The sequence below is a fragment of the Bufo bufo genome, chromosome 6 (genome assembly GCF_905171765.1).
Source record: "Bufo bufo chromosome 6, aBufBuf1.1, whole genome shotgun sequence".
Lineage (NCBI taxonomy): Eukaryota > Metazoa > Chordata > Amphibia > Anura > Bufonidae > Bufo > Bufo bufo.
Window position 1 is genome coordinate 425422494 of NC_053394.1, and position 288358 is coordinate 425710851.

Genomic DNA, 288358 nt, shown 5'->3' on the forward strand with positions numbered 1-288358 from the left:
GAAATTGGGATCAAACTTGACTTCACTCAACACTAACTGTGACCGTGAGAGGCAGCAGAAAGCCAAACCGGCTGCATCTCTCTGTTATCATCTGCCATCTTAAAGGGGTTGTGCAAGATTAGGAAAACATGGCTGCTTTCTTCCAAAAACGGCGCCACACCTGTCCATGGGTTGCATCTGGTGTCAAATAGGACTGAGGTGCAATGCCACACACAACCTGTCGACAAGGTTGGCGCTGTTTTTGAAAGAAACCTGACATTTTTCTAATCTTGGACAACCCCTTTAACATCACACAGACTACAGCAGCGCCTGATGGAGGCTCCGCCCACATGCAGGAGACAAAGGCGCATGATTTCCAAGGTAATACCACGGTTTGAACCGCAAAATCGTTCGGTTGCTGGTCACTGTGTGTGTAGGGGGGGAGGGGCTCACAGGTTCTTACCCTCAGTTTAAGGGTTATGCACAAGAACGTAGTTTCTTTCCGTGTCCGTTCCATGTTTTTTTGGGGGGGTTTTTGCAGCCTGTATGCGAAACCATTCGCCAAAAAACGGAAATTACTCTGTGTGCATTCCGTTTTCCGTATTTACGCATGGCTGTTCCGCAAGAAAGGTAGAACATGTCCTATTCGTGACCATTCGTGGACAAGGATCGGCATTGTTACAATGTATCAGCAAAAAAACGGATGCAATATGGATGGCACACAGACATCATCAGTGTTTTGCAGACTGCAAAATATATATGGTGGCCCTATGGCCTCATGCCCACGACTGTGGTTTGGGTCTGCATGCTATCCGCTTTTTCTGTGGGTTGGATGCGGACCCATTCACATCAATGGGGCGACAAAAGATATAGACAGCACGCGTCCATTCTGCGCCCCGCAAAAAAAATAAAAAAATAGAACATCCTATTCTTGTCCGTATCACGGATAGGACGGCTCTATTGAGGGCTTATCGATCAGTTCCGCAAAATACGGAAAACATGCGGCCAGTATCAGCGTTTTTCGGATCCGCAAAAAACGGACACAGTCGTGTGCATGAGGCCGAAGGGTATATATTCACACATTTATCAAGTTCACCTCTTTTTAGGAGTAATATAAGACTGGCGATTTGATTCGCCTCTCAGTCTTCTGTCAAGTGTTTATTACAAGTCGCACAGCCGTTGATGAATCAGACTAGGCGCAATGGCGCACATTTACTAAGGGACTTGCAACTATTGTAGGCGTAAAATAGTCGGGCCGATTTTACGCCTCATCCGCCAGTTGGACGAGGCGTAAAAATCACTTAGACTGCCCTAATTTATTTGTGAACGAAAAATAGTCGTATCTGTGCGGAGAAAAGCCACACTTCTCCCTGAAAAAAAAAAAAAAGTTGCACTTCACCTCTCAAAACTGTCGAAGAAAAATGAGCTGAGTGGAGTAAAAATTAGACCGTTTTTGCGACTAATTCGGTGGTAAAAAAGACGAAGACGCACCTACATAAATAGACTGAAAAAAAGTCGCAAAAACTCGACAACTAGTAAATGCGACTAATAAAATTAGACTGTTTAAGGCCTCATGCACATGACTGTATGTATTTTGCGGTCCGCAAAACACCAATCCACAAAAAATACGGATGACGTCCATCTGCATTCCGTATTTTGCAGAACGGAACAGCCATCCCTTCATAGAACAGTCCTGTCCTTGTCCGTAATGCAGATAATAGGACATGTTCTATTTTTTTGCGGAACGGACAAAAGGAAACGGAATGCACACGGAGTAGCTTCCGTTTTTTTTTGTGGACCCATTGAAATGAATAGGGAAGAAAATACGTTTATGTGCATGAGCCCTAAAACTGTACTAAAAACAGGCGCAGACACTATAAGGCCTCATGCACACGACCGTTGTGTGCATCCGTGGCCATTGTTCCGTTTTCCGTGATTTTCTGCGGACCCGTTGACTTTCAATGGGTCAGTTGAAAACTCGGAAAATGCACCGTTGTTCATCCGCGGCCATGATCCGTGTTTCCTGTCCGTCCAAAAAATATGACCTGTCCTATTTTTTTGACGGACAACGGTTCACGGACCCATTCAAGTCAATGGGTCCGTGAAAAAACACGGATGCACACAAGATTGGCATCCGCGTCCATGATCCGTGGCCGTAGGCTACTTTCACACAGACGGATCCGCAGATCCGTCTGCATAAAAGCTTTTTCAGAGCTGAGTTTTCACTTCGTGAACTCAGATCAGAGTTCACCAATGAATGTACAGTAATACAGGGGAGGGAGGGGGGCCGCCCTGGCCACCAATGAATTAAATACTGGGGAGGGAGGGAGGGGGGCCGCACTGGCCACCAATGAATTTAAAACTGGGGAGGGAGGGGGATCTGCCCCCTGCTGCCTGGCAGCACCTGATCTCTTACAGGGGGCTATGATACGCACAATTAACCCCTCAGGTCCGGCACCTGAGGGGTTAATTGTGCGGATCACAGCCCCCTGTAAGAGATCGGGTGCTGCTAGGCAGCAGGGGGCAGTCATGTACACAGTTCTTAGTATATTCTAAACTAGAAGCGTCCCCCATCACTATGGGAACGCCTCTGTGTTAGAATATACTGTCGGATCTGAGTTTCACGATCTAACTCAAATCCGATGGTATATTCTAACATAGAGGCGTTCCTGAAGGTATAAAAGGGACTCCTGACTTTACATTGAAAGTCAATGGGGGACGGATCCGTTTGCAATTGCACCATATTGTGTCAACTTCAAACGGATCCGTCCCCATTGACTTGCATTGTAATTCAGGACGGATCCGTTTGGCTCCGCACGGCCAGGCGGACACCAAAACAACTTTTTCTTCATGTTCGTGGATCCTCCAAAAATCAAGGAAGACCCACGGAAGAAAAAACGGATCACGGGACTACGGAACCCGTTTTTGCGGACCTTAAAAAAAAACGGTTGTGTGCATGAGGCCTTATAAAAGGTGCTCCACGGCGGTTTTAATTTATCTGAATCTGCATATGGCGGCACTGTGACGGGATGCACACACCTGGAACCAAATACTATATTACGAAACCATGGGGAAACCAGCACAGTAGGCGGTACCATCTGCAATGCGTGAATGTTCCCGAATCCGATTAACGTCCATGTGTCATCCTGCGTCACTGAGAGTTGACAAGATGGAGTTTCTGCTCCACCCCAAGACCAGACTTCCAGGAATCTCAGGTTATACGTGGCCGACGTTCCCAGGTGAGATCACACATACCATCACCTTGTACTCATCCCAGCGGTATGTGCCACGAGGGCATCACAGAGCCCTGGAGGGAGGAGGAGGTCCGCTGCTGGGAGCGCCATCCGTCCGGCGCTTTATCTTACCCGTTAAATATGGCGGATATCGAATGGCTGGAAAGGTGGTGAATTATCCTATTTTCAGAAACAATGAACGACGCCCATAGACCGGAACATAAGACATACGCGACTCATCTGTTAGGGTCTGTTCACACATCGCCGCTTTAATAAGGCTAGAAGAACATTCAGACCGCTGGGTCTTGTGAAAATCTGCCAAAAACGTCTTTAAGACATTTTACGATGAATTTGGATCAATTAAGGTGTGGTAAAAAAAATCTGTACATGTGCGGCCCTGATGGGGTTAATAACGATATACTGACATGCAGATGGCTACCGTGTATAGATATCATCATATAAGCCAATGGGTCGGAAAATTCTTTTGGATCCGTAGGCTCCAGTGCTATACTTTGCCCACTAGATGGCAGTACAGACCCCACCACAGCATTGTGAATTGCATTCTTAAAGGAGAACGCCGCACAAAAAGTGAAGATTCAGCTGGAGTCGCCTCTGATGGTCACGTCCTGACAAGATCAATAATCTCTCCCCTTATCAAACTGCACACTGACTCTGGATGTCCCTTTTATTTGGAGCCATGATGTCTAGTGTTGGTCCAGCACCAAAGTGCTCGGGTGCTCGAGTAGAACACCTCGGGTGCTCTGGTGCTCTGAGCACAATGGAAGTCAATGGGAGAACCAGAGCATTGAACCAGGCGCCCCCTGCTCTGAAGAGGGAGGGTGTCTGGTTCACAGGAAAAGGTCAGAAATTGATGGAAACACCACTGAAATGGTTCGGGAACATCATGGGGAGGATGTCTGGATGCATCTTGGGCTCCCAGGTCGCTGCTGGGAACGATGTTGTCCGAGTAGTACGCCACTTTTACAGACTGACAATAATACGCACAAAACCGAAGATAAAATCTATTTTAGAGGAAAAATTGTTAGGAAACATTCTTTCCTGTATATTTACTTGTATATAAAGTGCAAGTGCTGCCAAAAATTACAAGGAAGAGGCACTCAGATATAACCTGTATATCACATAAAGGAGGGCCTCATTCACATTGTGGTACAATTGTTCAGGTAGTGGGACTCCTACACTCATAAAGCCTATGCACTAAGGGAAAGGGCTGCCAAAAATTACAAGGAACCAGCACTCCAATACACCCTTTATTACACATAAAGGAGGGCATCATACACAGCCTTGAAAAATTATGATTGATGGCCTGCTGGTGATCCTCTAACACATTAGGGGTGAGAACCCGCTGCTGAGCTGACCCTTTAAAAGATTAGAAGTGAGAGCAGACTAATAAGCATGTTGATATGATGGAGGAGGATGAGAAAAGGAAGATTGAACCATATACCCTTTTTTGAGGTGGAATACAGTGTATTCAGTACATTATAAAAGCCACATTTAGAGTGCCTTTATGTTCAGCTGCTTTCCTCTGATGGAGTGGAGAAGTCAGGGGCAATCCAGGCCTTGTTCATTTTTATAAGAGTCAAACTGTCAGCATTTTCAGTTGACGGTCGGATGCGCTTATCAGATATTATGCCACCAGTAGCACTAAATACCCGATCGGACAAAACACTGACGGCAGGGCAGGCCAGCACCTCCAAGGCGTAGAGCGCCAGTTCGTGCCACGTGTCCAGCTTGGACATCCAGTAGTTGCAAGGCACACAGGGATCACTGAGGACGCTGACACGGTCTGCTATGTACTCCTTCACCATCTTCCAAAATGTTTCCCTCCTTGTGACACTAGGCCGAGCATCAGGTTGAGGGTGCTGGCGGGGTGTCATAAAAATGTCCCAGGCCTTGGAGAGTGTTGCCTTGCCTCTGTTGGAACTGCTGTGTCTTCCCCTCGTCTCCCCTCCTCGGTTGGCCAAGGAACTACGTACTCTGCCGCCAGCGTTGTCAGCTGGAAATTTTTGGAGCAATTTTTCCACAAGGACCTTCTGGTGTTGCACCATTTTGCTCGTCCTCTCCACCACAGGAATGAGAGATAAGAAGTTCTCTTTGTAGCGGGAATCGAGAAGGGTGAACAACCAGTAATCGGTGTTGGCCAAAATGCGTAAAACGCGTGGGTCACGGGAAAGGCAGCAGAACATAAAGTCAGCCATGTGTGCCAGAGTCCCAACAGGCAAGACTTCGCTGTCATCATCAGAAGGATGACTCTCAATCTCCTCATCCTCTTCCTCCTCTTCTGCCCATTCACGCTGAACAGATGGAATAAACCTGCCATAGGTACTACCCTCTGTAGCGGAGGCAACCGTCTCCTGCTCCTCCCCCTCCTCATCATCCAATTCACACTGAGAAGACGAACTGAGGGTGGTCTGGCTATCACCCTGTGTACTGTAAACCCCCATTTCCACCTCTTCCACATGCAAAGCGTCCAAGTAGACACAGAAGTGAGATGGTTACGCTGATAATAGCGTTATTGCCGCTCACCATCTGTGTTGATTCCTTAAAGTTGTGTAAAACCTCACAGAGGTCAGACATCCATGCCCACTCGTTGCTTGTGAAGAGCGGAAGCTGACTGGAAAGGCGACGACCATGTTGCAGCTGGAATTCCACTACTGCCCTCTGCTGCTCACAAAGCCTGGCCAACATGAAGAACGCCGAGTTCCAGCGCGTGCTCACGTCGCACAACAGTCGGTGAGCTGGCAATTGTAAGCGCTGCTGCAGCTTTGCCAGACCGGCGGAAGCTGTCGATGACTTGCGGAAATGGACACACACGTGGCGCACCTTCACCAGTAGCTCAGGAAAATTGGGGTAGGTTTTGAGAAACCGCTGAACCACTAAGTTGAACACGTGGGCAAGGCATGGTATGTGTGTGAGCTTGCCGAGGTCCAAAGCCGCCACCAAGTTACGGCCATTATCAGACACAACCATGCCTGGTTCTAGGTTGAGTGGCGAGAGCCACAGGTCCCTTATCCCCTGCCACAGCTCTGCGGCGGTGTGCTGTTTGTCACCTAAGCAGATCAGTTTAAGCACGGCCTGTTGCCGCTTCCCCACTGCAGTCCTACACTGCTTCCAGCTACCGATTGATGGCTGACTGGTCCTGCAAGATGATAATTCAGAGGTGGAAGTGGAGGCGGAGGCAATCCTTGGCGTCGGTAACACCTGTGCCATCCCAGGACACGACTCGCTCCCGGCCTCCACAACGTTCACCCAGTGTGCCGACAGGGAAATGTAGCGTCCCTGGCCAAAAGCACTTGTCTATGTGTCAGTCGTTAAGTGGACCTTCACAATAACTGCGTTGGTCAGGGCATGGGTGATGTTACGGGACACATGCTGGTGTAAGGCTGGGACTTCACACCATGAAAAATATTGGCAGCTGGGGACAGAGTACCGCGGGACAGCCGAAGCCATCAGGCTGCGGAAAGCCTCAGTGTCCACAAGCCTAAATGGCAACATTTCCAGGGCCAGCAATTTGGAAAGGTGCGCATTTAGTGCTATGATCTGTGGGTGGGTTGCTGGGTATTTGCGCTTTCGTTCAAAGGCCTGGGGTATACATCTGTACACTGCGCTGGGACACAGAAGTGGATGTGCTAGCTGATGGTGTTCGCGAAGGTCCAGGTGCAGGGCGGGAGGCATCCGGGCTGCGTCTTGGACAGGGGATTGGCCAGCACATAACACAGGGGAAGAGGAGGCAGTGGTGTGACCCACAGACATTGGTTGTGGACCCAGGCGTTCGGCCCACCTATTAGGATGCTTTGATTCCATGTGGTGGATCATGCTGGTGGTGAGGTTGCTAGTGTTCATGCCCCTGCTCATTTTGGTAAAAAAAATTTGACTGAATGTCACTGATATTTCGGATACGTAAACGTTCTACAGGAGATGTAGCGCAGGTAATGTAACTGTCCGCAGAGGACACCGTTTACGGAAAAGGTACACTGGATGTCAGATATTTTTAGGCTGCGCACACGTTACACAGGAGATGTAGTCCAGATAATGTCGCTGTCTGCAGCGGCCAAACAATTGCACGCTATTTAGCGCAGGTTGCGCTAAAAATATATATTGCTGCCAGATACAACTATAGTCCTTAAAAGGTCTTTTGGGTCTATTACAAGTATAAAAACTAACATTTTCCTATTTCACTCCCTACACTATCTCCCTTCTGCTCTCCAGCTCTCGCTGACTAAGGGCTCGTTCACATGAACGTATACGGAACCATTTATTTCAATAGTTAAAAAAAAAAACGGAATGTACTCCATATGCATTCCGTATTTCCGTTCAAAGATAGAACATGTCCTATTATTGCCTGCAAATCACGTTCCGTGGCTCCGTTTAAGTCAATGGGTCCACAAAAAAAAAAAAAAACAGTGCTCAGTATGTCTTCCGTATTCGTTCCTTTTTTGCGGAACCATCTATTGAAAATGTTACGCCCAGCCCAATTTTTTTTATGTAATTACTGTATACTGTACATGGCATACGGAAAAACGGAATGGAACCAGAAACACTACTGAAACAAAAAACGGAAAAACAGATCCGTTAAAAACGGCCCGCAAAACACTGGAAAAGCCAGGGAACCTGTCACCGGGATTTTGTGTATAGAGCTGAGGACATGGGTTGCTAGATGGCCGCTAGCACATCCGCAATACCCAGTTCCCATAGCTCTGTGTGCTTTTATTGTGTAAAAAACCGCAAATGTATCAAATTGTTTTTTTTATACACAATAAAAGCACACAGAGCTATGGGGACTGGGTATTGCGGATGTGCTAGCAGCCATCTAGCAACCTATGTCCTCAGCTCTATACACAAATTCCCGGTGCAGGTTCCCTTTAAGGCTTCTTGCACACGACCGTATGGCTTTTTCTGTATTTTGCGGTCCGCAAAAAATGGATCCTAAAAAATACGGATGACGTCCATGTGCATTCAGTTTTTTTTGCGGAACGGAACAGCTGGCCCCTGATAGAACTGTACTATCCTTGTCCGTTATGCGGACAATAATAGGACATGTTCTATCTTTGAACGGAAAAAACGGAAATGCGTAAAAAACGGAAGGCATACGGAGTACCTTCCATTTTTTTTGCAGATCCATTGAAATGAATGGTTCTGTATACGGCCCGTTTACGGAGCGCAAAAAATGGAGCGTAAATGGAAAAAAAATACGTTTGTGTGCAAGAGGCCTAAGGCCTCATGAACACGACCGTTCCATTTTTTGCGGTCCGCAAACCGCGGATCCGCAAAATACGGAAGCAGCCTGTGTGCCTTCCGCAATTTGCGGCCCATTGTAGAAATGCCTATTCTTGTCCGCAAAACGGACAAGAATAGGACATTCTATATGCGGGGCCACGGAACGGAGCAACGGATGTGGACAGCACACAGAGGGCTGTACCCATCTTTTGCGGCCCCATTGAAGTGAATGGGTCCGCACCCGAGCCGCCAAAACTGCGGCTCGGATACAGACCCGAAAAACGGTCATGTGCATGAGGCCTAATACTGAGCCGAACACGTGTCGTCGGTTGCTATATAGCACCTGATGACGCCAGCCAATCACTGTAATGCCAGCCGCCAACATGGCTACGATATTACAGTGAGGGCAGTACTTACCTGCGCGTTTATTGGCTGCGTAGCGGCAATAAACGTGCGCGGAGGAGACCTGATGTGTGAATTTGCACATTTGGGGCACTCCCATAATCGGGGCAGGATTATGACCCTGCGGCCTCCCATCTATGTAGCCCCTCATAAGCCTGTGGTTTAACGTGGCTGCTATATAGCGGTATCGGGCGCCATATTGCGTTACTACACTTTATTCCCCGCTGTGTTCTAAGGCTGTGTTCACATGTGGTGGATTTTTATCTTCAGTGATTTCCACAAATTCGGCCAAAATTAACGATTTTGCAAGACCGTTCTAAAAACACGGCGGCTGAAGACGGTCGCCACCACCGCTATCCTGGTATAGACGGGGCCTTGTAGCTTTGCTTTCCTGTGTAGGAAGTTAAAGGGGGTCATTTACAAAAAAATTTACGCCAGCTTTTGGACACAAATGTCGTTTTTGTGATTTTTTTTAAATGTTTTTGCCCCACACTTTACACATGGGAGTGTCAAGTGTTTGGCGTGGGCGTGCCAGAGGCCTCGCCCCCAACAAATTTACCAACATTTAAAGCCTGGAAGCAGTCAGGGGCTGGTCTAGTTCTCCCGCCAGGCACACAGGCTGCGCCTAATTTATGAGGAGGTGCGTGCATCTCCTGACAGCGCAAAAGGGGAGTAAAAACGCCGTTTTTTGTAAATGACCCCCAAGGAAGAGTTCCATAGAGTTTTGCCCTGCCACTGCTTCTGACTACAGCCTGGCAGTGCAAGAGTTAACCAGCCAAGCAGGATCCTGCTGTGAGGACTCTGCTGTTTCCGCTCCCCTGAGAAGCCATTTCCTGGTGATGTCACTCCGATGATGTCACTCACAATGAGGCTTCACCAGGAGGAAGTATCTGACCTCAGGCTGTACAACAATAGGTGGCAGACCTGAAGAAGGACAAGAATCCTCCTCCTCCTCCATGACCTCTGTACACGATGGGGAGTGTAGTACTGTGTGCGTCTCTGAGGCTGGACCACACATGGTGGGCTTAGGCGCACTAGCTCAGCAGGACTCTTTCCCACTGGACAATATTATATACAATAGTATCACACATCATAGGCTTAGATACATCCACTCAGCAGACGGTATCACACATAATATGCTTAGATACATCCACTCAGCAGACGGTATCACACATCATAGGCTTAGATACATCCACTTAGCAGACGGTATCACACATAATATGCTTAGATACATCTGCTCAGTAGGCGGTATCACAAATGATAGGATTAGATACAACTACTCGGCAGACAGTATCACACATGATAGGATTAGATACAGGGCTCAGCAGGCAGTATCACACATAATAGGCTTAGATACATCTGCTCAGCAGCCAGTATCACACATAATAGGCTTAGATACATCTGCTCAGCAGCCAGTATCACACATTATAGGCTTAGATACATCTGCTCAGCAGCCAGTATCACGCATGATAGGCTTAGATACATCTGCTCAGCAGACAGTATCCCACATGATAGGCTTGTATACAAAGGTTCAGAAGACTATAGCCAACAGGACAGGCTTAGATACACAAGAGCAGCAATCAGTATCTCACATTGTTGTCCCCACCAACTATACAGTACAGTAGCACACAAGATAGGCTTAGATACATTGAACAGTATCACACATGGACAGATTAGATACATTAGACAGTATCACACACGATAAGCTTAGATACATTGTGCAGTATCACACATGATAAGTTTAGATACATTGGACAGTATCACACATTGTAGGCTTAGATAAAACAGCTCAGCAGACAGTGGTAGGATTAGATACACATGATAGGATTAGATACACCAGCTCAGCAGACAGTATCACACATGATAGGATTAGATACACAGCTCAGCAGACAGTATCACACATGATAGGATTAGATACACAGCTCAGCAGACAGTATCACACATGGTAGGATTAGATACACAGCTCAGCAGACAGTATCACACATAGTAGGATTAGATACACAGCTCAGCAGACAGTATCACACATGATAGGATTAGATACACAGCTCAGCAGACAGTATCACACATGGTAGGATTAGATACACAGCTCAGCAGACAGTATCACACATGGTAGGATTAGATACACCGCTCAGCAGACAGTATCACACATGATGGTTTAGATACAATAGACAGTATCACACATGATAGGATTAGATACACAGCTCAGCAGACAGTATCACACATGATAGGATTAGATACACAGCTCAGCAGACAGTATCACACATGATAGGATTAGATACACCAGCTCAGCAGACAGTATCACACATGATAGGATTAGATACACAGCTCAGCAGACAGTATCACACATGATAGGATTAGATACACAGCTCAGCAGACAGTATCACACATGATAGGATTAGATACACAGCTCAGCAGACAGTATCACACAGGATAGGATTAGATACACAGCTTAGCAGACAGTATCACACATGATAGGATTAGATACACAGCTCAGCAGACTGTATCACATGATAGGATTAGATACACAGCTCAGCAGACAGTATCACACAGGATAGGATTAGATACACAGCTCAGCAGACAGTATCACACAGGATAGGATTAGATACAAAGCTCAGCAGACAGTATCACATGATAGGATTAGATACACAGCTCAGCAGACTGTATCACATGATATGATGAGATACAGAAATTAACAGACAATATGATCACACGACAGGCTTAGATACATCAGTTCAGCAGACAGTATCACACATTATAGATTAGATACAATTGCTCAGTGGTGCCACAGTTACAGGCTCATGCACACGAATGTATTTTCTTTCCGTGTCTGTTCCGTTTTTTTGCGGACTGTATGTGGAACCATTCACTTCTTTAGGTCCTCAAAAAATGGAAATGGAAATGCATTCCATTTCTATATGTCCCTTCCGCAAAAAAAATAGAACATGTCCTATTATTGTCCACATTACGGACAATTAGGGGCCAGATGTTCCGTTCCGCAAAATACTGAATGCACACAGACGTCATCCAATTTTTGCGGACCGCAAAATACATACGGTCGTGTGCAGGAGCCCTTATACTTTGCAACATTTTCCCCATGATCCTGCTTTACGGATCTATTAAAGTATTTTTCTTACATGTGCTATACACACCCATACAGGTCTATGGGGCTATTCATACATCCGTTTTTTTCCCACCGATCCGTGTGCCCGATCCGAGAAGCTCAGCGCTTTCCTCCCCTGGTCCGTTTTTTGCCGATCAGAATAGCCCGTTCAAGTCTATGGGAGTGAGAAAAGAAACCAGACTGAAAGCATAATTTTTTCCCCATTTAGGCCTCTTGCACACGACCGTATGTATTTTGCGGTCTGCAAAAAACGGATCCGCGAAAAATATGGAGGACGTCTGTGTGCATTCTGTATTTTACGGAACAGCTGGCCCCTAATAGAACAGTCCTATCCTTGTCTTTAATACGGACAATAATAGGACATGTTCTATTTTTTTGCGGAACGGAAATACGGACATATGGAAACGGAATGCACACGAAGTAACTTCCGTTTTTTTTTTTTGCTGACCCTTTGAAATGAATGGTTCCGTATACGGTCCGCAAAAAAAACGGAACGGAAACAGAAAAAATATACGGTCGTGTGCAAGAGGCATTATTCGTGCAAAATCGGACACGGCGGTTTGAATAAGGCCTTATCCGCACGGTATGCGGGACCCTGGCCTGTGCACAGCTTCACACATGGCACCTCCTGTCCATCAAGCCTTGATCCCTCTTTTGTCCATAGATTATCTGGGAGCTGATTAGGAGGCTCAGGCGACGAATGACACAGCGTGTGCGGAATTTGTCAAGCTGTCTTCTCCAGTAGTCACCAGCAGAGGCTCCCCCCACCCCCTGCACAAACCTGTCTGCCTGCCTCCTACTGCTTCCCTTCTGAAAGTAAAGCCCAGCTAATAATATTCCTAGACTGGAGGTGGAGCAGAGCCCAGGCAGCAGATCCACACAGCAGAGCTGACACCGCTGAGCTCCAGGACAGGATGGTCACACACCTGCCCCGGCCAGGTAGGACGTGTCCACCTCTATGGGGTGACAGGTTTCCCCTTCCCGCAGTCATGGGGAGATTGGATCTGTAATTCAGGCTTGCAGCAATAGCCACATTGAAGTCCTGCTTCCTTCTTCCTGGTCAACCTGTGCACAGCCCTGCAGGTAGAGTAGAGTCTGCAAGACTCCCAGGTGAAGAAGAAGAAGACATGGAGGAGCAACACAAGGAGAGCAAAGACAAGAGCCAGGGCTCCAAGAAGCTCTTCAGGAGCAAGTCCCTCAGGTCTGTGGGAAATTTCATGCAGAGGATCCTGAAAACTTTGAGTAATTTGTCTCACCTGGTGGATGGAGAGCATAACAACTTGAACGTGGAGGATGATGATGGGGGCTTCAAGCAGAAAACCTACCCTGGAGAAGCCAAAGGCTCCGCAAATGAGGATTATAGAGTTGTCCAAGGAGGCGACGGCAACAATAACCTGGGCAAAGCTCATGTGATGCTCAAATCTCAGGAGAGGTCTTCCTTGAGCTCAGAGGACAAGGTTCCTGGCGTCCAGGGGCTGAAGAACCATGGAAACACCTGCTTTATGAATGCTGTGGTCCAGTGCTTGAGTAACACTGACCTCCTGGCGGAGTACCTGGGGATGGAGCAGTTCAGGGCAGAACTCAACAGGACTAAGGGGGATGAGGGTCTTCAGAAGGGGTCTACAGAGGAGAACTCACTGGTTGGAAGAGGGGAGGTCACTGAGAGGTTGGCCACCTTGGTCAGAGGCCTATGGACCTTTGAGTACACCCCTCAACTTTCTGCGGAGTTTAAGGTGAGTGCCAAATTCTCATGACGTTCAACTACTTGGGTTAACCTCTTCACTGCCAGCAAGTTTTCATACCTGTCCTCACGAATAGTCCTATATGGTCCTATAGATGCTGGTTAATCACCGGTTAATCATCTGCAATAAGGATTACTTATTATCTACAGAGCGATGATGTCATCGCTGACCGATTATAACCTTATCATTCACAGACAGACGCTCTCTTGTTCTACCGGGTGATTAACACTTCACAAACACTCATTAGTTTGTTTTAGCTAGTTTTGGTCACGTGACCAGGACCGGAGCTGTTGTCGGATCTTGATTGTGTGATCTACTGACTGATAAGTGTTTTACATGGTTGTGCTGCTCTGCAAAATGCCGCCCCTGTCCCATCCACATTTTTTGCAGACCCAATGACTTCAGTGGGTCCGTGGTCCGCATTTTGTGGCCAAGTATAGGTCGTGTTCTATCTTTTTGCGTAACGGACATAGGAATTCAATGTGAATATGGCAGGCATGGCCAACCTGTGGCTCTCCAGCTGTTGTAAAACTACAATTCCCACCATGCCCTGCTGTAGGCTGATAGCTGTTGGCAGTTCGGGCATGCTGGGAGTTGTAGTTTTGAAACATCTGGAGAGCCTCAGGTTGGCCATCCCTGGAATATGGCCTTACAACATGGTAGATATGGAGCACCCAGTGTGATATGGAGCAGCCATGATGATTTTACTGACCTAAAAGGTCTGTCATCGCCCCCCACCCCCAAACTTACCAGGTGCCAATTATAATCCTGGTTTCTTCTTATAGGGCAGATGGGCCCCTCATGCACCGGGGCCCGGGTGCTACACTCCCTATAGCTATGCCAATGCTCGCCATCGTTAAATAATTAGGCTACTAAGGGTTAATCCCGTGCCCTGACCACTTAATTTCGATGGCCCGTCTGTGCGGCCATCGAACATTGTGGCCAGCTCCTGTACAGTAGGTCAACGATGAGCAATGGCCACCATCCACTAGAAGCCAATTGAGACATAGGACAGTGGACAGTCAGTAAACGTTGCCCGTGGTGACCTACCTACAGAAATGCCTCCATGATGTCCCTATTTACACCCCCAGGATGAGCGTCAAGGTGACCGATCTAAGGTGTTGGCTTAAAGTGGAGGCACGGGAATTATCCAATTGATAAAATGCTGCGTACAATTAAATTAAAAGCCTCTGCGTCCCCGGAGAGGATCCTTTTATCAGCCGCGAGAGGCTTTCCCAGCCTGAGATGTACGTGATGTGTAGAGTGTCCCTCCGTGGACGTGTTTAACCTCCTCGCTGCCAAAGGAAAGCAGATACGGCGATAGGCAGCCCTGAGAACATCTATATGTACTGTGAGGTCCGTTTTTTCTGATACACAGCAACAAATCCCCTGCATAGCTGAATGATAAAGTTCTATCTTCCTGCAGCCACCACTACAGGGAGCCCACTGCATACTGTTCTATTATTGACTTCCATGGCTCTCAGTGGGCTCCACCTAGTGGTGGCCGCTGGCAGGCTGAATGTTGTGATTTACCTATGCTGGTGATTTGGAGCTCTGTGTCAGACAATCTGAGCTCCAACCCCTGTAAAAGTACATTAAGAAATTAATCGGTAAAGAATGTCAGACCTTTAGAAATGAGATGTCATCAGACGTCGCCTTTCCTAAAGGTTAGATCTTCAAATTTCCAAACTGCTGGAGACAGAGTAAGCCGGGCAAACGTTTAGTTTTCTGTATTTGCCCTAACCAGGGCAAAGTGGCTTGTTGGTGCCTACTGGCACTCAACACTTGAGACTCATGCCCCGGTAGCCACCTCCTTGAGCCGAGGAGAGGTGACCATGTAAGATGGGACCACGTAGTTAAGGGTGTAGCAAGTAGATGTGGGGTTCCATGAATGGAGACTCACTCCACCATGACCACCTTCAGCAAGACATTGAATGCTTAAGATATTGAAGTCTACCGTATGCCCTGTGTCTTCCATCATCCATGGGGAGTGGAGGTGAGCCCCACAATAGGTGCTACCCTGGAAGCTATGTCCATGCCCCACATGGCACTCAAAATGGTCTGTCTTATTTTGTAACTACTTGTTACTACGTTTCAATCTGTCTCTAAAAGTTACATCGCTACCAGAAGTCTTCTTCATAATCTCAATGCCAGGCGTCTGCAGGAATAGGGTAAAGCCACCCATATGAACAGTCTTAATCTTCCTTCATGGAGACCACCAGACCTGACAAACCCTTTAAAGATGGTGTGTTTTCTGTTTTGTTCTGTATGATCTATTGTCTTAATGTACTCGTTTGCCCCATAGCAAGGTTGTGACACTGTAACCTGATGTCTCATCGCGCACAGAGCCTCTGTCGCTGGAGGGGGGCATGCGAACTGGGCGCGATGCCAGGCATGTATAGTATATCACTGGCATATCCTATTCTTGAGCTGGCAGCTGCTGAATGGGAGGGGGGTGGGGGGGTCCCTGCAGGTACCAGCTCAGTACTACTACACCGCACCAGTATTTTATACCACCCTTGTACCGCCTTTGTACCACCCCTGGTTTTCTGCACGGTGGATGCATTCCTAAATCTCGGTGCTAATTCTGTATATATGGACATGACGGTAGAACTTCTTCTATTGAACGAGACCTGGGGTCCTTCATTGGTGAGAGACCTCTAATGACCAGATTTATGGAGAAGCCCTCTGTTATTATGGTGGAAAGACAATGTTGCAGGAAGGCACAAACGGTGCACAGGCTGCTGTATAGGCCCGGGCTAGACTTCTGTTGAAGACGTGACCCGGAATGTTGCCTATTTAGTGGTGCCTGTGTACAGTACCAAACTGGGTCGGACTGGGTCTCCTAAGGTCCCATCAGAGAAGATTAGTCTTGAGACCCAAACCCCATATCATCAATGAAATTTTTAATAAGTTTCAAATCACAGAAATAGACCCCATAGATCTTTGGGACCTACTATGGTATTAGAGCTTGGGCCCTCTGGTGGGCCAGTCCGACCCTGGTCCCAACCCCCACACAGTGGAAACGGGTTTGTCAGCATTGTTTGGGGATGTCCATCAGGTCCACCTCTGTCCACCGCTTCCTGTTGTCCAGGGCTCGTCTCCTGTCTGAACAAACACATAGACTGTTCACTGTACACGGCCACATCTACAGGGCGCGGGTGAACTCCCGAACTGGTTTGTCCACATTGCACCTGTGTAATCCCAGTAACGGCTCCTTTCCAGTCGTCGCTGGACTGTCTTGTGGGTGACGCTCACAGTAACATAAACCTTTGAACTGAGTTTCCAGGCTGCAGGGTAATTACTGGGCAATAATATCCTACAGGAAAGTGGTCTGACGTGGACGTACAGCCAGGGGAGGGGGGAAGGGGGGGGGGGCCAATTTTATACAAAGATTTATACTTTGTGCATTTTTAAAAACATCTTGCAACATTTTTGTTTCCAAGAATAGGATGGGGGGGGGGAAGGGGGCGGTGTCCTATCTTGGACATGGGGCTCATATCGCTAGGTGCTGGTCCCACCTCTGTTTATGGAAGTCCTATTGAAATGAATGCGCAGCACAGCACACCGCGGCAACCGCTCCATGCACAACGCTTGGCTATTTTCAGAGCTCCCATACAAATGATCCATGCGCCATAATCCGGGACTTTTTTACGCCACATGCTGCGATATCACGTATTCTGTGACATCACTGTGTACATAATCCTGTACTGTGACATCACTGTGTACATTATCCTGTACTGTGACATCACTGTGTACATTATACCTGTACTGTGACATCACTGTGTACATTATCCTGTACTGTGACATCACTGTGTGTATTATCCTGTACTGTGACATCACTGTGTACATTATACCTGTACTGTGACATCACTGTGTACATTATCCTGTACTGTGACATCACTGTGTGTATTATCCTGTACTGTGACATCACTGTGTACATTATCCTTGTACTGTGACATCACTGTGTACATTATACCTGTACTGTGACGTCACTGTGTACATTATCCTTGTACTGTGACATCACTGTGTACATTATACCTGTTCTGTGAGATCACTGTGTACATTATCCTGTACTGTGACATCACTGTGTACATTATCCTGTACTGTGACATCACTGTGTACATTATCCTGTACTGTGACATCACGGTGTACATTATCCTGTACTGTGACATCACTGTGTACATTATTCCTGTGCTGTGACATCACTGTGTACATTATCCTGTACTGTGACATCACTGAGTACATTATCCCTGTACTGTGACATCACTGTGTGCATTATCCTGTACTGTGACATCACTGTGTACATTATCCTTGTACTGTGACATCACTGTGTGCGCTATCCTTGTGCTGTGACATCACTGTGTATATTATCCTGTGCTGTGACATCACTGTGTACATTATACCTGTACTGTGACATCACTGTGTACATTATCCTGTACTGTGACATCACTGTGTGTATTATCCTGTACTGTGACATCACTGAGTACATTACCCTGTACTGTGACATCACTGTGTACATTATCCTGTACTGTGACATCACTGTGTACATTATCCTGTACTGTGACATCACTGTGTGCATTATCCTTGTACTGTGACATCACTGTGTGCGCTATCCTTGTGCTGTGACATCACTGTGTACATTATTCTGTACTGTGACATCACTGTGTACATTATCCCTGTACTGTGACATCACTGTGTACATTATCCTGTACTGACATCACTGTGTACATTATTCCTGTACTGTGACATCACTGTGTGTATTATCCTGTACTGTGACATCACTGTGTACATTATCCTGTACTGTGACATCACTGTGTACATTATCCTGTACTGTGACATCACTGTGTGCATTATCCTGTACTGTGACATCACTGTGTACATTATCCTGTACTGTGACATCACTGTGTACATTATCCCTGTGCTCTGACATCACTGTGTACATTATCCCAGTACTGACATCACTGTGTGTATTATCCTGTACTGTGACATCACTGTGTGTATTATCCTGTGCTGTGACATCACTGAGTACATTATCCCTGTACTGTGACATCACTGTGTGAATTATCCTGTACTGTGACATCACTGTGTACATTATCCTGTACTGTGACATCACTGTGTGCATTATCCTGTACTGTGACATCACTGTCTGCGCTATCCTTGTGCTGTGACATCACTGTGTGCGCTGTCCCTGTGCTCTGACATCACTGTGTGCATTATCCTGTACTGTGACAGCACTGTGTACATTATCCTGTACTGTGACATCACTGTGTGCCCTATCCTGTACTGTGACATCACTGTGTGCATTATCCTGTACTGTGACATCACTGTGTGCATTATCCTGTACTGTGACATCACTGTGTACATTATCCCTGTGCTCTGACATCACTGTGTACATTATCCCTGTGCTCTGACATCACTGTGTACATTATCCCAGTACTGACATCACTGTGTGTATTATCCTGTACTGTGACATCACTGTGTGTATTATCCTGTACTGTGACATCACTGTGTACATTATCCTGTACTGTGACATCACTGTGTGCATTATCCTGTACTGTGACATCACTGTCTGCGCTATCCTTGTGCTGTGACATCACTGTGTGCGCTGTCCCTGTGCTCTGACATCACTGTGTGCATTATCCTGTACTGTGACAGCACTGTGTACATTATCCTGTACTGTGACATCACTGTGTGCGCTATCCTTGTGCTGTGACATCACTGTGTACATTATCCCTGTACTGTGACATCACTGTGTGCGCTATCCTTGTGCTGTGACATCACTGTGTGCGCTGTCCCTGTGCTCTGACATCACTGTGTACATTATCCCTGTACTGTGACAGCACTGTGTACATTATCCTGTACTGTGACATCACTGTGTGCGCTATCCTTGTGCTGTGACATCACTGTGTGCACTGTCCCTGTGCTCTGACATCACTGTGTACATTATACCTGTACTGTGACATCACTGTGTACATTATCCTGTACTGTGACATCACTGTGTACATTATCCCTGTACTGTGACATCACTGTGTACATTATCCTGTACTGTGACGTCACTGTGTACATTATCCTGTACTGTGACATCACGGTGTACATTATCCTGTACTGTGACATCACTGTGTACATTATCCCTGTACTGTGACATCACTGAGTACATTATCCCTGTACTGTGACATCACTGTGTGCATTATCCTGTACTGTGACATCACTGTGTACATTATCCTTGTACTGTGACATCACTGTGTGTGCTATCCTTGTGCTGTGACATCACTGTGTACATTATCCCTGTACTGTGACATCACTGTGTGCGCTATCCTTGTGCTGTGACATCACTGTGTGCGCTGTCCCTGTGCTCTGACATCACTGTGTACATTATCCCTGTACTGTGACAGCACTGTGTACATTATCCTGTACTGTGACATCACTGTGTACATTATCCCTGTACTGTGACATCACTGTGTACATTATCCTGTACTGTGACATCACTGTGTGCGCTATCCTTGTGCTGTGACATCACTGTGTGCACTGTCCCTCTGACAGTGCTCTTTCCCTCACTACCATACACTTACTTTGTACCTCGCTGCTCGGGTATTCACACTTGGCTCCTGGCTGCACTTGACACACCGGTTTGGAATGTGTGGGACTTGGTAATGGAGGACGGGTATCGTGCCAGGCTCTCTGCTCTTGCGTCATGGGAATGGAGTGCTTTGGCCCCTCGTTCACCCCTGAGGCGATGCAGGGAGACAATGCTCCTTGTTCCTGCGCACATGTTTACATCCTACCTGCTGCACCTGACAATGGCGCCATTTACCACATACAATGCTATAGGAATAAATAAGTGATGAAATTTGACTTGGAAAGTGACAATCCCTTTTATGAGCCAGAAATGTGCACAGAGCAGTTGTCACTTCCCTTCCTCCACTCTTCTTGATAGCCCAGCAGGGGGCGACAATGAGGTCATGGAAAGCTCCCCAAGATTAAGGGGCATGATGGGAGTCATAGTCAATATAAAATGAGGCTACGACTGCACATGCTGATTAGGCCTCATGCACACGACTGTGCTGTGTTTTATGGTCCACAAAACACGGATGCTGCCTGTGTGCGTTCCGCATTTTGCGGATTGGAACAGGCACCCAAAATAGAAATGCCTATTCTTGTACGCAAAACAGACTACAATAGGACATGTTCTATTTTATTTTTTGCGGGGCCACGGAACGGAGCAACTGATGGAGTGCGGACAGCACATGGAGTGCAGTCTGCATCTTTTGCGGCCCCATTGAAGTAAATTGGTCCGCACACGAGCCGCAAAAAAATGCAGCTGGGATGCGGACCAAAACTACGGTCATGTGCATGAGGCCTAATCAGAGGTCTTCTCAAGGGGCTAAATATATCTAGAAATGTCACTTATGTGCGGAATGTAGAGAACAACAGGAGGAGGCAATGTGGGCAGGACGTATCCGTCACCTCATATATCACCTTCCTATACATAGTGATATGGACCATGCTGGTATAACCTGGGCATCTCCTGTATATAATTATATATGTACAGCTGGTATAAGTTATACATCTTCTTGTATATAGTGATATGGACCATGCTGGTATAACCTGGGCATCTCCTGTATATAATTATATATGTACAGCTGGTATAAGTTATACATCTTCTTGTATATAGTGATATGGAGCATGCTGGTATAACCTGGGCATTTCCCTGTATATATTTATATATGTACAGCTGGTATAAGATATACATCTTCTTGTATATAGTGATATGGAGCATGCTGGTATAACCTGGGCATCTCCTGTATATAATTATATATGTACAGCTGGTATAAGTTATACATCTTCTTGTATACAGTGATATGGACCATGCTGGTATAACCTGGGCATCTCCTGTATATAATTATACATGTACAGCTGGTATAAGTTATACATCTTCTTGTATATAGTGATATGGACCATGCTGGTATAACCTGGGTATCTCCTGTATATAATTATATATGTACAGCTGGTATAAGTTATACATCTTCTTGTATACAGTGATATGGAGCATGCTGGTATAACCTGGGTATCTCCTCTATATAATTATATATGTACAGCTGGTATAAGTTATACATCTTCTTGTATATAGTGATATGGACCATGCTGGTATAACCTGGGCATCTCCTGTATATAATTATATATGTACAGCTGGTATAAGTTATACATCTTCTTGTATACAGTGATATGGACCATGCTGGTATAACCTGGGTATCTCCTGTATATAATTATATATGTACAGCTGGTAAAAGTTATACATCTTCTTGTATATAGTGATATGGACCATGCTGGTATAACCTGGGTATCTCCTGTATATAATTATATATGTACAGCTGGTATAAGATATACATCTTCTTGTATATAGTGATATGGACCATGCTGGTATAACCTGGACATCTCCTGTATATAATTATATACGTACACCTGGTATAAGTTATACTTTTTCTTGTATATAGTGATATGGACCATGTTGGTATAACCTGGGTATCTCCTGTATATAATTATATATATACAGCTGGTATAAGTTATACATCTTCTTGTATATAGTGATATGGACCATGCTGGTATAACCTGGGCATCTCCTGTATATAATTATATATGTACAGCTGGTATAAGTTATACATCTTCTTGTATACAGTGATATGGAGCATGCTGATATAACCTGGGTATCTCCTGTATATAATTATATATGTACAGCTGGTATAAGTTATACATCTTCTTGTATATAGTGATATGGACCATGCTGGTATAACCTGAGCATCTCCTGTATATAATTATATATGTACAGCTGGTATAAGTTATACATCTTCTTGTATATAGTGATATGGACCATGCTGGTATAACCTGGGTATCTCCTGTATATAATTATATATGTACAGCTGGTATAAGTTATACATCTTCTTGTATATAGTGATATGGACCTTGCTGGTATAACCTGGGTATCTCCTGTATATAATTATATATGTACAGCTGGTATAAGTTATACATCTTCTTGTATATAGTGATATGGACCATGCTGGTATAACCTGGGCATCTCCTGTATATAATTATATACGTACAGCTGGTATAAGTTATACATCTTCTTGTATATAGTGATATGGACCATGCTGGTATAACCTGGGTATATCCTGTATATAATTATATATGTACAGCTGGTATAAGTTATACATCTTCTTGTATATAGTGATATGGACCATGCTGGTATAACCTGGGTATCTCCTGTATATAATTATATACGTACAGCTGGTATAAGTTATACATCTTCTTGTATATAGTGATATGGAGCCTGCTGGTATAACCTGGGCATCTCCTGTATATAATTATATATGTACAGCTGGTATAAGTTATACATCTTCTTGTATATAGTGATATGGACCATGCTGGTATAACCTGGGTATCTCCTGTATATAATTATATATGTACAGCTGGTATAAGTTATACATCTTCTTGTATATAGTGATATGGACCATGCTGTATAACCTGGGTATCTCCTATATATAATTATATATGTACAGCTAGTATAAGTTATACATCTTCTTGTATATAGTGATATGGACCATGCTGGTATAACCTGGGGATCTCCTGTATATGTTGAGAGCAGTGAACTGGTCTAACCAGGAGGGCAGCCTGCCAGAGGAGGAAACGATGGCGCACAGGGTGTTTACTGCAGCCATGCCATGTGTCACCACCTACTCAGCTCAGCAGACTGTATCACACATGGCAGGATTAGATACACAGCTCCACAGACTGTATCACACATGATAGGATTAGATACAGAGCTCAGCAGACATTATCACACATGGCAGGATTGGATACACAGCACAGTATACTGTATCACACATGATAGGATTAGATACACAAGTCAGCAGACAGTATCGCACATGATAGGATTAGATACACAGTTCAGTCCATAGTATCACACATGATCGACTTAGATACACAATTTAGCAGACAGTATCACACACAATAGGATTTCATACTCAGCTCCGCAGACAGTATCACACATGATAGGCATAGACACGTCGCCTCAGCAGACAGCATCACACATTACTTAGATACACTGTCCCTGGAGCCTGTCATGCATACACATACATGTTCTCTACGAGTGTCTCTAGGTGAGCGGTGACATGTTTGGAGGATGTCAGGGACATGCTGTGTCTATATTTACCTTCCTAGCCGTCCTCTAGTGACCTATCATTGTAGCATCCTGTATACAGGGAAGGGGATTGGGACTATGCTGCAGGGACTATATGTCATGTATACAAGGAAGCGGAGGACTGTACCATGCTGTGGGCGATGTGTCCTGTATAGGAGGACTGTACCATGCTGTGGGGGCTGTGTCCTGTATACAGGGAGGAGGAGGCCTGGGACCATGCTGTGGGGGCTGTGTCCTGTATACAGGGAGGAGGAGGACTGGGACCATGCTGTGGGCGATGTGTCCTGTATACAGGGAGGAGGAGGACTGGGACCATGCTGTGGGGGCTGTGTCCTGTATACAGGGAGGAGGAGGACTGGGACCATGCTGTGGGGGCTGTGTCCTGTATACAGGGAGGAGGAGGACTGGGACCATGCTGTGGGGGCTGTGTCCTGTATACAGGGAGGAGGAGGACTGGGACCATGCTGTGGGGGCTGTGTCCTGTATACAGGGAGGAGGAGGACTGGGACCATGCTGTGGGGGCTGTGTCCTGTATACAGGGAAGGGGATTGGGACTATGCTGCGGGGACTATATGTCATGTATACAGGGAAGAGGAGGACTGGGGCCATGCTGTGGGGGGCGTGTCCTGTATACAGGGAGGAGGAGGACTGGGACCATGCTGTGGGGGCTGTGTCCTGTATACAGGGAGGAGGAGGACTGGGACCATGCTGTGGGGGCTGTGTCCTGTATACAGGGAGGAGGAGGACTGGGACCATGCTGTGGGGGCTGTGTCCTGTATACAGGGAGGAGGAGGACTGGGACCATGCTGTGGGGGGCGTGTCCTGTATACAGGGAGGAGGAGGACTGGGACCATGCTGTGGGGGCTGTGTCCTGTATACAGGGAGGAGGAGGACTGGGACCATGCTGTGGGGGCTGTGTCCTGTATACAGGGAGGAGGAGGACTGGGACCATGCTGTGGGGGGCGTGTCCTGTATACAGGGAGGAGGAGGACTGGGACCATGCTGTGGGGGCTGTGTCCTGTATACAGGGAGGAGGAGGACTGGGACCATGCTCTGGGGGCTGTGTCCTGTATACAGGGAGGAGGAGGACTGGGACCATGCTGTGGGGGCTGTGTCCTGTATACAGGGAGGAGGAGGACTGGGACCATGCTGTGGGGGCTGTGTCCTGTATACAGGGAGGAGGAGGACTGGGACCATGCTGTGGGGGGCGTGTCCTGTATACAGGGAGGAGGACTGGGACCATGCTGTGGGGGGGCGTGTCCTGTATACAGGGAGGAGGAGGACTGGGACCATGCTGTGGGGGGCGTGTCCTGTATACAGGGAGGAGGAGGACTGGGACCATGCTGTGGGGGGTGTGTCCTGTATACAGGGAGGAGGCCTGGGACCATGCTGTGGGGGCTGTGTCCTGTATACAGGGAGGAGGAGGACTGGGACCATGCTGTGGGGGGCGTGTCCTGTATACAGGGAGGAGGAGGACTGGGACCATGCTGTGGGGGCTGTGTCCTGTATACAGGGAGGAGGAGGACTGGGACCATGCTGTGGGGGTTGTGTCCTGTATACAGGGGGAGGCCTGGGACCATGCTGTGGGGAGTATGTCCTGTATACAGGGGGAGGCCTGGGACCATGCTGTGGGGGCTGTGTCCTGTATACAGGGGGAGGCCTGGGACCATGCTGTGGGGAGTATGTCCTGTATACAGGGGGAGGCCTGGGACCATGCTGTGGGGGCATGCTGCCATCGTTTTTTATAAAAGCATGAAGCTATTGTGGGGTTTCGCTCAGGTAGATAGGGTAAGCAGGCGCAGTACAGAGGCAAAATGCAAGTTCTTAACTCAAAACGTCAGTGTTTATTCACACTTGAGGCAATTGCACAAAACAGCACGTAACTTTGCAGTCTTGGTGTTAATTCACACACAATGGAAAGTTCATATAACACAAGTCACCTTGCTGGCAGTTCTGCCTCCAGTAGTCCACAGCAGGCTTTAGGGGGCCTGTTTCCCCAGCGTGCGGCTCTCAGCCCTCCAGCGTGGCACAAAGCCTCAGATCCCAAAAAACAGAGACATCTCTGCTGAGCCCAGCTGCCTATTTAAGGACAGCCAGGTGCTGCCAAAACCTGGACCGACACTTATACTCCGGTCCGATATTTGACCTCACCTGGCTGCAAACCAGCCCAGCCGCACAACCCCCCATGTGTCACACTATATAAAGGAAAGAGGGCCCTGTATGGGACCCCCTCCTCCTACTCATGGTTCACACTGTTAGGCCCTTCCATCTAGGGTATAGGAGTCCTGAGTCCTCCTAACTGTTTCCTAATCTGTTATTTTTGGGACAACCCCGAGACACAGGAATGTAGCTATAGGGAAGCAGAGGTAGTACTCACCCGAGGGTGAGGGTGTGGTACATGGGTTCCCTTTTACAGATTTTTTTTATTGGGGCCCCAAAGCTTCAAGCTGTGTGTTGGGGGCAAGGTAAACTGATAAAGGGGTCAGGAGGCACTCCGGCCTTCCCTCCTAAAATTCATGGGCAGTCCCAAGATGGAATAGCGACGAGAATTTTAATGTTGACCCCCTGCAGTTTTTGCAATTCCTGTCCCCGATCGGTAACCAACTCTCTTCTCTCTTCCAGAATGTCGTGGCCAAGTATGGCTCCCAGTTTCGGGGGAATTCACAACACGATGCCTTGGAGTTTCTTCTGTGGCTACTGGACCGGGTCCATGAAGATCTCAACTCACCATCTCAGAAGTCCAAGATGTCGGTCAAGGTTGGTCTACTGTAGAAAAACTGGTGTGTCCCTCTGCAGAGTCTGACACAGTCCAATCAGTGCTGCCGGAGTTAGACTGTGCAGAGACACAACCCCCAACTGGTAACACCCAGATGGACCTTTAGTCATCTCACTCGAGTAAAGGGGTGGCATAGAAAGTAAGGTAATCTCTCAACATAGAAGTGTTAAACCTAAAGAGCACTTGTCAGCAGGATCAACTCTATTAAGCTAGGCATGCTTCCTGGTAGGGTTGATCCTGTCTTGTGAAAATTTATTGTAATGTTATTGAGAAAAAAAAGACTTTGGTGCACTGACCCCCTCATTGCTCCTCCGTCTTTTTTCTCAGGAACTCCACAACCGATTTTCACAAGATGGGTATCATTTTGATAGTCAGGATCAACCCTACCAAGCTGTATAGGTTTAATAGGATTGATTCTGTTGATAGATGCACCAAATTTAGCAAACTTAGTGCCACATTTGATAAATTTGGTGCTTCAGTACACTTAGGGTGGGGCCTAACCTCTCGGTGCTCCTCAGCTCCCTAGTGTTGGCCCTGCCCCCGCGGTGCACTGAAGTCTTCATTTGTCTGATGAATAAAAGTCTTTTTTCTTTGGAACGCCACAAACCGATTTTCACAAGACATGTATCATTTTAATCGGCAGGATCAACCCTACAAGGCTGTATAGGTTTAATAGGGTTGATCCTGTTCACAGATGCACCAAATTTATCAAACATAGTAGTGCAACATTTGATACATTTAGTGCAAATGACGGCAACACAGACTCCTGCAGAATTGACTTTAATCATTCCCCTCGTGATAAGTCCCCCCCCACCCTGACGGCTCCGTTTTCCTCCTCCCATCGTATGGAATCACCGACTAATCTTCTGTTCATTATAATTTGTGATTTTTTTTTTGAGCCCCTCTTAATTGGCTCCTGCAAATCCTCCCCAGACAAATCTGTTCATCTGCACCAGCGCTGTCAGGAACATGGAGGGGGATTAATTTTACATAGTTGGGCCATTATGTAATATCATTGTGATTTATCCATCTAGGAGATGGTGAAAGTGGAGCAAAAAGGGGGCACCATGAGTGGCCAAGGCTGACTTTACCCTTAAAGCGGTTGTGCAGGCATAGCTTATAGGTGCAATGGGTGGAGCTTAGCAGTGCAACAGGGTGGAGCTTAGCAGTGCAACAGGGTGGAGCTTAGTACGATGGAGTGGGGATTATAGGTGCAATGGGTGGAGCTTAGCAGTGCAGCAGGGTGGAGCTTAGTACGATGGAGTGGGGCTTATAGATGCAATGGAACAAAGCTTATAGTGCAATGGGTGGAGCTTAGTTATATGGGCAAAAAAATATACAATGCAACATTACTCTGCAAACCAAATAAAGTACAATAATGCCAAAATAATTGAAAGTATTCTGGTGCAAATGCTACGCTAATAAATTTGAGATGCTTGGCAAAGCATTTTGTACAATATTATTTGGGCCCGTCTGCCAAACGTCAAGGCGATCTCAGTAAGAGCCCAAATAATTTTGTACAAAATGATTTGCCAAGCATCTCAAATTTATTAGCGTAGCATTTGCACCAGAATACTTTCTATTATTTTGGCATTATTGTACTTTATTTGGTGAGTTGAGATCTTCATGGACCCGGTCCAGTAGCCACAGAAGAAGCTCCAAGGCATCGTGTTGTGAATTCCCCCGAAACTGGGAGCCATACTTGGCCACGACATTCTGGAAGAGAGAAGAGAGTTGGTTACCGATCGGGGACAGGAATTGCAAAAACTGCAGGGGGTCAACATTGAAATTCTCGTCGCTATTCCATCTTGGGACTGCCCATGAATTTTAGGAGTTTATAGGTGCAATGGGGGTGGAGCTTATAGTTGTATTGGGGTGGAGCTTAGCTGTGCAACAGTTCTGAGTTTTTAAGCAAAATAAGGCGGAGCATATAGGTACAATGGGTGGAGCGTAGTGATCTGGATTGGAGCTTATAGGTGCAATGGGGTGGAGCTTATACGTTTAATAGGGTGGGACTTATAGTTGTAATGGGGCGGAGCTTGGCTGTGCAACAGTGCCAAGTAATTAGGTGCAATTAGGCGGAGCTTATAGGTGCCATAGGACATGACTTATAGGTACAGCGAGGGGTGTTTTTTATGTAATTTTTTTTTATTTTGCTTTCCTTTTTATTTTTTTTCAAGAATTATTTTTTTATTTTTTAGAGACCTTTTTTTTCTATTATTTGGAGTGAGGAAATATCCTGTCGTGAAAACATCCCGATTATAACATGACTCGGTTGGGGGAAGGGGGGGGGGGGGGTGTAAAAATTAAATCAAAAAAATCAGCAACTCCATCCATCCATTAGTCCTGGTCCTCAGTGCCTGTCTTGCCTCAGGCATGTAGGAGACGTGTGTCAGTGTAATGTTTGCCTCTGCTGTTCCCATTAGGTACATACGGTAATACCGCCGCGTGCGCTGCATTTCCCTCCGACGTCTGGATAAGACTTTTTAAAAATGTATGTCCCAGTGTGTGAGCTGGAGTTCACTGCAGGGCCGTGCGGCGGTCAGTAAGCTTCTGTGGCGAGCCTCCAAAAAACAAACAAAAAAAACCTGCTTAACCCCTTCCCTGCTGGGCGGGGGTTGGTCTCTGTATACAGTGCCGATGACTGTCCTTGCTGGCGACCTGGGGGTTAAATGATGCATTAGTTAATGCTCCCCTGTGCAGTCTTCCAGGCTCATTGACGTGCGTGCTATCATCTGCACTCGCGTCTCCCGTCACTTTCTGCTACCAGTGTACTGCGGGGGGATCGGCATGACCTATAACTGGAGCACGTTATAATGGGCGTCACTGGTTTAAAAATCTGAAGCGTGTCAATTGAATTTGCGCGTAAAATCTGCATGCTATACTGGAAAAACTGATTTTTCTGCGCGTGTGCTGTGGATCCGCGAGGAAATCTGGGAAACAGACGTTGGAAAAATCCATCCTGTGTGCTGGCGGCGTAATTTTCACCCAATGGGGCGCCCTGACTACCGAGGCTGTATGTATTATATGGGCACGAGTCTCTTCTGATTTTGTCATGGGGCCCCTGACCCTGTAGATATAGCATATACCGTATGTAGATATATTTCTCTAGCCCTTACTGCTTTAGGCCTAGTTCACACGAACGTATGGCTTTTATAGTTTTTTGTGGTCCGTTTTTCACGGATCCGTTGTTCCGTTTTTGAGTTCCGTTTTGGTTCCGTTCCGTTTTTCCGTATGGCGTATACAGTAATTACATAGAAAAAATTGGGCTGAGCATAACATTTTCAATAGATGGTTCAGCAAAAATGGAACGGATACGGAAGACATACGGATGCATTTCCGTTTGTGTTCCGTTTTTTTTTGCGGACCCATTGACTTTAATGGAGCCACGGAACGTGATTTGCGGCCAAATATAGGACATGTTCTATCTTTCAACGGAACGGAAAAACGGAAACGGAATGCATACGGAACACATTCAGTTTTTTTTGCGGAACCATTGAAATGAATGGTTCCGTATACGGAACACCAAAAAACGGGCCGTACACCCGCAAAAAAAAAACGTTCGTGTGAACTAGGCCTTATGCAGACGGATCTGCGGATCAGTCTGTGTGAAAGTAGCCTACGGCAACGGATCACGGAGGCGGATGCCAATCTTGTGTGCATCCGTGTTTTTTCACGGACCCATTGACTTGAATGGGTCCGTGAACCGTTGTCCGACAAAAAAATAGGACAGGTCATATTTTTTTGACGGACAGGAAAAAAGGATCACGGCCTCGGATGAACAACGGTGCATTTTCCGAGTTTTCAATGGACCCATTGAAAGTCAATGGGTCCGCAGAAAATCACGGAAAACGGAACAACGGCCACGGATGCACACAACGGTCGTGTGCATGAGGCCTTACTGGTGACTTACTGACTCAGTGATTCACATGTATTGGGGTCTGCGCGGTTCGGACACTGGGTACATACAGTGCATTGCAGGTGTCTGAGGGGGTTACCCCCTCCCCCCCATTCTCTTCCTGCGTAGACCAGGCTTCCACCATGAGGGGCCTGAGCGGACGGCGTCGTCCCCGGTGTCGCCCGGCGCCCTGCCAGCGAGGCTGAATCCTGGGATTAGGCAGAAGCTCAGTACAATGGAGGCTCCATCAGGCGTGGAATCGCATTGTACCTCTCACCTCCGAGCTCGAGGTCACTTCCTCGCGTGGTAAATGTCGCAGCAGGAAGCGCTGTAGACGCCGGGATCGGGGAGGTGTTAACCGTTTAGTGTCGTCTGTTATCTCTATTATTCAGCTGTCTGAATGGTTTGTGCGGTCTGGTTTTGTGCGGAGCTGTAGGAGGGCCTCCAGGGGGACGAATTTTGGCGAGCAGAATCCAAGATAAATCCGCGCTCTATAGAGATTTTTTAAGGGTACGTGCAAATTTGCAGAAATCCGCTGCGGAATCCAAAGCCTTGGCGGCGCATTAACCACTGCCGCTTCCATGCAGAAAAAAACTCCCGTTGGAAAAAATTTGGCGTGGATATTTGTGCATGAAATACCCTTAAAATCCCATACACTTTGCTACAACTGTAAACAACACAGATTTTCCAGAGGTAAACTCCGCTGAGCGGTATACACTACGTCACCCAGCTTTTCCGGACACATACAGTATATAAATACTTATTTTTTTTTACCTTATACAAACTTATTTATTTTATATTTAATTCTTTCCATATTTTTCTCATCTGGCTCGGTAGTACATGACCCCGGTCCTCATCTTTGTCCGTCACGCTCGGTCATGTGACCCGGCTCCTTCCTGCTTATATATATATATATTATTTACATAGTAAATAAGACATTTTTCCAGGCTGGCGGGAAGGGAGAGGAGCGTCTCTCTGGCCCACGGATGACGTGTTCTCACAGGTGTATGGCAGGCGCTGGTAGCTCTCTTCTGCAGAGCTGACAGTCTAATTCCAGGCAGGCAGTGGTACTGAAGGCCTCGCCTGAAGCAACACTGTTTTACTGCATGGATTATAAATAATATGTGGTGCATGCGTCGGGGAACTTTCCTACAAACTGCATGCGATGGGAAGCTCTGGAAATAATGAGGCTCCAAACTGGGAGGGGTTGGATGGGTAACTGACAGCTCCTTAGCCTCAGACCAAAATCTGTAACTGAGCCTCCACGTAACGTAGCATAGGGCCACTGACTCTGACCAGGCTGAGCTCAAGCCGTTGTCAGCTGGGTCAACCCCATGGAACCTCATTGGTGGGCTTGACCCTGCTGATTAAAATGATACCTGTCTTGTGGAAATTGGTTGCAGCGTTCCTGAGAAAAAAACAAAACAACTTTTACTGAGGGGCGGGGCCTTCTCCTTGGCTCCTCAGCAGCTAGCCCTGCCCCTGCAGTGCATGAAAGCCCCCTCATTTGCATAAAGTGTTAAAGTCTTTTTAGACAGGGAATGCTGCAAACGATTTTCACAAAAAAGGTATCATTTTAATCAGCAGTACAAACCCTACCAGGCAGCATGCCTGATTTAATGGTGTTGAGCCTGCTGACAGGTGCTCTTTAAATAGTAGGCTCCATTTTACAGCCGAAGGATGCAAATAGGTTAGTTTGGGCAGCTTTTCCCCGTAACCTATGGATATACCGCGCACAGAGACCTTACAGTTAAAGGACCCACACCTACCATCAGTCCATTGAGACTCCCTGAATAGTGACACCCTGCCCTGGGTTTAAGGTTTTTAATAACCCACCTTATGCGGCAGGACCCTGTGATCATCAGATGTACTGTAGCATGCTCATCTTGTAGCGGCGGGGTGTCAGCAGTACCCAGCAATAGACAGATGGGCGAGGAGCTTGTATTTTGCAGCTTGTACTTGGCAGAACTCTCATTAACGGATCTACCATGCTTCCTTAACAATCCTCTTACGGCCCCCTCCCCTCCATACAATCACATCCATCAATTCCTTGAATTTCATTCTACCCAACCCCACCTCCTGCTGAACGGCACTGTTAACCCTTGTCATGCCAACACATAAAAATACTCTTATGGTGCCTGATGCCAATTAGCTTTGACCGGCTGCCACCTCGGTTTCCTCGCAGTGCGGGGAGGGGGCGTCTGTTGTAGTGGGTGTCATCCATCTGCTTATCATAGTTGCCCAATTATAAAAAAAAACACACATGAAAAAAAACCATTGTAGGATTTACCGCACATAATCCCTCACAGGAGCTTATCCTCCGTACTACAGCTGACTGCACACAATCTACACATGAAGAAATCCATGTCTACCCATTATTGTCATAAAGTCTTCAGGTTTTGTTTTGTTTTTACCCTCAGCAGGGGAAACTGTGCGGGCATCAGTAATTATCTTACTACCATTATAATATTATGTGGTCATCTGGGCAGCAGTATTATAATAGTTATATTCTTGTACATAGGAGGCAGTATTATAGTAGTTATATTCTTGTACATAGGAGTCAGTATTATAGTAGTTATATTCTTGTACATAGGAGCAGTATTATAGTAGTTATATTCTTGTACATAGGAGCAGTATTATAGTAGTTATATTCTTGTACATAGGAGCAGTATTATAGTAGTTATATTCTTGTACATAGGAGCAGTATTATAGTAGTTATATTCTTGTACATAGGAGCAGTATTATAGTAGTTATATTCTTGCACATAGGAGCAGTAATATAGTAGTTATATTCTTGTACATAGGAGCAGTATTATAGTAGTTATACTCTTGTACATAGGAGCAGTATTATAGTAGTTATATTCCTGTACATAGGAGCAGTATTATAGTAGTTATATTCTTGTACATAGGAGGCAGTATTATAGTAGTTATATTCTTGTACATAGGAGCAGTATTATAGTAGTTATATTCTTGTACATAGGAACAGTATTATAGTAGATATATTCTTGTACATAGGAGCAGTATTATAGTAGTTATATTCTTGTACATAGGAGCAGTATTATAGTAGTTATAATCTTGTACATAGGAGCAGTATTATAGTAGTTATATTCTTGTACATAGGGGCAGTAATTATAGTAGTTATATTCTTGTACATAGAAGGCAGTATTATAGTAGTTATATTCTTGTACATAGGAAGCAGTATTATAGTAGTTATATTATTGTACATAGGAGCAGTATTATAGTAGTTATATTCTTGCACATAGGAGCAGTATTATAGTAGTTATATTCTTGTACATAGGAGGCAGTATTATAGTAGTTATATTCTTGTACATAGGAGGCAGTATTATAGTAGTTATATTCTTGTACATAGGAGGCAGTATTATAGTAGTTATATTCTTATACATAGGAGCACCCTTATAGCAGTTATATTCTTGTACATAGGAGCAGTATTATAGTAGTTATATTCTTGTACATAGGGGCAGTATTATAGTAGTTATATTCTTGTACATAGGGGCAGTATTATAGTAGTTATATTCTTGTACATAGGGGCAGTATTATAGTAGTTATATTCTTGTACATAGGAGCAGTATTATAGTAGTTATCTTCTTGTACATAAGAGCAGTATTATAGTAGTTATATTCCTGTATATAGGAGGCAGTATTATAGTAGTTATATTCTTGTACATAGGAGCCGTATTATAGTAGTTATATTCTTGTACATAGGAGGCAGTATTATAGTAGATATATTCTTGTACATAAGAGCAGTATTATAGTAGTTATATCCTTGTAGATAGGAGCAGTATTATAGTAGTTATATTCTTGCACATAAGAGCAGTATTATAGTAGTTATATTCTTGTACATAGGAGGCAGTATTATAGTAGATGTATTCTTGTACATAGGAGCAGTATTATAGTAGTTATATTCTTGTAGATAGGAGCAGTATTATAGTAGTTATATTCTTGTACATAGGAGCAGTATTATAGTAGTTATATTCTTCTACATAGGAGGCAGTATTATAGTAGTTATATTCTTGTACATAGGAGCAGTATTATAGTAGTATTATTCTTGTACATAGGAGCAGTATTATAGTAGTTATATTCTTGTACATAGGAGCAGTATTATAGTAGTTATATTCTTGTACATAGGAGGCAGTATTATAATAGTTATATTCTTGTACACAGGAGCAGTATTATAGTAGTTATATTCTTGTACATAGGAGCAGTATTATAGTAGTTATATTCTTGTACATAGGAGCAGTATTATAGTAGTTATATTCTTGTACATAGGAGCAGTATTATAGTAGTTATATTCTTGTACATAGGGAGCAGTATTATAGTAGTTATATTCTTCTACATAGGAGGCAGTATTATAGTAGTTATATTCTTGTACATAGGAGCAGTATTATAGTAGTATTATTCTTGTACATAGGAGCAGTATTATAGTAGTTATATTCTTGTACATAGGAGCGCTGTAGTGTACACGTTCCCATGAGAAGTGCTGTCATATACATGGCGGGTCTTAGAAGGTCTTATATTAGTAGTACCTGAGGGTTGACAAATATATCAGAATACGACAACTACTGCTTTATCCTGAACCTGTTCCAAGGACCAAGCTACTGACTTCTCTCCCCTACTCCTTTACTATGGAGTAGGGATGAGCGAACTTGTGTTTTCAGCATACAAGGTTTGGGTTCGGGTTATCTAAAAATTTGGTTATGGATTTTGCTACCACGGACCATAACTTATGGTCCGTGGTAGCGAAATCCATACCTGAACCTTGTACGCTGAACTTGAATGACAAGTTTGCTCAACACTACTAAGGAAGATACTGCTGCTCCCACTTCCTCAACTAAGCCCTGAGCCCTGCCTCCACCTGTTAGACAACTGTTAACCCTTTATGTTCCAGGTCCTTCCAACAAACCAGGTCATGTCCTCTCCTGACCACAGCGGGAAGCATTACTGTAGGATTACATTTTTATATTGTATATTTTATATTATTTATTTTTTACAGTATTGATTCTTTGTATTCTGCAGCCCCCGGGTTCTGATCACGGCTCTGTGACCTCCGTACCCTCCTCACCCACGGAGAGTTTTGTCAAAGAGCATTTTCAAGCTCAGTACAGGTACGTTAGAGAGTAAACATTTCAACTTTTAGTATAATTAAAAAAAATAATATATATATATATATATATATATATATATATATATATATATAGATAGATAGAGATATATATATATATATATATATATATATATTTTTATTTTTTTGTCCATTTGTTTTCAATAATTATATAGATTATGATGTCATTTTGCTGCCCAAAAGAGAGATAATAGCCGTTCCTCCCAGTGGTTAAGGAGCTGACACCACTGTAATTACCTATCCACAGACACCTCGCCTGGCTCCTTATTCTCTATATATAGAATTGACGACTGTCTGTTATATTTTGCATCCAGGTCAGGATTAATCTTTGTCCTTTCAGATCTTCCCTCACTTGTCCGCACTGCCAGAAGCAGAGCGACACTTATGACCCCTTCCTGTGCGTTTCTTTGCCCATTCCCCTGCGACAGACAAGGTAAGGAAATATCATAAGTATATTCTAGGTTTCTTCCATTTTTTTTCACGTTCGCCTTTTTTGTGGTAAAAATGAATTATTCAGTGTTGCAGTTTCCATATTGTCCACTAGATGTCAGTACCACAGGTAGCCCTATAAAGCTAATAAAGACCATCTCTCTTTACAGCCTGTTGTAAAACGTAACATAATCATTGTGTATCAGTTATATTATAGAGCAGAGTCCGGCCAATGGCGGGTTTTTTTCTTAAGTTACTAATATGGGTGACAATATTTGTTTTTTGACCCGTGGAAAAGAAAAATTCAAAAATTAAAGCACCCAACTAATTTTTTACTTTTTAATGACGATTTTCTCAAAGCCTAATTTTTTTAATAAAGATTTATTATCAGAGAATATGGAGTTACAAATGGTACAAAAATTTAGTCTTTGCTCGGAGGATCCACGGCAAGTGGGTAGGCGGTCTGCAATTAGTGCCGTAAGGGTACTTTCACACTAGCGTTATTCTTCTCCGACACTGAGTTCCGTCCTAGGGGCTCAATCAAAAAAATATAATAATTCAGAAAACGTGCCGAAACACTTGCGGGAATGCCGGATCCGGCATTTTTTCACATTGAAATGCATTAATGCCGGATCCAGCCCCGAGTGTTCCAGCAAAACGGATCCGTTTTTGCTGTCTGCGCATGCTCAGACCGAAAAAAATATAAAAATATAAATGCCGGATCCGTTTTTCTGGATGACACCGGAGAGACGGATCTCTCATTTTAATGCATTTGTCAGACAGATCAGGATCCTGATCCGTCGGACAAATGCCATCAGTTTGCATACGTTTTGACGGATCCGGCGACGTAACTGCCTGCCGGAATCCTCTGCCGCAAGTGTGAAAGTACCCTAATATGAAATTATACAGGACGTAGCGAGGGAAGGCATCAAATAATTACAGTTTGTCGCTTCCCATAATATCTCTGACTCCCACTCTCTTGTCTGTGTCTTGATAAGAGCCAGCAATGGAGCGGAAGGGGTTAAGCTGCCTCCGACTATGACCCAGCGGAACTGTGTTATTACGTGGATTACTGGGAATTGTAGTTTACTAATCACAGTAATTAAATGTCATTATTATTATTTACTTTTTTTTTTACACATTACTCATGAAATTACTGAAAATGTTTTTTGGGTATTTTTTTTAATCTGTATTTTCCAGTCTATAATTATGCGTTTCTTAATTCTATGGGGTGCTGGGAAATCAATATGGCCACCATATTGATCCTATGTTCATTTCACCTGCCACTAAATTTAAAACATTTTTTTTTTTTTTTTAGAGCCCTGAAACATTACTTTAGTTTTTCCAAACCAAGCAGCAGCGGTTCCTCCGCATAGGTCTGGGCCGTGCCGTTGTTTGGCACCGTTGCAAGTCTACGTCAGATGGTGGCCGATCTGGGCAAAGTTCCTTCAGATCAGGTAATGTCTTTTGTGATTTAGCAAAAACCAGACATTCCCTTAGCCTGGCATCCGATTGTCCAGTACATTATGGACAAGACACGGATTGTCTTCTCGGGTATGGTTTATCGTTTAACCCTTTCTTGCACATTGACCTGATAGTATGCATGTACGCTCTGCATGGGACTGGCCAAACCCACCCGAGAACACCCACTGATAGATGCGGCTTACATAAGCCCAGCCCATTTATGGCCTGGGACAGCCCGAATTTGCCAGGACTGTCTCTGAAAATTAGGGAAAGTCCCTGCAAATTTGGACTGTTGGCAACTATGGGTATGTCAATGGTCTTAAAGGGGTTATCCAGGATTTTCATAATGGTGGCCTATCCTCAGGATGGGGGCGGGGCACATTAGTTCCAAATTTACCAACTGCAAAGTAGGTAAGTATGCTGTTCGGTGCCACAATCAAACCTGATCCAGACCAGGGGTGCACCTAGCCTTTCTGCTGCCTGAAGCGAAAACTGAAAAGGTGCCCCAACCCCCCAATGCCAATTTATTAACCTTAACCCTTCCCTCCAGCCCTACTGTTAAAGACATTCTTGGAAAACATTACATACAGACTTACAAAACATACAGGGTAATACAGCGCCACATACTGTGCTTCCCAGTACTGCAGAAGCAGATAATCCCCCTTCCGCTGCCACCCTCTTGTCCCTACCTGGTGCCGCCTGAGGCAATCGCCTCACCTCGCCTCATTGGTGGTGCACCCCTGATCCCAACAATGTGCGGCATTGATAGATATTTATTTAAACCTAAATAAATAATTTCCGAAAATGAGGTAACCCTCCTATACCTTGTCTCTGCAGGTGATCCTCGTTGAGTTACACTCCAGCGGCTTCCAAAGATCCTTCTCCGATGATGAAGACCTGAACACCATTGCTGAAGGAGACCCGATCTACGCCATTCAGGTCCCTCTGGCCTTAAACAAACTATCGGCCTCTAGTAGGAGCTCAGGTGGGTTCCAAAGCTGAAGGTCCAGGCTGCTGCCTTAAAGGGCATCTCCACTGAAAATGGAAAACCCTAGTTATGGGTTAAATTGTGAACTATTATGGGCAGAGTTCCACTTTCCTTTCGCTAAGTCATGTTATCTATCTCCCAATCATCCCATTTTCCATTGGATTGTCCCATGGAATGGGTCATAAGGTGGGTGGTGCTTAAATAATTTTGCATAAAGTTGGTGGTCCTGGGCAAATTGTGGGCATGGCTTGAAAGTGCCCTATCAATAGTCAAGCCCATGTTGGGAGGCATGATGCTACTGTCTGGTGAGGTTGCTAACAGTGGCCGTGACAACATGAAGAAGACCCCATAAATCACTTATCTTACAAGATCTGATCAGAACTTCAAATGGTGTTACAAGCGATAAACCCACAGTCTGCTGGGAGGATTCTGTGTCGTTGCTGGAGTTACTGGTAATTGTGGTGAACTGGTCTAATTCTTCCGTCTTGCAGGGTATCCTCACAGCCTTCCCTCCTCCCCCCGCTGCTTCGATCAAGATGTGCCAAAGTTACCTGGAGGAGCCTCCATCTCATCTGAGTTCCTGGCATCAAGTTCTAAACTTCTTCTACTTCTGTGCAATTTGGAAAGTGGGAGTCAGCAGGCAGCAAGGTACATCTGCAGGGCTTAAAGGGAAAGTCCATTTGATCTTGAATTTTATGTAGGCCTGTTGCTCCCTGGCATCAGCCATTCCAGGCTGAGGAAAGTCTAGACCAGGGATGGCCAACCTGCGGCTCTCCAGCTGTTGCAAAACTACAACTCCCAGCATGCCCAGACAGCCTACAGCAGTGCATGGTGGGAATTGTAGTTTTACAACAGCTGGAGAGCCGCAGGTTGGCCATTCCTGGTCTAGAATATAGTTGTAATACAGACCGGACTATAGCTCGGCCTGTTATACCACCTAGCTATTGTGAGAACATTATCACTAATTGGCTGGCTCTATAATGTAATAATATTTAATCCTTTAAAAACCAGTATACATAACATTATATTCCATACATGACTCGCAATAAATCCCTATTTATAAAACACAATTTAAAATGATGCTGTACTAGTATAGGCTTTGTATATAATCACGTTTATCAGAACGCACAGTATATAGTCACCGCGGTCCCGCTAATTGCTATCAGCGCGGAGCTCACGCACTGGCAAAAAATATTCATGTTCCACAGCAACATATAAGCAAGGTGTCTTATTGTTCCCGATTTATTCAAAAATTATCTGGACTTATGGTAGTATTATTATGGTCGTCTTTACAGAGTCATGATATTAATAAATCCCAGAGTTGCCGCTTGGTGGTTGATTCTTATGTGAACCACGCGGTTAAAATGAACATTTTTGACCACTGAGGAGGAAACCTATGAAGGTTTCGAAATGCGTCTGGAGAGAGAGAAAAAACACAGCAAAAGTTAAAGAACGGAAGGTCCTGTTTCAAGGAATAATCCTGAGGCTACGGAGCACGATCGGCTTTTCAGAGACACACAACCCGCATGCGCCAGGGGTTAGGTGCCAGCACCAACGCGCACACCAAGCGCGAATACAAGCGGCCTGATCAGCAGAGCGATCTATGCTAACAAAGTCATCTAAATGGGTTCACTTCAGGGAGATCATGTCAAACTAATCTTATAGATTTTTTTGATTGGGTGACTAAAATAATAGATGGCAGAGGTGCAGTAGACATCGCTTATCTAGACTTTAGTAAGGCTTTTGATACTGTCCCACATAGAAGGCTTATCAATAAAGTGCAGTCATTGGGCTTGGACTCCCATATTGTTGAATGGATTAGGCAGTGGCTGAGGGACAGGCAACAGAGGGTTGTAGTCAATGGAGTATATTCAGGCCATGGTCTTGTTACCAGTGGGGTACCTCAGGGATCTGTTCTGGGACCCATATTGTTTAATATCTTTATCAGCGAAATTGCAGAAGGCCTCGATGGTAAGGTGTGTCTTTTTGCTGATGACACAAAGATTTGTAACAGGGTTGATGTTCCTGGAGGAATACACCAAATGGAAAAGGACTAGAGGAATGGTCAGAACTCTGGCAACTAAAATTTAATGTTGATAAGTGCAAGATAATGCACCTGGGGCGTAAAAACCAAAGAGCAGAATATAAAATCAGTGATACAGTCCTAACCCTTAGTATCTGAGGAAAGGGATTTAGGGATCATTATTTCAGAAGACTTAAAGGTAGACAGACCATGTCATAGAGGCTAGCAGCAGGAAATGCTAGCAGAATGCTTGGGTGTATAGGGAGAGGCATTACCAGTAGAAAGAGGGAGGTGCTCATGCCGCTCTACAGAGCACTAGTGAGACCTCACTTGGAGTATTGTGCGCAGTACTGGAGACCATATCTCCAGAAGGATATTGATACTTTGGAGAGAGTTCAGAGAAGAGCTACTAAACTAGTACATGGATTGCAGGATAAAACTTACCAGGAAAGATTAAAGGACCTTAACATGTATCGCTTGGAAGAAAGACGAGACAGAGGGGATATGATAGAAACTGCTAAATACATAAAGGGAATCAACAAGGTAAAAGAGGAGAGAATATTTAAAAGAAGAAAAACTGCTACAAGAGGACATAGTTTTAAATTAGAGGGGCAAAGGTTTAAAAGTGATATCAGGAAGTATTACTTTACTGAGAGAGTAGTGGATGCATGGAATAGCCTTCCTGCAGAAGTGGTAGCTGCAAATACAGTGAAGGAGTTTAAGCATGCATGGGATAGGCATAAGGCCATCCTTCATATAAGATAGGGCCAGGGGCTATCCATAGTATTCAGTAGGGCTTTTTTTCTGGCAGAACGGCGTTCCGCCACCTTTTGACATCGCAGCCTGCGATGTATCAGCAGGGAGGGACTGGGAGGAGGAGCTGGGGGCTGGTGCGTTCACTGTGCTCCGGCCCCGCCGCTCCAGTACAGTTATAAAATTTGTAATTCAATTAATAATGATTCATGCTGCCCCCTCTGTAGTATAACATTCAATATATCCTACTCACAGGGCTACTGTTATATCGTAATGCAGGCCGGCCGGGCAGACGAGCGGCAGAGTGACTGACTGACGTCACGTGCCTGCGCCGCCTGCTTCATTCATAAAGTAGGCCGGGCAGGCACGTGACGTCAGTCAGTCACGCTGCCGCTCGTCTGCCCGGCCGGCCTGCATTACGATATCAGTAGCCCTGTGAGTACAATATATTGAATGTTATACTACAGAGGGGGCAGCATGAATCATTATTAATTGAATTACACATTTTATAACTGTACTGGAGCACAATGGGGGGTCTGTGGATGGCACTGTTATGGGGTGGGGGGGGATCTGTGGATGGCACTGTTAAGGCGGGGGGGTCTGTGGATGGCACTGTTATGGGGTGGGGGGGGGTCTGTGGATGGCACTGTTATGGGGTGGGGGGGGTCTGTGGATGGCACTGTTAAGGCGGGGGGGTCTGTGGATGGCACTGTTATGGGGTGGGGGGGGGTCTGTGGATGGCACTGTTATGGGGTGGGGGGGGTCTGTGGATGGCACTGTTAAGGGGGGGTGGTCTGTGGATGGCACTGTTATAGGATGGGGGATCTGTGGATGCCATTTACAGATCCCCCATAACAGTGCCATCCACAGATCCTCCACCCCATAACAGTGCCATCCCCAGATCCCCCATTAACAGTGCCATCCCCATCTGGGGGTTTCTTTGCTGGGCTGGACTTTTATAGCCACCCTAATTTTACTTGCATCCCTGTTCTCTAAAGGGGCGGTTTTAGGGGGCGGTCCTAGGGGAGGGTGGGTAGGGGCGTGTCCAGGGGAGGGCGGGTGAGTTCCACCACCTTTTCTCTTGTATTCAGTATATTGGGCAGCCCCTGACGAAGCACGCGAAGGCGAAACCCGGGTCGGGCATGCGATTCTGAACATCATTTTATACTTTTATATGCATGAGACTTTTTATCTATGTGAGTATAATAAAACCAATTGCTTAATGAATTGTTGCGGTCGCTCACTATGTTCAGTCCTCTAATTTAACATCCAGGAGGTGAGAAATCTGAATGTGAAGGGAACCTTAAATCCAGTGATCAAGTGCGTCTAAAGGTACCATCCACCTACCTTTCATCCACGCTCCTATGGAAAGCGTTTGAGCTGCGCAGTCTTTTTTTGTACAAAGGAACAGAAAGTTCCTTGCTTATATGTTGCTGTGGAACATGAATATTTTTTGCCAGTGCGTGAGCTCCGCGCTGATAGCAATTAGCGGGACCGCGGTGACTATATACTGTGCGTTCTGATAAACGTGATTATACAAAGCCTATACTAGTACAGCATCATTTTAAATTGTGTTTTATAAATAGGGATTTATTGCGAGTCATGTATGGAATATAATGTTATGTATACTGGTTTTTAAAGGATTAAATATTGTTACATTATAGAGCCAGCCAATTAGTGATACAGTCTAGAATATCCCTGACCCCATAATCACTGCTGTACATTTCATATCTCCAGTGCTGAGAACCTACGTATTCTTTATTAAAGGAGACCTGTCCGATGGTTCTCATCTCTGAGATGCGATGAATATTTATATGTACTGATCCGGAGTTACAGTCTGTATTATACTCCAGAGCTGCACCCACTATTCTGCTGGTGCAGTCAGTGTGTACATACATTACTTATCCTGTACTGATCCTGAGTTACATCCTGTATTATACTCCAGAGCTGCACTCACTATTCTGCTGGTGGTTTCACTGTGTACATACATTACATTACTTAACCAGTACTGATCCTTAGTTACATCCTGTATTATACTCCAGAGCTGCACTCACTATTCTGCTAGTGCAGTCACTGTGTACATACATTACATTATTATCCTGTACTGATCCTGAGTTACATCCTGTATTATACTCCAGAGCTGCACTCACTATTCTGCTGGTGGTTTCACTGTGTACATACATTACATTACTTATCCTGTACTTATCCTGAGTTACATCCTGTATTGTACTCCAGAGCTGCACTCACTATTCTGCTGGTGGTGTCACTGTGTACATACAGTCGTGGCCAAAAGTTTTGAGAATGACACAAATATTAGTTTTCACAAAGTTTGCTGCTAAACTGCTTTTAGATCTTTGTTTCAGTTGTTTCTGTGATGTAGTGAAATATAATTACACGCACTTCATACGTTTCAAAGGCTTTTATCGACAATTACATGACATTTATGCAAAGAGTCAGTATTTGCAGTGTTGGCCCTTCTTTTTCAGGACCTCTGCAATTCGACTGGACATGCTCTCAATCAACTTCTGGGCCAATTCCTGACTGATAGCAACCCATTCTTTCATAATCACTTCTTGGAGTTTGTCAGAATTAGTGGGTTTTTGTTTGTCCACCCGCCTCTTGAGGATTGACCACAAGTTCTCAATAGGATTGAGATCTGGGGAGTTTCCAGGCCATGGACCCAAAATGTCAACGTTTTGGTCCCCGAGCCACTTAGTTATCACTTTTGCCTTATGGCACGGTGCTCCATCGTGCTGGAAAATGCATTGTTCTTCACCAAACTGTTGTTGGATTGTTGGAAGAAGTTGCTGTTGGAGGGTGTTTTGGTACCATTCTTTATTCATGGCTGTGTTTTTGGGCAAAATTGTGAGTGAGCCCACTCCCTTGGATGAGAAGCAACCCCACACATGAATGGTCTCAGGATGCTTTACTGTTGGCATGACACAGGACTGATGGTAGCGCTCACCTTTTCTTCTCCGGACAAGCCTTTTTCCAGATGCCCCAAACAATCGGAAAGAGGCTTCATCGGAGAATATGACTTTGCCCCAGTCCTCAGCAGTCCATTCACCATACTTTCTGCAGAAGATCAATCTGTCCCTGATGGTTTTTTTGGAGAGAAGTGGCTTCTTTGCTGCCCTTCTTGACACCAGGCCATCTTCCGAAAGTCTTCGCCTCACTGTGCGTGCAGATGCGCTCACACCTGCCTGCTGCCATTCCTGAGCAAGCTCTGCACTGGTGGCACTCCGATCCCGCAGCTGAATCCTCTTTAGGAGACGATCCTGGCGCTTGCTGGACTTTCTTGGAAGCCCTAAAGCTTCTTAACAAGAATTGAACCTCTTTCCTTGAAGTTCTTGATGATCCTATAAATTGTTGATTGAGGTGCAATCTTAGTAGCCACAATATCCTTGCCTGTGAAGCCATTTTTATGCAACGCAATGATGGCTGCACGCGTTTCTTTGCAGGTCACCATGGTTAACAATGGAAGAAAAATGATTTCAAGCATCACCCTCCTTTTAACATGTCAAGTCTGCCATTTTAACCCAATCAGCCTGACATAATGATCTCCAGCCTTGTGCTCGTCAACATTCTCACCTGAGTTAACAAGACGATTACTGAAATGATCTCAGCAGGTCCTTTAATGACAGCAATGGAATGCAGTGGAAATTTTTTTTTGGGGATTAAGTTAATTTTCATGGCAAAGAAGGACTATGCAATTCATCTGATCACTCTTCATAACATTCTGGAGTATATGCAAATTGCTATTATAAAAACTTAAGCAGCAACTTTTCCAATTTCCAATATTTATGTAATTCTCAAAACTTTTGGCCACGACTGTATATTACTTATCCTGTACTGATCCTGAGTTACATCCTGTATTATACTCCAGAGCTGCACTCACTATTCTGCTGGTGCAGTCACTGTGTACATACATTACATTACTTATCTTTTACTGATCCTGAGTTACATCCTGTATTATACTTCAGAGCTGCACTCACTATTCTGCTGGTGGAGTCACTGTGTACATACATTACATTACTTATCCTGTACTGATCCTGAGTTACATCCTGTATTATACGCCAGAGCTGCACTCACTATTCTGCTGGTGCTGTCACTGTGTACATACATTACTTATCCTGTACTGATCCTGAGTTACATCTTGTATTATACTCCAGAGCTGCACTCACTATTCTGCTGGTGCAGTCACTGTGTACATACATTACATTACCTATCCTGTACTGATCCTTAATTACATCCTGTATTATACTCAAGAGCTGCACTCACTATTCTGCTGGTGCAGTCACTGTGTACATACATTACTTATCCTGTACTGATCCTGAGTTACATCCTGTATTATACTCCAGAGCTGCACTCACTATTCTGCTGGTGGAGTCACTGTGTACATACATTACATTACTTATCCTGTACTGATCCTGAGTTACATCCTGTATTATACTCCAGAGCTGCACTCACTATTCTGCTGGTGCAGTCACTGTGTACATATATTACTTATCCTGTACTGATCCTGAGTTACATCCTGTATTATACTCCATAGCTGCACTCACTATTCTGCTCTTGGAGTACAGTCATTTCCCAGAATGGTATATATATATATGGGGCGTTTAATTCTACATGAATTGTGCAGTGGAGGTCTTGGATATGGAGGAGGAACTTATTTTTGTCTTGTTTTGGCCAGGTTCGGACCTCCGCTGGTTTTACGGGAGGACAGGGCAGTATCCTGGGATCAACTGGAGCAAAGCATCTTGGGAAAGATCCGATATTTGATGAGGAGTGACGCTCACCCTTCAGTACGTTCCCTTAAAGAGACTGTGGGACCTAGCAAGTCACCACATGGGGAATAAAGGGGTGTCCAGGATTTGGAAAACAGGACCGCTTTCTTTGGAGAACAGCGCCACACCTGTCCACAGGTTGAGTGTGGTATTGCAGATCAGCCTCCATGTCCTTGGTGGAGATGAGCTGCAGTACTAGCAGTAACCTATGGTCAGGTGTGGCGCTGTATCTAGAAGAAAGCAGCCACGTCTTTCTAATCCCGCTCTACCCCTTTACCTCCACAGGGTTTGCAGTCCTAGTTTATGGCTGCTTTGCTGTTGTATTGTAGAAATTCTTTTTATCTCTGTTCTCTCCCTATAGGGCGGAGGAGTGATCTTCAATGTCCGTGTGGTGGGGGCGCCAGTGAGCAGCTGTTATTTGTCATCCAAGGATGCCCGACCCCTTCAGCACCCATCTGTGAGCAGGTTAGTGGGACATTAGACCACCCTAAAACGTGACTGCACCCCCATATGCCAAGTGAGGTAACAGCGCAAAGCGGAGTTCCTGAAATATCTGCAGCCAGTAGCTTCCAGTATAATATTGGATAGTGCTGGCACTGGAAGGGTTGCTTGTGCCTGTCCTTTCAGTGGCTGCCACCTGCTGGCCATTTTCGGGTACTGCAACCTCTTGTCACACGAAGGACATTTTGCAATGTGAATTATAGAAAAGCTTGTGCTGCTAAGAACTGCGGCGATTCCAGCTCTGACCCAGGGGGTGTAGTAGTCCGAGGAAGTAGTAGTAAAAGTGCACAGGACGAAGCAGCGTAAAGATACCCGCGTGGCATGGCCCGTCACTGACCTCTTATTATTATTATTATGGAAGGGCTCTGCAACTATGCGGGACTGGAGGACCACCTCATGTGAAGCTGGCTATAGAATGGGAGCCCAGGGTCAAAGAGAGGTATGTAAAGGTGTTAATACACATACGACATACATGCACACATACCAGTGGGATAAGCTCTGCCCCCCAGTAGTTGGCTTTTTACCTCTTGACACGGTCCAACATATACATTCATACACACAAACGTATGCAGGACTATACATTAATATGCACGCCTGTACATTCATACACACATACATTTATACACACAGACTCTACTGCACATACACACGCCTGTACATACATATATACACACCTATGCAGGAGTGCCCGTGCATTCTTATATACACACACATGAATGCCTGTACATACATATATACACACCTATGCAGGAGTGCCCGTGCATTCTTATATACACACACATGAATGCCTGTACATTCGTATACACACAGACTTGCTTGTGCATTTATACTCTCACACAGACACCTGTATATTCATACACCGACTCATGCCTCTATATGCAGACACTCACACCTGTACAACCATACATACACAAAAACATGAATATACATTCATTCATTCATATGAAGGCTTGCCCTGTGCATTCATACACACGTGCATACACCTGTACATTCAACCACACTGAAGCCTGTGCTTTCATACATACACACATGTGCCTGTATATTCCTTTACACTCGCACACCTCTAAATTTATACACACAAACAGACGTACACTTGTACATTCATACACGCATGCCGACACCTGTGCAATCATACACAGTCACACACCCCTGTACAGGCATACTCACGTGTACACCTGTACATTTATACACACATACATGCACCCCTGTGCGTTCATACACACAGACGTTCACCTGTACATTCATACACACTCGAGCCTGTGCTTTCATACATACACACGTCTGTACATCCTTTTACACACACCTGCCTCTAAATGTATATACACATGTAAGCTTGCCTGCATATTCATATATACACTCAGACTTATATACACATAGATGCATGCATGCAGTATACACCCCCATACATAATCTGTAGTGTTGCCACAGATTATCTTATCCCATTATATGATTCTCTTGAAGATTATTTGGGAGTATACAGGAGGAAGTGGTTCAGGATGATGAATCTGTAAGAAGCCAACAACTGGAGCACCAGCAGCAGACCTGCACCCTGAACGAGTGCTTCCAGCTGTATACCAAGGAGGAGCAGGTAACGCACAGCGCTGTATACTGAACAGCAGCCAATCTGGTTGCTTTTCACAACCGAAAATACAGACGCATTAAATAACGCTATCATATTTTAGTAACTGGTGTCATATGTTAACCCTTTCTGTCCTAGTTGGCTCCAGACGATGCTTGGAGGTGTCCCCACTGTAAGGTGCTGCAGCAAGGTACAGTCAAACTGAGCCTATGGACCCTCCCGGATATTCTCATCATTCATCTCAAGAGGTTCCGGCAGGTCGGTGGCCGCAGGAACAAGTTGTCTACTCTAGTCAAGTTCCCCTTGAGAGGGCTGGATATGGCACCACATGTCGTTAAGCGAGGCCAGGGAAGCAAACGTCCCTTAGGACAATGGTCATCCTGGAAGCAGCCTCCATACCAACTGGATAATGGGCACCTGGATGTACTGTATGATTTGTACGCAGTGTGTAACCATCATGGAAACTTACAGGGAGGTCACTACACAGGTAGGTCCCAAAACCATCATGATGTCTCAAATCGCCTTTGCGGGGTACACTGAAACTTGGGGTGTGGTTGATATAGAATTGCTTATATATCATGATATGCTCTCGTGCCCTCAGCCTACTGCAGGAACTCTGTGGATGCCCGCTGGTACAGTTACGATGACAGCAATGTGGAACAAGTTATTGAGGATGAGGTCTGCACCCGAGGGGGCTATCTTCTATTCTACCAAAAGAGGAATGCCATTCCAGTCTGGTCTGCCAGCAGCTCTGCTAAAGGTATGGTCTGCTGTATTTTGGTCTCCTCATACTGTATCTCATGGTGCTAAGTGAGACTTGATGAAAGGTCTGGAGGAGGAAGTGGTTTGTCGGTGGCTGGTTGTTCCTAGTCTCTCTATGACCTCAGGAGCTATACTGGGTGAGCTTAGATAGTCTATGTACTCCATATCACAAGCTGGATTATAAATCTCATGAAGGGTAAAACCCCATTCACATCTCCAAGGTGGACATGGTGGTGAACTTCAGGTAAAAAGTGATCTTGAAAAGATTTAAGGAGTAGATTTGGTGAGCCTTGACTATAGAATATTGACCTTACAAGAGATGTACTCATTATTTGATGTAACTGCAGGGTCCACAAGCTCGGCCATGTCTGATCACTGGGTCTTAAGGCTGAACGGAAGCAAAAGAGAGAGCCTTGGGTCTCGAGCAACAACTAACTCCACTCCAGTGCCGAAAATACCAGACTCTCCCATCTTTCTTGAGAAGGAAATGAACATGGAGAAAGGTATGGACATTTCCTTTTATGGATATGTCTAGGAAGATGCCTACTTGTCTTGATAGTTCATGTTATTAAGCTGTTCTCCCATGTATTGTAGGGTCAAAGTCTTTTGCCCGAGGAGTGAAAGGCCGCAGTGCAAGTATGAGAGTGTCTTCAGCTTCTAAACTAAAGTTGAGCATCAGTAAAGCCATGCCTCTCAGGTGGTCATTTGGATCTAAGGACAAGGCGAAGCCTGAAACTCGTGAGCTAGTGGAATACTTGGAATCGGGAAGACGACCGAAGTACACCAATGAGCCCATTGTGCCCATGATGACTAATGCAGAAAAATCTGCCAATGGAGTTCCTCTAAACTTAAGCCAATCAAATAGCAATGGTGCCAATGGGAAAAGCTCTACAAATGAACAGTCCAGACCATTATCCTCGTCTACAAAGATGGACACCTTAAGGGGTAAACCAAAGGAGAAACTGGCCAATCAGGATAGTACTGTGCAAGCTAGAAAGGCATATGGGTCTACACAGTCCCAAAGCAAAGACAGAACCTCAAGTGGTGAAAGCCCAGTTGTTTCACCCCCAAATAATGCTGTGAAAGTCAAAGCTTCTTCAGGTCAAAAGGGAGATATTAACCAAAAACACCATACAAAAGATAACAGAGCAGACAAGACCAAACTCTCTGAAGGCGAATCAGACGGGAAGTCAAACAAGTTGAGGACCAATTTATTGAAGAAAGAGCAAAGGAGACAGAGTAACTCTGAGACCCCAACCCTATCCGAGCTCCATAATGGCATCTCAAGGACTTCACTATCTAATGGGGTTGTAGTGTCTGATGTGAGAACTAGTGGTACGATGCCCTGGAAGCAGAAAGAGGATCTCTCCAACAATAAATCTAAAATGGACATCAGACGATCGCATAGTTCAACCAGTGTCCAGACAAAAGCAGACTGGACCATGAAGAAGTCCACTTCCCTGTACAGAAATGGAAGTGCAACTCATCAGTCATCCAGACAGGTAGTCGCTGAGAAGACATCTTCAAGTCCTCTGCAAAGAATGAAATACCAAACTTCCTCCCTTGGCAGGAAGAAAACTGTGCCTGAGTCCAGCTTCTAATGACTCCTCACATCTAATGGGCCTAATGGCCGATTTGGGATAAAATTGGCACCATACTAAAACTTTCGTATAACCCCATCTGCCATCTGGTATAGGACTATGTGTTACTTGTTCACAAAATTCACTACAGTTACCTTTATCCTTCAAAATTGTTCAAAGTGGATAAGATGGTCCTGATCTTCTAGCAGAAGACTCTCGATGATCGAGCAGGTCTTCCATGGTTCATATCAACCTGCATAGCAGGAGAAACCTCCTTCCTATTCAAATTAGCTCTCCTCCCGAAGGAAGAATAGTGCCACCTATGGGTAAGTAAATGTCTCGCCCTTTTAACCAGCCGTGGAGCATGACTTAGGATTTCATCTAGTCATGTTTCAAGGCTCTTTTATGGGTTGGACATTGGCTTTTAGGATAGCTACCTACAGGTGGCACTAGAGAGAGAGTTTTTTGTGACATTAATTCCCTAGGAATTGGTGATGCCCCCAACATATGAAGAATGATTTCATGTGCAATAATGGCCACCGTTACTACATAAAATGGCCACCGAAATAATTTTTTGTGGATCAAAATGCAAAATTTTTCACATTTTTACGTTCCACATTATTGCAGACCACGTCATAGGACGCACGCTGTATATGGCAGAATATTATACTCATGTAGATATTGTATTATTTTTTTACAGAAAAATCTACTGAGATGAAGACAGTATAAACAGACCAGTAAATATTTGTGAAGGTGTCCTCTGTGTTTTTATAAATAAAGTTATAACAGAGGATCACATGACCTCGCCCAAACATTGTAATTTATATATATATATACACTTTATATTACAATATATGAACTTTTCAAGTACCTTTTAACAACTGAAAAAAACAACTTAAAGGGTGTGTCTACTTTTGCAACCACTGTTTTTTTTTATTGTGCCAATGCATTCGTTGCAAAAAATTAAGCAACTTTGCAAATAGTTTTGCTCAAAAATCTCCAACTCTCTTGTGTCTACAGTTCCTTTGCAGACCAATGTGTCTCCATGGTGACAGACAACAAACCAACCGTGTGTAGTCTGGTCCTGCAGACACGCTCTCCATTTTGCCATTTCCTAACTATAGGGTCAGACTACGCATGGGTTTATTGTAGTCTGTCACCATGGATACACACAGATCTGCAGAAGAGCTGTAGACACAATACTTTTAATCAGGGCTGTTTGCACAGTTGCTTTGTTTTTTAGCCTTAGAGCAATAAAATGTTTGCAAAATTATTCATACCCTTTATAAAATATATATTTGTAATGGCTTAATATTATGCTTAGACATAATACAGCACACACAGTACAATATTTAATCTCAGGTGAGGCTAAAATATACACACATTGTAACCTTCCATTAATCCAGCATCTAATAGTTGGGGATTTTTAATTCCATAGATTACACTACTACCCAGTAACCGGGCAGATTCTGGATTAAAGGAATTCTATGTGTATGTACTTAGCATATATTCATATATGAAGGATGGATCCAAAAATGTAAATTTTTCTTCCGACCCCAGGGAACTTTGTAAATCTGTAGAGTTTCGCACATAATCTGAATGTTAATCCACCTCAGGTTTTCAGATACATTCTTAAAGGGGGAAAAAATTAATCTCAACATTTTTGCACTGAATCAAGTGGGATCGTCCCCTGAAAATGGTTTTATGGAATAAAAAAATAAATAATAATTAAGTTTTCTTTCTATATGTGGAAATGTAATATATTTAATATGATAAAGGTGGCAGCCATTTTAAAGGTTTTATGGGATAATCTGAATGTATGGCTGCCCCCCTGGTCTTGGTACCTGGTATACTTTAAGCACTGTGTCTGTATCTCCTTAGAAGATATATTTTTTAACACATGTCACAACATTTTAAAGACCAGATTTAAACCCATCCCCCGTTATGTTCAGCACTCCCCTTTTATGCAGATATACATAAGCTCTGCCCCTTCATGATCCCGTTTGCTGGATAGTCATGGACAAACGACTGTTGGGAGGTATGAAATTATATAACTTGTTTTTAAAGCAAATTAAGAGGTCATTCACTAATTTTTAACGTTATCAGTCGAAGCAATAACGCCACCTAGAGGCTATAAGAGCACATTGCCCATCATTGTGACAACACAATGTACAAGTCATTTATTTCTAATAAAATGTAGCGCGGGGAGAAATATACTTAAAGGGATTGTTCAGGATTTGAAAACATGGCTATTTTCTTCCAGAAACAGCACCACCACTGTCCTAAGGTTGTATCTGGTATTGCAGTTCAGCACCACTGAAGTGAATCTGATCAGATGTGAAGCGGTTACTGAAAGAAGGTAGCCATGTTTTTCTATTCATGGACAAATCCTTTAAATGTACACAAGAGACTCAAAATGGTGAAAGAAAAACGCCCAACAGCAGCAGCTTAGTTTACAAATGACAGAATAATGGCGTAAATCAATACTATTTCAATTTTATATTTTTTTTAATGGTCCAAACAACGTAAAAAAAAAATAATAATAATAACAAATACAAAATAATAAAATAAAAAAATTACTTGAAATATAAAATAAAAAATAATAGAAAAAAAATAAAAAAAATAAAAATAAAAAATGGCTGCCACCGAGGTAGATTGCACACTGAAGGATTCTGGGTAAGGACAATCTCAGACTGCGGGAGATGAATGTCAAGTCTATTTATTAAAGCTGCATCTTATGGCGGCATATATGATGTCTGTCGCTATACAGGCCTTATGAAGGCAAAACATTTTGGTAAGAGACATGTACAAAAATTTTGTCAGGTGTTTTTACTATGAACTTCTATGCAAAAATTATTTTTCTGGATATTTTTTTTTTTTGTATCTATATTTCTAATTGTGTCTTTTTTTCCGAATTAAAATGTAATTCTCCAAAATGTGTGTGTTGCTTTTATTTAGTTTGTAACCATGGGATAGATAATCTGGGCCCAACCTATGGCTCCCCGGGTCACACCAGATGAGGAGTCCTTGGTATTCTTAAAGGGCTATTCCGACTTTTTTTATGCTGATGACCTCTCCTATGGCTCTGATTGGTGGGGGCTTCTTGTAGCTTACCCTAGGCCAATGACATCACGTTCCTCAGTCACATGGCCTAGGTGCAGCTCAGCCCCATTCAAGTGATTGGGGCTGAGCGTGATACCAAGCACAGCCACTACACAATGTATGGCGCTGTGCTTGGTGAGCTGTAAGGAGGCTGCGGTGCGATCTCCTCAAACAGCTGATTGGAGGGGGTCCTGGGTGTCCTGAGCACAGGTCATCAGTATAAAAAAGTCAGAAAACCCCTTTAAAGGAACATTCCAAGGGCCCAGGGACTGAGAGGGCAGTGCATGACTAATATCATTGGTGTCTTATTCTCCGCCCCTATTAGGTCCTGCACTAGGCATCAGTTTTTCTTGGAGTTCCCCTTTAATAAACGGTCACACGGGAAGTATTTGTCCCAGAACATCCACATCACCCCTCTATTCCCTATACAGCTTGTTACATATAGCGGTTATCCAGGATCAGAAAAACATGGCTGCCTTCTGCCAGAAACAGCGCCACACCTGTCCATGGGTTGTGTCTGGTATTGCAGCTCCTCTCCATTCAAGTTAACAGCAATATCTCACACAACTCATGGACAGGCGTGGCGCTGTTTCTGGCAGAAGGCAGCCATGTTTTTCTGATCCTGGATAACCTCTATATGCTGCGGCCAAAACTCACAGGAAAATGACTGCAACACCAAGCCTTAGGACCCAGAGCACTACATCAGATATGGGAAATATATGCAACTTTTTCATTTTTATTTTTTTTATCCTTTAAAAAGGCGGAAATTTTTTTTTCTAACATTTTTTTTTAATAAAATCTGAAATGCAAATTTAAAAATTAGTCAAAAGCCCCAGGAAGGCAAGTAATTACTGACTATTCACCAGTTACTCGGCAACAGGAGTCTGGCTGGATGGCAACCGAAAATACCAACAAGCCAGACAAAGAGGCAGTAAATCCGAGCAGATCCGCCCTGTTGCCAAGATACCACAAGCGTAAATAACCCGGGTGTTAGAAAACTCCCCGCGCTCTCAAACCTGGAACTTACACACACTTTTTAAAGCATACAGATTTTTTTACTTTTAACTTTTTCTTTTAATGTTGCAATTTTTGTATCTTTTTTAATTGCATACATTTTATTATATATATATTTTTTTTTTATTTTTTTTTTACTGATTGCATAACCCCAAAAAGACACAGATTTGTCTCTTACTTCTTTTTGAGAACCAGGATTTTTTTTTCTTAGCAACTAAACATGGAAGCTGGGAAGACCAGGGCGCCATCATGGAAGCCGGAACCAACTCCAGAAAAAATAGAGACGAGCTTCTTTCATCAGCTGCTCAACAAGCGCATGGTCTTGAACGCCCGGGATGATGTGGTCAGTCTGGTGCTCCCTCTCACATTTTGTATAAGGAAGGAAGGGAAGGGGGGGGGGGGTCCATAAAGTTAATTTAATGCAAAAGCCGACAGACCTTTAGTTTTGACTATGGGCATGTGTTATTTGCTAAAATGTAACCTTTATTGTAAAGATTTTGCCATCTAGTGGTGACAAGAGGAATTGCCATTGTATAGCTGCATCTTTTATTTATTTTTATTATCTTATCTCTTATTATTTTGTAATATATTATTAAATATTATTTTTATATATACTATGCAACTTTTTTAGACGTTGTCTTTGTCTCTTCTACTTGTGTCTCCGCTGTTATCGCCGCAGACACACTGATACCGTTTCCGTCGCTTGGGACCTAGGCATAATTATTTATTCATTAGACAAGGTATTTACAGTACTTTGCAAAAATATTCCACCCCTTTTTTTTTTATGTAATGAAGTAAAAAAATAATTGGACATGTTGAATTTCAGTAACCGATCATAAATACCTGCATGCTAGCAAAGTATGTCAGGAGGAATAGCTGACGAACGCCATTTAAGGTGTATGGTCTCCTCTACCATGTGAGGTGGAGGGGAACAGCTGGAAGGCGCATGCTATAATCCTGCCGAGGACCGGCAGTTATAAGAAGTTACATTGTTGCATTTGCTATTACATTATTATTGTGTCCTTCTCCCATACCCTGTAGATTGTAAGCCCTCACGGGCAGGGCCCTCTCTCCTTCTGTACCAGTCTGTAACTCGTCTTGTTCATGCTCAGTGTAATTGTCTGTATTATGTATGTAAACCCCGTATCATATGTACAGCGCTATGGAATGAATGGCGCTATAATAATTATTATTAAATAATTTATTATTATGTTTCCATCTAGAAATCCCTTCTGCACCGGCTGGTATTCGTCTCTAAGATCTCCCCCGATCTGGCCGATAAGAGAAAACTCGGAGGTAAATGATGAGAATTACATGTGATGTTTTTAAAAAGTCCCCATAAAAATTGTCATTAATCCTTCTTTGTGAATTTTTTGGGGTAAACCCACAACGGTGGTCAATGGCAGATTAGATTATCTACAGCTCTACTTAAATGTCTGCTCTTTCTTGGCGGACCCCTTTTACTGGTCCCAAAACCAGGGCCCACCTAAGGATCTAGTGGACCATCGGCCAGCCTAAAAATTCATAAAAAATTATTAAAGGGCATCTGTCAGCAGTTTTGTACCTATGATACTGGCTGACCTGTTACATGTGCACTTGGCAGCTGAAGACATCTGTGTTGGCCCCATGTTCATATGTGCCCGCATTGCTGAGAAAAAAGGTTTTAATATATGCAAATGAGCCTCTAGGAGCAACGGGGGTGTTACCATTACACCTAGAGGCTCTGCTCTCTCTGCAATTGCCGAGCCCTCTGCACTTTGCAGTTGCAGAGACAGCAGAGCCTCTAGGTGTAATGGTAACGCCCCCGTTGCTCCTAGAGGCTCATTTGCATATAATAAAACATCATTTTTCTCAGCAATGCGGGCACATATGAACACGGGACCAACACAGATGCCTTCAGCTGCCAAGCGCACATGTAACAGGTCAGCCAGTGTCATAGGTACAAAACTGCTGACAGATGCCCTTTAACATACAATAGAAACAATACAGAAGAGATCACAGTCTCAGGGTGGGGATGGGAGATACCACTATGATCCCTGACTCCCCCATACACATACAGACTGCTTGTGTTTTCATTGGGGAATAAGTCGCTGTCAGACTCTTTTAATAGCAGCTTATTTCCCATGGGAACAAAGAATCGGACACATTGAAATCCGACATGTCCGATCCCTCTTTCCCGCTGAGTCTTGACACTCATACACATTAGTCGCTGAGATCAGTAGGTTAGGCTGACTTACCTCTAATGTGTTTATGGGCACCTTAAAGTGGTTGTCCAGGATTTTAGTATTGATGACCTATTCTCAGGATAGGCCATCAACATCTGAATATCAGGGGTCCAACGCCCTGCATCCTCGACAAATCGGCTGTCTCAGAGCAGTGCAGTGGACGGAGCTGGTGACTGCGGCGCTGCTCCCATTCGCCCAATTACAGGGCTGGAGCTAGCTCTGAACAGCTGATTGACAGGTGCGGGTTTCCTGTGGATAGGCCATCAATATTAAAATCCAGGACAATCCCTTTAAGAACGTATTTTCTTTCCATTCCTTTTTTTTTGCGGACCGTATACAGAACCGCTCATTTCAATGGGTCTGCAAAAAAAACAGAAGTTACACTGTGTGCATTTCTTTTCCGCATGTCCGTTCTGCAAAAAAATAGAACATGTCCTATAGTTGTCCGCATTACGGACAACTGGACAAGGATAGGACTGTTCTATTAGGGGCCAGCTGTTCCGTTCCGAAAAATACGGAATGCACAGACGTCATCCGTATTTTTTGTGGATCAGTTTTTTGCGGACCGCAAAATACATACGGTCGTGTGCATGAGGCCTAAGCCTGATGTTATGTGTTGGCTTGTAGCCCCGAACTACACTATCAGCACCAAAGATGGCAGATCAGGGCCTTGCCAGGTTTTTTATGATCTTGACCAAGCCTTGAGCCTCATGGTTTTGCGGTTGATGTTGTGTCTGTTGTAGTAATAGATAATCTATGTCAGGGCTGGCCAACCTGCGGCTCTCCAGCTGTTGTAAAACTACAATTCCCACCATGCCCTGCTGAAGGCTGATAGTTGTAGACAATCTGGGTATGCTGGGAGTTGTAGTTTTGCAACAGCTGGAGAGCCGCAGGTTGGCCATCCCTGATCTATGTTATAATATATGTTATCTCATATCACAGAATACTGGGAACAGCAATTCCAGCGGTATAACTGGGGCGAAAACGTAACCGGTCTTCTGCTCTTGTATCCTGCGTACACCATCCACTGCCTGGAGGTAAAAAACAACCCTATTCAAAGGGCTACACACCACAGAGGTAGACTATGAGGCCAATGGAGAGAGGGTGTCCGGCCATGGTTGATCCCATTCCCTTTGCTATTTGGGGCAAAACCCTGTGCATCACGGGTAGAATTGGCCCAATGGTCATGGAAAGAAATGTAAATCAGGGCCTTCAGACACCATAAAGGAAGTCCCAATTTGTGACACAAACTAACCCATGGCTAATACTGACTCACTGAACCACCCAGTACTATAGAGGTTGCATCAACTGTTTCATTCTCTGCAGTTTTGCCTGTGCATAACCTTCAGCATGACACGCAGATGCACATTAAGGAATTCAATGTATGGCTTGGTGAAAGCTGGCTGAACCAAGGGTTTGGCTTTGTGTCTCATGTTAGCTATTGTTGGAATGGAAAAGAACTGTACAAGAAAGATGGTTTGCATCTTTCTCTCAAGGGAACGAATGTCCTCAGTGAACAGTTCCAAGTATTTGCTAAGGAGCATTTAAACTAGGAAAGGGGGGCAAAAGAGTGATAATCCAGCAGTCCGACTGCCCCTCGGAACAATGCCAGAAGATGCCAGTAGCACAAAGGTTAGGAAATGACAAGCTCAGATTCTTGTCTACAAATGCTCGCAGTTTAGGGAATAAGATCAATGAACTTGAGTCTATAATGGCATCTGAGAATATAGATTGAGTGGCTGTTACTGAGACGTGGTTCAATGGGAGTAATGACTGGGATATAACAATACCAGGGTTCTCTCTATATAGGAAAGACAGAGAAGGCAAGAATCAGGGAGGGGTGGCCCTGTATGTGAAAGATAGCATAAAATCTAATTTAATACAAGTTAGCAAGAACAATTTAGAGTCAGTTTGGGTTACCGTGCAGCTTGATAATCATAAGGTAACTTGTGTAGGTATGATATATAGATATATAGACCACCTAGCCAGGTCAAAGAATTAGATAATCTACTAGTTAAGGAAATAGCTAAAATGACATTGAAGGGGGAAGTTATCATTATGGGAAACTTTAATCTTCCTGATGTAAACTGGAAAACAAAAATAGCTAGTTCTGCCAGGAGTACAGATATTCTAAATTCCCTACTGGGATTATCTCTACAGCAAGTAGTTGAGGAGCCAACCCGGAAGGAGACCATTTTAGATTTAGTATTCACAAATGGGAATTTGGTATCCGATATTACTGTAGGGGAAAGCTTGGGATCTAGTGATCACCAGTCAGTGTGGTTTACTATAAGTACAGTGACTGAGTCACACCACACAAAAACAAAAGTTTTAGATTTTAAAAAAACTGACTTTTCTAAAATTAGATTAGTGGTATACGAGTCCCTATCAGACTGGAACAGTTTCAATGGAGTCCAGGAGAAATGGGACTACTTAAAAGTGGCACTATTGAAGGCAACAGAAAATTGCATTAGGCTTGTCAGTAAAAGCAAAAAAAGGAAGAGACCACTGTGGTACTCAGCAGAAGTGGCCAAAATCATTAAAAACAAAAAGATAGCATTTAGGAATTATATAAAAATAAAAAAAACGAGGATGACAGGCAAATTTATAAGATTAGGCAGAGAGAGGCCAAACAAGTTATAAGAGCTTCTAAAGCACAGGCAGAAGAGAAATTAGCTCAGTCAGGGAAAAAAGGCGATAAGGCATTCTTCAGATACATAAATGAAAAAAGGAAACTAAAACAAGGAATTACCAAATTAAAAACAAAAGAAGGAAGGTATATGGAAGAAGATAAAAAAACTAGCTGACTGCCTCAATTAATACTTCTGTTCAGTTTTTACAAAGGAAAATGAAGGAAAAGGACCTCAGTTAGGAAAGAAGACTAATTAATCTTTTGATGCATGTGTCTTTACAGAGAAAGAGGTTCTAAGTCAGCTGTCTAAAATTAATACAAATAAGTCACTGATGGGATACACCCAAAGCTATTAAAAGAGCTCAGCGGCGAACTAGCAAAACCATTAACAGATTTATTTAACCAATCACTGGCAACAGGAGTCGTCCCAGAAGATTGGAAATTAGCAAATGTTGTGCCGATTCACAAGAAAGGTAGTAGGGAGGAATCGGGCAACTATAGGCCAGTAAGCCTGACATCAATAGTGGGGAAATTAATGGAAACCATACTTAAGGAGAGGATTGTGGAACATCTAAAATCCCATGGATTGAAAGATGAAAAACAGCATGGGTTTACTTCAGGGAGATCATGTCAAACTAATCTTATTGATTTTTTTGATTGGGTGACTAAAATAATAGATGGCAGAGGTGCAGTAGAGATTGCTTATCTAAACTTTAGTAAGGCTTTTGATACTGTCCCACATAAAAGGCATTTATGAAAACTAGAGGAATGGTCAAAAATCTGGCAACTAGAATTTAATGTTGATAAGTGCAAGATAAAGTACCTGGGGCGTAAAAACCCCAGAGCAGAATATACAATCAGTGATACCGTCCTAACCTCAGTATCTGAGGAAAGGGATTTAGGGGTCATTATTTCAGAAGACTTAAAAGGTAGGCAGACAATGTCATAGAGCAGCAGAAAATGCTAGCAGAATGCTTGGGTGTATAGGGAGAGGCATTACCAGTAGAAAGAGGGAGGTGCTCATGCCGCTCTACAGAGCACTAGTGAGACCTCATTTGGAGTATTGTGCTCAGTACTGGAGACCATATCTCCAGAAGGATATTGATACTTTGGAGAGAGTTCAGAGAAGAGCTACTAAACTGGTACATGGATTGCAGGACAAAACTTACCAGGAAAGATTAAAGGACCTTAACATGTATAGCTTGGAAGAAAGACGAGACAGAGGGGAGATGATAGAAACTTTTAAATACATAAAGGGAATTAACAAGGTAAAAGAGGAGAGAATATTTAAAAGAAGAAAAACTGCTACAAGAGGACATAGTTTTAAATTAGAGGGGCAAAGGTTTAAAAGTAATATCAGGAAGTATTAATTTACTGAGAGAGTAGTGGATGCATGGAATAGCCTTCCTGCAGAAGTGGTAGCTGCAAATACAGTGGAGGAGTTTAAGCATGCATGGGATAGGCATAAGGCCATCCTTCATATAAGATTGGGCCGGGGGCTATTCATAGTATTCAGTATATTGGGCAGACTAGATGGGCCAAATGGGTCTTATCTGCCGACACATTCTATGTTTACTACATCCCCCATCATGTTATCAAGTCTCAATAGGTTATGAAAACAAGAGCAATATTTTTAACACAACTTCTTTTATTTCAGTCTAGCGGAGATGTCCTCTACTGCGTTATCAGAGACCTTCAACGAATGAAGACACAAGGGGACAGGTCAGTAGTGTACCGTAAATCAGAATTATGTACCATTGGTTGGGTAATAACAAGATATTTACTCTCATTCTAATAACACCCTTCCCCTTCCAAACCTGAAGGGGTTGACCAGGAGTAGAAAATGAGGGCCGCTTTTCAATACCAGACTTAGACATACTGTAGCCACTAGCCCATGGTCAAGTTTGCAGCTTTTTTCTGGAAGCAGGCAGCCATGTTTTGATAATTCTGAATAATCCTTTTAAGCCTTTAAAGACAAGGACATTTTTGGCCTTAAAGGGAGTCTGTCAGCAGTTTTGACCTTCTATAGTGAGGGATCAAAAAAGTTTTTTTGGTTTTGTTCATTTTTCGGCAACACACTTGTATGAGGACTTGTTGTTCCTTCTTGGTACTGTTTTTGGGTCTATATACAGGGAGTGCAGAATTATTAGGCAAATGAGTATTTTGACCACATCATCCTCTTTATGCATGTTGTCTTACTCTAAGCTGTATAGGCTCGAAAGCCTACTACCAATTAAGCATATTAGGTGATGTGCATCTCTGTAATGAGAAGGGGTGTGGTCTAATGACATCAACACCCTATATCAGGTGTGCATAATTATTAGGCAACTTCCTTTCCTTTGGCAAAATGGGTCAAAAGAAGGACTTGACAGGCTCAGAAAAGTCAAAAATAGTGAGATATCTTGCAGAGGGATGCAGCACTCTTAAAATTGCAAAGCTTCTGAAGCGTGATCATCGAACAATCAAGCGTTTCATTCAAAATAGTCAACAGGGTCGCAAGAAGCGTGTGGAAAAACCAAGGCGCAAAATAACTGCCCATGAACTGAGAAAAGTCAAGTGTGCAGCTGCCAAGTTGCCACTTGCCACCAGTTTGGCCATATTTCAGAGCTGCAACATCACTGGAGTGCCCAAAAGCACAAGGTGTGCAATACTCAGAGACATGGCCAAGGTAAGAAAGGCTGAAAGACGACCACCACTGAACAAGACACACAAGCTGAAACGTCAAGACTGGGCCAAGAAATATCTCAAGACTGATTTTTCTAAGGTTTTATGGACTGATGAAATGAGAGTGAGCCTTGATGGGCCAGATGGATGGGCCCGTGGCTGGATTGGTAAAGGGCAGAGAGCTCCAGTCCGACTCAGACGCCAGCAAGGTGGAGGTGGAGTACTGGTTTGGGCTGGTATCATCAAAGATGAGCTTGTGGGGCCTTTTCGGGTTGAGGATGGAGTCAAGCTCAACTCCCAGTCCTACTGCCAGTTTCTGGAAGACACCTTCTTCAAGCAGTGGTACAGGAAGGAGTCTGCATCCTTCAAGAAAAACATGATTTTCATGCAGGACAATGCTCCATCACACGCGTCCAAGTACTCCACAGCGTGGCTGGCAAGAAAGGGTATAAGAAGAAAATCTAATGACATGGCCTCCTTGTTCACCTGATCTGAACCCCATTGAGAACCTGTGGTCCATCATCAAATGTGAGATTTACAAGGAGGGAAAACAGTACACCTCTCTGAACAGTGTCTGGGAGGCTGTGGTTGCTGCTGCACGCAATGTTGATGGTGAACATATCAAAACACTGACAGAATCCATGGATGGCAGGCTTTTGAGTGTCCTTGCAAAGAAAGGTGGCTATATTGGTCACTGATTTGTTTTTGTTTTGTTTTTGAATGTCAGAAATGTATATTTGTGAATGTTGAGATGTTATATTGGTTTCACTGGTAAAAATAAATAATTGAAATGGGTATATATTTGTTTTTTGTTAAGTTGCCTAATAATTATGCACAGTAATAGTCACCTGCACACACAGATATCCCCCTAAAATAGCTAAAACTAAAAACTACTTCCAAAAATATTCAGCTTTGATATTAATGAGTTTTTTGGGTTCATTGAGAACATTGTCAATAATAAAATAATAAAATTAATCCTCAAAAATACAACTTGCCTAATAATTCTGCACTCCCTGTATATATATATATATATATATATATATATAATATTGGTTTTGGCTCACAATCACTGATGGAAATCACTGACCAAAACATGACGTGTGAACGAGGCTTTAGTGAGGAACTTAGAATAATTTATATTTTGAATGCTAAATAAAATGTTTAGTACTTTTATGTTATTTTTAGCCCCTTCATCAATCACCTCAAATAATGTGCTAGATTAGAATAGGCTGTTATGGTGATGCCCAATAAATGTATAATAAAATGTTTTATATGTAAAAAATAAAAAAATGCATTTGTGTTGCTTTTTATTATTATTTTTTTCTTAAGATTATTTAATTATTTATGATTTTACATAATGATGTATCTGCATATATGAAAATACCTTAGCATGCCCTAATAAGGGCGGGTTCACATCAACATTATAACGGAAAGCAATAACGGAATTCATAACAGGACTTTCTTTTCCGTCCTGCATAACGGAAACCAGATGGATCCGTTATGCTGCCCATAGACTTCAATTATGACTGATCAAAACGGAATGCCTCTAAAGGTTTCCGTTTTGAATTCCATCTTATGAATACCATTATTTTCCGTTATAACGGAAAGCAATAACGGAATTCATAACGTTGTTGTGAACCCGCCCTAACAGGCATCCTTAAGACAGGCCTAAGGTCCTCCAATGGACCCTGAGCTGACTGTGAGGACATCTTGATTGCAGGGTCACAGTGGCAATGCCCCACTATCAGAGTGCAGTAATAATACACGGTGCGGGTCCTCTACTGACAATTGTGCCCGCTGAGGAAGATAACTAGTTATTCCTTGTGTTAATTTTAACTTTGTAGACATGTAAAAAAAATGGACGGATCTGATGGGTACAACTGAAATTTCACACCAACCACCGGTACCAGATATCTGCCCATCTATGGCTACCATTAAGGTGGCAACCATGAGGGATCTGTTTCATTACTGAATGCTATTCCCATCTGTTTGTTTTTACCCCATCAGGGCGCTAGTCTTGGACCCTAAAATCGTGGTGATGTCTCATAACATCCCCAGTCGCCTGTTTAGTCAGTGGAGCTACAAAGTTTTGAATGTTCCTGGTCAGTACTTGGGAGATAAGTTCAATGAGGAGGCCACCGATGGGATCATCAATGAGTGTCTGACCAAGATACTGAAGATCGGGAAGCACCTCACAAAATACCCCAAGGTCAGTGGGGGGAAGGGAGTCAAAAATAGCTTAAAAAAATGTCCCAATGTTAATTAACATAGGAAATAAACCTAAAAACATACGATAAAGCAAACAAAACAGCAACAACAACAAAAAAGTCTCATGGATACTATTCTCCACTTACTTCGAATTATCCATGAGGACGACCAAATATTTTAATTGTTAAAATTATTTTTCCAGGGCTCCAAAAATATTCCAGATTCCGTGTTTGAGAAGATCTCGGATCTGATGATACCTCAGACCTCCATCTTACATCTTCTCCAGTGTAAAGATCTGCTTACGCCAGAACAGTTCCTGAAGATGTATGACACCCCCCTACATATAATGCTGGACTCCGGTAAGTCTCCAACCCTCAGAAGAGTCTTCCTGGAGGCAGGGCTTTCATTACATGACACGTTCCTTTTTGTAGAACACAAAATAGGGACGACCGCACCAAGCTGGGGTCCTAATGGAACTGGTGACAAGCCAGCTGTGTGACGGTCCTTCAAAAAAGTGAAATTTTAGTAGATTGCCAGCAGGTGGCACCATGTAGTAGTAATAGGACATACACATTGAAATTACATTTTTGAGTGTTTGCTTTATTAAAAAGCAGTAATGTGCACAATGAAGCATCCGAAGTCGATTCGCATAAAACTTGAAATAAATCTGGCAGAGCAGTTGGAACAATGAATGAAGATCTCTGGATCCATGTGAGGTACAGGGTTGGTACTAGCTTTGTTAGAGATTGTCATTTACTACAGGATTTAAAAAATAAAATTTTTACATTTATAGGGATGAGCGAATCGACTTCGAATGAAACATTCAAAGTCGATTCACTGTACGGAGCTCCGTACAGTATTAGAATGTATTGGCTCCGATGAGCCGAAGTTATTATGCGAAGTCTCGTGAGACTTCGCGAAGTAATAACTTCAGAAATTGATTTCTACTGTAAAAAAACATTTCCCAAACTCTGGTTCAGTTCCAAGGTACCACTTCATATTAACTTCGGCTGATCGGAGCCAATACATTCTAATACTGTATGGAGCTCCTGCTCCGTACAGTATTAGAACGAAGTTTTATGTGAATCGACTTTGGATGTTTCATTCGAAGTAGATTCGCTCATCCCTACCCGCGATAAATGTAAAAAAAAAATTTTTTAAATCATGTAGTAAATGACAATCTCACATGGATCCAGAGATCTTCATTCATTGTTCCAACTGCTCTGCCAGATTTATTTCAAGTTTGCAGCTCGGGGGTGGATGTCCTGTCTGCTGCAGCTGGTGGCAGTTGAAGGATGGAACTGAGCATGTGCGTCCACCTCAGTGAGCTGGACAGAGAAATTAGAAAAAGAGCAAACAGCAATTGGGTGCTATACAGATAGATTTCATGGATTAGTTCACTGGCTAAACTAAATTTTTTATTACATTGTTTTTTTTTTGAGGGACAACCCGTTTAACATATATAGGTTTAATCTTTTTAAATGGCTGCCTTAAATAGCATTTGTTGAATCCTGTTAGGCTGCATACTAGGTTTTAGTGTTGTGGAGGGGATATTTTGTTATTTTCTAAACCTGTTTATCTGGTTAAAGGACATGTATTTGGGAGTTTAAACCAGACTACGGTGTAGGTTTCTGAAATCCAAGGGGGAGGTAAAGTAATGTCCCTCTGTAGACTGTAACTCCCAGCATGCCGTGCTTCAGTAGATGCCTTGCCATAGCTTTATGCTGCACGTATCTAACAGACTGACATGCTGAAGAGCCTGTATGTTAACCCCAAATACTGCATGTATTAATTGATTTTACACTGATCTCATAATTATGGTCACATAGTTAGAAAAGTCAATGTTTTGGTCTTGTAGGCCCCATTTCAAGCCTACTATTAATCACACCCCTTTTATCTTATTAACCATTCTACCTTTACAACACAGTCGAGTCCCATTATTCTGAGCAGCAGCCAATATCCAGAGTAACAGCCCAGTGCAGCACGGACAGCAGCTAGACGGGACTGTGGGTGACTCCATAAGGTCCTGGTAGGTTATCACAGGTATCTGGAGCCATGCTGACTGCAGTGCATCCCACAGCTGCTGGAGGCGGCGTGGAGGGAGGATCCATAGAGCGAACACAACCATCGATAGGGGTCCCACAGATGCCCAAAGCCATAGTAGTACTGGGAACTCTTGGTCAGGCTCTTCCAACCAATGTCAGACATTTTTAGCCATGTGACATGTCGCATTGTCCTGCTGGAAGGTCCCATCCATCCCAGGGAAGACAGTCAGCATGTATGGGTGTACGTGATCTGCAAGGATGGATTCATACCAAAATCTGTTGAGAATGACTTCCACATGGATAAGTGGCCCAGGGAACGCCACGAAAACCTTCCCCAGACCATAACGCTGCCGCCACCAGCTTGTGTTCTTCCAGTAATGGTTGCAGGGTTTTTGTTCTCTGATGTTTCTTGCCTGACACGCCGACGTCCATCCGTTCCATAAAGCATAAAATGTGGTTCATCGGAGAAGACAACCCTCTGCCAATCAGTGGAGGTCCAATACTGATACAACTGCAAAAATTTAAGCCTTTTCTGCCGATGCAGCTTGGTTATCAGAGATGCAGTGACCATCTGTCTGCTACGCAGTAAGGTTCTCTGTACTGTTGTGCTAGACACACGTCTGGTCGCCTCTGGATCATTTTGGCGATGAGCCGCTCCTCTGTAGGGTGTCAGTCCGCCCTCGTGCACCTTTGTAGCTGATGTTCACCTCTCACATCAATGACACGTGGTGCTCCAAAGTTGCTGAACAAAACACTGTTGCCACAGTAGCGCATGAACAGTTCACACTGCGCAGTTTCAGAAATACCACCACCCTTGGCCTGAGAGCCAATAATCATCCCTTTTTGCAATTCAGATAAATTGCCCCTTTTACCCATAACAACGATGAGGGATGTGTGTGCAGACAGCCTATCAAACACCTTCTATACCCACCGAGCCAGCTCAGCACACCTTATATACCCACCGAGCCAGCTCAGCACACCTCATATACCCACCGATCCAGCTCAGCACACCTCATATACCCACCGAGCCAGCTCAGCACACCTCATATACCCACCGATCCAGCTCAGCACACCTCATATACCCACCGAGCCAGCTCAGCACACCTCATATACCCACCGAGCCAGCTCAGCACACCTTATATACCCACCGAGCCAGTTCAGCACACCTCATATACCCACCGAGCCAGCTCAGCACACCTTATATACCCACCGAGCCAGCTCAGCACACCTTATATACCCACCGAGCCAGTTCAGCACACCTTATATACCCACCGAGCCAGCTCAGCACAGCTTATATACCCACCGAGACAGCTCAGCACACCTTATATACCCACCGAGCCAGCTCAGCACACCTTATATACCCACCGAGCCAGCTCAGCACACAGGACTTCCTTCCTGAGCTACACACTGCTGACGTCGAAAGTAGGAGGTGGTCATAATTAGTGTTGAGCGAAGCGAGCTTCGGATGTTACATCCTAAGTAGCTTCGTTCAAAACTTCGGAATAATACTGTACGGAGATCCGTCTCCGTACAGTATTAGAATGTATGGGCTCCGATGAGCCAAAGTAAGTTATTTGTGAATTCGCGCGTGACTTCGTTAGTTGATTTTTAAAATGGAAAACCACTTTAAAACTTGAAAACTTTAAAAATCAACTACCAAAGTTATTCAACGAAGTCACGCGCGAATTCACAAATGACTTACATTGGCTCATCGGAGCCCATACATTCTAATACTGTACGGAGACGGATCTCCGTACAGTATTATTCCGAAGTTTTGAACGAAGCTACTTCGGATGAAGCAACGTTCAACACTAGTTAGAATAATGGAACTTGACTGTTTATATAAAGGGGAACTTCACCCAATGTAAACAATTCACCAATGACTTATAATACTTACCTAACTTTCCGAAGCCTGTCTAGCAGATAACAAACTTAGTGACTTTATATGTATGACATTTTTTTAAAAATTGCTAAATAAAAAATATTTAATCAAATGGTAAAAAACATTTACCTGAAAAATATATATATTCAAAAAAATGACCAAACAATAATTACAATTTATATGGAATAAAAATAATGCACCAGACATGTCCTAAAACATAAAAACTAATTACATATCCTAATTACATACATTTTTTTTTACAGATCGTGTTTGGCCTGCCGCGGTTCATTTAACACCTGTGAAGACACGAACGCTTCAATGATGAGAACTGTTTTACAGCATAGCTAGGGCAGTATATGGTGGTACACAGAGTGGAAGTGCTACAATTTGTCAGAAGAGAAAAATGAACTTGGAATTATTCATAAAACCAGTTATAAATGTTCTAACTGAAATAAAAAATGTTGGGTTTTTTTACTTTTCACTCATTCATGACCTAAAAATTTACAAACTATTCAAAAAATTCAACTGACAATCCATAAATTCACTGGTACAACAGTATCTTATAGTTCTCATACCAGGACAGCTTTAGAAGGTCTTATAGGTCATGCAGAATCTGTTCTGGGAAAAGGTTCCTAACACAGCTAGAACGAGCCCTGTACCTAACTTGGATCCAGAGATCTCTATTTATTGCTCTGATTGCTCTTCTAGATTTATTTTTAGCTCATGGGTGTGTCCTTTCTGCTGCAGCTTTCTCCCCATTACAGCTCAGAGGACACATCCTTTCTGCTGCAGCTCTCTCCCTATCACAGCTCAGAGGACATGTCCTTTCTGCTGCTGCTTTCTCCCTATCACAGCTCAGAGGACACGTCTATTCTGCTGCAGCTCTCTCCCTATCACAGCTCAGAGGACATGTCCTTTCTGCTGCAGCTTTCTCCCTATCACAGCTCAGAGGGCATGTCCATTCTGCTGCAGCTCTGTCCCTATCACAGCTCAGAGGACATGTCCTTTCTGCTGCAGCTTTCTCCCTATCACAGCTCAGAGGACACGTCTATTCTGCTGCAGCTCTCTCCCTATCACAGCTCAGAGGACATGTCCTTTCTGCTGCAGCTTTCTCCCTATCACAGCTCAGAGGACACGTCCATTCTGCTGCAGCTCTCTCCCTATCACAGCTCAGAGGACACGTCCTTTCTGCTGCAGCTTTCTCCCTATCACAGCTCAGAGGACATGTCCTTTCTGCTGCAGCTTTCTCCCTATCACAGCTCAGAGGGCACGTCCATTCTGCTGCAGCTCTGTCCCTATCACAGCTCAGAGGACATGTCCTTTCTGCTGCAGCTTTCTCCCTATCACAGCTCAGAGGACATGTCCTTTCTGCTGCAGTTTTCTTCCTACCAAAGCTCAGTGAGTATTTTTTCTCAGGTAGCATTTTCTTTCTGCTGCAGTTCTCTCCCTGTCACACCTTCTAACTAAGATACGGCTAGTGCTCAGTTGAAGAATGGAAGTGAGCATGTGTGACCACCTCAGACGGGTGGACAGAAACATAAAAGAAAAGAACAAACAGCAGGTGACACTATATAGATAGATTTTATTGAACTGAATAGGAATGATCCGGCACTAATACATTCCTTTGGGGGAAAAAGCCGGATCCGGCATTCAGGCAAGTCTTCAGATTTTTCGCCGGAGATAAAACCGTAGCATGCTACGGTTTTATATTTTGCCTGATCAGTCAAAACGACTGAACTGAAGACATCCTGATGCAAACTGAACGGATTACTCTCCATTCAGAATGCATGGGGATAAAACCGATCAGTTCTTTTCCGGTATAGAGCCCCTAGGACGGAACTCAGCGCCGGAAAAGAAAAACGCTAGTGTGAAAGTATCCTAAAATATTAAGCACAACTGTACTGGATGTTTCTTCCTGTACTGATAATTAGGAATAGGACCTTGATTTTTTTATTTTATTATGAAAATGTTTAAAGGTCAGCAGTTTTGTCCCTATGACACTGGCTGACCTGTTACATGTGCACTTGGCAGCTGAAGGCGTCTGTGTTGGTCCCATGTTCATATGTGTCCGCATTGCTGGGAAAAATGATGTTTTATTATATACAAATGATCCTCTAGTAGAAAAGAGGGTGTTACCATTACACCTAGAGACTCCGCTCTCTCTGCAACTGCCGAAACCTCTGCCCTTTGATTTACAGAACAAGGTGTGATGACATTTACAGTGCGTGGACCTGTCAATCAAAGTGCAGAGGGCGCGCCAGTTGCAGAGAGCGCAGAGCCTCTAGGTGTAATGGTAACGCCCCCGTTGCTCCTAGAGACTCATTTGCATATATTAAAACATCATTTTTCTCAGCAATGCGGGCACATAGGAACATAGGACCAACACAGATGTCAAGTGCACATGTAACAGGTCAGTCAGCGTCATAGGTACAAATCTGCTGACAGATGCCGTTTAATGCCCCCTAATTCATAAGAATTAACCAACACCACAAAATGTTTGATTTTATAGGTATTTTATTTTTTCTTTTATATATAAAAAAGACAACTTTAGAGCATTCGCTCTCGGAGGAAAGGGGAGGAGCTATGGTTTAGGGCCTGTTGGTGTTACCACAGATGGGTACGCACAGATACAATATAGTAATTGGCAGGATTATCACATGTTCAGACACAACATGGAGGGTATCGCCTTCAGGTGAAATCCATAGACTGTACACGCCGAAATACTAAAAAGGCGACGCCATATTGTATTTTCAGCAGTGCAGTCCTGGGTGTTCCGTTGACGTGTTGCATACATGGTTGGTAGTACTGTACAACAATAAAATTTTACATGGATAACATGGTGCCACTAGGGTGAAAATTGTGCATAAGAACCTCCAACGGTAACACACACACAGGGCAGTAAAATATTTTATTTCAAAAAGGAAAAAAAATAAAAGTTTGTTCGAGCCCTCCAAATTCACCAACATTGTGGAATTTTTTTTTTTAATAGTCTTCATAGATTTCACACGAATATTGAACACACATTTTTGAGGATCGGGGAAAATGTCCACTAGTTTTTGATTCACTCTTCCCATAAGTCCAGGTTTAGGATGGGGCACTTTGGCCGACGAGGGGAAATTCACAACTTGAAATTGTCTGAATTATTTTCTCAGATATTTGTTCAAATAGGCAAATTCACAATTTGTTCGAAGAGACTTCAAAATTTGACCAGGTTTTTGGCAAGTTTGTTGTTCACAAAAAAAAAAAGTAAAATAAAACACATTTGCTTGAGATAAAATGTAAACATTTCAGTGTAACAGGAAAAATAGATAAAAAACTGGAGATGAGAGACAGGACGAGGAATTCTTTTTCTATTATTTACAGATATTTTTTGGAAAATACAGCCCGACGGAGCAGCATTTTACTTTTTTTTTTACAATTATACATTAGGATCTTCTATAGATAACAAATACATATATACATGACTCAATGCCGTATGCTTATTTTCCTCTCTCCTATAGCAGACCATCAACACCTGACCTCATACACTCACGCATACACAAGCAAAAAATAAAATAAAATCATATAGCAATTTCTCCATAGATATCTATAATATAGTATTTTTTTAGAAAATATTTTTTTTCAACTAATCCCATCCACAGGCCATAGAAACCTCCCAATATGACGTAGGTGATTGTATTTATATTAAGTATATATTTTTTTTTAGGTTATCTGTCATTTAAAAAAAAATGTACAGGCAGCATATTTTTTTCACATATAATATAAATGTGGTTCAAAGAGTGAGCCAAAGTTATCCCATTGTGAAAAAAAGAAAAAGAAAAAAAATCTATGAATGCGGTTAGGGATGTTTCTAATCAAGAATAATTAAAACCGTGATTTAACTTTATATTGAATAATAATAAAAAAAAAACTTGTGAGTTAAAAAAATAAAATTAAAATCATATTGCAATTAAAATAAGCAAAACAATTAGTGGTGGTGGTGGGGGGGATATTTACTTAATAAATTCTGATGATATTCAGATTTCCTTCTGATAATTATAGAAACAAAGAAATATTTTGGCACTATGGTTGACTCTCGTAACTAACGGAGAAACTGTTTAAAAAGTGTAGTAATTATAGAGTTTTTAAGTGTCAAATTGAAAAATGAAATTCAATAAACTCCTGAAGTTTTTGGGATTTTTTTCCCCCCCTCAAATGAGAAAAAATGTAAAAAACAAACAAACAAAAAAAAGAAAATAAAAGTTACCTTTGAACTTAGTCCATACTTAAAAATAAAAGACATACACACACTAAAATAAACACAATTATTAAATTAACAAAATTGTACACCCTTATAAAAGTAACAAAACTCCATTGCATCCATAAATCTATATTTCAAAATGTAAAAAATTAACTTACTTTTTAAACTCTGTCCGTATTATTGACTTATATTGGAAATTTAAGGCCAGGGTCGTATATACCCTGCCATGTGTATATACCCTGAGGCCGGAACTGATCCCATCTGGGATCGTTGATCTCATCCGGGGCATCTGTTTTGAAGCTGGACAGAAAAATGCTGCATGCCCGGCGCTATCAGGCTATGGACAACGGGTCAGACACAACTGATATACGTGTGCCCAGCTCAATTCTAGAGGGACAGAAGTTTTCAGTTTGGCTTCTATTTTAGTGTATTATTATATGGGGTTGAAACAAGTGAAATGTTCTCAATTTGAATCTTCTGTAACCATATTTCTAGGAGCTTTAGAATTTTTTTTTGGATACCTCAAGTCCACCAAATGCTATGAAAAGCTGCATAACCAAAAATATCTCGATTACAAAAAGTAAAATCACTCTTCACATGGTACATAATCAACGCAATATAGGATCACAGCTTTACACTGCAGCATTGATAAGGAACATAGCATTCTTAAGGGATTGGGATCGGCCACAATTTATTTTCACCCCTTGCTTAGAGGTCTCAAGGATATCATATGTACTAGGGCTGCAACGGGGGCATTTAAAATAAATGGGCAATTTAAAAAAATATTTTCCTTTTTTTTTTTTTTACTTTTAGAGGGAAAAATTAAAGCCCTATTCTAGTAAGGCCTATGAAAAAAGGAAAAAAATATCCCAAGGCACCCCCTGTTAACTGCACACCGGGCTCATTTACAGATTGGCACAAGTTTGGCTGTAGATCGTGGTGGGCACAGATTGAGCTTAGCGTCAGAGGGCCGTGCTCTCCGAGTCCTCATCCGATTCCGTCCTGCCTTCGGCTGAGCGCCTCTGCTGTTCCTGTTTCATGGCATCACGTTTCAAGGCAGTATCGATTTCAATTAGAATAGATGGAATGTCAAAATGGATGATATCTGGAAAGCAATGGGGGATATTAGTATAGCTTTTTTGGATGCATTGGTTTTTAGTCTGTTATTTAGAACCCACTTGCCTGAAATCCTCTATCCCTAACCGAAATACATATCATTTCCCCAATACTTTGCAAGCTAATCCTTGATTTACTTGTCCAAGGCTAAGGCTGAATTTAGAGATAAGCGAATTTCATATTTTGAAATTCGTTCACGTTTCGTTTGGTGGTAAAAACAGAATTGCGCTATGTATTCCGTTACCACGGACCAAAACGCAATTCTATGACGGAATGCTTTCTGTTATTCATTCCGTCATAATAGAAGTCTATGGGCTGCAAAACGGATCCGTCCCGTTTCCGTTATGCAGGGGAGTCCTCCCCTGCATAACGGAAACGGGACGGATCAGTTTTGCAGCCTACAGACTTCTATTATGACGGAATGAATAATGGAATGCCTCTAAAGGCATTCCGTTATGCATTCCGTCATAGAATTGCGTTATGGTCCGTGGTAACGGAATCCATAGCGCAATTCTGCTTTTACCACCAAACGAAGCGTGAACGAATTTCATAACATGAAATTCGCTCATCTCTAGCTGTATTCACACACTCTATTTTTCATGTAGTTTCTGCAGTAAATTTTGAAGTTTAGGGAAAAAAGTTTTACTGTGATTAAAAAATACAAAAAATACAGCAAAAATAGAATGTGTGAATGCCTCAGGGGTCTATAACATGCCCTGTGCTCAATGATGCATGCAGTTGCCAATCAGTTCATCTATAGGTTTCATAAGTTAATAAAAACGAGTTCCTTGTCTATCCTTACTACCAAAATCATCAAAAAGTCATGGGATTTGGCTACCTATGGTTGTCCTGCCATGTTGCAATAAATCTAGAAGGCATCTGTCCAATCTCATCACCAACCCACCTGTTCGCAGCCTATAATCATCTTAAATCAGGATTTTGAACAAAATTTTGTAGCCAAAAATTTCTATTTGAAAACAATTCAAGGTGATTTTTTTTTTTTACATTCTTAAAGGGGTTGTCCAACTAAAAAAACATCTTTAAAATGGCGCAGCGTGGTGTACATAAATTAATAAAAAAATAAAACTCCACTCACCTGAACGATTCCCCTTCTGCTCCTGTCCAGAGTCCCAGTTCTCCATCATTCTCTACTTCCTGCTGCCCTGACGATCTCCTGACACAGGAAATGTGACCTCTGCAAGCTTCTGGCTGCAGTCCCGTGTCCCTGTCCCCTTGTTTTTATGGTGTATTCTCAGGGCTGTTTTAGATTAAACGATCTAGCAGACGATTGTCGGGAGGGAATCCTGTTCGCTAGCGGAGGAGACCACTGCTATTAGATGCAGCGATCTCCTCCATAGCATGGGTAGGAGCGATCATTATGCCATCACTCGTCACCCCATACTGACTAGTTGTTTGCCGGCACATATTGTGATTAGGCAGCACGATCTGCCGCAGGGAACCAATGATTTTTAAGCTTGCTCGTTCATTGGGTAATCGGCGGCAGTATTAGACTGCCAGATCATTCCTGCGAGTCTAATATAGGCTTAAGGTACGGGAATAAGTAGGCTTACGATGACAAAGTGAATAAAAGGTTTACTAAGCAGTGATAAAGACATAATACACACAAAACATACACAGATCAGCATGAAGTAAAGAAACAATAATTTAACCTGCAGTCAATTCTTGGTAAACTCCTGCCAGTATTTAAGATGGTAGGTACAAAAGACAGGTAGTTCTCACACAGAGGTCTTCTTTGGAGCCTTTTCTCTGTTACATGTAGCTTTATACCCCTAAGAATCTTCCAGTGTGCAGCGAACTCAGCCCATAGAAATGCGGCCTTGTGCCCATCTGTACGAGGAACTACAGAAAAGTACTACATTGAAAAGTAATAACTGAAGGGAAAGAACCACTAAAATGAACCTTAAAGGGACTCTGTCACCACTTTCTAACCCCCCCTTTTAAAAGTATTGTTATCTCCATGGCGCCCCTGTGATTACAAAGGTGTTGTTAGAAGATAAATTCGCCGTCTCCTTTTGATAAAAAGAGCTTTTATCTAACCTGTCAATCTTCTTGATAAGGTGCCCAGGGCGTTTCTGTTGGTCTCAAGCTGCCGCCCGCCGCCGCCGCTGTTGGTGCCCAGCTCCTCCCCTGATGCTTTCAGCGCCGCCTGAATGTAATGAAATACGCCTCCGGCTCTCGCTCAGTGCCCCCTTCTCCTTTTCAAAGATCCCGCGCGTGCGCACAGGCCTGTGCCTGATGCGCCCGTGCGGACATTTACAATCAGCCTCATTGACCGAAGTGCGCATGCGCGCACTTCGCTCAACCTCCTCATCAGACGGCCGGCTGCAGTGCTCGTCTGATGAGGAGGTTGAGCGAAGTGCGCGCATGCGCACTTCGCTCAATGAGGCTGATTGTAAATGTCCGCACGGGCGCATCAGGCACAGGCCTGTGCGCACGCGCGGGATCTTTGAAAAGGAGAAGGGGGCACTGAGCGAGAGCCGGAGGCGTATTTCATTACATTCAGGCGGCGCTGAAAGCATCAGGGGAGGAGCTGGGCACCAACGGTGGCGGCGGCGGGTGGCAGCTTGAGACCAACAGAAACGCCCTGGGCACCTTATCAAGAAGATTGACAGGTTAGATAAAAGCTCTTTTTATCAAAAGGAGACGGCGAATTTATCTTCTAACAACACCTTTGTAATCACAGGGGCGCCATGGAGATAACAATACTTTTAAAAGGGGGGGTTAGAAAGTGGTGACAGAGTCCCTTTAAAGCAGATTTTCTGCATATGTCTTTTATCGCTGCTTAGTAAACCTTTTATTCATTTGGCCATTCTTTAAGCCTCTTTAGTCCTGTACATTTGAATCCACAGAAAAGCACCCACGTGTCCCTGTCTTGTGAGGTCACTGCTGCAGCAGGATGTAGAAAATGGTGGAGGACAGGGCTGCCTCAGTACAGGAGTGATGGGGGATCTGTGCGGTGAGATTTTTAAAGAATTTTTTTTTTTTACCCCAATAACTGCTGTAAGTCTACTGTAATTTGTCTTGCGGGACACAGGGCTTTCTTGCTGGTTCAAATTAGACCTGCTATTTTTTTTTTTTTTTTTTTTTTGTTGATCTTATGTAAAGACAAATGGGCAGAAAAGAAATATTAACTCCAATGGGTGCAGTGCTGCAGTTACCAGCTCTGTCCACTACACAATGGATGGCACTGTGTAGGTCTGATACAAGGTAACAGCTGATCGTCGAGGATGTGGAGTGTCGGATGCTACTAATCTGATATTCATGGCCTATATTGAGGATGGGCCACCCATATAAAAATTTTGGACAACCCCTTTAAGGTTCTGGTGAGCAGGGTTAGGGTTAGATGTCCCCATATACAAATAAAGAGCTTTAGGTCACAGTCACTATGAATCTATATGCAAGAACATGCAGTGAGAAGATAGCTTTGTGTTCTCTCTGCATGCTCTCCAGCCCCTTCTGCCACAGGCCGCCCTGTGATGTCATCAATGACATAATGGGTTTCTTAGACAACTGCCCGAATACAGACGCAGCGCTTGGTTTTCTTAAAGGAAACTATTTCCATAACTAGTTGGGCTCAAAATACAGACCATGTGCCTACCGCATTTTGCAGAACAGAAAATTCTTCTCCATGATAGAAATGCCTGTTCTTGTCCGGAAATAGAGGGAAGAATAGGACGTTCTATCTTTTTTGCGGCCCCATGGAAATCAATGGGTCCGCATCCTATCCGTAAAATTGCAGAACGGTTGCAGACAGAAATAGACGGTCGTGTGAATGGGACCCTAAGTCTGTTCAAACTGTCGGAGTGAGGGTGTTTTTCTAATTCTGTACAGCCCTTTACCAAGCACCTGTCATCAGGATCAACCCTATTAAATTAGACATACCGTCTGGTAGCGTTGATTCTGCCAGTTAAAATAATACTCTTCTTGTGAAATGCGATTGTGGCATTCCCAAGGAAAAAGGCGTTTTATTCTTTAAGCAGGGGATGGCTTCAGTTCACCATGGGGCGTGGCCAGCACTGAAAAGCCGAGGGGCGCCGCACCGCCCCTTGGTGCACCGAAGACCTCAACTACAGAAAGAATAAAAAATCTTTTTTCTCAGGAATGCCGCAACCAATTTGCAAGGCAGACAGGATTGTAGTCAGCAGGATCAACTCTAGCAGGCAGCATGTCTGGCTTAATATCGTTGATCCGGCTTACAGGTGCTCTTTAAATCCATGTCCTCTACATTCAGTACTGTTAATACCACGGACACCACAAAATAATTAAAATTTATAATACAACCAACACAACTCCAAAAAGACCCAGACATCTGTCTCACCGACACTTCTAACTAGACAAAGCCTTCAATAAGCAACGGAACGACCAAAAACATCTGGAAACAAGGGGTAGAACATTACAGATCATCCCAATAGGATCTTGCATTTGTGGACTTTTTTTTTTTTTTGACAAGCGTTAAGAGAGACTGAGCCATGCAGTTTTTGGCTTGCAGACTCATGCGAAGGCTGCTGCCAGTGGGAGAGTTAGTGCCGAGGTTGTACATATAGCCGTCAGGGGTCCGTTACTTCCCACCAACCTGCGTTCCCCTAAGTAAGTTATATGGATATCAAATTTAACACACAGGATCGTCTTTGGCAAGTTCTCTTGAAAATGAACATGACACAGTGTAAAGCGGTGCCACGTATGACCGTGATGTCAGCACATTGCATGTTCATTCTCAAAAAGTCTGAAGGGGAAAAAAAAAAATTTTGGTTTTAGGACTCTCTTTGTGACAGCTATGTGTAGAAGCGTTGACCGAAGGTGGGAAATAGGCAACAGTGCAGCAGTGATGGGCAACCAAATCCAGATGAAGGGCTAGCTAGGATTTTCATGGCTGAAGAATGCCCTCTAACACAAGCACTACAGACCTATTAAACACGTGAGGTCCTGAGAGAGTGACTTTACCAAGATACCATACCTTCTATAAAGCTTGGGACTACTTGCCAATTATTTTATGTTTTCAGGATACTTGTTCTGTTTGGTAACCCTAATGAAGGGTAGTTGTTGAGATTTACAGTATAACAATTTTTCTTTACTGATCTTGAGTCATTTCCTATAGTCAAGTCACATCTGGAGGTGCCTTCAGAATTCTTATGGTTGCCATTGGAGACAGACTACAGTTAATCTGCACTCTGTAGTCAGATGAATGCTTGAGCTGCTGACAGCCATTCCTCCCATACTCATCTAGCACCAGCTTATCTCCTGGGCAAACAACAAAGCTTCAGGGTATTTTCAAATCCATCATGTCTGACGCTTCCTTTCTCCAACACCTGATGTTGGGGAACAGACGGGACACACCAATACACAGGTTTGGCTGACTTTCATCTAAATCTGGCCATTCACATTAATGTAATGTTGTCCAAACCTGACAATTTCGGCAAGACAAGCCAACCATGTAATGTGTATAGGGATGAACCGATTGTCCCCCAACAAGAAGGGTCAGGCTGTTACAGCAGAACTCTCTAGATTCGGCATAGCTGGAAATTACCACAATGCCCGCCGGTACCGTTGACTATAATGGGATCCAGGTATGGATAGTATCACACTAGCGTTACAGGACTCCGGCAGGCTGTTCTGGGAAAGAACAGCCAGCCGGAGCTCTCTAGATTCGGCATAACCAGATGTTACCACAATGCCTTCCAGCAAAATTGTGGTAACATCTGGCTATGCTGGAATGCTGGATCCAGAGAGCTCCGGTTGGCCGTTCTTAGCCGGAACAGTCTGCTAAAGACCTGTGATGCTAGTGTGAAACTAGTCATACCTGATCGATCCTGTTGTTCTTGGGTAGATAAGCCAGTAAGAGAGTAGTCTGGTATTAGCCTACTCCCTTCACCCTATACAGAACACATGCATGCTTGACCAAAACATGGATACAGAGGGAACAGATGTTGCCCAAATATGCATTCAGGTGACTACTCGCTAAAGTGTATGGGCACCTTAGCTGCAAGAATTATCCAGGTGAATATAGCTTTGGATGTGACTGGAGTATAAGACATCATGTTACTCAACGTTATATGGAAATTTAAACTGTGAAATGGTGTAATAAGTTGGAGCTTTCTTGTATATTTGAGGCAGATAAAAAAAATGGAAATATGATAAACTGCGCATGTGCTTAGAGGACACAATGACAAATGGTTACATTTTGGTTGCTCAAGACTACTGGTAGCATATGGTCAAGGTGGGTGTGAAACGGTTGGAGCTCCAGCTTACCAGGAGATTCCCCCTCACACATATCCAACACAGCGCCACTCACGTCAAACGGCTGCGAGGAAACGGGAAGGGAGAACGAGGGGAGACAGAGGGAACACAACATAAAAAGAAAACAAAAAAAAACAAAAACATAACGCTTAGTGCTATTTGTTGGTGGGAGATGGAAAGTGAGAAAAATGGGCAATTTTTATTTTTAGAAAATTATTTCAAAAAGTTGGCATTTTATTTTCTCCCTTAAATATAAAACAATGCTGTGATAAGATGTTTTTTTCTCTTAAATATCTACACATAATTGGGAGACACACATGCCAACGAGGACTACTTACCTGTAGACATGCTATCTCCAGGAGACAGGCCATCTAAGATACTGTTGTCTGAAGACTGAGGACTGGAAGCAGACTGACTCGTGGGAGGCTGTGGAGGGGGAAGTGAGGGTCTCTGTCTTGGTTTAGGAGTAGGACGGGATTTTGTTAAAGTGCTGGTCACTGGAGGCGGAGACGCCAGGCTCGGCGTCAGAGCGAGAGAACCTTGGTAGTTGAGTCCATAGGGTGAAGGTGTGCTAGGAGGGGTTGGGGAAAGACTGACGGGAGAAGGTTGACCCGTTGACTGATCTGACACTGCCCCTGTCTGAGTGTACGTGATTTTGGGTGGAACAGGTGCTAGTTTCTTAGACACTATGGACAGAAAAAAAAGGATGTTATATAAGGTAAGGTCAACATCGTCCAACCACAATGGCATGAGTCTATTGGGTCTATGTAGTTCGGCGTGGAGAGGACCATCTTATGTCATCCTCTGCCGCTACCTACCAAGTTGCATCTCAAATGTACCTTTCCTAAGAGAATGAGGACTTTGCTCTGTTGATAGTTGGTTCAGCCCCATTCCACCTGTGGACACCATATGACCAGTGCTAGGACTTCCCTTTGGCCCAGATACAGGAGAAATCTCCTTCCCTTTCAATGTACTGCAAAATAAAATCGCAAACGTCGTAAAAAGAGATACTCGGAATCAGACTAAAATTATTTTTGGACAAAGTAGACACGATCAAGTGAAATCAGACATCTTAACTACTTACTCTACAGACAGACTTTCCATAAATTTAAGAAAGACTGATTCTAAAGATTACTCCTGTCTCACATGGTTTTCAATCAGAATGGACATTCCTGGAAGATCACTACGACCTCTGCTGACACACAATAAATTTAGAGAAGGTACCTAAAAAGTTTTGTCTACAGCTCCATCAAACTCTTCCTTTTCCACTCAATCAATTATTAGAGCGTTCACTAAGGGAGGGGGATTGGCAGTCTAAGTTTAATAAAGCATATGATGTTCTAACATAAAAAGTAATACATTCCGATTCATGTCCGAAAGGTAAAATATTATTTTCTATTCTAGACAGCAGCTTAAACCAGTGGTTCCCAACATGACCCTAAAAAAAGTAATTCTACTCCTGGGAACGCCCTACTACCAGTCCCACCTCAAAGATACTTGGAATAGGGTGGGGTACTGCATTCTATAATCTGTCTGACCCTGTTAGACTGGGATATCTGTACTAACTTTGGGGCGACAGTTGGATGGATCTTTTTGTTGAATGGTTCTCTCAAAAAGAAGTTGAACACAAGCTGTCCTACTTCAAAGATCCTCATCGATCAGCTGAAATCTGCAGGAGGACCTGGTGACAAGTGCCCGATTCTCCTGCATTGCACTAAATGAAACTAAATGGGATGTCTGAAAAAAGCACTGATGCGTTGGGTCCTCTTAGGAGACACTCTTTGAAGCTGTAATCTTCTCTTAACCACGCAGATTTTTTCATCATCGCTTTCCAAGGGCTATAACTTTTTTGTTTTTCCATCAATCTACCTGTATGAGGGCTTGTTTTTTGCAGGGCAAGTTATAGTTTTAAATGCACCATTTTGGGTGCATATAATCATTGATTAAAGCCAGCGATCTAGTCTAAGGCCCTTTTGCTGCGTCGGTAAAAAGTCGTATTGGTGGTCACTAAGGAGTTAAACTGATGAAGGTGGGGGCCACCTCCGTCAACATATCCTTTTACAAGTAATTAGAACCTATTGGACTTCGAAGCTTTACTGTAATGGAATCCATTCACAGAGTGAAGACTCCACGACTCTTGATCACAGATTCGTGTTGCTCATTTTTGAGACTTTTATTTTATTTTTTTATATGAGGCTGACATTCATTTTTATGGGACTGACTCATGCCGCTGAGTCATTTTGTCCCCTTAGCAAAGACATTCATTTCCTTCATACTTGGTGGATATTTTAAGCTCCACAAGGCCCTTGAGGGGATTTGCTGCAGCTTTAAAATGAAGCCACCGAAAAACTGCTGAAGTCTTCTCGGCTGTTTGGATGATTACCTGGCAAAGCATACATCGTTTCTGTTTTATTTTTTACTAAGCAAGTCTTTCAATGCAACATCTTGTCCCATGGAGGCGCAGTTTTTACAATGACATACATCAAACCTGTATTCAATTACCTAGTCAGCTTGGTTCCCTTGTCTCGAGCGCAGGAACAGCTGAGCCACGGGGGCGAGGCTGACATAGCGGGAAGGTTAGGGGTGCCAGATGGGTCGGGTTTGGTTAGGACGAGTGGGGTTTTGATGTAGAGCGGTGAGACGTTAGGCTCAGAAGCGTGAGGATCAGAGAGGGAGCTTTGCTTAGTGAGGTGTAAAAAGCAAGGTTTGGGGTTCGAGTTTATGTCAAGCTTTGGAGGGGAAGGAGGCAAAGTTTGGCTGTAGCCAGACCACCGAAAGGTAGAGGTGGCATCAGGCTTGGCAGATGGTGGAGCTTTAGGAGGGTGAGGATGGAGGGTAGGGTGCTGTGAGCTTGGGTACGAGAGGGGTCGGTCTTCTTCAGGGGAAGGATAGTTGTAACAGGAATCCGACCACTGGGGCGAAATCTCATCTCCGCTGTACTCGATGGAGGGGGGGAAGAGCGATAAAAGGAACACAGGAACAACAAAACAAAAAAAATAGAAACAGAAGACAAGAGAAAAAATATTTGTACATGGAATAACCCAACAAGAGAGTAAAAAAAGTGGTCAGAAGTGCAAAACGCGTAGGATGGTAGGTGAGGAGGTTCTATCTGCAAGAAAAGCCATTCGCTCTGCAGGTAATGGAGAGGATGAGTGCGGATGAAGTCAAGGTCAGTGGCAGACAGGAGCACAGATGGTCAACGCTCACAAACACAGGTACGAATGGAAGAAAGTCACGAGACATGCAATTCAGTATCCAGACAACACACAAATACGGACACAGCACGTATGCAGGGTTCTTTTTATGTTCAAAACAATTTTTCGCTAATTTTTTGAGCAATGATTGATATTGTAAGTAACTGGTTTTATGGGGTTAATCGATGGATTATTCTAATGAAAAAAATGAGTTATAGAAAAAAAATCCTTACTAAAAACAGCTCCAAACCACACAGTATAAATCTGCATATAATGCTTTGCAAATACTTTTATTTATACATGACCACCAGTCACTTCCAGAGCTGCATTCAAAATTCTGATGGTGTCCTTTTGCTCTCGGGCGTCACAAGGTCACATTTTTTTTACTTCTGTATCTGAACTGAGTAACATTCTGTAACACAGGACCGGGAGGTGCGTCAAAAAGAATTGTGAACGCAGCTCTGCTAGTAAATGGAGTAGAAGACAAGATGAAGCTCAAGGTTAGAAAAGGTGAGTGAAGTATTGTAAAGTCAATCTGATGATGATCAGATAGAGATACTGACTACTGGTGTCTTGTGTTTAACGACTTGATCCAAGGGAATAGGCAGAGTGTTACTATAATTTAGGAGGGCGTTAGCTAGCCCTCAAATCAAAGTAATGACGGATATTGGGATGCCAGACATTTGTAGACTGGTGAACAATTCAGCTTACAACCTGCTCCTAGTTTCAGACTTTTCTCATGTGCACATGTCCCTCCCATTATTACATGACGATTGGTGTGTCTAGGATGCTGCTGTCTTCCTTAGGCCGTAAATAGTTTTTGTGTCCGTCCTATTTTGCAGATAGGGACCCATTCATTTCAATGGGTCGGCAAAAAACGCGGACAGCGTGCCGTGTTGTCAGTATGTCCATTCCGAAGCCCCACAAAAAAGATAGAACATTTCCTATTCTTGTCCGTTTTGCGTCTGTGTTACAATGGATCCGCCAAAAAAAAAAAGATGCAACACTGGCGCCATCCGTATCTTTTGTGGATCCGCAATTTGCGGACTGCCAAACACATACGGTCATGTGAATGTAGCCTTATGCAAAATGCCATGTGTGTGCTTTCCTCCCTATCTACAAATTGTGTGATCTGTCTTCCTTGGATGATTTCCCCCTCCCTACACTCTAATCATGTCCAACCTCCTTCCCCTCCCTGCTGATATCTCTAACACTGAATAAAGGGAGGGGGAGAGAGAGCTGTCACAAAGGACTCATCGATTTCTGTCAGATTCGGCAGCTAGGTGATGGACTTACACACACTTTGCAGAAGCAAAATAGTAGGAAATGTGTAATAAAGACTACAGGTATTTAGAAATTGCTCAAGTTTCGGGATCCCATGTGAGTGTAATATGAGGAAATGGGGTATTGGGGGTGATCTGTTGTCACCCCTGGAGTGAGGGTAGAGTTTATGATCTGTAACATAGTTATACTACTGTATACAACCACCAAACAGCTTCCATAGCGCAAAAAGTCCTAAAAACAGAACCCTTGCTGATTCGGTGGAGTCAAATGATATATCAGATGATCCCTCTCAGGGTGGGGCTTTTTAATGGAAGTAATAACACTCACTATTGAATTATAAGATGTCCCTAATAGTGACAGGTTCTCTTCAAAGTGGATATCCTCAAACTCTATTTCTTAACGTAAACAGGTCTGAAATCTGTAGTAGTTATTGTCTCATTAAAGGACAATAATCGCCAGAGATTTGTTTTTCTGATACAGAGTTCCAAATCCCCTGCATAGTCATAAGTATCTGACTGCCTGTCGTCACCACTAGAGGAGACTCACTGTATACACATATTGTGTATAAAATTTTATATAAATTATTTCTTAATTTTTCTGACATAATGTCCAGTTTCTAGCTGCCTGTCGTCACCACTAGAGGGAGCTTGGTGCATATTGCACCAAGCTCCCTCTAGTGGTGACGACAGGCAGCTAGAAACTGGACATTATGTCAGAAAAATTAAGAAATAATTGATATAAAATTTTGAACCTAAAAAAGTCACATGAGGATAAAAAGGTGGAGCATCACTTTAAGGAAGGGATATATGGCAGGTGTGAGGATTAATTACACTGCATTAACATGTCTCCCCTTACAGATGACATAATATCAGGTGAGTTTTGTTAGAAGGGGACGGGACAGGTATGAGGTGACATGTTAGAGGTAGGGGGCCGAGCTATGTCCAGTGTAAATAAATCAGTGACATAGATATTGATTATTAAAAAGAAGCCGAACAGCAGCGTTAGACCGTGGGTCAGCCATGAAGCAGATGAGTGAGGCGTAAAATTGGGGCCACACGTATGCCAAAGCTGAATGGTATAGCTTAAAGGGGGTTTCTGGGTGTTTTCATATTGATGAACTATCCTCAGGATAGGCCATTAATATCAGATTGGCGGGGGTCCCACCGATCATCTGGTTGAAGAGAAGGCCGCGCACCGTGTCGACGGCGAGCAGGTGTAACTACAAGCTGTCCCATTCATTTCCCGTTCCTATTCAAGTGTATACTACAGAGCCGTCCCATTGAAATGAATGGGACGGCTTGTAGTTACACCTGCGCTGTCAACGAAAAGGAAGGAAAACAAGCAAGGGAAGGCTGCGCTCGCATGGAGCACGGCCTTCTTTTCAACCAGCTGATCAGGTGTTGGACCTCTGCCGATTTGATATTGATGATCTATCTTGAGGATAGGTCATCAATATTAAAATCCCGGAAAACCCCTTTAATGTGCAGGCCGCTTTTAGGTCATAAATAAGGGAGAGAGCTTCCCTTGAGGTCAACTTTTAAAAAAAATATGGCCGCTCTCTATATTTAGTACATTTCAATGACTCCAGCCATATATAAATAAGATTGGGGGGAGATTATTAAAGACTGTGCGCCAGTTTTAAGGCACAAAAAAAAAAACTTTTTGTGCAAAAAATTTCAAAACTAAACTTGTTTTCTTTAAAAGCAGATGTCCCATAACTAATGTAAAAATGAGAATCAGACATCATATGGTACTTATGACAATCTCTTTCTAACAAAGCAAGAACCAGCTCTGTACCTCACATGGATCCAGAGATCCCCCCTCTTTCATTGCACCAGTTGCCACTACAGTGCCACCCTTGGCTGTGTCTGGTATTGCAAGTGAAGCATTTCCATATTTAAGTTTTATGTAATAGTAAATCTGTATCACAGATTTCTCTCACATCTACTTGATGCACAAAAGAGATTTTCTGGTGGAAGGACAATAATACAAAATGGCTTTTTCCCCTCAAGTTACAGACATAGGGGAAATATGGTTAAAATATTACTAAATCTTAACTCAAAATGCATAAAAAAGGGTCCTAAAAAATGAGGGGAAAAAATGAACCTAAAAGCGGTCTTGGGGGAGAAGGTTCGTTACTGAGGGCAGGTTGGCTCAAAGCAAAGCGTGTGGTGATGATCGTTGGTTGAGATCTTACCTTGTCCTCTCGGGACCTGGCTGGGAGCCGCTACTGGGAGGAGTGGGGGAGGGAGACTCTACGGAAAAGTCGGGATTTGGTGATTGAGGTGTGGCTGCGGTATCGAGCGGAGGAGGAGCAGGGGGTTGAATGGCGGGCGGGGTGGAGGGGCCTTTGCGGACTAAGGAAGAACTGCGGCGGGCAACCCAAGAGGTGTCCATCACCCTGACGCCCATGCTATGGGGGGAATACAAAGACATCTGCTTACCATCTCTACAAGGGAGGTTAAAGAAAGAGAGAGACTGAGCCAATATCACGGTACAACGGGCTCCCCAACAGGAGGGGAACAAAGGACAAACAGAAGCATAAAATAAGGTTACAGCAATAAAACATATACATCACAGTGAAGCACATTAACCACCTTGATAAAAAAATAGCAATACATAGATCAGTATTCGAACAGAAACCCATCATTCATAGCACACACTCTCGGTAGGTCGGAAGTATAAAATGGCACCTAAGACCACCTTGAAAATGGGGGCTCTATGTACTTGTTCGTACTCCTCAGCTACAGGGCATTAAAATTCGATGAGAGCAAGTGGTATACCCAATGGTTCCTCTGACAGAAATCCTACCTTCCACACATTTTTTTGTTTGACAGGACGGTGGAAATCGGCAAAAAGATAAAACACACACAAAAAAGACAATTCAATAATAGCAATAGACAACAGTGAGGTAAACGTCTACCTGTCCAAAGCACTGGGTCAATGACAGGGCTGTACTTGGTTGGACTGGATGACCAGCCTTACCAGAACGTATAGGTGGTTAGCCAAACTGTCCAAGGGTGAGCTTTTCAGACCCCGAGTCAACCGGCCACAGGTACAGCACAGTCCACGGCCATCTCAATGTATTGGGTGGCATTAAAGGTATCATTAGCCCCAATATGACATAGCTAGGTCAAAACTGAAACAAATGGAGGTTGTCCTAAGGTCCTCAATGTCTCCTTAGTCATATAGAAGGAACTTCCAATAATTATGTTCCCCCATCTTGCCATCAACAGAGTACAGGCTGCCATTCATGACAGTCCATAGTCCGTCAATGGACTCCAAATTGTTGCAATCTGACCAACGGATGAAGGGCCACCATGAATGGTCATTTCTCTATGGTCTTGGAAGAGCAAAGGTCACACACACAAGAGGACACTGGTGGAGGTGCCACATGAAAGTCACAGTGAGATCTGGTACAATAGACATGCACATAGTGAAGGACTGAGGGAGCTGTGGGACAAGATTACACACTACGCATTTCGGGTGGACATCCCGGAGGTACATCTTACCTCTGAATTTTCCTAAGGCTGCATGGACAAAAACACAAATAATGTTAGAGCGGGGTCAGGGCTGAAAGGACAGGACAGGGCCGTCTTCAGGTGGAGGGAGCCCCTGATAGGGAACTATAGGCGTAAAAGCTTAACGAGACGGTCTAACTCTGAGTCTTTTATAATTGATTTAGTAACCCTGCAAATACTGTACCTACCTTACCTCCTACTGATCCACAGTCATATCATGTCTTATACTCCAGTGACCTCAAGAGCTGCAATCCGAATTCTGATGTCAATTTAGATCCCATCATGCATTTCACTCTGCTGAACTCTATTATGGGATATATTGACTACTAAGCAGTGTCTGGTGCAAATGCTGTATTTTCTACACTGCAGACACTGAACCAGCAGGGAGTGATGTGAGACTTTATCAGGAAATTAGTGGAATTCAGCTCTAGCTGTGAGTGGAGCATAAGATACTTGGAGATGCGCTGTTTCTGAATGCTATAGGTCGGTTTACAAGGTACAATGATGTGCACAACTAGAGCTACACATGTGTAAGAGCTTTATATTAACCTACAGTGTTCTTTGTGTAGGGGCTCGATGCCATACTGAATATACAGATGTAGCATTACCATGGTAACCAACCAAATTACTATGAAATTTCCTGAAAACGTGGGAAGGTTTAAGAGCTGAATACTCTAGCATCATTCAGAGGATAGAAAGTGGCAGGTCCAGATGTTAAAGGGCATCTGTCAGCAGATTTGTACCTATGACACTGGTTGACCTGTTACATGTGCTCTTGGCAGCTGAAGACATCTGTGTTGGTCCCATGTTCCTATGTGCCCTCAATGCTGAGAAAAATGAAGTTTTACTACATGCAAATGAGCCTCTAGGTGCAACGGGGGCGTTACCATTACACCTAGAGGCTCTGCTCTCCCTGCAACTGCCGCAACCTCTGCACTTTGACTAGGTCAGGCAGTGAAAACCTCATCATGCCTGGCCCTGTCAATTAAAGTGCAGAGAGCTCGGCAGTTGCAGAGAGAGCAGAGCCTCTAGGTGTAATGGTAACGCCCCCATTGCTCCTAGAGGCTCATTTGCATATATTGAAACTTAATTTTTCTCAGCAATGCGGACACATATGAACATGGGTCCAACACAGATGCCTTCAGCTGCCAAGTGCACATGTAACAGGTCAGCCAGTGTCATAGGTACAAAACTGCTGACAGATGCTCTTTAGGGGGTTGTCCGACAGGATTAACTTTATATATGGGGCAGAAAGGGTTAAAAATAAATAAAAAATGAATGATTACTCACCTCACTGATCTCCTGCAGCTGATGTGGGCACCACTGTATCCAATGAGTAGCTGAGCAGCCATCTGCTACCATTTCCCAAGTGTCCGGCCAGTGGGGACCAGAGGGGAGCAGGCAGGTGTCAGAATTGGTGGCAGTGGGCTGACCAATTTCTTTTTTTAACCTATTCTAGCCCTCATATTTAAAAATGTAATCCCGATGGACAACCCCTTTAAGTGCATATAGGAACAGTAGTCTCAGGGTTAAAGATAAGCCACATCGAAGAGAGAAAATCTAGCCCCCGAGAAGAGAGAGAGTCGGAGAAGGAAACTTGTAAGAAACACCATATTCTATCGGTAAGTGATGGCCCAAACAGCCTCCGTTACAGCATTTTACTTGTTATAGCAGCAGCTTGTGCTCCGGAGCTGTTCTTCCTACTAACAGCTAAAGGAGGAAAAGTTGCAACTTTTGATATCTGTCATCCAGTCATAGAAGCAGCATACATGCATGGACAGGCCAACGCGCCATACCGACCATCTACCTTCGAAGGAGAAAGTGGGCGCTATTCTGCTATTTAATTAAAGGGCCGTGATAGTCGATACAGGTCACAATTCTATTGGGAAGGCAGATTTATAGTTTAGTTTCTACTATGCAACCGGTGACTGAGCGGCCACCCACCATCATCTCGCTTAAAACACTGCTGCGAATCACTTGCCTCCACGGGGGATCTGGCTAATCTGCAGACGCTTCGCTTTTCATCTTGGTAAATTTTTCTTGGCAGATGAAACACAGTCCTAGCAACGTGGCGACCTAACACAGGCTGCCTACCAAGCCTCGGAGCGGCCGCCTCGAGACGCCCACTGGGTGACCTTAGATCATACGTTTTTCAGCAGAACGCCGCTCGATACTTGCCAAGTGATTGCAGAAAAGAGCAAAGTACCGTCCAGCCTCATCCCGTTAATGCACCTTCATGAGGTTTTATCCCATACGTACAGCTTACTCATAGGCTTTCTCTTTCTCAAATTTTCTAAATCTCTGCTTGCTGTTGGCTGAAAACCCCATCCTGACCTAGTCCTGCTCACGCAGCTGCAGGGATCATTACAAGGTATCACAGCCATGGTCAAAAGGAGTCCAGCTTCTGGATAGTTTTCATTCACTGACTGCAAGGGAAGGGGAATGGAGTGATGGTCACACATGCCGTGCGCTGCCGTTCCATTCATAGCCAAGCGCTGTAATCACCTTCTCTTTTGGAGGTCCCTTAAAGATGTGTGACAGTCACTCCATTCCTTTGAGGGGGACCCAGGGGCCCCCCGGTTTTGTGATATTTAGGGGTCCTGGCAGTCGGACTCCTACTAACCAGATGCTTATCCTGTGGATGTTTGTTAGGGTGGGACAACCCTTTTAAATTCCAACCAGAATTATAATCCGGAGCTGCGTTCACAATTCTGCTGGTCATCATTGGAAACAGTCAACAAGCATGTCGACAGACACACCCCTAGCTTAGCTGAGCTGTAATAATGTGGAGGGGGGGGGGGGGGGAAATTAGATATTATACTCATGTCTTGCAAACAGTGACCCATATTGTGAGCAAAGTGCAAAATACCACAAATTACATAAAAGCCAATAAGAAAAATGCCAATCTCATTGGATAGTAACACATGATAAAATAAAATGCTATACCCATCCTTCTTGTAGAACTCCAGCATCATGTTATCGGTCGCCACGCTGAGCGGTCGCCTGGCCTGGTCATGCTGCTTGCGGTCTGAGTGATCCATATCCGGGGAGGGCATGGAGCTGTAGTTGGCATTGTGGTTGGTGTGTACGGGGCTGCCGTAGTTACCCGTCACATTAAACTCTATATCTGTTGGAAAAAAATACAATTATTAAAGAGAGTCTGACTGTGCTGGGCCAGACCACCCGACACGGAGCGCCAGACAATCTAAAAAATGCCGCTATCTGTAGTCTGTGCACTCACCGCCTGGGAAGAACCAGTCAGCATGTTGGATTATAGGCTCAATGATCCCTACAATCTGTAAGGACACGGTGGTCATCATTTCAGTGATATTGCTACACGAAGGAAAAGATTAAAACGATTATGACAAACATAAAAGATCATAATTACCCTGAGAACGTGTTATAACGGATAAACCTAAAAACAGCCGCAATGCGCAATACAAATTCGCTAGACACTGTGAACGAGCTGCTGTTGACGGATCTGCTTTATTTATTTTGTATAATTGGTTTGTATAATTGGGGCCCTGCTATGAATGGACTGCAGATTTGATCGCCTATACCAGTATTAGACTAAGGGCTCGTTCACACAACCGTGTGAAGCCTGTTGCTATTATGCGGACCGCATTTGCGGATCCGCAATACACGGGCACCGTTCCGTGGCCATTCCGCATCACGGATGCGGACCCATTCATTTCAATGGGTCCGCAAATCCGGAGGTGCGGAACGGAAGAACGGAACAGAACACTACGGAACCACTACGGAGTGCTTTCTGGGGTTCCGTTCCGTGCTCTATCTTTTTGCGGAACAGGAGGATCGCTGACCCATTCAAGTGAATGGGTCTGCGATCCCCATGTGCCTGCCCCACGGATGGTGCCGTCCACAGCACGGGCTTCACACGTTCGTGTGAACGAGCCCTAAGGGCGCCACTCGAACATGCTATCTAACAGCATTAGCACCGTATTATGTCTTTTTTAATACTTTTTATGTTTATGTATCAATCTGTCCTAAGCATTCACTTTATTATTAGGATAAAGTCACTATTAGATCTGTCAAGAGCATTTTGCCTGCACACTGGCAGCTTCCTATCTGCAACCATTCTGCTTACTGATGGTTTCCAGGTAACAACCCTGCACATATTAAAAAACGGAAAGAAAAACCAATACTTTCCTTCACAATAACAGATGGTAGACACATTGTTCATCATCTCACAACTTTAAACTTATCAGAACGTCTGGCTACTTACCCTTCTGCTTGTGGCCAGAGAAGATTAGGCCCCAATACAATGGCCATATTGCTGGGAGTCATCTTGTTAGCGTCCTGATATTCTGTTAACTTGGACAGAAACTTGATCACATACCTGACATGAAAGTAAGAAGAGTTTCATGGGAATTAAAATGTAAGCAAAACTTCTCCAAAGTAAAATTTAAGTAAAAGCTCTCCAAAGTAAAAAAAAAAAACTCCCCAAAGTAAAATTAAGTAAAACCTCCCCAAAGTAACATTTAAGCAAAATCTCTACAAAGTAAAATAAAAGTAAACTTTCTCCAAAATACAATTTAAGTGAAACCTCCTCAAAGTAAAAATTAAGCAAACTTTCCCCAAAGTAAAATTTAAGTAAAACCACTCCAAAGTAGAATTTAAGTGAACCCTCTTCAAAGTAAAATTTAAGTAAAGCCTCCCTAAAGTAAAATTTACGTAAAACCTCCACAAAGTAAAATTTAAGTAAAAAATCTTCAAAATACAATTGAGTTAAATCTTCTCTACACAAAAATTTAAGTAACAGCACTCCAAAGTAAAATTTATGTAAATCCTCTGCAAAGTAAAATTTAAGTAAAACCTACCAAACTAAAATTTAATCAAAACCTTCCCAAAGAAAAATTTAAGTAAAACCTCTCCAAAGTAAAATTTACGTAAAAAACTCCACAAAGCAAAATTTAAGTTAACCCTTACCAAAATAGACCGCCATTTAGCCAGACCAGATATTTTCTGTGACAGATTTTTCACTATATATTATGCACACTGGTCATCTTGATCACATTTGGGTGGTCGTCTTAATCAATGGTTATCTTCGACTTGAATTCAGAGTCATGGCCATTTATTCTCCAGGACAGCCCCCCCCCCCCCCCCCCCCCAATAACAGGAATCCCTTTCACTTACTTGAAGTTGTTGTAATTGGATTTTGGAAGTTTCTCACATGCGTTCCACAAAGCCTGCAGCCTCTTGTCCTGGTCCTGGATGCTGAAGTAGGGAAATACGCAAAGAGAAGGACTATAACTAGGAGGACCCCATCACATATATATTTTTAACATGTAAGGACTATTCCTACTCTGATGATACCAGTGTGGGGCAGTGATGACTATACGTTTTGAACAATGCAGAATCCAAACATTTTAGTGAGGTCCCCCCATGGAAATGACCAAACATCTACTGTAGTCATCTAGAATTAGAAAAACATAGCTTATTTATTCCAAAGAGCGCCATGCCTGTCCACAGGTTGTGTCTGGTATTGCAACTTGGCTCTATGGTAGAGAATTGGGCTGAGCTGGAGTACCACGCACAACTTGTGGTGCTGTTTTTGGAAGAAAAAAAGACATGGACAATGGGGACATTTACTAAGACCCGCGATTTAGAAGCCGGTCTTAGTCCATGTCTGGTGGCGCTTGATGTGCCTAAGTTATGTAGAGGCGCCGGTCTCTACATAACTTAGGCGCTGGCCGTGAGACTTGCTTAAATTTATGCAAGCTTCCTTGTAGGCATAGATTTAAGTCATTTTCCACGCCAAAAACAGGCGTGGAAAATGATAAATGAAACTGGCCGGCCTGCCCCCTTCCCCGCCCACGCCATGCCATCTTTATTCCAGAGCGGAATTCACAGTTCTGCTGGTTTCATAGCTCATATCTTTATCTCATTGCCTGCTTTTTGCTCTGGTGATTTACATACAGGGAAAGGTATTTTTAAAATAAAAATTGGGTCAAAACATGTCAAAGCTTGATGATAGCGTCAAAAAACAACCAGCAGAATATTCGGTACAGCTCTGGAGTATAATAGAATATGTAACTCAGCATCAGTACAGGATAAGTAATATAATGTATGTACACACTATTCTGCTGGTGCAGTCACTGAGTGCAGCTCTGGAGTATAATAGAATATGTAACTCAGGATCAGTACAGGATAAGTAATGTAATGTATATACACAGTGACTCCACCAGCAGAATAGTGAGCGCAGCTCTGGAGTATAATACAGGATGTAACTCAGGATCAGTACAGGATAAGTAATGTAATGTATGTACACAGTGACTCCACCAGCAGAATAGTGAGTGCAGCTCTGGAGTATAATACAGGATGTAACTCAGGATCAGTACAGGATAAGTAATGTAATGTATGTACACAGTGACTCCACCAGCAGAATAGTGAGTGCAGCTCTGGAGTATAATACAGGATGTAACTCAGGATCAGTACAGGATAAGTAATGTATGTACACAGTGACTCCACCAGCAGAATAGTGAGTGCAGCTCTGGAGTATAATACAGGATGTAACTCAGGATCAGTACAGGATAAGTAATGTATGTATACAGTGACCGCACCAGCAGAATAGTGAGTGCAGCTCTGGAGTATAATACAGGATGTAACTCAGGATCAGTACAGGATAAGTAATGTAATGTATGTACACAGTGACTGCACCAGCAGAATAGTGAGTGCAGCTCTGGGGTATAATACAGGATGTAACTCAGGATCAGTACAGGATAAGTAATGTAATGTATGTACACAGTGACTACACCAGCAGAATAGTGAGTGCAGCTCTGGGGTATAATACAGGATGTAACTCAGGATCAGTACAGGATAAGTAATGTAATGTATGTACACAGTGACTCCACCAGCAGGATAGTGAGTGCAGCTCTGGAGTATAATACAGGATGTAACTCAGGATCAGTACAGGATAAGTAATGTAATGTATGTACACAGTGACTCCACCAGCAGAATAGTGAGTGCAGCTCTGGAGTATAATACAGGATGTAACTCAGGATCAGTACAGGATAAGTAATGTAATGTATATACACAGTGACTCCACCAGCAGAATAGTGAGCGCAGCTCTGGAGTATAATACAGGATGTAACTCAGGATCAGTACAGGATAAGTAATGTAATGTATGTACACAGTGACTGCACCAGCAGAATAGTGAGTGCAGCTCTGGAGTATAATACAGGTGTATTCTCGCCCTACATTTCAGTTGCCTACAACATCATGAATTAAAGATGAAATAATCAGAAATTGAATTGTGGTATTGTACAGTATTTCCTGGAGCTTTGAGGAGGCTGAGAAACAGGAACACTAAACTTACTTGGAAGCTTGGATCCATTCCTCATAAAGCTCAAAGGTCATGAGTGGTTCAGGAAGCTCTCGGAGGTAAGACTTCAGTGCTCCTGAAACAAAGGGCACAATCTCAGTAATGCAATGGTTAACGGAGGTTTACCTAAAAATATGGCTGAGCTGTGAGACAAGAGGGAATGGAGGTAATGGGGAGGTTGAGCGCAGTATACATGCACTGGTCTGTTTAAAGGGGTTGTCTCATTTCAGCAAATAGCATTTATTATGTAGAGGAAGTTAAATTGGTAATCCAACCCCTATAATTCCTCCCAAAATGCCCGGGCCCCTCATACTGGTTATACTTGCCCCACTAATGCCTGAACGGCCGCCGCTGCATCTCCCCGTAGCGTGGATCAAAACATCCGTCGACAGGGGGAGGTGTTGTGAGCCAATAGCAGGCCGTGACGGGAACGAGCCTCCCTAGCATGTCCCCATCAGACATGCAGTGGCGGCTGTGCTGGCATCAGAAGCGACACGGGTGCCAGGGAGCGGGGTAAGTATAACCAGTATGAGGGGCTTGGGCATTTTGGGGAGCATTATAGTGGTTGAATAACCCCTTTAATACAAGCCACTTACTAATGTATTGTGATTGTCCGTATTGCTTCCTTTGCTGGCTGGATTCATTTTTCCATCACATTATACACTGCCCGTTTCCATGGTTACGACCACCCTGCAATCCATCAGTGGTGGTCATGCTTACACACTATAGGAAAAAGCACTAGCCTATGTGCTGGCCCACGCTTGCCAACGCTTTTTTTTCTATAGTGTGCATGCACGACCACCACTAATGAATTGCAGGGTGGTCGTAACCATGGAAACCAGCAGTGTATAATGTGATGGAAAAGTGAATCCAGCCAGCAATGGAAGCAATATGGACAATCACAATACATCAGTGAGTGCCGGGTATTAACTTTCTCTAAACGATAAATGCCACTTGCTGAAGTGAGACAACCCCTTTAAAGGGGCCTCATTCAGCACTACAAACAATGGGCAGCATTCACATCTGCCGCGCCACCTGGTGGAGACACAACCGACCTGCAATAGCGTGGGGGTCAGCGGAGTATTCAGCCACGTCCACCACACAGCAATCCAGGGCGGCTTTCAACTTCTTTAACTTGGAGGCTGAGGGGGCAACTCGGAACAAGCCCTAGAGGAGAAGAGAAGGTTGGCGAGAAGAAGCGGCTACACGTAGGTGTTCCGGCCATAGCAAGCAATCAGGTCACCTCGTCCCAAAGGGCCTTGGAAAATGAGTGCTGAAATCTGATTGGTTCCTAAAAGCAACCCCTTCCGTTTTCCATTTCCTACAAATCGCTGAGTCTTGTATCGCCAGCTGCCATCTTTGAATGATCGTGGGGCATCACCTCACCTTTAATTCCATTTGCAGTTCTCGGCCTATGAGTTTGCACATAGGTGAAACTTTGCCAGGAATGCAGGCTACCCCACGGGAAGTGGAAATGAGTCCCAGCTGCTGCATTTCAAAGCTCTGCCATTCCTGTCCTCTCCCTTTTCCTCTGACCTACGATTAACTTGGAAATGTGTTTGACGGAGCGGGAGGCGAGGGGACGGCGTGAGCAGATGTGACATGGGGAGGCTGACAACTCTCCAATGCACCTAGCACTTATCTATATCTTATCTGTACACTATATACTTTTATATAAGATCTCTGCTTGCTGCCAGCTTTAATCCTATCGCTTTTTCTATTCTAATGCCTGCATCTCCCAAAATATACTACAGCAGCAGAGCATGCTTTGCACGATGGGGACTGGTCGGAGATGAAATTCTGTATGCAGCTTTAGCTGTGACTGGAGTAGAAGACATGATCAGACTCGCAGGTGAAATATTGGCAGTGTTAGGGTACTATCACCGGGTGCACCTATGTATGTGCAACCTCACAAGTACAGATACCGCCCTGCAATTAGCGGTAACCACAGTGCGGTATTCATGACTAGGCGGCATACACATATTTATGACGGCTCTTTTACGGTGACATTTCCAGCAAGAAGTACATGCCAAACGGCTTTGGCGCTGCCGATCTGCGTGCAATCAGGAGAGTAACAACAGATGGAGTGGAGTTTATTGTAAACAGGCCGCGCTCCTTCCTACCTCCTCCTGCATTCCACACTCCAGGAGCATGGTGACACAAGCCTCGATGGGGAAGGCGATCTCCCGGCCGCTCACTGTCAAATGTTCATCCAAGGGCTTTCCGAATGATGGCTTTTCAATCCAGGCCTCTGCAAGGGGAAAGACACGGACACTGAGCGGCCTATTCCAACGCCCATGCAGAAAACAAGGGGTTAAACGCGCTTATCAGGATCTCCAGTACGTAGAGACGGGTACAATGTTTTCACATTATATAATGAAGATGGTCTCTGCTAGGTGTTACACTCCCCCCCTCCTGTTCAAAATTTCTGCTTGCTGTCACTGAATGGAGACATTCCTGTGCACACCCCAGAGGCTGTAAAACCAGCCCGGATCACGACCTACTGACAAAGCATGCAGGATGTGTCCCCGAAAAAAGCGACTTCTGATGCACTGTCCTGCCCCGTTCACAGCAAGCAGAGGTCTTGAAACTGACATAAAGTGTATTATAAAGCTGCAGAAATGTGCATTGTAGAATGATTTACTCACCCTGCTGAGCCTTGATCTGCGGCAGGACGGCTTGCAGTAAAGCAAGGGACTTCCTGTGGTACTCGGCCTGCACTTCTATTAGCTGCGGGAGACGCACAAATTATTCTTAATATAACGTATTTTACGCCATTACCACGGTGCCACTGACAGATCAGCTGCACACAACACTCACACCAATGGTACATGGGCTTCTATATGTTCGCAGCCCATGGGGAATGCCCGGGAAACATGGCAGCCCGGCCCATCAACCTACGGTAATGCCATTTACAAGGCTGTTAGTATAGTATCAGTCATGAAAACATAAGACCACTCACCTGCAGGTGACTTTACAGCGTTGGGTAACATTATTTTTGCTGCAACGTCATATGATGTGTTTTAAAGGGGTATTCCGGTTAGAACAAAATCCACGCATGAGGGACAACTGTTTCATCCGACCACCGGGATCTCTACCGAATACAAATAAGGGGACCTCTGACGCCCCCCCCCCTTTGAGGGGTTGACGATGTGCACAGGCGCTCTATTCAACTCTATAGGACTGCTGGAGATAGCCAAGTACTATCTCCAGCAGTCCTAGAGAATGTATGGAGCGGTGGTGTGCATGCATGATGGGTCCCCCGATCTCGTGACTGATGGTGGCCCCAAATAACAGTTATCCTTCGGATAGGGCATAACTTGTTCTAAATGGAATACCCCTTCAAAAGGGTTTTCCGAGATTTGAAAACTGATGACCTATCCTCAGGATCGGCCTACGGTATCTGATTGGTGTGGAGCACAACACTCGGGACCCACATTAGCTGTTTGAGAACGGCGCCGGAGCTCGCAGTAGCGCCGCAGCCTTCTCACAGCTTTCCCTAGGCCAGTGACGTCACATTCATCGGTCACCTAGGCGCAGCACAGTCCCAATGAAGTGAATGGGGTTGAGTTGCGATACCAAGCACAGCTGCTATACAATAGACGGCTGATCGTCGGGTGTCCTAGGTGTCAGACATCCACCGATCAGATATGGGAGATAGCTAATCAGCTCCACAAGCCTGGAAAACCCCTTTAAATATATGCAGTATCTATAATAAAAAAAACAAAAAACTGATCAGTGGGGGTCTGGGGCAGACCACTGAAACGAAGGGGCAGAAGCACTAGCCAGACGCATTGCCCCTTTCTGATTTATCGCTCCTCGGAGAGGTAGGGTGAGCGCCGTTCAGGATGACAAGCAGTTCTTGCTCGCCAAGTCCAAGGCAAAGGCAAGCGGAGCCGATCAGAAATGAAGCGAGTGGAGCACTTCTGCCGCCTTGTTCCATCGATCAATACCCTAACCTCACTGATCAAGACCCCTATGAGACTATATGGGATAATGCCGTCATGTGAACCAGCGGTTCTGCACACGCATACATCGTTATGGCATCAGCTTACCGTCTGAAAGTAGTTTGCATAGTCTATTTCTTTGGCCACAAAGCTGTACATATCCGCCGACAGCTGATCCTAAGGAAAAAGAAACCGTTTATATACTACACATGGACTGGTGCAGCAGAAGAATCAAACTGGGATAAACCATTATACTGTACAATACTAACCCTGAGATATAGTTGAGAGGGAATATTAAGGTCTGAAACAAGATTTAAGGGGGGATTCTGGGCACCTGTGTCTCTATGCTTATGTTCAGTTATTTTTCAGTTTCACTGTCTGGCACAGTTCTGCCTTGCACCTTTGTGTTGATGCTGCTAGGGCTTGCTATGGGTGGGAATAGCAATGTGAAGCACAACAGTTGTCCGCTGTCTGTCAGATGTTACTTTTATTCGCTATTTTGCTATTCTTTTGCTCACTGACTCTGAATGATCTGCTGCCCAGCATGTGAAACACAATTCCTCCTGAGACATCAAGGAGGAAAGCAGGGAGCAGGGGGGGATAAGAGGCATATGATGTGTGAAGTCCTGTACTACAGGGGAGGAAAGAGGAGATAACCAAAATGTAGAGCACTGGAGTAACACAAGTAGGAGATAAACACCGGAAGCGTGGTCAAGTGACTGCATACAGAGGCATCTCCGCTACAGACACTACAATGGTAAGTGACCAGTTTTGCACACAATTATTAAACATCGACAGACAGCGCCACTCTATCCGCAGGTTGTGTGTTGTATTGCAGCTCAGCCTCATTTACATCAATGGAACTGAGCTGCAGACACAACCCATAGACAGATGTGGCGCTGTTTTTGGAAATAAGCATCCATGTTTTTAAAATACTGAACAATTCTTTTAATGGTCTTTTTTTTTTTCACCCGCAGTCTTGAATTCTATCTAACCCCTTTTTTTGACTTTCTTCTCCATGCCTTTCAACCATTGGTTAAAACCCTGTGTCGCATGGTCCGGACGTTATGTCTGCTGTACTGCTTACTGTAAGATTATACATACATCACCCACCCTACAGATCTCCACACGGTTTGCCGCCTCTTCCATCTCTTCCCTGAGTGCATCAGCCTTGGCCCCAGAGGGTTGCAGGTTGCTGGAGATCCCGGACGACTTAGCAGATTGCTGCCACCTGCACACGACAAGGGACACGTCTCCAATAATGTTATAAACTGGGGAGCAATGCTATAGTCCTGCCTATGAGCGTCACACCAATTCCTCCACGTCCCCACTTATTACCAGGCTTTGTCTTCAGCCATTAGGTCTGTATGTTATTCTCCTACCTGCATTATCCGAAAAACTCATGTTCCTTCTGAGCACAGTGACTCATCCCAGGTTTGGAGCGAGGTTGTCTCCAAACAGTGAGTCATTCAGGTCCTGAGCTTCTCATACACACTGCATAATGGGTCATAATAGGCAATTTGGACCTTTTCGAGGTCTTGAAGCTTCTTGCCCCCACTCTCTACCCCTTTCTAAGGAGAGATGAGCCCTAGGCAAGTTAGCACAACCTGGGGCAAACCTGATGTGGGCCCCATACTAGCTGCTTTGGTTACCTCTAGAGCGGGGGGGGGGGGGGGGGGGGGGGGGTGTCAACAACCTTCACATCTCCAGGTGTTGTCAAACTACAATTCCCAGCATTCCCTCCATTCTCTTTTATGGGATTTCTGAGAACAGCTGAGCAAGTGTGCATTCTGGGAGTTGTAGTTTCCACAATGGCTGGAGTGCACCAGGTTGATGCCCCCGGCTCTAAAGTACAATCAGGTGATGACCTTGCATAGTAGACTATAATGCAATGGCATATGCTCTGTACAGATAGAGCCAGCAGGGGGCAACAGAGAGAAAACATTTTTACAGGTTAAAGGGGTATTCCCATCTAATAAAGTAAAGGTATGGGTCCAGCAGGTGATAGCTACTGACCCTGCACATGGACTACTGCAACGGCATGAACAGAATAGGATAAATCATTATACTAGAGCAGGCATCCTCAAACTGCGGCCCTCCAGCTGTTGCAAAACTAACACTCCCAAGAGAGGTCTAAAACAAGATTTAAGGGTTTTTTCAGGGCACATGTATGTGTCCATTCTTATTTTCAGGCAGAGTTATTTTCATTTTCATTGTCTGGCTCAGTTCTGTGCTGCACCTTTTTGATGCTGCTAGGGCTTGCTATGGGTGGGATTAGCAATGTGAAGCACTACAATTCTCAGAAATCTTCTACCGTCTCACAGATGTTACTTTTATTTGCTAGTTTACTATTCTTTCGCTCATTGGCTCTGCATTATCAGCTGCCCAGCATGTGAAACACAATCCTTCCTGAAGCAAGAATCAAGGAGGAATAGTGGTGATAAAAGGCATTTGATGTGTGAAGTCCAAAACAATCTCCAAAAAACTCATGTTCCTTCTGAGAACTGTGACTAATACCAGCTTTGAAGTGCATGAGTCTCCAAATGGGTCTCACATTCAGTGAGTGATTCAAGTGCGCATACACACTGCATAATGGGCCATAATAGGCAGTTTGGACCTTTTGGAGGTCTTGAAGCTTCTTGAACCGAAATCCCCCCAACTCCCTACCCAAGTTTCGATTACCCATGGAGAAATGAGTCCTATGAAATGAACCACAACCCGGGGGCCAACCTGACCTGGGCCCCATACTAGCTACTTTGGCTACCCATAGAGCAGGGATCAGCAAACTTCAACAGTCCAAGCTGTTGTGAAACTATAAATTCCAGCATGCTCCATTCTCATCTATGGGGTTTCTGGGAATCGCTGAGCACAATGACAAAGTTAGGGGTAGGTGGAGAGTCCTTAAAAATGATTTCAGGGATTTAGGGCAAAAGCTTAGGGCAAGGACCTCAAAGGTAGTATTTTCCGAAATACTACCGGTACCACGGGCCACACAAGAAAGGCAGCGGGAGATTAGGGAAATTAACAAGTGGCTCAAGAACTGGTGTAGGATGGAGGAGTTTGGGTTCCTGGAGAACTGGGCCGACTTCTCTGTCGGCTACAGGCTCTATCGTAGGGACGGGCTGCACCTCAATGGGGAAGGGGCAGCTGTGTTGGGGAAGAAGATGGCTAGAAGGTTGGAGGAGTGTTTAAACTAGGGACTGGGGGGGAGGGTAATTACACTTTAGAAGGGGAAGATAGTGCAGATAGAGACCGGGGGCGAGGTAGTGGGACTGGGGGAGAAATGGAAGGAGGGACAAGAACAGTTCAGAAGGAAAGGTGTAGGGTAAAAAATATACATAAACCTCTCATATGTATGTATACTAATGCCAGAAGCCTGACTAATAAAACTGGTGAACTGGAATTAGTGATGTGTGAGGAGGACTATGACATAGTGGGAATAACTGAGACATGGCTGGATGATAGCTATGACTGGGCAGTTAATGTACAAGGTTACAGTCTGTTCAGAAAGGATCGTCAAAACCGGAGAGGTGGAGGGGTCTGCCTTTATGTAAAGTCTTGTCTAAAGCCCACACTCCGTGAAGATATAAGTGAGGGACATGAACATGTGGAGTCACTATGGGTAGAGATACATGGAGCTAAAAACAACAATAAATTACTAATAGGAGTCTACTATAAACCACCTAATATACCAGAGTCCACAGAAAATCTACTACTAAACGAGATAGACAAGGCGGCAAATCATAATGAGGTGGTTATTATGGGGGACTTCAACTACCCAGATATAGACTGGGAAACTGAAACTTGTATATCTCATAAAGGAAACAGATTCTTGGCAATAACCAAAGACAATTATCTCTCCCAACTGGTTCAGGACCCGACTAGAGGGACGGCCATACTGGACTTAATATTAACCAATAGACCTGACAGAACAACAGACGTGCAGGTTGGGGGACACCTGGGAAATAGTGACCATAAAGTAATAACCTTCCAATTATCATTCAAAAGAGCGTTTCTACAGGGAGGAACAAAAATACCAAACTTCAAAAAAGCTAAATTTAGCCAACTAAGAGAGGCCATAGGCCTAACTAACTGGGACAAAGTCCTCAAAAATAAAAATACAGCCAAAAAATGGGATATCTTTAAAAACATCCTAAAATCTCATTGTGAGAGGTACATACCGTATGGGAATAAAAGGTTAAGGAACAAAAAGAAACCAATGTGGATAAACAGAACTGTAAAGAAAGCAATAAATGACAAAAAGAAAGCATATAAAACACTAAAACAGGAGGGTAGCACGGAAGCACTGAAAAACTATAAGGAAAAAAAACAGAACATGTAAAAAACAAATAAAAGCGGCCAAACTAGAGACCGAGAGATTAATTGCCAAAGAGAGTAAAACTAACCCTAAAATGTTCTTCAATTATATAAATGTTAAAAAGTATAAATCTAAAGGTGTCGGTCCTTTAAAGAGTAATGAGGGGGGAGTCGCAGAGAGCGACGAGGAGAAAGCAAAGCTGTTAAATATTTTTTTCTCCAATGTATTCACTGAGGAAAATAAACTGTCAGATGAAATGCTGAATACTGAAATAAATTCGCCATTAAAAGTGTCCTGTCTGACCCAGGAAGAAGTACAACAGCGACTTAAAAAAATCAAAATAGACAAATCGCCAGGACCGGATGGCATACACCCCCGTATCCTAAGGGAATTAAGTAATGTCATAGCCAGACCCTTATTTCTGATATTTGCGGACTCTGTACTGACAGGGAATGTCCCACAGGATTGGCGCATGGCAAATGTGGTGCCAATATTCAAAAAGGGTCCAAAAACAGAGCCTGGAAACTATAGGCCGGTAAGTTTAACATCTGTTGTGGGTAAACTGTTGAAGGTTTTCTGAGAGATGCTATGTTAGAGCATCTTATGGGAAATAAGCAAATAATGCCATATCAGCATGGCTTCGTGAGGGATCGGTCATGTCAAACTAATTTAATCAGTTTCTATGAGGAGGTAAGTACTAGACTTGACAGCGGCGAATCAATGGATGTCGTATATCTGGACTTCTCCAAAGCATTTGACACTGTACCACATAAAAGGTTAGTATAGAAAATGAGAATGCTCGGACTGGAAGAAAACGTCTGTAAGTGGGTAAGTAACTGGCTGAGGGATAGAAAACAGAGGGTGGTTATTAACGGTACACACTCAGATTGGGTCACTGTCACTAGTGGGGTACCTCAGGGGTCAGTATTGGGCCCTATTCTCTTCAATATATTTATTAATGATCTTGTAGAAGGCTTGCATAGTAAAATATAAATTTTCGCAGATGACACTAAACTGTGTAAAGTAATTAACACTGAAGAGGACAGTATACTGCTACAGAGGGATCTGGATAGATTGGAGGCTTGGGCAGATAAGTGGCAGATGAGGTTTAACACTGACAAATGTAAGGTTATGCACATGGGAAGGAATAATGCAAGTCACCCGTACATACTAAATGGTAAAACACTCGGTAACACTGACATGGAAAAGGAGTCAGGCAGCTGCTGCCAAGGCCAATAAGATAATGGGTTGCATCAAAAGGGGCATAGATGCGCGTGATGAGAACATAGTCCTACCACTTTACAAATCACTGGTCAGACCACACATGGATTACTGTGTACAGTTCTGGGCTCCTGTGAACAAGGCAGACATAGCAAAGCTGGAGATGGTCCAGAGGAGGGCAACTAAAGTAATAACTGGAATGGGGCAACTACAGTACCCTGAAAGATTATCAAAATTAGGGTTATTCACGTTAGAAAAAAGACGACTGAGGGGAGATCTAATTACTATGTATAAATATATTAGGGGTCAGTACAGAGATCTCTCCCATCATCTATTTATCCCCAGGACTGTGACTGTGACGAGGGGACATCCTCTGCATCTGGAGGAAAGAAGGTTTGCACACAAACATAGAAGAGGATTCTTTACGGTAAGAGCAGTGAGACTATGGAGCTCTCTGCCTGAGGAGGTGGTGATGGGGAGTACAATAAAGGAATTCAAGAGGGGCCTGGATGTATTTCTGGAGCGTAATAATATTACAGGCTATAGCTACTAGAGAGGGGTCGTTGATCCAGGGAGTTATTCTGATTGCCTGATTGGAGTCGGGAAGGAATTTTTTATTCCCGTAAAGTGGGGAAAATTGTCTTCTACCTCACAGGGTTTTTTTGCCTTCCTCTGGATCAACTTGTAGGATGACAGGCCGAACTGGATGGACAAATGTCTTTTTTCGGCCTTATGTACTATGTTACTATGTTACAAGTGTGTATGCTGGGAGTTGTAGTTTCACAAGGGCTGGAGTGCCGAAGGTTGCTGACCCCTGCTTTAAAGTATAACGGTCCAGCAGGTGATAGCTACTGACATTGCGCAGCAGTCTATAAGGCAATGGAATATGCTTTGTACAGATAGAACCAGTAGGGGGCAGCAGAGAGAAAACATTTTTACAGGTTACAAGGGTATTCCCATCTAATAAAGTAAAGGTATATTCCTAGGATATGATATCATGTTATGATCTGTGGGGGTCCTACCTCTGGGACCCCCGGACCCTGAGAATGAAAAGGGTACAGCCATCATCTTCTAAGATGGAAATACCTCTTTAAATCTCCATAAAACCTAGAATAACTTTGTAAGTACATAACTGTATTTAACCTATACTGATTAAGAGTTACACCAGGTCTTAGATTCCAAAATAATTACGTATGCAGCTTTGGATGCGACTAGAGTATAAGGCTATTTTCACACTGGCGTTTTGGCTTTCCGTTTGTGAGATCCGTTCAGGGCTATCACAAGCGTCCAAACGGATCAGTTTTGCCCTAATGCATTCTGAATGGAAAAAGGATCCGCTCAGAATGCATCAGTTCGCCTCCGTTCCGTCTCCATTCCGCTTGGGAAACAGACACCAAAACGTTGCCTGCAGCGTCTAATGAAACTGAGCCAAACGGATCCGTCCTGACACACAATGTAAGTCAATGGGGACGGATCAGTTTTCGGACACAATATGGCACAATAGAAAACGGATCCGTCCCCCGTTGACTTTCAATGGTGTTTAAGACGGATCCGTCCTGGCTATGTTAAATATAATACAAACAGATCCGTTCTGAACGGATGCGGACGGTTGTATTATCTGAACGGATCAGTCTGTGCAGATCCATGACGAATCCGCACCAAACGCCAGTGTGAAAGTAGCTTAAGATGTGACATAACTAAAGATCATGTACAAGATACATAAAGCAAAGTGTTTGCCAATTTACTTAACATCACATGTAGAATTAACCCCAAAAATGGGGTCCAGAAATGGAGATGCCCTTGAAGGGTGCCCATAATGCAGCCATTTACCTTGCTCTAGAAGAATCCATGTCCAATACTAATTTGGCTAAGTGTTTCCTCTGTTTCTGGATATTGGGGATCTCCACCTGGAATAGTCAAGATGCAAGAATCAATACAACGTATAAGAAATCACAGCACAAGTTACCTTTAAATGGCGGGGCTAATTTAATAAGACCACCCCTTCAAAGGGGAACTCCATTGGAATGGATGAGCTGACCGGACACGCATCGGTCTGTGATCTCAGCCAATAAAAGGCCTCTACAGTGATGAAACCCCTTTAGCACTGCTCAGAGATGTCACCCAGTTCTTTGCTGAGAAAGCTCCGAGTGGTGCCAAAGGGTTTTATATACAATCCTTCCATTCTGGATATCGGTGGTGCTCTGCTATCTCAGAAGTCACCAATGTGATTTACTCACATGGGTCTATGACCTTTTAAAAGATGGCACTGATCTGGAGTTCCCCTTTAAGCATGCACAGAAGAGACACCTATAACCTCGTACCTCTGAGAGTACGAACAGCGGGTCCACCACATCTCTCTCGACCTCCTGCTCGAAATGGATGAGCTCCTGTGCTAGATTGTCCTCTGCTTCCCCGCACAGCTTCAGCATCTTCCTAGAGTGGGAGAAGGAAAAACTATTTAGAAAACCATGAACTCTTGCTGCCAGCACACACATCTGCTTCCTGTAGTGCTACTTCCTCACAGGTATGGGTCATACATAGAAAGCTCCCCCTAGGGAGCATAAAATAATAAGTCACACATGCAAGGATGTTTCCATTCACTGACAGCAAGTAAAATACTAAATGGAGTTAAAAGAATCAAAGAATGGTATCAAGCATTTAGGAGTCTTACCCAAGTAAAGAGTCATCCCCTAAGACGGCTGATCCTTCCATGAGACACTGGGCCAAGGTTATAAGAGGTAACTTTTTCTATGGGAATAAAAGAAGGAAATGAGGATAAATACACTACTGGAAAATGACAAAACAGCACTTAATTAAGATAAAAAGCATATCTTACAGTATGAGGGATGTGTCATGCAGTGATCAAAGTTCAAACATCCTTACTTTATATACAAATGCTCCACAGACTTTTTTGTCTGCCATCACTGTTATTTTTCTTGTCTGGCATCATTGCTGTTTTTGTTTGTCTGGCATCATTGCTGTTTTTGTTTGTCTGGCATCATTGCTGTTTTTGTTTGTCTGGCATCATTGCTGTTTTTGTTTGTCTGGCATCATTGCTGTTTTTGTTTGTCTGGCATCATTGCTGTTTTTGTTTGTCTGGCATCATTGCTGTTTTTGTTTGTCTGGCATCATTGCTGTTTTTGTTTGTCTGGCATCATTGCTGTTTTTGTTTGTCTGGCATCATTGCTGTTTTTGTTTGTCTGGCATCATTGCTGTTTTTGTTTGTCTGGCATCATTGCTGTTTTTGTTTGTCTGGCATCATTGCTGTTTTTGTTTGTCTGGCATCATTGCTGTTTTTGTTTGTCTGGCATCATTGCTGTTTTTGTTTGTCTGGCATCATTGCTGTTTTTGTTTGTCTGGCATCATTGCTGTTTTTGTTTGTCTGGCATCATTGCTGTTTTTGTTTGTCTGGCATCATTGCTGTTTTTGTTTGTCTGGCATCATTGCTGTTTTTGTTTGTCTGGCATCATTGCTGTTTTTGTTTGTCTGGCATCATTGCTGTTTTTGTTTGTCTGGCATCATTGCTGTTTTTGTTTGTCTGGCATCATTGCTGTTTTTGTTTGTCTGGCATCATTGCTGTTTTTGTTTGTCTGGCATCACTGTTGTTTTTTGTCTGGCATCACTGTTGTTTTTTGTCTGGCATCACTGTTGTTTTTTGTCTGGCATCACTGTTGTTTTTTGTCTGGCATCACTGTTGTTTTTTGTCTGGCATCACTGTTGTTTTTTGTCTGGCATCACTGTTGTTTTTTGTCTGGCATCACTGTTGTTTTTTGTCTGGCATCACTGTTGTTTTTTGTCTGGCATCACTGTTGTTTTTTGTCTGGCATCACTGTTGTTTTTTGTCTGGCATCACTGTTGTTTTTTGTCTGGCATCACTGTTGTTTTTTGTCTGGCATCACTGTTGTTTTTTGTCTGGCATCACTGTTGTTTTTTGTCTGGCATCACTGTTGTTTTTTGTCTGGCATCACTGTTGTTTTTTGTCTGGCATCACTGTTGTTTTTTGTCTGGCATCACTGTTGTTTTTTGTCTGGCATCACTGTTGTTTTTTGTCTGGCATCACTGTTGTTTTTGCTTGGCATCACTGTTTTATTTTGTCTGGCATCACTGCTGTTTTTTTTCCGTCTGGCATCAGTTTTTTTTTTTGCCTGGCATCACTGTTTTATTTTGTCTAGCATCACTGTTGTGAATATTGGAGGAGCAGTTCCTGTAGTTCATCAGTGGTGTGGATAGTGGTCACACACGTAGAGTGGGTCCTGGACAGTCCTGTGATGGCTAACCTCCGGCACTCCAGCTGTGGTAAAACTACGACTCCCAAGATGCACACTTGCTTGGCAGTTCTTAGAACTCCATAGAAATGAATGGAGCATGCTGGGAGTCGTAGTTTCACCACAGCTGGGGTGCAGGAGTTTAGCCATCACTGGTCTAGACAGACAGATGCACTGCAAGATTGCCATACAAGAAGAGCTTCTGTATCTCAAAGTACAGCCACGGCATGACATACTGGTTGTGCAGTAGCCTCTGCAGTGACTGCCCAGACCATAGGATTGCATTCACACACTCCACTAGCCAATGACCTCTCATCAGAGCGCCTGCACTGGTGCCGCAAGAAAGCCCACTGTTGGCATGAATGGAAACCAGTAGGGTTCAGTGATGAGAGCAGGTTCTGCCTTGGTACTAATGATGGCCCCATCAGAGTTTTCAGGAGGACTTATGCATAGTGCAGAGACTGGACCAGCACCAGGTGCCGTGGTGTAGGGTGCCATGACCTACCTTGCCCGTTCCCATCTAGTATTTGTGAAGGAAACACTAAGCAGCCTTCGGTATGTCCACGACATTGTGGAACCAGTCCTACTGCCTTTTTGACTCCATTAGACGAGGTGTTTCTGTATTTTGTGGCTGGACCCTAACAGAACAGTCCTATCCTTGTCCGTAATGCGGACAATAATATGACATGTTCTATTTTTGTAAGGAACTGACATGCAGACACAAAACGCACACAGAGTCATTTCCGTTTTTTTTGCGCCCTCCACATACCGGCTGCAAAAAAATAATAAAAAAAAACACGGGACGGACACGGACACAAAAATACGTTTGCGTGCATGAGCCCTTAATGTGACCCTGTCTCTTTAAAAAAGAGCATCACAATGACTGAGTATTAGGGCTCATGAACAAGAACGTATTTTCTTTCAGTGTCTGTTTCGTTTTTTTGTGGACCGCATGCGGAACCATTCATTTCAATGGGTCCACAAAAAAAAGTCCATTCCGCATAAAAATAGAACATGTCCTATTATTGTCTGCATAATGGACAAGGATAGTCCTGTTCTATTAGGGGCGAGCTGTTCCACAAAATACGGAATGCACATGGACGTCATCTGTATTTTTTGCGGATTCATGTTTTGCGGACCGCAAAATACATACGGTTGTGTGCATGGGGCCTTAACCGTACTCTCTGCGGGATCTGCTTAATAATACCAGACAATGAAGGCTACATAAAACAGCGAACCAAAAAATGTAGCATTAGTTAGGAGCTTACTTTACACCAAATATTGGGACATTTTAACTGCATGGTAACTGTTAAGTTACAGCCCTTTAGAAAATGTCTCCACTGCGCTCTGCATTAAGGGAAAACTATGGCTGACACTGTTATGGGGGAGCTACATGGCCAGCAGGGTTATGGGGGCAATGTGTGTCCTGCAGCATTATGGCGGCACTGTGTGGCTTGCAGTATTATGGGGCAACTGTGCGGCCTGCAGCATTATGGGGGCACTGTGCGGCCTGCAGCATTATGGGGGCACTGTGAGGCCTGCAGCATTATGGGGGCACTGTGCGGCCTGCAGCATTATGGGAACAATGTGTGTCATGCAGCATTATGGGGCACTGTGAGGCCTGCAGCATTATGGGGCACTGTGAGGCCTGCAGCATTATGGGGGCACTGTGTGGCCTGCAGCATTATGGGGGCAATGTGTGTCCTGCAGCATTATGGCGGCACTGTGTGGCTTGCAGTATTATGGGGCAACTGTGCGGCCTGCAGCATTATGGGGGCACTGTGCGGCCTGCAGCATTATGGGGCACTGTGAGGCCTGCAGCATTATGGGGCACTGTGAGGCCTGCAGCATTATGGGGGCACTGTGAGGCCTGCAGCATTATGGGGGCACTGTGCGGCCTGCAGCATTATGGGAACAATGTGTGTCATGCAGCATTATGGAGGCACTGTGTGGCCTGCAGCATTATGGGGGCACTGTGTGGCCTGCAGCATTATGGGGGCACTGTGTGGCCTGCAGCATTATGGGGGCACTGTGTGGCCTGCAGCATTATGGGGGCACTGTGTGGCCTGCAGCATTATGGGGGCACTGTGTGGCCTGAAGCATTATGGGGGCACTGTGTGGCCTGCAGCATTATGGGGGCACTGTGTGGCCTGCAGCATTATGGGGGCACTGTGTGGCCTGCAGCATTATGGGGGCACTGTGTGGCCTGCAGCATTATGGGAACAATGTGCGTCCTGCAGCATTATGGGAACAATGTGTGTCATGCAGCATTATGGGAACAATGTGCGGCCTGCAGCATTATGGGGGCATTGTGCGGCCTGCAGTATTATGGGGGCACTGTGTGTCATGCAGCATTATGCGAACAATGTGTGTCATGCAGCATTATGGGGGCACTGTGCGGCCTGCAGCATTATGGGGGCACTGTGCGGCCTGCAGCATTATGGGGGCACTGTGCGGCCTGCAGCATTATGGGGGCACTGTGTGGCCTGCAGCATTATGGGGGCACTGTGCGGCCTGCAGCATTATGGGGGCACTGTGCGGCCTGCAGCATTATGGGGGCACTGTGTGGCCTGCAGCATTATGAGGGCACTGTGTGTCCTGCAGCATTATGAGGGCACTGTGCGGCCTGCAGCATTATGGGGGCACTGTGAGTCCTGCAGCATTATGGGGGCACTGTGTGTTCTGCAGTATTATGGGGGCACTGTGCGGCCTGCAGCATTATGAGGGCACTGTGCAGCCTGCAGCATTATGGGGGCACTGTGTGTCCTGCAGCATTATGGGGGCACTGTGCGGCCTGCAGCATTATGAGGGCACTGTGCAGCCTGCAGCATTATGGGGGCACTGTGTGTCCTGCAGCATTATGGGGGCACTGTGCGGCCTGCAGCATTATGGGGGCACTGTGCGTCCTGCAGTATTATGGGGGCACTGTGTGTCCTGCAGCATTATGGGGGCACTGTGCGTCCTGCAGTATTATGGGGGCACTGTGCGTCCTGCAGCATTATGGGGGCACTGTATGACTTACCGATCTTTTATCCGTGTCGGTTCCTTGCTGGCCTTGTAAACACGCGGTCAGTTTCTTGTGGGTGCTATGGGTGACCTGTTTAACCAGCTCCAGACGTTTCTCCACCTGTGGGGAGGCAGAAGGAATAAGCTCAGCTCCTCCTTGATGTAACATGGTGGGGGTGCTTTTACCCAACAGGTGACCCCATAACCGGCCAATGGTAGAACCAACAGGAAACCAAAATACTGAATGATGTCCCATTAATGTGCTGGCGGACGTAACCTGGTATGTGGTCACAGAGGTGGTGTACATATATGCGGGTGAGTCCACAGAGACACCTACCTGTAGTAGATCGTCACTCAGCACCTCTGTCTTCTCAGCCCTGAAAGAAAAGATGAAACATAAATTGTAGCGCCACACACTACATAAATAATACTGATAACCCAGCGCTGCACAAGTATGACGGCTCTATGCGGGGGAGGTCAGGAAATATTCCTAACATGATGGTAAATAACTCATTTTTTAGGGTAGGTACAAAGAGTAACGTGCCCGCTCTGCCATCTTCACCCACCACTGACGGTGTGGGATGGGAAGCGCGGCACTTCTATGAATTATCACGGGCTTTGTCATTGATCTGCAGTAACACCGCTGCGCGGCTGGTGCTCACCACAGTCAATGCGCCACGGAGGAGGTCACATCTGACTATGAGATATCCAAAAACAAGAATGAACCTGGATCGCACCTCCTCATGCTATGCTTAGATCTAATAACTGCTTCTCAGCGCAATTGATAGTATACCGCCCCCTATGTTGCATGAGGCATTACTACACATTTTGATCAAAAAGTATAAGCCCACGACAAGGTTGCCTCTTCGAGTGGAAACCTACTCTAAATTTGGCGCGGCACTGCATGGCGACCACCGGCACCACAGCACCGCACCAGCAGACGGCAGGACACCCCTGCTGCTTGGCGGTGCCACCCTGGCACTGGGCGCCACCAACCCACCAGCACATCAACAATGGCCGCCACGCAGGAACGCACCATGTGAACAGTTGTCAAAGCTCACCTTATCATATGCTCTCAGGAACTCCAGCTGGTAGACTATGAGATCCCCCAGACAAACACCATCATCACATAGACTGCACAGACTCACTGCCGTCCCCAAAGAGAACAGCGCACTTATTTACTGAAATACTCTGTGCTGCTATGCAAGTCTTGGTCTGTGACCTACAAGATCAGCATAATCCTCTCCTGAAATACTCTGTGCTGCTGAGGGCGACCCTGTTACTTCCACTATGTAACTCTCAGTCCTTGACCTCCACAAGATCAGCTCACCAGTCTGCTGAAATCCTCTGTGCTGCTGGGAGGACCCTGCTCTTGAAATGCTCTGTGCTTCTGGGAGGACCCTGCTCTTTCCACTATGTAACTCTCAGTCTGTAAGCTCCCACAAGATCAGCACACTCCTCTCCTGAAATCCTCTGTGCTGCTGGGAGGACCCTGCTTCTTCCACTATGTAACTCTCAGTCTGTGACGTCCACAAGATCAGCACACTCCTCTCCTGAAATCCTCTGTGCTGCTGGGAGGACCCTGCTTCTTCCACTATGTAACTCTCAGTCTGTGACGTCCACAAGATCAGCACACTCCTCTCCTGAAATCCTATGTGCTGCTGGGAGGACCCTGCTTCTTCCACTATTTAACTCTCAGTCTGTGACGTCCACAAGATCAGCACACTCCTCTCCTGAAATCATCTGTGCTGCTGGGAGGACCCTGCATCTTCCACTATGTAACTCTCAGTCTGTCACGTCCACAAGATCAGCGCACCTGTCTCCTGAAATCCTCTGTGCTGCTGGAAGGACCCTGCTCTTTCCACTACGTAACTCTCAGTCTGTAAGCTCCCACAAGATCAGCACACTCCTCTCCTGAAATCCTCTGTGCTGCTGGGAGGACCCTGCTTCTTCCACTATGTAACTCTCAGTCTGTAACCTTCCACAAGATCAGCACACTCCTCTCCTGAAATCCTCTGTGCTGCTGGGAGGACCCTGCTTCTTCCACTATTTAACTCTCAGTCTGTAACCTTCCACAAGATCAGCACACTCCTCTCCTGAAATACTCTGTGCTTCTGGGAGGATCTGCTTCTTCCACTATGTAACTCTCAGTCTGTGACGTCCACAAGATCAGCGCACCTGTCTCCTGAAATCCTCTGTGCTGCTGGAAGGACCCTGCTCTTTCCACTACGTAACTCTCAGTCTGTAACATCCCACAAGATCAGCACACTCCTCTGCTGAAATACTCTGTGCTGCTTAAAACCTCCTCACATCATTTCATTGCTGCCTCTTGCATTTCAGTCATCATCATCATCACATGTGCAGCTAGGTCTACCCCCCACAAGATCAGGATCTTCTTCTCCTGAAATACTCTGTTCTGCTTAGAATACCCTACCCGCCTCCTGCAAGATCTGCACATCCCACTTCTGAAATACTCTGCCCTTCTAGGAAAGGGCCCTGCTCCTATGTATGTCTGAGTTTATAATCCCACATAAGATCAGGACACTTGGTCCCTGAAATACTCTGTGCTGCTGGGGGATTCTGCTCCTACTGTTATATAGTTCCGCCTGTGACCGCCGTCGAGCCTCAGTGCTCCTCCCCACATCATGGCCCTCACAGGAGCGCCGCTGCCTTCTCAAAACAGCTGATTGGTGGGGGTTTGGGTAGTCGGACCCCCACCAATCGGAAAATCCTGGAAAACCCTTTTAAATACTCTGTGCTGCTGCTTCTGATTCCACTGTATAGGTCTATTAACAGCTAAATCAAGCTCATATATGAGTCTTCTGTGATAACAGGCAAGGGAAGATGCCAAGTGATTCTGCTCCTGGCAGTACAGAGCACTGCACAACGAGGGTCAGCGCCCACTAGTAGCCCCCATCCCGCCGGCGTCCCCTGCCGCTCGCCTTGTGTCACTATGTAGTAATCTCGCCACGCTTGGTAATTAGAGCAAATTAAAAAATATCAATGCGTCACGGCAGGACTGGGGAGGACTCATCCGGGAGGGGGCTGCAGGCTCCAGCCGTATCACACTCCAGCAGGCATCTTCTAAATGTCTAAGTGGAGGATGTCTGCCCCCCGGACACACGGCCCGGCTCACCACAAGCAGACATGAAGATCCAAAACCCTGTATTCCTGACATGGCGGAGATAGGAACCAGACAATGCAGCCCGGCACACGTGCTGCGCTGCTGAGAGGTGTATCTAAGCCCATCATGTGTGGTACTGTCTGCTGAGCTGGTGTATCTAATCCTATCAAGTGTGATACTGTCTGCTGAGCTATGTATCTAATCCTATCATGTGTGATACCATCTGCTGAGCTGTGTATCTAATCCTATCATGTGTGATACCATCTGCTGAGCTGTGTATCTAATCCTATCATGTGTGATACCGTCTGCTGAGCTGTGTATCTAATCCTATCATGTGTGATACTGTCTGCTGAGCTGTGTATCTAATCCTATCATGTGTGATACCGTCTGCTGAGCTATGTATCTAATCCTATCATGTGTGATACTGTCTGCTGAGCTGTGTATCTAATCCTATCATGTGTGATACCGTCTGCTGAGCTATGTATCTAATCCTATCATGTGTGATACCGTCTGCTGAGCTGTGTATCTAATCCTATCATGTGTGATACCGTCTGCTGAGCTATGTATCTAATCCCATCATGTGTGATACTGTCTGCTGAGCTGTGTATCTAATCCTATCCTGTGTGATACAGTCTGCTGAGCTGTGTATCTAACCCTGTCCTATGTGATACTGTCTGCTGAGAGGTGTATCTAACCCTATCCTATGTGATACTGTCTGCTGAGCTGTGTATCTAACCCTATCCTATGTGATACTGTCTGCTGAGCTGTCTATCTAAGACTATCATGATACTGTCTGCTGAGCCACTGTATCTAATCCTATCCTGTGTGATACTGCCTGCTGAGCTGTGTATCTAATCCTATCATGTGTGATACTGTCTGCTGAGCTGTGTATCTAACCCTATCCTATGTGATACTGTCTGCTGAGCTATGTATCTAATCCTATCCTGTGTGATACTGCCTGCTGAGCTGTGTATCTAATCCTATCATGTGTGATACTGCCTGCTGAGCTGTGTATCTAATCCTATCATGTGTGATACAGTCTGCTGAGCTGTGTATCTAATCCTATCCTGTGTGATACTGTCTGCTGAGCTGTGTATCTAATCCTATCATGTCTGATACTGTCTGCTGAGCTGTGTATCTAATCCTATCATGTGTGATACTGTCTGCTGAGCTGTGTATCTAATCCTATCATGTCTGATACTGTACACCAACCTGTGCATTTTATCCTACCATGTGTGATACTGTCGGCTGAGCTGTGTATCTAAGTCTATCATGTGTGATACTGCCTGCTAACTGATGTATCTAAAACTATCATGCGTGATGCTGTCTGATGAGTCAATGTATCTTTAAGCCTATCATGGGTGATACTGCCTACTAACTGGTGTACCTAAATCTATCATATCATTGCTGAGCTGCTGTATCTAAGTATTTCATGTGTGATACTATCAAAGCCTACCATGTGTGAGTGTCTGATGATTCAGTGTATCTAAGCCTACAATGTGTGATATTGTCTATGATACAGTGTATCTAAGCGTATCATGTGTGATATTCTTTGCTAAGCCGCTATATCTAAGCCTACCATGTGAGATACTGTCTGCCAATGCAGTGTATATAAGACTATGGTGTGATACTGTCTGCTGAGCTACAGTACAGTATCTAAACCTATCAGAAACAAGAAACACGTATGTCATAAATATATGAATAGAGGGCTTCCTACTGCTGACACCCCAACCCTGGGGTCAATGCTGACCAGACTGGAGACGTCCACAGAGACACTCCCTATTATAACGCATTGAGAAAAGAAATCCTAATCATAATATCCCTGGTCCTCTACACCACCATCTCATCGCGATCAAAGAGGTCTTAGTGGTATCAAAACCTCCAGAAAGTTTTTCTCTACAGAAAATTCCAGTAAAGAAATAAAAAGGCACGCTTTCATAAAATACATCCCAAAAAACATATTGACCAAAAACCAGTAATCAAACCTTCAAAGCAAAGTTCCCTACAGTCAATGGTCATATAAATTGTTTCATGTCCGTGATCACAGCTAAAGGTCAAGAAATAAATGACGTCTCCAATCATTGCTGCCTAACACCAGTCAGGTCCGCGCCTCCACTTCTAATAACCGGGCACAATGTGAACCAGTCAGCACTATTCACCAATATACAATGGCATGTTCACACATAAATGAAAGATGGATATAATAAAACTATCAGCAACCTGTCATAACGACTGCCCACTAAGAAGTAATGTAACTGCACTACATATACAGTAGATATAAAAAGTCTACACTCCCCTGTTAAAATGTCAGGTTTCTGTGATGTAAAAAAAATGAGACAAAGATAAATCATTTCAGAATAGGGCTGCAGTAAACGATTATTTAAGTAATCGAGTATTCTATCGATTATTTTTTACGAATAATCGAGTAATCTAATAAGAAAAACATTCTTAAAATAATGTATTGCTTTATAAAAATGTCCCCCTTTCCCAGTGCCATCAGTTCAGCAGCCCCTCCATGCCATGTTCCCCAGTGCCCCCATGATGGCACTGCCATCAGCCCCTCCATCCAAATTGCCATGATATCCCCCTTCCCCAGTGCCTCCTATGCCATCCACCATGTCCCCCAGTGCCATCAGATCAGCAGCCCCTCCATGCCATGTCCCCTAGTGCCCCCATGATGGCACTGCCATCAGCCCCTCCGTCCAGATTGCCATGATATCCCCCTTCCCCAGTGCCTCCATGCCATCCGCCATGTCCCCCACTCCCCCAGTGTCATCAGATCAGCAGCCCCTCCATGCCATGTCCCCCATTGCTCCCATGATGGCACTGCCATCAGCCCCTCCATGCCATCCAGATTGCCATGATCTCCACCTTCCCCAGTGCCTCCTATGCCATCCACCATGTCCCCCAGTGCCATCAGATCAGCAGCCCCTCCATGCCATGTCCCCTAGTGCCCCCATGATGGCACTCCCATTAGCCCCTCCATCCAGATTGCCATGATGTGCCCCCATGCCATCCACCATGTCCCCCACATCAACCTTCCGAGTGCCTAATCACAGGTGCCTCCATTAACCCCTCTTCCCCTCCCCCCCAATACTTTTATACATGGCAAATCATAGGTGCTCCCATTAACCCCTCTAACGCCAATAACTTTATACATGCCAAACCACAGCTGCCCACATTTCCCCATGCCAAATCACAGGTGCCACCAATTTACCAGCACCCCGCCCCCCCCCCCCCCACGCGCGCGCCTGCGCCTCTGCTAACTTTATACTTACCTTTCAGTACAGAGTGCGCCGACACACGGAGTCCGCAGGAGACGCGTCTTCATCCAAGCATGCACTGGGGACCTGACGTCACACACAGCGTCAGCCAGCGCACTGACGATGTGTGAACGCAAGGTCCTGCAGCGCGGTGCCGACGGGAGGCCACGGAGCGGTGAGTGAGAAGCTTAATTTCACTCACGCTCCGTGGTCATGTGATTTAAACGAATCCTCGATGCAGAAAAACTGCATCGAGGATTTTTTTGCCTCGATTAAATCGATGAATCGTTTCAGCCCTATTTCAGAACTTTTTCCACCTTTAATGTGACCTATAAACTGTACAACTCAATTGGAAAACAAACTGAAATCTTTTAGAAGGAGGGAAGAAAACAAAAAAAACTAAAATAATGTGGTTGCATAAGTGTGCACACCCTCTTATAACTGGGGATGTAGCTGTGTTCAGAATTAAGCAATCACATTCAGAATCCTGTCAGCATACACCGGCCATCATTTAAAGTGCCTCTGATTAACCCCAAATAAAGTTCTGCTGCTCTAGTTGGTCTTTCCTGAAATCTTCTTAGTCGCATCCCACAGCAGAAGCCATGGTCCACAGAGAGCTTCCAAAGCATGAGAGGGATCTCATTGTTAGAAGGTATAAGTCCGGAGAAGGGTACAAAAGAATTTCCAAGGCATTAGATCTACCATGGAACACAGCGAAGACCGTCATCATCAAGTGGAGAAGATATGGCACAACAGTGACATCACCAAGAACTGGACGTCCCTCCAAAATTGATGAAAAGACGAGAAGAAAACTGGTCTGGGAGGCGACCAAGAGGCCTACAGCAACATTAAAGGAGCTGCAGGAATATCTGGCAACTACTGGCTGTGTGGTACATGTGACAACAATCTCCCGTATTCTTCATATGTCTGGGCTATGCGGTAGAGTGGCAAGACGAAAGCCTTTTCTTACCAAGAAAAACATCCAAGCCAGGCAACATTTTGCAAAAACACATCTAAAGTCTCCCAAAAGCATGTGGGAAAAGGTGTTATGGTCTGATGAAACCAAGGTTGGACTTTTTGGCCATAATTCCAAAAGATATGTTTGGCGCAAAAACAACACTGCACATCACCAAAAGAACACCATCCCCACAGTGAAGCATGGTGGTGGCAGCATCATGCCAAGGGGCTGTTTGTCTTCAGCTGGAACTGGGGCCTTAGTTAAGCTAGAGGGAATTATGAACAGTTCCAAATACCAGTCAACATTGGCACAAAACCTTCAGGCTTCTGCTAGAAAGCTGAACATGAAGAGGAACTTCATCTATCAGCATGACAACGACCCAAAGCATACATCCAAATCAACAAAGGAATGGCTTCACCAGAAGAAGATTAACTCCTTAAGGACACAGCCTTATTTCACCTTAAAGGGACACTGACAGGCCGATTAAGCATACTTAGCTGTATATATGCATGCACAGGTCTTCCATTGAGTATTAAAAACATATAAGTCTAACCCCTGTCCACCTTATGAATACTGCAAAATGATGTTATATAACCTGAAGAAATCGCTCGTCTTTCTGCCCAAGGGGCGGCGTCTCAGCTTAACTTCTGCCCAGCCAGCCGCCCCCCAACCGCCGTTTTGAAGCGCCGCCCAGCTCATCAATATTGACTTCGCTGGGCGGCTTCTGCTGTCCCCGACGTTCTGAGATCCGGCGCATGCCCAATAGAGATCCGGCGCATGCCCAATATTAAGCTATGGGCATCGGACTCACTTTCAGCTTCTGCGCATGCGCCCAGCACCCATAGCTTTCTATTGGGCATGCGCCGGATCTCGGAACGTCGGGGACAGCAGAAGCCGCCCAGCGAAGTCAATATTGATGAGCTGGGCGGCGCTTCAAAACGGCGGTTGGGGGGCGGCTGGCTGGGCAGAAGTTAAGCTGAGACGCCGCCCCTTGGGCAGAAAGACGAGCGATTTCTTCAGGTTATATAACATCATTTTGCAGTATTCATAAGGTGGACAGGGGTTAGACTTATGTTTTTAATACTCAATGGAAGACCTGTGCATGCATATATACAGCTAAGTATGCTTAATCGGCCTGTCAGTGTCCCTTTAAGTGCTGATAACTTTAAAACGCTTTGACTTCTCCAGACCATTCTGAGATTGTTTTTTCGTCACATATTGTACTTCATGACAGTGGTAAAATGGAGTAAAAAAATTATTTTTATTTACAAAAAAATACCAAAATTTGCCAAAAATTTGGAAAAATTAGCAAATTTCCAAGTTTAAATTTCTCTACTTCTATAATACATAGTACTACCTACAAAAATAGTTATTACTTTACATTCCCCATATGTCTACTTCATGTTAGGATCATTTTGGGAATGACATTTTATTTTTGGGGGATGTTACAAGGCTTAGAAGTTTAGAAGTAAATCTTGAAATTTCTCAGAAATTTTCAAAAACCAACTTTTTAAAGGACCAGTTCAGGTCTGAAGTCACTTTGTGACTACACCCCTCAAGGTATTCAAAACAGATTTTTACAAACGTTGTTAACCCTTTAGGAGTTCCACAAGAATTAATAGAAAATAGATACAATTTCAAAATTTCACTTTTTTGGCAGATTTTCCATTTTAATATATTTTTTCCAGTTACAAAGCAAGGGTTAACAGCCAAACAAAACTCAATATTTAATGGCCCTGATTCTGTAGTTTACAGAACCACCCCATATGTGGTCGTAAACTGCTGTACGGGCACACGGCAGGGCGCAGAAGGAAAGGAATGCAATACGGTTTTTGGAAGGCAAATTTTGCTGGACTGTTTTTTTTTTTACACCATGTCCCATTTGAAGCCCCCCTGATGCACCCCTAGAGTAGAAACTCCAAAAAAGTGACCCCATTTTAGAAACTACGGGATAGGGTGGAAGTTTTGTTGGTACTAGTTTAGGGTACATATGATTTTTGGTTGCTCTATATTACACTTTTTGTGAGGCAAGGTAACAAGAAATAGCTGTTTTGGCACAGTTTTTTTTATTTATTTACAACATTCATCTATTTTTATAGAACAGGTTGTCACGGACGCGGCGATACCTAATATGTATACAATTTTTTTTATTTATGTAAGTTTTACACAATGATTTCATTTTTGAAACAAAAAATATCATGTTTTAGTGTTTCCATAGTCTGAGAGCCATAGTTTTTTCAGTTTTTCGGCGATTATCTTAGGTAGGGTCAAATTTTTTGCGGGATGAGATGACGGTTTGTATTGGCACTATTTTGGGGTGCATATGACTTTTTGATCGCTTGCTATTACACTTTTTGTGATGTAAGATGACAAAAAATGGCTTTTTTTTACACAGTTTTTTTTTTATTTTTTTTTTATTTTTACGGTGTTCATCTGAGGGGTTAGGTCATGTGATATTTTTATAGAGCCGGTTCATATGGATGCGGCGATAGCTAATATGTATACTTTTTATTTATTTATGTAAGTTTTACACAATAATATCATTTTTAAAACAAAAAAAATATGATGCTTTAGTGTCTCCAAATTCTGAAAGCCATAGTTTTTTTATTTTTTGGCGATTGTCTCAGGTAGGGGGAAATTTTTTTGCGGCATGAGGCGACGGTTAGATTGGTACTATTTGGTGGGCGTACGCCTTTTTGATCGCTTGCTGTTGTACTTTTTGTGATGTAAAGTGACAATTTTTTTTTTATTTAGCACAGTTTTTATTTTTTACGGTGTTCATCTGAGGGGTTAGATCATGTGATATGTTTATAGAGCCAGTCGATACGCACGCAGCGATACCTAATATGTCTTCTTTTTTTTTCTCCTATTTTTGACCTATTTTTTTTTTTACTTTATTTGGGGAAAATGACGTTTTTGTTTATTTTTACTTGAAACTTAAAATTTTTTGGGGGGAAACTTAATTTTTTTAAACTTTTTTTTTTCACTTTATTTTTTGTCCCAATTTGGAACTTGAACTTTTGGGGGTCTGATCCTTTACAATGCATTCCAATACTTCTGTGTTGGAATGCATTGGCTGTATGAGTAATACAGTGAGTATTACTCATACAGCTTCCGGACTGTGAGATCCAGGGGGCTGGATCTCACAGGCTCGTCACCGGAAGGCAGCGCAGATGCCTCAGTAAGGCATCGCGCTGCCTTCCATGCCATCGGGTCCCCCCCACAGCCCCATGGGGACCCGATGGTACCACCGCCGCTGCCCGCACAATAAAAAGCCGCAAACCGCAGGTCTGAATTGACCTGCGGTTTGCGGCGATCGCCGACATGGGGGGGGGGTCACAGGACCCCCCCGCGCATTTAGCCGAGGTGCCTGCTTCTGATCACCGCCCGCCGCGGCGGTGATCGGAAATACACAGGGCGTACAGGTACGCCCTGTGTCCTTAAGTACCAGGACATAAGGGCGTACCTGTATGCCCTGTGTCCTGAAGAGGTTAAAGTTTTGGAATGGCCCAGCCAGAGCCCAGACCTGAATCAGATAGAAAATCTGTGGGGTGATCTGAAGAGGGCTGTGCATAGGAGATGCCCTCGCAAACTGACAGATTTGGAGTGTTTTTGCCAAGAAGAGTGGACAAATCTTGCCAAGTCAAAATGTGCCATGCTGATAGACTCATACCCAAAATGACTGCGTGCTGTAATAAAATCAAAAGGTGCTTCAATAAAGTATTAGTTTAAGGGTGTGCACACTTATGCAACCATATTATTTTATTTTTATATATTTTTTCTTCCCTCTACCTAAAAGATTTCAGTTTGTTTTTCAATTGAGTTGTACAGTTTATAGGTCACATTAAAGGTGGAAAAAGTTCTGAAATGATTTATCTTTGTCTCATTTATTTACATCACAGAAACCTGACATTTTAACAGGGGTGTGTAGACTTTTTATATCCACTGTATATACAAGAATACAACCGCTATAATACTGCCTCCTATGTACAAAAATATAACTACTATAATACTGCCTCCTATGTACAAGAATATAACTACTATAATACTGCTCCTATGTACAACAATATAACTACTATAATACTGTCTCGTATGTACAAGAATATAACCGCTATAATACTGCCTCCTATGTACAAGAATATAACTACTATAATACTGCTCCTATGTACAAGAATATAACTACTATACTACTGCCTCCTATGTACAAGAATATAACTACTATAATTACTGCCCCCTATGTACAAGAATATAACTATTATAATACTGCTCTTGTGTACAAGAATATAACTACTATACTACTGCCTCCTATGTACAAGAATATAACTACTATAATACTGCCTCCTATGTACAAGAATATAACTACTATAATACTGCTCCTATGTACAAGAATATAACTACTATAATACTGCCTCCTATGTACAAGAATATAACTACTATAATACTGCTCCTATGTACAAGAATATAACTACTATAATACTGCTCCTATGTACAAGAATATAACTACTATAATACTGATCCTATGTACAAGAATATAACTACTATAATACTGCTCCTATGTACAAGAATATAATTACTATAATACTGCTCCTATGTACAAGAATATAATTACTATAATACTGCTCCTATGTACAAGAATATAACTACTGTAATACTGCTCCTGTGTACAAGAATATAACTACTATAATACTGCTCCTGTGTACAAGAATATAACTACTATAATACTGCTCCTATGTACAGGAATATGACTACTATAATACTGCTCCTATGTACAAGAATGAAACTACTATAATACTGCTCCTATGTACAAGAATATAACTACTATAATACTGCTCCTATGTACATAGGGTGTGGCAGTTTTATTGGTCACTATCCACACTATGTACAAGAATAAGGACCATGATGAGGTATGAACAATAATGTATTACATACGATGCATTCCTGATGAAGACACTGTAAGGCTGTGGGCAATGTTTCGTTTGGGGGCCGAGTTTCGAAACTCGTTTGTGTTTCTAGCTGGAATATTTCTGTTCACTCGCCAGCCAGGGGCCTAAAAAAAAATTCTGTGTCAGAGAAGAATATGACACATGATGCTGGTCTCTTCCCGAGCAGCGCTGAGCAGGCGCTCATGTGGCTATCCTCCGCCATTCTCCGAATCTCTCCTGTCAAACTGCATCAGCTCGATAAGCCGTGAAGACTGCACAGTGTGGGGGAGCCAAGATCCTGGCTGTGCACTCTCGTGCCTGTAGGAGAATGGAGGATTCTGGGAAGAGTGAGTGTCTCTGCCGCCCTGTATGAAGCTAAGTGAATGGGACAGGACGTCATTGTGCTGAGCTTTGTGTGATCGTCTTATGTGATGGCCCGCGGAGGGGGAGAAGACAGCGGCTATTAAGGAATAGATGTACTTCGACTTTGTTAATGTCTTTTTTTATTGTTGTTGGAGAGAATTGTGACTGTATGCCATGAGCTTACATCACATCACACCTGCAGAGCGAGATACTGTACGTAAAATGCCATCAGGCCGTCAATGCGAAGGTCGACTTCAAAAACGTGTTGGATTTCTCAAAGACGTAGAAATGAAAATCTGTAACTCGCATTTCTAAGGTGCACGTGCCAGCGAACCCCCAATAGACCCTGTGATTCATTAAAGCTAATACAAAGAATTCCAAAAGGAATCCATGGAGACATTAAATCTGATGTGCAGTGCAAAATCAACTCAAAATCAGAACAGAATATTTACTCCTCATACAAATGGGAAGAATTAACTCCTTTCACTTACATAAGATGTGGAACATCAAGCAAATCTGTCAGGATTTAAATGCAGGAATGTTGTCATGTTGTCAATATACTAAATACATTAATATGTTATAGTGGGTTGGGATGGCTCTCCCTCCGACCAACAAGGAATGGGTGCTCCCCCTAAAAAGGATTTACCCCAATCTTATAAGGAATACGAAATGAATAAAATTAGTGGGGCACACCTGCATCCGGAATTAACACAGAGCGCTGATCATTAATACTGCTAATATTATTTATTGCATATGAACATAAAATATCAAAATTTACAATACTTCTAAAAAATAACAATAAAATACCACTATAGATATAGGGTAGTATATTACTAAAACTGATGTAACCGTTCCAAGGGATTGGATGAGTGCGCGATTGTAATACTGTGGTTGGGTATGGTTACCAACAGTCTTGTGGGTTACTGCTGGATTGTGACCAATACGCTGTTTTAATAAATAGCCGAAAACCCGGAATACTATTGCCTTAAACAGTGAGTAATATAGCTTGAACTAATAATGGTGTAGTAGCAGATGGTCACGATATATAGATACGAATACACACCCAATAAACTGAGAGGAAATTATCCTCATTTGTAAAGCATTGTCTATACTGGAACTTCCAACATCTATAAATCGCTGTAAAAACTGTCGACATAAAGGGGAACCACGCACACCACAAGTGCACCAAACTCGGCTATTTATTAAAACAGCGTATTGGTCACAATCCAGCAGTAACCCACAAGACTGTTGGTAACCATACCCAACCACGGTATTACAATCGCGCACTCATCCAATCCCTTGGAACAGTTACATAAATTTTAGTAATATACTACCCTATATCTATAGTGGTATTTTATTGTTATTTTATAGAAGTATTGTCAATTTTGTTATTTTATGTTCATATGCAATAAATAATATTAGCAGTATTAATGATCAGCGCTCTGTGTTAATTCCGGATGCAGGTGTGCCCCACTAATTTTATTAATTAAATACATTAATAGTTACTTATAAAAGTTACTGACTTATGTACACACATTCATTTACTAAACCGCCCAATTCTGGGCAGTATTTTATTGTAACAGTTATAGTTTCGAACACAGAAGGCAGTACTATAGAAGTTCTATTATTGCACATAGAGGGTAGTATCCGTGACAATATTCTTGTACATAGGAGGCAGTAATATAGTAGTTATATTCTTGTACATAGGAGACAGTATTATAGTAGTTATATTCTTGTACATAGGAGGCAGTATTATAGTAGTTATATTCTTGTACATAGGAGGCAGTATTATAGTAGTTATATTCTTGTACATAGGAGACAGTATTATAGTAGTTATATTATTGTACATAGGAGCAGAATTATAGTAGTTATATTCTTTATCAAATTTCTTTTTATTTGAGAAAAATACACAGTCATGTAGAAAGTCATGCATCGTGTATCCAGACGCAGCTGGATAAGTGCATAGTCAGCAAACACATTATATTCAAGATGATTGCATACACGACTTCAGATAATGGAGTGAAATATGTAAACAAATAACTGATGAGGGGGGGCTATGACAAGACAAAGGAAGGTGGGTTGGGGGAGAGAGGGGAGGGGAAGAGTTGGATGTCAATCAAAATCTTAAGTCAAGACATATCTAAGCCTAGAATTTGCGGTATAGCTTCCAGGGAGACCATAGTTTTACAAAAACTGCTCTAGAGTGATTTTCCCAGTGGGCTAGTTCTTCAAACCGATATAGTTGGTCAGTTTTTTCCGTCCACATCAAGAACGAGGGAGCTGATTCATTTTTCCACAATAGAGGGATCAGCAGTCGAGCTGCTGTAATAAGCATGGTTTGTAGATTATACTTTGAGGGGGTTAGCGTGCCATTTGGACACCAGAGCAGCAGGAGTTTTGCATCTAAGGTAATCTGGCTATTACATACATATCCTGTTTATAGCTGCTTCTACTTCAACCCAAAACGGTTTTATTTTCTCGCAGCTCCACCAAATATGAGATAAAGAACCAATGTCTCCTCCACACCTCCAGCAACTGTTTGGGATAGCGGGATTGAGCTTGTGAAGGAATTCCGGTGTCTTATACCATCTTGTAAGTAATTTATAAGAGTTTGCCTGTATTCTAATACAACGGTTGAAACCATGTGAGTGTGTGAGGATGAACGCTTTTTCAGGTTCTGTCAGGGACAGGGACAGCTCCTTCTCCCAGGCTGCAAGGAACCACAGATCTGGAGGTGCGGAGGAGAGTAGCTCCTTGTAGAATGTGGAGAGAGGTTTCTTGGGGCGATGGGCGTTAGAGATTTTCCCCTCTAACCAAGAGGGATCTACCGTAGGCCTGGGAAAAGATTCCAAAAGCGCCAAATCTTTCTTAAAAGCCATGAGCGCAAGGAAAGAGGCTCCCTGAACCCTAGGGATTTCATATATTTTACTCCAATTTAAGGCACCTGATACAGTTATGATGTCTTTCAGTTTAAAGTTAGATAGTAAAGCCCAAATTCCTGTTGCATCAGAGGTGGTAGGGTGAACGTGTGCCTGCAGCAGCTCTAAGGGGAGACTCAAGCTTGGGAACCTAAGGGTCGAGGACCCATATAGTTTAGTCCATTCCAATAACAGACCTTTCCATATGGGCGAGGTAAACTTATTATTAGCAGTACATTTGCGTACGCCCCATAGAACTAACTTGTCCCTATATGAAAGCAAATCACACTCCAGTCGGGAGACAAGGCCGAGAGGGCGCCAAGAGATGAGGCTCAAAGCTCTGTTCAGCATCGATGCTTTATAGTAAAGGTAGATGTCGGGTAGGCCAAAGCCTCCCAACCTTCTCTCCCGAGTGAGAGTGGCATAAGCCAACCTAGGGGTCTTACCAGACCAAACAAAGGTTGAGATGACCCTGCGGACCTCCACAAAGAAAGAATGGGGTAGCCAGATAGGGAGTGTTTGGATGAGATAGAGCAGTCTGGGGATAATAAAAGCTTTAATGAAGTTTTTCCGCCCAATCCAAGAGATAAACGGAAGTTTTAGAGGGTGTAAGTGTGCTCTAATGGATTTCAGTAAGGGGACATAATTTAACTCGAAAAGATCTTCTGGTTTTGCTGAGATATGGGTACCTAGAAAAGGGATTGACTTAGTGGCCCACGAAAAAGCAGCGGAGCCTTTAAGCGTGTTTACAGTAGCGGATGGGCAAGAAATATTCAGGGCCTGTGACTTAGTATAATTGATCTTAAAATTTGAGACCGCTCCATATTCTTCAAAAAGGGCTTGAAGTCTGGGGAAAGAGGTTAGAGGGTTGGACGTTATGACCAAAAGGTCGTCTGCAAAAGCGGCCGTTAGATGGGTATGCGACCCCAAGGTGATCCCCTTAATGTCCGGATCTTGCCTGATCCTGGCCAGCAGGGTCTCCATGACAATAACAAAGAGGGCAGGTGAGAGTGGGCACCCCTGCCTCGTCCCATTAGTAATGGGAAAAGCTGGAGAGAGTGTCCCATTAATCCGTATTCTGGCAGAGGGGAGCGAATAAAGTGAGAAAATGGATTGGATGAACTGGTCCGGAAGGCCGAACTTCGACAGTGCCCGAGACATGAATTGCCAGCTGATCCTGTCAAAGGCCTTCTCTGCGTCTGTACTGAGAAGAGCTAAGGGTATTGAGTGCTGACGAGCATGCGTGATCAATTGTATGACACGGACCGTATTCTCACTCCCCTGCCTGCCAGAGACGAACCCCACCTGCTCCTCGTTGATAATGCCAGGGAGAACCGACTGAATCCGTTGAGCCAAAATTTTGGCCCACCACTTCACATCAGTATTTAGAAGCGAGATAGGACGGTAACTCCCGCAATTTAGGGGGTCCTTATTTTCCTTGTGGATTACCGTGATATGGGCTGAAAGCGATTGGGGAGGGAGGGAGCCCCCTTGGAGTAAATAGTTACATAAGGTATTAAAATGGGGAATTAGGGTCTGCTTAAAGGTTTTGTAATAAGAGATGGTAAGACCATCAGGGCCTGGGCTTTTCCCCGAGGGTATGGAGGAGAGAACCTTACCAATTTCATCGTCTGTGATAGGAGATAGGAGCTGGGCTGACTGAGCGGGGGAAATAGTAGGTAGCTGGAGGGAGGAGAGAAACTTCTCAGATGCCTCGCCTAATTGAGCTGGTGACATATTATCTGGTGTTTTAAGGTTGTATAGGTCCCTATAGAAGGCACAGAAGGTCTTTGCTATGTCTGGAGTTCCTTTATGAAGGACGCCTTTGTCATCTTTAACTGCAGCAATAAAGGAGTCCGTGTTTTGTTTCTTCACTAAAGCGGACATTAGCCTATTCCCTTTATCCCCGTGCGCATATGAGCGGAACTTGGCTCTAAGTAACAGTTTAGCTGACGTGACATTTAGCAGGTTCTTGAGCTTAGTACGGGCTTCTGAGAGCTCCAAGGCACAGCTAAGGGCCTGGGAGGCTTTGTGCGTTAGCTCTAGAGCCTGAATCTGGGAGAGAAGTGTCGCCACAGCCTGATCCCGTTGTTTCTTAATATGTGCACCTAAGGCTATTAGTTCTCCTCTCAGGACCGCTTTATGGGTTTCCCAAATAATGGACGGGGAGGGAGCATCAGGGCCTGAGGTATTAGATGTGAAGAAATCCGTTATGATAGAAGATAGTTTAGCAGCATGGGAGGGGTCTGAGATAATGGTCTCATTAATGCGCCAATTCCATTCCCTCTTTGGGAGGTCCAGCAGGGACATACTCAAAAATACCGGAGCGTGGTCAGACAGGGTGATGTTCCCTAGATGGGAATTGATAACTCTATTAGCACAGGATTTAGATAAAAATAGGTAGTCTAATCTGTGATAGGACAATTTAGCAGCTGAATAGAAGGAAAAGTCCCTACCAGTAGGATTTGTGGTGCGCCAGATATCTAGGACTCCTAACCTCTGTAGGGCTATCTTAAGGCGCCGCAACCGGGCATGTGTAATGGCAGACTTCCCATTAGAAGAATCTAATGCAGGATCAAGATAGTAGTTATATTCTTGTACATAGGAGGCAGTATTATAGTAGTTATATTCTTGTACATAGGAGCAGTATTATAGTAGTTATATTCTTGTACATATGAGCAGTATTATAGTAGTTATATTCTTGTACATAGGAGGCAGTATTATAGTAGTTATATTCTTGTACATAGGAGGCAGTATTATAGTAGTTATATTCTTGTACATAGGAGCAGTATTATAGTAGTTATATTCTTGTACATAGGAGGCGGTATTATAGTAGTTATAATCTTGTACATAGGAGCAGTATTATAGTAGTTATATTCTTGTACATAGGAGCAGTATTATAGTAGTTATATTCTTGTACATAGGAGCAGTATTATAGTAGTTATATTCCTGTACATATGGGCAGTATTATAGTAGTTATATTCTTGCACATAGGAGCAGTATTATAGTAGTTATATTCTTGTACATAGGAGGCAGTATTATAGTAGTTATATTCTTGTACATAGGAGCAGTATTATACTAGTTATATTCTTGTACATAGGAGGCAGTATTATAGTAGATATATTCTTGTACATAGGAGCAGTATTATAGTAGTTATATTCTTGTACATAGGAGGCGGTATTATAGTAGTTATATTCTTGTACATAGGAGGCAGTATTATAGTAGTTATATTCTTGTACATAGGAGGCAGTATTATAGTAGTTATATTCTTGTACATAGGAGCGGTATTATAGTAGTTATATTCTTGTACATAGGAGGCAGTATTATAGTAGTTATATTCTTGTACATAGGAGCAGTATTATACTAGTTATATTCTTGTACATAGGAGGCAGTATTATAGTAGATATATTCTTGTACATAGGAGGAGTATTATAGTAGTTATATTCTTGTACATAGGAGGCAGTATTATAGTAGTTATATTCTTGTACATAGGAGGCAGTATTATAGTAGTTATATTCTTGTACATAGGAGCAGTATTATAGTAGTTATATTCTTGTACATAGGAGGCGGTATTATAGTAGTTATATTCTTGTACATAGGAGGCAGTATTATAGTAGTTATATTCTTGTACATAGGAGGCAGTATTATAGTAGTTATATTCTTGTACATAGGAGCGGTATTATAGTAGTTATATTCTTGTACATAGGAGTCAGTATTATAGTAGTTATATTCTTGTACATAGGAGTCAGTATTATAGTAGTGTGGGGACTCGCTCTGGTAGACAGGATTAGCAGACGCAGTATAAAGGCAACAACAAGTTCTTTAGATCAAACAGTTCAGTGTTTTATTCACACTTTAGGCAAGTGACAAAACAAGCAGTCATATTCAAACAAAAAGTCACCTTGCGGTGTTGATGGTAATTCACACCATGGAGCAATTCTGCCTCAAAGAGTCCTTGCTGATAGCAGCACCAACCTGTTTTCACGCCAAACAAGTAGCAAGCCTTCATCCAGACACAAGGCTCCCAGATCCCAACACAGAGACCTGGCTTTTGAGCCCAGCTGCTTATTTAAGGACAGCCAGGTGCTGCCAAAACCCGGATCGGCATTTAAAATCCGGTCCGGTATTTGACCTCACCTGGCTGTAAATCAGCCTAGCAACACATGCCGAGAGGAAAATACCTGTTTTCCCAGACCAAACCTCTCACTGTGTCACAGTAGTTATATTATTGTACATAGGAGTAGTATTATAGTAGTTATTTTCTTATACATAGGAGCAGTAGTACAGTATATTCTTGTACATAGGCAGTAGTATTATAGTAATTATATTTTTGTACATAGGCAGTAGTATTATAGTAATTAAAAGAAATACTAAAAATTTTTAGTAAAAAAAACTATTATCAGACCCTAGCCTAGCCTAAAGGGACCCCGCCCCCTCTTAGTGGTAACGGTTTGTTTATTTATTTACCACACTCTTAATACAAATCACTCGGCGATGTCATAATAATCTGGATCTGATGATTGGACTCATTACTAAATAATCAGGCACAGAATACAACAGTTCATCTGAAGATCTGTTCCCAGTCTCCATAAGTGACACAGTGGAAGGAGCCAACTTCAGAAAATGAACTTCAGTTCAATTAATTATTGGCCAACTCACAGCTCACGCTTTCATGGCAGATTCTCCTAATTTATTGGCCTGAGAAGGCGAGCATTTTGCTTTATTTCCATACGCCTTTTTGGGATAATTCGAGGCTGCTAGAAATTGTGAGTGCGGTAGATTAGACGCCAAACAAAAGCAACAAGGAATAAGCGAGCACAAACAAAGCACAAAGAGGCTAAATGAATCGGAGCTGGAAACAAAAAACTTATATGAATGAGCTGATTAAACAGTAATTGTGTAACGTTTAAAGAGGTTTTATGTTTTTATGTAAATAAATGTTATCAATAAGGCAAATTCTACAAATTTCTGATATATGATTTGTTTCCATTTTTCAAAATCTCTGCTTGCTGCCAATTAATGGTAGAATTCCTGTTTGCAGAGGAATGTACAGAAATAGTCGTTTATAGGACTTTATTCATATGGGCGCAGCTTTAAGAGTGTCAGTTACATGTCATATCAGCAACAGTCCTGGGTCTGTCCTCTCGGACACTTATTATTGGCTTCAGTACTTGTGAGAGTCAGCAATGAAGCTTCTGACTGTGACAACCACAGATGCACCGATTCCATAGACAGGTTACCCCACAAGCGTATCCTAGTCACAGATCAAAATAGTGTTCTAATCAGAGATGCATTCATACTACGTCTGCATTAGGAGCGATAATGTATAATTATAATCACAAACAGATCCTCCATAACAGTGTCATCCACAGATCCCCCCCATAACAATGCGTCATCCACAGATCCCCCATAACAATGCGTCATCCACAGATCCCCCATAACAATGCGTCATCCACAGATCCCCCATAACAATGCGTCATCCACAGATCCCCCATAACAATGCGTCATCCACAGATCCCCCATAACAATGCGTCATCCACAGATCCCCCATAACAATGCGTCATCCACAGATCCCCCATAACAATGCGTCATCCACAGATCCCCCATAACAATGCGTCATCCACAGATCCCCCATAACAATGCGTCATCCACAGATCCCCCACAACAATGCGTCATCCACAGATCCCCCATAACAATGCATCAGCCACAGATCCCCCATAACAATGCGTCATCCACAGATCCCCCATAACAATGCGTCATCCACAGATCCCCCATAACAATGCGTCATCCACAGATCCCCCATAACAATGCGTCATCCACAGATCCCCCATAACAATGCGTCATCCACAGATCCCCCATAACAATGCGTCATCCACAGACCCCCCATAACAATGCGTCATCCACAGATCCCCCATAACAATGCGTCATCCACAGATCCCCCATAACAATGCGTCATCCACAGATCCCCCATAACAATGCGTCATCCACAGATCCCCCATAACAATGTGTCCTCCACAGATCCCCCATAACAATGCGTCATCCACAGATCCCCCATAACAATGCGTCATCCACAGATCCCCCATAACAATGCGTCATCCACAGATCCCCCATAACAATGTGTCCTCCACAGATCCCCCATAACAGTGTCCTCCACAGATCCCCCATAACAGTGTGACATTTTGACTATACATAATCAGAACCTCTCCTATATAAGAGATTGCCATCATCAAATCAACTGTTTGTTGAAGCATAGGGCGTAAACCCAATACTCCTTAATGCAGTAAAAAAGAAACTGTTTTAATCAAATTAAGACGAGATCCCCCTTCCTCCTTAAACAAAGCAAGTGAATCAGTGTCTGCCATTACATACAATTTGCCGGGCCAGGCAGAAAATTCCCAGCTGTGTGCTGAGCGCTGGACAGTTCCGCCAGCTGTATACATGGATCACATTGTAATTACTCCTCCTATATATTACAATATATAAATCTGGTGGATCAGTTCAACCATAGTGGTCCATATCACTATATACAAGAGATACCCAGGTTATACCAGCATGGTCCATATCACTATATACAAGAAGATGTATAACTTACACCAGCTGTACATATATAATTATATACAGGAGATACCCAGGTTATACCAGCATGCTCCATATCACTATATACAAGAAGATGTATAACTTATACCAGCTGTACATATATAATTATATACAAGAGATACCCAGGTTATACCAGCATGGTCCATATCACTATATACAAGAAGATGTATAACTTATACCAGCTGTACATATATAATTATATACAGGAGATGCTCAGGTTATACCAGCATGGTCCATATCACTATATACAAGAAGATGTATAACTTATACCAGCTGTACATATATAATTATATACAGGAGATACCCAGGTTATACCAGCATGGTCCATATCACTATATACAAGAAGATGTATAACTTATACCAGCTGTACATATATAATTATATACAGGAGATACCCAGGTTATACCAGCATGGTCCATATCACTATATACAGTCGTGGCCAAAAGTTTTGAGAATTACATAAATATTGGAAATTGGAAAAGTTGCTGCTTAAGTTTTTATAATAGCAATTTGCATATACTCCAGAATGTTATGAAGAGTGATCAGATGAATTGCATAGTCCTTCTTTGCCATGAAAATTAACTTAATCCCAAAAAAAACTTTCCACTGCATTTCATTGCTGTCATTAAAGGACCTGCTGAGATCATTTCAGTAATCGTCTTAACTGGAGATCATTATGTCAGGCTGATTGGGTTAAAATGGCAGACTTGACATGTTAAAAGGAGGGTGATGCTTGAAATCATTGTTCTTCCATTGTTAACCATGGTGACCTGCAAAGAAACACGTGCAGCCATCATTGCGTTGCATAAAAATGGCTTCACAGGCAAGGATATTGTGGCCACTAAGATTGCACCTCAATCAACAATTTATAGGATCATCAAGAACTTCAAGGAAAGAGGTTCAATTCTTGTTAAGAAGGCTTCAGGGCTTCCAAGAAAGTCCAGCAAGCGCCAGGATCGTCTCCTAAAGAGGATTCAGCTGCGGGATCGGAGTGCCACCAGTGCAGAGCTTGCTCAGGAATGGCAGCAGGCAGGTGTGAGCGCATCTGCACGCACAGTGAGGCGAAGACTTTTGGAAGATGGCCTGGTGTCAAGAAGGCCAGCAAAGAAGCCACTTCTCTCCAAAAAAAACATCAGGGACAGATTGATCTTCTGCAGAAAGTTTGGTGAATGGACTGCTGAGGACTGGGGCAAAGTCATATTCTCCGATGAAGCCTCTTTCCGATTGTTTGGGGCATCTGGAAAAAGGCTTGTCCGGAGAAGAAAAAGTGAGCGCTACCATCAGTCCTGTGTCATGCCAACAGTAAAGCATCCTGAGACCATTCATGTGTGGGGTTGCTTCTCATCCAAGGGAGTGGGCTCACTCACAATTTTGCTCAAAAACACAGCCATGAATAAAGAATGGTACCAAAACACCCTCCAACAGCAACTTCTTCCAACAATCCAACAACAGTTTGGTGAAGAACAATGCATTTTCCAGCACGATGGAGACCGTGCCATAAGGCAAAAGTGATAACTAAGTGGCTCGGGGACCAAAACGTTGACATTTTGGGTCCATGGCCTGGAAACTCCCCAGATCTTAATCCCATTGAGAACTTGTGGTCAATCCTCAAGAGGCGGGTGGACAAACAAAAACCCACTAATTCTGACAAACTCCAAGAAGTGATTATGAAAGAATGGATTGCTATCAGTCAGGAATTGGCCCAGAAGTTGATTGAGAGCATGCCCAGTCGAATTGCAAAAGGTCTTGAAAAAGAAGGGCCAACACTGCAAATACTGACTCTTTGCATAAATGTCATGTAATTGTCGATAAAAGCCTTTGAAACGTATGGAGTGCGTGTAATTATATTTCACTACATCACAGAAACAACTGAAACAAAGATCTAAAAGCAGTTTAGCAGCAAACTTTGTGAAAACTAATATTTGTGTCATTCTCAAAACTTTTGGCCACGACTGTACAAGAAGATGTATAACTTATACCAGCTGTACATATATAATTATATACAGGGGATACCCAGGTTATACCAGCATGGTCCATATCACTATATACAAGAAGATGTATACCTTATACCAGCTGTACATATATAATTATATACAGGAGATGCCCAGGTTATACCAGCATGCTCCATATCACTATGTACAAGAAGATGTATACCTTACACCAGCTGTACATATATAATTATATACAGGAGATGCCCAGGTTATACCAGCATGCTCCATATCACTATATACAAGAAGATGTATAACTTATACCAGCTGTACATATATAATTATATACAGGAGATACCCAGGTTATACCAGCATGGTCCATATCACTATATACAAGAAGATGTATAACTTATACCAGCTGTACATATATAATTATATACAGGAGATACCCAGGTTATACCAGCATGGTCCATATCACTATATACAAGAAGATGTATAACTTATACCAGCTGTACATATATAATTATATACAGGAGATGCCCAGGTTATACCAGCATGCTCCATATCACTATGTACAAGAAGATGTATAACTTATACCAGCTGTACATATATAATTATATACAGGAGATACCCAGGTTATACCAGCATGGTCCATATTACTATATACAAGAAGATGTATACCTTATACCAGCTGTACATATATAATTATATACAGGAGATGCCCAGGTTATACCAGCATGCTCCATATCACTATGTACAAGAAGATGTATAACTTATACCAGCTGTACATATATAATTATATACAGGAGATACCCAGGTTATACCAGCATGCTCCATATCACTATATACAAGAAGATGTATAACTTATACCAGCTGTACATATATAATTACATACAGGAGATGCCCAGGTTATACCAGCATGCTCCATATCACTGTATACAAGAAGATGTATACCTTATACCAGCTGTACATATATAATTATATACAGGAGATGCCCAGGTTATACCAGCATGCTCCATATCACTATGTACAAGGAGATGTATAACTTATACCAGCTGTACATATATAATTATATACAGGAGATACCCAGGTTATACCAGCATGGTCCATATCACTATATACAAGAAGATGTATAACTTATACCAGCTGTACATATATAATTATATACAGGAGATACCCAGGTCATACCAGAATGGTCCATATCACTATATACAAGAAGCTGTATAACTTATAAAAGCTGTACATATATAATTATATACAGAAGATGCCCAGGTTATAAAAGTATAAGTGATATAACTTTTAAGACCAAGGTCAGTGAGTTGACAGCTATGAAGACTACTTATGGCAGGAACTGAGAAGGAAAGTAGGCCAAGTGTAGAAAAACCTGGAGTCAGCATTAAGATGTCTTAGGCTAGTGTCACGCTTCGGTGTGGGAGGGAAACACCACACCGAGCATAAAAGGGAAGGGGGGGGGGAACAGGGAATCAGGCCTGAGAACTAGGGAAGGAAGATGGACACCTCCTAGTAGAACCCTAACCAAAATCCTGACTGACTACAAGTATGAACAATTAGAGCCTACAATAACCCAAAAACAGTACCTCACTCCCCAACCTACTGCAACTTGTACAAAAAAAGAGCAAGGATTTTTACAAGGTAAAAAATCTCATTTTATTCAATATAAATCACATGATCATTACAGGTAATGCTCAAAAGGGACAGGACATGGAGACTGAGCCACAAAGGACTATACAATGTGGAGAATCACAATGGGGGATAATGTGACCATAAACAGCAGAGAACAACAATTAACCAGAGGCCGTGAACAACAGTGTAGTTGCGGGTGCAATTGCTGACTACGAGTATGAACAGACACCAGAGGTAGGTGTGTTAATACGCAGGAATACCTAGAGTCCTATCTATCCTAATAGAACCCTGGTACTAATGGCAGGGATGAGACTACCTGTTCCTGCAAAAAGAAGGACGAACAGGAGTCTCCTTCAGGCCTAATACAAACAATAGGGAAATGCAACACACAGAACCCAAACAAAATACAAAAAGGGAAAGGAAAGACTTAACTTCAAAGGGGTTATGGAAGCACCAGGAACTCCGCCGAGATCCACATACCAGCAATCCACAACTGAAACTGAAGCTATAAACCACACAGCATTGTGGGAGAAGCAACAATAAATAAGGAAGGTTAAATGAACACATTAGCAACACCTGAGGCAAGTGGTGTGGCCATTATCAGAAACAACACAGACGCCTATTGATCCACAAGGAAAACCTGTCAGATCAAACCACGTGTTGCCGGTCTCACCAATTTCCTGCCACCAGTCGCAGGAACGCCCGTGACAGTACACCCCCTTCTACGGGTGACCTCCGGGCACCCAAGACTAACCTTATCCGGGTGAGGCCTGTGAAAAGCTTTCACCAAACGACAGGCATGTCAGTACCCACATCCTCTCCTCTGGCCCATACCCTTTCAGTGAACAAGATACTGAAGAGATCTACGGAGAACTCGAGAGTCAATTATCTTGGCGATCTGAAATTCCAAACTGCCGTCCACCATGAGAGGAGTGGGTGGCAAGGAAGACGGCTCCAAAGGTTCAACATATTTCTTCAACAAAGATTTATAAAACACATTATGAATATTCAGGGCCTGAGGAAGTTCAAGATGAAAAGCTACAGGATTAATAATGGCAGTGATCCTATATGGACCAATAAATCCTGGACCCAAATCCAAGAAGGTACCTTCAACTTAATGTTTCTTGTGGATAGCCACACAGAATCACTCACTCTTATGTCCGGACCATTCATACGTTTCCTGTCAGCCACACGTTTATACTTGTTGCCCATATTCATCAAGTTATTTTGAATTTTCCGCCATATAGATGACAATGATGACAAAAAACATTCCTCCTCAGGGATACCAGATGTATCAGAACCAGAAAATGTGCCAAACTGTGGGTGAAACCCATATGCCCCAAAAAACGGTGACTTACCAGTGGACACCTGTCTACGATTGTTTATGGCAAACTCTGCCAAAGACAAAAACGAAGACCACTCCTCCTGGTTCTCAGAGACAAAACATCTCAAGTAAGTCTCAAGACTTTGATTAGTGCGTTCCGTCTGTCCGTTCGACTGAGGATAAAAAGCCAAAGAAAAGGACAGTTGTGCCCCCAGTCTAGTACAGAACGCCTTCCAGAATCTGGAAACAAACTGACCCACGATCCGAGACCACGTCAGAGGGAATGCCATGGAGTTTCACAATGTTATCAACAAACACTTGTGCAAGTGTTTTAGCATTAGGTAGGTCCGGCAACGCCACCAGAATAACTGTCTTTCCTGAAGAATTTGTTAGATCAGTGATAAAATCCATGGATAAGTGAGTCCATTGTCTGAACGGGATAGGCAACGGAAGTAGAGATCCAGAAGGTCGAGTATGTGTCACCTTAGCACGTGCACAGGTACTACAGGCTGACACATAGTCCTCAACACACTTGCGCAACCCCGGTCACCGGAATCTACGAGAGATGAAGTCGTCAGTGAATCTACTCCCATGGTGTCCCGTAAGAACCATACAGTGATGTTCCTCAAACACCTTGTGACGCAATTCTGATGGCACAAACAGTTTCCTAGAGGGACAAGAATATGTTTCATCTCCCTGGGCCTCTTACACCTTCACCTCTAGGTCAGGGTAAAGAGCGGATATCACCACCCCTTCCGACAGTATAGGACTCAGATTTTCAAAATCACCACCTCCAGGAAAACTAGGTGACAAGGCATCTGTCTTGACGTTCTTAACCCCAGTACGATAGGTGACAATGACGCTTGTCTCGGGTTCAGTCGTTTAGCTGACTCCAGGTAAGCCAGGTTTTCGTGATCTGTGAACACAGTGATCGGATGAATCGCCCCTTCCAACGAAGGGGCGATTCATCAAAAGCCATTCCTCAAAAGCCAACTTAATGGCCAGTAGCTTTCTGTTACCCACATCATAATTTCTCTCTGCGGAAGAGACATTTTTTTTTTAGAGAAAAAGGCACATTTACACCATTTAGCAGGTGACGGGCCCTGCGATAAAACTGCTCCTACCTCGGACGCGTCCACTTCCACAATGAAAGGTTGTGATACATCCGGCTGCACCAATATAGGGGCAGAAGCATTCCTTAATCGCAGAAAAGGCTCGCAACGCCGACTCAGACCACACTGAGACATCTGTCCCTTTCTTAGTCATGTCAGTTAAGGGTTTTACTATTGTCGAATAATTCTGAATACATTTTCCGTAATAGTTGGTGAACCCCAAAAACCGCATAAGAGCCTTCAGATTTTCAGGTCGATCCCAGTCCAATACAGCACGGACTTTCTCTGGATCCATTCGAAAAACTGTTGACAGCATGTAGCCCAAAAACTGCACCTCGTGTACAGCAAAAGATCTAATTCTGCGTAAAATTTATTGTCTTTTAGGATATGTAACACCTGTCTAACGTAATCCTGATGTATCTCCACGTCTGGAGAATAAATTAGAATGTCATCCAAATACACGACTCCAAACCTCCCCACAAGGTGACGAAAAATATAATTCACAAAACGCTCGAAAACCGCAGGAGCATTGGTCAACCCGAAAGGCATGACCAGGTTCTCAAAGTGCCCCTCAGGAGTATTAAAAGCCGTATTCCATTCATCCCCTTCCTTCATCCTAACCAGATTATAGGCCCCCCTTAAATGCAACTTGGAGAAAACCTTGGCACCAATAATCTGATTAAACAAATCGGGAATCAAAGGAAGAGGGTAAGGATCATGGACAGTAATCTGATTGAGTTCACGGAAATCCAGACATAGCCGAAGACTTCTGTCCTTTTTTTTTAACAAAAAAGAACCCTGCTGCCACAGGAAACTTGGAAGGTCTTATGTGTCCTTTAGCTAAACTCTTGGCAATATACTCTCTCTTGGCCAGTCTTTCAGGTTCAGAAAGGTTATTTAACCTAGATTTTGGCAATTTAGCTCCGGGAATAAGATTGATAGGACAATCATATTCCCGATGCGGAGGTAAATCCTGGCATCCACTCTCAGAAAAAACGTCGGCCAAATGAGATATAAAAGAGGGTAATGTCTTAGTAGCTAAAACAGAAAAAGATGTATTCAGTCAATTGTCAATGCAATAATCATCCCAATCCAGAATCTGTCTAGCTTGTCAATCGATGGTTGGATTGTGCTTGCTTAACCACGGTAGGGTTGTTTCGGGTATCGAATTTTCGATACCCAATCGATACTTTTGCCTGGTATCGACCTCGATACCAGGATTTGCCTTGTTTCGATAATAGGCTTCGCTATTGCGCAGTCTAGTATCAGAGAACAAGGAGCGCGCTGCTCTCAGCGTGCTCCGTGTTCTCCTCAGCAGCACAGGGGAGAAGGAAGCAGTCTCTTCCTCCCCCCTGTGCCACTGCCACCAATGAAGAGAGCGGGGTGGGCGCACTGTGCCACCAATGAAAGTAAATGTTTAATACAAATCTGGCGCTGGCGGGGATCTGTGATTAGCGGCAGTTACCCCCTCAGGTGCCGCACCCGCCTCCTGTATTAAATGTTAATTATATTATCATTGGTGGCGCAGTGCGCCCTCCCCCCAATATTAAAATCATTAATGGCGCAGTGCACCCCTCCCTCAATCCCCCCAATATTAAAATCATTAATGGTGCAGTGCGCCCCCTCCCCTCAACCCCCCCGTAGGTATTAAAATCATTGGTGGCGCAGTGCACCCCCAAACCCCCCACCCCCCAGTATTAAAATCATTGATGGCAGTGGCCACAGGGTCCCCTCCCCTCCTCCTCATTGGTGGCAGTTCCGATCGGAGCCCCAGTAGTGTAATCCTGGGGCTCCGATCGGTTACCATGGCAGCCAGGACGCTACTGAAGCCCTGGCTGCCATAGTCAGCTCCCTGCTGCTGTGTGCACTATGCACAGGGCAGCAGGGAGAGTGTGAAGTCCTATTTACCCTAATAGAGCTCTAACAGGGTGAAAAGGACAAGGGATTAAAAGATCCCAGGTTCTGGCCCCTAAGGGGGAAAAAATAGTTATTAAATAAAAAGTAAAAAAAAACAAAAAAAAAACAAACAGCTAAATATTAAGTATAAATCCCCTCTTTCCCAATTTTACATATAAAATCTATAAACAATAAATAAATATATATATCACATTTCGCCACGTCTGAAAAGTAGAAACTATTAAAATATTTTAAAAAATGTCCTATGCGGCGAGTACCGTAACAATATTTTTATAAAAACTGTGCGATTTGCCTTTTTTTTTGTCACCTTGTCCCCTCAAAAAGTAGGATCGGACTGTTCTATTATGGACCGGACGTTCCATAAAATGCGGAATGCTAGCGGCTTTTTTTTGTGTTTTTATTTTTTTTGCGTGGTATTCAATGGTATTGATTATCGCAATACTTTTTTATGGTATTGAAAATGAATAAAATTTTTGGTATCGGAACAACCCTAAACCACGGTAAACCCAGAGACCCTCCAACACAAAACATGAGATAAATTCTTGATGAAAGTCACCCACTCTTAATCTGATATCATGCACCACTTGAGATAAACACTTCTGAGCTAGAGGTGCAGAATGAATAGCAAAAACGGGAATGATTTTCTAATGCACTTGGTGACAACCCCTGCATACGGACAAACTGAGCATCAATCAGGTTCACCCCTGCCCCACTGTCGATAAACACCTCAATCCCCACAGTTTTTTACTCTATCGCCACCTCAGTAGTCAGGAGAAATCGGGTACTACCAGTAAAAGACAAAGGCCCATTTTTTTACTCTCCTCTCACCCCTCCAAGAGTCAGATGGGAATTAAATGTCCCTCTTTTTTCCGTTGAATGCATGGACCTACTCTGATAAAATGTCCCTTTAGTCCGCAGAAAAAACACACTCCCTTCATATTACCAGTATACTTAAAAGCAGATCCAGGAGTAACTCCCCCTAATTGTATGGGTTCGTCCCCAGACACAAACCCAGGAGTAGCTTCACCCAAATTATCAGAGGAGGACGATACATCATGTCATAGTAGGTCCTGAGAGTGGGGGCCCCTAGATCTCTTTCTCAGGCGTCTATCCATGCGTATAGCCAGAGACATAGCAGCCTCCAGAGATACTGGGGTTTCATGAAAGGCCAAGGCATCCTTTAGCCGCTCTGATAACCCTTGACAAAACTGGCTACGGAGGGCGCCTCATAAAGTCAGAGCAATAAATCTCAGGGTAATGATCACCCTGACGAAGGACACGCAGCTTGGTTTCAGCTAGAGAGGTGTGATCCGGATCATCATAGATAAGACCCAAAGCTTCGAAAAATTCATCTACCGACCTGAGAGACTGCGATCCGGTCGACAGAGAAAAAGCCCATGACTGCGCATCCCTCTTAAGCAAGGAAATAACCACACCGACTCGCTGTTTCTCATCCCCAGATGAGTGTGGACGTAGCCTAAAATACAGTTTGCACACCTCCCTAAACAAAATGAAATTATCACGTCCCCCAGATAATCTGTCCGGGGGGGCAACTTTAGGTTTAAGACAGGCCTGGTAACCACCACCACCACTAGGACCAGCAGCCTGTGGTCTCTGCAACTGCGAGACGTCATGCGAAGGTCAGCTACCTCCAAAGACAGCCCTTGCAGCTGACCTGCCAGTGCAGCAATAGGATCAATGTCTGCACACAAACAAAAAATGACGGTTTTGGCGGTCTATAATGTCACGCCTCGGTGTGGGAGGAAAACACCACACCGAGCAAAAAAGGGAAGGGGTGAACAGGGAATCAGGCCTGAGAACTAGGGAAGGAAGATGGACACCTCCTAGTAGAACCCTAACCAAAATCCTGACTATGTGTGTTCATACGCAGGAATATCTAGAGTCCTATGTAGCACTATAGAACCCTGGTACTAATGGCAAAGACGAGAGTACCTGTTCCTCCAAAAGGAAGGACGAACAGGAGTCTCCTTCAGGCCTAACACAAACAATAGGGAAATGCAACACACAGAACCCCAAATAAATAGAAAAAGGCAAAGGAAATGTAGTGTACGGGAGTTGTAATACCCGTCACTACCAAAGGTCACTTGGTGTGCTGTCGTCCCTCCTTAATTATGGAAAGTTGGTATATGTCAGTTTTATAAAATGTCATGTAATGCATGTATTTCCCTGTTACTGAAACTTGCAAGTACAGGCCGGCTAGGGGTGTCATTCCAGCTCTTAGGCATTAGAGGGAGCTAGGGAGCCCTAGTTTATATAAGGCTCAGACAAGGAAGGGAAAGGCAGTGTAACCTGATCTAGTGTGGAGTGCAGAAGCAGTCTAGACCAGAGCTCAGAAGTTTCTAGAGCCTGAGGAAGCTGAGAGAGACAGAGGTAAAAATCAGAGGAGCCAGAGGTACTGAGAGAAACAGAGGAGGTACTTATTTAAGCCATAATCAAGGATATAAAGCCAGACTTAGGTTAATGGGCCTTGGTGAAGAATTGCTACATTCCAGGATCAGACAGAGTTAGAGTGCAATCTCCTTTGCTGCAAATCCTGTGTTTAACACTCTGTAATTACCCTGCTGTACTGAATTGCCTGCATCGACCGAATTGCAAAATCGACTGTATGCTGAGGAACTGCGTTTCCAATATTGTCTCTGCCTGCAAACTACTAAAGTTGAAGTTCTGTTTTAACACCACGTTTCCTCAAATTATTCCTGCATCCGCAAACGGCGTGCCACCGTTACTTGGCACTGGCGTCACGAACTATTCCTACCTATACCTGCCCTTGCAGAGAGTCAGCTGTACCAGGTTAGTGTATATTGCACTACTACACCCAGAAACACCTACTACGCACAACTTGAGTACACTGCACTTCTCTTTTGGCGTCACGAACACGGATACGCACGCTTTATAGTGCAAGAAGCGTGAACTTTGTGCCTTATACCGTTGCCCTGTGACCAAAGTGACAATTTTCCTGTTTATTTCAAGTGGACTTTGTGGACTGAAAATTATACCCAAAGTATACCAAAAACTTCTAAAAAGCGCTGTGCAGTATTGCGCTATACAGAGGAAGAAAATCGCCGCATTGGAGTGTGGATTTATAGACTTTTTACAATCCTGCTTGCCGTCAGTGAATAGACAGCGTTTGTACCTAAAGATGGCCGCTGAGCTGGCTGAATTTACTGCTGCGTCACCTTCATCCCGAAAAGGCGGGAAAAATTGGCGCCTTTCTGAGGAAAAAGCGGGAAGAAGGTCAAGGGCAGGCGCCACGGCTTATCTGGACATTTGCATGTCTGCCAGCATGGACACCGCCCTCCATATACTGGAATACCTGGGGGGCGGCTCCCCAGCGCAATGGGAGGAGCTGGCTACTTTAATTGACGCGACCCTATCGCTCTCCTCAGTAGGATCGAGCATGTTGGATTGTGAGCAGAGTGTTGTTGCAGCGTCCGCACCTGTAATTGACATGATGACTGACACCGGTGTAGAGCTAGAGGAGGCTCCACCGGCCTACGCTCCGGGACCGGAGCAACCCGCCTGCCGCACCAGGGAGAAGGAACCCGAGCCCTACTATGGCTCATGGAGGGACTTTTTTCAGCCATCGTTCAAATGGTCGTCCCTGATGGCGGAGATTCGGGAGGCCGCTATCAAGCGAAATACCCAGACAAAGATCGTGTATGAGGAGCTAACTAAGACCATACATGAAAGACATACGCACACCCAACCCCGCCTGGAAAGGAGAAAGGGAGTGGTGCTGTCGTTTGACAAATCCCGTGGCTACGGGTTTATTCAGGACTATTTAACTGGCAGAGACCTCTATGTCAATCGAAGGTCTGTCAAAAGAGACTACCTCCCTTCGTACCAGCACAGCCTCCGCGAGGGAGAGGAAGTGGAGTACACCCCTGCCGAGAGCCTGCGAGGCCCCTATGCGACTGCTGTGACCCGTCCGAAGCGAGGACCTGAGGATTGGGAGGCAGAAGAAGGAGAAGACTACTCTGGCTGCGAGCGGGAACCGGAACGCTCTCCAGAGCCGGCCCATCACGCCTTTCAGGAGCGGAGCTCCTTCATTGGGCCGAATGTCTTCTGGCAGCCAACCGTGTTGGAGAAATGGGTGAGCCCCTACCCTTCCCCCGAGCTGCCACGTCGGGAGAAGACACTATCTGAGCTGGAGCAGCAAAGAGGATTGAGTGCTACCTTCCAGAACATCCGGATGGGACGGAGACCTGAGGCAAGTCCAGAACCTGAAGAGGCCGAGTCTGCATCAGCGGTGACTGTACCTGCGCCGGCGGCGCCAGCAGAGAACAGCGACTCCGACACCGAGAGTATTGGTGAGCAGATCGTCCGGCTGGAGGAGAAGTTGCGGGAGTTGCGTAAGACCTACACCGCCAGGATCCAGACGCCGCCGAGGAAGGATGAGGTAAGGGTGCCTGTCACCACCCGCCGACCGCCTTCTGTTGTCACCGCTCCGTCAGTGCCCCAGACCGGACCCGCGATTGCTGTGAATTGCTGCACCCAGAGCACCGGACCGCTTGCTGCGGCGGTACCAAGTATGTCACACCCTGCAGTGATTATGCCAGGGCCGGCACGGCCCACCAGAGGGTTCACCCCTAGGCCTATGGGGCCAATACCTATTAGGGGCCCCTTTACCCTGCAGCTACCCCCTGATACAGTCATGTGGGCCCATCCTCCTGTAGAGGAATACTACAGAAGATACCTCCCTGCAGAGCCAAGTAGCTACAATATGCCACTGTGATCAGCCTGCTAGGCCCTTGATTTATTTCTTCAGAAGGTGATGTTAACCCTTCCAGGACAGGAGTCCTACGTTGCTGGCCCTTTGTTGCAACTGCCAGTTTGTCCACGGCCCAGTGGTAGGTGTTGACCACTGAAATCATAAAGTCAGCAAGGCCACGTTTGTTTCCAGGACCTCCTGCCTGCTTTTGTTACCCCACACCAAGTTGTGCCTGTTCCTTTGTTGCACCTTTTACCCTTCACCCCCTTTTCAGGTTGATCAGGGGTATTACAGCACTTGTCTTTGCTGTCCATTTTATTGTGCAACCTGTTACTAAGGAACCGTGCCCGGAGACAGACTCAAAAGTACCTGAGCCTCTGAGATTCTTACTCTTTTAAAGCATTGTGCCCAGAGATGGACTCCACCGCATGAGAGCCTCTGTGATTTAATATGGAAATAACCTGGGTACGGACTCATGTTTGTTATTTGAGCCTCCAAGAACTTTTATACCGTTTTCTACTGTTTTATCATGGACTTATTCATTGTCATGGACTATCCTGGTTATAATGTTACGCTGTGCCAGGTCAGCGCCCCCGTTCCATTCACTATCCTGAGAGAAGAGAACGACGCCCCTTGTCACTGCCCTGCACCTTTGCCAATTGGACCTGATGTAAATGTAAATGCAGATGAATTGCATATATGTATGCCTGCATGTCTCTTTTTCTATTTCAGGTAGAGATTCCAGTTGGGCGACCCATGATGGAGTACGAGGTCGTACTCAGCTTAAAGCAGTGGGGTATGTAGTGTACGGGAGTTGTAATACCCGTCACTACCAAAGGTCACTTGGTGTGCTGTCGTCCCTCCTTAATTATGGAAAGTTGGTATATGTCAGTTTTATAAAATGTCATGTAATGCATGTATTTCCCTGTTACTGAAACTTGCAAGTACAGGCCGGCTAGGGGTGTCATTCCAGCTCTTAGGCATTAGAGGGAGCTAGGGAGCCCTAGTTTATATAAGGCTCAGACAAGGAAGGGAAAGGCAGTGTAACCTGATCTAGTGTGGAGTGCAGAAGCAGTCTAGACCAGAGCTCAGAAGTTTCTAGAGCCTGAGGAAGCTGAGAGAGACAGAGGTAAAAATCAGAGGAGCCAGAGGTACTGAGAGAAACAGAGGAGGTACTTATTTAAGCCATAATCAAGGATATAAAGCCAGACTTAGGTTAATGGGCCTTGGTGAAGAATTGCTACATTCCAGGATCAGACAGAGTTAGAGTGCAATCTCCTTTGCTGCAAATCCTGTGTTTAACACTCTGTAATTACCCTGCTGTACTGAATTGCCTGCATCGACCGAATTGCAAAATCGACTGTATGCTGAGGAACTGCGTTTCCAATATTGTCTCTGCCTGCAAACTACTAAAGTTGAAGTTCTGTTTTAACACCACGTTTCCTCAAATTATTCCTGCATCCGCAAACGGCGTGCCACCGTTACTTGGCACTGGCGTCACGAACTATTCCTACCTATACCTGCCCTTGCAGAGAGTCAGCTGTACCAGGTTAGTGTATATTGCACTACTACACCCAGAAACACCTACTACGCACAACTTGAGTACACTGCAGAAAGACTTAACTTCAAAAAGGCTATGGAAGCACCAGGAACTCCACCGAGATCCACACACCAGCAATCCACAACTGAAACTGAAGCTATAAACCACACAGCATTGTGGGACAGGGCTGAAACGATTACTCGATTGAATATCGAGTAATTCGACACAAAAAATCCTCAATGTGAATTTTTTGCATTGAGGATTTAATTGTGTCATGTGACCACGGAGCGGGAGTGAAGCGCTTGCTATTACTTCCCGCTCTGTGGTCACCCGCCGGCCCGTACCGCGCTGAATTTTCAGCCCTGACACATCGTCAGTACATAGTGCACGTATGCGTCCACTATGACCCAACGCTGTGTGACGTCAGGACAGCAGTGCACTGCGCGGAGAAGAGGGAGGACCTGTGGAGCGGAGCCCCTACAGGAAAGGTAAGTATTGGCCACTCCATGTCCACAACCTCATTGCAAGAAACAGCAAAGTAGGAGTGAGGACGCAGTGCTCCAGACAAAAAAAATTGACCAGGAGCCATTGGCTCCTAAATTAAAAAATTTAGGAGCCAAATTAAATTTTTTAGTCGCCAAATTTAAAATGCATATAATAAAAAAAAAGGACTTTGAGAAGATGAGACGCAGGTCACAGTACTGAGCCAGCTCTACATATAGGAGAAAACAGCACCACATACCTCTCACATCCAGGGACATCTTCTGGGGGACAAGGTGACTAAAAATGGCGAATTGCGTGGTTTAGAGTTTTTTTTTCTGTTATGGCCTTCACCGAGCAGAAATATTTTTTTATATTTTAATAGCTCACACTTTTTGGGACGTGGCGATATGTAATATGTTTATTCTTTATTGTTTGTAAATTTTTTATGTAAAACTGGGAAGGGGGCCATTTAAACTTTTAGTATTTTGGTGTTTTTTTAAACTTTTTATTTAATAACCATTTCTTCCCTTAGGGACTAGAACCTGGATCTTTTCATCCCTTGTGCTATTCACCCTGATAGATCTCTATCAGGGTGAATAGGACCTCACACATCTCTCTGCTGCCCTGGGCTCTGTGCACACAGCATCAGGGAGCTGAACATGGCAGCCAGGGCTTCAGTAGCGTCCTGGCTGCCATGGTAACGATCTGAGCCCCAGCAGTGTAATCTGCCACTGCCACCACTGGAGGGGATAGGACCCTGTGGCCACCATATAACAATGGGGGACGGGACGGGGGACGGGACGGCAACGACTTGTGGCAAGTGATAATGGGGGGGGGAGGCTTTGGGGGGGCGCACTGCACCACCAATGAATGTAACATTTCATAGGTCCAAAGAATATGAACTTAGTAGCAGGCTGCATAGAGCGGCGCCCAGGGATCTAAGTGCACTTACTATTATTCCTGGGCGCCGCTCCGTTCGTCCGCTGTGGCCCCTGGTATTTTCAACATTCAGAGCAAGAAGGAGGAGACGCCAGTGTCTCTCCGTCTCCATGACAGCAGCGCTGTCCAATCACAGCGCAGAGCTCAGAGCCAGGGAGAAAAAAAGCCTCCCTGGCTCTGAGCTGTGATTGGACAGCGCTGCTGTCATGGAGACGGAGAGACACTGGCGTCTCCTCCTTCTTGCTCTGAATGTTGAAAATACCGGGGGCCACAGCGGGTGAATGGAGCGGCGCCCAGGAATAGTAGTAAGTGCACTTAGATCCCTGGGCGCCGCTCTATGCAGCCTGCTACTAAGTTCATATTCTTTGGACCCATGAAAGGTCCTCTTTAACTCCTTTATACAATTGTCTGCAGCGGTATCACAGACCCGGCACCCGGCCTCAATAACAGGGCATGCGATCTGTGGCACCTGAGGGGTTAATGGCCGCGGATCGCATGCCCTGTTATTGAGGCCGGGTGCCGGGTCTGTGATACCGCTGCCTATACTTATGTTTTACATTCACTGGCGGCGCAGTGGCGACAGCTCCTCCCCTCCTCCTCCCTGCTATCTCCCCATTGGTGGTAGTGGCGGTCGCGTCACAGTGGAGAGGGAGGGACTCCTTCCTTCTCCACTGTGCTACTGAAGAGAACTTAGGCTGCGCAGGAGCGCGGCGGTACAGTCGCAATTGGCGACAAGACTAAAAAGTCTTGTCGCCATCTGCAAATTTTAAGTCGCATTGGCGACCATTTTGGTCGCCATCTGGAGCCCTGGGACGCTGCCATGAGCACACTACAGAGATCTGGGGTGACATGATGCGGGCAAGGAGGATCCGGGCGGCCCGGGACTGCAGGCGATGCGCACTTGCGAGCTTCATTACTGCTGAGCTCAGGGCTTCCACAGCCCGGACAGACAATCTATGAAAAGCATCCTGACTGGGCGGCGGGACTGCGAGCGAGCAGCATTTAAACTCTGCAGTCAATGGGCCGATTAGCAAGAAGCTGAAGAGTCTGGAGCAGGGCACAGTCAGCATGGAGCGGGCGTATGTAATAGGAATGGAAACTACTATAGGGAGCCCCCCCCATAAATATTATTTTTTTTAATTTTTTATTAGAGTACTTGATTAATCATAAAAATAAATCGGTAGAATACTCGATTACTAAAATAATCGTTTACTGCAGCCAGCCCTATTGTGGGAGGAGCAACAATAAATAAGGAAGGTTAAATGAACACATTAGTAACACCTGACGGCAAGGGGTATGGCCATTACCAGAAACAACACAGACGCCTACTGATCCACAAGGAAACCCTGTCAGATCAAACCACGTGTTGCCAGTCTCACCAATCTCCTGCCACCTGTCGCGGGAACTCCCGTGACAGATAGCTTCACACTAGTGTTCGGGAGATACCTCAGGCTGTTTCGGCAGGGAACACCCTGCCAAGTGTCTCCGAATCCGGCAGTGCCGGAAGCTATTGTACATCAACTATAATGAGGACCGATGCTGAGAATCGGCCGGACAAATACAGCTGTGCAGTACCCTAAGGCCTCTTTCACACGAGCGTGTCCGGATTAGGTCCGGATGCGTCCCGATGCATTGCGGCAAACCCGTGCGAGTAGGAACGCAATTGCAGTCAGTTTTGACTGCGATTGCGTTCCGATGTTCAGTTTTTATCGCGCGGGTGCAATGTGTTTTGCACGCGCGTGATAAAAAAACTACTGTGGTACCCAGACCCGAACTTCTTTACAGAAGTTCAGGTTTGGGTTAGTTGTAGTGTAGATTGTATTATTTCCCCTTATAACATGGTTATAAGGGAAAATAATAGCATTCTGAATACAGAAATCATAGTACAATAGGGCTGGAGGGGTTAAAAAAAAAAATATAATAATTTAACTCACCTTAATCCACTTGTTCGCGCAGCCGGCATCTCTTCTGTCTTTAACTGTGAGCAATAGGACCTTTGATGACGTCACTGCGTTCATCACCATGATCCATCACTATCATTTTTTTTAACCCCTCCAGCCCTATTGTACTATGCATTCTGTATTCAGAATGCTATTATTTTCCCTTATAACCATGTTATAAGGGGAAATAATAATGATCGGGTCTCCATCCCGATCGTCTCCTAGCAACCGTGCGTAAAAATCGCACCCCATCCGCACTTGCTTGCGGATGCTTGCAATTTTCACGCAACCCCATTCATTTCTATGGGGCCTGCGTTACGTGAAAAACACACAAAGAGGAGCATGCTGCGATTTTCACGCAACGCACAAGTGATGCGTGAAAATCACTGCTCGTGTGCACAGCCCCATAGAAATGAATGGGTCCGGATTCAGTGTGGGTGCAATGCGTTCAACTCACGCATCGCATCCGTGCGGAATACTCGCCCGTGTGAAAGGGGCCTAACAGATCAGTATGGTAAGGAGGCTTAATAGGAGAAGAACATAACTTGATTACACTGTAATATAATTTCTGGATCAGTTCCTCTGTTTGCTGATATTGTGCCCTCATAATGAGATGGACGGCTCCTTACAAGTCACTCCTCTGATACAAACACTACTCAAAAAAAGTGAGGGATATTTGTCTTGCAGGTGAAATTTCAGGATGACCCTAAAATGCCCTCTAACCTTTACAGGTGAACTTAATGTGATCTTCTCTAAACTTCTGAATGCACATGTCCAACTGTTCAATGTTTCAGTATTTTCTGCACAACTTTCTGTTCTCTAACAAGGAGCTTAGCGGCTAAATTCACAACAGGTGTTTGATCCATGAATCGCCCAATAAATTTCCTGGTTCAATTAGAATTGGTATTAAACAGTCCTCCTCATCATGCTGTTCACATTTTGACATCATGAGACCAAGACGACACCTAGCAATTGATCAACGGTACTTCACCATTGTGAGGCTTCAAGCAGAATGTTCACAGAGGTAAGTGGCAACTGAGCTTAGAGTTTCACAGAGTGTCATCAGCAGGTTACAACAGAGATGCAGAGAGACTAGAAGAGTCACAGAGAGGAATAGATGTGGACGTCCTTTGGTCACATCCCACACTGATGATCTCTTCATTGTGAACAATGCTCTGCGGAACCGGATGATGAATGCCACACAACTCTAGACACATTTAAGGGAGGTGAGAGGCACCCAAGTGTCACATCAGATCATTCGAAACCGTTTACATCAGCGTGGCCTGCGTGCTAGACGACCTGCAAGGATACCTGACCACACCACCAGGCACAGGCGTCATCGTCTTGCATGGGCCAGGGAGCATCTATGCTGGACGAGGGACCAGTGGGCCGCAGTGCTGTTCACTGATGAAAGTCAATTCACGCTGAGCAGAAATGATGGCCGCCAACGATGTTGGAGACGTCAAGGAAAGCGCTATGCATCAGCCACTGTTGTCACCAGACGAGCCTCTGGTGGTGGTGGTGTTACAGTGCGGGCAGGTGTGTCTAGTCAATACAGAACTGCCCTACACTTTGTGAATAAGCCCATACTACTTGAAGAACATCATTAATCCAGTCATTGTGTCTCTGCATGAACAACACAGGCCTAATTTCATCTTAATGGAGGACAATGCGCCAGTTCATCAAAATCGCATCATTAGGGAACGGCTGCTGGAGACTGAGGGACCTCAAATTGAGTGGTTTGCACTTTCTCCAGACCCGAATCCCATTGAAAACCTATGGGATCAGCTGAGTCGCTGTGTAGAGGCTCGTAACCCCACAACCTCAATGACCTGAGGGCCGCCCTTCAAGAGGAGTGGGATGCCATGCCTCAGCAGACAATAAGACGACTTGTGAGCGGCATGAGACATCGTTGTCAAGCTGTAATTGATGCTCAAGGCCACATGACAAGTTATTGAGACACTGACATTTTTGTGGCGGTATACCCAGCACTGGTGTTGGCTTTTGTTTCAATAAATAGTTTGAGATGAGGAAATCCCCATTGCCGCTTCTACTTAAAATGCCCGACTTCCATCATATAATATCACCTGAGCGGGAACTTTGTAAGTTTTCCATAAATTTTACCGAAAACCAAATATCCCTAAGTTTTTGTGAGTAGTTTATAATGAAACTGTTGGTCTCTAGAAAAGAGATCTTGAAAACCTAAGAAACTAATACCGAGAGCATATTTCAAAATTCAAGAACTTTTCATTGCACAATAGTTAACATTAGCTGAAAACGGATTATCCCCGTAAAAGAGTAATAATCATGGGGTGTTACTTTCACATATACACCCTGTATGGATGAGCTCTATAGGAAACAGTTTATGGAAAAGGGTTGATTACTTTTGCTACTGGGCCAATTTCCTCTATGTAGAGCCATGCTGGGCAGCATTGTCATAAAGCATCAATGAGAAACCCTTAGGGTACTTTCACACTAGCGTTATTCTTTTCCGGCATTGAGTTCCGTCCTAGGGGCTCGATACTGGAAAAGAACTGATCAGTTTTATCCTAATGCATTGTGAATGGAGAGCAATCCGTTCAGGATGCTTTAGGATGTCTTCAGTTCAGTCTTGTTCCTTTTTAGGACGGAGATAATACTACAGCATGCAGCGGTTGTCGGATCTGTTTTTCCGGATGACACCGGAGAGACGGATCCGCATTTCAATGCATTTGTCAGACGGATCAGGATCCTGATCCGTCTCACAAATGCCATCAGTTTGCATACGTTTTGACGGATCTGGCAGGCAGTTCCGGCGACGGAACTGCATGCCGGAATCCTCTGCCGCAAGTGTGAAAGTACCCTAACTTTTGGGGTTTGGAGTGAAGTGAGAACCATTCTGAAACCATAACTCAGCTCAGTAAATGAGCATTCACACAAATGTTTGCAAGTTGCGATCCCACGGAAATGAATGGGTGTGCATCCAGTCCACAAAAAAATGCAGATTGGATGTGGACACAAAGATACGGTCGTTTAAATGGGGCCTACAGGGTTAACAGAAACAGGGAGGGATCATTTCATTGAGGTCCACACTGAGTAGAAATTTTATAAAGGGAGGAATTGCCCTTTACAAGCTCTTAAGATGAAATACAACATCTGGGACAGTGGAGAACAGGAGTGGTACAGCATAGTACTGGATACAATAGGAGAAGGGATCATCTTTACTTCCTATTCACAGACCTGAGCAGAAGTATTAGAACTTGAGGAACCGGTATCCAGAGAACAGTATGTATTACATGCGACCTGAATTCTGGAACGCTGCTTTGTGTTGAAAATCACAGACTCACTATAGGATTTTTAAATATTCATTCCCGTAATACTATAATAATGCTCTCACTATGTACAAGAATATAACTACTGTAATACTGCTCCTATTTACAAGAATATAACTACTATAATACTGCTTCTATGTACAAGAATATAACTACTGTTATACTGCTCCTATGTACAAGAATATAACTTCTATAATACTGCCTCCTATGTACAAGAATATAACTACTATAATACTGCTCCTATGTACAAGAATATAACTACTATAATACTGCTCCTATGTACAAGAATATAACTACTATAATACTGCTCCTATGTACAAGAATATAACTACCATAATACTGCTTCTATGTACAAGAATATAACTACTGTTATACTGCTCCTATGTACAAGAATATAACTACTATAATACTGCCTCCTATGTACAAGAATATAACTACTATAATACTGCCTCCTATGTACAAGAATATAGCTACTATGATACTGCTCCTCTGTACAAGAATATAACTACTATAATACTGCTCCTCTGTACAAGAATATAACTACTATAATACTGCTCCTATGTACAAGAATATAACTACTATAATACTGCTCCTATTTACAAGAATATAACTACTATAATACTGCTCCTATGTACAAGAATATAACTACTATAATACTGCTCCTATGTACAAGAATATAACTACTATAATACTGCTTCTATGTACAAGAATATAACTACTATAATACTGCTCCTATGTACAAAAATATAACTACTATATTACTGCTCCTATGTACAAGAATATAACTACTATAATACTGCCCTATGTACAAGAATATAACTACTATAATACTGCTCCTATGTACAAGAATATAACTACTATAATACTGCCTCCTATGTATAAGAATATAACTACTATAATACTGCCTCCTATGTACAAGAATATAACTACTATAATACTGCTCCTATGTACAAGTATATAACTACTATAATACTGCTCCTATGTACAAAAATATAACTACTATATTACTGCTCCTATGTACAAGAATATAACTACTATAATACTGCTCCTATGTACAAGAATATAACTACTATAATACTGCTCCTATGTACAAGTATATAACTACTATAATACTGCTCCTATGTACAAAAATATAACTACTATAATACTGCTCCTATGTACAAGAATATAACTACTATAATACTGCTCCTGTGTACAAGAATATAACTACTATAATACTGCTCCTATGTACAAGAATATAACTACTATAATACTGTCTCCTACGTACAACAATATAACTACTATAATACTGCTCCTATGTACAAGAATAAAACTACTATAATACTGCCTCCTATGTACAAGAATATAACTACTATAATACTGCAGGAAGTGCCTCCGATGTTTCGGACCGCAGACCGACGCGCAGAAACCCTCCTTTCTCTAAAGTGGTCCTCAGGGATCTATTGGAGTACGCACTGGCGCCTTTGAAGAAGGACCTGGAGGAAATAAAAGGGAGACTTCCGCCATATTGGGCATCGGGTGGTGTCTCTGGAGCTCGCACAGGAAGCCATCATGGAGCATGAGGGGCAGACAAGCGCGGCCTTACAGGCGCACAGGGACTTACTGAATGACGCTCTGCTTCGTATCGAAGATCAGGAGAATTGGGGCCGACGGCGCAACATTCGCATCCGCGGCCTACCTGAATCAATTGCGGTGGAAGCACTACACTCGGCTGCACGTGAGATTTTCTCCTCCCCGCTGGGCCCGGAAAGAGCAGCGTCTGTCATGATTGAGCGCATCCATCGGGCCTTGCGGCCTAAACCTAAGCCCAACGAGCCGCCACGGGATGTCATTTGTGGCATTCTCAGCTACGTGGACACTGCTGCGCTTCTTAAAGCGAGAAGAGAGGCAGATCGAATCATGTATGGTGAGATACCCATTTTGTTCTTTCAAGATCTGGCCCCTTCCACTCTAGCCAAGAGACGCATTATACGGCCACTCTTGGAGGCTCTCAAGGCCTCAGCCACGCCATTCCGGTGGCTATATCCCTTCAGCTTGGCCATTCTAAAAAAACGGCAAGCAGTTTACGGTGCGGACCCCGGGGATCTTAAAGCTATATGGGGCCCTCTTGGGATTGCACCCATTGATGTACCCTCGTGGATGCCGGTCGATCAGGGGGATCCCTTACCTTCGCTCCCAAGCGTGGACGCATGGCACCGGGTCTCGCCGACCAAACCGGAGAAGCAAGGGAAAAGCCGTCCTCAAGTTGCTATAACGTGATTTTGGTCTAGGAGAGGATGAATCCCTGGGACATCACTGAGTTACAGGTTGGAGAGACTCTGTCTGCTCTGTGCAAGCTGTTTGTTGCCTGCTTGTTACCTGTTTATTGCCTTAACCGGGTCTTAGCTCACTGCTCCACTACCATGGGCTTTGGGTTTCGATCCATGTTGCTGTCTATTAGCACAGATTCAGGTTAAGATTTGATGCAAGGTTCGCATTGACTATTTTGCTGGGGTTACATGTTTGCCTTTATGTTGGTAATGTTACTGAACACTCCCTCCCCCCCCCCCACATCCCACCTTAGATCCCCTACTGGTCCCACAGAAGCCCCCCCTGATAGATCCCGGCTGGTAGCCGCTATGAGAAAGGACCTCCATCATATCAGATGCTGGGTGGGACCACGAGCTTTTGCTGGGTGGGAGATATGCTTTGTTATTTATCTATTGCTTATGTTTCATTTGCTATGTCATTTGGTTTTCTTTTACCTCTCCCTCTAACTCCTTCCCCCTCCTCTCCCTCTCTACTCCGTCCACTGCTCTCCAGATTTGCTGTCCTTATGCTGCGGGCCAAGTGGCCTTACTCACTTTTGCCATGGCTTCTGTTGTAATTGCCTCATTGACTGCCAGGGGTCTGAACGAGCCATGCAAGCGGTCTCAGGTGCTCTCAATGTTACAAAAAGATGACGTTTCGATTGCATTTCTCCAGGAAACTCATTTTAAGACGGGAAAACTCCCAAAACTGTCCCGGAACTTATTCCCACAATGGTTTAACAGCTTATATACCTCGGCTAGCAGGGGTGTCAGCGTGGCCATTCACAAGCGTCTGCCCTTTAAACACTCCGCAGTGCTTTCGGACACGGAGGGTCGCTTCTTCTTGTTCGTGAGGGGACACATCACTGACACACCTGTCACCCTGGCTAACATATATGCCCCTAACAGGGGTCAGATCCCTTGGCTTGTTCAGACCCTAGCACAACTGTCTGCTTTTAGCGAGGGAATGCTCATATTGGGCGGTGACTTTAATGCGACTCTGGAGCCAGTCCTTGACTCGTCCTCCCAGAGATCAGAGTTATCCCACAAACTTCTACGCCGTCTGAAGACCGCGTTGAAAAGATTACAGGTTATAGATGTTTGGCGCACTATGCACCCCTCTAGCCGGGACTACACGTTTTATTCCAATGCTAAAACCTCTTTCCACAGACTGGATTACATATTTCTGTCCTCCCCCCATGTTTCTCAGGTGGTAGATACGAGGATAGGTAACATCACGCTGTCTGACCAGGCCCCTGTCTTTCTCCATGTATCTATGACCGCCCTCCCCAGAAGGGAACGGCTGTGGCACCTTAATGACACCTTGATCTCTGACCCTGCCAATGCATCTAGAATCTCCCGGGTTATGTCAGAATTATTTTCCCTTAATATGGCAGGAGACCCCCCCCCCCCCCCTCCGTCCTGTGGGAAACCCATAAAGCAGTGGTCAGAGGTGAACTAATAGCCCTGGGCTCCCATATCAAAAAGGTACGCTCCCAAGCGGTGAACGACCTGCTGTCCCGTATAGCACGTCTAGAACTGACCCATAAGCAATCCCGGGCCCAAGCTGTGGCCGTTGAATTGGTGGAGACCAGGACGGAATTGAAAAACTTGCTTAAGGCCAAATCTGCGAAGCTTATTTTTCGCTCCAAATTTAAAGCCTATGCTCATGGGAACAAAGGGAATAGATTGAGGTCTGCCATGGCTAAGCAGAGTCACGCGGATTCCTTTATTCCGGCAATAATAGACGCAAAAGGCAATAGGCACAAATCGACCCATGATATAGCAAAAGCTTTTTGTGCATTCTATGCTGATCTTTATAATCTACCCACCCCCCGACCGCACTGGTTCCAATTCCATTGAGCAGGCCACAGATGAGTTCCTCTCCACTCTCCAGCTACCCTCCATCAGCCCCCTTCAAGCTTCCCAACTGGTAGCTTCCGTGTCAGACGCGGAGATTGCTAGAGTTCTCTCCTCCGTACCCTCTGGTAAAAGCCAAGGCCCAGACGGCCTCTCCATATCCTATTACAAAACCTTCAGGGACATTTTGACCCACCCATTTCCGAACACTCTGTAACTTTCTTCTATCCGGTGGTTCCCTGCCCCCTCAGACACTGGAAGCTCACATAACCATAATCCACAAAGAGAATAAAGACCCTCTCCAGTGTGGTAGCTACCGCCCTATCTCCCTGCTAAATGCGGATGTCAAGTGGTGGGCCAAAATATTAGCACAACTTATTCAGCTGATCCTGCCGGATCTTATTGATAGTAAACAAGTGGGATTTGCACGTGGCAGGCAGGGCTGCGAGAATACGATACGCCTGCTCCACCTTATGGACTGGGCTAGACGCTCCTCCACGCCTTTGGCCTTGCTGTGTAAGATCCGGCAGGACCCTGCTGTTAAGGGCCTCACCGTCCACTCTCAGACCCACTTGACAGCTGCATTCGCTGATGATTTTCTAATAATGACATCCAACCCTGAGACATCCTTCCCCTGGCTACTGACCCTTTTTGAAGAATTCGGCTTTGTCTCAAACTTCAAATTCAATTATAGTAAGTCCATGGCCCTCAATGTCACCTGTCCAGACTCGGTGAAAGCCGTCCTTCAGAGATCAACCCCCTTTCAATGGGCTTCGGGATAGTATTTTTGGGAGTACATGTCTTTGCTCAGGCAAAGGACCTGTTCACTCTTAACAATGTCCCCTTACTCTCATCTGTCAGGAAACACCTACAATCCCTCAAGCTCCCGTTTCTTTCCTGGTGTGGAAGGAGGAGTTACCTCAAGACCTTTATAGCCCCTAAATTCCTGTATCTACTGCAAGTTTTGCCTATATGGTTGCCGCATTCCTTTTTTATCGATGTTCGCCGAGTCTTCTCCCTCTTCTTGTGGGGAAATAGACCCTCTAGAATTGCATACTCTGTACTGACTAGAGAGAGGAGATTTGGTGGATTTGGTCTGCCCGATATGCGCTCCTATTATGCGGCTTTTCAATTATTTCGTGGTCTGTCTCTTCTCAATGACAGCTATGTTGCACCATATGTGCGTCTAGAGCGCTCCCTTCTTACTACTAGAGGGAAACGGATCCTTTGGGGTTTATCCCCTTGCTCGCCAGGTGGCTCCTCCTTCTCACCCCTATGTTAGTAGAATGGGCTAGACACTATAAGACCAAGGTACTCACATTCCCAAACCCATGCACCCCACTCTCCTCCTTGCAGTTTTACATACACCAGGAAGCAAAGGTGCCTTCGGGCATCTGGCCCCTCCTGGCTAAGATTCCCTTGAGCAAAATCCGAACCCTAGATGGAAACCTAGATTAGAGTTTGGTCTTAAATGATCCCAGAGTCAAAAACGCCTCTTTTCTCCAGGTATTCGCCTTACAAAAAGATATTAAACTGCTTAAACTACCACGCCCAACTGCCTCTCCCTCCCCCTCCTGGCTGGAAAAACGGCTATCAGACACCCGTAAGCTCCCTAAACCGCTCTCCACTATATACAAGGAGTTGCTCTCAGCCTCCCCTCCTGAACTGCATTTCCTCAACTCTTGGGAAGTGGAACTCTCCATCCGCCTCTCAGACCCAGAAAGAGCATTTATCCTCACTCTCATGGTTTTAGTCGTTGTATTAGAGTACAAGAGAATTCATATAAGCTAATAACAAGATGGTATAAGACCCCGGAATTTCTGCATAGGCTTAACCCGGACATCCCAAGCACGTGTTGGAGATGCGGAAAAGATATATGCTCGCTTTCACACATTTGGTGGTACTGTGAGAAGATCAGAGTGTTCTGGTCAAACATAGAAGCTTTGATAAACGTGGTCTGTGCTACTCAGGCCAAATTGGATCCCAAACTGATCCTTCTTTGGTGTCCCAATGACTCGCTTTCTCCCTCTAGATCTGACCTTCCCACTATGCTTATCACAGCGGCGAGACTGCTTGTTCCGCTGCTTTGGAAAGATGTTGAACCCCCATCTGTGCCGATGTGGAGAGATAAGGACGATCAGATCTATAGATTTGAGGAACTTGCTCACTGGGAGACTTTCACGCGTCCTCGCTTTCTCAAGATCTGGTCACAATGGAAAAACTATAGAAAGTTTAACTAACAGAGTAGAAAGGTCCTGAACCCCCCCCCCCCCCCCCTTCCCCCCTACCCTACCCTCCCCGTTATCTCCTGCTTTTATTGTTAGTTTTCATTATTGGTTTCAATCCAGACACCATATACTGTATTACTATGCAAAAATTTGTCACACCCATGGAATGATTGTTATATTTCCTTTTTGCCATGATTGTGTTGGCGTGTAATTGAAAGGTGTTCTTTACTTTTTTAATAAAAATAAATTTGGTTAAGAATATAACTAATATAATACTGCCTCTTATGTACAAGAATATAACTACTATAATACTGCTCCTATGTACAAGAATATAACTACTATAATACTGCTCATATGTACAAGAATATAACTACCATAATACTGCTCCTATGTACAAGAATATAACTACTATAATACTGCCCTATGTACAAGAATGTAACTACTATAATACTGCTCCTATGTAGGGTTGTTGCGGGTATCGAAATTTCGATACCCAATCGATACTTTTGTCCCGGTATCGATACGATACCGGGATTTCCGTTTTTTCGATACTGGGCTGCGCTTCTGCGCAGTCTAGTATCTCTGAACATGAGCGCGCTGCTATCGGCGCGCTCATGTTCTCTCTCAGCAGCACGGGGAGAAGGAAGCTGTCCTCCCTCCCCCTGTGCTGCTGCCGCTGCCACCAATGAGAAGAGAGGGGCGGAGGAGGGGCGGCAATGAGAAGAGAGGGGCGGAGGAGGGGCGGCAATGAGAAGAGAGGGGGCGGAGGAGGGGCGGCAATGAGAAGAGAGGGGGTGGAGGAGGGGCGGCAATGAGAAGAGAGGGGCGGAGGAGGGGCGGGCGCACTGCGCCACCAATGATAGGATTACTATCGGAGCGATGGGAGGAGACATCAGCTTCACTAGTGGGCGTTCCTTCTTCCTGCGCTGCGATTGGACAGCGCTACAGCCAGGGAGAAGGAACGCCCACTAGTGAAGCTGATGTCTCCTCCCATCGCTCCGATAGTAATCAGCAGCATGTGGAGCAGGAGAGGAGACAGTAATGGGGCACTGCAGGCGAACGGAGCGGCGCCCAGGACTAAATGGTGAGTGCTGAGACATCGCTGGGCGCCGCTCTGTGTGGCCTAATAGTGAAAGTCTGGACTCATATACAGTAGTCTTTAACACATACAGGAGGCGGGTGCCGGCAGCAGAATCGCATTGCCGGCACCCTGCCCCTGACAGGGAGCTGCGATCAGCGGCAGTTAACTGCCGCTGATCTGCTAGTACCCGCCTCCTGTATAAAGGGGTAAAATCATTGGTGGTGCAGTGTGCCCCCCCCCTCAATCCCCCCATCCCATTAAAATCATTGGTGGCACAGTGCGCCGGCCCCTCTCAGCCCTCCAGTATTAAAATCATTGGTGGCAGTGGCCACAGGGACCTCTCCACTCCCCCTCATTGGTGGTGCAGTGGCAGCTTCTGATCGGAGCCCCAGCTGTGTAAGCCTGGGGCTCCGATCGGTTACCATGGCAGCCAGGAAGCCCTGGTTGCCATGGTAACATCCCTGATGCTGTGTGCACAAAGCACAGAGCAGCAGGGACAGTGTGGAGTCCTATTCACCCTGATAGAGATCTATCAGGGTGAATAGGAAAAGGGATGAAAGATCCCAGGTTCTAGCCCCTAAGGGGGGAAATAGTTATTAAATAAAAAGTGAAAAAAAAAAAAACACTAAAATATGAAGTATAAATCACCCCCCTTTTCCCAATTTCACATATAAAATATATAAATAAACATATTACATCGCCACGTCAGAAAAGTCCAAACTATTAAAATATAAAAAAAAAATCTAGGTGGTGAATGCCGGAACAGAAAAAATAAAATAAAAACTGCGCGATTCGCCATTTTTAAAAATGAGGAATGCACGTGGCTTTTTTTGTTTATTTTTTTCGCGTGGTATCGAATGGTATCGAGTATCGCAATACTTTTTCATGGTATCGAAACCGAATCAAAAATTTGGTATCGCAACAACTCTACTCCTATGTACAATAAAATAACTACTATAATACTGCTCCTATGTACAAGAATATAACTACTATAATACTGCTCCTATGTACAAGAATATAACTATTATAATACTGCCTCCTATATACAAGAATATATCTACTATAATACTGCTCCTATGTACAATAAAATAACTACTATAATACTGCTCCAATGTAGAAGAATATAACTACCATAATACTGTGTCAATGTACAGTGGCATGCAAAAATTTGGGCACCCCTGGTCACAATTACTGTGAAAAGTTAAGCAAGTTGAAATGATCTTCAAAAGGCATAAAGTATAAGATGACACATTTCCTTTGTATTTTAAGCAAAACCAATATTTTATTTTCATCTTTTACTTTTTCAAAATAACAAAATAGGAAAAGGACCCCAAGCAAAATGTGGGCACCCACTTTGGCTAGTATCACAGCTTGTAATAGCTTTTTGTAGCAGCCAAGAGTCTTTCAGTTCTTCCTTTAGGGATTTTCATCCATTCAGCCAAGAGTCTTCCAGTTCTGTGACATTCCTGGGCCATCTTGCACGATCTGCTCTTTTGAGGTCTATCCACAGATTTTCAATGATGTTCTGCTTAGAGGACTGTGAGGGCCGTTGTAAAACCTTCATCTTGCACCTGGCAAGTTCTCTCAACTGCACAGCCAACCTATTTTCTTCTGCCCAACTAGTACAGCTCATACCTGGCCGGGAGGGGGGGGGGGGGGGGTTCTTGGCTCCATATTTTTCTTGTAGTTGTTCCTCTTTATCTAGTTGGTTGCTTGCCAGGGAGGTTCCTGGCATCTGATACTAGTCTACACCATACTGGCATCAGGTATGTACCAAACCTTGAGTGGTGTCTCTAGTATCATGTTTACTGGACATCATGGGATCCCCTAGTAAAAGAGAAATCAATGAAGACCTCCTGAAACAACTCACTGTTACCATTGCAATGGTTCTCTATGTAGCTGTATGGTTCCTGTGATGTCCTGGATTTCACTGGCTGAATCCATGCTACAGCCACTACTATGTATGTGGAGATGGCGAGTCTTCCCAGCAGAACATCTTTGGAAGAAGCAGAAGTCTATCCCAGGTTGTGTCGTCAACTGTCTCCTGGTCATGGACACCTGTAACCTCAGCTTCTCCTTCAGAGACAATTTTCCTTATAGAGTAGAAAATCTACAGACAGGGTCTGTACCCTTTAGCACCATCAGTAGATTACTCCTCTGATGTTTGCAGCAATTGTGGTTCCTCCCAGGAGGAAAGCAGCAAGCAATAGTGCTTCTCGTAGCCTGAGTCACAGACAATTGGCTCGTCAGCAGCGCAAGTCTTCCTCAAGACACAATAAGCAGCTAATAAGAGTCTTCATATTCTGACTTCTGTGTGTCTGAGAAAGGGGAAGCTCTCAGTCTGATGACCTTTTAAGAAGATATATTTTATTGAATAGTGAAAGGCACCTTGAGCAAATATTCAGAAACATTGTAAGATGGTATTTGGATGCCACTTATCAGTGTAGCCACTAGAGTGGAGAAGTTCTATTGATATGGTTAGAAGTTATGTTAAGGCTGAGTTCACATCAGCATTCAGTCTTTCCGTTCTCCTGCTCTGTTATAGGAGCAAGAGAACTGAAAGGATGGATTCGGCACATAACTGAACCGAATGGAGCCTATGGGCCCCGTAGACTATAATGGGATTGTGACGAATACCATACCCCGACCGACTTCGGACGTCAACTATGTCGAGCTCACGAGATACGGTATGGTCACTGGTTACCAAGGCGTGACGTTACGCCCTCCTGGAGGAGCGGGTAAGGTCAGTCTTGGTACAGTTTTCACAGACTCCTCCTGTCCACACGGGCACAGAGAGGCAACAAGCTGAGAGAGCCTTTTCACTGCCCCAGTGAAACAGCTCGTTCTCAGCCCTGGAAGACTGCCACCAGTTTCTTGTTTGATATAAGTCCGGTCCGCTAACGGGATTATATAGGGTAAGAAACCAACCAGCGGTAGCGTATTGCTAGACCGAAACATGGACGTGGGGATTCGTGATCGAGATACCAGACATATAAATTTATATATAAATTTTGTGTATAGAGCTAAGGACATGGGTTGCTAGATGGCCGCTAGCACATCCGCAATACCCAGTCCCCATAGCTCTGTGTGCTTTTATTGTGTAAAAAAACTATTTTATACATATGCAAATTAACCTGAGATGAGTCCTGTCCCTGACTCATCTCAGGGACAGGACTCATCTCAGGTTAATTTGCATATGTATCAAATCGTTTTTTTTTTATACAATAAAAGCACACAGAGCTATGGAGACTGGGTAGTGCGGATGTGCTAGCGGCCATCTAGCAGCCTATGTCCTCAGCTCTATACACAAAATACCGGTGACAGGTTCCCTTTAACCCCTTAAGGACTTTTTTTGCAAATCTGACCAGTGTCACTTTATGTGGTGATAACTTTAAAACGCTTTTACTTATCCAGGCCATTCTGAGATTGTTTTTTTTCGGCACATATTGTACTTCATAACACTGGTAAAATGGAGTAAAAAAAAATGCATTTTTATTTATAAAAAAATACCAAATTTACCAAAATTTTAGAAAAATTGGAAAATTTCCAAGTTTCAATTTCTCTACTTCTATAATACATAGTAATACCTCCAAAAATAGCTATTAGTTTACATTCCCCATATGTCTACTTCATGTTTGGATCATTTTGGGAATGCCATTTAATTTTTTGGGGACGTTACAAGGCTTAGAAGTTTAGATGCAAATCTAGAAAATTTTCAGAAAGTTTCAAAAACCCACTTTTTAGGGACCAGTTCAGGTCTGAAGTCACTTTGTGAGGCTTACATAATAGAAACCACCCAAAAGTGACCCCATTCTAGAAACTACACCCCTCAAGGTATTCAAAACTGATTTGACAAACATTATTAACCCTTTAGGTGTTCCCCAAGAGTTGATGGCAAATGGAGATTAAATTTCAGAATTTAAATTTTTTGCCAAATTTTCCATTTTAATCCATCTTTTCCACTAACAAAGCAAGGGTTAACAGCCAAACAAAACTCTATATTTATTGCCCTGACTCTGCGGTTTACAGAAACACCCGATATGTGGTCGTACACCACTCTACGGCCCCACGTCAGGGCGTAGAGGGAAAGGAACGCTGTGTGGTTTTTGGAAGGCAGATTTCGCTGGACTGGTTTATTTACACCATGTCCCATTTGAAGCCCCCTGATGCACCCCTAGAGTAAAAACTCCAAAAACGTGACCCCATTTTGGAAACTACGGGATAAGGTGGCAGTTTTTTTGGTACTATTTTAGAGTACATATTATTTTTGGTTGCTCTATAGTTTTTGTGAAGCAAAGTAACAAAAAAATTTAATTCTGAAATTTCATCTCCATTTGCCATTGACTCTTGTGGAACACTTAAAGGGTTAACAAAGTTTGTAAAATCTGTTTTGAATACCTTGAGGAGTGTAGTTTCTTAAATGGGGTCACTTTTTTGAGTTTCTTCTCTAGGGGTGCATCAGGGGGGCTTCAAACGGGACATGGTGTCAGAAAACAAGTCCAGCAAAAACTGCCTTCCAAAATCCATATGGCATTCCTTTCCTTCTGCGCCCTGCTTTGTGCCCGTACAGAGGTTTACAACCACATATGGGGTGTTTCTGTAAACTAAAGAATCAGGGCAATAAATATTGAGTTTTGTTTGGCTGTTAACCCTTGCTTTGTTACGGGAAAAAAATGGATTAAAATGGAAAATCTGCAAAAAAATACCTGTTTTGGCACCGTTTTTATTTTTTATTTACAACTTTCATCTGACAGATTAGATCATGTACTATTTTTATAGAGCAGATTGTTACGGACGCAGGGATACCTAATATGTTTACTTTTTTAAATTTATTTACGTTTTACACAATATCATTTTTGAAACAAAAAATAATAATTTTAGTGTCTCCATAGTCTGAGAGCCATAGTTTTTTTATTTTTTGGGCCATTGTCTCATGTAGGGGCTCATTTTTTGTGGGATGAGACGACGGTTTAAATGGTACTATTTTGGTGTACATACGACTTTTTTGATCACTTTTATTACCTTTTATTGGAAGTAAGGTGAGCAAAATTTCTATTTCATCATAGTTTTTATTTTTTATGGCGTTCACCGTGCGGGTAATGTAACATGACTGTTTTATAGATCGGGTCGTTACGGACGCGGTGATATATAACATGTGTAGGGAATTTTTATTTATTTTTATTTTTACTTTTTTTCACTTTTAAAAAATTTATTTTTACCCAGACCCACTTGGTTCTTGAAGATCCAGTGGGTCTGATGTCTGTATAACAGTACAGTACACTATATAGTGTACTGCACTGTATTTCACTCACACTTTGTCTGAACAGATCTCTGCCTTTTATCACAGATCTGTTCAGCACCATGGACAGCAGGATGCCTGAGAAGGCGTCCTGTTGCCATGGGAACCTTCCCCGTCTGCCACAACTGAGCAGACGGGGAAGGGGAGGGAGGAGAGCTCCCTCCCTCTGTCACCCCATCCTGTCCGGGGGCTGCAAAGGCACAGCAGCCCCCCGATGGGAGAGGGAGGGAGCTCCCTCTTCACCTCTTACAGACCGCGGCATGGAAGAGGTTAAAACGGTGGACATCTGCACAGATGTCTGCCGTTTGAATCGGAGTGTCAGCAATGAGCTGACACTCTGATTCAACCGCTCGGCCATCCTGAAAATAAACGGGGGGCAGGCGGAAGATCGCGCACCCGCCTCCCACACCGCCCGCAATCCTCCCCCCCGCTGCGCCCGCAGGCACAAAAGCACAGAGGGCTGCAGGGGGGGGTTAACTTTCAAAAATATGGGCACTTTGAGGTTTCTGATCCCTGTGGATCATAAACTTGCATAAGAGCTAAAAACCGCAGGTCTGAATTGACCTCCGGTTTGGAGCGATCGGCAATTCGGGGGGGGGGGGGGGGGGGGGGTCACAGGACCCCCCTAGGCATTGTCACAGGGTGCCTGCTGAATCATTTCAACAGGCACCCTGTTCCGATCACTGCCGGCCGTGCGGCAGTGATCAAAACTACACAGGACGTACCGGCACGCCCTGGGTCCTTAAGGACTCAGGAAACAAGGCGTACCGGTACGCCCTAAGTCCCTAAGGGGTTAAGGGCTCACTAGACAATACACTATACACAAAAGGAATATATACAGTGGTCTGAGGTTACAAATACAGGTGGTATGGTACAAACAGGGTTAAGCAGAACAAAAGTCAGTTTACCAGATGGATGAGTCCTTTTGGGTTGTGATGAGTTCTTAGCTGTATTCACATGGAGGGCAATGATGTCAGCAGGTTGCAGGTCCCTCTAAACAGATGGCACTATGTGACCCTCCTTCAGAGAAAAGACACGCCCGCTTGCTGGCACAAGCCTTTTAAACTGTAGCCGGCCCCTCCTCTTCCCGCCTTTGGGAAGGGTCCCCCCTCCCTGCTGATCCTGGCAGCTCAATGACCCACAAAACCCTTTAGGGTTCATAGCTCCAGACCAGAAGGTCACAGGGAGATGGTTCTGGGACCAACAGACCCGCCTGGGTTCCGGCTACTAGTAGAGTCCAAGCATGGTACCGTTATTTGGTTTCTGTGGGGAGATATGTATATCTCCCTTCCCTGGCCTCCCACCGCCAGACTATGACCACGGGCCTGTTCATCGTTGCCACAGGGACACAAATGTGTATCTGGTTTAGGTATGTAATGCACGGGAGATTCGTAATTCCTTATGAACCGCCGGTTCCAACGTGTCTGATATTCTGAGTGAAGTGGTGAATGGCTTAAACCCCCTGCAGGGACGCTTTTCCTGTTTCATTAGCTGGGTTCCTGGCTGGCTGAATGGAAGTGTGAAAAGTTATAAACACTGGTGGACTGCTAGAGGTCCTCTGCCATCTGTTGGCTTTGAAACAGGGCCCTCCTGTGGAGCTCACTACCTCTGCTACCTTTCAGCAAATGGTGGGTGTGGGAACATGGTAAATATTGACGGTAAATATTGATTCATATTCCTCACAGGGATCCTTTAGGTTTCCGCTCAGAGGAAGATTTTTGAAGCCGAGACAAAAGTCGTGCATGTAAGCCTGGTCATCAGAATGGAGCAGGAGAACGGAAAGGCGGAACGCTGATGTGAACTCAGCCCAAGCAGATGGGTCTTGCAAGTCATCAGAGAAGGAGACACCTTCAAGTTTGCCACATTTCACCTGATGGTTTCTGTTGAACCAGAAGATTTTTGGATCATAGAAGAGGAATTTCTTATGAAGATGCATTAGATCCATTTCAGATGAGTCTGAAAGTAGGTAGTTTGCCCCTGTATGTTGCAGTTTACCCTCCCGGTAGAGGATGTGCGCTGTGTTTTACCCTACTAGATGTGAGCAAGTGTTTACAGAACAGCAATTCAGGAAGATTACGAGCAGTGATATCACCTGTCACCTGCTTTCATCAACCGTGACTGATGTGACTGACGTTCTGGTCTTGTCATCGCATAACTACTAATTCCCTTTACTCTTATTCTTCAGGCTCTCATTTGGCTTCTCTCCAGTTCCTAGAACTTTTATGGACTCTTTCTACCTCCAAGTTAAGATCACTACCATCTACCAGTAAATGGAAGGTGTATTCATTCAGCCATGATTTAGCCTGGCCATCCCACTACTCCCACAGATGCCTGCTCCTGGCAAAGAGATACTTCAGAGATCTCCAGCAACATATCCTCAGATCCTGGCACCAGATATGTTCTAGCTTCAGGTTCAGTAAAGCTGAGCAATCATTTCTCAGCAATCATTTTTATGGCTGAAGGAGAAGAACCTCACAAAATGAAGACATTCACTACAAATGCCAAGTAGTTGGTCCTACAAATATTTGGTTCTCATGGTTGAGGATGTTTATCTTGAAGACTGGCACCTGCATGATCTCTAGCATAACCTAGTCAAGCTCTAAGCAGACAGCCTCTTGGCTAGCTGCCTTGTACTTTTATCTAATGAATGTCATCAGAATGGAACTGAATTTCTTCTATTTCCTACAGAATTATGAAGCTCTAGTAATGGACTTCTATGGCCAACTATCAGCTGTAACTTGCGCCTGTACAGTCTGCAGATCTTCTGATTGACCAGACAATCATCTGTCTTTCAGCTGAAGCTAGCATCTCCTGTTCATCCTTCCTCAGTATCTAAAAAGCCAACATTTACTGTTCTTCCATTGGCTCGCTGGGCCAAGTTTCCACTACTGTTATGGCTCTGAGAGAAAGAACTTTGGGTATTTCCTCCAAATCTATAGCCACTGCTACAGAAAGGTTTCTATCATCCTCATCTCAACAGGCTGCAGTTCATAACTTGGGGACTAAGAGAAGAAGCACTAAGAAATTAGGACTTTGGAGTTTGTGGTTAACACTTTGTATCTGAAGAACTGCTACGAGTAGGATATTTTAGAGTCGGGGAAAATATTCTTGCCTTGAAGAAACTTCTCACCCTGCTCCTGCTGATCCAGTGATCCTTCTATTCCTGTAGGAAAGCTTCCAGAGGAAATTAAACTCATCACCCAAAAGTTCATGTCTACTATTATGTGACAGATTGGCTGTTCGCAAATCAGCCACTCGTCACCAGATTATTTAAAGTCCTCAGAAACTTTAGACCAGATGTAAGACTTCCTCTCCTTCTTGGTATCTTGTCTCTGGAACTTCCCGTCAGTGATACCAAAAGTCTCTTCTGTAAAAGGCATTAATAGTAAACCATGTCTACCAGCTGTCTTTTTTTATCCAGCATGTGATCTTTAGAAAGAATCTTCATTCTTGAGATGTCGATAGACCAATTGAGTGTGATTGTAGAGATATAGGCGGCCTCTCCTCCTATTCCAGGAATGGCTTGTTCTGCCAGTTTAGCTTCCACTCCTTTATCAGAAAAGGCCTAAATCATTCTTCAAATATCTGCCTCCTGGTCAAACTATGATCCCATGTATAGCTCAACAGACTCTATGTAAAGGCTTCTAAGATTCAGCCTGTGACTGAGATTTTCTAGTGCTGTTTTGCAAGATTAAGGCCTCTTTCACGCGGGCGTCATGGTTTTTGCCCGGATAAGATGCGGGTGCATTGCGGGAAAATGCGCGATTTTTCCGCGCGAGTGCAGAACATTGTAATTGTTTTGCACGCGCGTGAGAAAAATCGTCATGTTTGGTACCCAAACCCGAACTTCTTCACAGAAGTTCGGGTTTGGGTTAGGTGTTCTGTAAATTGTATTATTTTCCCTTATAACATGGTTATAAGGGAAAATAATAGCATTCTTAATACAGAATGCATAGTACAATAGGGCTGGAGGGGTTAACAAAAAAATATATATAATTTAACTCACCTTAATCCAATTGATAGCGCAGCCCGGCTTCTCTTCTGTTATCTTTCCTCAGGACCTGGGTAAAGGACCTGTGGTGACGTCACTGCGCTCATCACATGGTCCATCACATGATCTTTTTACCATGGTGATGGGCTGGGCTGGGCTGCGCAATCAATTGGATTAAGGTGAGTTAAATTTTTTAATTTTTTTTTAACCCCTCCAGCCCTATTGTACTATGCATTCTGTATTAAGAATGCGATTTTTTTTTTCCTTATAACCATGTTATAAGGGAAAATAATAATGATCGGGTCTCCATCCCGATCGTCTCCTAGCAACCGTGCGTGAAAATCGCACCGCATCTGCACTTGCTTGCGGAGGCTTGTGATTTTCACGCAGTCCCATTCACTTCTACGGGGCCTGCGTTGCGTGAAAAACGCACAAAATAGAGCATGCTGCGATTTTCACGCGACGCACAAGTGATGCGTGAAAATCACCGCTCATGTGCACAATCCCATAGAAATTAAATGTCCGGATTCAGTGCGGGTGCAATGCGTTCACCTCATGCATCGCATCCGCGCGGAATACTCGCCCGTGTCAAAGAGGCCTAAACCTCCTTTACTGCTCTCTGTGCTGCTTGAGGACGAAAATTTAGCTTTCCTTGAGTCCAAATAATCTTTGCAACTATTGGTCTATATTTATTACGCACGTGTGAGCTGTGAGAGAGTGTTCATATAGCACCAGCAATTAATCATGCTAATTTTTATTGGTCTATGTACAAAAATGCAACTATTATAATACTGTCTCCAATGTACAAGATTATAACCAATATACTACTGTCCCCTAGAATATAACTACCAGGGGCGGACATATCACAGGGGCCCAGTGCAGGAGGGAGGCCCTTTTTAACCAGGAAGCGCTCATCTTTATATTCATCTGCATCGCCGTCCTTAGGACAGCGATACAGATGAATGGTGTGGCGGGACAGGGGAGAGGAGTCTCCCTTCCCCTGATAGGCTGCAGTGCCTGCAGCCTATCAGAGGCCACTGCAGGCGGCACGTCATCACGCTGAACTGTACAGCATGGGACACAGGCAGAAAGAGGCCTGCATCTCAATGCAGAAAGTGGCAAGAAGGTAAGTATTAGGGTCCATTCACACATCCGTCACATCTGGACCCATTCATTTTCAATGTGTGCTGTCCGTTTCCGTTGTTCCGTTCCGCATGTCCGTTTAAATATAAAACATGTCCTATTCTTTTCCTGAAAAATCGGATCCTGGTACAATACAAAGTCAATGGATCCGCAAAAAACGGATGACATACGGATGTCATTCCGTATGTCATCCGTTTTATACGGAATCCGTTCCTGGAAATTACATTTAATTTATTTTTTTTTTTTAAAGAAATCCAAACAACTTTATTTGCTTATTGAAATTTATACGTTTCCGTTTTTTGCGGATCCGCAAAAAACGGATGACATACGGAAACATTTTCAGGAACAACGGATCCGCAAAAAACGGACAGAAAATCGGATTATAGAAAAATACTGACGTGTGAATGTAGCCTAAGTGTTTATTTTATTTTCATTTACGCTATGCTGTGGGCCCTATGTTATGTACTGGCAGTCATGGGGGGCACTATGGGGGTGGGAGGAGCACTATGGGGGCATCTACTGGGGGTCCTATCTTATATACTGGCATAATTGGGGGCACTATAGAGAAGGGGGGGTACTATGTATAAGAATATAACTACCATAATACTGCTCTGTACAAGAATATAACTACTATAATACTGCTCCTATGTACAAGAATATAACTACTATAATACTGCCTCCTATGTACAAGAATATAATTACTATAATACTGCTCCTATGTACAAGAATATAACTACTATAACACTGCTCCTATGTACAAGAATATAACTACTATAATATTGCCTCCTATGTACAAGACTATAACTACTATAATACTGCTCCTATGTACAAGAATATAACTACTATAATACTGCTCCTATGTACAAGAATATAACTACTATAATACTGCTCCTATGTACAAGAATATAACTGCTATAATACTGCTCCTATGTACAAGAATATAACTACTATAATACTACTCCTATGTACAAGAATATAACTACTATAATACTGCTCCTATGTACAGGAATATAACTACTATAATACTACTCCTATGTACAGGAATATAACTACTATAATACTACTCCTATGTACAGGAATATAACTACTATAATACTGCCTCCTATGTACAAGAATATAACTACTATAATACTGCTCCTATGTACAAGAATATAACTACTATAATACTGCTCCTATGTACAAGAATATAACCTCTATAATACTGCTCCTCTGTACAAGAATATGACTACTATAATACTGCTCCTATGTACAAGAATATAACTACTATAATACTGCCTCCTATGGACAAGAATATAACTACTATAATCCTGCCTCCTATGCACAAGAATATAACTACTATAATACTGCCTCCTATGGACAAGAATATAACTACTATAATACTACTCCTATGTACAGGAATATAACTACTATAATACTGCTCCTATGTACAAGAATATAACTACTATAATACTGCTTCCTATGTACAAGAATATAACTACTATAATACTGCTCCTATGTACAAGAATATAACTACTATAATACTGCTCCTATGTACAAGAATATAACTGCTATAATACTGCTCCTATGTACAAGAATATAACTACTATAATACTGCTCCTATGTACAAGAATATAACTACTATAATACTGCTCCTATGTACAGGAATATAACTACTATAATACTACTCCTATGTACAGGAATATAACTACTATAATACTACTCCTATGTACAGGAATATAACTACTATAATACTGCCTCCTATGTACAAGAATATAACTACTATAATACTGCTCCTATGTACAAGAATATAACTACTATAATACTGCTCCTATGTACAAGAATATAACTACTATAATACTGCTCCTATGTACAAGAATATAACTACTATAATACTGCTCCTATGTACAAGAATAGAACTACTATAATACTGCTCCTATGTACAAGAATATAACTACTATAATATTGCTCCTATGTACAAGAATATAACTACTATAATACTGCTCCTATGTACAAGAATATAACTACTATAATACTGCTCCTATGTACAAGAATATAACTACTATAATACTGCTCCTATGTACAAGAATATAACTACTATAATACTGCTCCTATGTACAAGAATAGAACTACTATAATACTGCTCCTATGTACAAGAATATAACTACTATAATATTGCTCCTATGTACAAGAATATAACTACTATAATACTGCCTCCTATGTACAAGAATATAACTACTATAATAATGCTCCTAAGTACAAGAATATAACTACTATAATACAGCTCCTATATACAAGAATATAACTACTATAATACTGCTCCTATGTACAAGAATATAACTACTATAATACTGCTCCTATGTACAAGAATATAACCTCTATAATACTGCTCCTCTGTACAAGAATATAACTACTATAATACTGCTCCTCAGTACAAGAATATAACTACTATAATACTGCTCCTATGTACAAGAATATGACTACTATAATACTGCTCCTATGTACAAGAATATAACTACTATAATACTGCCTCCTATGGACAAGAATATAACTACTATAATCCTGCCTCCTATGCACAAGAATATAACTACTATAATACTGCCTCCTATGGACAAGAATATAACTACTATAATACTACTCCTATGTACAGGAATATAACTACTATAATACTGCCTCCTATGGACAAGTATATAACTATTATAGCTCTGCTTTCAAACTACTTTCTTTAAAGAGTTAATTGGGAAAGAAAAGCAATTAGACAGAATTTTCGGCAAGCACTCCATTATATAGCGGCATGATTTATGGCTGTGTTTGTGTGGTCACTGGCAGGAAGCCTGAGCAGCAATAACACCAGGCATTGGATAGAAGCCTTGCAGGAGTTTCTGCTCCACACTAATCTCATTATATTGAGTGAACCCCATATCGAGAAGGCATGATAACGCCAATGCACCGGTCAGCTCCTTGCCAACATTTTTATAATTGTTCCCAGACTACTTCCCGGCAGCAGCAGCCGGTGGTGTAGATCTGTGCGCAGCTGGCGGCAGCAGATAGTACATCACTATGGTCTGTACTTTCTCTAGGAGAAGAGCACTGAAGGGATGACAATATCTGACTGATACATTATCAGTAGAAGAGAAAGAGGAGAACTGGGCCGTACTGGGGGACGATGAGCGCTGCCACCAGTCAGAGGTCACATACTCCCTGCTCTCCAACCCTATTCTTATTCCAGCAAGGTTCTCCAAACTGCCGGCAAAGCAAAGGGGCTCCCCTGTGTACTGCCATCCCTGTGTTATCACATATATCAACCAGGGCACTTACTGTAATACAGGCAGACTAATATACAGCAGGATAGATATTAGTCCGATAGGTCGATATTAGACAGATAAATAGATATGAGATAGACAGAGAAATAAATCGATAGCTATTCGATAGGGAGATAGATAGATAAATATTAAATAGCTAGATATTAGATACAGAAAGATCGTACATAAATATTAGATACAGCCAGGTCCATAAATATTGGGACATGGACACAATTCTAACACTTTTGGCTCTATACACCACCACAATGGATTTGAAATGAAACAAACAAGATGTGCTTTAACTGCAGACTGTCAGCTTTAATTTGAGGGGATTTACATCCAAATCAGGTGAACGGTGTAGGAATTACAACAGTTTGCATATGTGCCTCCCACTTGTTAAGGGACCAGAAGTAATGGGACAATATGTCCCAATATTTATGGACCTGACTGTAGATAGATGATAGATAATTAGATAGGAAATGCATATTAAATAGATATTAGATAGAGTTTGATACTTGACAAATATGAAATAGATATCAGATAGGCAGACAGACAGATAAATAGATTAGATAGATAGATAGATAGATAGATATGAGATAGATAGATAGATAGAAGCAGGGGCACAACCGAGATAGATCTAAGGTTCCTCTCGCTCAAGGCGCACTATTATATGGTAAAGCGGCCTCTTCCGACACTTTGGGTAGGGAGGCACTTGAGCTCATGTCTGATGATGAGCCAATGCAGTTGGCAGAAGTCACTCCTGGACCTGGTAATAAAAACGTTGGGGTTAAGAAAAGACTCTGCTTTTTATGTGGTAAAGGGGGACATTTTGTTAACGTATGTCCTTATGTTAAACGTCAAGGTGTTTAGTCCTCTTTGTTAAACACAAATGTGTTTAGTCCTCTTCTCACTCTTGGTGGTGTGGGTGGGGAATCTGAGAATGTACTTTTGTCATTTACCGGTAGTACCCGATTTCTCCTGTCTGCCAATGTGGCGCTAGACTCCAAAACTGTGGGAATTGAAGTATTTATTGACAATGGATGGCCAATTCGTCCGTATGCATGGTTTGAAAACAAGCGCATTAGACAAAAATATTTCAGTGTTTGCAATTGATTCCACTCCACTCTCACAAAAATATTTGTCACAAATTGTGCAGGACATTCACCTAAAAGGTGGGAGATTCTCATCAAGAATCCATTTTATGTTTTGTGCTGGAGGGTCTTCCTGCTTATCTGGTGCTAGGTTTACCGTGGTTATCCAAACATAACCCTACCATCGATTGGCAAGCGAGACAGATTCTTGATTGGAGTGATTTTTGCATAGACAACTGTCTTAGCACATCGCTTTCTGTTGTAACCACTAAAATTGTACCTTCTTTTATTTTGGATTTTTCTGATGTATTCTCTGAAAGGGGAGACCAGGAGTTACTTGCATATCGGGAGTATGAATGCCCAGTCAACCTTATTCCCAGGGCTAGGTTGCCCAAGTCTCGGTTGTATAATCTTTCTGAACCCGAAAGAGTAGCTATGCGAGAGTATATCACCGAAACCTTGGTTAAAAGACATATTAGACCCTTAGGACATGTTTGGACTTCCGTGAGCTTAATCGCATTACTGTCCGTGATCCCTATCCCCTTCCTTTGATCCCAGATTTGTTCAATCAGATTGTCGATGCCAAGGTGTTCTCTAAGTTGGATTTGAGGGGGGGGATATAATCTGGTAAGGATCAAGGAAGGGGACGAATACAAGACAGCCTTTAATACCCCTGAAGGTCATTTTGAAAATTTGGTCATGCCTTTTGGGTTGACCAATGCTCTTGCTGTTTGTCAACATTTCATCAATGACATCTTTCATCATCTGGTAGGCAGGTTTGTGGTGGTTTATCTGGATGATATTTTAATTTATTCCCCTGACATGGAGAAACATCAGGATCACGTGAGACAGGTCTTACAGATTCTAAGGGAGAATAAATTGTATGATAAGATGGAGAAGTGTGTATTTGCAGTTCCGGAAGTGCAATTCCTGGGTTGGACTGGGATCGACCCGAAAATCTGAAAGCGCTCATGCGATTTTTGGGGTTCACCAACTACTACCATAAATTTATCTTGAATTAAACCATTAACAGATATGACTAAGAAAGGCGCGGATTTCTCAGTCTGGTCTGATGCAGCATTACATGCCTTTTCAACTGTGATGGAATGTTTTTCTTCTGCTCCTATACTGGTGCAACCTGATGTGTCACAGCCATTCATTGTGGAAGTTGACGCATCAGAGGTAGGGGTTGGAGCAGTCTTGTCGCAGGGTCTTTCTCCTATCAAATGGCGCCCATGTGCTTTTTTCTCTAAAAAAACCTCTCTACTGCTTGTCCTCCAGGGAAGTTGTTTGTTCCTTCGGAACTACGGCACAAGGTGTTTCAAGAACATCACAGTACTGTTCTTACGGGACACCCTGGGAGCAGATCCATGGTTGATCTAATTTCCCGGAGATTCTGGTGGCCAGGATTGCGCAAATGTGTTGAGGGCTATGTTCAGCTTGTGAGACTTGTGCACGTGCGAAGGTGACACATACTCAGCATTCAGGATCTCTACTTCCCTTGTCTATCCTGTCCCGACCGTGGACTCACTTGTCCATGGACTTTATCACAGATTTGCTAAATTCCTCAGGGAAAACTGTGATTCTAGTGGTTGTTGGTCGCTTCAGCAAAATGTCGCACTTTATAGCATTATCAGGTCTACCTAATGCTAAAACTCTTGCACAAGTGTTTGTCGATAACATCATGAAACTACACGGTATCCCCTCTGATGTGGTGTCTGATAGGGGGACTCAGTTTGTTTCCAGATTCTGGAAGTCGTTCTGTACTCGTCTGGGGGTACAATTGTACTTCTCTTCAGCCTTTCACCTTCAGTCGAACGGACAGACTATGCACACTAACAAGAATCTGGACTTATTTGAGATGGTTTGTCTCGTAGAATCAGGAGGAGTGGTCTTCATTTTTGTCGTTGGCTGAGTTTGCCAAAAAAAACGTAGTTGATAAGTTACAGTTTTTCGAAGCATATGGGTTCCATCCGCAGTTTGGCACATTTTCTGGTACTGAGACTTCTGGTATACCAGAAGAGGAAAGATTTTACTCTTTGTTGTCATCTATTTGGCGGAAAATTCAAAACAATTTAAAAGAAATGGGCAAGAAGTATAAACGTATGGCTGACAAGAGACGTGTGAGTGGTCCAGACCTGAGAGTGAGTGATTCTGTGTGGCTGTCCACAAGAAACATTAAGTTGAAGGTACCTTCTTGAAAGTTGGGGCCAAGGTTTATTGGGACATAAGATCTCTTCCATTATTAATTCGGTTGCTTTTCATCTTAAACTTTCGCAGGCTTTAAAAAAAAATCATAATGTTTTTTTTACAAATCATTACTGAAAAGATATGTCGAACCTGCTGAACCTGCTGAACCGTCCTCCTTACCTCCGGCTCCAGTCTTGGTGGACGGTAATCTTGAATTTCAGATTGCCAGGATAGTGTACTCACGATTTCTCCATCAATCTCTACAGTATCTTGTGCACTGGAAAGGTTATGGCCTAGAGGAAAGCATGTGGGTTTCTGCGACCGATGTTAATGCCAGACGCATTGTGAAGGGCATCCTGATAAAGTCGGCCCTTGGTGTCCGGAGGTCACCCGTAGAGAGGGGAATACTGTCACGGTCTTCAGAGCTTAGTGTCACTGCCAGCCCTGTGAGAGATCTCAGGAGATCAGATAGACTTGCTGCACGTGAGTCTATCTGACAGGTTCTAGGTGTTTCCTTTCAGTTTGTTGTTGTGAGCGGGATCCCACCTCTCCACAGGTTCAGCTCGTTTGCTGGTTAGAGGCTCTATTTCAGTCTGTCTCTGACTTCTCACCATGGGGTTGATATTTCCTTCAGGAGTTCCGGCTGGTTGTTTGTGGATCCCTTGTTCCTCACTCTTCCCAAGCTAAGTTCCGCTTTTGATCTGTGTTGTTTGTGTCACTCTAGGTCTCAGGGAGACGCTGGCCCCTTCACTGTGGAAGGTATTGGCAGTCTCATTTCCCGTTCCCTAATCTAGGGTTTGCTACAGTATTAGCAGGGTCAAGGTACGATTGTATGTGTTTGTCCACCATCAGGGCTTGCACATACTGTCAGGAGTCAGGGAGAGACTCAGGGATTGCTAGGAGGTAACCATCTCTCCCTCAATAGCTTCTAGGCCTAGACTGTTACCCTATGCTGTCTGTTTATCTGGTGTACCTGTTATCCACATTACCTAGGTTCTGGTGTACGAGTATTTCCACCTTCAGGGTCTACTCATACTGGCAGGAGTCAAGGAGAGGTCTAGGGATTCCTAGGAGGTCACCATCCCTCTCACTTAGCTTTGAGGCCTAGACTCCGGTCTATTCCTTCTGTGTGTCATTTGGTGTTATCACCTCCCCATTACTTGTGACACATGGAGTGTGAGCTCTGCAGCTCAGAAACGCGTGTGGTTATTGCGTTTCAGTGTCAGAGAAGGACTGGGGCCTTGCAAACAAGCACCTTGAGCATCCTTTCTCCTGTCTCCACGGCAACCCATCATGGAGGCTGTAACGGCCTCCCGTTCGGTATCCATAGAGACGGTGGGAGGGGTGAGAAAATGGGGAGACGCAGTAACAAGAGGCGACGGGAGAGACACCACGAGCTGGGATGAGGAGAGGGCGATACGTTTTATATAAAATACACTGTGACGTATGGGGAGGGGGGATGTGGGGGGCCACAGCTGCAGGTAACGCACTGAAAGACAATGCGGGAGGGGAGGGAGGTAGAGGCTGGAATATGCAAGGTGGGAACAAGGACATGAACAGAGGAGGAAGAAAACGAGAGAAGCTTCTATAGAACCAGGGGTTGATCCAAGATCCTGCTGCTCCAGAACTACAACCACCAACATGCTTCATTTCCCAGTATTCACAGCTGCTGTAGAACTACAAGTACAAGCAAGATTTCATCCCAGTTGTTCTGGTATGGCAGCAGGCTAGCATGTGTGTCTTTCCAGCTGTTGTAGAACTATAAGTCCAAGCAAAACAAGGTTATCCACCTCACGCCATCTGGGTGAGAATTTAAAGCTGGTAGAACCACAAGTCTCAGCAAACCAGGGTATACATCCCACTCCATCTGGTTGTGAAATTAAAGATGGTAGAACCACAAGTCTCAGAAAAAACAGGCTATCCATCCAACTCCATCTGGGGGAGAAATTAAAGATGGTAGAGCCACAAGTCTCAGCAAAACCAGGCTATCCACCCCAAGCTATCTGGGTGAGAAGTTAAAGATGGCAGAACTACAAGTCTCAGCAAAACCTGGCTCTCTCAAAGCACCACAGATGCAGAACTACAAGTCTCAGCAGGTTCTGTGTCTGAGCTAGTACTCTATACTCAGTTACTGGAGAACTACAAGTCTCAGTGTACCCTAGTTATCTATGGTTCTCCACACAAGCTAGACCTCAAAGCCTAGACCTTTTGGAGAACTACAACTCTCAGCATACTCTGTGATTCTTATATCTCAAAGTTAATGGCGATTCCGAGTACCTGCAAGTCTCATCACGCTTTTCGGGTGCTTCGGTTAGCGGTGCACTACAAGTATCAGCATGCTCAGGTTGTCACCACCGCTCTATGTCTGCTGCCCCTTTCGCCGATCACTATATATATATATATATATATATATATATATATATATATATATATATCATAGGGGTGCGCCGTATAGGGGGCAGGGGACGGTATTTACTATATAGGTGGCTGCAGGATATATACGTATGGTGGCGTAACCGTGGTGACTACAGAGAAGCCCCAAGTACCACTCAAGGGGCAGCCCCTGTCTGTTTCCAAGGCGATCAGGTCTGCAGTGTCATGTGAACTCTTTCGGCTCTGATGTCACACAGAGGGGAGGGGCATATCTGGCAGTGTAGTAACCATCTTTATATTGGGCGAGAATACTTCTGGATATGAACAGTTACCTTTGATGCCCCGATATGGAAGAGCTAAATCTGGAGACATACACACTACATAATAGTGAGCTGTGGAAACGCCCTACTGACCTTGAGCAGACGCCATAATGTTCTAACGATGCGACATACTTAAAGGGGACATATCTTCAAAAGTAAAGCTAGTGTCCCTCTGCGCTGGGTAATGGAGGACCCCCGCTCCCTGACCTCTACAGTGCTTGCTACGGTACATAGTGCGGTGGGCGAGCTTCCTGTAGGGACAGGATAATGGAGGGGGCGGCAACGTCTGCAGCTGAACCTCACATAATGATGGCTTAGGATTTATTAATTATGCAAATTGTCTCAGCTACTGTAATTAAAGTCAGCCTGCCTCTGTTTGTGCTAGAGATCTGTGACTACTCCAGAAACAGCGCCCCTCTTATGCACAGGCTTGGGGCTGGTACTACAGCTCAGCCCCGTGCGTCCAAAGCAATAGCAAAGCGGCCAAATTCTACTGACTCTCATAATGAATCCAGAAGAAAAGAAGTAATCTCACACAGGATAGATTAGATCAGGCATCCTCAAACTGCGGCCCTCCAGCTGTTTTTAAAACTACAACTCCTACAATGCCCTGCTGTAGGCTGATACCTGTAGGCAGTTCGGGCATGCTGGGAGTTGTAGTTTTGCAACAGCTGGAGGGCCGCAGTTTGAGGATGCCTGGATTAGATACACAGCTCAGCAGACTATCACACAGGATAGGATTAGATACACAGCTCAGCAGGCAGTATCACACAGGATAGGATTAGATACACAGCTCAGCAGACTGTATCACACAGGATAGGATTAGATACACAGCTCAGCAGGCAGTATCACACAGGATAGGATTAGATACACAGCTCAGCAGACTGTATCACACAGGATAGGATTAGATACACAGCCCAGCAGACAGTATTACACAGGATTAGATACACAGCACTGCAGATAGTATCACACAGGATAGGATTAGATGCAGCTCAGCAGACTGTATCACACAGGATAGGATTAGATACACAGCTCAGCTGTCATGGTCTGGTGGTAGTGGACCATGACACTTTTGCCGTGCATGCTTGTTGCTGGTGGCAACGTGTTGTTAGCATGATTTTACACTTCCCCTTTTAGGCTGGTGTTCCATCCCATTTTGGTTTGTTTAGGGTTAAAGGAGTGTGCAAGGTGGAGCTGGGTGTGGCCTCATGGCTCTTCTTATACTGGAGCTGTGAGCGTGAGGTTAGTGGTATGTCTGCCTTTGTATGAGTAGGAGTTTTCCTCTTTTCTGGATGGGTCACCTGTCCGTGTGGGCCTCTTTGTGGAACATACTGTCACGATGGGGAGAGGGGAAAAAAAAAACAAAAAAACACTGCACAATGTCTATATAGACCATGCCACTAGGCCTGGAAGCCAGGATAAGGGAGCTGGTCACCTCCTATGCATCCCTAAATACAATCCCTGACCTCCTGACTGTATGAGCCAACTCTGATGGTGGGAGGGCTCATACCCGGAACCTTGGACCCTAATTCGCCCTGATGATCCCTAATGGTAATGTAAGGAGAAAGACAACCAGCTCCTCCAAGACACGGAAGAACCGGAGTCTCCCTAGGCCTAGCAACAATGAAGGAGCAGAGAGCAAGCATAAACACATAACGGTAGATAAGAGCCCAGTGCAAACGACACGCACTGGAACAACCACCACTTACCTGCCACTTCCGTGTCTTGGAGGAGCCGGTTGTCTCTTTCTCCTTACATTACCAGTGGATATACAAGAAAAATGAGACAAGTGGAGCGCCAAAGTGTAGGGGGTAGGTAAATAAAGGGGTGGCAGGAGATGACATCAAAAGTTGTCACTACTTTAGGTTTTAAGGGGCTTAAAGTGCCACCCCACAAATCATCCAGACGGAAAGTACGCGTGCAGAGGCGTCAAAGATAAAATCGATTAAAAGATATACAGTATATGTGGTATAAAGCCACATGAATAGAGAATATATAAAAAAAGAATTGGCACACACTTTGTGGTGATAAAATCAATATAGAACAACTATTATGGTCTTTTTGCGACCTGCAAGTCAGGCCGACTTTGACTACCAGTTCCACTTAGTGTGAGCAGCCTCACCTATCTCCATTTCTTTTTGGTCTTTTCCTTGTGGGTAGACCTTGGCACCCTATTCCCCCTCCCCCCACCCATCTTCCTTCCCCACAATCACACCGTCTTCTTCCCACCTCTTCCCCCCCCTCCTACCAGTGGCCAAGCCAGGCACCTTCCCTTGAACTCTGATCATCCCAACTTACGCTCCTCTTTTTCTATTTCTATTTTTGTCCTTACATTACCATAAGGGATCATCAGGGCGAATTAGGGTCCAAGGTTCCGGGTATGAGCCCTCCCACCATCAGAGTTGGCTCATACAGTCAGGAGGTCAGGGATTGTATTTAGGGATGCATAGGAGGTGACCTGCTCCCTTATCCTGGCTTCCAGGTCTAGTGGCATGGTCTATATAGACATTGTGCGGTAGGGGTTTTTCCCCCACTCCCCATCGTGACATCAGCAGACAGTATTACGCAGGATTAGATACACAGCTCAGCAGAAGTATCACACATGATGGGATTAGATACATAGCTCAGCAGACGGTATCACACATGATAGGATTAGACCTCCTCTTGTCTCTGAGCTCTACAGGCAGTTATTTACTCCTCATGGCTTGGTTTTTGCTCTGATGCATTGTCAGCTGTGAGACCTTATATAGACAGGGCTGTGTCTTTCCAAATCATGTCCAATCACCTGAATTTACCACCGGTGACTCCAATCAAGGTGTAGAAACATCTTAGAGATGATTCAGAGAAATGGGAGACCCCAGAGTTAAATGTCAAGTGTCAGAGCAAAGGGTTTGAATACTTATGTCCATGTGAAATCTTAGTTTTTCCTTTTTAATAAATTTGTGAACATTTCTAAAATTCAGTTTTCACTTCCTTATTATGGGGTTCATAATGATGGGGAAATGTGTCTTTTTTCTTATTTTCTTATTTTACAAGGAGCACCATAATTAGGGATGAGTGAAGCGAGCTTTGGATGCTTAATCCGAAGTAGATTTGCATAAAACTTCGTTGTGGTACCTTGGAACTGAACCTGAGTTCCATATCAAGGTTTTTTACAGTAATAATTAATTCCCGAAATTATTACACAAAGTTTCGCGAGACTTTGCGAAGTAATAACTTCGGCTCATCGGCTCCTTCTCCGTACAGTATTACAATGAAGCTTTATGCGAATCGACTTTGGATAAAGCATCTGAAGTCGATTCGCTCTTCCCTAAACATAATACACTGCTCAAAAAAATAAAGGGAACACTTAAACAACACAATGTAACTCCAAGTCAATCACACTTCTGTGAAATCAAACTGTCCACTTAGGAAGCAACACTGAGTGACAATCAATTTCACATGCTGTTGTGCAAATGGGATAGACAACAGGTGGAAATTATAGGCAATTAGCAAGACACCCCCAATAAAAGGAGTGGTTCTGCAGGTGGTGACCACAGACCGCTTCTCAGTTCCTATGCTTCCTGGCTGATGTTTTGGTCACTTTTGAATGCTGGCAGTGCTTTCACTCTAGTGGTAGCATGAGACCGAGTCTACAACCCACACAAGTGGCTCAGGTAGTGCAGCTTATCCAGGATGGCACATCAATGCGAGCTGTGGCAAGAAGGTTTGCTGTGTCTGTCAGCGTAGTGTCCAGAGCATGGAGGCGCTACCAGGAGACAGGCCAGTACATCAGGAGACGTGGAGGAGGCCGTAGGAGGACAACAACCCAGCAGCAGGACCGCTACCTGCCCCTTTGAGCAAGGAGGAATAGGAGGAGCACTGCCAGAGCCCTGCAAAATGACCTCCAGCAGGCCACAAATGTGCATGTGTCTGCTCAAACTGTCAGAAACAGACTCCATGAGGGCCCGAAGTCCACAGGTCGGGGTTGTGCTTACAGCCCAACACCGTGCAGGACGTTTGGCATTTGCCAGAGAACACCAAGATTGGCAAATTCGCCACTGGCGCCCTGTGCTCTTCACAGATGAAAGCAGGTTCACACTGAGCACATGTGACAGACGTGACAGAGTCTGGAGATGCCGTGGAGAACGTTCTGCTGCCTGCAACATCCTCCAGTATGACCGGTTTGGCATTGGGTCAGTAATGGTGTGGGGTGGCATGTGCTCGCCAGAGGTAGCCTCACTGCCATTAGGTACCGAGATGAGATCCTCAGACCCCTTGTGAGACCATATGCTGGTGCGGTTGGCCCTGAGTTCCTCCTAATGCAAGACAATGCTAGACCTCATGTGGCTGGAGTGTGTCAGCAGTTCCTGCAAGACAAAGGCATTGATGCTATGGACTGGCCCGCCCATTCCCCAGACCTGAATCCAATTGATCACATCTGGGACATCATGTCTCGCTCTATCCACCAACGTCACGTTGCACCACAGACTGTCCAGGAGTTGGCAGATGCTTTAGTCCAGGTCTGGGAGGAGATCGCTCAGGAGACCGTCCGCCACCTCATCAGGAGCATGCACAGGCGTTATAGGGAGGTCATACAGGCACGTGGAGGCCACACACACTACTGAGCCTCATTTTGACTTGTTTTAAGGACATTACATCAAAGTTGGATCAGCCTGTAGTGTGTTTTTCCACTTTAATTTTGAGTGTGACTCCAAATACAGACCTCCATGGGTTGAAAAATTTGATTTCCATTTTTTTATTTTTGTGTGATTTTGTTGTCAGCACATTCAACTATGTGAAGAACAAAGTATTTCAGAAGAATATTTAAATAACTCAGATCTAGGATGTGTCATTTTTGTGTTCCCTTTATTTTTTTGAGCAGTGTATATGAAAAAAATGAAAGGGTCTGAAGACTTTTGGAATGCATTGTAATAGGATTAGATACACAGCTCGGCAGACAGTATCACTTATGAAAGGATTAGATACAAGATTCAGTAGACTGTATCACAAATGGTACATCACAGTTTACCTGGCAATATCACACATAAGAGGCTTAGATACAACATCTCAGCAGACAGTATCACATATAAGATTAGATACAGCACCTCAGCAGGCAGTATCACACATGATGGGCTCAGATACTCCCGCTCAGCAGACAGTATCACACATGATAGGCTCAGATACTCCTGCTCAGCAGACAGTATCACACATGATAGGCTCAGATACTCCTGCTCAGCAGACAGTATCACACATGATAGGCTCAGATACTCCTGCTCAGCAGACAGTATCACACATGACAGGCTCAGATACTCCCACTCAGCAGACAGTATCACATATAATGGGCAGGGCTGGTTTAGTGGGTCAATCTAAGCAACTGGCTAAGGGCTCATGCACATGAACGTATATTCATTTTTTTTGTGGACCGTATACAGAACCATTCATTTCAATGGGTCCACAAAAAAAAAACTGAAGTTACTCCATGTGCATTCTGTTTCCGTATGTCCGTATTTCCATTTAGCAAAAAAATAGAACATGTCCTATTATGGTCCGCCTTACGGACAAGGATAGTATTGTTCTATCAGGGGCCAGCTGCTCCGTTCCGCAAAATACGGAATGCACACAAATTTCATCCGTATTTTTTGCGGATCAATTTTTTGTAAACCGCAAAATACATACGGTCGTGTGCATGAGGCCTAAGGATAGCAGCCGCCTGAGGACAGAAACTCCAGGAGAAATCTAAAACCACATAGTATTAATCCATAAGAAGCACCCGCCATGTACCCTGCTGCCACTAATGGGGGCTGATCTCAGCCTGTGTAGGACTCCTACTTATATAATTAGGATGACCACAAGTACAAAGATGAATGTTCCTTATAAAGGGGTATTCCGACCACAAACATGTATATCCACAAATTCTACCAGAAATGCTTGGTGAGCGGGGGGGGGGGGGGGGGGGGGGGGTGACCAGTGAGACCACTAACACTTACTAGGCTGAGGGTCATATGTTGTTGTTGTACAAATCAAAGCTGACAGGAGAGGACTAGAGAGCTGACCACTACTATGGGACATGAGGAAGCAGCCTATATGAGCAAGCGTGAACGTTCCCACAGTCTGTACATGTCTCCAATGTGTACTAAGAAGGACACGGGACCAGGGGTGCGATCCAACAGGTCCTTCTGAATGCTTTTGTCAGCAGTCACATCATCAATAAATACAAGAGAACCAGTTCCATTGGCAGCCATACAGGCCCACGCCATGACACTACCACCACCATGCTTCACTGATGAGGTGGTATGCTTAGTATTATGAGCAGTTCCTTTCCTTCTCCATACTCTTCTCTTCCCATCACTCTGGTACAAGTTGATCTTGGTCTCATCTGTCCATAGGATGTTGTTCCAGAACTGTGAAGGCTTTTTTAGATGTCGTTTGGCAAACTCTAATCTGGCCTTCCTGTTTTTGAGGCTCACCAATGGTTTACATCTTGTGGTGAACCCTCTGTATTCACTCTGGTGAAGTCTACTCTTGATTGTTGACTTTGACACACATACACCTACCTCCTGGAGAGTGGTCTTGATCTGGCCAACTGTTGTGAAGGGTGTTTTCTTCACCAGGGAAAGAATTCTTCGGTCATCCACCACAGCTGTTTTCCACGGTCTTCCGGGTCTTTTGGTGTTGCTGAGCTCACCGATGCGTTCCTTCTTTTTAAGAATGTTCCAAACAGTTGTTATGGCCAAGCCTAATGTTTTTGCTATCTCTCTGATGGGTTTGTTGTGTTTTTTCAGCCTAATGATGGCTTGCTTTACTGATAGTGACAGCTCTTTGGATCTCATCTTGAGAGTTGACAACAACACATTCCAAATGCAAATAGCAGACTTGAAATGAACTCTAGACCTTTTATCTGCTCATTGTAATTGGGATAATGAGGGAATAACACACACCTGGCCATGGGACAGCTGAGAAGCCAATTGTCCCATTACTTTTGGTCCCTTAACAAGTGGGAGGCACATATGCAAACTGTTGTAATTCCTACACCGTTCACCTGATTTGGATGTAAATACCCTCAAATTAAAGCTGACAGTCTGCAGTTAGAGAACATCTTGTTCGCTTCATTTCAAATCCATTGTGGTGGTGTATAGAGCCAAAAATGTTAGAATTGTGTCCATGTCCCAATATTTATGGACCTGACTGTAAAGAAGTATGAGGGGGGCACAATAAAGTATGAGGGGGGCACAATAAAGTATGAGAGGGCACAATAAAGTATGAGAGGGCACAATAAAGTATGAGGAGCACTATAAAGTATGAGGAGGCACTAAAATATATGAGGGGGCACTATTAGGTATGAGGGGGTACAATAAAGTATTAGGGGGCACTATAAAGTATGAGGGGGCACAATAAAGTATGAGGGGGCACTAAAATATATGAGGGGGGTTCTATAAGAGATGAGAGGGCACTATCAAGTATAAGAGGGGTGTTATAATACATGAGGGGGCACTATAATATATGAGGAGGCATTATACCATATTAGGGGGTACTATAAAAGATGAGGAAACACTGTAACATATGAGGGGGCACTTTTTTAGGGGTGGATAACTATATTTAAAGGGTTTCTATCATCAGAAATTCTGTTATGTAGCTGACGGACATTAGCGATGTGGTAATGTCAGCACTACATGACAGTGTTCTTTATACTTTTGTCCCTGCCGCCGTTCTCCAAAAAAATAAAAACTTTTTAAAATATGCTAATGAGCCTCTAGGTGCTATGAGGGCGTTGATTCCGCACCTAGAGGCTCGGTCTACGCACCATTTATCCCGCCCAGGTCCTCCGTTTAGCTTGCCCCGCTCCTCTTGAGTGACGTCCGAGTTAGCTGGATCGCTGAAGAAATCCCGCGCCTGGGCGGGATAAATGGTGAGTAGACGGAGCCTCTAGGTGCTGAATCAACGCCCTCATAGCACCTAGAGGCTCATTAGCATATTTTAAAAAGTGTGTTTTTTAGGAGAACGGCGGCAGGGACAAAAGTATAAAGAACACTGTTATGTAGTGCTGACATTAGCACATCGCTAATGTCCGTCAGCTACATAACAGAATTTCTGATAGAAACCCTTTAAGGCACTCTTATAGCTTTACAATTAGTAACACAGAAATGGAAGCATCATCAGGAGGGGGGGGGGGGGGGGGATACTGGCAAAACTAGGAGCCAAGAATATCTAAAAAAAACTCTGCCGAGTCAAGTTGTGTCTGGGAGAAGTGGTCATGGTGGTCTGCGCCAGATGGGAAAGAGAACAACTTTGATCAGAGTTCACTATGTGTTGGTATCAGTGGAGGTCAAGGTGTGGTGGTATTATTTGGGCCTTGTAAAGTGGCATCACCGATAATACTGGTCTGCACAGTGTTTATTCAGTAACTGTATGGTGGTATTATTCAGGCACTCTTGGTAATATTTGGTTGTGGTATAACAGGATAACGATATATCTGTATACACATTATTTTTAATATGGGTGGGGGACGTATACCTTGAGGATTGTGGTCCTGATCCCGAGCTCTATGCGCCGCTGGTATTGAATGTATTTAGTGCAATATGTCAGCATTTGGCACCACATCATGGAAGGGGAGGGGCGTTAGGTTATGTTGCCTGGGTGGGGAACCGGCTGTTAAAAGCTTGGATTACCCCCCCCCCCATCCCCTTTAATATGAGCCACCAATCCTATGGTCATACCTTTCTGTATTCAGTATGACGGTGGTGATCTTCTATACGGCATGTCCTATCTATATAACCCGACACCGCCCCTCCCCCTCGTATCTATTCCGCGCTGCTCTCAGGCAGGATCTACAATGAAGGTGACATTTGTCGTCTCCGCAGGTGACCGCTCTCACACGACTCCCTCGTCTTCCCATTCAGTAACAAGGAGGACATCTGCTACTATAGTCTCCCGCCGCTACTGAAATCTACACCTAGAAGCCGATGTACAAGATCAGTGGAAGATTAGACTGTAATGTGTACGGGCACACGACTTATCGGTCACCGCCACACCGGGCACCATCCGACCCTGCACTCTCCGGGTTCTTGAAGACGTCAGGTGTGAAGATAGATGGGGCTGCCCTTTAATTTCTCTATAATTGCCCAATTAGCGGATGGACTGAGGACAGGTCCTTTCTTGGCATTGTTTCCGCGCAGGCGCCATTGGGCGCCCACCCACTGAACGCTGCATTCAACATGCAAAACCGCAAAATCCAGCCTGTGAACATACCCATGAGATAGGCTCAGCAGACAGCATCACAAATGAGAAGCTTAGATACACCAGTGCATAAGCTTAGATACATAAGCAGAGCTGTATAATGTCAAGTATGATCAGCTTAGATGCAGCAGCACAGTATCACACATGACTGACTTAGATACAGCAGCACAGTATCACACATGACTGACTTAGATACAGCAGCACATTCTCACATATGATTTAGATACGGAAGCTCAGCAGACAGTATAACATATGATAAGATTAGATACCCAAACTCAGCAAACAGTATCACACATGATAAGATTAGATACACTGGCTTAGCAGACAGTATCACACATGATAGGATTAGATACAGCAGCTCAGCAGACAGTATCACACATGACAGGATTAGATACACAGCTCAGCAGGCAGTATCACACATGATAGGATCAGATACAGCAGCTCAGCAGACAGTATCACACATGAGAGGATTAGATACACAGCTCAGCAGACAGTATCACACATGATAGGATCAGATACACAGCTCAGCAGACAGTATCACACATGATAGGATTAGATACATAGCTCACCAGACAGTATCACACATGATAAGATTAGATACACAGCTCAGCAGACAGTATCACACATGATAGGATTAGATACATAGCTCACCAGACAGTATCACACAGGATAAGATTAGATACACCAGCTCAGCAGACAGTATCACACACGAGAGGATTAGATACACTGATTCAGCAGCACAGTATCCCTGGGAATACACACATGCCCACACTGAGCATGGAGCAGCGTACACGCATGGTATATGAAGACACATGTATGACTGAGCCGGGCAGATCTTCACCATGTCGGATTGTCCACATCGCCTGGACCTGCCGTTACTCCCATCATCCCAGCGGCTGTATGATGCCCCCTCCCTGCCGCAGAGTGAAATCAGAGCTGTCTCCTGATCATTTCGGACTCGGATGTTCCCCGAGGTGCAGTCTCTCTCCCATCTATGCAGTTGATGCTGAAATGACTGTACAGAAATTTCCGAACAAAAAAAAATCTTCCTGGACAAAGAATCCCGAGCTCAAAGAAGAAGAAGCGCTGAGTGCACTCGATAGGAGCAATCATGGTCCTGTTCCGGGACACTTCTAGGCCAGTGGTAAATTCCATCTTTTAACAGCCTTGGTGGGTCTGGTAGTAAAGCCATGAGACCCTCATCTACTTCTGTATGGGTGGGATCAGTGGCTCTAGAGGACCGTGGGAGAAGATGAGTAGGGACCCCGAGCCAAGAAAATAGAGAGTAATACTGCCCCATCAGCAATCTATACAGTGCCTACATAATACTACCACGCTGACAGTGCAATATGGTTACCACATAGCAGTGTAACACACTGCCCCCATAATACAGGCGAAAAGGAAGAACATATGTATATCATACAGTGAACACACACCAGGGCCTAAATAATGCCACCATATAGTGCACACCTACTGGAGAGGCACTGTGGAGGACATTACTACTGGGGAGGCACTGTGGGGGACACTACTACTGGGGAGGCACTGTGGGGGACACTACTACTGGGGAGGCACTGTGGGGGACATTACTACTGGGGAGGCACTGTGGGGGACATTACTACCGGGGAGGCACTGTGGGGGACATTACTACCGGGGAGGCACTGTGGGGGACATTACTACTGGGGAGGCACTGTGGGGGACATTACTACTGGGGGGCACGGTGGGGGACATTACTACTGGGGAGGCACTGTGGGGGACATTACTACTGGGGAGGCACTGTGGGGGACATTACTACTGGAGGGGCACTGTGGGGGACATTACTACTGGAGGGGCACTGTGGGGGACATTACTGGCAGCATTTTTATGGGCATTCTAAGTGAATTTCTAATACTGGGGACAGCATAAGCGGCATTACTGGTGTCATTAGGGACTTTTAATACTGAGGTACTATAGGGGGCAGTACTGGGGCATGTTTTAATATGAGGGAACTATATAGGACATTATTGAAGGTACTGGGGGCATTTTTTTGTGCAGGGGCATTATTACTGGGGGCACTATAGTAGACATTATTATTAGTGGGGGACACTCTTTGGGGGCATTATAATTGCTGGAGGCACTAAAAGGACATTATTTCTACTGGGTTCACTATTTGTTCAGCAGTAAACTATTTGGGGGCATTGGGGGGCACAGTATTGGAAGTGGCATCAGGATGACATTGTTGGGACACCAGGATGGGGAGGTTGTGTTAAAAGGGTGGGGAGGTTGAAAAAAGTAACAAACTCTGCAGACAGGAGACGCGGCTGAAAGAATGTGTCATGGTGGTCTGGGTCAAACGAAGGAGAACATCTACATCACAGGAGAGGTCATTGGATGTTAGAGGTATGTGGTGCTGTATTCTCCTCTAGGTTTGGTAGTGCTGTCAGGCAGTATGCTGTATGTAGAGCTGGCTCACTACTGTAACTTGCATCTCACCTCCAAGTCTTTTTTTTTATTATTATAATTATATGCATTTTGAATTTAGTGACTAAAAATGTCATTTGGCTCCTAATTTTTTCAGTTTAGGAGACAATCTTTCCTAGGTATTTTTTATGGCCTGGAGCACTGCATATAGTTCTTGCATAGAAAGATAATACGGTGAACACATAAAAGTGTCATACACTGATCACATAATACTGAAAAATAGTGTTAAAATAAAAGTACTATACAGTGAACACATAACAATGGGCTATATCATGCTGCCATATAGTGGTTGCATAAAACTGCCTGCACAGTGCATGCTTAACAGTATCACACACTGACCACATATAGCCATAATGTGCGAGTATAGGGTGAACATACAGTGAAAATATAAAAGTGGCTAGATAATACTGTCATACAATGCTAATCTAAAAAGCCTATATGATGAATATATAACAGTGCCAGGCAATAATAATAATAATATGCATTTATATAGCGCTACCATATTCCGCAGCGCTTTACAAGTTCATAGGGTTCATGTACGAAACAAAGCTAACTGGCTAATATGCAGCTGAAACACTAGGAGTCAGGGCCCTGCTCGCAAGAGCTTACAATCTATGAGGAATTGGGGGTGACACATAAGGTAGTGGATTGTGATAAGTAGGATTTGAGCCATTATTGAACAGACAGGAGCGGTGCCGGCCGATCTGCTTCGGGTTTGGGACTACTAGAGGATGGAGTTCAGGCCAGAGGAGTTGGTGGGGGAGGTTTTACTGGGGGAACAGTCATTTTCGGTAGCTTGATAAGCCTGCCTGAAAAGATGTGTTTTTAGGGCACGTATGAAGGTGGAGAAGTTGTGGATTGACCTGATATTTTCCGGGGAAGAGTATTCCAGAGAATAGGTACAGCTCGAGAAAAGTCTTGAAGACGGGAGTGAGAGGTACGAATTATGGAGGTTATTAATCTTAGATCGCTAACAGAACGGAGATACTGACCACATACAGTTAAGGGTCCATTCACACGTCCGTAGTTTATTGTGGATCCGCAATACACCCGGCCGGCACCCCCATAGAACTGCCTATTCTTGTCTGCAATTGCAGACAAGAATAGAACATGGTATATTTTTTTGGGAAGCCGTGGACTGGAAGATCCGAGCCGCGCTCCGTATCTCTTCCGGCCCCATAGAGAATGAATGGGTCCGGATTCGTTCCGCAACGTTGCGGAACGGACCTGGATCCAAACTACAGACGTGTGAATGGACCCTAAAGGCCTCTTGCACACAAACGCTTTTTTTTTCTTCGTTTTTTGCTTTCTGTACACGGAATCATTCATTTCAATGGATCCGCAAAACAAAAAAAACGGAAGGTACTCCGTATGCCTTCCGTTTCCGTATTTTCATTCCGTTCAAAGATAGAACATGTCCAATTATTGTCCGCATAACGGACAAGGATAGTACTGTTCTATTAGGGGGCCAGCTGTTCCATTCCGCAAAAAACAGAATGCACACAGACGTCATCTGTATTTTTTGCGGACCGCAAAATACTGAAAAAGCCATACGGTCGTGTGCAAGAGAACTAAATGTGTGAATACAAGGTTCCATACAGTAGACACGCAAGAGTGGCTAGATAATACTGCTCTTTGGGGCATACATAAAACTCCTGTATGGTAAACACATAATACTGCTATATAGTGGTAAAACAATAGTACCATACAGTGAACAAATAACACTGCCATAAACTTCATACATAATACTGCTATATGCCATGCCCAATATACAGGTGAGGAGGAGAGCGGCGGCAACATACCTGATGGCTCTAGCAGCCTCCTGATTGGATGCTACAGCTGTCACTCAGAACAAAGGGGAGGGGCTGGGAATCATCAAGCGTAAGGAGGACTCGGTATATGAAGGAACTGCCTCCCGGCACTTGGAATTATGGAGCTGGAGAATAAAAATTCAGATTTCCCGATCATGCAAGTTACATGACCATCCCCCGAGGTCAGTTTACTCTGTTCTCTCCGTCATCGATATACTGATGTCAGCAGATTTTAGGGGTGAGAATTGCTGACAGAGTCTCACGGACAGTCAAAGGTATGAGATCGGCGTTCCAGACAGACACTGAGCAAACGGAGTAGCAGTGACGTGAAGAGATAACATGAAGGGAGCAGCATTATGAATACAGCTCTGGATGTGAATGTAAATCAGCACTTCAGGACCCCTTGTCAAAGGATTTACCAGAAAGGGGGTCAGTGGGTGGAAGGTAAACTTTACGGAACAGGTCTTCTATGAGTGACAACTCGTCCAGTGTGAATGAACGCTCCAAGGAAACCGGCTCATCATCATTCATAAATTAAGCTTGAATATGCATCATTATGCTAATTAAATCAACATGGTGCTTCTCATATGCCAGGGGCACAAACAAGAGGCTTCAAACATGGAACATCTTACTACGCTTTAAAAGGCAGAAAACATTAATTCGGGTCCTGAATTTTCCCATCTGGCCCCTGTTCAATCCTGATACTGAACTGCAGCTCATCTAAGTAGTTGCCATCTAAAGGTCATATAAAGGATGTGCCAAACCATGGGCAACAACTTCCGCTTTATATAGAGAAAAAAATCTATGACATTTTTATACAAATTGTTTACATACATTACATTACTTATCCTGTACTGATCCTGAGTTACATCCTGTATTATACTCCAGAGCTGCACTCACTATTCTGCTGGTGCATTCACTGTGTACATACATTACATTACTTATCCTGTACTGATCATGAGTTACATCCTGTATTATACTCCAGAGCTGCACTCACTATTCTGCTGGTGCAGTCACTGTGTACATACATTACATTACTTATCCTGTACTGATCCTGAGTTACATCCTGTATTATACTCCAGAGCTGCACTCACTATTCTGCTGGTGCATTCACTGTGTACATACATTACATTACTTATCCTGTACTGATCCTGAGTTACATCCTGTATTATACTCCAGAGCTGCACTCACTATTCTGCTGGTGGAGTCACTGTGTACATACATTACATTACTTATCCTGTACTGATCCTGAGTTACATCCTGTATTATACTCCAGAGCTGCACTCACTATTCTGCTGGTGCAGTCACTGTGTACATACAGTCTTGTGAAAAAATTAGGACACCCTTTGAAAGCATGTGGTTTTTTGTAACATTTTTAATAAATGGTTATTTCATCTCCGTTTCAACAATACAGAGAGATTAAAGTAATCCGACTAAACAAAGAAAACTGAAGAAAAGTCTTTTCAAGATCTTCTGTAAATGTCATTCTACAAAAATGCCTATTCTAACTGAGGAAAAAGATAGGACACCCTTGCCCCTAAGGGCTCTTTCACACCTGCGTTATTGTCTTCCGGCATAGAGTTCCGTCGTCGGGGCTCTATGCCGGAAGAATCCTGATCAGGATTATCCTAATGCATTCTGAATGGAGAGTAATCCGTTCAGGATGCATCAGGATGTCTTCAGTTCCGGTACGGAACGTTTGTTGGCCGGAGAAAATACCGCAGCATGCTGCGCTTTTTGCTCCGGCCAAAAATCCGGAACACTTGCCGCAAGGCCGGATCCGGAATTAATGCCCATTGGAAGGCATTGATCCGGATCCGGCCTTAGGCTAAACGTCGTTTCGGCGCATTGCCGGAGCCGACATTTAGCTTTTTCAGAGTGGTTACCATGGCTGCCGGGACGCTAAAGTCCTGACAGCCATGGTAAGTGTAGCGGGGAGCGGGGGAGCAGTGTACTTACCGTCCGTGCGGCTCCCCGGGCGCTCCAGAGTGACGTCAGGGCGCCCCAAGCGCATGGATCACGTGATCGCATGGATCACGTCATCCATGCGCATGGGGCGCTCTGACGTCATTCTGGAGCGCCCCGGGAGCCGCACGGACTGTAAGTATACCGCTCCCCCGCTCCCCGCTCCTACTATGGCAACCAGGACTTTAATAGCGTCCTGGGTGCCATAGTAACACTGAAAGCATTTGGAAGACGGTTCCGTCTTCAAATGCTTTCAGTACACTTGCGTTTTTCCGGATCCGGAGTGTAATTCCGGCAAGTGGAGTACACGCCGGATCCGGACAACGCAAGTGTGAAAGAGGCCTAATAGCGAGTGTTACCTCCTTTGGCTGAAATAACTGCAGTGAGACGGTTCTTGTAGCCATCTACCAGTCTTCGACATCGGTCTGAGGAAATTTTACCCCACTCCTCAATGCAGAACTTTTTCAGCTGTGAGATGTTTGAGGGGTTTCTTGCACGTACAGCCCTTTTCAAGTCACCCCACAGCATCTCAATGGGATTCAAATCTGGACTTTGACTTGGCCATTCCAGGACTCTCCATTTCTTCTTTTTCAGCCAATCTTTGGTTGATTTACTAGTATGTTTTGGGTCATTGTCATGTTGCATGGTCCAGTTCCGCTTCAGCTTTAATTTTCTAACTGATGGTCTCACATGTTCTTCAAGCACCTTCTGATACACAGTAGAATTCATCGTGGATTCTATGATGGTGAGCTGACCAGGTCCTGCTGCAGCAAAGCAGCCCCAAACCATGACACTTCCACCTCCATGCTTCACAGTTGGTATGAGGTTCTTTTCTTGGAATGCTGTGTTTGGTTTACGCCAAACATGTCCTCTGCTGTTGTGTCCAAATAATTCAATTTTGGACTCATCTGTCCAAAGAACATTATTCCAGAAGTCCTGGTCTTTGTCAACTTTATCGCTGGCAAATGTCAGTCTGGCCTCGATGTTTCTCTTGGAAAGCAAAGGTTTCCTCCTTGCACACCTCCCATGCAAGTTAAACTTGTACAGTCTCTTTCTGATTGTAGAGGCATGTACTTCTACATCAACAGTAGCCAGAGCCGGCTGTAGTTCTCGAGATGACACTTTAGGGTTTTTGGATACCTCTTTTAGCATCTTGCGGTCTGCTCTTGGGGTGAACTTGCTGGGGCGACCAGTCCTGGGCATGTTGGCAGTTGTTTTGAAAGCCCTCCACTTGTAGACTATCTTCCGGACAGTGGAATGGCTGATTTCAAAATCTTTTGAGATCTTTTTAAATCCCTTCCCAGACTCATAGGCTGCTACAATCTTTTTTCTGAAGTCCTCTGACAGCTCTTTTGCTCTCACCATGGTGCTCACTCTCACTTCAACAGTCAGGAGCACACCAAACTAAATGTCTGAGGTTTAAATAGGGCAAGCCTCATTCAACATGCAGAGTAACGATCTACTAATTATGTGCACCTGGTGTGATATACCTGTGTGAGATCTGAGCCAATTTAAGAGGGAATACATGTGAGGGTGTCCTATCTTTTTCCTCAGTTAGAATAGGCATTTTTGTAGAATGACATTTACAGAAGATCTTGAAAAGACTTTTCTTCAGTTTTCTTTGTTTAGTTGGATTACTTTAATCTCTCTGTATTGTTGAAACGGAGATGAAATAACCATTTATTAAAAATGTTACAAAAAACCACATGCTTTCAAAGGGTGTCCTAATTTTTTCACATGACTGTACATTACTTATCCTGTACTGATCCTGAGTTACATCCTGTATTATACTCCCAACCTGCACTCACTATTCTGCTGGTGGAGTCACTGTGTACATACATTACATTACTTATCCTGTACTGATCCTGAGTTACAACCTGCATTATACTCCAGAGCTGCACTCACTATTCTGCTGGTGCAGTCACTGTGTACATACATTACATTACTTATCCTGTACTGATCCCGAGTTACATCCTGTATTATACCCCAGAGCTGTACTCACTATTCTGCTGGTGGAGTCACTGTGTACATACATTACATTACTTATCCTGTACTGATCCTGAGTTACATCCTGTATTATACTCCAGAGCTGCACTCACTATTCTGCTGGTGCAGTCACTGTGTACATACATTACATTACTTATCCTGTACTGATCCTGAGTTACATCCTGTATTATACTCCAGAGCTGCACTCACTATTCTGCAAAACAGTGAGTGCAGCTCTGGTGTATAATACAGGATGTAACTCAGGATCAGCAAAAGAAAATACTGTAACGGATACGCCAGAAATAAAGGAGGCGTCTCCTGGAAATGACTGGGTTAATATTGAAAGACAACAAACAGAAGAAACACATATTAAACACATAAAACAAGAAATAAATGGGGATTTTCCTTTTCTTGATATTTTTGGCCAGGGTTCCAGCGGGACTGAAGACATGATTTATGCTCTTTTCCTGCTGAACAAAATACTGAACTGAAAGATGTGGTGCGAACATGAACAGCAGAGGAAGCTCCGACAGCGACATAACACGGAGCGAGCAGAGACCATCCGCAGCACATCCAAGTGTGAACCCTGCTCCATGTATGTACCCCGAGTGTCAGTGTGTCATTATCCTGTACCCCAAGTGTCAGCGTGTCATTATCCTGTACCCCAAGTGTCAGCGTGTCATTATCCTGTACCCCAAGTGTCAGCGTGTCATTATCCTGTACCCCGAGTGTCAGTGTGTCATTATCCTGTACCCCGAGTGTCAGCGTGTCATTATCCTGTACCCCAAGTGTCAGCGTGTCATTATCCTGTACCCCAAGTGTCAGCGTGTCATTATCCTGTACCCCAAGTGTCAGCGTGTCATTATCCTGTACCCCAAGTGTCAGTGTGTCATTATCCTGTACCCCAAGTGTCAGTGTCATTATCCTGTACCCCAAGTGTGAGTGTCATTATCCTGTACCCCAAGTGTCAGTGTTATTATCCTGTACCCCAAGTGTCATTATCCTGTACCCCAAGTGTCAGTGTCATTATCCTGTACCCCAAGTGTCAGCGTGTCATTATCCTGTACCCCAAGTGTCAGTGTCATTATCCTGTACCCCAAGTGTCAGCGTGTCATTATCCTGTACCCCAAGTGTCAGCATGTCATTATCCTGTACCCCAAGTGTCAGGGTGTCATTATCCTGTACCCCAAGTGTCAGCGTGTCATTATCCTGTACCCCAAGTGTCACCGTGTCATTATCCTGTACCCCAAGTGTCACTGTGTCATTATCCTGTACCCCGAGTGTCAGTGTCATTATCCTGTACCCCGAGTGTCAGTGTCATTATCCTGTACCCCAAGTGTCAGTGTGTCATTATCCTGTACCCCAAGTGTCAGTGTCATTATCCTGTACCCCAAGTGTCAGTGTCATTATCCTGTACCCCAAGTGTCAGTGTCATTATCCTGTACCCCAAGTGTGAGTGTCATTATCCTGTACCCCAAGTGTCAGTGTCATTATCCTGTACCCCAAGTGTGAGTGTCATTATCCTGTACCCCAAGTGTCAGTGTCATTATCCTGTACCCCAAGTGTCAGTGTCATTATCCTGTACCCCAAGTGTCAGTGTGTCATTATCCTGTACCCCAAGTGTCAGTGTCATTATCCTGTACCCCAAGTGTCACAGTGTCATTATCCTGTACCCCAAGTGTCACTGTGTCATTATCCTGTACCCCAAGTGTCAGTGTGTCATTATCCTGTACCCCAAGTGTCAGTGTCATTATCCTGTACCCCAAGTGTCAGTGTCATTATCCTGTACCCCAAGTGTCAGTGTCATTATCCTGTACCCCAAGTGTGAGTGTCATTATCCTGTACCCCAAGTGTCAGTGTCATTATCCTGTACCCCGAGTGTCACTGTGTCATTATCCTGTACCCCAAGTGTCACTGTGTCATTATCCTGTACCCCGAGTGTCAGTGTGTCATTATCCTGTACCCCGAGTGTCAGTAGGTTGTCCATGCTGTAGTCTTCCAGAACATTTCCCGATTCATGGGAGTGATAACTTAGAAGTGCCGGTCGCCTGTGCTAAGAAGATGGCTGTATATGTCCACGTCTTACGAGGAAGAACTTGCTGTGTAATTACTTCCAGGAGGAGTTGTACAAGGTCCACAGGATGGAGATGTTACTGAACCACTTACACACTCCTAACCTTTCCCCTGCTAAACAAATCTGGCACAGATTTACCTCTGGAGAATCCTATTCCCCAGCTCCTGAAGGGAAGGCATTGCACACATAATATTGCAAAATCTCCACGTGACTCAGTCTTACTACAGAAACATTCCCGAACTCGTACATGCCGGCCGCGGCCCCGGCGTAATGCAGGAGGCGTCTGACAATCCGGCAAGATAACAGGAGGCTGATAACGGATGGCAATACTGGCCCAGGGAGACAATGGTGCCATCCATGACCCAGTCATCCTGACGTTATACCACCAAGAATAGACCTTTCATTTTTCACAATATATGGGACTATTTCTTATGAATACTGGATTAGCAAGAATTCTAGATTATAACGTTCTAGATTTTAGGATCTTAAAGGCGTCTCTGGGATTGTGATACTGATGAACTATCCACAGGAAAGGTCATCTGTATCTAGTCGATGTTGGTCCAATGCTCCGTACCCCCTCCGATCAGCGGTGTGAAGAGGACATGAAGCTCCAATGAGTGCTGCAGTCTCTTACTAGGCAGTGACGTCATGCTCATCGGTCACATGGACTAGGCACAGCTCAGTCTCATTCAAGTGAATGGGTTTGAGCTGCAATACCAAGCATGGCCACTATACAATGGACAGCGCTGTGTATGGAGTGCTGTGAGGAGGCAGCAGCACTCAACGGAGCTCCGCAGCCTCTTCAAACAGCTGATTGGAGGGGGCGCCAGGTGTAGGACTCTGTCAATCATATATTGAGGACCTATCCTAAGGATAGGCCATCAGCATGAAAAGCCCAGACAGCCCCTTTAATAATGAGGTTCCGCTTAAAATGTAGCATCAGTCTTTTATCTTTCATCACAGGCATCTGTGTTGGTCCCATGTTCATGTGTGTCCACATTGCTGAGAAACATAATGTTTTGATATATGCAAATGAGCCTCTAGGAGCAACGGGGGCGTTCCCATTACACCTAGAGGCTCTGCTCTCTCTGCAACTGCCGCACTCTTCTAAGGCTACTTTCACACTTGCGGCAGAGAGATCCGGCAAGCAGTTCCGTCGCCGGAACTGCCTGCCGGATCAGGCAAAATGTATGCTAACTGATGGCATTAGTAAGACTGATCAGGATCCTGATCAGTCTTAAAAATGCCTGATCAGTCGAAAAAATGCATTGAAATGCCGGATCCGTCTTTCCGGTGTCATCCGGCAAAAACGGATCCGGCATTTATTTTTTCACCTTTTTTTCAGTCTGCGCATGCGCATACCGGAAGGACGGATCCGGCACTAATACATTCCTATGGGAAAAAATGCCTGATCCGGCATTCAGGCAAGTCTTCAGTTTTTTTAGCCGGAGATAAAACCGTAGCATGCTACGGTTTTCTCTTTTGCCTGATCAGTCAAAACGACTGAACTGAAGACATCCTGATGCAAACTGAACGGATTACTCTCCATTCAGAATGCATGGGGACATACCTGATCAGTTCTTTTCCGGTATAGAGCCCCTGTGATGGAACTCTATGCCGGAAAAGAAAAACGCAAGTGTGAAAGTAGCCTTACATTGCTTGACAGGGCCAGGCTGCGAAAACGTCATCGTCCCTGGTTCTGTCATTATCCTGTACCCCGAGTGTCAGTGTCATTATCCTGTACCCCAAGTGTCACCGTGTCATTATCCTGTACCCCAAGTGTCAGTGTCATTATCCTGTACCCCAAGTGTCAGTGTCATTATCCTGTACCCCAAGTGTCAGTGTCATTATCCTGTACCCCAAGTGTCAGTGTCATTATCCTGTACCCCAAGTGTCAGTGTCATTATCCTGTACCCCAAGTGTCAGTGTCATTATCCTGTACCCCAAGTGTCAGTGTCATTATCCTGTACCCCAAGTGTCAGTGTCATTATCCTGTACCCCAAGTGTCAGTGTCATTATCCTGTACCCCAAGTGTCATTATCCTATACCCCAAGTGTCAGTGTCATTATCCTGTACCCCAAGTGTCAGTGTCATTATCCTGTACCCCAAGTGTCAGCGTGTCATTATCCTGTACCCCAAGTGTCACTGTGTCATTATCCTGTACCCCAAGTGTCACTGTGTCATTATCCTGTACCCCAAGTGTCACCGTGTCATTATCCTGTACCCCAAGTGTCAGTGTCATTATCCTGTACCCCAAGTGTCAGTGTCATTATCCTGTACCCCAAGTGTCAGTGTCATTATCCTGTACCCCAAGTGTCAGTATCATTATCCTGTACCCCAAGTGTCACCGTGTCATTATCCTGTACCCCAAGTGTCAGTGTGTCATTATCCTGTACCCCAAGTGTCAGTGTGTCATTATCCTGTACCCCAAGTGTCACTGTGTCATTATCCTGTACCCCAAGTGTCACTGTGTCATTATCCTGTACCCCAAGTGTCACTGTGTCATTATCCTGTACCCCAAGTGTCACTGTGTCATTATCCTGTACCCCAAGTGTCACTGTGTCATTATCCTGTACCCCAAGTGTCACTGTGTCATTATCCTGTACCCCAAGTGTCACTGTGTCATTATCCTGTACCCCAAGTGTCACTGTGTCATTATCCTGTACCCCAAGTGTCACTGTGTCATTATCCTGTACCCCAAGTGTCACTGTCATTATCCTGTACCCCAAGTGTCACTGTCATTATCCTGTACCCCAAGTGTCAGTATCCTGTACCCCCAAGTGTCAGTGTCATTATCCTGTACCCCCAAGTGTCAGTGTCATTATCCTGTACCCCCAAGTGTCAGTGTCATTATCCTGTAACCCAAGTGTCAGTGTCATTATCCTGTACCCCAAGTGTCAGTGTCATTATCCTGTACCCCAAGTGTCAGTGTGTCATTATCCTGTACCCCAAGTGTCAGTGTCATCATCCTGTACCCCAAGTGTCAGCGTCATCATCCTGTACCCCAAGTGTCAGCGTCATCATCCTGTACCCCAAGTGTCAGCGTGTCATTATCCTGTACCCCAAGTGTCAGTGTCATTATCCTGTACCCCAAGTGTCAGTGTCATTATCCTGTACCCCAAGTGTCAGTGTCATTATCCTGTACCCCAAGTGTCAGTGTCATTATCCTGTACCCCAAGTGTCAGTGTCATTATCCTGTACCCCAAGTGTCAGTGTCATTATCCTGTACCCCAAGTGTCAGTGTCATTATCCTGTACCCCAAGTGTCAGTGTGTCATTATCCTGTACCCCAAGTGTCAGTGTGTCATTATCCTGTACCCCAAGTGTCAGTGTGTCATTATCCTGTACCCCAAGTGTCAGTGTCATTATGCTGTACCCCAAGTGTCAGTGTGTCATTATCCTGTACCCCAAGTGTCAGTATGTCATTATCCTGTACCCCAAGTGTCAGTGTCATTATCCTGTACCCCAAGTGTCATTATCCTGTACCCCAAGTGTCATTATCCTGTACCCCAAGTGTCATTATCCTGTACCCCAAGTGTCAGTGTCATTATCCTGTACCCCAAGTGTCAGTGTCATTATCCTGTACCCCAAGTGTCAGTGTCATTATCCTGTACCCCAAGTGTCAGTGTCATTATCCTGTACCCCAAGTGTCAGTGTCATTATCCTGTACCCCAAGTGTCAGTGTCATTATCCTGTACCCCAAGTGTCAGTGTCATTATCCTGTACCCCAAGTGTCAGTGTGTCACTGCTTTGAATCTCACAACCTGAAGATCCCGGTAGAAAACACAATAGATCTGGGGCGCTGGTTGTAGCGGGGGCATTAGCAAGTGCCATACATAGTAGAATATATGGGGTACACAGCCTATCCTCATCAGGCTACTGGTATATAAGGTGTATCTCACAGTGGAGGCAGCCATATTGTGCTGGGTGTTATCCAGGCCTGATTGTAGGACCTGGTGGATCAGGGAGGACAGTCTCAGTGTATCAGAGGTTATGGAATTGCTGCCCTCATATCAAATACCAATACGTCGTGCAATGATGAACAATGGAGTACAATGGTCACCAAACCCATGAGGTGCAGCCTGTGCTGCAGGACACACCATATGGTGAGCGCACAGCCCGCAGGTTTAATGCTCGTAAAGATCCAGAAAATGGGAGAGATGCTGAATATGGGAGCGAGACGACTCTGCGTGACCTGCAGGAGGGGGAGGAAGCTGAACGCCAATGGGCAACGTAGAATATGCAGATAGAGACAATTTACTGAACTTACATCCTATACAATGCATTATGTATCAGCAGCGCGGCCAAGCCCTTCATGGAAGTGTCAGATCCTGCAGTATAACAAGCAGGATACACACCCAGCAATACAAGCCGCACATACAGGGCGGGCAGGTGCACCCAACCATGATCAGCACCCCGGGGGTATGACAGACAGACAGATATAGATAGATGATTAGATAGATAGATATGAGATAGATAAATAAATAAATAAATAAATATGAGAGAGAGATATAATAGATAATAGATAGATAGATAGATAGATAGATAGATAGATAGATAGATAGATAGATATATAGATAGATAGATAATAGATATGACATATATATGGATGATAGCAGACACATATGAGGTATAGGTATAATAGACAGACAGACAGACAGACAGATAGATAGATAGATAGATAGATAGATAGATAGATAGATATTGCAGGACAGAGGAGAGCAGACAGACAGGAGACACAGGTAGCACAGGCAGCAGGACACATCATGTATGCACACTCTGGGTCCTCCCAGTCAGCACTGCGGGGGTTAAGGGTGGGGGGGCTGCCATCATCACTGGGGCATGGAGGGATGGATGAATGGGGGTCAGCCTGTGAGGTGACAGGGGCTGGGGTCTTACCTGCCCACCGTCTGGTTGGCCAGCTGCCTCATCCGGTTGAATTGCTTCTTCATCCTGGCGCTGTGCGGACAGATACTCCGTATATTACACGGACAGAGATTATTATTATTTCTTGCAGTTTTCCGTATATTGGATGATGCAGAAAATAAATAAATAAATAGACCCTCCCCCCAGTGTCAGCAGCACATTACATGTCCCCTGTTATAGGGGGGCTGCGGCGCACAGCATCCTCCAGTGCACAGGGGGTGCCAGCGGGCACAGGGCATCCATGGGTGGTGCTGTAGGTGTCCAGGAGAGAGGGGTGCCGCCTGTTAGCCCCCTCCGTGCCTGCTCGGATATTTATTGCATGCTCCAAGCTGTGCCCGGTCCTCCCCTCTCTGCGCTCATCAGCTCTGCTCTCACATTCTCAGCAGCTGCTATTACACTGCAGCCCAGGCAGCAGGAGGGGAGTGCGCCTGCGCGGGGACGGGGGGGCCGCACGGCACGCCGGGAATTGTAGTCCTTCCTGTGTTCAATGGGTTGTGTGCAAGGTGGCGATATAGTGACAAATGATAGGAGGAGGAGGAGGAGGACAATGGAGGAGAATTATCTATTTCATATCATCTATGTATCCATCTTATACCTACCTAATCATCTATCTATCATCTATCTCATATCTATCTTCTGTCCTGTAGAATAAAGACCATTTGGACGCCATACACATGATCATATCCATTTCGCAGTCACAACAAGGATACGGGCCATATGCATTCTGCATTTTCCCGTTCCGCATGTGCCGGCCTATGATAAAATACCTATTCCTGTACACAGGAAAGAATTGGACATCTTCTAGGTTTTTTTGTGGGACAGCAGAACGGACATACGGATGCGGAAAGCGCACGCTGTTCTGTCCGCATTTTTTGCAGCCCCATTAAAATGAATAAGTCTGCATCTGCTCCACAAACATGCAGATTGGAAGCGAACCAGAAGTATGGTCGTGTGTGTGGGGCCTAAGGCCTCCTGCACACGGCCTTTTTTTTTCCCGTTCACAGGCCGTTTTTTGCGTTCCGTATACGGTCCGTATACGGTCCGTATACGGTACCATTCATTTCAATGGTACCGCAAAAAAAACGGAATGTACTCCGTATGCATTCCGTTTCCGTATTTCCGTTTTTCCGTTCCGTTTTAACATAGAACATGTCCTATTATTGCCCGCAAATCACGTTCCGTGGCTCCATTCAAGTCAATGGGTCCGCAAAAAAAACGGAACACATACGGAAATGCATCCGTATGTCTTCAGTTTCCGTTCCGTTTTTTGCTGAACCATCTATTGAAAATGTTATGCCCAGCCCAATTTTATCTATGTAATTACTGTATAATGTATATGCCATATGGAAAAACGGAACGGAAAAACGGAACGGAAATGGAAACACAACGGAAACAAAAAAACGGAACAACGGATCAGTGAAAAACGGACCGCAAAACACTGAAAAAGCCATACGGTCGTGTGCAATAGGCCTAAGGCCCCCTGCACACGGCCGTTTTTTTTCCCCGTTTACTGGCCGTTTTTTGCGTTCCGTATACGGTCCGTATACGGAACCATTCATTTCAATGGTTCCGCAAAAAAAACTGAATGTACTTCGTATGCATTCCGTTTCCGTATTTCCATTTTTCCGTTCCGTTCTAACATAGAACATGTCCTATTATTGCCCGCAAATCACGTTCCGTGGCTCCATTCAAGTCAATGGGTCCGCAAAAAAAACAGAACACATACGGAAATGCATCCGTATGTCTTCCGTTTCCGTTCCGTTTTTTGTGGAACTATCTATTGAAAATGTTATGCCCAGCCCAATTTTTTCTATGTAATTACTGTATACTGTATATGCCATACAGAAAAACGGAACGGAAAAACGGAACAGAAACGGAAGCACAACGGAAACAAAAAACGGAACAACGGATCCGTGAAAAACGGACCGCAAAACACTGAAAAAGCCATACGGTCGTGTGCAATAGGCCTAAGGCTCCATTCACACGTCCGCAATGTGTTTTGCGGATACACGGAGCCACGGATCCGCAAAACAAGGAAAGCGGCAATGTGCGTTCCGCATTTTGCGGACCGCACATTGCCAGCACTAATAGAATATGCCTGTTCTTGTCCGCAATTGCGGACAAGAATAGGACGTGTTCTATTTTTTTGCGGAAACGGAAGCACGGATGCGGAAGTGCGGATCCGCAAATGTGGATGCGTACAGCACATTCCGGCCCCATTGAAAATGAATGGGTCCGCCCCCGTTCCGCAAAATTGCGGAACGGGTGCGGACACATTTTGCGGACGTGTGAATGGAGCCTAAGTTAGTACTTACCTGTCAATCACGGTGCTGATGCCGCCATCTCCGGTGTGATCTCACAGGCTGAGGGATCACCTACTTGCATCCCGACAGGATGGGTGCCCTATTCTACTGCTTCAGTTACTATTAGGCCTATTGCACACGACCGTATGGCTTTTTCAGTGTTTTGCGGTCCGTTTTTCACGGATCCGTTGTTCCGTTTTTTGTTCCGTTTTTCCGTTCCGTTTTTCCGTATGCCATGTACAGTATACAGTAATTACATAGATAAAATTGGGCTGGGCATAACATTTTCAATAGATGGTTCAGCAAAAAACGGAACGGAAACGGAAGACATACGGATGCATTTCCGTATGTGTTCCGTTTTTTTTTGCGGACCCATTGACTTGAATGGAGCCACGGACTGTGATTTGCAGGCAATAATAGGACATGTTCTATGTTAAAACGGAACGGAAAAACGGAAATACGGAAACGGAATGCATACGGAGTACATTCCGTTTTTTTTGCGGAACCATTGAAATGAATGGTACCGTATACGGAACGCAAAAAACGGCCAGTAAACGGGGAAAAAAAACGGTCCTGTGCAATAGGCCTTAGATAGATCAGGTATGCTCAACCTGCGGCCCTCCAGCTGTTGCGAAACTACAACTCCCAGCATTCTCGGACAGCCTACAGCAGGGCATTGTGGGAGTTGCAGTTTTACAACAGCTGGAGGGCCGCAGGTTGAGCATCCCTGAGATAGATAGATAAGGTAGAGATAGATACTGTAGATAGATATCAGATCCATAGATGGATGGAAGATAGATAAATAGAGGACGTAGAGAAAGACAGATGATAGAGAGAGAGAGAGAGAGAGAGAGAGAGGTGAAAAACAGCAGCTCTCTGCAGTTGGTTTGTGGACAGTCATGGCTAAGACAAAGGAGCTCAGTGAGGACCTGCTGCTGCTCACAAGTCAGGAAAGGGCATGAATAATTATAGGATTTTACTAATGTATGACGTAAAGTCATGATTTTATTAAAGACACGGAGGCGAGTATTGCTTTTACCTTTCTTTACTTCTACCATAGCAGCAAAGAGAAAAAAGGTATACAAAATGGAAACCATAGTAACAGACTCCTCCCCTTATCCCAGTATATCCCTCCTTGTCTGCCTGGGATCTTCCTCTTTCTTTGCGTCTCAACCAGCGCTGTCCAACCGGAACGACTGACGCTGAAACAACCGGATAACGAAAAACCTTTAGAAACTGTCGGCTTGGACCGCAACAATCGGACATCCGACCGGAACGGAACTGTATGACTCAAAAGCATGACGCCGTTAGTCTCTCAACCTAGGAAAAAAGAAAATAAAGAAAAAACCTGCTAAGAGCATAATCCAGTGCATCATAAAAAACATAGGAACCACAGGTAGTAAAAAAATTACTAACAACTTTAATATCCTGACCATAAGGTAAATCAACATTCCATACTTACTCAAGCCCCAAGGGTGGGTCCAGGGAGGGCAATACTCGCCTCCGTGTCTTTAATAAAATCATGACTTTACGTCATACATTAGTAAAATCCTATAATTTTATAACAAGACACGGAGGCTTCATATTGCTCGTTTAAAGCTGAGCCACTAAAGAATCAAAAGCGTGTGATGCCGGTCTGAAATAAAATTCGCGGAAAGTGGAAGTCCTGGACCAATCTGCCAATCTCATAACATCTTCTAAGCGAGCTCCAGATGTTGTCATGGAAGTAGCCGCTGCACTGCGAACCGAGTGTGCTGTAAATATGGTCGTATCAATCCCAGACAGGGAGAGAATCCACTTAACCCAGCGAGATAATGTAACGCTGGTAACTGGAGCAAATGGACTGCGAAAAGAAATGAATAAGTGGGGAAGAGAAGGCGAGCGTAAGGGACGGGTTCTCTCTTCATATTCGCGTAAACATTCCACAGGACAAAGTTGTGGTGAATCCGGAAAACGGGGGTAAGAGACCGAACGGATACTGGTTTTTGTACGTCGGGAGATATTAAAGTGGACCCCTTCAGGGGTGAAGGATCTAGCGTCCCAATCTAACGCGCGCACATCCGAAACTCTCTTACAGGAGATTAAACAGAATAAGGTGACTAATTTGGCCGATAACTGACGTAAGGACAGTTGAGTATTAGAGGGCCAGTTGACTAAAAAGGATAAGACACCAGACACATCCCAAGTCGATGAAAACCGTGGCCGAGGCGGTCGGGCCAAGCGTGAGCCTTTTAGTAAACGACAGACCAGGGGGTGCTGACCCGCAGGACGTCCCTCGAAACCGTTATGCCTGGAGGAAATTGCTGACCTAAAGACATTGATGGTACGGTAAGCCTTCCCGGCCTCAAAAAGTGAGGATAAAAAGGCTAAAATGGAATTCACAGGGGCCTCAACGGGATCCAAAGTTCGCTCGACGCACCAGCGAGCCCAAGAACCCCAGGCGGCTCGATAAGCCCGTCTTGTTCCGGGTGCCCAAGCGCAGTCCAATAAGAACCTAGTCGTTGCTGAAAGTCCAGCGCCTCCTTCTGGACTCCCGAGATCTTGCAAGCTAGAAGACGTAACGACCCGTTCTGGAGGAGTGGATGAAATTCTCCTGCAGGCCCTAGAAGCAGAGACAACTGATCGGGAAGGAGAAGCGGAAAATCCACCAGAAGTTCCAGGATTTGAGGGAACCAAGACTGAGTTCTCCAAAATGGCACAATCAGAACCAGGTTCGCCAACTGCTGACGAACTTGAAGGAGTACCCTCGGAATAAGTGCGAAGGGAGGGAAAGCATACATCAGCGCGTCCCCCCAGTGTTGAAGTAGAGCGTCCACTGCTTCCGCCAAGGGGTCCGGCCTCCAGCTGAAAAACCTGGGCAGCTGGGTATTCAAGCGGGAAGCGAACAGGTCGACTGAAAAGGGACCCCACAGAGAAGAAATAGCAGAAAAAACTGTCTCGTCTAACCTCCAGTCGCTGGAGTCTGATATGTAGCGTGAACTCCAGTCCGCCAGGGTATTGTGAAGGCCTGGAAGGTACTCTGCCACCACAGAAATGTTCCTGTCGAGACAAAACTCCCAAAAATCCTTCGCTAAATGGGTCAGAACCACAGACCGTGTTCCACCCATACAATTCACATACCTGACCGCCGATATGTTGTCCATGCGGAGTCTGATGGCTGAGCTGACCACCCCATTGGCAAAGCTGCGAATGGCAAACGACCCTGCGAGAAGCTCCAGGGCGTTGATGTGAAGGCGGGATTCTTCTAGAGACCAAGGACCGCCCGTGGAGACACCACTGCAATGCGCTCCCCATCCGTGCAGGCTCGCATCGGACTCTATGACCAGATCCGGTTGGGGACCCACAATTGCTCTGCCATTCCAGACTGACAGGTTGTGGATCCACCATCTCATCTCGTCCTTCGTCTCTGCATCCAAAGTGACGAAATCTGCGTAAGAGGCCCCCGTCCGAAGGTGGGCAATTTTGAGGCGCTGCAATGCCCGATAATGGAGGGGGGCTGGAAATATGGCCTGGATTGAGGAGGCCAAAAGTCCGATTATCCTTGCTAAATGTCGCAAAGACATCTGATCTAGTCGCAGGACATGCCGCAGTTCCTTGCGGATAGCCTTGATTTTTGAGAGGGGAAGACTGAGGGATAACTCCACCGAGTTCACCTGGAACCCCAGGAACTCCATTGACCTGGAAGGGGTCAGACAAGATTTCTCCCGATTGACGATAAACCCCAAATTGGACAGGAGCGACACCGTCAAGTGGAGGTGCTTCAGTAGGAGTGTATGTGATTGGGCCATAATCAAGATATCGTCCAGGTAGACGATTAGGCGGACACCTCGGCTGCGAAGCCAAGCCACCACTGGGCGCATGATCTTGGTAAAGCACCAGGGGGCGGAGGATAGGCCGAACGGAAGGCAGGTGAAACGCCAGGTTTGACCGTTCCATAGGAACCGCAGCAGGTCTCTTGAAGAGGGAGACACTGGAACCGTGAGATAGGCGTCTTTGAGATCTATCTTGGCCATCCAATCGCCTGGAAGGAGCAGATCTCTCAAAAGATGGATGCCCTCCATCTTGAAATGCCGATATTGTACAAAAGCGTTTAAGGCTTTCAGGTTGATCACCGGGCGCATCTGGCCCCCTTTCTTTTGCACCAAAAATATGCTGCTGATCACACCCCTTTGATGTACTGGAGCGCGTTCGATCGCGCCTTTTTGTAAAAGATCCGAAAGTTCCCTCTGAAACAGGAGTCGTGCTGACACGGACAGTGGTATTGGAGGGGGAACCGGTATGGAGCTCGGATCGGCAATCAGATCTATTGTGAACCCCTGCACAGTAGAAAGGACCCATTGGTCTGAGGTTATGCCTGGCCACACATGAGAAAAGAACCGGAGTCTGCCTCCGACATAATGGTCTGAAAAAGGTAGAGGACGAAGAATATAACTTACCAAAAGGTCGGCGGGAGCCTGGATTCCCTCTGAAACCTCGTGACCGGAAAGGAGTGCCTCGTGATGGAAAAAAGGACGGTTGGTGTCTTTGATCCTGGAGGGATGCTCTATAGTTAAAGGAGCCTCTGCCGAAACCTCGGGCATGAAAATTGGAACGGCCGGACAGTCGGCCCCTTGAACTGCCGGCCCTATTGGAAAAACGCCCTTGAAAGACTCGACGCATCGATGTCTGGGCCTTATCAAGAGCCGTAAAGGCTCCTACGTATTTACCTAATTCTTTAATGAAAGAGTCACCAAAGAGCAACCCCTGGGCATCTTTGCCCGCTTCAGTCAAAGCCAGGTTAGACAGCTTTGGTTCTATTTTAATCAGTATCGCTTTGCGCCTTTCAATGGCGAGCGAGGCATTGACATTACCAGCCACGCATATGGCCCTCTGGGCCCAACCTCTCAATTCTTCCGGGTCCACCTGGCTACCTGCCGCTTTGGCGGATTCAGCCAAATCGAAGATTTTTGCTAAAGGACCTGTAATGTCCAATAGTTTGTCTTGGACTGCCTTCAAGGCCGCGTCCAGTCCTTTACGGGGGTTAAAACCCGTTTTTGCCAAAAACTGGACCATTTTAGGATCCACTAAGGGCGTTTCACACACTTTGTGTGGTATCAAAGGGCGGGGGCACTCTGCTCGCAACTTATTACGCGATTCCTTACTAAGCGGATTGCGTATGCGAGCCTCCATATATTGTGCTACATGCGTGGCGGGCATCCATTCCGCAGAGCGGGGATGGTGCAGCTCATCGGGGTTAAACAGTGGTTCCCCAGACGGATCCAATAAAAGATCCTCTGCTGACCCCTGGTGCAGAAAGGGGGTTTCCGGGCATACATTAAGTGCCGGGTCCACAGCAATATCCGCCAATTCGTCCTCCACCTCATCCGTCAATTCATAGACATTCTCATGAGTTTCCTCCTCCGACTCCCTATCAGAGTCTGACATTTGCTCAGGTAGAGACCTGGCAGTCTTCCATGCCCGCGTTTTTTCTGCCTGGCGGGTGCAAGCTCGTTTACGCGAACAATGCACGTTATCTTGGGATGGGGATGGCCCATCAATCTGAGGTGTTCTGGAGGCAATAGGTACCGGCCCCGGAGGCAGGACCGAGCCCTGGGTAGCAGTAATAGGACGAGCCATAAGGGCCTGAGATATAGATTGGGTCAATGCCGAAGACATTGAACCCATGGCGGTCATAATAGCATTAGATATTGATTTTTGCAGAGCTACATCATGGTCGTCCGGGTGAATCACCTCGGACCTTCTATCCTGAACAGGGGAAACCTGATCTGTAGGAGAGGGGTCACTAGGGGCCAGTGAAGTAACAGAATTCTTCCTGAGGGACATGATAATGGAAGGGAACGGCAGGAGTTAGTCACCCCAGCCGGAAGTAGCAGGTACAACACTGAAAGAAAAGAAAAGAAAAGGGGGAGAGAGCATGTAATAACCTGCAGCAGGAATATAATAGAGGAAGAAGCGAATATATGTGTAATGAAGGGACTTACAAGGCCCAGAGGAGCAGTAGTAAACCGCAGGAGGATAGGCTGAGGAGAGCGGTAATGTCCGGTGCGTGCAGAGCGGGGAACTCACAGAGACGACGAGATCTCGCGAGATCTCGCCGTCAGCAATAGCCGAACAGTGAAAATGCGGCCGAAATCTCGTTATCGCGAGACTTCGGGCGGGAAGGAGAAGAAGAAGACAGAGAAAAGCGCGCGCAATGGCGGACGCAATCTGAGGTAAATCGGAACGAAAAGGTAAGAGGAGGGGAAGCGGTTCACGCCAAGAGGGCGGAGGAGCCGCAAGGACCGTTAAAGAGGGCAAAATCCCAAGGAAAAGGGGACACAGTGGAATAACAGACCTGAAAAGGAAACGATTATACCCCAGACAAATTAAACATAATAAAAGACCGTAAAAATGAAATTTGTTAAAGAAGAAGAACCCCAACACCCCAAGTAAAAGGGGGGGGGGGGTAAATCAAAGAGCCAAACAAATATATATATATATACCAGACCCTGAGCAACGCCACAGAGCTGGAGAGTACTTATCTGCCTGGTAGCAGCAAAGAAAGAGGAAGATCCCAGGCAGACAAGGAGGGATATACTGGGATAAGGGGAGGAGTCTGTTACTATGGTTTCCATTTTGTATACCTTTTTTCTCTTTGCTGCTATGGTAGAAGTAAAGAAAGGTAAAAGCAATATGAAGCCTCCGTGTCTTGTTATAAAATTATGGGCAGCACTGTAGATGATAGAGATTGATAGATGGATATTAGCTATGAGAAAAATAGATAGATATGAGATAAAAAGATAGATAGATAGATAGATAGATAGATAATAGATAGATAGATAGATAGATAGATATGAGATAGATAGATATATAGATAGATAAATATGAGAGATATAAGATAGATAGATAGATATGAGATAGATAGATAGATAGATATGAGATAGATGATAGATAGATAGATAGATAGATAGATAGATAGATAGATAGATAGATAGATAGATAGATAGATAGATATGAGATATTTGGCACCTGTTCCTGAAACTTCTGGAGAGCGGAATAGGAGGGAGAACGTATGATGTCATCAAGAGCTCATACACCAGGAACCAATACAGCATGAAGGTGAACGGAAAGAGGACGGCTTATTTCCAGCAGGCCCGAGGGGTCAGACCGGGCTGCAGCCTGAGCCCAACACTCTTTAATATCTATATTAATGAACTGGCTGCAGCTCTGGAGACCTCCTCAGCACCAGGCCTCCCCCGCAAGGTGAAGTTCCTGCTTCTGTCCCCAACAGAGAGAGACCTGCAAGACAGCCTGACAGTACTGGAAAAATTCAGCACCACATGGGCACTACCCATTAATCCTAAGAAGACCAAAGTCATGGTGTTCCAGAGGAAGGGCCAGAATAAAGGCCCCCATTCCTTCGTTCACATTAAATGACTTCACACTGGAGAAAACGAACAGCTACCCCGACCTGGGGCTGGAGCTTAACCAATCAGGGAGCTTCAAAGCAGCAATAGAAACATTGAAAGGAAAAGCCTGCAGAACCTTCTATGCCATCAGAAGACAACTGTACCACCTCAAACCACCAGTGAGGGTCTGTCTGAAAATATTTGATGGAGTCATTGCCCTGATCCTGCTCTATGGCAATGAGGTGTGGGGCCCGGCCACCTACCCAGACCAGTCAAAGTGGGATTCCAGCCCAACAGAGACCTTCCATCTAGAGTTCTGCGAATACCTCCTCCAAGTCGCAGCGCCTCCAACATGGTGTGCCGGGCAGAGCTGGGCAGGTTTCCACTATGGCTCACCGTACAGAAGAGGGCAATATCATTCTGGGCGCACTTACAGGACAGCAGCCCCGGCTTTTACCACCACCAAGCCTGGCTGGGCCACAGGGCCCAGAGCAAACCCTGCACCCTCCAACTGAGTGTCAGCTGTCTGCCCAGCCAAAACCCCCAACATGCCCTGAACAAAGCACACATAAAGGGGGTCATAGAGAGCTGCAAAGAGCGATACATAGAGGAATGGAGCCGCGAAATAAACACCTCCCAGAAACCTACCATATACCAATCACACCATGGCGCCCTACCTGGAGAGGATACCCAACCCCAAACACAGACAGACCCTGAGCCTGTACAGACTGAGCGCCCACAGCCTGGAGATGGAGACGGGGCGGCACAGGCAGACATACAAGCCGCGGGAGAGCAGACTGTGCCAGCACTGTGTGCAGGGGGCCCTGGAGGATGAGGCCCACTTCCTGCTACACTGTGGAACCATTCACTTTAATGGGTCCACAAAAAAAGGGAAATGACTCCATGTGCATTCCATTTCCGTATGTCCGTTCCACAAAAAAATAGAATGTGTCCTATTCTTGTCCATTTTGCGGACAAGGACAGGTATTGTTACAATGGATTTGCAAAAAAAAGAAAACGGATGCAACGAGGACATCACACAGAAATCAACCGTTTTTTTCGGGATCCTGTGCATGAGCCCTGACTGTGAGGGTTTGAGGTCCGGTGTCAGTATCGTACGAGTAGAAGGACCCTTCGTCCAATTGACTGTAATGGACTAACCAGATGTCTTCTGTGTGAAATAAGGGTATTATCAATGAAACAGTACCTGACTACTGACAGTGAGTCCTGCCGGGACCCATCCATAGGAGGTTGTCAGCAGATCCCAGCATGAAGCTTTTATCTTGCCATTCCACGGAACTTATAATCACATGTAATCACCCACTTTTCGATGGCACTCAGATCACATAGTGTATGGCATCATGCCATTGGGCGCCCAGTAGCAGTCCAGTCCTTAGCTTCTCACCAGCACTGTAGTCCTGGTAAAGCACATGGGGCATGGGTGCCACCACTCCACTGCAAAAATGGTGGAAACCAGCAGATTGTTGGTCAGTGCCAAACGTGAACCTGGCGATCCTTGTAGTCAGCAGTAAGACGCTGACAAGAACAGCCCTTTTATGCTGAAGAATGAATTATTCATCCATTCCACTTTCTTGTTTTCATCTATTATTGAATGAACACTCAGCTCGGCACAGAGGGTCACTAGGAGATGCAGAATATATTGCTGGATCCAGAAGTGGCCAGGTGGGTATGAGGAGGTCACAATGGAACACGTCCAATCCATGTCCTGGATGCTTCGCTGACAACAGGGACGTTCCCTCTGCAATTAGATCTCAGTTTGCTGCTGAGCTTGTGTATCTTATACTATTGGGCGAATCTCTGGCCAGGAACATGCTTGTGGCAGCAGTTCCTTCACGGACATTGTGTGAATAACGGACAATCCGATGGTCTTATGAACACTGAACATCAATAAATAAGAAGTAATTTCACTGGAATTGTAGAGGGCAAAGAGATACATTGTGATAGGTTCTGCTTGTGTATCTAAGCCTGTCATGAGAGAGTCATGGTGTATATACATTATATTACTTATCCTGTACTGATCCTGAGTTACATCCTGTATTATACTCCAGAGCTGCACTCACTATTCTGCTGGTGCAGTCACTGTGTACATACATTACATTACTTATCCTGTACTGCTCCTGAGTTACATCCTGTATTATACTCCAGAGCTGCACTCACTATTCTGCTGGTGCAGTCACTGTGTACATACATTACATTACTTATCCTGTACTGATCCTGAGTTACATCCTGTATTATACTCCAGAGCTGCACTCACTATTCTGCTGGTGCAGTCACTGTGTACATACATTACATTACTTATCCTGTACTGATCCTGAGTTACATCCTGTATTATACTCCAGAGCTGCACTCACTATTCTGCTGGTGGAGTCACTGTGTACATACATTACATTACTTATCCTGTACTGATCCTGAGTTACATCCTGTATTATACTCCAGAGCTGTACTCACTATTCTGCTGGTGGAGTAACTGTGTACATACATTACTTATCCTGTACTGATCCTGAGTTACATCCTGTATTATACTCCAGAGCTGCACTCACTATTCTGCTGGTGGAGTCCCTATGTACATACATTACATTACTTATCCTGTACTGATCCTGAGTTTTACAGCAAGACACGGAGGCTTCGTATTGCTATCTCCTTCTTTACTTCCACCAATAGCAGCAAAGGAGAAATTAACATAAACCAAAACAATAAAGGACCCTCCCCTAACAGATCCTATAATAAGCAGTGTCCTCTTCATATCTTCCTCTTTCTTTGCTGCTCCACCAAAGCTAAGTAACATTTATACATATATATATCCTTTTGTGCTTGTGTCTGTGGCTCAGGTATATCCTCTGGGCCTCATTTACCCAGGGGAAACGGTATTTCTCCCTGGGTTTTTGGTTTATGGGGGTCCTCCCCCCTGTTTTAGGTGACTTATTGTGCCCTTGCGCTTATTCTGCGCCTTACTGTTTTGGGGTTCTTCCCCTCTCTCCCCTTTAGTCTCCGGTTTGTTCCCCTTATTTCTCTGACCTTTTTCGTTTACCTTTTCTGCCTAGCAGCTTCCTTGCGTCCTGTTCTGGCACTGTGGAGGCGTTCCTCCTTCCTCTTCCCTTCCCCGTTCCCTTACCTCGCTCCGGCGCGGCTTCTTCTGCTTTTCCCGCGGGTCGCGTGATCTCACGAGATCTCGGCGGCCATTTTAGATAGCGCCGCCCGTCTTCTCGCGGGATTTCGGCGCTAGGCTGCATCGCATCCGGATCTCTCGGTCTCCTGCTCTGCGGCCTCTGGGGTGACTAACCCCTTATTCTCTTTCTTCTAGTCAGGTGGGATAGACTGTTTACCCCTGTCCTTTAGCCTACCTCTAGTTAGTTTATACCATATAGTTTATACTAGCTATAGCTTCAGTTTGCTCTTTTACCATGTCCTCTGACCGCTCTCCCTCTGGGCCTAATCCCCCCCCCATCCACTGGGGAGCCCAGCAGGTCAGACTTCAATGCTCAAGCCATTGAGTTACAGCGCTCGGTCTCCAGCGCTATTATTGAGGCCATGGGCTCCATGTCCTCCATGATTTCACAGACTATATCCCAGGCCTTATCTGCCCATACTCCTGGCCCTTCTAGTCAAATGCCTGTACTCACTAACCCGCAGCCTACCATTGAACCTCCTGCCCAGGAGACCTTGACTGGTGTGATCCAAGCCACCCATGATAGCGCGCTTAGATCGCGCAAAAGAGCCTTACCGCGCCAGGCAGAAAGGGCGCGAACGTGGAAATGTGCTAGAGCACAAATTACTGACATGGATTCGGATAATGAATCTGACATGGAGGCTTATGCGGAGGCAAGTGACCACTCTGATGGGGAGTTGGAGATGGAACCTGAGTTTTCAGGTACCTCAGGCCCTAGGCCTTCCACATCTGGGTCCGTGGGCGCATCCGCCACTGCCCCTAACACGGCTTCTACCCTGGTGGATCCCTCAGGCAACCCACTATTTGACCCTGATGCCCTCCACCACCCTAGGTTGCCGGTGTGGCTGCCGGTAGCTCATGTGAGCGACTACCTTGAGCATTGGGTGCGTCGTCCTCTCAGCAAAGAGGCGCGCAGCAAGCTCCGTGCGGAATGCCCCAGACCATTGATCCCCAACAAGGTCTGTGAAACGCCATCTGTGGATCAGAAAATGACACAGTTTTGGCTAAAACCGGCTGGAATCCCCGCAAAGGGCTAGATTCCGCATTAAAGAGTTGTCAGGACAAGCTCCTCGACATTTTTGGCTCTCTTGACAAAATCTTTGAGATGGCCGAATCGGCCAGAGTGGACGGCTCTCCGATAGATCCGGAGGAGCTTACTGGCTGGATACAAAGAGCCATTTGCATTGCGGGCAGCACCAACTCCTCCCTGGCCATTGAAAGGCGTAAAGCCATTCTGTTTAAAATTGACCCGAAATTGGCCAACCTGGCACTCACTGAGACAGGGAAGGATGCTCAGGGTCAACTGTTCGGGGATTCCTTCATCAAGGACTTCAGCAGGTATGTAGGAGCATTTACCGCATTGGACAAGGCCCAGTCCTCCATGAAAAGGGTCTTTCAGGGACGGGTCTCCACTAGGGCCGGCAGTAGTAGGGGCCGTCTGTCCGGCCGCTCCAGTTATCAAGCCCGCAGCTCGGGCAGAGGCTCCTTCAGCCAGAGACCTCCTTTCCAGGACCAAAGGAATCCTCCCACGTTCTTCCCGGCCAGAGGCGGCCAATGGCGTTCCAGGTCCGTTAGAGGGAATCCGAACTACAGAAAATCTTTCGGTAAGTCTTTCCCCAGTGGGGACTTCTTTGGCTCCTTGTGTAGGGGGCAGACTCCGTCTATGTTCCCACGTTTGGTCCAGCATTACATCAGACCCATGGGTGCTGAACACTGTGCAGGGGTTCCACATAGAACTTACGGGTTCGCCAGATCTCGTCCTTTCACCCCCTCCCCTGGCACTACCGGACAGGGAACTAGTGGATGTAGAACTTTTTTCCCTCTTTCACAAGGATGCGATAGAAAGGGCCCCTCCTACCCCGGGGGGCGTTCTCAGCCACATTTTTCTAGTTCAGAAAAAAGGTGGACAATTGCGTCCAGTCATAAATCTCCGGGTCCTGAACTCTGTGGTGCGCTACCGCCACTTCAAGATGGAGAGGATTCACCTCCTTCGGGACTTGCTGATTTCGGGGGACTGGATGGTGAAGTTGGACCTCAAAGATGCTTATCTTACGGTCCCAATCGCCTCCTCGTCCAGAGATCTCCTGCGCTTCCTGTGGAGGGGCGAAGTGTGGCGCTTCACTTGCCTACCGTTCGGCCTTTCCTCAGCGCCTTGGTGCTTCACCAAGTTACTGCGCCCAGTCATGGCCTGGCTGCGGAGTCGTGGGGTTCGTCTAGTTATATATCTGGACGACATCCTCATTATGCACCAATGTCAGTCGTCTCTGCTACAACATCTCCAGTGGACCTCGGATCTTCTGAAGGGTCTGGGTTTCCTACTCAATCTCGAGAAATCCTGTCTCACACCGACTCGACGGATGGAGTTCCTGGGCTTCACGGTGGACTCTGTTGCGGAATCTCTCAGTCTCCCTGCAGAGAAGTTGCGGACGATTCGCAAGGAGTTGAGACACGCTCTCTCAACTCCCTCCCTATCTCTGCACCACCTGGCTCGCATCATTGGGCTATTAGCCTCCTCTATCCAGGCAGTCTTCCCAGCTCCACTCCATTATCGGGCTTTACAGCGCCTGAAGATCGCCCACCTCCGTTCCGGGGCCTCGTTTGCAGACGCGGTGGTTCTGGATCAGGAAGCTCGGGAGGAACTTCGTTGGTGGTTAAGCAACTTGGAAGCCTGGAACGGCAGAGCAATCTTCGGATTCCAACCAGAATTCACGGTGGAGTCGGACGCAAGTCTCCAAGGCTGGGGTGCCCACTGCGAGGGTATCTCCACTGGGGGTCGATGGTCGGAGACCGAGACCCATCTCCACATCAATGCTCTGGAACTTCTAGCGGGTTTGTTTGCCATCAGGAGTTTCACCAAGGGCATAGCTGACGCATGCATCCGCCTGCGCATGGACAATGTGTCGGCGGTCCGATACGTCAATCACCTAGGCGGCACTCAATCGGCCACCTTAGCCCGACTGGCGAAGGAGTTCTGGTCCTACTGTCTGTCCAGGGACATCATGATTCAAGCGGAGTACCTTCCGGGTCTTCACAACTACAGAGCGGATCGGAGTTCCCGATGCTTCACGGACGGCAGCGACTGGAGGCTGAATCCGGAGATGTTCGCCACAATCTCGGACATCTGGGGTCCTTGCTCCATAGACCTTTTTGCCTCCCGGCTCAATACGCACCTGCCCAGGTTCTTCAGCTGGCGGCCGGACCCGGAAGCAGAGGCGGTGGATGCGTTTCTACAGGACTGGTCTTCAGCTCTACATTACGCGTTTCCACCGTTTGCCATGATTCCGAGGATGTTACTACAGACTCGGCGTCAGAGGGCGGAATTGGTGGTGGTGATTCCCTTTTGGGGATCTCAAGCCTGGTACCCGATCCTCCTAGAACTTCTAGTGGATGTAACTCTCCTCCTTCCGACGCGGACGGATCTCCTCCAGGACCCTCTAGGGGCACCACATCCCCTGCTGGTCGAAGGCTCCCTTCAACTTCTAGCGTGCCGAATCTCAGGACTCCAGGAGAGGTCGAGGTAATTTCGGAGGCAACTAGACGCCTCCTGGACAACGCTTGGGCTCCCGGCACCCGAAAATCTTACCGGGCAGCTTGGGGATCTTGGGTTAGCTGGTGCATGGAACGGGACCTGGATCCCATTTCGGCATCTGTAACCCATTTGTTGCAATTCCTGACAGCTCTCTTTGAAGCAGGTAAAGCTTATCGGACAATCAATTTGTTCCGTTCAGCGATTTCCTCGACTCATCAGGGCTTTGATGGTGTTCCTGCCGGTCAACACCCTTTGGTGTCACAACTTTTACGTGGCTCACGTTTGGCTCGTCCTCCTCGGCCACGTTTCACCACTACGTGGGATGTTTCTCTGGTCCTTTCTTTCCTCGTCGCTTGGCCCGACAACGCGGCCCTTTCCCTCCGTCAACTGTCGGCCAAATTGCTGACCCTCTTTTGCCTGATTTCCTGTAAGAGGGTCTCTGATGTCAGGGCTCTGGATCATGATGCAAGATCCTTTACTCCCGAGGGTGTTACTTTTAACATCACGCGGCGTACCAAGACCAATATTCGGTCTGTGTCCTATCCCTGTTTTCCGTCTTCTCCGGCGCTCTGTCCTGTAGCTTGCCTACGGGAATATGAGTTGCGCACTCGGACTCACCGCTCTGCGGACAACCCGCAACTTTTCCTCTCTATTCGCCATCCTTTTGGTCCGGTGACCAGTCCCACTTTGGCGCGCTGGATGAAGTGGGTCATGTCCCTTTCTGGGATTGATACTACGGTCTTTACCGCTCACTCGGCCAGGGGCGCGTCTTCCACGGCTCTGGCTGTTTCGGGGGCTCGTTTGGAGGACATTCTGCGTCTGGCTGACTGGTCTAGGGCCACGACGTTCACAGAGTTTTATTTCCGTCCTCCCCCTCATGTGTTTTCATCTATTATTGAGCAGCTTTAAACTTGCAATACGAAGCCTCTGTGTCTTGCTGTAAAACTTAATGATTTTCCTATTTCATGACGTAAAGTCATAGTTTTATTAAAGACACGGAGGCGAGTATTGCCCGCCCTAGGTTTCTCCTGCCCGCCCTGTTGTTATTATTGTTATGGTGTTATTATTGACTATTACACTGTCTTTTGTTGTTATTTATGAAGTTTTTACCGTTAAGGTTTATTTATGGTTCTGTTTTCAGCGACCTTTTGATGTACGACCGTTATAGGGTCGAGATTGCGCATTTTTACCGATGTGTTTACACTGGCTATATTATTTATTCTGTTTCAGGTTGAAAACCCCTTGGCAGATGGAATTCCATGTTGTTCCAGGTTTCCTGAGATGTTAGCCATGTTGGCTTGAGTTCTTCAGTTGGATGGACCAGAATGGTCGGTGTCGGAACCAGTTCCAGTTTGGTTCGTTTTCGGTTATGGTTTGGCGGTTGGTGTCGTGGATTCAAAGAAAGAGGAAGATATGAAGAGGACACTGCTTATTATAGGATCTGTTAGGGGAGGGTCCTTTATTGTTTTGGTTTATGTTAATTTCTCCTTTGCTGCTATTGGTGGAAGTAAAGAAGGAGATAGCAATACTCGCCTCCGTGTCTTTAATAAAACTATGACTTTACGTCATGAAATAGGAAAATCATTAAGTTACATCCTGTATTACACCCCAGAGCTGCACTCACTATTCTGCTGGTGCAGTCACTGTGTACATACATTACATTACTTATCCTGCACTGATCCTGAGTTTTACAGCAAGCCACGGAGGCTCCTATTGCTATCTCTTCCTTTACTGTTCCACCAATAGCAGCAAAGAAAATTTACATAATGAACATGGTAACCATAGTAACACAATGTCCCTCCCCAGACAGCCCCTATAATAGGCAGCTCTTCCTCTGGGTCTTCCTCTTTCTTTGCTGCTGCCACCAGATAAGTGCTGCAATTTTTACCTCATGAGCTATTGATTCATATCATATTGTGTATTTGGTTCAGAATATATATATACAGTGGAGGAAATAATTATTTGACCCCTCACTGATTTTGTAAGTTTGTCCAATGACAAAGAAATGAAAAGTCTCAGAACAGTATCATTTCAATGGTAGGTTTATTGTAACAGTGGCAGATAGCACATCAAAAGGAAAATCGAAAAAATAACTTTAAATAAAAGATAGCAACTGATTTGCATTTCATTGAGTGAAATAAGTATTTGAACCCTCTAACAAAAAAAGACTTAATACTTGGTGGAAAAACCCTTGTTTGCAAGCACAGAGGTCAAACGTTTCTTGTAATTGATGACCAAGTTTGCGCACATTTTAGGAGGAATGTTGGTCCACTCCTCTTTGCAGATCATCTCTAAATCCCTAAGGTTTCGAGGCTGTCTCTGTGCAACTCTGAGCTTGAGCATCCTCCATAGGTTTTCGATTGGATTAAGGTCCGGAGACTGACTAGGCCACTCCATGACCTCAATGTGCTTCTTCTTGAGCCACTCCTTTGTTGCCTTTGCTGTATTTTTTGGGTCATTGTCGTGCTGGAACACCCATCCACGACCTATTTTCAGTTTCCTGGCAGAGGGAAGGAGGTTGTCGCTCAGGATTTCACGATACATGGCTCCGTCCAGTTCCCGTTTATGCGAATAAGTTGTCCTGTGCCCTTAGCAGAAAAACACCCCCAAAGCAAAATGTTTCCACCCCCATGCTTGACGGTGGGGACGGTGTTTTGGGGGTCATAGGCAGCATTTTTCTTCCTCCAAACACAGCGAGTTGAGTTAATGCCAAAGAGCTCTATTTTGGTCTCATCAGACCACAGCACCTTCTCCCAGTCACTCTCTGAATCATTCAGGTGTTCATTGGCAAACTTCAGACGGGCCTGCACATGTGCCTTCCTGAGCAGGGGGACCTTGCGAGCCCTGCAGGATTTTAATCCATTGCGGTGTAATGTGTTTCCAATGGTTTTCTTGGTGACTGTGGTCCCTGCTAATTTGAGGTCATTAACTAACTCCTCCCGTGTAGTTCTAGGATGCTTTTTCACCTTTCTCAGAACCATTGACACCCCACGAGGTGAGATCTTGCGTGGAGCCCCAGAGCGAGGTCGATTGATGGTCATTTTGTGCTCCTTCCATTTTCGAACAATCGCACCAACAGTTGTCACCTTCTCTCCCAGCTTCTTGCTAATGGTTTTGTAGCCCATTCCAGCCTTGTGCAGGTCTACAATTTTGTCTCTGACATCCTTGGACAGCTCTTTGGTCTTTCCCATGTTGGAGAGTTTGGAGTCTGCTTGATTGATTGATTCTGTGGACAGGTGTCTTTTATACAGGTGACTAGTTAAGACAGGTGTCCTTAATGAGGGTGACTAATTGAGTAGAAGTGTCTAACCACTCTGTGGGAGCCAGAACTCTTAATGGTTGGTAGGGGTTCAAATACTTATTTCACTCAATGAAATGCAAATCAGTTGCTATCTTTTATTTAAAGTTATTTTTTCGATTTTCCTTTTGATGTGCTATCTGCCACTGTTACAATAAACCTACCATTGAAATGATACTGTTCTGAGACTTTTCATTTCTTTGTCATTGGACAAACTTACAAAATCAGTGAGGGGTCAAATAATTATTTCCTCCACTGTATATTTTATTTATTGGTGTTTTATCCCATGCTTGTTTTCCACTCAGCATCTGCATTATTATAATGTTTGTCACCGGTTTTTGTTGGTTTTCTTCCCCTTATCATTCCTGGGGGTGTTATTTCTACTGTTTGTACCCATTTCGGGGGGTCTCTTCCCCCCCCGTCAGCTCTTGTGCCTTATCCCACATTTATTTTCCTTGCATTGCTCACCGCTGCATATCCCCCCCTTGCTACTTGCGTTTGCGCTCTTTCCCTGGCTTCTTACATCGGGACACCTTTCCCTGACGGCCGGATCTTCTTTCTCTGTTTTCCCGGGCTTGCGCGTAGTCTCGCGAGATCCCGGCGGCCATCTTGGTTCTCGCCTATCGCGGGATCTCGGCGTACATTTCAGTTCCGCCCGTCTGCGCTCAGGTACGGCCGCATTACCCTGCTCTCCCGTTCCTGCTCCCGCTCCTACCGCATCGCGCCTGGGTGATTAACCCTTGCTCGTTGCTCTTAGGTAAAGTTAGGTTTTTTTCCTCTGTTGTCGGCCCTATTTTTATCTCTGGCCCTGGGATATATATATATTATTTCATACCTCACCATGTCAGCAGCCGATCTGCCCTCCTCCCAGGCCTGCCCAATGCCTGCAGATGAGATGGAGGTAGAGAGGGATGACCCTCATACATTAACCCTACAGCAGTCGGTCTCCAGTGCCATAATGACTGCCATGGACTCCATGTCCAGTATGCTGGCTGCCACTATTTCTCAGGCCCTTGCTGCACACCCTCCTAGAGAGGCCTTGCAGACTGCCCATGGTATAAATACGCCATCTGATGCCATTGATGCTCCTGTTTCACAGGATAATAGAGCTGGTGTGCGTACTGCCACCCATGAGAGCGTGCTACGTTCACGCAAGAGAGCCTTACCGCGCCAGGCAGAAAAGGCGCGTACATGGAAATGTGCCAGAGCACAACCAGGTACCGATTCAGATTCTGATCTGGGCTCAGATTTAGAGGCGTTTGAGGATCATGATTATCCCTCTGATGAGGAGACCCCTGATCCGACTCCCACTACCAGGGGCCCCGTCCCCTCTACTTCCTTAGTAGTCAGCTCAGCTCCTTCAACGGTCGATTTGACGTCTGCTTTGGTAGACCCTGCTGGCGAACTTATGTTCGATCCTGACACTCTCCACCACCCCCGGTCAGCGGAATGGCTTCCGTCCGATCATGTGGCAAAATATTTGGAATCTCGGGTTCGCCACCCGCTAAGTAAAGAAGCTCGTAACAAGCTACGTGCTGAGTGCCCTAGACCCGTGGTCCCTAATAAGGTCTGTGATACCCCTGTGGTCGACCCCAAAATGACCCAATTTTTGGCGAAATCAGGCTGGAACCCCCGTAGAGGGTTGGACTCCGCCTTGAGGAGCTGCCAGGACAAACTCCTGGATGTTTTTGGGCCCCTTACTAAACTACTAGAATTGGCTGAAACTGCCAGAGCAGAGGGCTCGCGTATAGATCCCATAGAGCTTCGTGGCTGGGCTCAAAGAGCGATTTGTGTCGCGGGCAACGCCAACACATCCTTATGCATTGAACGGCGTAAAGCCATTCTTTTTAAATTAGACCCCAAGCTAGCTAACCTTGCCCTTACGGAAGCAGGTAAGGAGGCACAAGGACTGCTATTCGGCGACTCCTTTATTAAGGATCTTGGCCGTTTTGTTGGCGCATTTACGGCATTAGATAAGGCCCAGTCCTCAATGCGCAGAGTATTTCAGGGACGGGTCTCCAGCAGGGCCGGCAGTACCAGGGGCCGTCTGTCCGGCCGTTCCAATTTCCAAGCCCGAGGCATGGGCAGAGGCTCCTATCACCAGAGACCTCCTTTCCAGGATCATAGAGGCTCCTCATCCTTCTTCCCGGCCAGAGGCGGCAACTGGCGTTCCAGGTCCTTCCGTGGAAACCCCAACTCCAGGAGACCTTTTGGTAAGTCTTCCCCCTGTGGGGGATTTTTCGGATCATTGTATCGGAGGCAGACTCCGTCATTTTTCCCGTGCCTGGTCAGTCATCACGTCCGACCCATGGATTCTGTCCACAGTCATGGGCTTTCACATCGAGCTCATAGACTCGCCTTACCTCCTACCTCCTCCCCCCCTGTTTGTTCATTCAAAACCAGATTGCTCCCAGGTAGACCTAGAGCTACTATCACTCTCCCACAAGTGTGCGATAGAAAGGGCGCCTCCTTCTCACAGGAGGGTCCTCAGCAATATCTTTCTGGTCCAGAAGAAAGGGGGTCAGATGCGCCCGGTTATCAACCTGCGCTCTCTGAATTCCATAGTGCGCTATCGCCACTTCAAGATGGAGGGGATTCACCTCCTCAGAGACTTGCTTATGCCGGGGGATTGGATGGTGAAACTGGACCTGAAGGATGCTTACCTGACGGTACCGATTGCCCCCCAATCCAGGGACCTTCTATGTTTTCAGTGGGGACAAGAGATTTGGCGTTTCACCTGCCTCCCTTTCGGCCTGTCTTCGGCTCCTTGGTGCTTCACCAAGCTGATGCGCCCGGCCATGTCTTGGCTTCGCAGTCGGGGTGTACGTCTGATCGTCTATCTGGACGACATTCTTATTATGCACCATTCCAAATCAACCTTGCTGATACATCTAGGCTGGACGTCAGATCTGCTTTCACGCCTCGGTTTTCTCCTAAATTTGGAGAAATCTTGCCTGACCCCTCTGCAGAGGATGGAATTTCTGGGCTTCACGGTGGATTCAGTGTCCGAATCCCTCAGTCTCCCGACATCCAAACTGCGATCAATTCGGAAGGAACTAAGACACGCCCTGTCTACCCCTCAGTTGACCCTACGACATCTGGCCCGCATCATTGGCCTTCTCGCCTCTTCCATCCAGGCGGTGTTTCCCGCTCCACTGCATTATCAAGCCCTGCAACGGCTGAAGATTGCACACCTCCGCACAGGTGCGGCGTTTGAAGATCTAGTTACCTTGGACACAGAAGCCAGGGAGGAGCTTCAGTGGTGGATCGACAACTTAGAGGCATGGAATGGCAAGGCGATCTTCGGCCTTCAACCAGAGTTTACGATAGAATCGGATGCGAGTCTGCAGGGTTGGGGTGCCCACTGCAACGGGGTCTCCACGGGCGGCCGCTGGACGACGGACGAAACACGCCTTCACATCAACGCGCTGGAACTGCTGGCCGGATCATTTGCCATTCGGAGTTTCACCAATGGGATGGCTCATGCCTGCGTCCTCCTACGTATGGACAACGTGTCTGCGGTTCGTTACGTCAACCGTTTGGGTGGTACCCAGTCGGCAACTCTGGCTCGGCTCGCGAAGGAGTTTTGGTCATATTGCCTTTCCAGGGACATTGTGGTCCAAGCGGAATACCTACCCGGCCTCCACAATACTCGGGCGGACCAGAGCTCCCGTTGCTTTACGGACGGCAGCGATTGGCAGCTGGCCCCGAACATATTTTCCGCGATATCGGACGTCTGGGGTCCCTTCTCGGTGGACCTGTTTGCTTCACGACTCAACGCACAGCTTCCTCGATTCTTCAGCTGGCGCCCGGATCCGGGAGCAGAGGCAGTGGACGCATTCCTGCAGGATTGGTCGAGCTCCCTTCTATATGCTTTTCCTCCTTTTGCGATGATTCCGAGGATGTTGCTTCAGGTGCGTCGCCAGAGGGCCGAACTGATGGTGGTGATTCCCTTTTGGGGAACTCAGAGTTGGTTCCCAGCTCTACTGGAGCTTCTGGTGGACATACCTTTTCTTCTCCCAGACCACGTAGATCTTCTTCGCGATCCCAGAGGGTTGAGCCACCCGCTTCGGCTGGAAGGATCCCTACCGTTGCTAGCGTGCTGAGTCTCAGGATACCTGGAGAAGTCGAGGGCGTTTCGGAGGCAACTAGACGCCTCCTGGACAATGCATGGGCTCCCGGCACTAGAAAATCTTACCGGGCAGCTTGGGGATCTTGGTCTAGTTGGTGCCTTGAACGGAACCTTGATCCCATTTCGGCACCTGTGAGCCATTTGTTACAATTTCTTACCTCCTTGTTTGAGGCTGGTAAAGCTTATAGAACGATCAACCTCTTTCGGTCCGCTATTTCCTCTACTCATCAGGGCTTCGACGGTAGACCTGCGGGCCAGCACCCTTTGGTTTCCCGCTTACTTCGCGGCTCGCGTCTTGCTCGTCCTCCTCATCCTCGATTTGTGACCACTTGGGATGTCTCGTTGGTTTTGTCTTTTTTGTCGGCTTGGCCCAACAATCCGGACCTCTCCTTGAGACAGTTATCTGCCAAGTTACTTGTACTTTTCTGCCTTATTTCCTGCAAACGGGTGTCGGATGTTCGAGCTCTGGATCATGACGCTAGATCCTTCACTCCGGAAGGTGTATCCTTCAATATTTCTAGACGTACCAAAACACACATTAGAGAGGTGTCATATCCCAGTTTCCCGTCCTCTCCGGCTCTTTGTCCGGTGGCTTGCTTGCGAGAATACGAATCCAGAACAAGAGCTTACCGCTCTCCCTCGGTCCCACAGCTTTTCCTTTCTATTCGCCATCCTTTTGGACCGGTCTCCAGTCCGACTTTGGCTCGTTGGATGAAGTGGGTTATGTCCCTTGCGGGTATCGATACTGCTATATTTACGGCGCATTCGGCGAGAGGTGCATCTGCTACCGCTTTGGCGATTTCTGGTGCGCGTATGGAAGACATCTTACGTCTGGCGGACTGGTCTAGTGTCACGACGTTCAGGGAGTATTATTTTCGTCCTCCTCCTCATTTGTTTGCTTCTGTGATTTCTCAGCTTTGAACTAGCAATAGGAGCCTCCGTGGCTTGCTGTAAAACTTATTGATTTTCCTAGTCTACGACGTGAAAGTCATAGTTTTATTAAAGACACGGAGGCGAGTATTGCCCACCCTGATTTATGGCCCGCCCAGATGTATATTATTTATTATGATTAATTATTTGTATATTTATTGATGTATTTTTCGGAGGAGGTGATATTTATGATGTTTATTTATTTATATATTTGTTTATATATTTATTGTATTTATGGCATTTATCTTTTCTATTGAAGTTTATTAGATGGCTCTACGGTTCATTTCCGGTTATCGACTGTCTGACTTGATTTGTTCCAGAATGATATTCACTCTGGCCATATTCTTTATTTTATCTTATTTCAGGGTGAAAGGTCACTGACTTCCAGGATCTGCGTCCTTATAATTTCCTGCTAAAGTGTTAGCCATGTTGGCTTCGATTGAATGGTTCGGTGGGAGCTGTGTCGTTTCGCCTCCAGTTTCCGGTTCTAGTTGACGGTTCCAGTTGATGTCCAGTTACGGTGCCAGGTTCAAAGAAAGAGGAAGACCCAGAGGAAGAGCTGCCTATTATAGGGGCTGTCTGGGGAGGGACATTGTGTTACTATGGTTACCATGTTCATTATGTAAATTTTCTTTGCTGCTATTGGTGGAACAGTAAAGGAAGAGATAGCAATACTCGCCTCCGTGTCTTTAATAAAACTATGACTTTCACGTCGTAGACTAGGAAAATCAATAAGTTACATCCTGTATTATACTCCAGAGCTGCACTCACTATTCTGCTGGTTGTTTTTGGAGACTACGCTTTGACAGTGGGACTGTTAGGTTATCCTACATCAGACAGTCATACTGTGTTCCTAAATCACAAAAGTACAAACATTGCAGATGTGAAGCCAGCTAGGAATGCTCAGAGATTTAAGCCTTGCACAATTTTAATGTAGGTCTAGCTCATCAGAGACAACCCATTTCAAAATGCAAGTGACAGGGCGATCATCTGGTTACCATAGGTATTGCGAACAACCGATTTTGCCGGCGAAAGCTGCAAGAAGCCGGGTATTTAGCCTATTATATGACCACCATTCAGATGTAACACAATCACCTCTCAAGTCTGCAGGAAAGGGGACTTAATTCTGTCTCACAAAGGGGAGGACCCAACTGAGAGACCCACTGTATGATGTCCAATAGTCCTAATCGAGGATAAGGACAACTATATAATAATGGCAGCATAAATCCACGTGTAGGGAGCTCCCCCTAGTGGCATCTGAAGACAGACAGAATTTACTCCTTCAGCTCTAGGACTGTGAGGTGCATTCTACTAAAGTGGGGCTTCTTGGTATTAGGAACCTCTTCCAAGCATAATATAAATGTCTGTGCAAGGGTGGATTTGATTTAAATCAAAATTATTTAAATCACTAGTCAGTAAGGCTTGATTTAAATCATAGTTTTCTACATAAAGACTAATTCTTGCTGGTATAACTTATAATATGCAAGTAGATGAAGATTTTTAGAATAACAACTTTTCATATTAGTTTGATTAGGTTGATTCTGCATTCATAGGTTTGTAGAAGTTAGGATTAAGGTCTTTTTCTCAACTCTGTTCATGTTATAACATTTTTGCTGTGAAGAAGAGGCATGTGATCTCTGCTGAGGCAAATTCAGTTTTGAGAACTGCAAAAGTAAACCAAGCATCTGTGATAATATCTTGTAGGCAGAAAAACTGCCCAATAATCTTACAAAAACCTCTGGAAGAGCCTGACATTGTGAATGGATTAATGGAATTTATTTACCATAAAAATGACACATATAGAAACATAGAAACATAGAATATGTCGGCAGATAAGAACCATTTGGCCCATCTAGTCTGCCCAATATACTGAATACTATGAATAGCCCCTGGCCCTATCTTACTGTATATGAAGGATGGCCTTATGCCTATCCCATGCATGCTTAAACTCCTCCACTGTATTTGCAGCTACCACTTCTGCAGGAAGGCTATTCCATGCATCCACTACTCTCTCAGTAAAGTAATACTTCCTGATATTACTTTTAACCCTTTGCCCCTCCAATTTAAAACTATGTCCTCTTGTAGCAGTTTTTCTTCTTTTAAATATTCTCTCCTCTTTTACCTTGTTGATTCCCTTTATGTATTTAGCAGTTTCTATCATATCCCCTCTGTCTCGTCTTTCTTCCAAGCTATACATGTTAAGGTCCTTTAACCTTTCCTGGTAAGTTTTATTCTGCAATCCATGTACTAGTTTAGTAGCTCTTCTCTGAACTCTCTCTAGAGTATCAATATCCTTCTGGAGATATGGTCTCCAGTACTGAGCACAATACTCCACATGAGGTCTCACTAGTGCTCTGTAGAGCGGCATGAGCACCTCCCTCTGTCTACTGGTAATGCCTCTCTCTATACACCCCAGCATTCTGCTAGCATTTCCTGCTGCTCTGTGACATTGTCTGCCTACCTTTAAGTCTTCTGAAATAATGACCCCTAAATCCCTTTCCTCAGATACTGAGGTTAGGACGGTATCACTGATTTTATATTCTGCTCTTGGGTTTTTACGCCCCAGGTGCATTATCTTGCACTTATCAACATTAAATTCTAGTTGCCAGATTTTTGACCATTCCTCTAGATTTCCTAAATCCTTTCCCATTTGGTGTATCCCTCCAGGAACATCAACCCTGTTACAAATCTTTGTGTCATCAGCAGAAATACACACCTTACCATCGAGGCCTTCTGCAATTTCGCTGATAAAGATATTAAACAATATGGGTCCCAGAACAGATCCCTGAGGTACCCCACTGGTAACAAGACCTTGGTCTGAATATACTCCATTGACTACAACCCTCTGTTGCCTGTCCCTCAGCCACTGCCTAATCCATTCAACAATATGGGAGTCCACGTACAGCCTTATTCTACATAATAAAAAAACTAATATTTATTTCATGATGGAATAACCTTTGGATGGTAATATATTTTCCTCAAAAAGCATTTTATATAAAAAAAAATCTGATTTAAATCAAAAAAATCTTTTTTGTTTTGTTTTTGTTTTTAAAAATCATTGATTTTTTTCCACCCTGGTCTGTGCGCTTCATGCAGCATAATAGGAGGGAAATGTAATAAAAATGAAAGAAACACACTTAGGCTGCATTCACACGTCCGTGGTGTGTTGCGGACCCGCAAATTGCGGGTCTGCAACACACCAGCCCGGCACCCCCATAGCTGCGGACAAGAATAGGACATGCTCTATCTTTTTGCGGAGCTGAGGACCCAATATCGGGGCCGCGCACCGCAAATGCGGATGCGGACAGCACACTGTGTGCTGTCCGCATCCATTCCGTCCCCATAGAGAATGAATGGGTCCGCACCCGTTCCGCAAAATTGTGGAACGGATGCGGACCCATTTTGCGGACGTGTGAATGGAGCCTTAAGCTACTTTCACACTCGACTTTGGTGCGGATCCGTCATGGATCTGCACAGACGGATCCGTTTAGATAATACATCCGTTTGTATTTTCTTTAACATAGCCAAAACTGACCCGTCTTTAACATTATTGAAAGTCACTGGGGGACGAATCCGTTTTCTATTGTGCCAGATTGTGCCAGAAAACGGATCCGTCCCCATTGACTTACACTGTGTGTCAGAACGGATCAGTTTGGCTCAGTTTCATCAGACGCTGCAAGCAGCGTTTTGGTGTTCGCCTCCAAAGCGGAATGGAGACGGAACGGAGCCAAACTAATGCATTCTGATCGGATCCTTTTCCATTCAGAATACATTAGGGCAAAACTGATCCGTTTTGGACCGCTTGTGAGAGCCCTGAACGGATCTCACAAACGGAAAGCCAAAACGCGAGTGTGAAAGTAGCCTAAGCTGCGCCAATAATTGTGACATCATTAGCACTGATATCAGAGAGGAACTGCCCTTTAAGCAGGAATTGTCCACACAGAATCCTAGAACATTGTTTACATTATGTGCAGCTCACATGAGCTGTCCTTTAAAGGGAACCTGTCATGTGGATATTTGATTATAATCAAACTAATTATATACAATCATTAACTACTAAAAAGTACCTTAGATGTATTCACATACTGGTGTGACAGATGGTTACCTCATAATATACACACAAAGATGCCGCATGCTAATAAGCTGATTTGAGTCCAGCGTGATGTCAGTGAGTCCAGCGTGATGTTACTGAGTCCAGCGTATATTTAATTCAGAGCTATAACCACTCCCCTGCCCATCTGCTGCTGATTCATATGGAAAATAACTGTCAATCAGCAGCAGGTGGGCGGGGAGAGTCAGGAGCTCATGAATATTCAGGACTCATCATTATCAGCTGGAGCTTTTCAATACAAGATGTAGGCAGATTGACTGGGTCAATTAAAGAAAGTGACCCGGCATTTTGCTAAGAGAACCCGTCACTTATTTATGTTGCCCTTAGTTAGGACACCATAAAACTGGTGACAGGTTCCCTTTAAGTCTTCATTTGGCTGGTATTACTTTCACTGTGCCTGCGAGATATTGCAGTTGGCAGAATGGGGCTCTGTGATTCGGACGTCCAAATTCACAGACCACTGTTCTGGGCAATAAGCCAGTGCTATACACATGAAGGACCTGGGACAATGAAGAGGACACACTGGCCCTGAGTGAGAAAAGAGGCCACTAGGTATAAACCGGAATATGACAATGGCTGACTTACTATGCCAAGACACCCACAGGTATAAATAGAGTGGTACACCAGATTTTACAAGACTCCTTTCCAAACTCTAGGCTGCCGAAAACTTCACCTTGGATGATGCACAATTTAGAAAATGTATATATAACAAGCCTTCACACTGTGTGGTTACAGGGGAAATTAAATGAGATGGCAGAAAGTTGTAAAACTAAACCAGCAGAGGGAAATTATATTTTAATTCTATGCACTCGTTTTTTTCCCAACAAAATTAACTATAAATATAAACAATATACAAAGAGAAAAGTGTATAAATCATATAGATATTTTATAATGGAAACTAATTACACCGTTCCAATACTGCCTTCTCTCTACTACAATATAACTACTATAATACTGCTCCTATGTACAAGAATATAACTACTATAATACTGCTCCTATGTACAAGAATATAACTACTATAATACTGCCTCCTATGTATAAGAATATAACTACTATAATACTGCCTCCTATGTACAAGAATATAACTACTATAATACTGCCTCCTATGTACAAGAATATAACTACTATAATACTGCCCCCTATGTACAAGAATATAACTACTATAACACTGCTCCTATGTACAAGAATATAACTACTATAATACTGCCTCCTATATACAAGAATATAACTACTATAATACTGCCTCCTATATACAAGAATATAACTACTATAATACTGCTTCTATGTACAAGAATATAACTACTATAATACTTCTCCTATGTACAAGAATATAACTACTATAATACTGCTCCTATGTACAAGAATATAACTACTATAATACTGCACCTATGTACAAGATTATAACTACTATAATACTGCTCCTATGTACAAGAATATAATTACTATAATACTTCTCCTATGTACAAGAATATAACTACTATAATATTGCTCCTATGTACAAGAATATAACTACTATAATACCGCTCCTATGTACAAGATTATAACTACTATAATACTGCTTCTATGTACAAGAATATAACTACTATAACACTGCTCCTATGTACAGGAATATAACTACTATAATACTGCTCTTATGTACAAGAATATAACTACTATAATACTGCTCCTATGTACAAGAATATAACTACTATAATACTGCTCCTATGTACAAGAATATAACTACTATAATACTGCTCCTATGTACAGGAATATAACTACTATAATACTGCTCCTATGTACAAGATTATAACTACTATAATACTGCTCCTACAGTAGGTGAACCCGATTTTGTGTCAATCTCGCTCTCTTTCTCGGCGAGATTGAGCACCTACGAGCCCCATCGCGGGAGCCAGCGCCGAGCTGGCTTGCCGCGATGGAGACAGAGCCGTCATAGAAGCGACGGGAGATCCGACTTGGATTCCCGCCAATTCTACACGTGTGCGGCGTTTGTTATGAATCCTGAGGGGGAAGTCCCCGCCGGATTTTAAATAAAAATCCGGCATGGGTCCCCCCCTCAGGAGCATACCGGGCCCTTAGGTCTGTTATGGGTTGTAAGGAGAGCCCCCCCTACGCCGAAAAAAAAACGGCGTAGGGGGTCCCCCTACAATCCATACCAGACCCGTATCCAAAGCACGCTACCCGGCCAGCCAGGAAGGGAGTGGGGACAAGCGAGCGCCCCCCCCCCCCTCCTGAGCCGTACCAGGCTGCATGCCCTCAACATGGGGGGGTTGGGTGCTCTGGGGCAGGGGGCGCACTGCGGCCCCCCCACCTCAGAGCACCCTGTCCCCATGTTGATGAGGACAGGGCCCCTTCCCGACAACCCTGGCCGTTGGTTGTCGGGGTATGCGGGCGGGAGGCTTATCGGAATCTGGGAGCCCCCTTTAATAAGGGGGCCCCCAGATACCGGCCCCCCACCCTAAGTGAATGAGTATGGGGTACATCGTACCCCTACCCATTCACCTGCAAGAAAAGTGGTAAAAACACAAATAAACCACACAGTGTATTAAAATATTTTATTTTTCTGCTCCGGAGGCCGCCCCCTGTCTTCTTTATTAGCTCTTTTACCAGGGGGGGCTCTTCTTCTTCCGCTATCCCGACGGGTCTTCTCCGCTATCCGGGGGGTCTTCTCAACTCTCCGGGGTTCTCCTTCTGTCTTCGCCGCTCTCCGTTGTTGACTCGGCGCACCCCGGTTCTTCGTCTCGCGAGATCTCGGATTTTAAATAAAAATTTAGCGAGACGAAGAACCGGGGTTCTCCTTCTGTCTTCGCCGCTCTCCGTTGTTGACTCGGCGCACCCCGGTTCTACGTCTCGCGAGATCTCGGATTTTAAATAAAAATTTAGCGAGACGAAGAACCGGGGTTCTGCTTCTGTCTTCGCCGCTCTCCGTTGTTGACTCGGCGCACCCCGGTTCTTCGTCTCGCTAAATTTTTATTTAAAATCCGAGATCTCGCGAGACGAAGAACCGGGGTGCGCCGAGTCAACAACGGAGAGCGGCGAAGACAGAAGGAGAACCCCGGAGAGTTGAGAAGACCCCCCGGATAGCGGAGAAGACCCGTCGGGATAGCGGAAGAAGAGCCCCCCCTGGTAAAAGAGCTAATAAAGAAGACAGGGGGCGGCCTCCGGAGCAGAAAAATAAAATATTTTAATACACTGTGTGGTTTATTTGTGTTTTTACCACTTTTCTTGCAGGTGAATGGGTAGGGGTACGATGTACCCCATACTCATTCACTCAGGGTGGGGGGCCGGTATCTGGGGGCCCCCTTATTAAAGGGGGCTCCCAGATTCCGATAAGCCTCCCGCCCGCATACCCCGACAACCAACGGCCAGGGTTGTCGGGAAGGGGCCCTGTCCTCATCAACATGGGGACAGGGTGCTCTGAGGTGGGGGGGCCGCAGTGCGCCCCCTGCCCCAGAGCACCCAACCCCCCCATGTTGAGGGCATGCAGCCTGGTACAGGCTCAGGAGGGGGGGGGGGGCCGCTCGCTCGTCCCCACTCCCTTCCTGGCTGGCCGGGTAGCGTGCTTTGGATACGGGTCTGGTATGGATTGTAGGGGGGACCCCCTACGCCGTTTTTTTCGGCGTAGGGGGGGCTCTCCTTACAACCCATAACAGACCTAAGGGCCCGGTATGCTCCTGAGGTGGGGACCCATGCCGGATTTTTATTTAAAATCCGGCGGGGACTTCCCCCTCAGGATTCATAACAAACGCCGCACACGTGTAGAATTGGCGGGAATCCAAGTCGGATCTCCCGTCGCTTCTATGACGCGCTTGCTGGGATGTGCTGTCACTATTCCAGTGAGTGCGAGATCTCGGCACCATGTCGCCGAGTATCAGCGCGACGCTGTCGTGCTAAAAGCACAATATCACAAACACCTACTGTATGTACAAGAATATAACTACTATAATACTGCTCCTATGTACAAGAATATAACTACTATAATACTGCTCCTATGTACCAGAATATAACTACTATAATACTGCTCCTATGTACAAGAATATAACTACTATAATACTGCTCCTATGTACAAGAATATAACTACTATAATACTGCTTCTATGTACAAGAATATAACTACTATAATACTGCTCCTATGTACAGGAATATAACTACTATAATACTGCTCCTATGTACAAGATTATAACTACTATAATACTGCCTCCTATGTACAAGAATATAACTACTATAATACTGCCTCCTATGTACAAGAATATAACTACTATAATACTGCTCCTATGTACAAGAATATAACTACTATAATACTGCTTCTATGTACAAGAATATAACTACTATAATACTGCTCCTATGTACAATAATATAACTACTATAATACTGCTCCTATGTACAAGAATATAACTACTATAATACTGCTCCTATGTACAATAATATAACTACTATAATACTGCTCCTATGTACAAGAATAAAACTACTATAATACTGCTCCTATGTACAATAATATAACTACTATAATACTGCTCCTATGTACAAGAATATAACTACTATAATACTGCCTCCTATGTACAAGAATATAACTACTATAATACTGCTCCTATGTACAAGAATATAACTACTATAATACTGCTTCTATGTACAAGAATATAACTTCTATAATACTGCTCCCTATGGAAAAGAATATAACTACTATAATACTGCTCCTATGTACAAGAATATAACTACTATAATACTGCTTCTATGTACAAGAAAATAACTACTATAATACTGCTCCCATGTACAAGAATATAACTACTATAATACTGCCTCCTATGTACAAAAATATAACTACTATAATACTGCTCCTATGTAAAGAATATAACTACTATAATACTGCTCCTATGTACAGGAATATAACTACTATAATACTGCTCCTATGTACAAGAATATAACTACTATAATACTGCTCCTATGTACAAGAATATAACTACTATAATACTGCCTCCTATGTACAAGAATATAACTACTATAATACTGCCTCCTATGTACAAGAATATAACTACTATAATACTGCTCCTATGTAAAGAATATAACTACTATAATACTGCTCCTATGTACAGGAATATAACTACTATTATAATACTGCTCCAATGTACAGGAATATAACTACTATAATACTGCTCCTATGTACAAGAATATAACTACTATGGGGCGGAGCCTGGCTGTGTAGCTGGATGGCTGCAAGTTGCTGAGCTCCTAAACCTTACCGGCGAATTAACCCTTAAAATAAGCTCACAGCACCCCTATGATGGGCAAAACGGGAAAGGATCGATTTAAAGACCAGGTGGATTCGACTCCTGTGAGATCCAGACAGCCTGACATGGATCAATTTGTTAAAAAGCATCCGAAGCTGAGGTCGGCTGAGGCCCCCAAGATGGCGCCCGCTCCAGCCCAGGCATCTGACATGGAGGAAGACACAGATGGCGGCAGTGTCTCAGATGCCTCGACTAACAAATCGAGGAAGCAGAGGGGCTCATTCACCAAAGCGGCACTTTTGGAAGTAATGAATGCTGCATTAGCCCCTATTAAGAGGGACTTATCTGAGATTAAAGAGGATCTCCGGAACATGGGACACCGGGTGTCGGATCTGGAAGGCGCGCAGGAGGCGGCTCTCCGGAGAGAGGAGAGAACATACAAGGCACTCAACTCCCACACTGACCTGCTGAATGAGGCGCTCCTGAGGGTCGAAGACCAGGAGAACCGGAGCCGCAGGAGGAATCTAAGGATTCGCGGGCTCCCAGAATCCTTTGCCAGCGAAGCGCTAGAGAAAGTGGCGCATGAGCTATTTTCTGACCTGCTGGGGCCTGAGAGAGCGGATCGGATCGTTATCGAACGAATACATAGAGCGCTTAGGCCTAAACCTAAGAACACCGATCCCCCACGCGATGTCATCTGCGGCCTCCTAAGTTTCGTTGATACTGCAGCACTCATGAGAGCCGGGAGAGAAACGGATCGTCTGCAGTATGAAGGTACGCCGGTCATGTTCTTCCAGGACCTGGCCCCTTCTACTTTAGCTAAGCGGCGCATCCTTAAGCCGCTCTTGGATGCCCTCAGAGCAGCAGCTACCCCGTTCCGGTGGCTATACCCGTTCGGGATCGCGGTCCTCAAGAATGGGCGTCAGATCTCCATCCGATCGCCGAGGGATCTTCATGCTAGCTGGGCCCAACTGGGGCTGAGCCCGATCGAGATCCCTTCATGGATGCCGGCCGACATGGCAGATCCTCCTCTCCCGCCACCCCAGGCAGCAGAATGGCGCCCTGTTTATAATAAAAGGTCGCCCAAGGCCAGGGCTGAGAAGTCTGACCACCCTCCTACCTGAGCATGAAGATCTTGAAGGGATCTCTGTTCTGTTCCTGCTCCATTTGATATACCTGGGACTTAGTGCCTTATGGTGACTTGCCCTGGAGCTTCTCTGTTCCCTGAGAGATGTTGACCTGAATTTAGGCCAGCCATGTCCACCTGTTGTGGAAAATATTGTTCCAGCATGCGGCTGATGCTTAATGAGTTCCAGAATTTCTTCTGGTTCACTTAAAGTTATGGACCTTGTCTATTGCCTGTTCATTTCTAGTTGCAGGGGTTAACCCGGTATCACCTCTGGGTCACCCCCTTTTCCTTGTTAGATGGCCAGTCAATGGCCCTCTGTAGCTCTGCGGGACCCCCCACCTGACAGACCCCGGCTGGTAGCCGTGATGAGTAAGGGTCGTTCAGTCAGGTGCTCAGTAGAGCTCTCTTTGCAAAATGTATTTGCACTATTGCTATGTACCTTACCTGTTCGTCTCCCCTCCTTTCCTCATGTGTCTCCCCCCCTCCCCCATCATCAGATGTCATGTTTTGCACTATCAATTGCTGACTGTCTGCTTTCTATTTCAGAATGTCGTCTATTGTGATCTCATCCTTTAACGCCCGGGGAATGAACGAGCCTTGCAAGCGGTCCCAAATCCTGGCCCTTTTACAGAGGGATAAAGTGTCTATAGCATTCTTCCAAGAAACCCATTTCAAAGAGGGTAAGACCCCTAAATTGCCCCCCAAAAGATTTTCCCAATGGTTCCACAGCACGTATGGTTCGGCTAGCAGGGGTGTCAGCATAGCGATCCACAAGCAGCTCCCCTTTAAGCACTCTGCCGTCTCTGCAGATCCTGAGGGTCGTTACCTGTTTGTTAAGGGCACTATCGCTGACACTCCTGTTACCCTGGCAACTGTATATGCTCCCAACAGAGGGCAGGTTGCTTGGCTCGTTCAGACCCTAGGCCTATTGTCCTCCTTTAAGGAGGGAATGGTTATTCTGGGAGGTGATTTTAATGCTACCCTTGATCCTTTATTAGATTCTTCTAATGGGAAGTCTGCCATTACACATGCCCGTTTGCGGCGCCTTAAACTGGCCCTGCAGAGGTTAGGGGTTCTAGATGTCTGGCGCACCACAAATCCTACTGGTAGGGACTTTTCCTTTTATTCAGCTGCTAAACTTTCTTACCATAGATTAGACTATTTATTTTTATCCAAATCCTGTGCTAACAGAGTCATCAACTCCCGCATAGGGAACATCACCCTGTCTGACCACGCTCCGGTATTTTTGAGCGTGTCCCTGCTGGACCTCCCAAGGAGGGAATGGAATTGGCGTATTAATGAGACCATTATCTCAGACCCCTCCCATGCTGCTAAATTATCTTCTATCATAACTGACTTCTTCACAACTAATACTTCAGGCCCTGACGCTCCCTCCCCTTCCATTATATGGGAAACCCATAAAGCAGTCCTGAGAGGGGAACTAATAGCCTTGGGTGCACATATTAAGAAACAACGGAATCAGGCTGTGGCGACACTTCTCTCCCAGATTCAGGCTCTAGAGCTAACGCACAAAGCCTCCCAGGCCCTTAGCTGCGCCTTGGAGCTCTCAGAAGCCCGTACTAAGCTCAAGAACCTGTTAAATGTCACGTCAGCTAAACTGTTACTTAGAGCCAAATTCCGTTCATATGCGCATGGCGACAAAGGGAATAGATTAATGTCCGCTTTAGTGAAGAAACAAAAAACTGACTCCTTCATTGCTGCAGTTAAAGACGACAAAGGCGTCCTTCATAAAGGTACCCCAGACATAGCAAAGACCTTTTGTGCCTTCTATAGGGACCTATACAACCTTAAAACACCAGATAATATGTCACCAGCTCAATTAGGCGAGGCAACTGAGAAGTTTCTCTCCTCCCTCCAGTTACCTACTATTACCCCCGCTCAGTCAGCCCAGCTCTTGTCTCCTATCACAGACGACGAAATTGGTAAGGTTCTCTCCTCCATACCCTCAGGGAAAAGCCCAGGCCCCGATGGTTTTACCATCTCTTATTACAAAACCTTTAAGCAGACCCTAATTCCCCATTTTAATACCTTATGTAATCACTTACTCCAAGGGGGCTCCCTCCCTCCCCGGGCTCCCTCCCTCCCCAATCGCTTTCAGCCCATATCACGGTAATCCACAAGGAAAAAAAGGACCCCCTAAATTGCGGGAGTTACCGTCCTATCTCGCTTCTAAATACTGATGTGAAGTGGTGGGCCAAAATTTTGGCTCAACGGATTCAGTCGGTTCTCCCTGGCATTATCAACGAGGAGCAGGTGGGGTTCGTCTCTGGCAGGCAGGGGAGTGAGAATACGGTCCGTGTCATACAATTGATCACGCATGCTCGTCAGCACTCAATACCTTTAGCTCTTCTCAGTACAGACGCAGAAAAGGCCTTTGACAGGATCAGCTGGCAATTCATGTCTCGGGCACTGTCGAAGTTTGGCCTTCCGGACCAGTTCATCCAATCCATTTTCTCACTTTATTCGCTCCCCTCTGCCAGAATACGGATTAATGGGACACTCTCTCCAGCTTTTCCCATTACTAATGGGACGAGGCAGGGGTGCCCACTCTCACCTGCCCTCTTTGTTATTGTCATGGAGACCCTGCTGGCCAGGATCAGGCAAGATCCGGACATTAAGGGGATCACCTTGGGGTCGCATACCCACCTAACGGCCGCTTTTGCAGACGACCTTTTGGTCATAACGTCCAACCCTCTAACTTCTTTCCCCAGACTTCAAGCCCTTTTTGAAGAATATGGAGCGGTTTCAAATTTTAAGATCAACTATACTAAGTCACAGGCCCTGAATATTTCTTGCCCATCCGCTACTGTAAACACGCTTAAAGGCTCCGCTGCTTTTTGGTGGGCCACTAAGTCAATCCCTTTTCTAGGTACCCATATTTCAGCAAATCCAGAAGATCTTTTTGAGTTGAATTATGTCCCTTTACTGAAATCCATTAGATCACACTTACACTCTCTAAAACTTCCGTTTATCTCTTGGATTGGGCGGAAAAACTTCATTAAAGCTTTTATTGTCCCCAGACTGCTCTATCTCATCCAAACACTCCCTATCTGGCTACCCCATTCCTTCTTTGTGGAGGTCCGCAGGGTCATCTCAACCTTTGTTTGGTCTGGTAAGTCCCCCAGGTTGGCTTATGCCACTCTCACTCGGGAGAGGAGGTTGGGAGGCTTCGGCCTACCCGACATCTACCTTTACTACAAAGCATCGATGCTAAACAGAGCTTTGAGCCTCATCTCCTGGCGCCCTCTCGGCCTTGTCTCCCGACTGGAGTGTGATTTGCTTTCGTATAAGGACAAGTCAGTTCTATGGGGCTTATGCAAATGTACTGCTAATAATAAGTTTACCTCGCCCTTATGGAAGGGTCTGTTACTGGAATGGACTAAACTATATGGGTCCTCGACCCTTAGGTTCCCAAGCTTGAGTCTCCCCTTAGATCTGCTGCAGGCATATGTTCACCCTACCACCTCTGATGCAACAGGAATTTGGGCTATACTAGCCAACTCTAAACTGGAAGACATCATAACTGTATCAGGTGCCTTAAACTGGAGTAAAATATATGAAATCCCTAGGGTTAAGGGAGCCTCCTTCCTAGCGCTTATGGCTTTTAAGAAAGATTTGGCGCTTTTGGAATCTTTTCCCAGGCCTATGGTGGATCCCTCTTGGCTGGAGGGGAAAATCTCTAACGCCCTTCGCCCCAAGAAACCTCTCTCCACATTCTACAAGGAGCTACTCTCCTCCGCACCTCCAGATCTGTGGTTCCTTGCAGCCTGGGAGAAGGAGCTGTCCCTGTCCCTGTCAGAACCTGAAAAAGCGTTCATCCTCACACACTCACATGGTTTCAACCGGTGTATTAGAATACAGGCAAACGCTTATAAATTACTTACAAGATGGTATAAGACACCGGAATTCCTTCACAAGCTCAATCCCGCTATCCCAAACGGTTGCTGGAGGTGTGGAGGAGACATTGGTTCTTTATCTCATATTTGGTGGAGCTGCGAGAAAATAAAACCGTTTTGGGTCGAAGTAGAAACATCTATAAACAGGATATGTAATAGCCAGATTACCTTAGATGCAAAACTCCTGCTGCTCTGGTGTCCAAATGGCACGCTTACCCCCTCAAAGTATAATCTACAAACCATGCTTATTACAGCAGCTCGACTGCTGATCCCTCTATTGTGGAAAAATGAATCAGCTCCCTCGTTCTTGATGTGGACGGAAAAAATTGACCAACTATATCGGTTTGAAGAACTAGCCCACTGGGAAAATCACTCTAGAGCAGTTTTTGTCAAACTATGGTCTCCTTGGAAGCTATACCGCAAATTCTAGACTTAGATATGTCTTGACTTAAGATTTTGATTGACATCTAACTCCCCCCCCCCCTCGTCAGATATTTGTTTACATGTGTCACTTTATTATTTGAAGTCGTGTATGCAATCATCTTGAATATATTGTGTTTGCTTACTATGCACTTATCCAGCTGCGTCTGGACACAAAATGTATGACTCTCTACATGACTTTGTATTTTTCTCAAATAAAAAGAAATTTGATAAAGAATATAACTACTATAATACAGCTCCTATGTACAGGAATATAACTACTATAATACTGCTCCTATGTACAAGAATATAACTACTATAATACTGCTCCTATGTACAATAATATATCTACTATAATACTGCTCCTATGTACAAGAATATAACTACTATAATACTGCTCCTATGTACAAGAATATAACTACTATAATACTGCCTCCTATGTACAAGAATATAACTACTATAATACTGCCTCCTATGTACAAGAATATAACTACTATAATACTGCCTCCTATGTACAAGAATATAACTACTATAATATTGCTCCTATGTACAGTATAATATAACTACTATAATACTATGCCTTACTACAGTATATGTACAAGATGATTAAATGACTGGTATTATGTTAATATCTACCTAGACTTGGTATCTCTGCAGCTGACAGCAGCATTACCTGCAGTGCACAGATTGTACCGTCACTGCCATCTCACTTTCTCTAGCAGGTACCACAGTAAAAAACAAATAATAAATCATCAAATGAGTAATGATATTTCAAAGGTCGCATTTTGAAGTCCAAGTGCTTTCTAGGTCATTGCTCTTTAACTGCAGCCATATATACAGTATGATAAACTGTGGAAGACCAAACTCGAAATTTAGAATCGGTAACAGTGGAAGCGGAGCAGAGGACCCGGCACAGATAATATATGTAAGTATATTAAAACTTTATATTCTTTGAAATGTATTGAGAATGTCGTGACCTGACTGTGGTCACACTGTGTGTAGGGAACATTAAATCCATCAGAAAAGGGAAAGCTAACACTTTGTACCTTTCTTCCCTGGTGTATTTTCTAGTTTTGGTAAAATGTAAAGCGATATCTTCCAGATCAAAAGAGCCACATACTGCAAATGTCTTAATATGAGCAAATATCCGACCTCATAACAAGACTTTTGAATGTGACAAGAGGAAACAACTAAGCTGTTTCTGGAAAACTAATTACACCATTATAATACTGCCCCTATATATTAAAATATAACTACAATAATACTTTTACTATGTACAAGAATATAACTACTATAATACTGCTCCTATGTACAAGAATATAACTACTATAATACTGCCTCCTATGTACAAGAATATAACTACTATAATACTGCTCCTATGTACAAGAATATAACTACTATAATACTGATCCTATGTACAAGAATATAACTACTATAATACTGCACCTATGTACAAGAATATAACTACTATAATACTGCTCCTATGTACAATAATATAACTGCTATAATACTGATCCTATGTACAAGAATATACCTACTATAATACTGCCTCCTATGTACAAGAATATAACTACTATAATACTGCTCCTATGTATAAGAATATAACTACTATAATACTGCCTCCTATGTACAAGAATATAACTACTATAATACTGCTCCTATGTACAAGAATATAACTACTATAATACTGCCTCCTATGTACAAGAATATAACTACTATAATACTGCTCCTATGTACACGAATATAACTACTATAATACTGCCTCTTATGTACAAGAATATTACTACTATAATACTGCTCCTATGTACAAGAACATATGCAGCGGCCCACTGCCAGTGTCTGGGGTATCCCTTTGCCCCTTAGGAGGTTTGTATAAAATATGTCCCTCTTATAGAGCAAGTAAACATGACGAGGGTTGTAGTTAAGCAACGAGGACATAGAGTCCCCTTTATAGATGGTAGCATGGGTATCTAGATGTAGGATTGCCAGAGTGGTGTTGAGTGGCCTACGCTCTCTGAAGGTGTTGTATGCACGGGTCACGGTGCTCCTACCTGAATATCCTTGGATCCCAGATGAGGTGTAGTCCGAAGCAAGTGCTAAAAGAGGTTGTTGAACTTGGGTGATGAATTGGTAGAATAAACAGAGTCCAGACTTTGTATTTACGTTGAAAAAACAGCTTTTCTTGGCATAAACGGTAATCCAGTTTCCAAACTTTATCTTGGTCATCAGTAGGTATTGGCTTAACTTTGGCAGGCAAACACTTCGGCAACAATCTCAGCTCTGCTATGCTAGCTGGGTTAAATAGGAAACATTTCCTCTTCTGCTGGAACTTAGTTTAGCTATAGTCTGTCTTACTTTAATCCTAGGAACTTCTTGTCCTGGCTTTAAGTACCTCAAGCTCTAGCATCAGCTTGGATTAAGGCAATGCAAGCCCAGGAGGAGACAAGCAACCATGTAGCACTTCACAGGCAGGGCCTCTTGGCCTAGCAGAGCAAGCAGTGCTCTGCTAGCCAACACACAACCTTTCCCCATGAGGGGGTAGGCTAGACTGCTTACTAACTAAACTCCTCCCTCTCTAAAGAGGGCTGGAATGGAACTAGAAGTTCAGCTCCAGAGAAACTATCTCTGCACAGATTTGCTGCCATCTGCTGGTGAACCAGGCACATTACATGTTAACATAAGTTTCATAGGAATAAATATTTACATTATTCAGGGGTGACACAAAATACATTCTAGTGACATAAGTTAGCATAATGGTGACAGTAGCAAGGTGCCAAAGAGTGGTAATGGCACTCTGGATCAATACACATAGCTACTTTAATACTGCTCCTATGTATAAGAATATAACTACTATAATACTGCTCTTATGTACAAGAATATAACTGCTATAATACTGCTCCTATGTACAAGAATATACCTACTATAATACTGCCCTATGTACAAGAATATAACTGCTATAATACTACTTATATGTATAAGAATATAACTACTATAATACTGCTCCTATGTACAAGAATATAACTACTATAATACTGCCTCCTATGTACAAGAATATAACTACTATAATACTGCCTCCTATGTACAAGTATATAACTACTATAATACTGCCTCCTATGTACAAGAATATAACTACTATAATACTGCTCCTATGTACAAGAATATAACTGCTATAATACTGCTCCTATGTACAAGAATATAACTACTATAATACTGCCTCCTATGTACAAGAATATAACTACTATAATACTGCCTCCTATGTACAAGAATATAACTACTATAACACTGCCTCCTATGTACAAGAATATAACTACTATAATACTGACCCCTATGTACAAGAATATAACTACTATAATACTGCCTCCTATGTACAAGAATATAACTACTATAATACTGCTCCTATGTACAAGAATATAACTACTATAATACTGCCTCCTATGTATAAGAATATAACTACTATAATACTGCTCCTATGTACAAGAATATAACTACTATAATACTGCTCCTATGTACAAGAATATAACTACTATAATACTACTTATATGTATAAGAATATAACTACTATAATACTGCTCCTATGTACAGGAATATAACTACTATAATACTGCTCCTACGTACAAGAATACACTCACCTAAAGAATTATTAGGAACACCATACTAATACGGTGTTGGACCCCCTTTTGCCTTCAGAACTGCCTTAATTCTACGTGGCATTGATTCAACAAGGTGCTGATAGCATTCTTTAGAAATGTTGGCCCATATTGATAGGATAGCATCTTGCAGTTGATGGAGATTTGAGGGATGCACATACAGGGCATGAAGCTCCCGTTCCACCACATCCAGGGCCGGCGCCACCAGTAAGGCGACTTAGGCAGTCGCCTAGGGCGCCATTTAGCAGGGGGCGCCCGTTGCGGTGTAAAAAAAATAAAAATAAATTGGTTATATAAGTTCGGCTGGCGGCGCCCCTCATGCAGAGCCTCCTGAGTCTCCGGCGGCCGGAGATTCAAATTAGAGCGGCAAGCTCTAATTTGAATCTCCGGCCGCCGGCTCATTGCTGCGCAGCCTGCGCCTGCTGTGTGTCTGCTCTGTGCTTTTGTTAATGTAGCGTGGCCGAGCTCTCTTCGGTCCGCGGTACTGGAGCTTTTGTTTCCTGTACCCGGCCGGACTGACAGGAAGTGCTCACTTAGTGTGCACTTCCTGTCAGTCCGGCCGGGTACAGGAAACAAATGCTCCTGTACCGCGGACCGAAGAGAGCTCGGCCACGCTACATTAGAGGTGTGTGTGTGTGGGGGGGGGGGGGAGGACTAATGACATTGACAAGGGAGGGGGAGGACTAATGACATTGACAAGGGAGGGGGGGGGATAATGACATTGACAAGGGAGGGGGGGGGGAATAATGACATTGACAAGGGAGGGGGGGGGAAATAATGACATTGACAAGGGAGGGGGGAAATAATGACATTGACAAGGGAGCGGGGGAATAATGACATTGACAAGGGAGGGGGGAAGATAATGAGAGTGACAAGGGAGGGGGAGGGGGGGAATAATGAGAGTGACAAGGGAGGGGGGGTGGAATAATGAGAGTGACAAGGGAGAGGGGTGCCGGGGTGGAATAATAAGAGTGACAAGGGAGGGAGTGGGGGAGAAGAGAGTGACAAGGGAGTCCCCAGAGCCATAGAAACATAGAAACATAGAATGTATCGGCAGATAAGAACCATTTGGCCCATCTAGTCTGCCCAATATACTGAATACTATGGATAGCCCCGGCCCTATCTTATATGAAGGATGGCCTTATGCCTATCCCATGCATGCTTAAACCCCTTCACTGTATTTGCAGCTACCACTTCTGCAGGAAGGCTATTCCATGCATCCACTACTCTCTCAGTAAAGTAATACTTCCTTATATTACTTTTAAACCTTTGCCCCTCTAATTTAAAACTGTGTCCTCTTGTGGTAGTTTTTCTTCTTTTAAATATGCTCTCTTCCTTTACCGAGTTGATTCCCTTTATGTATTTAAAAGTTTCTATCATATCCCCTCTGTCTCTTCTTTCTTCCAAGCTATACATATTAAGGTCCTTTAACCTTTCCTGGTAAGTTTTATCCTGCAATCCATGTACTAGTTTAGTAGCTCTTCTCTGAACTCTCTCTAGAGTATCTATATCCTTCTGGAGATATGGCCTCCAGTACTGCGCACAATACTCCAAGTGAGGTCTCACCAGTGTTCTGTACAGCGGCATAAGCACTTCACTCTTTCTACTGCTTATACCTCTCCCTATACATCCAAGCATTCTGCTGGCATTTCGTGCTGCTCTATTACATTGTCTTCCCACCTTTAAGTCTTCTGAAATAATTACTCCTAAATCCCTTTCCTCAGATACTGAGGTCAGGACTGTGTCAAATATTCTATATTCTGCCCTTGGGTTTTTACGCCCCAGGTGCATTATCTTGCACTTATCCACATTAAATTTCAGTTTCCAGAGTTCTGACCATTCTTCTAGTTTTCCTAAATCCTTTTCCATTTGGCGTTTCCCTCCAGGAACATCAACCCTGTTACATATCTTTGTGTCATCAGCAAAAAGACAAACCTTACCAGCGAGGCCTTTTGCAATATCACTTATGAAGATATTAAACAAAATCGGTCCCAGTACAGATCCCTGTGGAACCCCACTGGTAACATTACCTTGTTTTGAATGTTCTCCATTGACTACAACCCTCTGTTGTCTGTCACTCAGCCACTGCCTAATCCACTCAACAATATGGGAGTCCATGCTCAATGACTGCAGTTTATTGATAAGTCTTCTATGTGGGACAGTGTCAAAAGCCTTACTAAAATCTAGATATGCGATGTCTACTGCACCTCCACCGTCTATTATTTTATTCACCCAGTCAAAAAAATCTATAAGATTTGTTTGACATGATCTCCCTGAAGTAAACCCATGTGTTTTTTCATCTTGCAATCCATGGGATTTTAGATGTTCCACAATCCTATCCTTTAATAGGGTTTCCATTAATTTGCCTACTATTGATGTCAGACTCACTGGTCTATAGTTGCTCGATTCCTCCCTACTACCTTTCTTGTGAATGGGCACGACATTTGCCAATTTCCAATCTTCCGGGACGACTCCTGTTACTAATGATTGGTTAAATAAATCTGTTAACGGTTTTGCCAGCTCACCACTAAGCTCTTTTAATAATTTTGGGTGTATCTCATCAGGCCCCTGTGACTTATCCGTCTTCACCTTAGACAGCAAACTTAAAACATCTTCCTCTGTAAAGATACATGCATCAAACGATTTAATAGTCATTCTTTCTAGTGGAGGTCCTTCTCCTTTTTCTTTTGTAAAAACTGAACAGAAGTATTCATTAAGTCAGTCGGCTAGCCCTTTATTCTCTTCTACATACCTTCCGTCCTTTGTTTTTAATTTAGTTATTCCTTGTTTTAATTTCCTTTTTTCATTTATATATCTGAAGAATGTCTTATCCCCTTTTTTCATAGACTGAGCTAGTTTTTCTTCTGCCTGCGCTTTAGAAGTTCTTATAACTTGCTTGGCCTCTCTCTGCCTAATCTTGTAGATTTCCTTATCTTCATTGCTCTGGTTTTTTTTATAATTACAAAATGCTAGCTTTTTATTTTTAATGATTTGGGCCACTTCTGCTGAGTACCACATTGGTCTCCTCCTTTTTTTGCTTTTACTGACAAGTCTAATGCAATTTTCTGTTGCCTTCAATAATGCACCTTTTAAGTAGTCCCATTTCTCCTGGACTCCATGTAATCCGTTCCAGTCTGATAAGGACTCATTTATGACTAATTTCATTTTTGAAAAGTCTGTTTTTCTAAAATCTAAAACTTTTGTTTTTGTGTGGTGGGTTTCTTTCACAGTTCTTATATTAAGTTTGGAGTTCAGGAGATTGTCTTGACCAGGAGCACCCCCCTAAATGCATTGAAGCAACTGCCATGTGATTGGTTGACTAGATAATTGCATTCATGAGAAATAGAACAGGTGTTCCTAATAATTCTTTAGGTGAGTGTATAACGACTATAATACTGCCTCCTATGTACAAGAATATAACTACTATAATACTGCCTCCTATGTACAAGAATATAACTACTATAATACTGCTCCTATGTACAAGAATATAACTACTATAATACTGCCTCCTATGTACAAGAATATATCTACTATAATACTGCTCCTATGTACAAGAATATAACTACTATAATACTGCTCCTATGTACAAGAATATAACTACTATAATACTGCCTCCTATGTACAAGAATACAACTACTATAGGGGCGGAGCCTGGATGTGTAGCTGGATGGCTGCAGATTGCTGAGCTCCTCATCCTTACCGGCGAATTAACCCCTATATTAAGCTAACAGCACAGCTCTGATGGGCAAAACGGGCAAAGATCGTTCCAGGGATCAAGCGGATCCTATTCCTGTGAAATCTAGACAGCCCGACATGGATCAATTCCTGCAAAGACATGCAAAGCTTCGGTCGGCTCAGACCCCCAAGATGGCGCCCGCTCCAGCCCAGGCATCTGACATGGAGGAAGACACAGATGGCGGGAGTGTCTCAGATGCTTCCACTTGTAAATCGAGGAGGCAGAGGGGCTTATTCACAAAAGCGGCACTCCTGGAGGTGCTTAACTCGGCCTTAGCTCCGATCAAGAGTGATTTATCAGAGATTAAAGAAGATCTCCGGAGCATGGGTCACCGGGTGTCAGACCTGGAGGGCGCGCAGGAGGCGGCTCTTCAGAGAGAAGAAAAATCTTACAGAGCGATCAGCTCCCACACTGACCTGCTCAACGAAGCGCTCCTGAGGGTCGAGGACCAGGAGAATCGGAGCCGCAGGAGGAATCTCAGGATTCGCGGGCTCCCAGAATCCTTCGCCAGCGAAGCGCTGGAGAAAGTGGCGCAGGAGATATTCGCCGACCTGCTGGGCCCTGAGAGAGCGGAGAGAATAATTATTGAGAGGATTCACCGGGCGCTGAGGCCTAAGCCAAAGAATACAGAACCCCCACGGGATGTCATCTGCGGCCTCCTCAGCTTCATCGACACCGCAGCGATCATGAGAGCCGGCAGAGAGAAGGAGCAGCTGCAGTATGGAGGTACGCAGATCATGTTTTTTCAGGATCTGGCCCCGTCCACGCTTGCTAAACGGCGCATCCTCAAGCCGCTTCTAGATGCCCTTAGAGCTGCAGCTACCCCGTTCCGGTGGCTATACCCGTTCGGGATTGCGGTCCTCAGAAACGGACGCCAGATCTCCATTCGGTCGCCGAAAGACCTGCATGCCAGCTGGGCTCAGCTGGGGTTAAGCCCAATCGAAATTCCATCATGGATGCCGGCCGACATGGAGGATCCACCTCTCCCGCCACCTCATGCTGCTGAATGGCGCCCTGTCTATAATAAAAGGTCGCCCAGGGCTAGGGCTGAAAAGTTTGATCACCCTCCTACCTGAGCATAGAAGATGCCTGAGGAGTTTTCCTTTCTGTTCCTGTTCCAAGTGCTGTCCCTGGGACTGATTGCCTGGAGGTGCAGTGAGCTGGAGCCTTTCTGTTCCCTGAGGGCTTCAGGCCTGATCCCAGGCCAGTCATGTCCGCCTGTTGCGGAAATAATGTATTGGACTGCAGTTATGGTCTGATCCATTTACAGTTCTGGACCTTGCCTGTTCCCTGCTCGTTTCTTGATATGCAGGGGTTAACCCGGTTTTACCTTCGGGTCACCCCCTTTTCTTTGAGAGATGGCCAGTAAAAGGCCCTCTATAGCTCTGCGGGACCCCCCGCCTGACAGACCCCGGCTGGTAGCCGTGAAGAGAAAGGGTCATACTGTCAGGTGCTCAGTAGAGCTTTCTATGCAGAATGTATTTGCACTATTGTTTAATGTCTTACCTGTGTGTCTCCCCTCCTTCCCTCTTGTGTCTCCCCCCCCCCCTCCCCCACCATCAGATGTCATATATTGTATTTTCAGATGCTGACTGTATGCTTTCTATTTCAGAATGTCGTCTATTGTGATTTCTTCCTTTAACGCCCGGGGAATGAACGAGCCTTGCAAACGATCCCAAATCCTGGCCCTTTTACAGAGGGATAAAGTATCTATAGCATTCTTCCAGGAAACCCACTTCAGAGAGGGTAAGATCCCCAAATTGCCCCCCAAAAGATTTTCCCAATGGTTCCACAGCACGTATAGTTCGGCTAGCAGGGGTGTCAGCATAGCGATCCACAAGCAGCTCCCCTTTAAGCATTCTGCCGTATCTGCAGACCCTGAGGGTCGTTACCTGTTTGTTAAGGGCACTATCGCTGACACTCCTGTTACCCTGGCAACTGTATATGCTCCCAACAGAGGGCAGGTTGCTTGGCTCGTTCAGACCCTAGGCCTTCTATCCTCCTTTAAGGAGGGAATGGTTATTTTAGGAGGTGATTTTAATGCTACCCTTGATCCTACACTAGATTCCTCAAGTGGGAAGTCTGCCATTACACATGCCCGTTTGCGGCGCCTTAAACTGGCCCTACAGAGGCTGGGGGTTTTAGATGTCTGGCGCACCACGAATCCCACTGGTAGGGACTTTTCCTTTTATTCGGCTGCTAAACTATCTTACCATAGATTAGACTATCTATTTTTATCCAAATCCTGTACTAACAGAGTTATCAATTCCCACATAGGGAACATCACCTTGTCTGACCACGCTCCGGTATTTTTGAGTGTGTCCCTGCTGGACCTCCCGAAGAGGGAATGGAATTGGCGCATAAATGAGACCATTATCTCAGACCCCTCCCATGCTGCTAAATTATCCTCTATCATAACTAACTTCTTCACAACTAATACTTCAGGCCCTGACGCTCCCTCTCCTTCCATTATTTGGGAAACCCATAAAGCGGTCCTGAGAGGGGAACTAATAGCCTTAGGTGCACATATTAAGAAACAGCGGAATCAGGCTGTGGCGACACTTCTCTCCCAGATCCAGGCCCTAGAGCTAACGCACAAAGCCTCCCAGGCCCTTAACTGTGCCTTGGAGCTCTCGGAAGCCCGTACTAAGCTTAAGAACCTGCTAAATGTCACGTCAGCTAAGCTTTTACTTAGAGCCAAATTCCGCTCATATGCTCACGGGGACAAAGGGAATAGGCTAATGTCCGCTTTAGTGAAGAAACAAAAAACGGACTCCTTTATTGCTGCAGTTAAAGACGACAAAGGCGTCCTTCATAAAGGAACTCCAGACATAGCAAAGACCTTTTGTGCTTTCTATAGGGACCTATACAACCTTAAAACACCAGATAATATGTCGCCAGCTCAATTAGGTGAGGCATCTGAGAAGTTTCTCTCCTCCCTCCAGTTACCTACTATTACCCCAGCTCAGTCAGCCATGCTCTTATCTCCTATCACAGAGGATGAAATTGGTAAGGTTCTCTCCTCTATACCCTCAGGGAAAAGTCCAGGCCCCGATGGTTTTACCATCTCTTACTATAAAACCTTTAAGCAGACCCTAATGCCCCATTTTAATACCTTATGTAACCACTTACTCCAAGGGGGCTCCCTCCCTCCCCAATCGCTTTCAGCCCATATCACGGTAATCCACAAGGAAAATAAGGACCCCCTAAATTGCGGGAGTTACCGCCCTATCTCGCTTCTAAATACTGATGTGAAGTGGTGGGCAAAAATTTTGGCTCAACGGATTCAGTCGGTTCTCCCTGGCATTATCAACGAGGAGCAGGTGGGATTCGTCTCTGGCAGGCAGGGGAGTGAAAATACGGTCCGTGTCATACAATTGATCACGCATGCTCGTCAGCACTCAATACCTTTAGCTCTTCTCAGTACAGATGCAGAGAAGGCCTTTGACAGGATCAGCTGGCAATTCATGTCTCGGGCACTGTCGAAGTTTGGCCTTCCGGACCAGTTTATCCAATCCGTTTTCTCACTTTATTCGCTCCCCTCTGCCAGAATACGGATTAATGGGACACTCTCTCCAGCTTTTCCCATTACTAATGGGACGAGGCAGGGGTGCCCACTCTCACCTGCCCTCTTTGTTATTGTCATGGAGACCCTGCTGGCCAGGATCAGGCAAGATCCGGACATTAAGGGGATCACCTTGGGGTCGCATACCCACCTAACGGCCGCTTTTGCAGACGACCTTTTGGTCATAACGTCCAACCCTCTAGCCTCTTTCCCCAGACTTCAAGCCCTTTTTGAAGAATATGGAGCGGTTTCAAATTTTAAGATCAACTATACTAAGTCACAGGCCCTGAATATTTCTTGCCCATCCGCTACTGTAGACACGCTTAAAGGTTCCGCTGCTTTTTCGTGGGCCAATAAGTCAATCCCTTTTCTAGGTACCCATATCTCAGCAAAACCAGAGGATCTTTTTGAGTTAAATTATGTCCCTTTACTGAAATCCATTAGATCACACTTACACTCTCTAAAACTTCCGTTTATCTCTTGGATTGGGCGGAAAAACTTCATTAAAGCTTTTATTGTCCCCAGACTGCTCTACCTCATCCAAACCCTCCCTATCTGGCTACCCCATTCCTTCTTTGTGGAGGTCCGCAGGGTCATCTCAACCTTTGTCTGGTCTGGTAAGTCCCCCAGGTTGGCTTATGCCACTCTCACTCGGGGGAGGAGGTTGGGAGGCTTCGGCCTACCCGACATCTACCTTTATTACAAAGCATCAATGCTAAACAGAGCTTTGAGCCTCATCTCCTGGCGCCCTCTCGGCCTTGTCTCTCGACTAGAGTGTGATTTGCTTTCGTATAGGGACAAGTTAGTTCTATGGGGCTTACGCAAATGTACTGCTAATAATAAGTTTACCTCGCCCTTATGGAAGGGTCTGTTACTGGAATGGACTAAACTATATGGGTCCTCGACCCTTAGGTTTCCAAGTTTGAGTCTCCCCTTAGATCTGCTGCAGGCATATGTTCACCCTACCACCTCTAATGCAACAGGAATTTGGGCTATACTAGCCAACTCTAAACTGAAAGACATCATAACTGTATCAGGTGCCTTAAATTGGAGTAAAATATATGAAATCCCTAGGGTTCAGGGAGCCTCCTTCCTAGCGCTTATGGCTTTTAAGAAGGATGTGGCGCTTTTGGAATCTTTTCCCAGGCCTACGGTAGATCCCTCTTGGTTGGAGGGGAAAATCTCTAACGCCCTTCGCCCCAAGAAACCTCTCTCCACATTCTACAAGGAGCTACTCTCCTCCGCACCTCCAGATCTGTGGTTCCTTGCAGCCTGGGAGAAGGAGCTGTCCCTGTCCCTGTCAGAACCTGAAAAAGCCTTCATCCTCACACACTCACATGGTTTCAACCGTTGTATTAGAATACAGGCAAACTCTTATAAATTACTTACAAGATGGTACAAGACACCGGAATTCCTTCACAAGCTCAATCCCGCTATCCCAAACAGTTGCTGGAGGTGTGGAGGAGACATTGGTTCTCTATCTCATATTTGGTGGAGCTGCGAGAAAATAAAACCGTTTTGGGTTGAAGTAGAAGCAGCTATTAACAGGATATGCAATAGTCAGATTACCTTAGATGCAAAACTCCTGCTGCTCTGGTGTCCAAATGGCACGCTAACCCCCTCAAAGCATAATCTACAAACCATGCTTATTACAGCAGCTCGACTGCTGATCCCTCTATTATGGAAAAACGAATCAGCTCCCTCGTTCTTGATGTGGACGGAAAAAGTTGATCAACTATATCGGTTTGAAGAATTAGCCCACTGGGAAAATCACTCTAGAGCAGTTTTTGTTAAACTATGGTCTCCTTGGAAGCTATACCGCAAATTCTAGGCTTAGATATGTCTTGACTTAAGATTTTGATTGACATCCAACTTTCCCCCTTCCCTCTCTCTCCCAACCCACCTTCCTTTGTCTTGTTAGCCCCCCCCTCGTCAGATATTTGTTTACATGTGTCACTTTATTATTTGAAGTCGTGTATGCAATCACCTTGAATGCATTGTGTTTGCTGACTATGCACTTATCCAGCTGCGTCTGGACACAAGATGTTTGTCTCTCTACATGACTGTGTATTTTTTCTCAAATAAAAAGAAATTTGACAAAGAATACAACTACTATAATACAGCTCCTATGTACAAGAATATAACTACTATAATACTGCTCCTATGTACAAGAATATAACTACTATAATACTGCCTCCTATGTACAAGAATATAACTACTATAATACTGCTCCTATGTACAAGAATATAACTACTATAATACTGCTCCTATGTACAAGAATATAACTACTATAATACTGCCTCCTATGTATAAGAATATAACTACTATAATACTGCCCCTATGTACAAGAATATAACTACTATAATACTGCTCCTATGTACAAGAATATAACTACTATAATACTGCCTCCTATGTACAAGAATATAACTACTATAATACTGCTCCTATGTACAAGAATATAACTACTATAATACTGCTCCTATGTACAAGAATATAACTACTATAATACTGCTCCCTATGTACAAGAATATAACTACTATAATGATCTTTTTATTTAACCCCTTAAGGACACGGCCATATTTCACCTTAAGGACCAGGCCATTTTTTGCAAATCTGACCAGTGTCACTTTAAGTGGTGATAACTTTAAAACGCTTTGACTTATCCAGGCCATTCTGAGATTATTTTTTGTCACATATTGTACTTCATTACACTGGTAAAATGAAGTAAAAAAAATTCACTTTTATTTATAAAAAAATACGAAATTTGCCAAAATATTTGATAAATTAGCAAATTTCCAAGTTTCAATTTCTCTACTTCTATAATACATAGTAATACCTACAAAAATCGTTATTACTTTACATTTCCCATATGTCTACTTCAAGATAGGATCATTTTGGGAATGACATTTTATTTTTTGGGGACGTTACAAGGCTTAGAAGTTTAGAAGTAAATATTGAAATTTTCAAAAACCAACTTTTTAAGGACCAGTTCAGGTCTGAAGTCACTTTGTGAGGCTTACATAATAGAAACCACCCATAAATGACCCCATTCTAGAAACACCCCTCAAGGTATTCAAAACTAATTTTACAAACGTTGTTAACCCTTTAGGTGTTCCACAAGAATGAATGGAAAATTGAGATACAATTTCAAAATTTAACTTTTTTGGCAGATTTTCCATTTTAATATTTTTTTTTCCAGTTACAAAGCAAGGGTTAACAGCCAAACAAAACTCAATATTTATGGCCCTGATTCTGTAGTTTGCAGAAACACCCCATATGTTGTCATGAACTGCTGTACGGGCACACGGCAGGGCGTAGAAGGAAAGGAATGCCATACGGTTTTTGGAAGGCAGATTTTGCTGGACTGTTTTTTTTTTACACCATGTCCCATTTGAAGCCCCCCTGATGCACCCCTAGAGTAGAAACTCCATAAAAGTGACCCTATCTAAGAAACTAAACCCCTCAAGGTATTCAAAACTGATTTTACAAACGTTGTTAACCCTTTAGGTGTTCCACAAGAATGAATAGAAAATAGAGATACAATTACAAAATTTCACTTTTTTGGCAGATTTTCCATTTTAATATTTTTATTCCAGTTACAAAGCAAGGGTTAACAGCTAAACAAAACACAATATTTATGGCCCTGATTCTGTAGTTTACAGAACCACCCCATATGTGGTTGTATACTGCTGTACGGGCACACGGCAGGGCACAGAAGGAAAGGAATGCCATACGGTTTTTTGAAGGCAGATTTTGCTGGACTGTTTTTTTTGACACCATGTCCCATTTGAAGCCCCCCTGATGCACCCCTAGAGTAGAAACTCCAAAAAAGTGACCCTATTTTAGAAACTACGGGATAGGGTGGAAGTTTTGTTGGTACTAGTTTAGGGTACATATGATTTTTGATTGCTCTATATTACAGAAGAAATAGCTGTTTCGGCACCGTTTAAAAAAAAAAATTATTTACAACACTCATCTGACAGGTTAGATCATGTGGTATTTTTATAGAGCATGTTGTCACGGACGTGGCGATTACTAATATGTATATAAAAAAATATTTATTAGGTTTTACACAATGATTTCATTTTTGAAACAAAAAAATCATGTTTTAGTGTCTCCATAGTCTGAGAGCCATAGTTTTTTCAGTTTTATCTTAGGTAGGGTCTAATTTTTCGCGGGATGAGATGCTGGTTTGATTGGCACTATTTTGTGGTGCATATGACTTTTTGATCACTTGCTATTACACTTTTTGTGATGTAAGATGACAAAAAATTGCTTTTTTTACACTGTTAATCTTTTTATTTTTTACGGTGTTCACCTTAGGGGTTAGGTCATGTGATATTTTTATATAGCCAGTCGATACGGACGCGGCGATACCTAATATGTATACTCTTTTTTTTATATTTATGTAAGTTTTACACAATGATTTCATTTTTGAAACAAAAAAATCATGTTTTAGTGTCTCCATAGTCTGAGAGCCATAGATTTTTTAGTTTTTGGGCGATTATCTTGGGTAGGGTATGATTTTTGCGGGATTAGATGACGGTTAGATTGGGACTATTTTGGGGTGCGTATGACTTTTTGATCGCTTGCTATTAAACTTTTTGTGATGTAAGGTCACAAAAAATGGCTTTTTTTACACCTTTTTTTTTTTTTTTACGGTGTTCATCTGAAAGGTTAGGTCATGTGATATTTTTATAGAGCAGGTTATTACGGACGCGGCGATACCTAATATGTATACTTTTTTTTATTTATGTAAGTTTTACACAATAATATAATTTTTGAAACTAAAAAAATATGTTTTAGTGTATCCATAGTTTGAGAGCCATCGTTTTTTCAGTTTTTCGGCGATTATCTTAGGTAGGGTCTCATTTTTTGCGGAATGAGATGATGGTTTGATTGGCACTATTTTGGGGTGCATATGACTTTTTGATCGCTTGCTATTATACTTTTTGTGATGTAAGATGACAAAAAAAGACATTTTTTACACCGTTTTATTTTTTTTAACAGTGTTCACCTGAGGGGTTTTGTCTTATGATATTTTTATAGAGCCGGTTGATATGGACGCGGTGATACCTTATATGTATACTTTTTTTAACTTACTCAAGTTTTAAACAATAACAGCTTTTTTAAAACTAAAAAAATGATGTTTTAGTGTTTCCATATTCTGAGCCATAGTTTTTTTTTTTTTTGGTCGATTGTCTTAGGTAGGGGCTCATTTTTGCGGGATGAGATGACGGTTAGATTGGTACTATTTTGTCGGGCATACGCCTTTTTGATCGCTTGGTATTGCACTTTTAGTGATGTAAGGTGACAAAAAAATAGCTTTTTTTAGCACAGTTTTTATTTTATTTTTTTGACGGTGTTCTCCTGAAGAGTTAGGTCATGTGATCACGGACGCGACGATACCTAATATGTCTATATGTCTTTTCCCTATTTTTTTTACTTTATTTTTGGAAAAGGATGCTTTTTTTTTTTTACTTGCAAACAAATTTTTTTTTGTAAAACTTTAATTTTATTAAAGAATGCTCGTCCTCTAGCGCTAAGTGCCGGCGATTTAGGACGAGCATTCTCGTCCTGAGTCGTTAAGCTGTTAAATTAACGCAACAAAATATTACAATATCTTTACAATAAAGTCATAGAAAATAAATAAACTTAAATCACATTGATAATAAACCTCACAAACATTATACACATGGATGTTCCTCCACTACACATTATTGCAGTTATTTTTCCTCATCTTCTATCTTACTACGCCATCATTTCTCTCCAGCACAATAGAGCAGAATGACGCTCCATGTCTCCAGTGTCTCTTGGCTGCAAACTCATGAGCATTGCTCTTCAGATAAGTCTCCTGTAGGGAGAAGGATAAATCTCCTGCCGCCTGTTCTTAGTCTTTACACTGTTCACATTAACAGAGATTTCTTATAGTCTCATTCAGGTCACTTAAAATTCTTGGCATTTTTTGTCCTCCTCCCACTGCTGTGACCTGTAGTGCCCCATCTTTTGGTGGACACTGAGGGGATAGGTTCCTCTTTCTGAGGGTCATCCTCAGGATTAATTGAATGAACATGGTCCATTTCAGCTTCTTTTTCCAGATCTTCTTCTCCCAGCGCACTGTAACGTCCAGAAGCTACTTCCCGTACTGATAGCTCAGGTGCTCTCTTTGCTGTGATGTTCTTTCACGAAAATCTGCTGTGATGTTTTTCCTCTTTACTGTCTGGAACCCTTCATTATCCACACTGGTTCCTGTGGCTGGACCAGATGGCTCTGTGGACATAGTCTGAGCCAATGAACCAGTTGGTTCTGTAAGTGTGGCCCCTGCAGCTGGGTTAGCCGGTTCTGTAAACACACAGGGCCGCGACTCAGGTGGAGGCTGGCTCGGTAGACTTGCTGAGCTGTTTCATGGATTTAATGAAAAAAAAAAAAAATTAGCTTTTTGGAAAAAAAATATTTTCAGTGGCTGGTGATATTTGTGAAGCAGCACCCATGGGTGGCACATCAGTCTCTACAACAGGGTCACTGTTTCCTTGCTTTCTAACAGCATTAGGATTGACAGTTTCTGGGACTACATCTGTAGTTGTAGGGACATCCTCCTGGTCTTCCTCCATATTTTCTGTGAACATCTCCTCAGTGATCTTGTTGTGTTCTGCGTGCCGACAGTCCCGGAATGTCCCCCCACTCTGGGTTTTAGCAGGAAACTTGTGTGGGACCTGATGCACCCACTGCTAGATAAAGGTTACCACCTATACGTGGATAACTTTTATACTAGTATCCCCATGTTCCAGTCCCTTACCGCCAGATCCACGTTCGCTTGCGGGACCGTGCGGAAAAATCAGCGCGGCCTCCCTGCCTACCCCCTCCAGGTACCTATCCCTAGGGGTGAGACCCGTGCCCTTACCAGTGGATACCTGCTGCTGGTCATATATAAGGACAAGAGGGATGTCCTTGTACTGTCCACAATTCACGGTAACGGCATCACCCCTGTCCCTGTGTGAGGTACCGCGGCAACAGTCCTCAAGCCCGATTGTATCGTCGACTACAATCAGTATATGGGAGGAGTTGATCTCTCTGATCAAGTCCTCAATACATATAACACCATGCGCAAAACCCGGGCATGTAACAAAAAACTTGCGGTCTACTTGGTACAGGTTGCCTTATACAACTCTTTTGTGCTGTCCCAGAGCGCTGGCAACAGTTCAATGAGGCAGTCCTCAAGGCCCTAATCTTTTCTGACCGGGAAAGAGTAGGCCGGAGTACCTCGGGAACTGGAGGCGCCCGGATCGTCCCTGGCCAACACTTTCCAGGTGTGGTCCCCCATACTGGAAAGAAGGGACGGACCCAAAAAAGGTGTAGAGTGTCTCACAGGAGGGGGATACGAAAGGACACCACCACTCAGTGTGACACGTGCCCCGATCATCCGGGCCTCTGCATTATTGGTTGCTTCAGGGAGTACCACACTTTCATGGAATACTACATTTATAATCCCCTTCCCCAATTTTAATTCCATTTAACCACTGACAAAAAAAAAAAAAATATGGTTCTCAGACTTGAGACACTAAAACAAACAAGTTTTTTTAAATATTATTTTGTAAAAATAAAAAAAATAAAAAAAGTTGACATATTAGGTATGGCCGCATCCGTAAGAATCTGCTCTATAAAAATACCCCATGACCTAACCCCTCAGATGAACACGGTCAAAAAAATTAAATAAAAACGGTGCCAAAATAGCTATTTTTTAGCAAATTTTCCATTTTAATCCGTTTTTTCCAGTAACAAAGCAAGGGTTGAGAGACAAACAAAACTTAATATTTATTACCCTGATTCTGCAGGTTACAGAAACACCCCATATGTGGTCGAAAACTGCTGCATGACCAAACGGCAGGGCGCAGAAGGAAAGGAACGCTGTATGGTTTCTGGAAGGCAGATTTTGATGGCCTTTTTTTTGGCACAATGTCCCATTTGAAGAACCCCTGATGCACCCCTAGAGTAGAAGTGACCCCATCTAAGAAACTACACCCCTCAAGGTATTCAAAACTGATTTTACAAACTTTATTAACCCTTTAGGGGTCCCTCAACAGTTTATGGCAAATGGAGATGAAATTTCAGAATTTCTATTCTTGGTAACCTTGCCTAACAAAAATGTAATATAGAGCAACCAAAAATCATATGTACCCTAAAAATAGTCCCAACAAAACTGCCACCTTATCCTGTAGTTTCCAAAATGGGGTCACTTTTATGGAGTTTCTACTCTAGGAGTGCATCAGGGGGGCTTCAAATGGGACATGGTGTAAATAAACCAGTCCAGCACAATCTGCCTTCCAAAAACCACACGGCGCACCTTTCCCTGTACGCCCTACCGTGTGCCCATACAGTAGTTTACGGCCACATATGGGGTGTTTCTGCAAACTACAGAATCAGGGAAATAAATATTGAGTTTTGTTTGGCTGTTAACCCTTGCTTTGTTACTGGAAAAAATGGATTAAAATGGAAAATTTTCCCCAAAATTTAAATTCTGAAATTTCATCTCCATTTGACAATAACTCTTGTGGAACACCTAAAGGGTTAACACAGTTTGTAAAACCAGTTTTGAATACCTTGAGGGGTGTAGTTTCTTAGATGGGGTCACTTTTATGGAGTTTCTACTCTAGGGGTGCATCAGGGGGGCTTCAAATGGGACATGGTGTAAATACACCAGTCCAGCAAAATCTGCCTTCCAAAAACCACACGGCGCACCTTTCCCTCTACGCCCTACCGTGTGCCTGTACAGTAGTTTACGGCCACATATGGGGTGTTTCTGCAAACTACAGAATCAGGGCAATAAATATAGCATTTTGTTTGGCTGTTAACCCTTGCTTTGTTACTGGAAAAAAAAAATCTGAAATTTTATCTCCATTTGCCATTAACTCTTGTGGAACACCTAAAGGGTTAACAACGTTTGTAAAAATCAGTTTTGAATACCTTGAGGGGCGTAGTTTCTAGAATTTGGTCATTTTTGGGTGGTTTTTTATCATGTAAGCCTCACAAAATGACTTCAGACCTGAACTGGTCCTTAAAAAGTGGGTTTTTGAACATTTCTAAAAAATTTCAAGATTTGCTTCTAAACTTCTAAGCCTTGTAACATCCCCAAAAAATAAAATGTCATTCCCAAAATAATCCAAACATGAAGTAGACATATGGGGAATGTAAAGTAATAACTATTTTTGTAGGTATTACTATGTATTATAGAAGTAGAGAAATTGAAACTTGGAAATTTGCTGATTTTTGCAAATTTTTGGTAAATTTGGTATTTTTTTTTATAAATAAAAATGATATTTTTTTTTTACTCCATTTTACCAGTGTCATGAAGTACAATATGTGACGACAAAACGGTCTCAGAATAGCCTGGATAAGTCAAAGTGTTTTAAAGTTATCACCACATAAGGTGAAATTTTGCAAAAAATGGCCTGATCCTTAAGGTGAAAATGAGCCCGGTCCTTAAGGAGTTAAGCCTTGGCAGCAGCTGCCTGACATTGGCTGTTACGGCTGAGTTTACTGTCAAATAAAAGTCAGGTCCATTTTCATGGCTGTTTTACCAAGTGTTTTCACCCAGAATATTTTCTCTTGCCATCTGCACAATGAATACTGAGATGAAGAAGTGGACCTTAACGTTAACTTAAGGCCCAGGAAATTTAGTTATCCCAGGCATGTTTTGGAATAGCCCACAATTCACATGGTGCCTTTGTATCAATAGAGTTATCTGCAGGACATGTTGGCAAGTCATGTTCTTCCTAATTTTGTTGGGACTTTAGGAAAGCTTGGAGGGTATGGCCTTTCTTATACGTCGGAATGCCATGGCTACTGGTTAGGACTCTCTTTCTTTTAGAAATAAGAGACAGCTATACCTGGGCACTTTATATTTAGACCTTGAAAGGTCATTGCTCTTGACTTACGTTCCACCAAAGTCTATGAGACTTGTCTCGAGTTGGAATGATCTGTTTCGATCTCTATATATCTAATGAGAAGAAATTTGTAAGAAGGTCTTAGACTACTTAAAAAGTTGGGGTGCAAATGGAAATTGAACCTTTGTGGTCAAGTTTAATTTGATTGTGGTTCTTCACGTTTTTCTGTTTTCTTAGCAGTTGATACAAGTACTTGTATGGCCAAATCGCTTGAGACAGAACTTGAGATCATGGGCTCAACATCAAGAGAGGCTCTGGCAGCCAAGGATGAAGAAAATTCTGAATTCAACATCTTCGAGATGTTTGTCCAACCATGTCTAGCGGAGCTTGTAGGATGTGTTCTCTTCATCTCCATCGGATGTCTCTCAGTGCTGGTCAATCCCGTTGGGGCTGGACCTCTGCTTCCAGCGCTCACTCATGGTTTGGCTTTAGCAGTTGTCATCTCTGTTCTGGGTAATATAAGGCAAGTTTGACATTGCCAAAAGGCAATCTAGAGTTCAGTGCAAGGAACGACATCTATGTACTCAAAATCAACCAACTTTGTGTCAGAGACCTACATTTAGTAACTACACTGGGGAGAAGCAATAGGGATCCATTCCCACAGTGGACGCCAAAACAGTGTCATGCTGGTCTCTGCTGTGGTTGGGAAAGTACACCTTATAGATGTATACATATCACACACATATATAAACTACATATTATACACATTACACACATATACATATCACACACATATATATACACTTCAAACATACTGTATATACACATTACACATGTATGCTCATTAAACACATGTATACACTACAAATATACATACACATTACACACATATGAACACATTACACATGTATACACATCATATATATATATTGTGACACAGTAAAGGGAGTTGTCTGGGAAAACAGGTATTTTCCCCCAGTGAAACACCGGACTGGACTCATGTGCCGGTTCGGGTTTTTGTTAACACCTAGCTTTAAAAGACAGCTGGGTTCAGAAGAAGGAATCTCTGTATTGAGATCTGAGGCTTGTGCCGGGGTGGAGGGATGAGACTCATGTGAGGGGAAACAGGCGGACTAAAGCCTGCTGATGGACTCTGGTTGGCAGAACAGGCCGCACGGTGTGAACTGACACCAATACTGCAAGGTGACTTTTTTGCTTGAAAGTGTTTTTTTGTTCTGTGAACTTTCTAACGTGTGAATAAACACTGAACTTTTGGTTTACAAACTGGTTGGTGCCTCTATTCTGCGTCTGCTTAGGCTACTTTCACACTGGCGTTTCTGGGTCCGCCTGTGAGATCCGTTTCAGGGCTCTCACAAGCGGCGCAAAACGGATCAGTTCAGCCCCAATGCATTCTGAACGGTTAAGGATCCGTTCAGAATGCATCAGTTTGTGCTGCGTTTGGTCTCCGTTGCGTTTTCTAGGCGGTCACTAAAACGCAGTTTGCAGCGTTTTGGTGTCCACCTGACGATGCGGAGCCAAACGGATTCGTCCTGACTTACAATGTAAGTCAATGGGGACTGATCCATTTTCACTGACGCAATATGGTGCAATTGAAAACGGATCCGTCCCCCATTGACTTTTAATGTAAGTCAAGACGAATCCGTTTTGACTTAGACTTAGATATTTTTTTTTACAGAGTAATGCAAACGGATCCGTTATGAACGGATACAAGCATTTGCATTATCGGTGCGGATCCGTCTGTGCAGATACAAGATGGATCCGCACCAAACGCCGGTGTGAAAGTAGCCTTATCCTGTTTACCAGAACGAATCCCCACAATATATATACACACACATTAGACACAATGCACGCAACTGAGGAGAGGGCGTGCCTCCTTTTAAGCGCGCCTACGCCCCTCCCACAAATGCAGGCTGACATGTCAGCCTTAAGCTACATGTGTGTCATATGTACTGTATATGTATGTAATGTGTATACGAAGTGACCCTGACGCGGGTGACAAAAAGGAATAGGAAGTTGCATTGCAGCGTAGACTGAAAGACCGCGAATGTTTGAGCCGACCATCGCTTTTCCACTTCACTACATCCACGGACATTTCCGGTAACTGCTTCATTTTCTACCACACATTCACGGTCTTTCAGTCTACGCTGCAATGCAACTTCCTATTCCTTTTTGTCACCCGCGTCAGGGTCACTTCGTATACACATTACATACATATACATATGACACACATGTAGCTTAAGGCTGACATGTCAGCCTGCATTTGTGGGAGGGGCGTAGGCACGCTTAAAAGGAGGCACGCCCTCTCCTCAGTTCCTTTTTGTCACCCGCGTCAGGGTCACTTCGTAGTCACCGGGTTGTCTCCAGTCACGTCTCAGGTTACTTCTTGTTCATGTCACCATGTTTTGTTTCACTGTCATGTCTGTCAATGACAGGCTGTTGCTGTTACGTGTCAGGCCTATGTTTCAATTGGCGGTCACGGCCAGCCTTACGCCTCTTGCCTCCCACGGCCTGTTCTGTCCAGGCGTCCGTTCCTTCTTCAGTCATTGGCCTGTCACATTTCAGACTCACGTATTATTACCATTGCTACCTGTTGCGCTCCAGGCTTACGTTCACATCTCACCATGTCGGGTGCCTGCCACGGTTCAAGCTCACGTTTTTTGTTCAAGTGTATTATCTGTTGCCTGTCACGTTCAAACGCACGTTCAATCTGTCATCTATTGCCAATGTATCATCTGTTGCCTGTTACGCTTCAGGCTTACATTTTATTTTTATTATCTGTTGCCTGTTACGTTTCAGGCTCACGTTTTCAATTTATCATATGTTGCCTGTTACGCTTCAGGCTTACGTGTCATTTTCATTATCTGTTGCCTGTTACGTTTCAGGCTTACGTTTTTAATTTATCATATGTTGCCTGTTACGCTTCAGGCTTACGTGTCATTTTCATTATCTGTTGCCTGTTACGTTTCAGGCTTACGTTTTTAATTTATCATAGGTTGCCTGTTACGCTTCAGGCTTACGTGTTATTTTCATTATCTGTTGCCTGTTACGTTTCAGGCTTACGTTTTAAATTTATCATATGTTGCCTGTTACGCTTCAGGCTTACGTGTCATTTTCATTATCTGTTGTCTGTTACGTTTCAGGCTTACGTTTTTAATTTATCATATGTTGCCTGTTACGCTTCAGGCTTACGTGTCATTTTAATTATCTGTTGCCTGTTACGTTTCAGGCTTACGTTTTTAATTTATCATAGGTTGCCTGTTACGCTTCAGGCTTACGTGTTATTTTCATTATCTGTTGCCTGTTACGTTTCAGGCTTACGTTTTAAATTTATCATCTGTTGCCTGTTACGCTTCAGGCTTACGTTTCAATTCATCATCTGTTGCCTGTTGCGCTTCAGGCTTACGTGTTTAACTTTTCAGGTGTTGCCTGTCACGCTTCAGGCTTACGTTTTCATTGATCATCTGCTGCCCGTCACGCTTCGGGCTTACGTTCATGTCACGCCGTGTCTGCCACCGGCTGCGCATTGATGTACGTTTCCGGTTTCTGTTGCCTCTTACGTTTAGGGTGCACGTTCGTCACTTCTCATGCCATGGTTTATCGCGCTCAGGCGTACGTAGATCTTTTATCTCTTCCAGTGTCCGTATTGCTCAAGATCTTACGTGGTATTATTTATTTTCTGTTGCCTGTCACTTTCGGGTTCACACTGTTAATTTACTGTTTCTGTCGCCTGTCATGTTTTAGACTCGATTCAGTATTCCTTTCTCCGATACGATTTCAGGTTTGATGTTTGTTTTTTCTTCAGTTTTCATTTCCCTGTCTGGGGCCAAATACGGTTAGCCTTAGTCCACGGTCCCGCCGTTCAGAGCACTAGACACTCGCTCTCGCTAGTCCGCCTTTAACCACCATTCACGACTCGGTGTCGCTTGCAAGGTACGGGGCTTCCTGTTCAAATGTTATTTTCTATTTGTCGCTTCGCAGCTGCAGTATGTCGCATATTTCCAACATCGAAGAAGCCCTGTCGGTACCGGAAACACCCGCATCCGAGCGGCCCTAAGGAGTTGGTCAATTCCGAAGTTGATTGCGGAGCTTAACCGGAGAGGGATCCAATACCCTGCCTCCGCCGTAAAGCAGAGCTGTATAGGCTACTGATGGCTGAACCAGCAGCCCCGGACTTGGAGCAAGTCTCCATGTCCACCTTTCAGGTGTCCCTGACGCAGCTACATGCTGGGATGAACTCCATCGCCTCCTTGGTTTCGGACGTCCAGTCCAGACTCCTGGCCGTCGAGTCCTACCGGGGGCTGCCACCTGACCTGTCCACTCTAGCCCTGCCAATAACCTCCACCCCAGGGCCCGTTCCCCCAGGTAGGGTTCCGTACGCTCCCGAGATTGCTCCCTCGCATTTCATTCCCTGCCACATCAAAAAGACATTTTAGAAGGGAAAGATATTAATCTAGCATCCATCCTGATAACCACCCATGACACGGTAGACAGCAAAACCATAGCTTGCGTCGACGCGTCCATTGTTCTCAAGGCCAGGGATCCCCGCCTAAACAAGCTTACAATCACGGAATTCGCCCTCGCGTTCAGTCTATTTAGGGACATCATCTGCTCGGTCCATCCCGAGAGGCGGGAGGAGTTGGACACGTACCTGCATAGAGTCATGGACTTGGGCCACTAGTACGGCGGCCAGGCTTTCCATGACTTCCATCTCTCCCTTTCAGCCAAAGCCGCCGCCGCACTGGTCCAACTCCAGCACATCACAAACTGGGCCGCCGTGGACATGGAGCTCTTTGCCGGCATTTCGTGGGGCTCAAGGCCCTGGCGTGTGCCTCAGGCCAGTCCATTGCCCACTCTGCAGATTGGTGCCCCAAGGCAAATCCCTCCACGTCCCAGGGCAGATCCCTTCCCAGTAGCTCCGGGTCCCTTCAACGGTCTGGCCCAGCCACGGACAAGCTAGGGCAGCCAATAGGTTCCGGGGCAACAGCCAGGTTTGTAATAACTTAATCAAGCTGCTTGTCATTACAACAAATGTAGGGCCCTTCATGTATGCGCAGTCTGTTTCAGGGCTCACCCCCAGATGGCGTGTCCTCAAAGATCCAGGCCATCCTGACTAAGCGGGGTCAATGTGGTTCTACTAGAATCCCTGCTGCAGAATCATTATAACCCACAGTTTGTACAGTTCCTGGTCTGTGGGTTCACCACGGCTTTCCACCCAGGCCTGGTAGGTCTCCCACAAGCCTCTTGGGAGGGTCCCAATCTTCTGTCGGCAACCAGGGATCCCAAGCCGGTGGGGACTCTGATCAGGTCAGAATTGGACAAGGGGTTCCTCATCGGTCCCTTTGCCTTCGTGCCGTTTGACCTCTGGAGGATACTCCCCATAGGTATCGTGTCCAACATGTACCAAAAAAAAAAAAAAGTCTAATTTCTGACTTGTCTGCATCTCATGGCTCCAGCACACCCAGTCTAAACTCCTTAGTGCCCTCCGAGGAGTTTTCAATGAGTTACGCCACCATAGACGAGGCCATCCAACTCATTCTTCAGGTAGGTCGGGGGGCATGGTTGGCCAAGGCGGACATCGCTGATGCCTTTAAATTGCTGCCATTCATCCACAGCTTGGAGGTTCTATGGCGTCAAGTGGCAAGACCGGTATTTCTTTGCCAATTGCCTGACGTTCGGGTCCAAGAGCAGCCCCTGGCTGTTCGACCAGTTCGCGCAGGCGTTGCATTGGATCCTGGTCAACCACTGCGACTGTCCTCTGGTCATCCATTACTTGGATGACTTTCTTCTAATCGAAAGCCCAGACTGCCAGCCGAGCAAGCTCCAGGCTCTGCTCCAGCTGTCTGCTCAACTTAATGTTCCGGTGGCACCCGCAAAGACAGAAGGCCCCAAGACGGTAATCACCTACCTAATGCGGCCGCAGACGCCTTGTCCCGCTTTAATTTCAAAACTTTCTTTCAGGTCATGCCAGAGGCAGACCGAGTGGGGCTCCCTCCTCCGATGTATCAAACTCTCGTGATGGATTAAACCTTTTTATTGCTTCAGCAAAATCTTTGATGCAGAAGTCTTTATCTTGTAACACGGCCAGGAACTACAGGACCGCTTGGAACACCTTCAACAGGTTCATGTGCTTACATCCAAGACAAGACACTGACAAGACCACTTACATCACAGCTTGCATAGCTTACTATCATACTGACCGCAAACTATCCTTTAACACCATCAAATGATATTTGGCCGGAGTCCAACATTTCTCCATGTTGGTGGACCCCGAAAGTAGGTCGGTTTTTCTGTCCCAAGCGGTTAGGGCAACACTCAGGGGTGTTCAGAAGAGTAGTCTTGCGGCCATCCCGAGCAGGCTGACTGTATCAGGGGAATTATTTAGAAAGCTTTCCACCTCCCTAGATGGTCTTACTTTTGGGCTCCTTTCCAGCACTGTCATCAAGGCTGCCATGTACCTTAGTTCCACGGGTTCTTAAGACCCAGCGAATTCACCCACAGTTCAGCCAGGTCCAAGGGTTTAACCAGGGGTCAGCTGGTATGGCACGACGACCATTTCTCCTTACACCTCCTCACTTCCAAAACCTCGCAGGTGGGACCACCAGTGGAGGTGAAGTTCTTCCAGTCCACTAACGCATGGTGCCCGGTCCAGGTACTCAGGAGCTTGCTGGCAGCTCTGGGGGACTCCGCCCCTGACCGCCCATTGCTCCCGTTCCAGGCCTCGGCCCTCACGGCCTCGCAGTTCATCTCCCACGTTCGCACCCTGGCGGTGGGCTTGGGTTTCGACCCCAAGACCATTTCAGGGCACTCCTTCCGTATTGGAGCTGCATCCGCGGCTTCAAAGCACAACGTCCCCGGCCACGTCATCCGCAAAATGGGTCGCTGGCGCTCCTCATGCTTCACACGTTACATACCTAACCCTCAGGCCGAGATATCCCAGGCATTCCACAGTTTGGTATTGTAACTTGGTCAGCTGCAATAAAGGTTTTTTCTCTCCCTACTCATGTGTGTTTTTGCCCCCTTTTAGGCTTTCTCTCCAGCCATATTAGTTAGGCAGGTTGGTTTTCCTCTGTCAGGTCTCGGCATGTTCGGGGCGCTAGCTCTCTGCCGTAGCCATGACCACAAATATACATATTACACACGTCGTACCTTACACAGGTATATACACTACAAACATATATATACATATACACATCAAACACATATATTCACGACAAACATGTATACACTTTACACACATATATATGCTACAAACATATATACACATATATACATTACACACATATATACACTATAAAATAGACATTAAACACGTACATATATTACACACATATACGCTACAAACATACTCTATATATACAATACACATATATGCTACAAACATACTGCATATACACACATGTATACACTACAAACATACTGTTCTTACACATTAGGCTACTTTCACACCTGCGTTTAGGTGCGGATACGTCTGGTATCTGCACAGACGGATCCGCACCTATAATGCAAACGCTTGTATCCGTTCAGAACGGATCCGTTTGCATTACTCTGTAAAATAAAAATCTAAGTCTAAGTGTAAGTTAAATGGATCCGTCCTGACTTACATTGAAAGTCAATGGGGGACGGATCCGTTTACAATTGCACCATATTGTGTCAATGAAAACGGATCTGTCCCCATTGACTTACATTGTAAGTAAGGACGGATCCGTTTGGCTCCGCACAGCCAGAGCGGAATGGAGGCTGAACGGAGGCAAACTGATGCATTCTGAACGGATCCGTATCCATTCAGAATGCATTGGGGCTGAACTGATCCGTTTGGGGCCGCTTGTGAGAGCCTTGAAACGGATCTCACAGGTGGACCCAGAAACGGCAGTGTGAAAGTAGCCTAACACACATACGGTATGTACAGCACAAACGTATACACATTACACAAATATGTACACAACAAATATGTTGGTGCCATAGTTAATACATTTATATTTTCTTGTCTTTAGTGGTGGACACTTCAACCCGGCCGTCACTCTAGCTGTGGTCATTTCAGGTGGACTGACTCCCATTCTGCTGGTACCTTACTGGGTATGCCAGCTAGCAGGGGGGATGCTGGGAGCTTTGCTGGCCAAGGTATGTTCATGGTTGATTATTCCAATTTTTTTGTTTTTGCCAAACTTTCAACAGTCTAAAAAGAAATCATCACTGTTCCAGTATCAAATATATATTTCCTTTTACACATCTTCCTTGCTGATTGTTTCCATGCTTCTTCCAGGGACTGGCAGATGAATCCTCATTTGTGAATCATACCGGGGCGGTCTGCATGCTGGACAGCGAGACATCATTGGGCAAAGCGGTCGGAGTGGAGATAGTCTTTAGTTTTTTCTTGGTTTTTGCTGTGGTGATGGGAGCGGTGGGAGAGCGTAGCCGGACCCCTCTGGCTCCTTATTCTATTGCCTTCACTCTTGTAACTGGAATTTTGGCAGGGTGAGCGCCCCAGTGTGTACATATATGATGGATACATATGGCCTGGGATACAATGTTGCCATGTGCTATGATATCAGATGTCTAACCCTGTCCTCCTGTCTTACAGAGGCTCCATATCAGGTTCCTGTCTGAACCCATCACGAGCTCTGGGCCCAGCAGTTGTAGCTGGGTACTGGGATTACCACTGGGTATACTGGGTGGGCCCTGCCTCTGGAGCAATCATAGTGTCTCTAATATACAGGTAAGCAGTGAATTCAGAAGATATAGGGAGATTTATCAAGACTGGCGTACCCATAGACCAGTCCCGATCTCTCTGCACTGGCGTACCCATAGACCAGTCCCGATCTCTCTGCACTGGCGTACCCATAGACCAGTCCCGATCTCTCTGCACTGGCGTACCCATAGACCAGTCCCGATTTCTCTGCACTGGCGTACCCATAGACCAGTCCCGATCTCTCTGCACTGGCGTACCCATAGACCAGTCCCGATCTCTCTGCACTGGCGTACCCATAGACCAGTCCCGATTTCTCTGCACTGGCGTACCCATAGACCAGTCCCGATCTCTCTGCACTGGCGTACCCATAGACCAGTCCCGATTTCTCTGCACTGGCGTACCCATAGACCAGTCCCGATCTCTCTGCACTGGCGTACCCATAGACCAGTCCCGATCTCTCTGCACTGGCGTACCCATAGACCAGTCCTGATTTCTCTGCACTGGCGTACCCATAGACCAGTCCCGATCTCTCTGCACTGGCGTACCCATAGACCAGTCCCGATCTCTCTGCACTGGCGTACCCATAGACCAGTCCCGATCTCTCTGCACTGGCGTACCCATAGACCAGTCCCGATCTCTCTGCACTGGCGTACCCATAGACCAGTCCCGATCTCTCTGCACTGGCGTACCCATAGACCAGTCCCGATCTCTCTGCACTGGCGTACCCATAGACCAGTCCTGATCTCTCTGCACTGGCGTGAGATGCACCAGAGGCACAGTGGCGTAGCTAGAAATGACTGGGCCCCACAGCAAATTGTTGAATGGGGCCCCCCGCCCCCAGTAATTTTTTTTGCAACCCCTTCCTTTCATGCCGCCCCCATTTCTGTGTCTAGTAAAGATCGCTCTCTCAGACCAGGCCCGGCAGCTGTTCCATCCGTCTATACCGTCACTGTATATAATTTCATTGTGTAATACTGTTGAGGGGGCCCTGACCAAATCCTTTAGTCCTCCTCCTCCTGGATGGGGCCCTTCTGGGTCAGGGCCCCAAAGCAGCCGCTTCCCCTGCAGCTACGCCCCTACAGAGGCAGATACGTCTTAAGAAATTAGGAGTAAATCCTGTGGTTGCGACTTCTAAAATGCCGCTGCAACAAAATTTTGCTGCAAGTGGTGTTTCTACGCCGCCCTCTCCACTTTCATGAAAGGTGGCGGCGAATGTATCTTCTTTTATATTGGTTTCCTGGCGTTAAAGGAAGACTGAAATCTAGTCTAGGTGCAGGGAGTGCTGAGGGATGCACCTAGTTTATGGTGAGGCGTGCACCTCAACATAGATTAGGCACATCCACCGGCAGCGCAGGGGATATCATAGACTGACACAGAATGCCAGTCTATCATAAATCTCCCCCATGGTCTTGTCCAGGTCTGGATACATGGAGTAGGAAATGCCCATAAGAATCCCAAAGTAATGAGGAGAGTTTAGCTTAGGCAGGGTTCGGGCTCTCTCCTTAAAGAGACCAGCTGCGTATGGAGAATTATTGGCAATGCTCCTTGGGAAAAAAAATATGCAAAGGGGTATCTTCCAGGGAGAGAGAACCTTCTCGCTAGTGCCCCGTTCTGGAAATGGCTCCATATGAGGAGGGGAGTCTAGAAAGCTTAAGTACTGGGCATGGACCTAGACAGTTTTTCTTATGATCTGCAGCTTCCCTCTCTCCTTACCCTTCTGTCTTTTTGTTTATGGTGGAGGGTAGATTAGTTTTGTTTCCGAGCACCCACATGCTCACTGCTATGTATGGCTGACCATATAGGGGCAACCCCTGGACATATAGAAAATGATCATATAGACATGGGCCAATCCCAACAGTTTTTATTCTGATCTGCAGCTTCCCTCTCTCTTTACCCTTTTGTTTTTTGGTTGGCGAGTACATGGTTGGCGAGTACATGAGTTCTGTCCTGTAGCACCCATATGCTCACTGCTATGCATGGCTGAAACTGACAGGGCACCCCCTGGACATAGAGATATCATATAGACATGGGCCTCTTATTTTTATGATCTGCAGCTTCCCTCTCTCTTTACCCTTTTGTTTTTTGCTTATGGTTGGCAAGTACATGAGTTCTGTCTCCTAGCAGCCTTACGCTCACTGCTATGCATGGCTGACCCTGACAAGGCAACCTCTGGAGATATAGATAGACATGGGCCTATCCCTAGTGTTTATGATCTGCAGCTTCCCTCTCTCCATCCCCTTAGCTGTATATGTGAATGTTGGCAGATGCATCAGCTTTGTCTCACCTCTTTGCCTGAATAGACTGGATGGCATAACTCTTATCCATATGACCTATTAGGGTATATAGCTATCAAGAGAATTCTGGATAGTATTGGACACCTTGCAATATTACATGTTAACAAGGAATTTTAAAATAATTTGTCTCCATTTTTTCTACTGTAGGCTTCTACTGGCAGGAAAATCTCATCGATTATTCCTGAAATAAGGAAGAAGGACCAACTGGTGGAGGTCGACCCAAGAAGACACAGTGGAAGGGTGGGCAAAGACTCGGGACCCAGATGTTTATAATAAGCAGCTGCTCAAATCCTACCACCCAACATTATGGTATAATAGACTCCCATACTTCTCAGGGCTGGTAAAGTCATTCTACCAGACTCTGCCACAAAAAGCTGTCTATAGGGGCCAATGACCATTGCATTTTTTTATGTTTTATTTTTTTTATATTTTCAAATAATAATAAAATATAAGAATGTGAATTACTTGACTATATGCACAACTGAATCACTTTGTGGACTCCCAGCCTAAAGCCTCATTCACACGTCCGGGCTCAAATCCGTGAGAAGGTGGTCAGTGATGCATCCGTGAAGCTGTCCGTGAAGGATCTGTGTTGGGTCCGTGTGTCCGTTTTTTGCTGTCCGTGTGCCATCCGTGTTTCACTGACACTGAACAGCGGAAAAATAATTTTCAAAGCATGGCATCCGTGTTGCATCAGTGGTTTTCACGGACCCATAGACTATAATGGGCGTGATGGATCCGTAAACACGGACAAAATAGAGCATGCATCCGTGCTAAAAAAATGGACCCCCGGACCATGCTAAAACACTGACGTGTAAATCCTTGGAGAACACTTACAGCATGCATCCGTGAAACACTGACGTGTAAATGAGGCTTATCTTGAGTTGTTCCTGGACGTCATGATTTCAAATACAACACCGCCACCTGCTGGTAAGCAGCATTATTACACCACTGTGGGAAATGATCACATTGCTCCTTATCCTCATATTTGAGTGTAAGGTGATAACTGCAGATTGGCTCATATAATAAAAAAATTTTAAAGACTTAATTTTGACCTGCGCTGAGATGCCCACCCTGGCATCCTGCATCCTGCATCCTGTCCATTATAAGGTTGGTACCTGTCTTGTCATATAGAGCAAAACTATATGTGGAACCTTCTAGGGCAGGCATCCTCAAAATGTGGCCATCCAGCTTTTGCAAAACTACAACTCCCAGCATGCCTGAACAGACTACAGCTATCAGCCTACAGCAGGGCATTGTGGGAGGGCCGCAGTTTGAGGATGCCTGTTCTAGGGGGTCTGACCCATTGTGACACAATACATCTGCTCGTTGTTGAGCCCTGGGATACCCACTGCTTGTCCTGATCAACACCTGACCACAGAGGAGGACATAGGGTTCTGCCATAACAGCCTGCGCTTGACGAGCTGCCCCATCGTGCCAATTAAACAGTGGATCCAAAGGAGAAGTCCAGGTCCTTTATATCCGACACCTATTGAATCCACATCTTACTTTGGCTCATAAAAATTGCTGCGTTTTTTCTCCAAGAGGTAGAATGCAGACTGGGTCAATACATACATTTATATTGCAGGAGGTGACCACTAGAGGGAGCAAAATGAGGACACATTTATACAGCTGCCATTTAGCTAAATAGGCCAGTACAAGTGTAGATACTGCTAACGGCCCCTAGTGGCAGCCCATCTTTACTACAACCAGGCCTCCTACCTCCAGGGTGTTCACCTATATACTTTTTATGTTATAATTAGTTTCATATCTTGACCATTTTCAAAATTGTTGTTTACATTCAGAGACTCAAAAGACCTAATAATTGTCACAGCTGAGGGTGTTACAATTGTATCCAGTCGAGATAATTCTCCGTAATCTAAACATCCAGGGTTTCAGACTGAGAGGGGTGTCTGTGGTAGGCACTAATGGTGGGCACCATTCATTCACATGTTGGAGGTTAGTCCATAGCGTGCTGGGGTTGTCGGATAAAATCCATAGACATCTGCAAATTCTTCTGTTTGTGTGGGAGGAAACCACAAGCAATCAAAACGTACTCATGTTACATGACCACCTAGCATGTGAGAGCCTGTCATAGATTGTGAGCTCTGCTGCAAAATGTGAGCCGATGTGTGTGAAACATAAAGTGCACAGCGCTGCAGAGTATTTCAGCAGTCCATGCGTAATGCGTAAAGAAATGTCCATATGGCTATCCTTCAGGGGCTCCTAGGTTATGCTTTATTCTTTCTCCAAGTCACATATACTGTATCCCTAACTTAGTTTCCTTTAGCAGCACAGAGTATTTCAGAAAAGGAGCATGCTAATCTTTTGGGAGATCAAAGACTGAGGGCAGCGTAGCTAAAAGAGCAGGGTCTCCCAGTGGCACAGAGTATTTCAGAAGAGGAGTGTGCCGATTTGGTAGGATGACACACAGGAAGGAGAAGGGTCTCGAAGGAGCACAGAGTATTTCAGGAGAGGAGTATGCTGATCTTGTGGGAAGTCACAAACTGAGAGTTATGTGGAGAGAGGAGCAGAGTTACTCACAGCACAGAGTATTTCAGGAAGAGAGTTAAAAGGAAGCGAAATAATTGAATATGTGTTCAAGAATACGCATATTCGGCTGAAACATGGCGCAATGCCAGAAACCGCTGGGATCCTTTAGGGCTGTTTCACATGAGCAATCACGATCCGCGTGTGAGCGTGATCCTCCGTTCTGGACTTGCAGGAGCACACAGCATTACACAGATTTATAATGCTGTGTGTCTCTGCTTGACCTTATTTCTACCGGATCACAGTCACATAAAGCTGTCTATATAATCCTGTAGAAGTAAGGTCAAGCAGAGACACACAGCATTATAAATCTGTGTAATGCCGTGCGCTCCTGCAAGTCCAGAACGGAGGATCACACTCACACACGGATCGTGATTCCCGCAATGTGTTTGCTTATGTGAAACAGCCCTTAGGCCTCTTTCACACGGGCGAGTTTTCCGCGCGGGTGCAATGCGTGAGGTGAACGCATTGCACCCGCACTGAATCCGGACCCATCCATTTCTATGCGGCTGTGCACATGAGCAGTGATTTTCACGCATCACTTGTGCGTTGCGTGAAAATCGCAGCATGCCCTATATTGTGCGTTTTTCACACAACGTAGGCCCCATAGAAGTGAATGGGGCTGCGTGAAAATTGCAAGCATGTGCGGATGCGTTGTGATTTTCACGCATGGTTGCTAGGTGACGATCGGGATGGGGATCCGATCTTTAATATTTTCCCTTAAACATGGTTATAAGGAAAATAAAAGCATTCCTAATACAGAATGCTAAGTAAATTAGGGATGAAGGGGTAAAAAAAATATATAAAAATTTCAACTCAACTCATCCACTTTTTCGTGCAGACCGGCTTGTCTTCTTTCTTCTTCTTTGAGGACCTTGGAGAAAAGGACCTTTGGTGACGTCACTGCGCTCGTCACATGGTCCATCACCATGGTTATGGACCATGTGATGGACCATGTGATTGGTCAGGGTAAAACGAATACGCAGATGCAATTGCGGACAAGAATAGTACATGTTCTATTTTTTTCCGAAGCCGCGGACCCGAAGATAGGGAGCGCGCTCCGGAAATGCGGATGCAACGAGCAGGACACTGGGTCAGTGGGCATGCTATGCAGTGGGTCAGTTTTATATGTGTATAAGTTCGTGACGCCAGTTGCAGCTTGCGCAGGTACTGTAGCAGGGCCCTTTAAGATGTAATAGCTCACGTACCAGGTGAGGAATGCCAGAGGGGGATATTGTCTCTGTGTAGTGTCAACGGTGTCTCGTACCTGTAGTACGGCTGGACTCCTGTATCCCGGCTCACATGCAACAAAATGAGTGCTGTTGATAGGAGTAATTGAGGAATGATAAGATTCCACACAGATAATAGGGTCCAACTTGTCTTTACTTGGTGGTATGATATGCAGCTTTGATCCATACAAGTATACAGCAATAGTCTAGAGTCCCAGCAGGTTTTGGCTATATGTGGCAGGAATTTATATCTATTCTGCATCTGGTACATACGCCTATTGATCTGGCAGGTATCTATCTTCTGCTCTGTCTGTGGTCTGCTTAGTTTGGGTCTGACTAGCTGAAGAGGTACGTATATTCTCTTTTATCTTGGGATCTTTACTTACAGGACTGCTCGCAGGGAATGGTGGTGGCTTCCTGGAGATCTGATAGTTCTGTGAAGGGCTGCTTTCTTTGTCCACCAGCTGAGGTAAGGGACTCAGGCTGGGAAGGTTGATCTTGGGCCTCAGCAGAGGCTTGGATCCTTGGTTGGGGTCCCTGTTTCTGGGAGCTCCTATCAACACAGCCTACCCCAACAGGGGGGTGGCTCACACTCACTAGAACTTTCTTTCCTCCCTCTGAAGTAGGATGTGGGAACATTCCACTCCTCCTTTAGAAAGGGGGGAGCTAGTCTGGAATGGTATATTCCAGCCTAGGTCTATTAACTAGCTATGGTCTGCCTACATATTGCTGCCACCTGCTGGTGTACATTGAGAATTACAGAAAATACATATTAAACAGTCCCAGTAAATCCATATAATACAAATGCAATGTCAGATTACACAGGATGTTAACACATTTACACTTATAACATCATATAGCATGGTGGCAGATTTTAGTGACATACTCTGGGATGTTACACGGACAACACACTGTGTACTGTCCGCATCCATTCCTGCCCCATAGAGAATGAATGGGTCCGCACATCCGGACACGGACCCATTCTACGGACGTGTGAATGGACCCTAAAGGGAACCTGTCATCAGCTTTGTGCTGCCCATACTAACGGCAGAATAAAGTAGAGACAGGTGAGTTGATTTCAGAGGTCTATCATTTATAAGTTAAAAGTAAGTGGTTGCTGAGAACCAACATCACAATCATTGCAGACTGGGCCTGGAAAAGAGTCGAGGCCACCTGAGAAGAGTCATGGTTACTCATAATCTCCTGCTTCCCTGCCCACCTGCTGATGACTGACAGTCTAATACCTAGTTTTCTGCCTTTCTGTCTAGGAGAGAACTGCCAATCATCAGCAGATGGGCGGGAGAGCAGGAGATTATAAATAACCAGGACTCTTCTCATGTAGATTTGACTCTTTTCAAGGCCTTGGCTGCAATGATTATGTGTCACGACCATGGTCATGGTTGTGACTCCTATACCGCATGCTGTTGCCTGCGGTCTCGTGTGGTTGTTTCAACCACAGGTGAGGGCCGCTTGTATGTTGCCTCACTTGTGGTTGCCGTTGGCAACATGTTCTTATGATGTACTTGGCAGCATAGCAGCCTGAGCTGTTGCTTGGCAGCTTATTGCAATCTGCATGCGGTTGCACCTGGCAACCTGTCTTTGTAGGTGTGCCTTTTTATAGGTTTGGTGTGCACGAGGTTTGTGTGTGCGCACTGTCACTTTCCCTTCACTTGTGGCTGCCCGAGGCAACGTGTTATTGTGTACATGTGGTGGCAGTGTCTCGGCCTTCTGGCTGACTCCCAGGATACGGTTGCCACGCATGTCGTTGCCTGGGGTTACAGCTGCAATGTAATTGTGTGCGTATTTCCCTTTAAGTTGCGGTTTTCCCTTCCCTGGTGTGAGAAGGGTTAATTCCCTTCCTAGACTGTGAGCACTGGGTGTGTCTGTGTGGGTGTGGCTACTTGGGCCTATATAGCCTCTGCTGAGAGCAGTAGTCAGAGGGGTACTTCAGCCATGGTCTGCTGGAGTCATCCTCCTACCTAATACCGTCTGCCAGTGAGGGCCACCCTTGTGGTCACAGCAAATGTTATGTGATGTTTAGTCGTTGTTGGTTTCCTTTTGTTATTTAATGCAGCTATGGATCTGGGTTCCTGTCTGTATGTGTGTTGGCTGTGTCCTTTTAAGTATGGTGTGGACGTCAGCGTGTCAGCACAGGGATCCAGTCAGCAAGGCTGTGGCAGGTAGGTGGAACTAGTGCAGTTCACCTGCCATATCCATAGGTCTGTTTTTGTACCCCTTTTCCTTGCAGCTTTGCCAGTGAGACTCCTGTTCCTCCGTGTCCAGGAGGAACGGGCTGTCTACCCAGCTCCTAGCACAGGGATCGGCGGAGGGTCAGTAGGGATCCGAGGTTCCTGAGCATGAGCCCTCCTACCTTCAAAGTCGGCTCATGCAGCTAGGAGTCAGGGTCAGATTAGGGAAGCTCTAGCAGGTGACCTGGCATAGCTATAGGGGTCGCAGCGGTCGCAAAGTCAAGCCAGGAGAGCCACAGTAAAGCCGTACCCCCCCCCCCTCATTGGTGGCAGCAGCAGCCAGGATGCTACTGAAGTCCTGGCTGCCATGGTCAGTTACTCTGCAGCATACTTACATGCGCTGTAGCTGCCTGGCGCTCCTGCTTCTTTAAACTCGTCACAGGTCTGTGCGGCGCATTGCTATAAGCATAAGCGATGCGCCGCACAGACCTGTGACGAGTTACAAGAAGAAGGAGCGCCAAGCGGCCACAGCGCATGTAAGTATGCTGCAGAGTAACTGGCCATGGCAGACAGGACTACAGTAGCGTCCTGGCTGCCATGGTAACCGATCGGAGCCCCAGCATTACACTGCTGGGACTCCGATCAGAACTGCCGCTGCCACCAATGATGTGGGGGGGGGGGGTTCGCACTTCCCACCAATGATTTTAACACAGGGGAGGGGAGAGGGCACACTGCCCACCAATGATTTTAATACAGAGGAGGGGGGGAGGGCACACTGCCCACCAATGATTTTAATACCGAGGGGAAGAGGAGGGTGCACTGCCCACCAATAATTTTAATACCGAGGGGGGGGGATGTGTCACCGCCAGTTCTGTAAGAAGGTCTGACAGACGTTCTTCTCTACCTCTTGTATGACGTTCTTTGTTTTGGTTTCACTTTGTCATCTCCTTTCCTTCTGTCAGGTGTCACTTATTTAGACTAATCGTCTTCCTTTATATTCCTTCCCATAATGCCTCACTTTGCGGTTTATACTACTTCCTGGATGAAGTGTTCACTGCTGGAGGCTGCTGCTGCTGTTTGCTCAGATAAGTATTTTTCCTTTATTGTGTTTCCTTGCTGGCTTGATTCTAGGTGACCCTGGCTCCGTCCGTATTAAGTGCAGGGAGCCAGTGGTCGTGTCCCCTCACTATTATAGGGTTTTCAGGTGTCACACAGTCTTAGGTACGTGGGCATGCAATCATCTACCATTGAGACCCTTGCATGTGCATAGCAGTCAGGGAGAGCTCTTAGGGTTTTATAGGGCTCACCTATATGCTCCTTAGTATGGGATCAAGCCAGTCAGTCGTTTATTTATTAGTTCCAGCTATCTGCAACTTCACCCGTGACATTATAAACCGCCAAAACCGTCTTAAGCATGGATACGGTTTCAGCCTTGATTGACCGCATGCAAGGTCTTTCTCTGGAGGTAGCAGATCTCCGTAAAACTGTGTCTCAGTTTCAGGTGACCGGTTCTGCTGGCGTTCATGGAGTTTGTTCCGAGCCTAAGATCTTGCTTCCGGATACGTTTTCTCCGGGGGTAGTGAGAATTTTGTTCGCTTTAGAGAGGCTTGCAAACTCCATTTTCGCCTACTTCCCCATTCCTCTGGTGATGAGGAGCAGAGGGTGGGGATCATCATCTCGCTGCTCAGGGATAACGCTCAGTCTTGGGCCTTTTCGCTGCAGGTGGGGGCACGGTCCCCCCGATCGGTGGATGAATTTTTTGTAGCCCTGGGGCAGATATATGATGACCCGGATCGTATTGCTCTGGCTGAATCTAAACTGCATCTTTTATGCCAGGGTAAACAGTCCGCAGAGATATATTGTTCTGAAATTCGGAGATGGGCAGCTGATACTGGTTGGAACGATGCTGCACTCCAAAGTCAATTTTGCCATGGTCTTTCGGAAAGCTTGAAAGATGCATTTGCTTTTCATGAGAGACCAGCGTCGTTAGAGTCTGCCATGTCTCTAGCTGTTCGTATTGACAGGCGTCTTAGAGAGAGAGAGGAGACTACTCTTTCCTGTCATATTCAGCCGAAGGACAGTGGGCCTGTCTCATTCAGTGTGCAGGGGTCTCAGTCTGTCTCAATCCCCTCTGAGGAGGGGCCATGCAGCTGGGTTTGCTTGCCTCTGAAAGTAGAGGATTCAGCTCTCAGAGGAGGGTTTGTTTCTGTTGTGGGGGTATAAATCATTTGGCTAATGTTTGCCCCTCTAGGAGGTTCATGGAGTTTTCTGAGGGTAATTAAAAAATAAAAAAAAAAAGAAACCCTCTAAAAACTTTCCATTTGCTACTATTGGCAAGATTGATGCGGAAATTGAAGGTTTGCCGTTTGCTTGTAGTTCCCATTTTCTCCTACCTGCCAGGGTGGCGCTAGACAGCAAGAACATTGTTTGTGAGATTTTTGTAGATAGTGGAGCAGCTGTCAATCTCATTGATAATCGATTTGCAACAATGCATGATTTCCAGGTGTGCACTGTGGAAAAGGATATACCTGTTTTTACTATCGATTCCGCTCCACTTTCTCAAAGATCGTTAAAGGGCATAGTTCACAATATCCGTTTGACTGTGGGTGACGCTCATGTTGAGGATATGTCATGTTTCGTCTTAAGCGGATTACCTACTCCTCTAGTGTTGGGGCTACCCTGGCTCACTAAACATAACCCCACCATTGATTGGCAAGCAAGGCAAATAAATGGTTGGAGTGAGTTTTGCAGAGAGAATTGCCTCACGGCGTCTCTTTCAGAGGTTTCTACCAAGACTGTGCCATCTTTTCTCTCAGAATTTTCTGATGTGTTTTCCAAGAGTGGTGTCCAGGAGTTGCCCCCTCACCGGGAGTACGACTGCCCTATTAATCTCATCCCAGGCGCCAAGCTGCCAAAATCACGATTATACAATCTCTCCCAACCTGAAAGAGTCGCTATGCGTACTTATATCTCTGAGAGCCTGAGAAAGGGACACATCCGACCCTCGAAGTCACCTGTTGCCGCTGTTTTTTTTTTTTGTTAAGAAAAAAGATGCTTCTTTAAGACCTTGTCTGGATTTCAGGGAGCTTAACCGTATCACGATTCGTGACCCATATCCGCTTCCTCTGATCCCGGACCTGTTTAACCAGATTGTTGGGGCTAAAGTTTTTTTCTAAGTTGGATTTAAGAGGGGCATACAACCTAGTCAGGGTCAGGGAACGAATGGAAGACGGCCTTCAATACCCCTGAGGGTCATTTCGAGAATTTGGTTATGCCCTTTGGTTTGATGAATGCTCCGGCCGTCTTCCAACATTTTGTGAACAGCATTTTTTATCATTTAATGGGGAAATTTGTACTCGTGTATCCAGATGACATTTTGATTTTTTTCTCCTGATTTTAAGACTCATCGGGACCACCTATGTCAGGTCTTGCTGATTCTGCGGGAGAATAAATTGTACGCTAAACTGGAAAAATGTGTGTTCAGCCACTCACTGATATGACTAAAAAGGGGGTGGATTTTTTCTCGTGGTCGGTAGATGCGCTTAAAGCCTTTTCTAGTATTAAAGAGTGTTTTGCTTCCGCTCCCATTTTGGTACAACCTGATGTCTCTCTACCTTTTATTGTTGAGGTGGATGCTTCTGAGGTGGGTGTGGGTGCGGTCTTATCTCAGGGTCCCTCTCCTGTCAAATGGCGACTCTGTGCCTTTTTCTCAAGGAAACTGCCACAGAGGACCCCCAGAAATGGCAGATGGGTTAATGTAGGTTCTGGAAGACTTAGAGTGGTGGATAGAAGACATGTCCCACAGTCGGTGGTTCTCCATAATTCATTTGCAGCACTCTCAGAATGTAAGGACAACATGGATATGGACTCAAGCACAGAGGGTGAGAAACCATCGACTCCTATGTCTAATGTATGCAACAAAAAAGATAAAGTGAAGTCTCAAAGGAAGCTGTTGCTGGGTGATTCAATCATAAGAAGTGTGGAGCTTAAAGAAAATGGTTTTGTGAGATGTCTCCCTGGGGCTACTGCTAGAAGAGATAGAAGACGTATTAATAATATTGTTAAGCAAGCAAAGCAGGAAGGGGACGTGGATGTTCTTGTCCATCTAGGGACAAATGACCTGGCTTGCAATGAAGTGTCAGAGGTGAAAAAATCTTTTATCACACTTGGTAATGACGTACAGGATTTTGCATCCACCATTTCATTTACTGAAGTTCTGCCTGTGCATAATGTTCAGAATGATAGGCAGAGGCGCATAAAGGAGTTCAACATATGGCTTGGTAAATGGTGTCAAGAGCAAGGATTTGGCTTTGTTTCTTATGATAGCTCTACTTGGAA

General features: G+C 44.6%; 4 protein-coding genes across 10 annotated transcripts; 3 read left to right on the forward strand and 1 right to left on the reverse strand.

Annotated features, from left to right (window-relative positions):
• The first annotated feature begins 12820 nt into the window (after window positions 1–12820).
• On the forward strand, window positions 12821–51481 carry USP43 (ubiquitin specific peptidase 43). The gene is given in 16 exon segments (XM_040437529.1): window positions 12821–13703; window positions 26530–26664; window positions 35614–35702; window positions 36060–36152; window positions 37469–37529; window positions 37531–37605; window positions 38450–38597; window positions 39092–39248; window positions 46070–46181; window positions 46525–46628; window positions 47026–47103; window positions 48126–48252; window positions 48382–48730; window positions 48845–49003; window positions 49353–49508; window positions 49600–51481. Coding segments are annotated over 16 exon segments (3456 nt in total). The 5' UTR covers window positions 12821–13097; the 3' UTR covers window positions 50607–51481.
• Window positions 51482–54746: 3265 nt separating this feature from the next.
• LOC121005028 (testis-expressed protein 47-like) lies at window positions 54747–68734 on the forward strand. The gene is made up of 7 exons (XM_040437530.1): window positions 54747–55044; window positions 55925–55997; window positions 57869–57963; window positions 61216–61280; window positions 64230–64431; window positions 64633–64789; window positions 68621–68734. The coding sequence occupies exons 1-7, from the start codon at window positions 54922–54924 to the stop codon at window positions 68677–68679; spliced, it is 774 nt and encodes a 257-aa protein (XP_040293464.1). The 5' UTR covers window positions 54747–54921; the 3' UTR covers window positions 68680–68734.
• A 3616-nt stretch (window positions 68735–72350) lies between these two features.
• On the reverse strand, window positions 72351–207021 carry ARHGAP44 (Rho GTPase activating protein 44). Of its 3 annotated transcripts, XM_040437532.1 has the most exons (22): window positions 206631–207021; window positions 112404–112443; window positions 112083–112187; window positions 107467–107543; window positions 107117–107228; window positions 106626–106702; window positions 100370–100487; window positions 99365–99433; window positions 97958–98039; window positions 97433–97560; window positions 96365–96476; window positions 95304–95385; window positions 93122–93202; window positions 92211–92324; window positions 91209–91300; window positions 90914–91094; window positions 86644–86859; window positions 82471–82902; window positions 80808–80941; window positions 80307–80654; window positions 79981–80032; window positions 73570–73702 (listed from the first exon to the last, which is right to left on the reverse strand). In XM_040437532.1, exons 1-21 carry the CDS (start codon window positions 206681–206683, stop codon window positions 80025–80027), a joined length of 2661 nt encoding a protein of 886 aa, XP_040293466.1. In that variant the 5' UTR covers window positions 206684–207021; the 3' UTR covers window positions 73570–73702; window positions 79981–80024. The 3 variants fall into 3 exon arrangements, with proteins under 3 accessions (XP_040293465.1, XP_040293467.1, XP_040293466.1); XM_040437531.1 differs by lacking the exon at window positions 79981–80032 and having other exon boundaries at window positions 72351–73702; XM_040437533.1 differs by lacking the exons at window positions 79981–80032; window positions 82471–82902; window positions 86644–86859 and having other exon boundaries at window positions 72354–73702.
• Window positions 207022–247022: 40001 nt separating this feature from the next.
• LOC121005031 (aquaporin-8-like) lies at window positions 247023–278401 on the forward strand. 5 transcript variants are annotated; one of them, XM_040437534.1, is made up of 7 exons: window positions 247023–247147; window positions 248197–248198; window positions 267289–267574; window positions 275064–275190; window positions 275333–275544; window positions 275651–275785; window positions 278200–278401. In XM_040437534.1, the coding sequence occupies exons 3-7, from the start codon at window positions 267309–267311 to the stop codon at window positions 278240–278242; spliced, it is 783 nt and encodes a 260-aa protein (XP_040293468.1). In that variant the 5' UTR covers window positions 247023–247147; window positions 248197–248198; window positions 267289–267308; the 3' UTR covers window positions 278243–278401. The 5 variants fall into 5 exon arrangements, with proteins under 5 accessions (XP_040293468.1, XP_040293469.1, XP_040293472.1 ...); XM_040437536.1 differs by having other exon boundaries at window positions 247084–247147; window positions 267292–267574; XM_040437539.1 differs by lacking the exons at window positions 247023–247147; window positions 248197–248198 and adding exons at window positions 256495–256498; window positions 259214–259215 and having other exon boundaries at window positions 267292–267574.
• Window positions 278402–288358: the final 9957 nt, after the last annotated feature.

Excerpts from the sequence above, each read along its gene's own strand:
- LOC121005028 (XM_040437530.1), top strand. The coding sequence starts at position 54,922 with ATGGAAGCTGGGAAGACCAGGGCGCCATCATGGAAGCCGGAACCAACT. Across the intron at positions 55,045-55,924 it reads TGAACGCCCGGGATGATGTG|AAATCCCTTCTGCACCGGCT; the intron begins GTCAGTCTGGTG and ends GTTTCCATCTAG. Across the intron at positions 57,964-61,215 it reads ACACCATCCACTGCCTGGAG|TCTAGCGGAGATGTCCTCTA; the intron begins GTAAAAAACAAC and ends CTTTTATTTCAG.
- ARHGAP44 (XM_040437531.1), bottom strand. The coding sequence starts at position 206,683 with ATGAAGAAGCAATTCAACCGGATGAGGCAGCTGGCCAACCAGACGGTG. Across the intron at positions 98,040-99,364 it reads ATGCAAACTACTTTCAGACG|CTAATAGAAGTGCAGGCCGA; the intron begins GTAAGCTGATGC and ends CGTCTCCCGCAG. Across the intron at positions 82,903-86,643 it reads CCAGGTCCCGAGAGGACAAG|CGGAGATGAGATTTCGCCCC; the intron begins GTAAGATCTCAA and ends CATCGAGTACAG.
- LOC121005031 (XM_040437534.1), top strand. The coding sequence starts at position 267,309 with ATGGCCAAATCGCTTGAGACAGAACTTGAGATCATGGGCTCAACATCA. Across the intron at positions 267,575-275,063 it reads TCTGTTCTGGGTAATATAAG|TGGTGGACACTTCAACCCGG; the intron begins GCAAGTTTGACA and ends TCTTGTCTTTAG. Across the intron at positions 275,191-275,332 it reads TGGGAGCTTTGCTGGCCAAG|GGACTGGCAGATGAATCCTC; the intron begins GTATGTTCATGG and ends TGCTTCTTCCAG.